This window comes from Salmo trutta, chromosome 22 (genome assembly GCF_901001165.1).
Source record: "Salmo trutta chromosome 22, fSalTru1.1, whole genome shotgun sequence".
Classification (NCBI taxonomy): Eukaryota; Metazoa; Chordata; class Actinopteri; order Salmoniformes; family Salmonidae; genus Salmo; species Salmo trutta.
In genome coordinates this window covers 22,740,482-22,983,259 of record NC_042978.1, presented here as the reverse complement: position 1 = coordinate 22,983,259, position 242,778 = coordinate 22,740,482, and the positions used below count along the sequence as shown (strand labels likewise).

Here is a 242,778-nt window from a genome sequence, read left to right as displayed (position 1 = left end):
TTCAAGACAAGTGTTTTAATAAAGGGTATTTCTATTGCAGACAGGGAGATTATTAGTCAGTTAGCAGATGACACCACCTTCTTAAATGATTAATCTCAGAAACTGTGATATGCCCTCAATCTCTGACATCCCAGTTAAGGATACGGTCTTATCTGGGAATTACGATAACTAAGAATGAAAAAGCTAGATGCATACTGAACTTTAACCCTATCATAGAGAACTCAAAAGAAACTTAATCACTGCATACAAGGGATTTATCTCTGAATGGTAGAATATTGCTCACAAAGAATGAGGGTATTTCCAGGCTCACTTATGTTGCTTTATCATTACATGTCGAAAATCAGATAAGCAAGATACTTTTTTATTTTGTATGGAAAAACAGGACACATTATATCAAGAAATCTGTCATTATGAATACTTGTGAAGAGGGTGGTCTCAATTTTCTTGATTTTCCCTCTTTAAATAACACTTTAAAGATCAATTGGATTAAGCAATTCCTGAAGAATCCTACCTCTATATGTAATTTTATCTCTCAGTTTTTCTCATTTAGGTGGCCTCAAATTTCTCCTACTTTGTAATTACAGTATTGAAAAAATACCAACTAATTTATTTAATTTCCATAAACAATCCCTTTTAGCATGGTCTTTGATCTACAAGCACAATTTTTCTCCCCACAAATATTTTTTATGATGTTTCCCGAAACAATATTATATTGGTGATTCAACTCTTCAATGGTATTTTATTTAATTATGCTGAATTTTTAGCTTTTCATAAAATACTGATCACTCCAAAGGAATTTGATGTAGTTTTTGATGCAATCCCCTCTGGATTTAGTGTACTTTTTAGGGATGTAGCCAAATCTAGCCCCTCTTCTTTACCTTCTCTTGATCCAGCTGACAGCAGGCAATGTAGATTTCTCTCCTTCTGTTTTGAACAACATTAGGAAAATATATGCTTTATTTCAATGTGATGTTGTTTCAGTCCCATACCTCATGTCTTTCTAGAATGGCCTCTTTCTTTTTTTGGTCTCTTTCTCAGAAATGTCTTTTAACTAATGAGATTAAAGATATTTATTCTAAATTAATCCATAATCCATAACTACTAAATATTATCTTGAAAATTAAAAAAAATATATATACATTCATGTTTCTTATACCTTCTGTAATGAACAACCGGAGACTGGTTTACATTTATTTTGGTATTGCTCTTATACTTGGAAGCTGTGGCAAGATATCAGAAGATTTGTTTTATATCAAATACATGCAAATATTTCCCTTCTAATTGAAAATGTGATATTTGGTTTACAAAGTATATTAATGTATATGCAAAGCCTTTCTTCTTAAGTCACCTCATTGTTATTTTAGCTAAATTCCATATTCATAAATGTACATTTATGAGTCAAAAGCCTCTTATTCTTTTTTTATGAAATTGAACAAAATATTAACACAATTTCTTCTTCTAAAAAAAAAAGCAATCAAAACGTTGAACGTTCGTAAGTTTTACAAGGTCTTTATATAATGTATTGTCTTTATTCCCCTAGCCTTTGTTTGTAATGTTTGTATACTATCTTCTATACTCCGTTTGTTTTTCTATATTGTATATTTTAAATCGCTTTACAAAAAAAATAAGAACAACTACTACCAGAATCACAGAAGGTGCACATGATTTATCGCACCTGGCGCGCCAGGTGTATGGCGTGTTTTTTTACCCATTCTACTGCATTCGTGCCAACTCCGCTCTCTCACCCAGGCAGCGGTGCGAGACATAAAGACCACCTACTCATTCGGCTACTGAGGGGCGTGTGTGAAGCAAACGCGTGGTCAGCTGGCTTTTTTCAATTAATTCGATTGGTTAAAGGTTGTTACGCTTCCTCCTGGAGCTGCTATCCAATGAAAACCCGACATCTGTTCGGAAACGAGAGGAAACCATCAGCAGCATTTGGGGCTTGCAGTAAGTACAGCGTTTGAGTTCAGGATTTTGACTTATATAGCATGTAACTAGCCATAGCTAGTTTTACTGCTTGATTCAGTGTATATAAAATGTATGGTATTTATTTACGTAGTTAATTACATTTTCTATTTTAGAGGGTGTTTTTTTAGCAAGTTGAAATGACAACCCTGTCGATGCTTTTGATGGCCGTATCGGTGGCATCAATATTTGCTGAGTCCTCCATTTATTTCCGAGAACAATTTGAAGATGGGGGTAAGTAATGAATAAATACTGACCCTTCCTGTTTTTTGTTTTTTTTTTACATTTGAAATGTGGTGATTGGACTACATGTCATATGTTGGATGAGTGTCACAGACACAATTTCATAGCCTGCTCACTTTATGCAATATCAGCTTGACATGCTCAACGTGTAATTCACATTTAGCTGACATGTTCTGATTTAGTGATTTACTCATCCAAAACACCATCAATGGGTTGCATGCACTCACTCTGACCTTTTCCCAGATCAACCACACAGGTACATGGCCCTTGCCAGGTGGCTCTGCCCTCATTGCTCAGGTGACTTACTTACACCTGATTTTTGTGTAACGTTTCGCAGATGCCTGGAAAAGCCGATGGTTGGAATCTAAACACAAGTCAGACTATGGGAATTTTGTTCTCACTGCTGGGAAATTCTATGGAGATGTTGAGAAAGACAAAGGTGAGAAGAGATCAAAGGTGCCTCTGCCATTTAGGCTCCAGCAATAGGATCTGTGCGTCTAACTGTTTCTTAATAGGTTGACACTTGATATGAGTATTTGTTGTGCGTTTTAAACATTTCAGGACTTCAAACCAGCCAAGATGCTCGCTTTTACTCTGCATCCTCCCGCTTTGAGTCCATCAGCAACAAAGACCAGCCTCTGGTAATCCAGTTTACAGTGAAACATGAACAGAACATTGACTGTGGTGGAGGCTACATCAAGCTTTTCCCAGCTGATCTCAACCAGGAGGAAATGCATGGAGAATCCACATACAACATCATGTTTGGTGAGTATAAACATCCTATTTGTAACTGAAACCATTGGAGAGTAGGTTATATATGTAAGGGTGGGATGGCCCACTTGTCACATTCCTTTCTGTTTTGAGAGTTCCCAAGGTATTATTCCCAGTGTTGGTCTCGCTGTCTTAAGTTGCCTGTCAACTTCACACAGTATGTGGTGTAAAATTCCCGTTTGTGTTTTGTCTGTCTTAGGTCCAGACATCTGTGGTCCAGGTACTAAGAAAGTTCATGTGATCTTCAACTACAGAGGCAATAATCACTTGATCAACAAAGACATAAGATGCAAGGTGAGAAGCACTTTTGTCCTTAATACATTTTCTAGTCAATGCTAACAGTTGTATTTATTATCTATGAGCTTCACCATCTGTTATGTCTAACATTTTTGCTATCCCACCTCTTTCTCAGTTATGTTTTAATAGTATTGGACTTAAAGAAACATTAGTTTGTTTTTGCATGCAGTAACTTGTTTTGTGTGTTCCCTAGGATGATGAATATACCCACCTGTACACACTAGTAGTCAATCCGGATAACACCTACGAGGTGAAGATCGACAACAAGAAAGTGGAGTCTGGAAGCCTAGAGGAGGACTGGGACTTCCTTCCCCCCAAGAAGATAAAGGACCCTGATGCTGAGAAGCCAGATGACTGGGATGAGAAAGAGCACATTGATGATCCTGAAGACAAGAAACCAGAGGTATGTTAACAAGACATTAAAGAAGGCATGAGAACAGCATTTCATTTTCTGTAGAAAATGCAGGTGACTCGGTGCAAAGGACATTATTAAGCCACTGTTTCCTTTAGGACTGGGATGTGGCTGAGACCATCCCTGACCCTGATGCCAAGAAGCCTGATGACTGGGACGATGAGATGGATGGTGAATGGGAGCCTCCCATGGTCACGAACCCTGACTATAAGGTAGGCTTCCACGGTCGTTTGTACTCATGGCCACAAAGATTAGGTGTGAATATACTACACTTGGCGAAATGTGCTCTTGCCATTTTGACTAATTTGTCTATTTACTTGAATACATAGTGGGGGAAAACTTTTGCATAGGGAACTAACCAATTTCTGACATTTGTTTTTCCCAGGGGGAGTGGAAGCCCAAACAGATTGACAATCCTGCCTACAAGGGGAAATGGGTACACCCTGAAATTGACAACCCTGACTATACTGCTGACCCTGAAATCTACCAATATGCCAGCATGGGGGTGATTGGATTAGATTTGTGGCAGGTAGAGTGACTGACTCTAATCCTTGATTAATGTAAGATGGTGTGTATTTAACTTTTATCTTTTGACTTTTTTTTTTTTTTAATTAAAAGTGAATGTTTCTTTAAATCTTAACCATTGACCCTTCATCATTTTACAGGTGAAGTCAGGGACTATTTTTGACAATTTTCTCATCACCAATGACCCAAAGCTTGCAGAACAAGTGGGGAACGAGACATGGGGTGCAACAACGGTAAGTCGATGGTGTCTTTGTTTTTTTGGTGATTTACCATCAACTATACCAGTTATGTTTAGATTGAGTTGTCATATAATATGCCCTCTAAAAGGTGATGTGCGCATTGTCTCCTACCCTGTCAATATTTTTTATTTTTTTGCTGTCTACACAGGACCCTGAAAAGAAGATGAAGGACAGTCAGGAAGAGGAGGAGAGAAAGAAACGGGATGCAGAAGAGATTAATAAAAAGGAGGAAGAAGAGGATGAGGGAGAAGAGCATGAAGAAACTGACTCTAAACACAAAGATGAGTTATGAACTCAAACAGGAACTTCTGAAAAGGAACCCTGTCTACCATGATCCATTGGCGCAAGGCTGAAGACGGGGCTTTTTTGGCCTTTCCGTTAATGACTGACGCTTCTCCCCCAAAACAAATGGGTAGCTATTGTTTTGTTTACATGACAAGGGAAGGGGCAAAAACTAACAACATCAATTATTTGTTTCCATGTGATATTGATAAACTATGGGAGTTCAGATTTCTTAAGGTTGAAGATTTCTTGTTAGATTTGAGACCATTTTTTTTAAGCAGTGACATGCCAGTAATTGTTTTCAGAGATGAGATTCAAAATGTTGTAAACGTCACTTTCAAAAACAATGTTCTTCTGCTAACTACATTAAGTATATTGACTGTCTAAAATTTCCTGACAATGTTTACCTCAAAATGCATTTTGTTTGTCTGATTTAATCTGACACATTTTGTGTCTGTGCTACCCGATGTCTGGTAGGTGCTTGTACCCCAAACATGTAGATAGATATCTCACCCGTTTTGGATATGGTGTGAAAGTCTACTGATTTATTATTTTCAGCACTCATGGGGTCACTCTGTATTGGGTAGGCAGAGTTTTTACTAACTACTCAAGCTACCTTAAATCAAATGCCTCTATTTTCTAAATTGAAAATAACAAAGATGATCAGACTGCATATGTACAGCTGTTAAGATATTCTAAAGCAGTAAGCAAGAGAGTCTGATGCCTGTCCATTGATATGTTCTTCTTGGGGGAAATTTCAAGTTTTTTTTTTTTTACCATTGTAATTGTTTTTCCCTCTGGTTTTTAATGCCAATGTTTCTGCACTAAATACTTGTCCCAATGCTGATTGGAAGTTGACCCTGTTGTGAAACATTTTATACTATGTATGGGGAGGCTGTTTTAATTTTATTGTGGAAGAAAGAAGTTCTGATAGCGATTACTCTCCAATAATGAAACATAAAGGAAGTGACTCTATTGTTGGTTTTGTCTCATTCTTATATATTCTATAACGCTCCCCGTGTGTGTGTCGCGTAATTTGAGGGTAACTCCACCTTCCGGTGGATAATTTTGCAGCGTTGCAAACAGCCATTCATTATTACACTGGCATAAAATTCGTTCACATTCACACCAGCGCACTGCTGCAGACAGTCGCGGGCGCAGCGCCATCTGACGTAGCTGATTGAATGACCCCATTCCAGTACAAAAATTCCAGTGCCTCGTTTTTAAAACTTCTTCTAATCTATCGCTACGCAGAATGAAGTAGTGGGAACAGAAACATTATGGCTGCCAGTCTCTCCCTGACTCAGGTAAGTATTTTATTTCAAAACAAATGGTGATTAGTATGTAGGTGCCTTGTCCTTATTGGGCAAATGGATTTAAGGGCTGTAAGTGGATTTGAACTGCTGTGCCTCGCGGCCTTGAACTCTTTGAAGTTTTCCTCAACCCAAGATATGACTGGGTAAAGTTTCTGCCTAACGCCTTTGGGGACTGCGTAAGGGCGTTGCTAGCTAGGCTAACACTAGCTGCCTGTTGTGTCAATTTTGGAAACGTCGGACAGCTACAGTAGCTAGCTAGAACTTTTGCATAGTTTGTTTCTTTTGATTGTACTCACTGGTCACTACATTACCTAGCTAACTTTGCATCTTGAAATAAAGGAGCTCTCAATAAGTTCTTATTTGTTCGACTGTCAACATTTATTTGGAAGAGTAATGTTAGCTAGCTAACTACCAGTTTGCACTCATGCTGTGTGAGCCGCTTAGTGTGCTAGCTAGGTAACGTTAACTAGCTTCAATCCACTTTACTCCCTTTGTAAACTAACGTTATTATTGTAACGTATTAGGTAGAAGATATCAAGTCAGCTGTCCGATATGACCGTTTTAATCATATATTAAACTGCCAATACAAACTAACTTTAACTAGGTAGCTTGCTATTATCAGCTAGTTAGCGAGAAGAGGAAGTAGCCAACTATGTTGCAGACGACCGCTATGTTTTATTAATCACATTGATATTAGCATTGGTTTTCTGGTTAATTTAAGTTGATAGTGGAAATGATTTGCTAGCAGTGTTCTACTGGCTAAGCTAGCTAGTTTAGCTGACATCCTGACTATGGTGATATTGTTTTTCTCATAGCTACTAAAACGTAGGTATCTACATATTTTGACTGCATAATGATTGCGTTAGCTATTTGTCATTAACTAGCTAGCGAAGTTGGTATGCACTGATTCATATCTTTGTCTTATGTTATGGGATATTACCATTCCTCAATGGAGTGACATGTTCTTTACCTAGGCTGAGCTATACCAAGGCAAAAGACTGGGGTTGGTAACTACAGTTGGTGCAATTTCTTGGCAGCAGGGCTGTGCTGTGCGGGGGGAGTAGGGATTGGACAAGAAAATACTGCAAACAGCATAGTATAGCTAGTATCATCTGCAGTTTTGTGAAGAGTATTCACTGCTATGCAATTAGTCACACAAAGACTGTGTTTAGGCAGTCAATAGTTCCAGGCACACAATTGTTTCCAATAGAAAATGGTGTCTGGGGGTCTGGGAAAGATATAGTGAATAATGGTCAGATTATGAATGTATTATAGAAATAACATGCAATGTCATTATAAGCTTTTCAATGAGTAAGCTAGATCTATATGTTTTATATAGCCTTTTGGAATCGTCTGACTCGTCTATAGTACTGTAAGGTTGCAGTTGTTAAAATGTTACATTTATTAGTTAGCTGTTCCTTGAATAATAATATTTTTGTGAAAGTGCAAAGGAGAAGAGCACATCCAATATTTAGTCTGTTCACAGAGAAAGCTCTCACTGGTCAAACACTCCCATTGTGAATGTACCATACGGTGCCACAGGAAGTGAATGTCAGGAAGTCTCATGGTTTTCTTCTTCGGAAATCAGAAAATACCAATTCCTTTATTACATTACTTGAGAGGTGCCATTTGCATGATAACTTTAAACAAGGTGGAATAGTGCTCGTCTATTTCATATGATCATTGGCAGATGACGGTCTTCTCCTGATCTGATTTCATATGTAGGCTAGACCCTATTTGTCTTATTCATTGTGTAAAATGTGGTAGTGCAGGCTATTTGTTTCTTTGGAGGAGTTCAGAAGGTTGGTTGACTCATGCTACTAAGGAATGTGATTATCATTAGGATTTGATGCGGTGGTACGATTGATTATCTATGATGTTCGTATGTAATGTATGTGTGTTTACGTCTATAACTTGTTTATGATGTCTAAGTTGTTACATCTGGAGAAAAGAATTCCCCTGCTGCTGCTGTCTTGGTTGGACTAGGTCTCTTGAAAAGTAGATTTTATTTCTGTCAGACTACCTGGATAATAACTTAGTTTAGCCTGTTGCTTGGACTAGGCATTCCACTTTTCTAACCACTTGATTTCAAGCGCTGCACACACACACACACAGTACTCAAGTACACATTGCCAGCCTATGGATGTATTAGCCAAAATGTAATTGGAACCCTGTCTTGGTAGAGGAACTTGAGACACACTCATTAACTATTAAGATGAACATGATGCAAAATACTCAGAGGAAACATTGATTTCCTGTAGAAATAGGCCTATTCCTATCTGTAATTTATTAGCCTTGCTTTTTGGCAGCTGCCAGGGCAATGTAATACAGGCTTGGCCAGAAGTCAAACAACCACTTGTAGATCTCATCTAATGGGTCTACTGTGAGTGTACTGTGTTCTAAACGGTGGTTTGGTTATTTAACTAGCTAGTGCTTACACGTTGATATGTAGGCCTAGCTTTATTTAATGAATTATATTTTTCTACTCAAAAGTCCTATGGTGCTTTGCTTTTGCAGTTTGGTTGATGTTGGACAAATTATTGATTGACATGTAATCTTATGATTGGCTTGCTTGAAGGGTGTTGTCTGGACCTTTTTATGATTATAAAATGTTTCTCAAAGAGCATTTTATGTCTATCTCCACAGCTCTCAAGTGGAAATCCTCTCTATGACAAATACTATCGACAGGTAAGGTGTCTTTTTGTGAGTCCATGGGCGAAGTACCAGGATGTACTAAAGCAGTAGTACCTTGGTTTATAAGCTGAGTAACAGAGAATCTCTCATCTGGATGAGGGCTGTTCAGATGAGAGAGCACCAGATAGAATGGGAAATGCTGTGCCGCATTAGCCAGCGACTGCAGAGCTGCACTGAACATGTCTCCAGGCTTTTCTCCACTCTGTGATCTACTCTGTGCAAGATGAGGCTTCTTTATGAATTAATGATAACTCTTTGCTAACCCTGTCATTGCAGAGGCTCAAAGAGGGCTAAGTGAAATTGTTAGACACTGCAATGGGAAAATGTGATGTATTAAGGACTCCCATCAAAGTATTAGCCTATACTTAAGCATACCTGTCTATTAAATACTCAATAAATGTTATATTGCAAAGTCAGCACAAATTAGCTTGATCTGGTGCTTTTACTGGCTAATTCTTTCTAGTGTTGACTTGTTTTGTCTGTGGTATAGGTTGACCCGTCTGGTAGTGGACGGGTGGCAGCTGCTGATGCAGCCTTGTTCCTGAAGAGATCAGGCCTGGCAGACCTCGTCCTGGGCAAGGTAAGATACTAGATGACACAGCTGATGGCCAGACACCAAGCAATGGAACTTACCCAGTATGGTTGTTTGCGGGAATCCCTACATGACTGATGTAATTTAAGTGATTTAAAATATCTTCTTAGATCTGGGATTTGGCAGATTCTGAACGTAAGGGGTGCCTTAATGATCAGGTAGGCCAGCTGTTACTTTGTAGATTTACAATGTCGTGTTGGACGTATTCAAAGATTCCTTGTAGTAAGACAGCCAGAATACACTTCTTGTCTCTGCACCCATCAGCAATTCTTCATTGCTCTCCGGTTGGTGGCCTGTGCTCAAAATGGACTGGAGGTGGCACTCAAGAGTCTCAATTTGGCAGTTCCTCCCCCAAAGTTTGTGAGTACTATCATCACTGAAACCCACAGTCTCTATTCAAGAAACAGATGTTTGATTTAATAGCATGTGAGCTATACTACGGCAAAAAAAACAGCACCTTTGATGCTAACTTTTTTTTTTGTTGGTCTCAGCATGACACAAGCAGCCCACTTCTACCTGGTGGAGTGTCCATTGACGCCCCATGGGTGGTCAAGGTGAGGGGAATGTAATCTTGTCATTTTGTCCTGGTCCCTAATAATGAAAGCAGTTACAAACCACATGTGGATGACACATTTCTTTTTTAACATTTACCTCTTATTCAAATCAGTTTTTCAAAGCCATTTCAGGGGGGTTCCGAACCTTGCAAAATCAATCAATTACTTTTATCTAAAGTGGAAATTGTGCTTGAGTCAAGCACCTGTACCGTGTCCCTGTGTGACTTTTCAGACAGAAGAGAAGCTGAAATTTGATGCCATATTCGAAAGCCTCTCCCCTGTTGGTGGAATGCTCTCTGGGGAGAAGGTCAAACCAGTGTTGCTCAACTCCAAACTTCCAGTGGACGTACTGGGAAGGGTAAGCTTAACATACAGAATCTACAGGGCTCCTAATGAATGAGTTTTGGTGACCAACACAAAGTAAATGCATGTGTGCCTACTGAGGGGGTAGTCTTGTGTTAAACATTTCTGTTGCTTTTCCAAACTTGACTTGCATGGTCTTTTTTACGACTGGTCTATTTGACTGACTTGATGAATTTTGTTAACGTATTGCTGGATGTAGTGAACTCCCCCATAAATAATGTTGCAGGTATGGGAACTGAGTGACCTAGACAGAGATGGTATGCTCGACCGAGATGAGTTTGCTGTGGTAAGAAATAGATGAATCATTAAAGTGTAATATAAACATTTAGTATGTTCAAAGATTAAATGTGGACTATTTTGTAAGATTTAGTGTGGGGCTGTGCTTCTCGAATAGAATAAGTAGTTTGTCAACATTGGACTTCCCTGATCTTACATTGAAACAGACATGAAAGGCAGATTTATATATGTGAATCGTATATTTACGCGTGCGTATATGTTCTCCTTCATTAGGTCATGTACCTGGTCTACAGAGCTCTGGAGGGGGAGCCCGTACCCATGTCTCTGCCTGCTACCCTCGTGCCACCCTCCAAGAGGAAAAAGCTCCCTGTCTCTGTACCCCCTGTGATGCCCCTTTTACCCTCGCCCCCCTCCATCAAAGAGAGACGCTCCTCCCATTCCGGGTCCAAAACCCTGCCCTCCAAACCAGCAGCGACCCCAGTCACAGTGAGTATCCTATTCATCCTAGTATGAAAGTGAGGCTGAAAGACTTACCCCCATCTCTAACAATCCTGTCTAACAATCCTGTCTCTTTTCAGTGGGCTGTATCTCCTCCAGACAAAGCCAAGTATGATGAGGTTTTTGCAAAGACCGATCTTGACATGGATGGTCTGGTGTCTGGGCCTGAAGTCCGAGATATCTTCCTAAAGACTGGCTTGCCCTCCGCCACACTAGCACGCATCTGGTAAGACATATCAGGACATGTTTAGTCTTAATTCAGGTGACTTAGATAATATGCGGTGCCTGCACTTGCATTTACTAATTCAATCTGGACATTGGTCATACAGGGCTGGTTTCTGGACCTCGAGTAAATTATTGGACTAAAAAGCTGTTTCAATTATGATTTTCTATTGAGCAGAACTAGCCTTAATATGGGTCTGTGACACCTGCCTATAGTTTGTCAATGTTATGCCCATTCCTGGAGGGGTAAATGGATCTTTCTATTGTGTAACGTGGTCATCTGTGTTCCACAGGGAGCTCTGTGACATTGGGGACATAGGGAAGCTTACCAGGGAACAGTTTGCACTAGCGCTGCATCTAATTAACCAGAAACTGACCACGGGTGTGGACCCACCCCAGAACCTCTGTCCTGAAATGATCCCTCCCTCAGACAGACTGAGCGTTGCAGCCAAGCAGGTAAGACTCCTCTCTATCGTCCTGCACGTTGCAACCAAGTCTTAGACAGCCAATAATCATAAACTGTGAATATCTTATTTTTATCCAGTGTATTTCTCTATGAAGAATGTCGGACTATTTTGATGAATAGGCTACTTAATTGTGATGCGGATTTGGTAATGTCTATTTCCTGATGTTTTACTAAACCTTTCCTTCCCTTCTCCTGTGGTGTGGGTTTTTGTGTTCTAGCTTGCTGCTGTGTCTCTGACCCTGTCTGTGTATGCTGTCTCTTTGCGTTCTTCCTCATGACTCATGCATTGTACACAAGGTGGGATCTCCCTTTAACTGGGGACTCTCCTGAGTGTTGGCTTCACGGTGTCTCCGGTTAGCCCCTGGCAGTGTCATCCGCTCATGTACCTACCTCATAATATTTCCTTTGCTTTCCTCCTAGTTCAACTGTTAGTCATTTTAGTGCCCTCTACTGTTTGTTTGCATGTAGATGTGCTTTCGGTGTTCTCCCCCATTCAGTTTATCTTGTATGGGTCATTTTGTGATTTCTTTAGCAAAATGGGTTTGATTTAACTGGTGAGATTGATTAGTTGGCACTTTAGCTGGAGGCTCATATTATTCCACATCGTGTTTGCCATTCCATTGAGTTAATGTTTAGACATTGTGTATATGTTGTAGTGTATGTCTGGTCAGTAAAGCTACACTGATGTGAATGTAAACATTGTTTTCTGCTTTCAATGATCTCTCCCCATCAGAGCAATGCAGCAAATCTTGCAGCAGACTTTTCTGCCATCAAGGAACTGGACTCGCTCAGCAATGAGATTGTAGATCTACAAAAGTGAGTGGCAAGCAGTTGTATTTGAGGGATGGGTTAGCTCCAGCTTTGTTTTGACAGGAGTTTGTTGGAGCATGTAACTTCCCCTGTTAAGGTTGCTATGGCAGCCAAGGAACTGGGCCTTGCTCTGTCTCACATTGGAATATTTCAGGGAATACATGGTATAGTTGCATGTTGTAAGGGGAATCTTGAGAAAAGAGACAAGTTCTCCGCTAAGGTATGTTTGTTGTCTGCAGAAAGAGCAGATGGAGGGGAGCTGGTAGACTGACCAGCTGTCCAGGGACTCATAACATGAGTGCGGAAGGGAGCTTTCAAGCAGGGTCTCCAGAGGTTCTGTCTCTCTCTGTGTGTGTGTATGTGTGATGAGGGAGAAACACCTGCTGAAGGGGAAGGTGCGGGGGGTTAAGGCAGCTCCTTAATACTGGGATAGGCTTTTCCCCCTTCCTCTGTTTGTCTGCACTTTCTCAACATCCAATATTTTCTCACCTAACAAATCCCATAGCTGCCCCACTGCAGACATAACAGCAGCTACATATGGGGGAATTAAAATGGATCTCTTTATAGTTTGTCGTTGTTACTTACCTTTTCTGGTAAGCAAAGATTGAGGATAGTAGTAGTCTGCATAAGTATATGAATATCAAATGTATTTATATAGCCCTTCTTACATCAGCTGATATCTCAAAGTGCTGTACAGAAACCCAGCCTAAAACCCCAAACAGCAAGCAATGCAGGTGTAGAAGCACGGTGGCTAGGAAAAACTCCCTAGAAAGGCCGAAACCTAGAGAGGGACCAGGCTATGAGGGGTGGCCAGTCATCTTCTGGCTGTGCCGGGTGGAGATTATAACAGCACATGGCCACGATGTTCAAATGTTCATAGATGACCAGCATGGTCAAATAATAATCATAGTAGTTGTCGAGGGTGCAACAAGTCAGCAACACAAGAGTAAGTGGCCTTCCCTGTGGCTCAGTTGGTAGAGCATGGTGTTTGCAACGCCAGCATGGCGTGTGCAACGCCAGGGTTGTGGGTTCGATTCCCATGGGGGGCCAGTACAAAACAATGCATGAAATGTATACATTCACTACTGTAAGTCGCTCTGGATAAGAGTGTCTGCTAAATGACTAAAATGTAAGTGTCAGTTGGCTTTTTCATTGCCGATCTTTGAGAGTATCGCTACCGCTCCTGCTGTCTCTAGAGAGTTGAAAACAGCAGGTCTGGGACAGGTAGCACATCCGGTGAACAGGTCAGGGTTCCAGCAGGTCAGGGTTCCAGCAGGTCTGGGACAGGTAGCACGTCCGGTGAACAGGTTAGGGTTCCATAGCCGCAGGCAGAACAGTTGGAACTGGAGCAGCGGCACGGTCAGGTGGACTGGGGACAGCAAGGAGTCATCATGCCAGGTAGTCCTGAGGCATGGTCCTAAGGCTCAGGTCCTCCGAGAAAGAGAGAATTAGAGAGAGCATATTTAAAATCACACAGGACACCGGATATGACAGGAGAAATACTCCAGATGTGACAGACTGACCCTAGCCCCCCGACACATAAACTATTGCAGCATAAATACTGGAGGCTGAGACAGGAGGGGTCAGGAGACACTGTGGCCCCATCCGATGAAACTCCCGGACAGGGCCAAACAGGTAGGATATAACCCCACCCACTTTGCCAAAGCACAGCCCCCACACCACTGGAGGGATATCTCCAACCACCAACTTACCATCCCGGGACAAGGCCGAGTATAGCCCACAAAGATCTCCGCCACGGCACGACCCAAGGGGGGGCGCCAACCCAGACAGGAAGACCACGTCAGTGACTCAACCCACTCAAGTGACGCACCCCTCCCAGGGACGGCATGGAAGAGCACCAGTAAGCCAGTGACTCAGCCCCTGTAATAGGGTTAGAGGCAGAGAATCCCAGTGGAAAGAGGGGAACCGGCCAGGCAGTGACAGCAAGGGCGGTTCGTTGCTCCAGCCTTTCCGTTCACCTTCACACCCCTGGGCCAGACTACACTTAATCATAGGACCTACTGAATATCAGTTGTAAGTTTCAAGTTTAGGAAAGATGAGGAAAATTTGGATTTTAGCATTTCAGAATAGTGGACCATAAACTGCAAAGATGATTCATATTTTCAAGATTGCTGTAAGTGTCCTCGAAGGTGCTGCTGTCCTTGAGGAGAGGAATTCATGCGGTGCCCACTGCCCTATGGAGGGGCATTGGATGAAGCTGTGTTTTTCAGCTGAGCCTGAGGGCATTACTGGGTGAGGTTGTCATAGATTTAGACTGACTGTCTGAAACCAGCATTTTCATATTTTGTCTGACATTGGAAGAGGTGTGTGGGATGTTGTCTACACATGTTGTTTCTGGATGGTTGCCAGCCAGGGCATCGCAATATACAGTCAGTTTAGTTAGTACTCCTGACTCATACGTCGCCTACCTCACTTCAGATTCTCTCAACTGGTTCTACACTCTCTCTCGACATGTCTGGCTGTTTGTGTCTGGCTGTCTTTTTGTTTCAACAGTCTTCATGTTGAGCAAAACATTTATATTATTGATTTGATTAATATAAACTGTAGTGATATCTATTCTGTTGCACAGTTATGCCTTTTGGCATTTTAGTGTTCTACCTTGCTAAATTAATGGCTTTGTTATTGTCAGTAGATTAAGGATTTGGACTTGGTAGGGAGAGCAGATAACCGAAGAGGCCCTGCCTATTCTGCACATTTTCCCACTCATCACATCCTCTGCTCCCTCCCTTTTTACCTTGTCATCTGACCGTGCAGGAAAGGGATGGGAGGGGTAGGTGGGAAGATGAACTGACAGGGAAAGGAACGATATTCATCCCTCTCTCTGCTGAATCACTGAGACTTCCTCCAGGCAGCCATCTGCACACAGTCCTGCCCCTCTCTCTCTCTCCCCTCCTCCTGCTCTCCCATCTGCCAGAACACACACACACACAGACCCTCTCTCGCTCAAGGCTGATGCTGCAGGTGTTGGTCGGTCAGTGTGGTCTGCTACAGTAGGATCAGGATGGTGGTGCAGGGAGAGGAGCTGTCATCTGGTGGTGGGGTGGTAGCCTGGCTGGGGGTGCCCTCGGTCTCCACGGTGATTAAAAAGTCATGTCTTCTGTGCTGGTCTTACAGGGAGAAGAGCTCTGTAGAACAGGACATTAATGAAAAGGAGGAGCGCGTCAGAGAAAGGACCAGTGAAGTCCAGGTACAGTAAACTTGCTGCCTACATGCCCCTCAGCTCTCTCACTACCCTTAGATTGTTTATTTTCATCCAGTTGATGACTGTATTGTCTGAATTCGTTTTTTGTTGTTGTCAAATGTTACGAAGCTGTAACATTCTACTGTTTAGCTGCTTTTGTTGAATGTGTTAGCGGTAGTCTGCTTGGTTCTGTTAGGCTGTGGCTGAGCAGAAGAGAACATACTCCCCTCTGTCTGTCTGTGTGCGTCTGAGTATGAGTCAGAGCCGCCTCCAGTAGTTCTATGATGCACACGTCTACACTGAGTGTACAAAACATTAGGAACACCTACTCTATGACCGACTGATCAGGTGAATTCAGGTGAACGCTACGATCCCTTATTGATGTCACTTGTTAAATCCACTTCAGTCAGTATAGATGAAGGGGGAGGAGACGGGTTAAAGAATGGTTTGTAAGCCTTGCGACAATTGAGACATGGATTGTGTATGTGTGCCATTCAGAGGGTGAATAGGCAAGACAAAATATTGAAGTGTCTTTGAACGGAGTATGGTAGTAGGTGCCAGGCGCACCGGTTTGAGTGTGTCAAGAACTGCAACGTTGCTGGGTTATTCACTCTTAACAGTTTCCCGTCTGTATCAAGAATGGTCCACCACCCAAAGGACATCCAGCCAACTTGACACAATTGTGGGAAGTGTTTGAGTCAACATGGGCCAGCATCCCCGTGGAATGCTTTCAACACCTTGTAGAGTCCATGCCCCAATGAATTGAGGCTGTTTTGATTGTAAAATATTAGGAAGGTGTTCATAATATTTTGTACACTGTATAGTGCACCGCATTGATGTTGAGATTGATGGCACAAACTGAACTGATGTGATGTAGCCTCAAGCTGTATAGTTCCTGCTTCAGTAACCAGGTTTCCATCCAACATTTTATACTTCAGTAAAGTACATGTTGGATAAAAAATAGAAGTAATGGGCCTGATGTAAAAATAAAATGTTGGTGAACATTCCAAATGCCGACAACTAAATACGCTAGACAGTGGGATCTCTTTTTGTTGTTTAACCGCCTTAATGCGCAAATATTGATAACCATCACCACTCAGGAAACCATGTAGTTTATTAGGATACAGATGAAATCATTTATGATGAACTTCACAGGGTGGTGAAAGTGTACGATCTTCATGCACCTTCACAATAACTATTGAGGGTCTTATTCTGGTGACATGATTGACGCTTTACTGCCGTTGGACAAATACAAAATATTCTCGCTCTCAACCATAATCTCATTTAGACTAGCCTACCCGCACTGTATCTGCGAGATGTTGGCATGTGCTAAAACCAGAGTAGGCACTGTCGTGTCTTTGGCTATGCCGGATTAAGTGATATGACATGCTTTTCTATAAAATCCTTTCTCTGTAATTAATATTACCTGATTAAACTAATCATGTAAATGTAATTAACCAGAAAGTCGGGACACCACGGAAGAGTGTTTATAGAGCCGTTATCTTCCGAATAAACTCTTAACTTAGTATTATTTTACATCGATAGCGGTCAATATTAATCGTCATATTTTCAGTCTCATAATGAAAGTTGTAAATTCTTGGTTATCTTCACGAACCCTGGCTAACAAGTTGAATCAGCAATACAAAATTGGGTTTAATTACTTATTTACTAAATACCTAACTAATCACACAGAATTACATATACACAATACAAATGTCATACAGAAAACGTCCCTGGTGGACGGAGCCGACATGGCGGCTTGTTACACACAGAAAGGGGGTTGGGCTTGAATGAAAGAGCGGGAAGACTTAGGAACAAAGAAACAGCAGCTATCGTAAATACAGAATCTTATGCATTCTAAATTACCGCCCATTTGGAAAAGGAAAATGCAATAAATATTTACTCTGAGCTGCGCTTTGGTAGATTGGTCGTAGATGCTGGCCGGGTTGACCAACAGATCTTCCGGTCCTCGGAAAAATGTCTCTGGTGGTAAATTGGATACGTGGTGGTATCTTCGTCTGTGGTAGACTGGATCCGTCGTCCGTCCTTTCCTAGCCCACGTTTACAGCGGCCGCTGCTAACTCAACGGGCTAGGAAGTATCACTTCTGTAGTGAATAAGTTCAAAGTTCATACCATTCACAACCAAAGCTCACGCCGAGGTTGGCTTAGTTCTGTACTTGACATGTGTGTCCTTGTAACGCAGAGGCTGCAGACCTCACGTAGTGGAACTCAGTTACATTGTGTCATTGTCTTATATAGTGGCAAGGGGAGAAGGGTGTGTCATCGTTTATAACCCCTGTCTCTTCACAGAGGCGGGCCACTGATAAAGCAGGGCACTTTCCTTATGAAAACCCAATTCTCTCAATTGGAAGCTAAAATGACATTTAATCTCCGAACAAACAATTTCAATATCAAACATTTCAATTGCATAACAATTCCATGTGACTCTGATAACTAGAGGGTGTATACTTTCCCAGGTACAGTTTATGTCGTCCTGTCATCAGTCATAATGTCTCAGATGACAACCGAACTGACATCCATACTCATTAAGTTCCAAAGCATATTTCCAACTGGTTTTATTACCAAAATATGGTTCCTTTTCCCCATTTGTTTGATGTTCCCAGACTCTCTATATTTAACAAAGGCTATTCAACAGTCCTTCAGTAGGGTCAGAGAGAGAGGGGAAGGGAGAAAGGTATTTATGGGGGGGTCATAAGCCTTACCCACAGGCCAACGTCATGACAGCACATTTGCTATTTAACGCAACAGTTTTTATGACAACTATCGGTAGAGTTGAAAATGTGATGGAAACACGTTGAACTTTAGAATTTTATTGGGTACATTAAAAATGTAAGAGAAAAGTGTGCACTACGTCATCATGCACTGATTTTTATCCACAGCGAGGCCGTTTGTGGGAAACACACCACTGCTGAGAGAATTTGCATATTTTCTTTATGTGGATTTGAGAATAATTGCATGAAAATCTGCCGCCAATTGGTTGGAAACCTAGCTAGCGATATTTTATTTTTGATTTTTTTCTTTTCTTTTTTGTTGTTGTTACAATTACCTCCATGTTATCAAGGATATGAATTGATTTATTGATATAACCTATTTAGAGGAAGTATATTATTATACTTTCATATTCTGTCATCTGGGGTTGCCAATCTTATTTTATGCAAACAAATGCATTTTTAGGAAATCATCAAGTTTTCTGGAATGAGCCAGTGCCATAGCAGAGGTGTATCACCTGTAAACCATAAGCCTGTGTGTGACTATCACCTTGTCTCTATTTGATCATTACTGAATGTATGAATGTCAGGTTTAATTATCTTCTCTCAGGTCCTGACTTCATGAACATTTTTAAACACCTAGAGAAAGGTGTACATTACCACACTTTCATCCCAAGTGATCAAACGTAGAACTCTATAGGCTATATTACCTTCCATTCAAGATGAATTGTTTTCTGCTGTGTATTTGTGAAAGACTGCTTTTTCTTTGGTACTGTAGGTGTTAGCCAGTGGTGTGAAAGCCTGCCATTAGACAGACAGCACTGTTTTCTCACCCCAGGGTTCTGCTCAGCAATGACCAGTCACTGCCAATTAGCCAGCATCCATATATTCATGATGGGGGAAACTAGCTGGTTTCTCAAGAGCTATATGAGTAACTAAGATTAGATTGTACAGTAAAATGTAAGGCCCAAAAAATATTTCCTCAGTGATCATGGATTATTCTCTCTACAATACATGTTTAGTACTTTCTGAGTAATTAATTAATTATTCTGAACAAAGAGGGATAAAATATATATTTGCATGTTAGTAGTCTAGCCTTGAATCCTTGGCACATGTAGCAGTCCCTTCAAAATGATTAGGAGATGTGGGCAGGAGTGCTTTGCCCCTGTGCTGACGTTGGTCTGATAAATGGCTTCTATTTTGGGCTGCGACTCCCTGGCTACTTTAAACAGACATAGCTTAGAGTGCAGAAGCTCCCTAGAGGAAACAGACAAAGACGTTCATCCCTCTGAGCCTGGGCTGAGGAGCGGCTGATTACAGTTTTATACCACCAACCACACCCTTCTACATACACTTACCCAAGAAACCTCATGTAGGCATTAACACTAAGTCAAAGTGTGATGCCACTTTGGGTGAACTCGCATTGATTTGGTTGGAGCACCTCGCTAAGGCTGTCAGTCATAATGGTTCGACTCTGACTCATCCTCTCTGCAGACTGCTCAGTTAGTCTCTATTCCTATCCACCTCTGCTCCTTTTATCACTTATTTTTCTCTGGCTGTTATGTGACTCTGTTATGCCTTCCCCCCCCCCCCCAGGGCTTGCAAAATGAGGTGCAGAAGGAGGGCGGGGTGCTGCAGCGGCTGCAGTCTCAGCGCCAGGAGGTCCAGGATGCTCTGGAAGAGCTGGACCAGCAGAAGACCACTCTGGAGGAGCAGCTTGGTCACATCCGCCAGCAGTGCAGCCATGAGAACCAGCTGGTGAGACTACATGACCTATCAACCAACCACAACCTCACACAGCACCTGGAACACCTTCAGAGAGGAACCAGTCAATAGCAAGTGTATCTGTTGGTCCGCTTGTCCTCTATTTTGTTTTAACTCTTCTTTTTTTCCCCCTTCTCATTGTGTGTGTGTAGATCTCGTCACTGGAGGTGGAGCACGCGGAGCAGGAGCAGAGGATAGAGGAGTACGAGGAGCAGCTGGTGCAGGCCAGAGAGGAGCTGCTGCGGCTGCAGGAGGAGACACAGCAGTTGGAGGAGAAGGTGCAGGCAGCGCGGGAGCAGCTCACCCCCTTGCAGGAGTCTGTCCGAGGCTCCTTCTCTCAGGTCTCTCAGGTGAGTCTACTCAGACTCACTGCCATTACTACCACAGTGGTGCAAAGATTTAATGGTGGTGGGACAGAGCAAAATCAACGATTTTTATAGTGATGGGTGTAAATTCAGATTTCACTGTCTATTCCTGACATAGGAAAATGTACAAGAGAATATCAGGTAGAGCGAGAGCAATGCACTAACTCACCCTTTCTCTCCCTTCTATTCTTCTGCTCTTTACCTCTGTCTGTACTGGGGGCAGGTGGAGCAAAAGCTGAGTGATCTACAGTTGGAGGAGAGGACAGTCACATCCCAGCTCAGCTGGAAGAAGGCCCTAGAGGAGGATCCTGTGCTGGTGAATGGCTCAGCGGATGAGCAGCACCTAGAGGACCAGGCAGAGGAGCTGAGAGTGGAGCCTCCAGCCATCCAGCCACAGATGGGGCCGGCTGAACTGATAGAAGAACAGATAGAAGTAGTGAAAGAGGACAGGCCTAAGACCCCAGAGGAACTGGTGCCTAAGTCTGATGCCTTCGAAGACCTCTATAACAGCCTGTCTTCCACTACCTGGCCAGTACCACAGGACAACCCTGTGAAGGCAATATATCATACTCTGAAATGTCATTTATAATTTGTTCATAAGTCTGTATGTGTTCTGTCATGGCATCATGGTGTCTGAAATTTGTTTTTCCTTCTCTTTCTTTAGGAGCACATTAGTCCTGTTGCTTTCACTCTTCAGGAGCAGAGAAGTCCTACTTCTGAAGTTGTAGCAGAGGTAGAAGAAAAGGAAGAGGAGTCGTTTTAAGCTAGGACTCCCAATGAACAATATGGTCACATAATCTTTAGCCATTGGATTCTTCCCTGGACTCATGCCTGACCACTGGACTGTACTGATAACCTGTATCTTCTCAGCAGGTGGAATCCCCAGAGCCAGAGAGGAGACCAGAGTCAACTGAGCCTCCGCAGGCTACCCCGCCTGCCCTGCCTCCACAGACCACTCCCCCTACAGTCCCTGCTCAGCCTACCATGTCCCCAACGACCAGCCCCCCTCCGCTCCCTGGCATGGACTTCTTCCAGTCAGACCCCTTCATTGACCGTGAGTTCCCCCTCCACCTCACAAATGGTACAATTAATTAACAGGAGCCATTTCGAACTTGACAAACCTATGTACATTTAAAAAAAAATAAAACATTTTTTGTCATTTAGCAGACGCTCTTATCCAGAGCGACTTACAGTAGTGAATGCATACATTTCATTTCATACATACATTTTTTCTTTGTACTGGCCCCCCGTGGGAATCGAACCCACAACCCTGGCGTTGCAAACGCCATGCTCTACCAACTGAGCCACAGGGAAGCCTATGTATTTAATGAAATCCCAACTGATTATTGTATTTCCTTCCGTCTCTCTGTGCAGATGATCCATTTAAAGATGATCCGTTTGGAAAGGCAGATGTTTCCTGTGAGTGAGTCTTATTAACTCACCAAATCATATTATCACCAAATCAGATATTGTCATATTAGCCTATATTTTGAATGTTAACCTATAACATAGCTGTTCTTCATCAACAGGTCCGTTTGGTGGAGACCCGTTTAAGGGCACAGACCCCTTTGCTGCTGACTCCTTCTTCAAGCAGTCTTTGGCTGCCCCCTTCCCTTCTGCTGACTCCTTCACCCTCGCTGACCCCTTCAGTGGCAGTGCCAGCCTAGCAGAGCCCAGTCTGTTTGCAGCTCAGCTCAACAATGCTGCAGGACTGGACCCCTTCAGTTCCAAACCCCAAAACAAGGCAGCCAGGGACCCATTCAGTGCCAAGGTCAACAATGTGGATGCGGCTCAGTTTGGATCCAAAATCGACTCCCTGGCAGAGCCAGACCTGTTTGGCTCGCAGGGCACAGCAGGCCCAGATCCCTTCAGCTGCTCCCAGCCAGGCTCTGAGCTCCCCACTGTGAGTGGTGCCACCATAGAGATCCTATTAAATTCCGATAGTATTCTAATTCCTAATTCTATGGGTGCCACAGTGCTGAACTGTCCATATGCCTTAGGAACATTCACTCAGGCAGCTACCCAGTTTACCCCAATCCCTCCCCCCGCACCAACACTTTGTGTTAATTATGCTCCCAGAAAGACTGTCTGTGCATGGTTATGAAAATTGACTGTGCACTTACTCCTGTCCTTAATTATTCTAGCTAGGTTGGCACGGTTTTATAGGATTTGAGTCATAAAACTGACATTGTATGTGTTTTTCTCCCAGAAGGATCTCACTGCAGCAGCTAATGACCCTTTTGCACCTGGAGGCACTGCAGTAAAGACTGGCTCTGACCCAGGTAAGACTCCAGGGATGGAGCTTCCCTCTGGGCAGTGGGTGGTAGTGCAGATGGTAGTACCCTGTTTGGCTAAACTGTATGTGCTGAGTAATATCTACACTGTGTGTCCTTCAGATCCATTTGCTGCCGTCTTTGGCAATGAGTCATTTGGACTTGGATTTGCAGACTTCAGCGCCCTGGCCAAGGTAAAATCCTGATTGGGTTCTCTAGTTGTCCCTGTTGTGTATCATCATGCTGCGATGTGAGGAGGACTAGGGAGCACTAGCTATTAACAGGGACTTCCATTTAACCTCTCCTTTTTTTAGATAAGGAGTAGTTTGATATCTGTGGGTGCGAGCATGTCTGGAGAGGACTGCCTGTTAACAGCATGAATCATTGAGGGGAATGTGTTAAGGAGGAAGGTGTTGTTGATGTAAACATAAGAGTTGTCAGTCATGCTCTTCTGGACCTCTCTGGTTGTTTGCCAGTCGAACAGTTCTGACCCCTTCGCCTCATCGAACTCGTCCAACAACAAGAACCTGTTTAAGGAGGACAGCCAGCCCAGCAGCCCCGACGTTCCGCCAGCTTTGCCCCCCAAGACGGGAACGCCCACCAGACCTCCCCCTCCACCCCCAGGTCAGTTCTCCTGCTGCTCCTAACTCTGGAAAGCTAATTTTCCTTCATGCTGTTTGTCAGTGCTTTTCTGCTGCTAATTACTAGTAGCAGAATGGCATTCGTATTTAAAACATGGAGATTTAGTACCTAGTGTGTTTTTATAGTCCTTGTTGCACTTGTTAGGAGTTCTTCCCTGGGCACCTCATTCCTTACTGAGGTGTGTGTGTGTGCAGGTAAGAGATCCTCCATCTCCAGATCAGAGTCATCGGACTCTTTCCACAGAAGGGGACCATTTCTGCCCCAGGGCTCAGGAGATCCCCCTTTCTCCCAACCTGCCAAGGACACTGCCCAGGACCCTTTCGCCCCATCTTCACCCCGCCAGCCCACACGGGACCCTGACCGATTTGCCAGCTTTGACAAAGTGAGCACCTCCCCTGCCCCCTCTCCCCCTCCTGACAGCGACTAGGTCGCCCTCCTCTGTTTCCTCGCTCACAAGCCACATCCAGCAAACGGCACTCTCAGCCTCACCTCCATCCATAGCCAAACTCTCAACCTTAACTATCAGAGGAGCATTTTAAGGCCTTAAGGAACTCTGTGTGTGTGTATATAGACTTTTGATTATTTTAAACGCATTCCTTTGTTTTGCTAAAGAGGTCATCTCTATAATTTTGTGTCCATTTTTTTTAATATTCCTTCTACCTTATGTATTCCATAGTTATTTTATTATTGATGTTATGTTTCTTTATGTAAAGTTTTATATCTGTAGTTACATTTCTGTTTATTTCTAAGTTGAACTGGAGTTTAGCCTTTTAATAATTGATGTTCCCTTGATTAACTTGCACTGCCTAACTTTACTCATTTAATAGTGTAGATGTAGATATACACTGAGTGTACAAAACATTAGGAAAACCGGCTCTTTCCATGACAGACTGACCATGTGAATCCAGGATAAAGCTATGATCCCTTATTAATGGATCTTGTTAAATCCACTTCAATTACTGTAGATGAAGGGGAGGAGACAGATTAATTGTGGATTTTTAAGCCTTGAGACATGGATTGTGAATGGGCTAGACAAATATTGACGTGCCTTTGAACGGAGTATGGTAGTAGGTGCCAGGCGCACCGGTTTGAGTGTGTCAAGAACTGCAATGCTGCTGGTTTTCATGCTCAACAGTTTCCTGTGTGTATCAAGAATGGTCCACCACTTAAAGGACATCCAGCCAACTTGACACAACTGAGGGAAGCATTGGAATCAACATGGGCCAGCATCCCTGTGGAATGCTTTCGACACCTTGTAGAGTCCATGCCCTGACAAATTGAGGCTGTTCTGATGGCAAAGGGGGGTGCAACTCAGTATTCCTAATATTTTGTCCACTGTGTATATTAATTAACATTCTAATATATTTAAAATCAATAATCTTCACTGAGTGACATTAGTCACCACTAACTGGACTAAAAGCACACACATATTCTGCATATCCCTCATGAGCCCCTGGTTGGCTGTGGATGGAAAGGCTGCTTGCTTTGACTCTTGTGATTGATTTATTTAGCACAACCCCAGAAAGGATGAAAGGCTTGCTCGAGCTCCTTCTCCTCCCTCTGACTGCCTCCACCCTGCATGACCTCCTGCGCCCTGCACACACTGTGTCCTTGTGTCTGATTGGCTGGTTCCCAATGACCCTCCACAGCTCCTCATCACCCTCTCACTCTGACTGGAATCATTCCTCATCCTGCATCCTACCATTTGTCCTGCTATTACCTCTAATACCACCCATTAGCACTGACTGCACTGTGGAGGATTCTTCTGCTCTCCTGAGTTTTTACTCTTCTGTTCCTCAGTCGAATAAGCTCAATAAAAGGTCTGAAGGGTTCCATCTCTGGGCTCCATGTGTATCCATATTCACCAGGTTGATTTCCCACAGATTGCTGCTGTTTGTGTGACGGAGTTAAGAACGTACCGTAAGCGCTCTCCACAGCTAACTCGAAATGTTGTGAATTGAGCCATCCAACTGGCACCTTGTCAAGGAGAGCAGTCACATGTTGGCAAATTCAATTATGACTTGAGCTGTAAAAAAAGAACAATCGGTTTGCTCTGAATTCACTAACCTAGTTTTACTGGCCTCTTATAAGCATGTATGGATGTTTGTTAAATTGAGTAGCCATTTTATGAGTAGAGTAGCAGAAGTCAAATGATCCAGAGGGTTGAAAGGGCAAAGAGGACGTCTTCAGATTAACACTAATGTGTGAATGACTCCGTGCATTAGGCAATGGTGGTGGTCAGACTACTTGGACTACAGTTAACGTGATTGAATTTGTGTGTATAGTTCTAATGACACTACTTACTACAGGTTAACCTTTTTACTCAACTCTCTTCAAAGTGCCCTTTATTAATATGTATGTGCCAAACACCAGGCAGTGAACAAGACTCACATGCTCATTATCTAGAGGGAAAGTAATAATCTTGTCAAAACAGTATAACGTCTCTCAGGTCTGACTAATAACCTTTGGCAAGGTCACAATCTGCAGAACTCTATATAGAACTACTGCTTTCTCTTTGTCGATCTACCACATCTCTCCTTTCGGTATCATTCACGTGTACTTTAGGACATAGAAATACGCATGTCGCAATCTCTGAGCCAATAGTCGGCATATTGCAGTACAATACTGTATTAATTTGCATTCACATTGATATAGATGGGACACTGCAGAGACACGCATGCTTATTATATGCAGTATGTACTCACTAAACACTAACCAGGTTTTGCCATCCCACTGTCTTATGTGCATGATGTCTGTGTTGCTGTTTGAAACAGACTTGTAAATTCTCTCACATGACTCTGTGGTGGGGGGGGTAATACATTTGTCATTTTGATTTTAAGCATTGTGAGAAATTGCAACTGTTCGCTATTGGAACAAACAAAAAGCTAGATTGTAATGTATAGAATGGAACAGCTTACCATGACCAAGGTGATCAGTATGCTGTTGCTTCAGAGAGACATGGCTGTTTTTAATACAGAGAATTACAGACATGCTGTGTCCTGGGAAAATTTGTGTCCAAGTGGATGTCTTTGGGGGGGGGGAGTAGTAGTATGTATTTTCTGGATCTCTGAGGTGTTCTGATGGGGCTGTGCTGTGTCTATGCGTGTGTTTTTGTGTGTTTCTATGTGGTGTGAAGCAGCAGTACCCTACCGAGGAGGACATGATTGAGTGGGCGAAGAGGGAGAGTGAGCGGGAGGAGAAGGTGCGCTTGGCCAGACAGGCACAACAGGAACAAGAGGATCTAGAGCTGGCCATTGCTCTGAGCAAGTCAGAGTTCTCCTGAAAGACTGGTCACCCCTTGTGACCCAGCATGCACCAAAGGATGGAAGGAAGGAGTGAGTGGTGGGAAAACTGAACTAAAGGGCCCACTATTCGGTCCCAATGAAGAGATTTGAGTATTTGCTCCTCGCTCCTACCCACCCACCAACCTCCACAATTCCACCAACTGTCTTTTGTTTCACTCACAATTGGCGTTTTCAGAGTTTGTCTATGTAACAACAAATCCTCATGTTTGTTATTTTTGGTGTTTGGCTGAGTTGTGAGTATAGAGATGATTGGCTGTTAGACTTCAGTAGCCCTCCTGGTACAATATATAGACATGGAGATTGTATGTGTAGCTGTAATGTCCCCTCATTTCAACTACACAGACCACATCGCTAATAACCGACTGCAAAAGTTCAGTCCCCGTCTGCATTGCTCTTGCCTGCTCCAGACCAGATGGTATTGAGCACTTTAAAAAAAGATATTGACTTTATATGATTAACTCTAACAAGATAGGAAAAGAGTAATGCTCATCTAATTCATCTGGGTGTTAACCAATGTCAAATTGGAATCCATATGTGATCAAGGGTTGCCTGGGGCAAGTGACCTGAGCAGTCGTGCAAGTTGACTGCTCTGTGGTTGCCCATTGATGACAACCCTAATGCAAAGAATTCCAGTAGTCTGGTCTTTCTGGTTCCTCACGTGTGTAGGTGAAAAATGCTACTTTACATTTTGATCATAATCTTTGTGCAAACCAGAAAATACTCCTGACTTGCCCAATGGGTGCCTTTTCAGACCTTAATGTCAATCTCTGCCATTCATCTGGCTATACACCAGACATCTACAGTACAGAGTGAATTGGATTTTGTGGCTGGGGTGAGGTCCTGCTTGTGTAAAAAAAACTATGTTCTTAGATGACCTGACATATGCCCTTACGTCAAGTTCTACCAAATTAAATGATTTAGCCGTTTTATGAGTAGAGTAGCAGAAGTCAAATGATCCAGAGGGTTGAAAGGGCAAAGAGGACATCCGTCTTCAGATTAACACTAATGTGTGAATGACTCCGTGCATTAGGCAATGGTGGTGGTCAGACTACTTGGACTACAGTTAACGTGATTGAATTTGTGCGTATAGTTCTAATGACACTACTTACTACAGGTTGTTAACCTTTTTACTCAACTCTCTTCAAAGTGCCCTTTATTAATATGTATGTGCCAAACACCAGGCAGTGAACAAGACTCACATGGTTGTACAGGTGCTAAAAAGAACTAAACCAGTAAAACCCCTTATGTCCAAACCTCTACATGTAGCCCCAAATGTAGGCCACTTTTAATGATCTTGATATATAATCTACCCCTCTCAACACTACCCACCAATCCAGTCAAAAGACGAAGAACATGACTAAACTATTTTATTTTGTGGTTCATGAAGTAATGTGTTAAATATCAGATGTCAAGATTTTGGAAAGTAGGTTGGTTGTACAGGAAGATATTTGAAATGTATTTTAAGTTGAAAGACATAATGATTGAATTGTTAACTAGAAACTTGGATACAGGCTGAGTGTAATACATGTGTGAAAGTACTTCCTACTAGAATAGCTGGTTTTGCCATCTTCTGTAGTCTGATTCCAAATGTCACAATAATCTACAACATATGACACCTTGTCTCACCTCTTTAGTGATGCAATAGTTTAGTCATGTATTCTGGATAAAGGAGTTTCTCCTATACTCTTGCTCAGAAATACTCCTGGCCCCACTGGAAATTTCTCCCTTGTTTTATATACACTGCATATTCAACACGTCTAGCTTTAGTTGAATACAGCCGTCAGTAGGGGGTTCCATTGTAAAGCAAATGGCTGTCGCTGCTCATGTTAGTGTTGTAAAGCTAAGCATCTTTTTTAATTAAAAAATAAATGTTTTGTGGTTCACTGAGGTGATTCCACAGTGTTTGACTGCATTTCAAAGTCTTAACTGACTGAGGAAAGTATCCTTTTGCCTTTTTGTACAAAGGCTGTTTGTTCTTCTGTCTGTGAACTTCAATCACTTGGGGGTTTTACTTACAAAGCCCTGTTGTGTTGGCAAGGAGAGGCTGAATTGGGGGTGAAATTAAATTAAGGCATGTTAACATCTCAAAGCATACCATTAAATGATTTTTTTTGTTTGGTTATTTGTTTTTCAGACGAAATGAGGCTATGTCACTAATCAAGAGGGCTATACTGTGAAAGTACACTGTTGACAAGGGAAGGGCAAGGCGCTCGAGTGATATGGGCTGACTATTTTCTGACCAATGCACAACTTATCCTGCTTTTCATCCAGGTTGTTTAAGTTCAGCAGTAGAGAGCATTCTGTAAATGAGCTTTGTGGTCAGATATGACTTTCTAGTGTTTTTCATTCAATACATGGTTCTGTTTGTAAATACAACGGAGTTGTCCATTCTCCTGTGAGACAGCGGTTTCTTTTTTACCCTCATTTAGTATTTAAAGGCTATCAAATACTATTGATCATTTGTATAGACTTCTCTATTTTCAAATTACAAACCACTTTTCTTTCTAGGCCATCTATGTATAGGCTTTTAAAAACAGGCTAATTGTAGGCCTATTTTAGTTAATTTTAAACATGTCAGTATTGGGAGTTATGGTCAGAATATGGTATGTGCGACATTTTAATTGAAAACAGAATAATAAATATAAACCTCTCGAACGACACCGGACTGTTAAATGCTTTTTTTGTGTGAGGATGGATGATGTCAATCAACTGACAAGCGTATTACCAATATATTGTTTTTAATAATACATGTGAAAGCTTTCATGCATTTTATAATGGCTAAATGCCAAAGCAACTCCATAGTTGACTTCCAATGAGTTTTTGTAGACTAGCAGTAGTCTTGGAAACCCCAGACCTAAGGCAGCAACAAGCTGGAACATTGGCAGGTCTACATTGTTTGGAGGCAACCCGTCTGACTTGGTACTCCAACCCTGATCCTGGAGGGCTACCCTCCTGTAGGTTTTTGCTCCGACTCCAGTTGTAACTAACCTGATTCAGTTTATCAACCAGCTAATTATTAGAATCAGGTGTGCTAGATTAGGGTTGAAGCAAAGACCTACAGGACAGTAGATCTTTAAATGTATTTCATAAATGCTTCAAAATTCACAAAAAGTGACTGGCTGATGAAGATTACCATAGAACAAAACATATAAGATCTCCTAAGCTGGTGTTTTCCACAGACCTTATTTCCGTTGTTTATCCAAAAACTCAATTTTCCCATAGGCTTTGTCCAACGAACTATAGTGGAGGTAGTTAGTGCCTACACAGATACATTATTGCTCTCTAGAATACCACAGTAGGAGTCATAATACACTAAACCTAACAGTCAAACAGGGAAATGGTTCCAATCGTTTTTCCACCATTCAATTTTTCCATAGGGGATTTTAGAAACACGTAAAATAAGGGCTGTGTTTCATGTAGGTTTACCCAGGCATGACGTTTTGATAACTGTGTGAATCTCTCTAGGACAAGTTGACTTATCAATATAGTCACCTGTATTTACCCCCCAAAAATGTAATGCTAATGTGGCTATCATAAAGAACTACAAATTACATGATGATCTGGACGAGATTGCCAAATCGTGGCAAAGGTAAGAATCCCTGGATTAACTATCTGTTAGCTAAATGTAGTAAGGAATAAAATTGGCTACATTTCTTTAAATGGACAATTCTGTGAACTGTCTTGTGCAAGTTTTACTTTTACACAATACCTGTTAGCAAAAGTGTCAGCTACAGATGACATGCAGGAGCTTGTAGTGATTTGTTTTGCATGACGTCTACTTTTACGCTAATTAGCATTTCAGAATCTGAGTAAATAGACCCGAATATATTGATAAAAGTCAACTTGTACGTGAGAGATTTACATGATTATCAAAACGTCACGCCAGGGTAAGCCTACACAAAACACAGCCGTTATTTAAGGGGATTTTTAGAAACACTATGGGAAAAATGAATGGTGGAAAACGATTGGAACCATTTCCCTATTTGACCGCTAGGTTTTCCGGGTATCATGACACCACAACTGTGGGGCTCTATTGGAGCGCTCTAAGACCCTGTAGCAGTACTACTGACCCACATTCCACTGCACTTTAAAAGGGATCTGGTTATAATAGTGATGAGTACATCCACTTTAAAAAAAACTAGGTCAGGAAAGAGGAATTTATAGTTATCAAGAAGACACACACAAAGACACAACCTCTTCCTCATACTTTCTCAAACACTCGCCAGATACATTATCACCTGCGCACAGGTAAAAACCGTATGTCATTTTAAGGATAATCAGGCGCCGCACTTTTGTTGGATATTCTGCACGTTAACAGTATTTCAGTGCAGTGGAATGAGTGTTATCACTGGCTGGAGACGCAGCGTGATGAAAAATGGCAGCAAAGGGTGAGTCGCAAAATCCACCGAACTATACAGTAGGCTAGTTGCAGTAGCCTAGACAACGTTTTTTTACGAAGAAACCCAGCAATATTTGTATTTACAGTCTACAGTACTCTAAGCATGTTGTATTTGTGGTCACAACAGCGGTATGTATCCATTAACTTGTCCAGTTATTTTGTTTGTCGACATTAGAAAGTTTGCATAGAAAACCGATGCAACAATTGCCTGCCAAGGTGCGTTTCCATTTAATTATCTTCTGTCGATTAAAAACGTCTGGACGTAGTGACGTGACACCTAAACCTACATTGTCGAATACAAATGTATTGGTTGAACTGTTTCCATTACCCATTTAGTCAAATTGTGCAGTAATATATTGGCGACAGCCTGTATGTCCTCCAACCTATCTGTTTCACGTCTCAGGTAGCCCACGAAAGCCAGCATTTTACTGATATTTGCCATATTCTAATCATTATTATGTGCTAATGTATAGCCACGATCAGTGCCATGGTGAAACCTGCATTCCTGTAGATCTGAAATAATTATATGGTGAAATTTGCCAACAAACCAGAAAAGCATGACGAAGCAATTTTGGGATTCATTAAAATTAGGACAATCCTTGTCCTGCGTAGAAACATTATTAGACATTTATTCAGCATAATTTATTCGAAAAACACCGTTTCCATCATCATTTGTCGAACGGATAAAAACGTATCTTTAGAAAATGTCTCCTATCTGCCGTTTCCATTACACATTTAGCAAGGATTTCTTTTGCGAAATTTCTTTTGTCGAATAAATCTTTGTCAATGGAAACCTCCCTAGTGTTTAATGATTGATTTGTGCCATGATTTTAGATTACCTATCAGATTATTGAAGCAGGGACGGTTCTTGGGGGTGATTTTGGATCCCCTTGTGGCCTCCCTAAATGGTACCACTGGCCCCCCTAAATGGCCCCTTGTGGCCCCACTGTATTGAAGATATGGCAGATGGATTTGATAAACATTGAGTGATTATGTAAGCATTCTGATTATGATAAACTTTTTTTTATTTGACAGAAATTGGGATGTTATTGCCAGCTGTTATATTAGCATTAGGATGGAGACAGCATGTAGTAGGAAATGTAATATATTTCAATTCTGCAAAGTAAATAAGAAAATTAAGCCACTTTAGATTACTTTTTCTCCCCATCAAATCAGTTGATTTTCGACTCAAAAACCTAGGAGTAGCTTCTCTAAAGTATAATCTAAGATACCTAGATTATACTTTATAGAAATGTAAAGCCCATTTATAATCACAGTACCACCATGTTGCTCTTTAACATTTACATGCCATCACCAGTGGTTACATCTGGAGAAAAATGTACAGTCAAGGAAGTTCAATTAAAATGGGGTAAAATTAGGCTTACTGTAAAGGAAAACTTTTGTAATATCATGTTAACAAATATTTATTAGCAGTTATGGAATTCATACAACTCTTTTCTTCAAAATACAAAAGGAAAGAACTAAACTGCATAGTAACAGGCTACTTACTAACTAGCTTGTTACAAAGTAATTACACATTGTTCAAATTGTTATTCTGGAGTAAGGCCTATGTAAAAGAAAGCAACAGCTACCAACCCCTCTCAGGTGACAAGCTTTGATAAAGAAAAATACACTGTGCTGAATATAAAGCTACTTAGGGAAACCAATTCACTGAAATATAAACTATAATGGCAAATGGCTCCAAAGAATAGCATCTACAGTAGAGGCCTTGTATTATCATTGGCGATCTCGGCATTGGTAAATGAGACACATCCCTGGTACTTACTGTTCTGTCTGTTATACTGTGACCCTAGGGACACCCTGCAGGCGAAAGAAATCTCAGCCGACCCCAATGGCTCCACAACACTGTAAGTTTACATGAAAAACATGGAACAGTTTCTGTGAAATCTATATTTATTCTCGTTATGCCAAGGCATTGAATGGGATTTGATAAATATAAACATTTTATAACAGCATGGTTTGCTTCTAGGTTGTCCGTCATAAACAGTCCAGAACTTGACCCCATCCTCACAGATTTCAAGTAAGTTTTCCCAGCTGTATTTTTTAGAAACAATGATCTTTCAACTTCGGTCCCCTCGGCATGTTTGACAACAGAGTAACTGAGTTACATTTGTACTTTGTCTCTGTTCATGATACATATTCAATTTTGGTAAATCTGCCCCTGCACTGAAAGTATTTTTCGGTGTCAAGATTTCTATGGGTTACAATATTATGTTACTCACACAATATTACCTATTCAAATAGTTTCCATACCTTGTGCTCACCTTTTTTTCAAAATGGCCTCAATTCTGCCCCCTGTTTCAGGTTACAGTTACCAGACAACAAAGAGGCACTCAACTCCACAGAAGCATCAAACACGTAAGTCTCAGAGTCAATGGCTGATGGCTGAGTGATATACAGGATTGAGTAGTTTATGGAAAGGCTATTGACAGTTAGCAGTCAGTGGTGGGGGGGCAGCAGTGACATCGCTCCTTCCTGCTGTTCAATATATCAATTATTCAGATAAGGATGCCATTAAAGCTGGCAATAATCTCAGCTCCGGTCCAGGCAGGGATTGACCAAGAGGAAGACGAGCTTATCTTCTCATCCATAGAGATATAATTAGATTTCAATGCCTCTCACCTCTCACCAATGCCTCTCACATGTGGGAAGAAGGCTGTTGTTGTGACCACACAGTTTTATTGACATCACATGATTGAAGGTGGAGCTGTCCCTGAAATAAATTGCTTTCCCATGATCATTTATAACAGAAAGCAATTCCACTGAAGCAAAAAGAGCAGGAGCCCAAAAAAGTTTTTGGACTAAATTGAACCCCTAGATGTTGTCCTAGTGCTCATAGATTTAAACACTTCAACTGATTCAGCTTAACAGATGTCAGAGAGAAAGCTAATTGAACACTGTGTGTGTGCATGAGCTGACCTCTTTCCTTGTGTCTTGAGATTTACAGATTTACCATGTTGCAGATCACTTCTCCTCTATGACCTAAATGTAGACAGCTGTCTGAGAGCTCATTCTGATAAGTGGCTGGCTCCTTTCATGGGTCATTCACTTTCAGAGCGATTGGCTGTGGTGTAATTACTGTGTCTCTATGGTACTCATCTCTCCTAAGCGCTACACAGCGTCCTACTGGTTCTGTCCTACTGGCTCTGTTATAGTGGGCAGTGTGTCTGTGCTGCTGCAGTAGTTAGCCTGAGTCACTGCAGTAAGGCTTCCTTCTTCGCAGGACTCTTCCTCTCACCGGCATGAAGTCACTTTACATCTCTATACGGAATCTTACTGAGGGGTTTTGAAATCTTCTATTCAATATATTCAGAGATCTGAATTAGTACCTGAATATTATATATTTTAGTTTGATCATCTGAGTGCGGTTGCCTGTCCTCTTCGGTTGATGTAATAGCCAGGGTACCTCTTATCTGTGCTGCATAGTTAATTTTTTGTGTATGATTTTTGTTGTTTATCATTTGACTGGAGTCCTGTGCGGCTAGGCCAGCCCTGCCACTGCCTCAGCCAATCAGTGAGGCGACTGCAGTGTGTAGCGTGAGTGTGATGATGGGAAGAGGTGGGATAGGAGGAGAGTTTAGGGACTGTGTCTGTGAGAGCGATAGAGTGTGTATGCATGTGTGTTTGGAGGCAGAGAGTTGGGGGGTGGAAGATGTTTAGTTTCCCTACGTGTGATAGTCATCCCGATCTTATTAAGAGCTGCGTTCTTCCTCCCCTCTCCTGCCTGCTGCTGCTGCTGCCAGGAGGAGACAGTGTGTCGGGCTGTGCTGCTGGAAAGGCCTGAGCCAGAGATTGTCAATTATCTTCTGCGTTTGCTGTCTTTACTTCCCTCTAATACTCTGTCTGCCAGATGAAAATGTCAGGAGAAGCAGAAACTCTATCAAACGGGTAAGAGTTATTCAGATACTGCTGTGTGGTGAAGTGATAGGTACTGACAATGTGTTGAAGTAAACAGAGAGATGCTGAGTTTGTGGTTTTGTGTGTGTGTGTGTGTCTTTGAATGTGATATACTGTCACTATTAATCAATTCTGATTTTGACTGTGATTGAAATAAGAGAGGATTCTTAATTGAGCTGTATGCCGTAAAACTGGACATGTTCTTTAAAGATCCACCTCATCTCTTTTGTCTCATGACTTCATTGTGTTTAGGAGCAGCTTGTTTTACTGCTGTAGTGCTTTGTTTGCCTTTCTGTTACTCAGCCTCCAGTACTTTAATTCAATGGAAAATAACACCGGTGAAAGAATTCAGGAGGAAGGCAGATAAAGCTATGTTTTGTCACTCTATCTTTGTGTGTGTGTTTTGTGTTCAAGTTTCCCTCCAAAGAAATCAGCATCGCAGAGTTGCTGACTTCAATTCATTAATTATCTGGATGTATACTACGCACAACCTTTCAGGAAACAATAGCCTCCATTATGTGTACATTATCATGCCATTTCTCAGACCCACCTACATTATTCCCCTATTGAGTTTATGGTTAACAGTCTTTATAAGTGTGCTATGTTCATTCAAATGGCCATAGTAGCCAATAGGCCAATGTGAAACTACATTGTCCTGCTTTAGCACTGTCTCTTGAACAAGTCTTCTTGAGTTGTCCGATTTACATCTGTACTCTCTGCTGGGCAAGTTTGCTATCTTTGATCTGATAAACAACTTAACTAGCTCTCCAACATAACAGCCAAGTCACTTGACATTTTTGATGTGCGTCAGCAGGTTTTCTTTATTCAATAAGAAATATCACATTTTATTAAAGGTGGTGTGCTGATTGTAGCAACTGATTTGAAACTGGGCCTTATGGACCTTTTAGATGGAAATACAGAAGCTACTAGAATGCATCCATCTTTCTGTATTTTTATACCGCATTACTTTTCAGGTATTGCTTATACATTTCATTATAACTAAGTTAATTGAATATGTTCATGACTGTGTGTGATAGTATTAGGCCCTAGACTGTCTGTGTTGCGCTGACATTCATCACTGTGTGTTAGTGAGCAGGAAGTTACAGGCTGGTGCTGGTCATAGGTTGGATGGATGGTATGGTCATCCCCATGTCATTAGCCTGTGAATGAATGGAAATACAGGCTTGTTGTTCCATATGATCCCTATTGGACTCATTATAGTTTGAGAGATTTCAGCGATGGTCTAGCACAGGAATGGGCAACTGGCGGCACACCCTTTTGTAGGCCCGTGGATTCATTTAGGAATTATAGACACTCCGTTGCGGAAACTCAATCGCGGTCTCAACTTACTGTTGAGTTAGAATAGTACTTAAGGTGCAATTTCGAAATTTGTTTGTGCATCAGCAGTTTCTCTTATGTCAGTCACTGACAGTCACTCAATTAGCCGATGTCAGGATTTGTTTTTTAGATTGTTAAGTTAGTCTAGCCAGCTATCTAAACTTGTAGTTGTCATGGTCGAATTACAGAGTGTGGGGCTCCCATTGATTTTCTTAGTCACTCTCACTCAGATATCATACTAAAACCTGTAAACATTTCTCTCCACCCTATGGCAGAAGGTGTAGAATTGCAGTAAATTAGCTGTAAAACTGCTAATTTTTCTCTTCGTCTCATGACAAAATTAGTAGAATTGCATGAAATGAATTATAAAATTGCTCAATCTTTTCTCCGCCCATGGCAAAATGTGTAGAACTACAGCAAACTTGCTGTAATTTAAAAAAACAAATCTCCGCTGTCAAGAGCAGGGCCGCTAAAATGTTTGGCTCACAAGGTGGGGCCCCATTTGGGCACCCAAAGGGTTAAGGCCGGCTCTGACTGCATCTGTGGGTATGGATGTGGTTGAACAGACCCGCGAGCCACTTCTGCCCCTAATGATGAATTCAGATTTTTTTGTGGCTCCCACCCCATCAATGTTGCCCTGGTCTAGCATAAAGAAGTCCTCTGTATCACTGATCTGCAGGAATGTAAAGGGATGTCAGTTAGCCGTCTTCATTGTAGAGATTCTCCTCAGTTGTCAGCCAGACTCCATTGTTTGGTTCAATACATTGTGTCCATGAGCCCAATTTGCTGAGAAGACATTATGTCGACTTTGGGACTGTTAAGCTTGGGGTGGTTTAGGTATGGTACAGTTTGGCAAATAGTGTGACGAACCGCCACTTTGTTGTGAACTTCAGAGGCCTCAGCCAAATTGTTGCTGTGTCTTTCTAGGTATTACTTTGGACAGCTTTCTTGGAACCTTTTTTTGAAATGTTACTGAGGTCACACCGTGGCTTGAAAGGTACAGAACCTTTCTGTACCAGTAAATATTTTGTAAACAAACATAAAAAATGTTCATCAATGAAAGTACAGTTGAAGTTGGAAGTTTACATACACTTAGCTTGGAGTCATTAAAACTTGTTTTTCAACCACTCCACAAATTTCTTGTTAACAAACCATAGTTTTGACAAGTCGGTTAGGACATCTACTTTGTGCATGACACAAGTCATTTTTCCAACAATTGTTTACAGAGAGATTATTTCACTTATAATTCACTGTATCACAATTCCAGTGGGTCAGAAGTGTACATACACTAAGTTGACTGTGCCTTTAAACAGCTTGGAAAATTCCAGAAAATTATGTCATGGCTTTCGAAGCTTTTGTTAGGCTAATTGACATAATTTGAGTCAATTGGAGGTGTACCGGTGGATGTATTTCAAGGCCTACCTTCAAACTCAGTGCCTCTGCTTGACATCATGGGAAAATCAAAATAAATCAGCCAGGACCTCAGATTTTTTTTTAGACCTCCACAAGTCTGGTTCATCCTTGAGAGCAATTTCCAAACACCTGAAGGTACCACGTTCATCTGTACAAACAATAGTACGCAAGTATAAACACCATGGGACCACGCACCCGTCATACCGCTCAGGAAGGAGACGCGGTCTGTCTCTTAGAGATGAACGTACTTTGGTGCGGAAAGTGCAAATCAATCCCAGAACAACAGCAAAGGACCTTGTGAAGATGCTGGAGGAAACAGGTACAAAAGTATCTATATCCACAGTAAAACTAGTCCTATATTGACATAACCTGAAAGGCCGCTCAGCAAGGAAGAAGCCACTGCTCCAAAACCACCATAAAAAAGCCAGACTACGGTTTGCAACTGCACATGGGGACAAAGATTGTACTTTTTGGAGAAATGACCTCTGGTCTGATAAAACAAAAATAGAACTGTTTGGCCATAATGACCATCGTTATGTTTGGAGGAAAAAGGGGGAGGCTTGCAAGCCGAAGAACACCATCCCAACCGTGAAGCACGGGGGTGGCAGCATCATGTTGTGGGGGTACTTTGCTGCAGGAGGGACTGGTGTACTTCACAAAATAGATGGCATCATGAGGAAGGAAAATTATGTGGATATATTGAAGCAACATCTCAAGACATCAGTCAGGAAGTTAAAGCTTTGTCGCAAATGGGTCTTCCAAATGGACAATGACCCCAAGCATACTTCCAAAGTTGTGGCAAAATGGCTTAAGGACAACAAAGTCAAGGTATTGGAGTGGCCATCACAAAGCCATGACCTCCATCCTATAGAAAATTTGTGGGCAGAACTGAAAAGGTGTGTGCGAGCAAGGAGGCCTACAAACCTGACACAGTTACACCAGCTCTGTCAGGAAGAATGGGCCAAAATTCACCCAACTTATTGTGGGAAGCTTGTGGAAGGCTACCCAAAACATTTGACTCAAGTTAAACAATTTAAAGTCAATACTACCAAATACTAATTGAGTGTATGTAAACTTCTGACCTACTGGGAATGTGATGAAAGAAATAAAAGCTGAAAGAAATAATTCTCTCTACTATTATTCTGACATTTCACGTTCTTAAAATAAAGTGGTGATCCTAACTGACCTAAGACATGGAATTTTTACTAGGATTAAATGTCAGGAATTGTGAAAAACTGAGTTTAAATGTATTTGGCCAAGGTGTATGTAAACTTCCGACTTCAACTGTACATATTGCTCTATTGTTTTTAATGGAGAGGAGTCTTGACGTCACCAATAGAGATTTGTTTGGATGAAGATTCTAGCTTTATATTAAAAGATGTGGTGAACCCCCACTTATTTTTAAAAATTAAATCACCCATTTGAAAGACCTGTAATTTGATGCCAAGCGAATGAGAAAGCAGCTCACTGAAGAAACTGTGAAAAGAATCCAATAATCTTGTCAGATAAGAAAAATCTAGCGTTAGGCTTATAGCAGTAAAAGAACACTCAATAGTAGAGACAGTGAAAACCATGTACACTGAACAAAAATATAAATGCAGCAATTTCAAATAAGGAAATCAGTCAATTGAAATGAATTAATAAGGCCCTAATCTATGGATTTCACATGACTGGGAATCATTGGCGAAAATCTGATATCAACTTTGGAGGGGACAATTACATAAAATTTTCTCAAGAGCAATTCCTGAGGGGGACACCAAAAGTAGTGCTGTAAAACATAGCCTACATTGTAATATGGTAAATGTATATTGAGGAACCAAAGAAATAAGGTGTTTGCCATACTCCTAACTACCGGTACCCAAAACTACACAACAGCAATACCATTGCCTTTAACAAATCTTAGTTCAGTCACCAGTTTAAGTTGAGAGTGGGGGTATCCATGGCATTTTCCAATTATGTTCCTATTTTACAAGTCAAAAAAATGGAGAACCTTTCATAATGTTGCCAAACAAAGACTCAACAAACTTACCTGAGACTCCCTGTCTCTGCCAGTCTGTCCCTGCATATCTGTCCCCAACTCTGCTGTCTGTGTGCCATATGTTACCTGCTCTGCCTAATGACATCATTGTGAAACATTTCCATTAGAATTTCATTTCTTTCTTATGAACATTTTATCAACTAGTCTTTGAGATATTAGGCTACTAGGGTTCTTACTATGTGTTTTGGTGTACTGAAAAATACTCTGATGTCCGTCTTTTATTTTTCTGCCATTTTTCTACCTGGCTGGCTGGCTGGCTGGCTACACACACACACAGTGTGTAGGTTATTTACAGTAGGAGATGGGCTTCTATCATCTTCTATCATTCTATTTGGGCTTTGATCTAAAAGGTAGCTAGCAAATGTGAAACGGATTAAAATGACAAGAGTTGACAGCTGTATGAGTTCACCATTTACACAACATATGCTGCAACCTTTTGTGATTTTAATAGTTTGTTTCATATTGGCTGGCTTCCAACAATAGCTGAATTTGCAAAGCTAGCGAGCACCAATTACGTTTCAGTGGTGTTTGCTATAATCTTTGCTACCCGGGTTAAATAAAGGTGAAATAAAATAAATAAATAAAAGTTCACTTGCGACAATTTAGCTTTTGCAACGAGACCATTAAATATATTTAAGACAATGGTAGAAGAGAGTGTAGTTCTGTTCAGTTTGGATTTCAGTTTATCGCTAACGTTATCACAGGGACTTTGAAGCACTAACTTACATCATCTGCATGCTGATTCCATCTTTGACGACGTCACATAAATGGAATAGGTACTAGCTAGCTTAATAGTTAATATTTGCGCGCTAGCTCTGCATATTCAGCTAGTGTGTGTGCGCGATTGACTGGATTAACCTCACGTCAGTTACATGCATTGAGTGCCTTTCAGACAGTAGATACGACCTCTCTGTTACCTAGCAAGCTAAGGAACTGGCAGTGGATCAAACCATTGTGAGGCAAAGGGTGGGGGGGTTGCAATCTTTTGAAACTTAAAAACGCGCTATTAAGTGTCTATAATCAGCACAATTGCTTTCATTGCGTATTATTAATATTATTTAAATTACATAGTTATGTTTCAGTGATATATTGGGGGGACAAATCATATTTTTCCCAGGATGGGGGGGGACGGGGTGGACACGACCCCCCCCATGGGATTTCCGCCCCTGCTGGGAATACAGATATGCATCGGTTGGTCACAGATACTTTTTTAAAGGTATGTATGGGCGTGGATCAGAAAACCACTCAGTATCTGGTGTGACCATCATTTGCTTCATGCAGTGTGACTTCTCCTTCGCATAGAGTTGATCAGGCTGTTGATTGTGGCCTGTGGAATGTTGTCCCACGCCTCTTCAATGGTTGTGTGAAGTTGCTGGATATTGACGGGAACTGGAACATGCCGTGGTACACTTCGATCCAGAGTATCCAAAATATGTTCAATGGGTGACATGTCTGGTGAGAATGCAGGCCATGGAAGACTGGGACATTTTCAGCTTCCAGGAATTGTTTGCAGATCCTTCCAACATGGGGCTGTGCATTATCATGCTGAAACATGTGGTGATGGCAGCGGATGAATGGCACCTCAATGGGCCTCAGGATCTCGTCACGGTATCTCTGTGCATTCAAATTGCCATCGATAAAATGCAATTGTGTTCGTTGTGTGTAGCTTACGCCTGCCCATACCATAACCCCACCACCACCATGGGGCATTCTTCTTCACAACTGTGACATCTGCAAACCGCTCGCCTACACGACGTCATATCATCTGCCCGGTACAGTTGAAACCGGGATTACTCCGGGAAGAACACACATCTCCAGCATGCCAGTGGCCATCAAAGATGAGCATTTTCACACTGAAGTTCGGTTACGACGCCAAACTGCAGTCATATCAAGACCCTGGTGAGGAGGACGACCACACAGATGAGTTTGGTTGGTTGTGTGGTGCAAACCCACAGTTTGGTTGGTTTGCTTGTGCAAACCCACAATTTCATCAGCTGTCCAGGTGGCTGGTCTGAGACGATCCAACAGCTGAAGATGCCTGATGTGCAGGTCCTGGGCTAGAGTGGTTACATGTGGTTGTGAGGCCGGTTGGATGTACTGCCTAATTCTCTACAACAACGTTGGATGCGGCTTATGGTAGAGAAAGGAACATTCAATTATCTGGCAACAGCTCTGGTGGACATTCCTGCAGTCAGCATACCAATTGCACGCTCCCTCAACTCTAGACATCTGTGGCATTGCGTTGTGTGACAAAATGGAACATTTTAGAATAGCCTTTTATGTTCCCCAGCACAAGGTGTACCTGTGTAATGATCATGCTGTTTAATCAGCTTCTTGATATGCCATATCTGTCAGGTAGATGGATTATCTTGACAAAGGACAAATGGTCACTAAGAGGGATGTAAACAAATTTGTGCAGAAAATTTGAGAAAAAAGCTTTTTGTGCATATGGAACATTTCTGGGATCTTTTATTTCAGCTCATGAAACATGGGACCAACACTTTACATGTTGCGTTTATATTTTTGTTCAGTGTAAAAGCCTGCTCAGATTGGGTGGGAAAGTGGGACAATATCATGACCTGCACTCCTCACAGAACGTTTGGAGGTGGTCCGTGTTCCTCTTGCCCCCCCCACACACACTAAAAACAGAACAGGGGCACTGCAGCAGAGCTGCCTGGGAGAGAAAATAAGTGACGTGGCTCTTTTTAAAGATATCCGTTACTGTAGATGGCCAGTGAAGTGCTCCTTTCTAGTTAAAGCTGTGTCATGCTACTCTACAGGCTGCTACTCTACATAGAACTCAGACATGTCACCTAGTTGACATGAACAAACATATAGGTTTTGTCCTGGGGTTCATTCATAAAATAATATAATACATTTACATCCACTGGGAAGTTGGCAGTAATCAGCTTCTTTCATTCAACAATGTAAACCTAATTTATCAGAGGTAAATTATTTACTGTTCTGAGGGGATGTCAAGAATATAATGTGTTATTCTAACATTTAGGTCCTGCACTGAGAAGCAATAGGTAGGTACTTAATTGACCAATGCTTCATCTCTCTCGGTCCCCTTTACCCCTTTTCTGTGTCTCAGGTCCCAGAAGTCGGACCTGTCTTTGGCCCTGGAGGACTGCATGGCAGCAATGGACCTGTTCCTGAGGAATGACTTTGATGAGGCCCTGTCCAGGCTTCGCTGCAGGTGAGAGACCTGTACCCTGGTAATGTGTGCCCATACAGGTGGCTGGTGGTAATACACAATGTGACTGGTGCTACAGTGTACACTCTGTGGTAGTTTCATAAACACCACCACCTCTCCAGTTTGACACCAGTTCAGCATTGTGTTCAAACACACCATCATCAGGTTTCTTAAATTTCCTCTGTGAATTTTCTCCTCCATTATCATGACCTTCTCAACATTCAATCTTTTCTCTTCTTTGGCCAAAGTCCCAATTTCTCTCCAGCCCTCCCTACTGTGTCTTCCATTTCCCATCCTTTCACTGTTTCACAACTCAATGGATGTACTTAATCCCTTTCAGTTCCCAATGTTGTTATCCTGTCTTAGACTAGGCTACCATGTATTCAGAACTATGTATACAATTCATCTCTCCAAGTCTTGGCATATTCTGTCAGCTGTCACCCTGGGGCGAGACAAGGGGAGTGATGGTAGACTTGTGTTGTGTAGGCAGAGCAAAGGTGTAGGCACTTAAACTCCCCTATGGCTTCCTTTGTTTGCTATTCCAAGAAAACCTTTGTGAGAAAAGCCTCAAGAAAGCCTCCACGTCATCAGCATCCTAGTGTGTAATATTACCTAATGTGTTTGTTGAGCATAGGTTTACACAGTATTGTGTGGTAGAACAATGATAAGAGAAAATCTTTGGGAGAAAAAACCTGTAGAGAAAGCCTGTGGTGCTGAAATAGCAGTGTCTCTCTCCATCTCTTCTTCCCTCTCTCTCTCCTTCCCTCCCCTCCCCTCAGGCTGATGTACTGACGCAGTCAACTGGGCCAGGTATATTCCAGAACCTCTGCAGAGCAGTGAGCACACAAAGTGGCAGGCTTTCTCCCATATACTAAACTCTTGTAATAATGCAGAGAGTATGTTTATACTGTGGGGTCTGCCCTTCCATATCACAGAATGATGAACACAGCAATATAATGTATGTTTTAACTACTCATGGTATAATCGTAACAACATACATGAACTCAAGTCCTTTTGTTCACCTGACCTAGAATTCCTCACAATCAAATGCTGACCTATATTATTGTTCAAGGAATTTTCGAATCCCAATGATACTAATTAACAATCAATAAGCCTTGACTAATCCCCAAGGTTTGTAAGACACTGGGGTAAGAATAATTAGGCAAGGACTCAGCTTTCTGCAAAAGGTCTGTACAGTTTATTCAGAGAATGTTCTAAAGTCAAAAATCAAGACTCAGTCCTTTTATAATACAAACACATTCTTATCTTTAGACCACTCCCTTCTCCAACAACCAGTACTTTTCCACTCACCACAAAGAACCATAAAAACTTGCCACATTCTTCAAGGCTTTCACCTTCCCTCCCCCGTTGAGACCCTCTTGGGTTGAAACCCCCTAATGATTTCCTATTACCTACTATACAACTTTACTCTATTTACATCCCTACTAAAGAATATAACATCCAAGTATTACCATACTACCAAATCTACCCACATCCTGATTTATCTTCCCATGATTCTCAAACATTTCCCCCTATCCTACAATTTCAGAGTTGAACAATTTAGTCATTATTCTAACACATACAAATTATTCTAACAATCCACCCTTTGACTAAATGTTACACACTGATAGATAAATGTTTTATTAGAAAATAAAATCATACCCAATCAAACCATTTACATCATTTACTCATCGATGGCTGTTTAATACTACTTCCAATCATAACTCTTCTGTTCAGGATTTTTATCATGATCTTCATTGAATAAACAGTCTCTAAACATTGAAAATTGTCTCATTAAGTTCCGGCTCCTAGGATTGAATGTATCAACGGTGTCCATCAGGTCTAGATCTGTATCTCGTTCATCCAATTGGTCAGACTCTGTGATGGGCCCGTACCTCACCATCTGCTGAGTCACTGCACTCTCCCTAACCCTAACCCTCATCTAGGACCAGACCTCTCTTATTTCTTAATATTTTACTCACCACTGGCCTTTGATGACTAATCCTCACTGGTTGTACCAATAACACTGGGGCGCAAGTACCTACCCACCCTTTTGGTAACATCTGTCTTATGTGTCCTTGGTCGGAACATGCCCACCATACATCAGTTACAGGTGCTGTGAGGTTAAGAATCTTCTCCTGCACTTTCCAATCTAAGTCTGTCACATTCACTACTGTCTTACATCCATTAAAATCTCCCAAATCCCTACTACCATTCCTGTGTCCATAACACTGATACTCTCCAGGAGTTAGAGTGAACTGAGGTGGATTAGCTGCGCTCTTTAATCTGGCCAACCCCATCCCTGTACAGTTTACGTCTTCCTGATTAGATCCTAAGTCTAACACACAAGAAAGCATTGTCTGTGGCATTGGAGCAGTCAACATAGTTGGTCGCCCAGTAGAACATGCATAACAATTAGTTTGGCCCAGAGCCCTGGCTGTGTAATTCATCCATTTTAACCAGAGATTTTCATCTGGTATTCCTTCTATCTCCCCTTGGTTCCTTTCTTGGAGAAGGAAATCCTTCACATCAGGTAGACTAGTGGATTTTCCACCTGAATTATTAATTCCTAATAACGGATTTACTACGGTGTATTTCCCTGTAGTGTCTGTCAACTGAAATGATATGCATGTATCCTTGCCATACTCATCAGCGCATGCCATATACTTCATTTGTATGTCATTACTAGTTACATTTTGTATAGTTACTACTATCCCCAACATACATGAGGGAATATCCTTATTCCGTTCAACACCCCACCGTGCACTCCATTTCCAGATATTAGTCTCATATTCCCTTCCCCCTGTGTGTTTAAACACCTGGGACCAGGAACACATAGACCTAGTTGGTTGACACAGATATAAGGGAGTGTTGTCGTCAGTTATCTCATTATAACCATGTCCCTTTCCATTAGTCATATTTAGTGCCCTCATCCTAAATCTCGTGTTTTGTCCTTCTTTAACCCCTATTTTATATGTTATTCTTCCTTGCCTGTCCTTATTTTGAGTAGTTTGTATTTTGCTTCTCAACCCTGGTAGAGATTCAGTACAATTTAGGCCGACTGGTGGTGGATCTGGATGTATCAAAAATATTATTAGTACTATGATGCAGCTTAGGGTCCCCCATATTCCCAAAAACCGCCAACCCTCCTGCCTGTAGCCTATCTGCCCGGGATCACCCCATACTCACACTCTAGGAGCACACACAGTGATGACAGGTCGGGTTAGGGAATCTTCGTTAAGGAGGTAACCCCCGAACCCTATTGATACTCGGTTCTTCTCCTAACTCTGTGTGTGATCAGTAGTGCTTGTATGTGTTCCTACCTTCTTGCAGTGAGTAACGTGGACCCAAGTGGCTCTCTCAGCTATTCTAATGGCAAAGGCTGTGGTTAACAGAACCTGGTAGGGTCCTTCCCAACGGGGCTGTTTCCAGTTTCTTTGTTTCAACGATTGGATCCCCACCCAGTCTCCAGGCTGTATTGCGTGTGTCACCTTCTTCTGTATTTCACCTGTTGGACACAAAATCTTGGACATACGGGTTTGGTTAACAAACAGTCTTCTCATGTGTTCTGCTAGTATATCTTCAACTTCTATGTCTACCTGTTCTGGTCTCTCTATCTGCTATTTCTATCTGGTCTACCTGATTAGCTGAAATATAATCCATTGCTTAAAGAAATATATCCTAGTAAACCAACTCTAGGGATAATCTCTTGTCCTAATATTTTAGCTACCATAATCATGTCCACCAAGTAAGTTGGGAACGCTTCTACCCATTTACTATTCTTATCTATTATTGCTAAACACCCTTCTTTCCCTCACTCCGGAATAGGTTATAACATATATCAATGAAGTCCATTTCTAATTGTTGGAATGGATATTCTACCTGAGGGGTATTCTCCCAGTGGTGCTCATTCTCTACCTTGATGATTATTCTATGCACATCTAACACACCTTGAACAAAAACAATTTTGTAAGTAATTTGTTATCACTTATGCTACGAAATGTTACCTAATTCTTTCCATCAATGTTACCTAATTCTTTCCATCATCCCCCTGTTGATCCATGGCTTTGCCCATGCATCAATATTGCTGCATATCTAAACAATGACTTAGGTAGTATGGGCAACTTATCCTTATACCAAATTCCCTCAGTATAGACAGCTCCTAACTTTTTCCATTTAGAAATCTCCTTTACTGGTGGTCTAGACTGACTAACTTTTAGTAGGGTTTTGTCTATGTTTACTTCCTCTTTCAAATATTGCTGTGTGGGTGTCTGTGACCTCTTACATCTAGATGTTCCGCTAGCGGAACGCCTCACCAATATCCAATGGTATAGCGTGGCGCGAATTACAAATACCTAAAAAATTCAAAAACTTAAATTTTTCAAACATATGACTATTTTATACCATTGTAAAGACAAGACTCTCCTTTATCTAACCACATTGTCCGATTTCAAAAAGGCTTTACAACGAAAGCAAAACATTAGATTATGTCAGGAGAGTACCCAGCCAGAAATAATCACACACCCATTTTTCAAGCTAGCATATAAGTCACAAAAACCAAAACCACAGCTAAATGCAGCACTAACCTTTGATGATCTTCATCAGATGACACTCCTAGGACATTATGTTATACAATACATGCATGTTTTGTTCAATCAAGTTCATATTTATATCAAAAACCAGCTTTTTACATTAGCATGTTTTGTTCAGAACTAGCATACCCACCAAAAACTTCCGGTGAATTTACTAAATTACTCATGATAAACGTTGACAAAAAACATAACAATTATTTTAAGAATTATAGATACAGAACTCCTTTATGCAATCGCGGTGTCCGATTTTAAAATAGCTTTTCGGTGAAAGCACATTTTGCAATATTCTGAGTAGATAGCCCGGCCATCATGGCTAGCTATTTTGACACCCACCAAGTTTGGCACTCACCAAACTCAGATTTACTATAAGAAAAATTGGATTACCTTTGCTGTTCTTAGTCAGAATGCACTCCCAGGACTTCTACTTCAACAACAAATGTTGTTTTGGTTCCAAATAATCCATAGTTATGTCCAAACAGCTGCGTTTTGTTCTTGCGTTCAAGACACTATCTGAAGGGTGACGCGCCGGCGCGTATCGTGACAATTTTTTTTTAAATATTCCATTACCATACTTCGAAGCATGTCAAACGCTGTTTAAAATCAATTTTTATGCGATTTTTTTTTCATAAAATAGCGATAATATTCCAACCGGGAGACGTTGTATCCGTTCAAACACTGAAAATAGAAAATGGAGTCGTCACATGCACGCGCGAACCAGTGTCATTGTTCTCAGAACGACCACTTTCCAAAACCCCTACTGTTTTTCGCCCAGGGACTGCAGAGTTATCATTCCACGTTCTGGCGCCTTCTGAGAGCCTTAGAAAATGTCACGTTACAGCAGAGATCCCGTATTTTCGATAAAGAGGCTACAGAAGGCCAAGAAATGGTCAGACAGGCACTTCCCATATAGAATCTTCTCAGGTTTTGACCTGCCATATGAGTTCTGTTATACTCACAAACACCATTCAAACAGTTTTAGAAACTTTCGAGTGTGTTCTATCCAAATCTACTAATTATATGCATATTCTAGTTTCTGGGCAGGAGTAGTAACCAGATTAAATCGGGTATGTTTTTTATCCGGCCGTGAAAATACTGCCCCCTATCCCAAACAGGTTGACCTACTCCTTGACTAGTTTAGCCCAAGCTTGCTTTACAACCTTAAAACCCCTTCAGTCTGTCTTCAAACAGGCTCTCAAAGTGTTTGTTAGGATTACCCTGCCATTAGACACACACTACTGTGATTAATGTGCACTGTCCCTGTAAAATAAAATTAACTCAACCTGAGGTCGATGGTGGCCAATTCAACACCTCACTGTCTGTGTCCTCTGAATTTTTGAAAAATCAGCATACTTGTGATAATAATCCCTAAGATTGTTGCATAGCTGGTATAGTTTATCCTGATAATTTCCCTCTGCAATCCACTGCAGAACAACTCTGTCCCCCTGTCCTGGGGTCCAGTCTCCCTTCACGGCTGCCCAATCTTTTCCCACTCTCTGTCTAACTGCTCGTTCCAGCTCCCCGGTATTTAGTTTAAAACTTTCGGTCAATCCTTCCATGTCCCTTCTGAACCCCTCTATTTCTGTCTTTGGGTGTACTATTCCCTCTACAGCCCTTACTACATCTCTCTGATTCCAAGCTCTATACACTTGCATTGTTTCTGGTTGATTATCTTCACCTGCCCTAGGATTTGGGAGTTCTATGAGAGGACACTGACCTCCTCCCACTCTGATTGAACCTCCCTCAGCCCTGGCCTATTATACGGTGCTAATCGCTTTTTAAGGTTAGATTCCCTTGGTACTGGCTCTTCTTTCCTCTCCCAGGCTACGTCTTTATCTCGTACTCTCTCTCTTTTCCTTGTTCTCAATCTATCTTTCATTGTTTCTTCCTGAGTATTTTTCTCTCTCTCCCTAATCCTACTTGACTCCCTTTCTCTCATTCTGTTCCGCTTGCTTTCTTTCTGTCCTTCCTGTTCTTTCCGGGGCCTCTTTTGAGGTTTACAACCCATTATTAGTTAACACTTCCCCTTGTTACCCTTCTTGGAATTCAGAATAATTATTTGTATGACTTTTGATAGAATATTAGGTCTCACCTTTCCGACCTACTCAAATAATTAACCATTAATCCCTCCCTCTCGGGATAGTCAGACCTATTTGTGTGCCTCCCTTTGATCTAGACTATCCCTCTGAAACGTATTTCGATAGGCGATCTGTATTCATACAAATTATGTCCCTGACCTACTTTCTTATAATTTTTTTTCTTTTTCGCATTTTCTATATTACGTTTGCCGCCTAATATGTTATTGACCAGTTATCGTTTAGGTCTCAATATTAACTCCAATTCTCACAATCTATGTGTGTGCTCTACTGTTATCATACTTAATCTCACTTAGTCCTAGACTACCGTAACTTAATTTACTTTATTTCGCCATTTATATTACGTTTTCCGGCTACTGTACTTCAACCAGTTTTACTGTTAGGTCTTACTATTAGATACTGTACTTCAACCAGTTTTACTGTTAGGTCTTACTATTAGATACTGTACTTCAACCAGTTTTACTTTTAGGTCTTACTGCAACCAGTTTTACTTTTAGGTCTTACTGCAACTAGTTTTACTTTTAGGTCTTACTGTTAGATACTGTACTTCAACCAGTTTTACTTTTAGGTCTTACTGCAACCAGTTTTACTTTTAGGTCTTACTGCAACTAGTTTTACTTTTAGGTCTTACTGTTAGATACTTACTTCGAAATTTGTTACTTAGATCTGTGACTCAGTGCCGCCAACACTAACATAGATACTTTTGTCTTATTCTTTCTCTTCATTAGATTATATGGACGGTATACCAGATACCATTCAATCCCGTTTGGTTTAAGAATCAAGCCTTTTCCCACTCTATTTTGACTAATGCAAAGTCAATTTTTTTAAGCGAGTTTTGTAACTTAACCCCCAAACTAATGAATAAAGATTACTGACCTTTTCCTTGCAGCTGAGTTGTAATTTTGGTTAGATCTCCTCACCGTTTACTGTCGTGTTCCAGTTCGCCACCGGCCTGAAATGAACCCTCAATATTAGAGGGCAGGTCTTTGTTATTACGGATGTTTCATACACCCGTGCACGGTTTTCAGTGTCCCCTGGAACGACAGTCAACGGGTATTGAGGATCCGGCTCGAAGGACCAATTGTTCAAGGAATTTTCGAATCCCAATGATACTAATTAACAATCAATAAGCCTTGACTAATCCCCAAGGTTTGTAAGACACTGGGGTAAGAATAATTAGGCAAGGACTCAGCTTTCTGCAAAAGGTCTGTACAGTTTATTCAGAGAATGTTCTAAAGTCAAAAATCAAGACTCAGTCCTTTTATAATACAAACACATTCTTATCTTTAGACCACTCCCTTCTCCAACAACCAGTACTTTTTCACTCACCACAAAAAAACATAAAAACTTGCCACATTCTTCAAGGCTTTCACCTTCCCTCCCCCGTTGAGACCCTCTTGGGTTGAAACCCCCCTAATGATTTCCTATTACCTACTATACAACTTTACTCTATTTACATCCCTACTAAAGATTATAACATCCAAGTATTACCATACTACCAAATCTACCCACATCCTGATTTTATCTTCCCATGATTCTCAAACATTTCCCCCTATCCTAAAATTTCAGAGTGGAACAATTTAGTCATTATTCTAACACATACAAATTATTCTAACAATTATATACCACGAAAATTCTCGTCGGTTATTGTCACAGCCGTGAATATCCCCCCTCAAGCCGATACCACGACGGCCCTCAAGGAACTTCACTGGACTCTTTGCAAACTGGAAATCATATATCCTGAGACTGCATTTATTTATTGTAGCTGGGGATTTTAACAAAGCAAATTTGAGAACAAGGCTACCTAAATTCTATCAGCATATTGATTGTTGCACTCGTGCGGGCAATACACTGGATCACGGCTACTCTAACTTCTGTGATGCATACAAGGCCCTCCCTTCGGCAAATCCGACCACGACTCCATTTTGCTCCTCCCGTCCTATAGGCAGAAACTCAAACAGGATGTACCCGTGACTAGAACTATTCAACGCTGGTCTGACCAATCGGAATCCACGCTTCAAGATTGTTTTGATGACGCGGACTGGGAAATGTTCCGTGCAGCCTAATATCGAGAATAATATCGATTTATACGCGGATTTGTTGAGTGAGTTCATAAGGAAGTGCATTGGAGATGATGTAACCACTGTAACTATTTAAACCTACCCTAACCAGAAACCATTCGCGCAAAACTGAAAGCGCAAACCACCGCATTACACCATGGAATGATGACTGGGAATATGGCCGAATACAAACAATGTAATTATTCCCTCCGCAAGGCAGTCAAACAAGCAAAATGTCGTTATAGGGACAAAGTGGAGTCGCAATTCAACGGCTCAGACACGAGACGAATGTGGCAGGGTCTACAGGCAATCACAGACTATAAAAAGAAAACCAGCCACGTCACGGACACCGTCTTGCTTCCAGACAAACTAAATACCTTCTTTGCCCACTTTGAGGATAATACAGTGCCCCCAACGCGGCCCGCTACCAAGGACTGTGGCCGACGTAAGACATTTAAACGTGTTAACCCTCGCAAGGCTGCCGGCCCAGACGGCATCCCTAGCCACGTCCTCAGAGCATGTGCAGACCAACTGGCTGGTGTGTTTACGGACATATTCAATCTCTCCCTATCCTCGTCTGCTGTCCCCACGTGCTTCAAGATGGCCACCATTGTTCCTGTACCCAAGAAGGCAAAGGTAACTGAACTAAATTACTATCGCCCCGTAGCACTCATTTCTGTCATCATGAAGTGCTTTGAGAGACTGGTCAAGGATCATATCACCTCCACCTTACCTGCCACCCTAGACCCACTTCAATTTGCATACCGCCCCAATAGGTCCACACTGCACACTGCCCTATCCTATCTGGACAAGAGGCATACCTATGTAAGAATGCTGTTCATTGACTACAGCTAGGCATTCAACACCATAGTACCCTCCAAGCTCATCATTAAGCTTGAGGCCCAGAGTCTCAACGGCAACTGCACCGCCCACAACCACAAGGCTCTCCAGAGGGTGGTGCGGTCTGCCCAACGCATCACCGGGAGCAAACTACCAGCCCTCCGGGACACCTACAGCACACAATGTCACAGGAAGGCCAAAAGATCATCAAGGACAACAACCACCCGAGCACTGCCTGTTCACCCCGCTACCATCCAGAAGGCGAGGTCAGTACAGGTGCATCAAATCTGGGACTGAAAGACTGAAAAACAGCTTCCATCTCAAGGCCATCAGACTGCCGCTCGGTCATCGCTCATCCATATATTTATATGTATATATTCTTATTCCATCCCTTTACTTAGATTTGTGTGTATTAGGTAGTTGTTGTGGAATTGTTAGATATTATTGCACTGTCGGAACTAGAAGCACAAGCATTTCACTACACTCGCAATAACATCTGCTAAACATGTGTATGTGACCAATAAAATTTGATTTGATTATTTGATTAACTATACAGCACCAGTCAAGAGTTTGGACACACATACACATTTTTTGGGGTGACTATACTTGAAGAAATGTTCAAAATTCTTAACATTTTCTGGACTGACTGACCTTCATGTCTTAAAGTAATGATGGACTGTCATTTCTCTTTGCTTATTTGAGCTGTTCTTACCATAATATTGACTTGGTCTTTTACTAAATAGGGCCATCTTCTGTATACCACCCCTACCTTGTCACATCAACTGATTGGCTGAAATGCATTAAGGAAATCAATTCCACAAATTAACTTTTAACAAGGCACACCTGTTAATTGAAATGCATTGCAGGTGACTACCTCATGAAGCTGGTTGAGAGAATGCCAAGATTGTGCAAGCTGTCATCAAGGCAAAGGGTGGCTACCTTGAAGAATCTCAAACTTTTGACCGGTACTGTACATTTCATCAAACAGCCAGATGTTCATGACCTACTTTATGTACATAGCAACACAGACAAAGGCTTGCAAGAGGAAAAAGGCAGTGCAATGACATCAAAACAGCCAGCCTCATGCTTTTAATATCACAGTTTTAGCTTTTCTGATTAGACAGTAAAATCATGCATGGCCTTCTGCTCTCTGAAGCTACTATTTACCTGTACAAACATGCAGACTGGGCAGGAACAGCAGCGGGCCTTACGTAATTGACCTATCCCAATCAAGGACTTGCCAGTCCCACCTCATTCCTGACAACTATTGTGAGAGAAATTTCAAGATTATGTTATAGTACTGTTATTGCATCAAATTGTTGTTTTATGCAACAGAATAAAGGGTTCATATAACCTCTATTGTGTCTGTGTGAACTGAAAGTGGGCCTCTGGGAGATTTAACACTGACAGTGAATTTACAATCGATTGGTGATAAACCTAACAAGACCACATTTCATAGCATGATTAGTGTATGTGTGCCTGACTGGAAGGTACCAGGAAGAGATGGCTCGGGGCCAGACCCTGGTTTGTAGACAATGAGAAGTTTTTACATCAGATACTGTCGGCTGTGAATTATAAGTTTCTTTCAAACAAATTTTAACCTTGTGACCCATTCCATACATCTATTGTTTGTCATGTAGACTGAAGGGGGAATCTTGGCTATAGAAGACCTTTGTACCTTTGTCTCGAGGCTCTCAACGAATCATCTGAGGGTGATTCGTTGACCAGCCATCATTATTGTAGAACACTCAATCGATTCACTTTGTGTGTTGTATTGCCCTGCTCCCTTATTAATTGAATAAAGATTTAGTTGACGTATAACTCTGACTTGTGTGATACGTTTGTCTCTCCTCATTTGATAGTAAAGAAATTAACCACCACACTATATGTGAGTGTTGTACACTAGGCATGGAACTGTTGATAGTGTATACATCGTGAAAGGTGAGGTAGGGGCTGTCCATCTATACTGAGAAATATGTAGAGATGGAACACACATGTTCAGACAAAGGGTGTAGCGTAATCGCCTAGCCAGACTCCGTCTCATTGGCTGTCCAACATTCTTCTGTAATTTTGGTAAATAACAGGTAATGTATGGCAATCTATGGTAACTTTGTTAATTTACCTTGGAACAACTTTCAAAATGTTTATTCATAAACAGTACCAGTCAAAAGTTTTGACACGCCTGCTCATTCAAGGCTTTTTCTTTATTTTTACTATTTTCTACATTGTAGAATAATAGTGAAGACATCAAAACTACAAAATAACACATATGGAATCATGTAGTAACCAAAAAAGCGTTTTGGTTACTACATATAAAATATATATGAGATTATTCAAAGTAGCCACCCTTTGCCTTGATGACAGCTTTGCGCAGTCTTGGCATTCTCTCAACCAGCTTCACCTGGAATGCTTTTCCAACAGCCTTGAAGAAGTTCCCACATATGCTAGGCACTTGTTGGCTGCTTTTCCTTCACTCTGCAGTCCAACTCATCTCAAATCATCTCAATTGGGTTGAGGTCAGGTGATTATGGAGGCCAGATCATCTGATGCAGCATTCCATCACTCTCCTTCTTGGTCAAATAGACCTTACACAGCCTAGAGGTGTGTTGGGTCATTGTCCTGTTGAAAAACAAATCATAGTTCCACTAAGCGCAAACCAGATGGGATGGCGTATCACTGTAGAATGCTGTGGTAGCCATGCTGGTTAAGTGTGTCTTGAATTCTAAATAAATCACTGACAGTGTCACCAGTAAAGCACCATCACACCTCCTCCTCCATGCTTTCTCATGACTAAATATCTCTTGATTTATGTCTTCCTTTTAAATAATATGTGTATGGTTTTTGATGTGACATACATTTGATGATAATGTGTATATTTACACATAGTGAAAGTGAGTCACACAAAAAGTGAAACTTTATTTTTGATAGGTAAGGTACCCAGGACGACACTACTCGTCTTGTGGCTAATAGACTAATAATTTTGTAAGTGCTGCTTCTTTTTGTACAGAAGTCCTCTCAGTAGTCCCATGAGTTGTTTTGTGGTCAATGGCAGTCAAATGTCAGGCATGCAGACATGCAACATTCCAGTTAAGAGACTTCTGTCGCACCAGAATTGTCTCATAGCTACTTTGACTGTGGTGGAACTTTCTGGGAACCAGTCAGACCAGCACTCTTGGGTGTGCATTGTCAGACCTGCAGTGTCACATTCAGGGACTTAACTTGGGCCTGTTTCCAAGGGAACATATTATAACTTAGGTTATTTTCACATATAGTTCTCTTTAAAACAACCAATCTCAGTCCTCTTTAAAGTGAACTCTTGGGTAAAAAAAATAGCTAAATAACCCTGTTCTCTTTGTATTCACACTGCCCTTGGCTTTGAATGAGGACTCAACTCTTTTGCCTGTTCACTTCACCTATTTTGTGGTCCGTCCTCTTTGCATTCACATTGCTATGTTTAGAATTGGAACCAAGATCTTTTTCCTACGTTCTCTCAATACACTCTGGGTTTTTACAAATGCAGACAAGCTATTCCATCAGAATGTGTTATCGGACAGCTAGATATACGTACTTATATTTTTGAAGCTAATAGATTGCATTTAGTTAAAACATGAGAAATAATAATTGTAATCAGAAGATACTATCAACATGTAAATATTATTGGTAACAATAAATAGCTGAAGAATAACTGCAAATTAAATAATACTGTAATTGAAAATATTACACACAATGTAGGCTACTGCCCCATTAAGAGCTAGAATAGATTTTGAACCTTATGTTGGTGTCTTCTCATGCTATTCAAACCCTACAATCGAATAAACAGCTTATGTAAACAAATAATCTTAACTAAAAACAAAAAAAATTGTATCCTTGACAATCGCTAATCAATAGGCCTAACCAGTGGAGATTTTAGCATATACATCTTGGTGGGGGGGGGGGAAATGTGGGAACATGCCAGCAAAGCCACAACACTAAACAATAAACATATATTGCACTATAACGGTGACAAACGCTACCCACAAACTGTTAGGGCCTACATAAAGCTGTCCCAACAGCAGAGTCCCAACAGCAGTCCCAAGACCTTACCACTGCTACACCTTTTTAAAAAATCATAGCTGATATGGCTGACTTAATTAAACAAATGTGGTTTCTACTGACAATTGAGATGTGCAAACTATAGCATGAGGGGACAACAAGCAGATAAGAGGCAATCCGTAATTTCGATTAAGACATTAATGTGCGAGCGACGACGGACGTAGTCAATATAACTATTTGTTCAGCACTTTTGTACAGTGACAGAATTCAGAACATGGGCCGTTCTTACAGTGTACTCCCTGTAAAAAAGACAATGAAAGCTCTTAAAATATTCAGTGATTACATTTCTCTAAAACAGGTTATTGGCTACATGTGCTCCACCAAGTCAGAAAAGTAGGTGAAATTAAGAGGTGAAAATAGACCAAATTATTAGGGTGAGACACATTGAACACCGTTTGGCTCTATTTGACGCGTTAAATAAGCTTTTAATTTGACACGTCAAATAACACAATTCTATTATAGAATGTTGTGTGTGCTGAATTTGAACGTGCAAGAGAAGCACCATCACTCCTATCAGGTGCACTGTCAAAGTTGAACAAAAAAGTTTGCAAACAAGCACACACCGACCACGAACGATATTTTTACAAAACCGCGTTGGTGAAAATAGACCAAATAATTAGGGTGAGGCACATGGGCTGCTAACAGCTTACTACACAACATACACTTAGTATTGCTCTCTTAGCTACAGTATACATATCTCCCTGGCATATTACATAATTAATGCAACAGCATACAATACATTTTTGGACTCACCTTGTGAAGGTGGTGTGGCGGTCCTTTGTGGACTAATTTTGTCATCAAACTTTGTCATCAAAGTCTGGCATTCTCTGGATTTATAGTGGGAACAAAGCCACTCCACTGAATAGCAGACTAGTGGTTGCTTTGCAATGCTTGCAGTTAGCCACTGATTCCTTACAAACCACTCATTGTTGAATTTGCGATTTCCAACTTGTTGTGTAATGTTTGTGTCCAATGGCCGATGAGCACCGATATGTTTTATCTATAATTTATCTTCATTATTTATTTTCATATGACAAGGCTTAAAAATGATTTGCCAGTAGATTGTCGACTTGATTCATGATGATGACTGCTACAGTGGGGGGAAAAAGTATTTGATCCCCTGCTGATTTTGTACGTTTGCCCACTTACAAAGAAATGATCAGTCTATAATTTTAATAGTAGGTTTATTTGAACAGTGAGAGACAGAATAACAACAAAAATATCCAGAAAAACGCATCTCAAAAATTGTATACAATTATTTGTATTTTAATGAGGGAAATAAGTACTTGACCCCTCTGCAAAACATGACTTAGTACTTGGTGGCAAAACCCTTGTTGGCAATCACAGAGGTCAGACGTTTCTTGTAGTTGGCCACCAGGTTTGCACACATCTCAGGAAGGATTTTGTCCCACTCCTCTTTGCAGATCTTCTCCAAGTCATTAAGGTTTCGAGGCTGACGTTTGGCAACTCGAACCTTCAGCTCCCTCCACAGATTTTCTATGGGATTAAGGTCTGGAGACTGGCTAGGCCACTCCAGGACCTTAATGTGCTTCTTCTTGAGCCACTCCTTTGTTGCCTTGGCTATGTGTTTTGGGTCATTGTCATGCTGGAATACCCATCCACGACCCATTTTCAATGCCCTGGCTGTGGGAAGGAGGTTTTCATGGCCCCTTCCATCGTTCCTTTGATGCGGTGAAGTTGTCCTGTCCCCTTAGCAGAAAAACACCCCCAAAGCATAATGTTTCCACCTCCATGTTTGACGGTGGGGATGGTGTTCTTGGGGTCATAGGCAGCATTCCTCCTCCTCCAAACACGTTGATGCCAAAGAGCTCCATTTTGGTCTCATCTGACCACAACACTTTCACCAGTTGTCCTCTGAGTCATTCAGATGTTCATTGGCAAACTTCAGACGGGCATGTATATGTGCTTTCTTGAGCAGGGGGACCTTGCGGGCGCTGCAGGATTTCAGTCCTTCACGGCGTAGTGTTTTCCAATTGTTTTCTTGGTGACTATGGTCCCAGCTGCCTTGAGATCATTGACAAGATCCTCCCGTGTAGTTCTGGGCTGATTCCTCACCGTTCTCATGATCATTGCAACTCCACGAGGTGAGATCTTGCATGGAGCCCCAGGCCGAGGGATATTGACAGTTCTTTTGTGTTTCTTCTATTTGCGAATAATCGCACCAAATGTTGTCACCTTCTCACCAAGCTGCTTGGCAATGGTCTTGTAGCCCATTCCAGCCTTGCGTAGGTCTACAATTTTGTCCCTGACATCCTTGGAGAGCTCTTTGGTCTTGGCCATGGTGGAGAATTTGGAATCTGATTGATTGATTGCTTCTGTGGACAGGTGTCTTTTTTACAGGTAACAATCTGCGGTTAGGAGCACTCCCTTTAAGAGTGTGCTCCTAATCTCAGCTCGTTCCCTGTATAAAAGACACCTGGGAGCCAGAAATCTTTCTGATTGAGAGGGGGTCAAATACTTATTTCCCTCATTAAAATGCAAATCAATTTATAACATTTTTGACATGCGTTTTTCTCGATATTTTTGTTGTTATTCTGTCTCTCACTGTTCAAATAAACCTACCATTAAAATTATAGACTGATCCTTTCTTTGTCAGTGGGCAAACGTACAAAATCAGCAGGGGATCAAATACTTTTTTCCCCCACTGTAGCTAAGACTTTGAAAGTAAGATGTTGACATGATCAGTCCAATCTAAGCTTCTGTACATATAATGTGATTTGACGTGATTTTATCTGTGGCCAATGATCTTTAGCCTTCTTGGAAGGGCACTTGTAATATAACTCTATGGCAGGCTCTGCTCCACCTGCCCTGAATGACGGGTCGCCACTGGGCCTAACCAAAAACGTTGTGGCTACATTGATCATCCTTGAGATGCTTCAACAACTTGATTGGAGTCCACCTGTGGTATATTCAATTAATTAGACAAGTTTTGGAAATCTGCACACCTGTCTATATAAGGTCCCACTGTTGACAATGCATGTCAGAGCAAAAACCAAGCCATGAGGTTGAAAGAATTATCCGTAGAGCTCTGAGACAGGATTGTGTCGAGGCACAGAAATGGGGAAGACCAAAACATTTCTGCAGCATTGAAGGTCCCGAAGACATTGGCCTCCATCATTCTGAAATGGAGGGAGTTTGGAACCACCAAGACTCTTCCTGGAGCTGGCCGCCCGGCCAAACTGAGCAATCAGGGGAGAGGGGCCTTGGTCAGGGAGGTGACCAAGAATCTGATGGCCACTCTGACAAAGATCCAGAGTTCCTCGTGGAGATGGGAGAACCTTCCAGAAGGACAACCATCTCTGCAGCACTCCACCAATCAGGCCTTTATGGTAGAGTGGCCAGATGGAAGCCATTCCTCAGTAAAAGGCACATGACAGCCCGCTTCAAGTTTGCCAAAAGACACCTAAAGGACTCTCAGACCATGAGAAACCCAGATTATCTGGTCTGATGAAACCAAGATTGAATTCTTTGGCCTGAATGCCAAGCTTCACGTCTGGAGGAAACCTGGCACCATCCCTGTGGTGAATTATGGTAGTGGTAGCATCATGCTGTGGGGATGTTTTTTAGTGGCAGGGACTGGGAGACTAGTCAGGATCGAAGGAAAGATGAACGGAGCAAAGTACAGAGAAATCCTTGATGCAAACTTGCTCCAGAGCTCTCAGGACCTCAGACTGAAGGTTCACCTTCCAACAGGACAACAACCCTAAGCACACAGCCAAGATAACGCAGGAGTGGCTTCGGGACAAGTCTCTGAATGTCCTTGAGTTGCCTTGCCAGTGCCCGGACATGAGCCCAATCGAACATCTCTGGAGAAACCTGAAAATTGCTTTGCATCTTGACAAGTCTTGCCATTGATTTTCAAGCAGACTTAAGTCAAACTGTAACTAGGAGACTGAAGAACATTCAATGTCTTGGTAAGCAACTCCAGTGTATATTTGGCCTTGTGTTTTAGGTTATTGTCCTGCTGAAAGGTGAATTTGTCTCCCAGTGTCTGTTGGAAAGCACACTGAACCTGGTTTTCCTCAAGGATTTTGCCTGTGCTTAGCTCTTTTCCATTTATTTTAATTCAAAAATAACCTCCCTAGTTCTTGCATGATGCAGCCACCACCATGCTTGAAAATATGAAGAGTGTTAGTGATGTGTTGTGTTGGATTTGCCCCAAATATAATGCTTTGTATTCAGGACATATAGTTAATTTCTTTGTCACATTTTTGTTGTTTTACTTTTGTGCCTGCGGGTTTTGGAATATTTTTATTCTGTACAGGATTCCTTCTTTTCACTCTGTCAAATAGGTTAGTATTGTGGAGTAACTACAATGTTGTTGATCCATCCTCAGTTTTCTATCACAGCCATTAAACTCTGTAACTGTTTTAAAAGTCACCATTGGCCTCATTGTAAAATCCCTGAGCGGTTTCCTTCCTCTACGACAACTGAGTTAGGAAGGACGCCTGTATCTTTGTAGTGACTGAGTGTATTGATACACCATCCAAAGTGTAATTAATAACTTCACCATGCTCAAAGGGATATTCAATGTCTGCTTTTTTATTTTTACTCATCTAACAATAGGTGCCCTTCTTTGCGAGGCATTGGAAAACCTCCCTTGTCTTTGTGGTTGGATCTGTGTTTGAAATTCACTGCTCGACTGAGGGACCTTATGTGTGGGATACAGAGATGAGGTAGTCATTCAAAAATCATGTTAAACACTATTATTTCACACAGAGTGAGTCAATGCAACTTTTTATCAAATCAAGCTGTATTTATATAGCATGTTTTGGACACAATGCGCTTCATAGGAAAAAACATTAAAAAACGAAAATAAAAACTGAAATATTTACTACACAACAAACAAAAGAATAACAAAAACTGAAAGACTGAAAAAGGTGTAACTCATTAAGCACATTTTTACTTCTGAACTTATTTAGGCATTCCATATCAAAGGGGTTGAATACTTTTTCAGCTTTTCATTTTTCATTAATTTGTAAAATTTTCAACAAACATAATTCTACTTTTACATTATGGGGTATTGTGTGTATGCCAGTGATAAAATCAGGCTGTAACACAACAAAATGTGGAAAAAGTCAAGGGGTGTGAATACTTTCTGAAGGCACTATACTTGTGCTCCTCCTCTTTTCAAGACGTGCAAAGGAATATTTTTTTTTGGAGTCATCTGATTGCATTTTGAGAAGGCAACAATAGCTGCTAAAAATAGAGCTGAATATTTCTATGCTGTCTTTTTCCCCCCTTCCTAGAACCAAAGACAGCATGTACCATGCACTCACATACGCCACCATACTGGAGATGCAGGCCATGATGACCTTTGACCCGGAGAACATCCTGGCAGCTGGTAACACCATGAAGGAGGCTCAGGCAGTGTGTCAGCGGTAAGGCTCATTTGTAAAGGATCCACGCTCAAAGAGCAGGAAAATGTCTCCGCACCCTTCCAGTTAGATGCACATTTCTTTAATTGTGGATGAGCTTAAGTCAGTCTACCTTCATCAGAGCATGTCTCTACAAACAATAGTGGGACAGATGAGGCCACACAGTGAGCCAGTGGTAATTACAGACACCTGTGGTAATCTAAAGTACCCAAAAGGGCCACTAGATGTCATAACATCAGATAGAAATACAGTACAAATACTAGAAAATATTCTAGATGTATTTCTACTAGAACAAAATCCATGTACAAATAAAACATTTGATGTTCGTATAAGGAACCCATACTCTCAAAAAGAGAGCAATACAGCCGAAAAGAGGCATTAAAAAATGGGTCCACATAAAATATATAGATTTTCAAAGTTATTTTTATTTAATAAATTCAAAAACTAAAGTTTTGACTCAGTGGTAAGGCTCCCTTATCAGATTTATTCAATCATGAAAAGAGGAACTACATGATCCGATCAAGTGAAACCACTTTGTGAATTGTGTAACACGTGTTTTTAACCAAGTAAGTCTCATTTAACTCTCGTATTATGAACAACAACAACATACAGAGGAAATCCATTTGGCTCTTGATAAACCTGGCCATTCCACTAGGGAGAGCCTCTGGCTATTTTGGGAGATGTCCATCCTGGTCTGTGGTGGCTGGTGAGCTCCATGTTCTGTGACATAATCACAGAGCAGATATCACCCAGGTTCTATCAGATCTCGCTGGCTGGGGGAGTTTGAGTGGCCTGTAACAGTGAGCTCTGGAGTCTGTGTGAAATGTCCTGTACGGACGCACCTTTCCAAAGGCTGGAACACACACACTAACTCCCGGACTGGGCCTGCCACACCTTCTGAGACCCTGGGGGGCATGGGAACCCCATGACACAGCCATCTGCCTGGCTATAAGGACCAGGACCCTGTGTTAATCTGGGAGACGCTCTACATTTTATCAACATAAGCCATGGAATGTGGCTGGGCCACACTGACTTGCATGAAATGTAGATATCTATGCAAATACAACTTTTACAGGAGCTTTAATGTTTTCCCATGGATCACAGTAAACCACTCATTACATGTGTGTATCTCCCTTAATCCATATTATTCATCTAATTCTGAAACCTGATTTTAGTTAGAAATACTGTCTGTCAATGTCTGTCTGAATGTGGTTACTACATGTCACCGGTTTTCAATATCCAAGCACAGGAATGTGTTGAATTCCCAGATTCTTAGCTCGCACATTCACAGACTGGTGTTGAGTTGTTGTGAACAAACACTGCTATATATGTCTCATCAAACACTGTAATGTGGCATGTTGGATTTGGTGTGTAATGAAGTGTATTCTCTCCCAGGTTCCGCAAGAAGTCAACCTTTAGCAACAGAAACTCCACAGAAGGTTAGTATAGTTAAAACATACTTACTTCAGTACATTCCACTTAGACATATTATTTTATCACAGGCCTCTTATCTTATCACTCATTTTGATAGTGTAAATTGAACAATGTTTTTTATAGCTGTGTATTCCTAATTAAATAAAACACAGCTACTGTGATACAGGAGAATATACTCTGTTTTTGAGTGATTTTAATGTATTACTCCATTACTTCAAGCCATTATGGTTGTTCACTAGTTGTTCAGTAGTTGAGAATACAGTTTAAAATGTGTTTCTTGTCTGTGGGTTTATTGTGCAGCCTCCTGCTGATGTAGTGGTTTCAGTATGTCAGAAGATAATTGTGCTGTCATTTTCACCTCAGAGGAACTCCATGCTGAAGTGTGCTATGCAGAATGTCTCCTGCAGAGGGCAGCACTCACCTTCCTTCAGGTAACCCACTGCTACCACAACATCAGCTACACACACCCACACACTCTTTATCTCGCTGAAGCACTGATACAGATTTAAAAGTTGATTGTGCATTTATGATATTGTTCTTTGTATCCTTAAACGTTTTCTTTCCCCCTGTTTTTGTAGGATGAAAACATGGTCAGTTTCATCAAGGGAGGAATTAAAGTGAGGAATAGCTACCAGACATATAAGTAAGTACTCTTGATGTAGTGCATGGCCCTTATAGTGCATTCCGCTTATGTCTCAACTCATACTATAGTAAAGAATGTACATCTGTATTTCAGAGAGCTTCATACGGTCCTCCAGTCCTCAAGCTACGTCCATGGTGACAATCATGGGCATTTTGAAGGCGGAGTCAAGCTTGGAGTGGGAGCCTTCAACCTGGTGAGGAAAATGCTTCATGTCAACATTGTTTGTGGTCCAGTTTGCGGGGCTGGTAGACTGTATAGAAGGACCTTTTGGGGTGTTATGGCTATAGCCACTCTGTGTAACTCAAAGCATGGTCCTGATTGGTACAATATGTAATTGTGTCTGGCTCATCTTCTCACTCTTCCACTCCTGTGTTCTTGGGTTGTGTACAGATGATCTCCATGCTGCCCACTCGTACCCTCAGGTTGCTGGAGTTTGTGGGTTTCTCTGGAAATAAGGTAGATCTCCAACTGTTAGGCAGGTGGCCCTGAGATGACGTGTGAGGTGCTGGACTAGACTGGGCTGGACTGGGCTGGGCTAAACTAAGTCCCCTGTGTCCTGTGTTGTGTGTGTCTGCAGGAGTTTGGCTTGCTGCAGCTGACGGAGGGCGCAGCAGGGCAGACGTTCAGGTCCTTCCTGTGTAATATGCTGCTGCTCTGCTACCACACCTTCATGAGCTTCATCCTGGGTGAGAGAAAGACTGATGTTACCACACATCAAATGTTACCACACTGACCTTTTCAACTGCCAAAACAAGCTCTATACTGTAGCCTAGCCACATTCTGGTTGGTGGTCACCTCTACGGGAAAGGAAAACCCTGGTCATATCTTGCACAAATGTCTTAAACTAACATGAAATAACATTGTATTTTTCTCCTCGCGGCTTGCAGGCACTGGGGAAGCAGATGTGGAGGATGCAGAGAAACTCCTTCAGCCATATCTCAAACGGTATCCTAAGGTCAGTGAGGACATTGTAGCATGTACACTGAGTATACAAAACATTAAGAACACCTGCTCTTTCCATGATATAGACTGACCAGGTGAATACAGGCAAAAGCTATGATCCCTTATTGATGTCACTTGTTAAATCCACTTCAATTAGTGTAGGTGAAGGGGAGGAGGCAGGTTAAAGAAGGATTTTTAAGCCTTGAGACATGGATTGTGCCATTCAGAGGGTGAATGGGCAAGACAAAATATGTAAATCCCTTTGAATGGGGTATGGTGGTATGTGCCAGGTACACTGGTTTGTGTCAGGAACTGCAACACTGCTGGGTTTTTCACGCTCAACAGTTTCCTGTGTGTATCAACAATGTTCCTAATGTTTGGTATACTCAGTGTACAGTTAAATCATATTCCAGTTGTATTGATTTTGTGAAACTACTCTGAAGTATTTAGTGCGTAGGCCTGTACACACACACTGTCCCATCAAAACAGTTCATAGTGTGTTGTTTTTAGGGATCCATCTTCTTGTTCTTCGCTGGTCGAATTGAGGTTATCAAAGGAAACCTGGATGCTGTGAGTGTGGGATCAATGATTCTGACTACTACCAACATTATTTTGTGTGTAGACTCCAAATCTGGCCAGCTGTCACATGTATTCGTGTGTGTGTGTGTGTGTGTGTGTGTGTGTGTGTGTGTGTGTGTGTGTGTGTGTGTGTGTGTGTGTGTGTGTGTGTGTGTGTGTGTGTGTGTGTGTGTGTGTGTGTGTGTGTGTGTGTGTGTGTGTGTAACAGGCTATAGTGCGCTTTGAGGAGTGCTGTGAAGCTCAGCAGCAGTGGAATCAGTTCCATCACATGTGCTACTGGGAGCTGATGTGGTGTTTCACATACAAGAGGCATTGGAAGATGGCCTACTTCTACGCTGATCTGCTCAGCAAAGAGAATGCATGGTCCAAGGTGGGACAATCTGGAATAATTGTATTTGTGCATATCAGTTCAATATAGTGCAGTATGAAGGACATCTGTTTCAGTATAGTAACGGTTGCATTATTTCGCTGGTAAATGCGACAGTCTTAACATAATATAGATTTGTTTGTTTAACAGCTTTTAATGTATTCCACTTAGTCTTTAGAGGGACAAATCTATGTTGATGCTTACAGAGTTACAGTAGTAACACATGCACATTTCCCTCCAGGCAACATATGCGTATATGAAAGGTGCCTACCTCAGCATGCTGACCAGGGAGGAATGCCAACCATTCAGGGAGAGCGAGGTAGCGCTATTCAGGTAGGTCACTGCAACAAACAAACCCCTGTGTCACCAAACTGTTGGAAAGAATTGTGTTTGACCAAAGACAATGCTATTTCTCTGTAAATAAATGAACAACAGACTTTCAGCATGCTTATAGAGAAGGGCACTCAATATGTACTGCACTGACACAAATTACTGATGATTGGTTGAAAGAAGTTGATAATAAGAAGATTGTGGGAGCTGTATTGTTAGATTTCAGTGCAGTCTGATATTATTGACCATAACCTTTTGTTGAAAAAAATGTATGTGTTATGGCTTTTCAATCTCTGCCAAATCGTAGATTCAGAGCTATCTAATATAACTCAAAGGGTTTTCTTTAATGGGAGCTTCTCTAATGTCAAATATGTAAAGTGTGGTGTACTGCAGGGCAGCTTTCTAGGCCCTCTACTCTTTTCTATTTTTACCAATGACCTGTCACTGGCATTTAACAAAGCACGTGTGTGCATGTACAAGGCATTCGAAAGTATTCAGACCCCTTGACTTTTTCCACATTTTCTTACATTACAGCCTTATTCTACAATTGATACCCCATGATAACAAAACAAAAACAGGTTTTAATAAATGTTTGCAAAAAAAACAGATACCTTATTTACATAAGTATTCAGACCCTTTGCTATGACACTCAAAATTGAGCTCAGGTGAATCCTGTTTCCATTGATCAACCTTGAGATGTTTCTACAACTTCATTGGAGTCCACCTGTGGTAAATTCAATTGATTGGAAATGATTTGGAAAGGCATATACCTGTCTATATAAGGTCCCACAGTTGACAGTGCATGTCAGAGCAAAAACCAAGCCTTGGGGTCGAAGGAATTGTGCACTGAGCTCCGAGACAGGATTGTGTCGAGGCACAGAATCAATCAGTCAATCAATCAATTTGATTTATAAAGCCCTTCTTACATCAGCTGATGTCACAAAGTGCTGTACAGAAGCCCAGCCTAAAACCCCCCAAACAAGCAATGCAGGTGTAGAAGCACGAGTGCTAGGAAAAACTCCCTAGAAAGGCCAGAACCTAGGAAGAAACCTAGAGAGGAACCAGGCTATGAGGGGTGGCCAGTCCTCTTCTGGCTGTGCCGGGTGGATATTATAACAGAACATGGCCAAGATGTTCAAATGTTCATAGATGACCAGCATGGTCAAATAATAATAATCACAGTGCTTGTTGAGGGTGGAACAGGTCAGCACCTCAGGAGTAAATGTCAGTTGGCTTTTCATAGCCGATCATTCAGAGTATCTCTACCGCTCCTGCTGTCTCTAGAGAGTTGAAACAGCAGGTCTGGGACAGGTAGCACGCCTGGTGAACAGGTCAGGGTTCCATAGCCGCAGGCAGAACAGTTGAAACTGGAGCAGCAGCACAGCAAGGAGTCATCAGGCCAGGTAGTCCTGAGGCATGGTCCTAGGGCTCAGGTCATCCGAGAGAGAGAGAAAAAGAGAGAGAGAATTAGAGAGAGCATACTTAAATTCACACAGGACACCGGATAAGACAGGAGAAATACTCCAGATATAACAGACTGACCCTAGCCCCCTGACACATAAACTACTGCAACAGAAATGGGGAAGAGTACCAAAACATTTCTGCAGCAATGAAGGTCCCTAAGAACACAGTGGCCTCCATCATTCTGAAATGGAAGAAGTTTGGAACCACCAAGACTCATCCTGGAGCTGGCCACTCGGCCAAACTGAGCAATCGGGGGAGAGGGGCCTTGGTCAGGGAGGTCACCAAGAATCTGATGGTCACTCTGACAAAGCTCCAGAGTTCCTCTGTGCAGATGGGAGAACCTTTCAGAAGGACAACCATCTCTGCAGCACTCCACCAATCAGGCCTTTATGGTAGAGTGGCCAGATGGAAGCCATTCCTCAGGAATAGGCACATGACAGCCCGCTTGAAGTTTGCCAAAATACACCTTTATTAAGGACTCTCAGACCATGAGAAACCCAGATTATCTGGTCTGATGAAACCAATATTGAATTCTTTGACCTGAATGCCAAGCATCACATCTGGAGGAAACCTGGCACCATCCCTTTGATGAAGCATGGTGTTGGCAGCATCATGCTCTTGGGGATGTTTTTCAGTGGCAGGGACTGGGAGACTAGTCAGGATCGAGGCAAAGATTAACGGAGCAAAGTACAGAGATCCTTCGTGAAAACCTGCTCCAGAGCACTCAGTACCTCAGAGTGGGGTGAAGGTTCACCTTCATACAGGACAATGACCCTAAGCACACAGCCAAGACAGCGCAGGATTGGCTTCGGGACAAGTCTCTGAATGTTGTTGAGTGGCGGCCCAGCCAGAGCCCGGACTTGAACCCGATCGAACATCTCTGGAGAGGCCTGAAAATAGCTGTGCAGCGCTCCTCATCGAACCTGGCAGAGCTTGAGAGGATCTGCAGAGAAGAATTAGAGAAACTCCCCAAATACATGTGTGCCAAGCTTGTAGCTTCATAGCAAAGAAGATTTGAGGCTGTAATCGCTGCCACAGGTGCTTCAACAAAGGGTCTGAATGTAAATGTGATATTTCAGGGGGTTTTGGGTAGGTTTTTTTTGCAAAGAAATCAACTTGTTTTTGCTTTGTCATTATGGGGTAGTATGTGTAGATTTATGATGGAAAAAACTATTTGGCATCATTAAATTGAAGACTGTTATTTTATCAAATCAATTCTCTGTTATTATTATTACGTGATTAAACTAATCATGTAAATGTAATTAACTAGGAAGTTGGGGCACCAAGGAAAATCTTCAGATTACAAAGTTATAATTTACCCACCGAAAACCTCCGGTGAATTTACTAAATTACTCATGATAAACGTTGACAAAATACATAACAATTATTTTAAGAATTATAGATACAGAACTCCTTTATGCAAACGCTATGTCAGATTTTAAAATAGCTTTTCGGCGAAAGCACATTTTGCAATATTCTGAGTACATAGCTCGGCCATCACAGGCTAGCTAATTTGACACCCACCAAGTTTGGGGCAACCTAAACTCAGAATTACTATTAGAAAAATTGGATGACCTTTGCTGTTCTTCGTCAGAATGCACTCCCAGGACTTCTACTTCAACAACAAATGTTGTTTTGGTTCCAAATAATCCATAGTTATATCCAAATACCTCCGTTTTGTTCGTGCGTTCTGGTCACTATCCGAAGGGTAATGCGCGAGCGCATTTCGTGACAAAAAAATTCAAAATATTCCATTACCGTACTTAGAAGCATCTCAAACGCTGTTTAAAATAAATTTTTATGCTATTTTTCTCGGAAAATAACGATAATATTCCAACCGGACAACGTTGTATTCATTCAAAGAGTGAAAGAAAAAAATTGAGAAGTCTCGTGAACGCGCATCTCAGTCTCACTGTCCCCAGGCAGACCACTTACAAACTCTGCTGCTGTACTTTGCCCAGAGACAGGAGACACGTCATTCCGCTTTCTGAACGCTTTAGAGAACCAATGGAAGCCTTAGAAAGTGTCACGTAACAGCACAGATGCTGTAATTTCGATAGAGATGCAACAGAAGGACTACAAATTGTCAGACAGGCCCCTTCCTGCATGGAATCTTCTCAGGTTTTTGCCTGCCATATGAGTTCTGTTATACTCACAGACACCATTCAAACAGTTTTAGAAACTTTAGAGTGTTTTCTATCCAAATCTACTAATTATATGCATATTCTCGTTTCTGGGCAAGAGTAGTAACCCGTTTAAATCGGGTACTTTTTTATCCAGCCGTGAAAATACTGCCCCCTAGCCCCAACAGGTTAACAAAGAGTTGCAGTCCGTTTTGGAATGGGTGGCCAGTAATAAACTGGTCCTGAACATTTGTAAAAGTAATAGCATTGTGTTTGGTAGAAATCATTCCCTAAGTTCTAGACCTCAGCGGAGTCTGGTAATGAATGGTGTTGCTGTTTAACAAGTTGAGGAGACTAAATTACTTGGTGTTACCTTATTGCAAACTGTCATGGTCAAAACAAACATTTAAAGATGCGGAGAGGTCTGTCCATAATAAAGAAATGCTCTGCTTTTTTGACTCCACAAAGCAAGTCCTGCAGGCTCTAGTTTTATCTTATCTTGATAGTTGTCCAGTCATCTGGTCCAGTCCTGCAAAAAAATACCTAGTTAAGCTGCAGCTGGCCCTTAACAGAGCGGCACATTTTGCTTTTCATTGTAGTCAGAGGGCTAATGTAAATACTATGCATGCCAGTCTCTCTTGACTAAGAGTTGAGGAAAGACTGACTGCATCACTTCTTGTTTTTATAAGAAACATTAATGTGTTGGAAATTCCAAATTGTTTACATAGTCAACTTACACACAGACACAGCACTGACACACACACTTACCCCACCAGACATGCCACCAGAGGTCTTTTCACAGTCCCCAGGTCCAGAGCAAATTCAAGGAAACGTACAGTATTATACAGAGCCATGAGTACTTAGAACTCCCTTCCATCTTATATAGCGCAAGTGAACAGCAAACCTGGTTTAAAAATAAATAAATAAATAAATAAAGCAACACCTCATGGCACAATGCCTCTCCCCCATGTGACCTACGTGTTGTGTGTATGTACTGACATGTATGTGGAACTGATAGATGCGCACACACACACTACATGTTAATGTATTTAAATTGTAAAAAAATGTGTCTAATGTCTTCTTCGTTAGGTGTCGGACCCCAGTAAGACTAGCTGTCGCCATTGGCGTCGGTTAATGGGGATCCTAATAAATAAAAACAAAAACATATTGCTTTGTACTCTATTCATGTATTTTTACCCAGACATCTGAGATAATCAAGTCATTCTATCCAAATGAATCTATATCTTATATTTATCTATTGTCTATCCATTCCAGGCAGGTACATGGGCTGAAGCAGAAAATTGCTGGAAAGTCTTTGCCAACTGAGAAGTTTGCCATCCGAAAAGCCCGTCGCTACCTGACTGAGAACCCAGTTACACTACCTGCTGCACCTCTGGTCAGTACAAGTCTCCGAAACCCGACCCTAGGTGACTCTTTTGGCAAAGAAGAACTGGGTCACTGCCTATGTCACTACCTTATTCGCTTAAATAAAATCGAAAATATAGCTAGCAAGGTTATTTTTAATGAGTGCATTTCGCAAGTGGGTAGTGCATCAACTACCTTCACTAAAACCACTGGAACGGTTTTGCCTGCAAACTTTGGAGAGTTGTCTGTCTGAAGAGGACCCACCACGGAACAAATTTCTTTCCATTATCGAAGTTGCCAAAAGAGTCCGTCATTGAAAAAGGACCCTAGTCACTGTTGGCTAGGGTCGGGTTTTCAAGACTAGGTCAGTACTGCGTGGTCTGACCGCATGTTCACTATTACAGTGTAACTGTGACACTTTGTGGCCTTGTCTGTCCAATGCAGGAGATGATGTATATCTGGAACGGCTACACAGTCATCGGGAAACACAAAGACCTGACAGAGGGCATGCTGAAAACACTGGACGAGGCACAGGCGAAACTCGAAAGTAGCCCAAGTAGGTAACACAAACTCATGTCCCCCTTAGAGAGTTGATATTGCCTCTACACAGTCTAGTGTGTGAGAGTGATGGGCCTGAGTGTCGTATGTTGTGTTCCTCAGGGACCGAGTTCTCCATAGACGACCAGTGTCTGCTGAGCCTGCTTAGAGGTCTCTGTCTGAAGCACCTGGGACACCAGGAGGAGGCTGAGCACTACTTCACCCTTGTCCTCTGCAAGTGAGCTCAACACACACCAATATTCAGCACACACTCAAATTTTCACAACATGACAGTAGAAGAGACTTACTCGATTACTATTCCTTACAAGTTTAGAAAATACTTCCTTTCTTGTTTAAATCCTGATCTCTGCTGTATTTTTACTCTTGTCAGTGAAACACAGATCAAGTTTGATCACTACTTGGTTCCCAATGCACTGCTGGAGCACGGGCTGCTATGTCTGGAACAAGGGAGGAAGGAGGAGGGAATCAAACTACTGGAGACGGCCAAGTGAGTGTCTTGGTTCTTACACAACATTTTTATCTCTACCCATCCCATTACAGTAGTTCATTGGAATTCTTAAACATGAATGTTTACAGTAATTATATAAGAACAGATAGTTAAATCATCTGGTCAAGCTGTTTCATTGATCTGCTCTTTCCCCAATATTTACAGGCAAAGTTACAAAAACTACTCCATGGAATCGCGGACCCATTTCAGAATCCAGGCTGCTTTGCACAAGGCCAAGGCCACAAGCGAGAATGGAATTCACACCATGCCCTCCAGCCCGTAGCTGGTGTGGGCAAAACAGGCCCAAAGTCCAGCCATCCCAAAGTGCACAGCCCAATGCAGCAGGGATGAGGCAGAGTACCAAACCACCCACTACCAGCAACAAGTGCTTGACTTGCCAGCCATCAAGCTTTCAAAAAGACACACAACACTACACTAGTACACTAAACAGTCAAAAGCATACAGACACTAGTTATTTACTCAGACAAAGAAAATCTACGCAATATATAGAAAATACCTCACTAATAGATGGAAATGTACAGGGTCTCATCCGTCTATTGCAAAAACCTATTCGTTACCAATGCCTGAATATCCTCCCTCTAGTATAAATACATAAATTCACTGACAAACATGTATTTTCACACCTGTCACAAGGGCTTCTGCAACATACAGTATTCGAGTGGTTAACGGTATTCTCCTTCCTGGGTTTTGCCCTCTGCTCGGAGCTAATGACTAAAATCACTGTGTCCAATCTTGGACAAGGTCTGTCTTGGGTTGACCATGTTCTATGGCAGATAACCTCCTTCCCTAATGCTTTTATCTCTGTGATTATTCGACTGGATTTATTCTTATTTCTTCATTTTCACCCTCCTTTCCCCACTCTGAACAGCTCAATGGAAGTTTTGGCACATTGGATCAACTGAAACACTTTCTGTGAAGGAATGCATGACCAGTCCAACTGAATTTTTGTGAAAATAGTGCCCACTGACTGCACAAAGTTAAGTCATCCAACCGTGCAAACTCACATTGCAGGAATACACGTGTGATGGTAAGGGGTTATTTTGTCTGTATTTATTTATTAACTGTAATGGCGCCTTTTACAAAATTGTCCCGTTTTAAGTGGACAGATGAATGTGTCTTTTAGAAAGGCAGACTCCTTCCTTGTTATCTTAATGTGGACACAATCCAACAGTACTTGAGCTCAAACAAACAAGTCTTTCAGATTGACACAGAAAAAACAGGCTGCCAGTTCCATCTGTAGTAAGTGAAGCGTTGACAACCACTAGAGCCTTCCATATATATAAATATACACCTCCAACATCATCCTATACAAGAATGGCTTATAGGAAACTATTATATATTAAATAGTTCCTTTCCTGTGTAATAAATGAGCTAATAGACTGTGTATGACCAATGTTATTTGTAATTAGATTTTTTTTTCCTTTTTTCATGTTCTATGATTATTGAAACTTTATGTACAACAAGATGAGTATCCAACCCCAAGCACTAGAATGGTGTCTCAAGTTTAAATGTAATCAGAACTGATTTATTCATACTTAGAATATGGTTTTGGGTGAAAGCAATTGACCGGGCGTCCATTTAGACTTTTCTAACGGGTGGAGGAAATGTAGACATTGATTTATTTTAAATGGAGATGATTGTAGTTTGGGATGTTCAAATTATTATGTTAGACATTACTCGTTTTGTTCCATGGTTTTCTTTGAATTAACTGATATTAGTACAAACAATCTTATTAGCACTGTGATGTTGAGGTCAGCATATATGGGAACTGGCAACTAAACAGATTGACATTCCTGGGCCTGTACATACTGAATGTTTGTTTTTTAATTTAAGATTAAATGATAAGTAACTGAAATTGAGTCTGGTTATTTTTTTTACTCTTGTATGAATGCACTCTGAACACCAAGCTGCTGTCTGGTTTCCAAATTGGTATTGTTTGTGTACTTATTTCATAAAACGGTATAAAGTGACTAGGAACAGTCAAAACTGCCATATTAGGCTGCCAGGAACCAACTACGACGTGCTGTAAGGCACCTTCAACTAAACTGTATCCCCTCCTTCAAAAACACAGAAATTACAAATATATTGAACATTTAACATAGTAGGTATAGGCATTTTATACCACAGTAACTGCTACTGGAATAACGTTTCCTTGTGACTACGCACTACTACTAGTGTACATGCAGACGCAGTTATGTAGAAAACTGCCAACGAACAACTAGCTGTACTTAGCTACATACTTGCTTGTTACATTGTAATTCATGTTAAACGTTACCAAATATAATTTTGTATCATGTTTTTAACAACGGTCTGATTGGTGAGATGGTGGAGAGCTTCCTTAATACAGATCGCAGTTGATTGGTCCGTGCATCAAGGGGCGGTGTTTCATGTTGCTACGTTCGTTACCCTCCCAGCGTTTGACGGGGCTGGAAAGTCCCTTTCAGATGGTCTTCAGTCTGAAAATTAGAATCCGTTTTTAGAGTATTAATAACTATTAGATGTTTAGCTTTATTACGTTCAACCTGCACATAGGCGATGTGAGAGTTCTAGCTAGCAAACAACCGCTAAATCACTTCAGTTTGAGGGTGTACATTGGCTAGCTGGCCAGCCAGGCTCTTTGTGTGGGGATGTTGTTTTTCTTTTGAACATCACAGCTCTCGTGGCTTGTTAGATAATTTGTAATGTATTGAAGCCCATAAGATTGATAGCATACGGTGCGAATTTTGACTGAAAGGTTAGAGAAAGTGGCCTGTGGACGTTGCAAAGCGACAAAGATATAAGGAGTTTGACGTCGAGGAGATGGGGAATTGTCTAAAATCTCCAACCTCGGATGATATTTCATTGCTTCATGAATCACAATCGGATAGAGCTAGTTATGGTGATGGGGCAGAACCAGATCAGGAACCACCGCCACCATACCAGGTAGGTCATTAGCTAATAGCTGCTGGTTAGCTTGCTGGCCAGCTATACAGTATTTAAATAAATTCAGGTGTTTTTCAAGGTTCGACATGCGAAGGAACTTTTCAAATTGGTGCTGCCTTTATGTGGCGCTGGCTAACCGAAGTAAAAACAAACTGCACTCAAGCTTGCCAGCCAGTTATGATTTTCAGATGTTCATGTAAACGGTAATAACCAGCTGACTCTGGGAGATATGGCAGGTATACACACACAGCCTTACATTGTTTATCAATGCTGCACACAACCATCAACTAGCTGTCCTTTTACATTATCATCTTGTTCTATTTCTACAAGGATTTAGGGTGTAATGACAAGTTTACTATTGCTGCAGTCTTTAGTTTTATCAGACCACCATGTCTTCCTTCATTACATATCATCATCACAGAACACTGACCCAAGGGACTCATGAGATGCAAAATTATCTAGCAATGCATTTTATGAAAACAGCCTAGTAGTCACACACTACAGCAAAAAGAGCCTAGAGATGCTCATCATACTCCTGGAAGGAAGTGTATGGCCTGAAGTGTTGAGGGAGAGACACAAGGCAAAAGCTGGCTGTTTTTTTAAGCTCAAGCGAGAATCCAAAATATACTTGATATAGGCCTAGACCAAAGACTACAGAAGCGCCAACCTTTGCTTTTAGCGCAACAAAGAAAGATAACTTAAAAAGTAGAATGATCTTGAGAACCTGTAAGCTCCCTGATACAGGCAATGGCAAAAGCCTACATTGGAAAACACAGATTGAACTATTTTGTTGATGAGAAAACAGCAGTCTTTGTGCTCCCTAATTGTTTTATGACCAGGTTGTTGCAGGTCATTGTCATTATAATAATCCAAATATGGATTCCTTTTCTGCAAGTCGGTCATGTTACGTAAGACTTTAGCCAGGAAGGAATGAGTGTCACCAGGTTAATTCCCTATCTCACATGTGAAGATAAGCATGTTATACACAGATCTTGATAACTGGAGTCCCCCTGCCTGAACCCTTCCAGTAAAGGTCTCCAATGGCCATGGCTGACACGGGTGTCGGCTTCCACAACTCCCAGAGCTTTGGCCACCTACTCTTTCACCACAGTCTCCGGGTCTCATGTGACACCAGAATGATCCATTAATTAGTTTGAGCCTACTTACCAGAGTAGTACAAGACTGTAAGACGCGTTCAAGAGAACATGAGGTCTGATCATACACAGCTTGCATGATGACGCATACCTAACTCATTTGGAAAAGTCATTTTCCTTATAACTTTATCTGTTTAGATTTTCTACTAATCTACATTTAGAATATGTCTTTGTTCTTAAAAAATTGACATTACAAACAATTTACCAACCGGTAGAATTAAAGTTGACTGCATATGTCAACATTATAAGGGAGTACAGAACAGAATAAGTCATTTTTATTTCACCAAAAGGCAAAGACCTATAATACCCATGAGGCCATTTAAAAGTCAAGGGAAAGCAGCCTCTCTCTTAAGTGGCATCTGTCCAGATTATACCCAATAATACAAAATAAAACAAACAAAAACATTTTACTCTCATTTGCACAGAAATGCAGATTCACACACCCCGGACACTGTGTTTTTCTGCTGAAAACCATTAGTCTCTCATTTCCTCAGAATTTCGGTGTTTACTTGAGTCCCTTGGGTCCAGGATCAGGAATGAATAAGAAGAGCTGGAATTCAACAGTCTGGAGCTGATTTTCCAGTAACAGACTGGATGGCAGGACGCATTGTGCAATATCCTGGTTAAACAGCTGAGGCGCTTGTTGGATTTTTCAACACTAACTGGCTTGTTTGAACCATAGCTTGAACAAAGGAAGGCCGGATATCTACTTTAGGACCCACATCATTTCCAATTTAGACGCTTGCCTTGGGCACTCGCCAAGCATTTTTGATTACGCTTTCTTCTTTTAAACAGAGACCTGCCAATGCTTGGTATGTTTGGAGAGCCTTGGAGCTCTTGCCTATTATCATTAAACTGCTGCACAGTTGCACTAAGTTTTGATTGAAAAATGTCTATAATCATCAAACCTTCAGAGTAGAAAACTGGTAACATTCACAAATTAACCTAGGCTATGGTTAGACAAAAATGTAGCATATAATAATAATAATAAGGATTTTTTTGTTGTTGTGGTAATAAATACCATTTGATTATTTTACAGTTCTCAGCCCAGCAGTGAGGCTGTAAACACCAATAATGTTGATTTTTATTTTTCTATTTTTTTTCTGGTAAATAATTTCTTAATAAACAAGACTGACACATACTCCTTGAATACCAGCTCAAATGAGATGTTTATTGGGGATTGTGTTACTGTCATCACCCTCCACTGCGTGGTGATCTGAGGAAGAAGGCTCCCCTATTATTTGCTGTGTTACTCTGCGGTCTGTTGTGAGGAAGGGGTGTACAGAGCTAGTGGGAATTTGGATAACAGCTGGCGAGAGTGCTGACTGACTGGGCCAGAGGAGATAACTGCCCGTCTGTGTGAGTGGAGGGGGGCAAGATGTGCAATCAATATATACTGCTCCAAAAAATAAAGGGAACACTAAAATAACACATCCTAGATCTGAATGAAATAATCTCATTAAATACTTTTTTCTTTACATAGTTGAATGTGCTGACAACAAAATCACACAAAAATAATCAATGGAAATCCAATTTATCAACCCATGGAGGTCTGGATTTGGAGTCACACTCAAAATTAAAGTGAAAAACCACACTACAGGCTGATCCAACTTTGATGTAATGTCCTTAAAACAAGTCAAAATGAGGCTCAGTAGTGTGTGTGGCCTCCACGTGCCTGTATGACCTCCCTACAACGCCTGGGCATGCTCCTGATGAGGTGGCGGATGGTCTCCTGAGGGATCTCCTCCCAGACCTGGACTAAAGCATCCGCCAACTCCTGGACAGTCTGTGGTGCAACGTGGCGTTGGTGGATGGAGCGAGACATGATGTCCCAGATGTGCTCAATTGGATTCAGGTCTAGGGAACGGGCAGGCCAGTCCATAGCATCAATGCCTTCCTCTTGCAGGAACTGCTGACACACTCCAGCCACATGAGGTCTAGCATTGTCTTGCATTAGGAGGAACACAGGGCCAACCGCACCAGCATATAGTCTCACAAGGGGTCTGAGGATCTCATCTCGGTACCTAATGGCAGTCAGGCTACCTCTGGTGAGTACATGGAGGGCTGTGCGGCCCCCCCAAAGAAATGCCACCCCACACCATGACTGACCCACCGCCAAACCGGTCATGCTGGAGGATGTTGCAGGCAGCAGAACGTTCTCCACGGCGTCTCCAGACTCTGTCACGTCTGTCACATGTGCTCAGTGTGAACCTGCTTTCATCTGTGACAAGCACAGGGCGCCAGTGGCGAATTTGCCAATCTTGGTGTCCTCTGGCAAATGCCAACGTCCTGCACGGTGTTGGGCTGTAAGCACAACCCTCACCTGTGGACGTCGGGCCCTCATACCACCCTCATGGAGTCTGTTTCTGACCGTTTGAGCAGACACATGCACATTTGTGGCCTGCTGGAGGTCATTTTGCAGGGCTCTGGCAGTGCTCCTCCTGCTCCTCCTTGCACAAAGGCGGAGGTAGCGGTCCTGCTGCTGGGTTGTTGCCCTCCTACGGCCTCCTCCACGTCTCCTGATGTACTGGCCTGTCTCCTGGTAGCGCCTCCATGCTCTGGACACTACGCTGACAGACACAGCAAACATTCTTGCCACAGCTCGCATTGATGTGCCATCCTGGATGATCTGCACTACCTGAGCCACTTGTGTGGGTTGTAGACTCCGTCTCATGCTACCACTAGAGTGAAAGCACCGCCAGCATTCAAAAGTGACCAAAACATCAGCCAGGAAGCATAGGAACTGAGAAGTGGTCTGTGGTCACCACCTGCAGAACCACTCTTTTATTGGGGGTGTCTTGCTAATTGCCTATAATTTCCACCTGTTGTCTATTCCATTTGCACAACAGCATGTGAAATTTATTGTCAATCAGTGTTGCTTCTTAAGTGGACAGTTTGATTTCACAGAAGTGTGATTGACTTGGAGTTACATTGCGTTGTTTAAGTGTTCCCTTTATTTTTTTGAGCAGTGTATGTATATATATGTCATTCATTTATTTATTTTTATTTTACCTTTATTTAGCTAGGCAATTAAGAACAAATTCTTATTTACAATGACGGTGTACCTGCGGGGACGGGGGCCTGGGATACAGTGGCGTTTCTAGACCATTTCAACTGGGGGGGCCAAGCTGGGGCCAGTTGCACTGTTAGAGGGGCCAGTTACATTAGACGTTATTGTTGTCATATCGTTTTCTTCACTGCATTGCAGGCATTAGCAGGCAAAATACCATGTTCATAATCATTAGTGTTCCGCGTTGCCACTGTCTAATAACGGATCTAAAAAAGAACGATAGCAAGAATTTGTTATGTAGAAATTATTTCATACTCCACATTTAAGGAGTCCACAAGGGGGTCCAAAATTGTTGTCACAGGGGCACTGCCCCCCCCCCCCCCCCCCCAGAACCGCCCATGCTGGGACGAAAAGAAAAAATAATAATAAATACAATATAGGACAAAACACACATCACAACAAGAGAGACACAACACTACATAAAGAGAGACCTAAGATGACAACATAACAGCAAAACATGACAACACAGCATGGTAGCAACACAACTTGAAAACAACATGGTAGCAACACAACATGGTAGCAGCACAAAAACATGGTACAAACATTATTGGGCAAAGTCAACACCACAAAGGTCAAGAAGGTAGAGACAACAATACATCATACAAAGCAGCCACAACTGTCAGTAAGAGTGTCCATGATTGAGTGTTTGAATGAAGAGATTGAGATAAAACTGTCCAGTTTGAGTGTTTGTTGCAGCTCGTTCCAGTCGCTAGCTGCAGCGAACTGAAAAGAGGAGCGACCCAGGGATGTGTGTGCTTTGTGGACCTTTTACAGAATGTGACTGGCAGAACGGGTGTTGTATGTGGAGAATGGGGGCTGCAGTAGATATCTCAGATAGAGGGGAGTGAGGCCTAAGAGGGTTTTATAAATAAGCATCAACCAGTGGGTCTTGCGACGGGTATACAGAGATGACCAGTTTACAGAAGAGTATAGAGTGCAGTGATGTGTCCTATAAGGAGCCTTGGTGGCAAATCTGAAGGCCGAATGGTAAAGAATATCTAGGTCCCATCACTGTAGCTACTGTCATCAAGTTTCCTGACATTACTAATCCGAGGGTCTATTTACCTCCTCACCCAATGACAGAGCAGAGGCCCTCTTTTATTGATCATATTCAGTCTAGCACAAAGGCCATTATCCTGTTTTATTGATCGTATTCAGTCCAGCACAATGGCAATTATCCTGTTGTCAGTGTGTTTTATGGTTTGACCTCATTGGATTGAAAACCTTGCAGACATTGAAACGGCTGCCTGCCTGTCACGGCCAGGGCTGGAGGGGAGAGCATGATCTAAGACTTACCAGCAGCGTGTGCTGCCCTGGACTGAGAACTAACACTAAATCTCCCCTCAGAGGTGTCATGAGGCCTGGAGGAAAGAATTGGAGGCAAAAGGAGGAGAGAACATGTATCACAGTCACTGCTCTGGTGAATGGAAGTCTTGACAATGTTTTGCTTTGAGCCAGCAAGCTCAGTTCGGGCTGTGAAGAGAGAAAGTTTTTGCTTGGAGGGGCGGTCTAATGAGCTGTCAGACCTACTGCTGGCGGGAGAGAAAGGTGAGAGAGTGAAGGCAGAGGGAAAAGAAAGCAATGAAAACAAAGCTTCGATTGGAATAGATGCTGACTTCACAATGTTTAAGACACTCGCCTTCACACCGCTGTATCAATAGTGAAAGGAAAATATGGGGATAATTTAAAAGAATAATTCCTCACCAGTGAATTCCTCAGATGTGACCGACCGTTTTTGTGTGGAGCTGCTCTGGTACCCGGTTCACCTGCAGATCCTTGGTCTCCCACTCCCACAGTGCACCAGCTGTCTAGCCTCACTGGCCTGGCTGTGCTTCCATAGAAATGCTTGAGGATAGGAGATGCAAAAAGAGATCAGTATTACTGTACTTTTGTTTCCCTGTTGTACTGCACAGTGTGTCCTATCTAACATTGTTGATTTCCAATAAAGTATCTTATTGTGTATAATGATAAATGTTTATCCCAGGCTCTGGCAACTGGGACTAGTTTTCTTCTAGTGGAAATCACATTTTATGGTATGCTTCAAGAGAAACTACCCTCCTCAAATGATCCAGTACAAAGACAAAATATACTTATCATGCCTGTATTATACATTCTTCAAGTATGAACACAATGACGGACATGTTCCTTCGAAAAGACGTGAGTCAGACTGACTGTACTCTGAAGGCATTACAACATTGTGGCGTTCCCAAATTATATATTTAACTGTTACGTCAGAACTAACTGACAAAGGACAAACAAACAGGCCTTTGACAGCCAGGCCAGCCTTGACCAACATGGGGCCAGTCGGCCAGCCAGTAGAGTGTGTTTACTGTTCCTGTTTGAGAGATCCCCAGGTGTCCTTACTGTACTACTGTATGTAGAACAACTCTGCACTGGTTCAGCCTGTTACTACTCTGACTGTCTCAGGCTCTGATTGGCTGTTAGATCTACACTTGTTTGTTTAACCTTCCCCATTGAGATAACCAACTGTTTCCCCCTTCATACCCCCAGCTCCCGTAAGTGCTAGAGACTGAGGCGACATGTTGGGGGGCTTGAGGGGGGCCTATGTAAACAAATGTTTCAGTGGCAACATTTGTTCATATTTGGTTTATGATGTGGCGTTTAGCTGTACTGATAGAATAATGGGTCGTTTCTACCTTAAAAAGCACAAGAAAGAGGACCCACCATCTCAGATTGTTATGAAATTGTTAATGTAGTTAGAAACAGGTTAGATTAGCATTCCTGCAACATTATTTTGTTGAAATATCATTTGAACTCTGAGAAATTAAGCTAGTTGATTGCAAATTGGGTATTTTAAAATTATAGGATTCATATAATATTCAATAAATATAGTACATGACATCCAATTTGGACCCAGAAAAATTTGAACAATGACAAAGACGCCAATCCCAAATCGGCAATGATTGTACAGTTTCAGTTCACTATGTATGACAAGTAGTATGGAGCTGCGGCTCAGAGTATTATTTCTTCATCCTATGTAACGTATTCTCAGTGAATTTGGTGATTGGATTTGTTTCCCCTGTTCAGAGAAATTAGTTGTTGAAGGTTTATGTCCCGTCCTACATCCTGATATTACCAGGTTCTGACCACTAGATGCTGTTTCTGCTATTAGATTATTTTATTTTAAGTCTCTCCCCCACCCAATGTTAAAGTGATATTTTTCATCCAAATTACAAAATGACATTGGTTTCCTTACCCTGTAAGCAATCTATTCACAAAAAAAATAATCACGACAGCTGTGATGGAACAGGGAGTTTCGGTACAATTTTTTAAATGCTGACAGACAATTTGTTCGTTCGACATGGTGGGATCTTTTTGTGTTGGTAAAATTAATTATGGGAGAAATAGCGGTGGAAAAGCCTTTATGCGCATATATTGGTATAATATCCATCATATCAAAGTAAATTTGGATTCACATGATATTGTGGTGTAGAGGTCGACCGATTCTGATTTTTCAGCGCCGATACCGATTATTGGAGGACCAAAAAAGCCGTGACGGATTATTCGGGCGAATGTTTTTTTTCTTTTTTCTTTTTATTTGTAATAATGACAATTACAACAATACTGAATGAACACTTATTTTAACTTAATATAATACATCAATAAAATCAATTTAGCCTCAAATAAATAATGAAACATGTTCAATTTGGTTTAAATAATGCAAAAACAAAGTGTTGGAGAGGAAAGTAAAAGTGCAATATGTGCCATGTAAGAAAGCTAACGTTTAAGTTCCTTGCTCAGAACATGAGAACATATGAAAGCTGGTGGTTCCTTTTAACGAGTCTTCAATATTCCCAGGTAAGAAGTTTTAGGTTGTAGTTATTATAGGAATTATAGGACTATTTCTCTCTATACGATTTGTATTTCATATACCTTTGACTATTGGATGTTCTTATAGGCACTTTAGTATTGCCAGTGTAACAGTATAGCTTCCGTCCCTCTCCTCGCCCCTACCTGGGCTCAAACCAGGAACACATCGACAACAGCCACCCTCGAAGCAGCGTTACCCATGTAGAGCAAGGGAAACAACTACTCCAAGTCTCAGAGCGAGTGACGTTTGAAACGCTATTAGCGCGCACCCGCTAACTAGCTAGCCATTTCACATCGGTTACACCAGCCTAATCTCGGGGGTTGATAGGCTTGAAGTCATAAACAGCGCAATGCATTGCGAAGAGCTGCTGGCAAAACGCACGAAAGTGCTGTTTTGAATGAATGCTTACGAGCCTGCTGGTGCCTACCACCGCTCAGTCAGACTGCTCTATCAAATCATAGACTTAATTATAATATAATAAACACACAGAAATATGAGCCTTAGGTCATTAATATGGTCGAATTCAGAAACTATCACGTTTATTCTTTCAGTGAAATACGGAACCGTTCCGTATTTTATCCTACGGGTGGCATCCATAAGTCTAAGTATTCCTGTTACATTGCACAACCTTCAATGTTATGTCATAATTACGTAAAATTCTGGCAAATTAGTTCGCAACGAGCCAGGCGGCCCAAACTGTTGCATATACCCTGACTCTGCGTGCAATGAACGCAAGAGAAATTACACAATTTCACCTGGTTAATATTGCCTGCTAACCTGGATTTCTTTTAGCTAAATATGCAGGTTTAAAAATATATACTTCTGTGTATTGATTTTAAGAAAGGCATTGATGTTTATGGTTAGGTACAGTCGTGCAACGATTGTGCTTTTTTCGCAAATGTGCTTTTGTTAAATCATCCCCCGTTTGGCGAAGTTGGCTGTCTTTGTTAGGAAGAAATAGTACTCACACAGTTCGCAACGAGCCAGGCGGCCCAAACTGCTGCATACACCCTGACTCTGTTGCAGAGGTGACACATTTTCCCTAGTTAAAAGAAATTCATGTTAGCAGGCAATATTAACTAAATATGCAGGTTTAAAAATATATACTTGTGTATTGATTTTAAGAAAGACATTGATGTTTATGGTTAGGTACAAGTTCGAGCAACGACCATCCTTTTTTGCGAATGCGCACCACATCGATAATATGCAACGCAGGACAGGCTAGATAAACTAGTAATATCATCAACCATGTGTAGTTAACTAGTGATTATGATTGATTGATTGATTGTTTTTTATAAGAAGTTTAATGCTAGCTAGCAACTTACCTTGGCTTCTTACTGCATTCGCATAACAGGCAGGCTCCTCGTGGAGTGCAATGTAAAGCAGGTAGTTAGAGCGTTGGACTAGTCAACCGTAAGGTTGCAAGATTGAATCCCCAAGCTGACAAGGTAAAAATCTGTCGATCTGCCCCTGAACAAGGCAGTTAACCCACCGTTCCTAGGCCGTCATTGAAAATAAGAATGTGTTCTTAACTGACTTGCCTAGTTAAAAAATATTTATAAAAAATCATTTAAAAAATAAAAAGAATTCGGCAAATCGGTGACCAAAAATACCGATTGTTATGAAAACTTGAAATCGGCCCTAATTAATCGGCCATTCCGATTAATCGGTCGACCTCTAGTGTGGGGTCCTCCCTCTGCGAATCGGGAAACCATGCAGTTTATTAGGCTACAGAGGAAATACAGTGCCTTGCAAAAGTATTCACCCCCTTGGCATTACAACCTGTAATTTTAAATGTATTTTTATTTGGATTTCATGTAATGGACATACACAAAAGAATCCAAATTGGTGAAGTGAAATTTAAAAAATTATTTGTTTAAAAAAATTATATAAAAAAAAAAATACAGAAAAGAGTTGCGTGCGTATGTATTCACCCCCTTTGCTATGAAGCCCCTAAATAAGATCTGGTGCAACCAATTACCTTCATAAGTCACATAATTTATTCGATTGCACACAGGTGGACTTTATTTAAGTTCACATGATCTGTCACATGATCTCAGTATATATATATATACACCTGTTCTGAAAGGCCCCAGAGTCTGCAACACCACTAAGCAAGGGGCACCACCAAGCAAGCAGCACCATGAAGACCAAGAAGCTCTCCAAACAGGTCAGGGACAAAATTGTGGAGAAGTATAGATCAGGGTTGGGTTCTAAAAAAATATCAGAAACTTTGAACATCCCACAGAGCACCATTTAAATACATTATTAAAAAATTGAAAGAATATGGCACCACAACAAACCTGCCAAGAGAGGGCCGCCCACCTAATCTCACAGACCAGGCAAGGAAGGCATTAATCAGAGGCAACAAAGAGACCAAAGATAACCCTGAAGGAGCTGCAAAGCTCCACAGCGGAGATTGGAGTAGCTGTTCATAGGATCACTTTAAGCTGTACACTCCACAGAGCTGGGCTTTACGGAAAAGTGGCCAGAAAAAAGCCATTGCTTAAAGAAAAAATAAGCAAACACGTTTGTTGTTCGCCAAACGTCATGTGGGAGACTCACCAAACATATGTAAAATTTACTCTGGTCAGATGAGACTAAAATTTAGCTTTCTGGCCATCAAGGAAAACGCTATGTCTGGAGCAAACCCAACACCTCTCATCACCCCGAGAACACCATCCCCACAGCATGGTGGTGGCAGCATCATGCTGTGGGGATGTTTTTCATCAGCAGGGACTGGAAAACTGGTCAGAATTGAAGGACTGATGAAGGACTGATGTATGGCGCTAAATCCAGAGATTTGAGACTGGGATGGACGTTCATCTTCCAGCAGGACAATGACCCTAAGCATACTGCTAAAGCAACACTCGAGTGGTTTTAGGGGAAACATTTAAATGTCTTGGAATGGCCTAGTCAAAGCCCAGACCTCAATCCAATTGAGAATCTGTGGTATGACTTAAAGATTACTGTACACCAGCGGAACCCATCCAACTTGAAGGAGCTGGAGCAGTTTTGCCTTGAAGAATGGGCAAAAATCCCAGTGGCTAGATGTGCCAAGCTTATAGAGACACCCCAAGAGACGTGCAGCTGTAATTGCCGCAAAAGGTGGCCCTACAAAGTATTGATTTTGGCGGGGTGAATAAATATGCACGCTCAAGTTTTCTGTTATTTTGTCTTATTTCTTGATTGTTTCGCAATAAAAAATATTTTGCATCTTCAAAGTGGGAGGCATGTTATGTAAATCAAGTGATACAAACCCCCCAACAATCTATTTTTATTCCAGGTTGTAAGGCAATAAAATAGGAAAAATGCCAAACGGGGTGAATACTTTTGTTAGCCACTGTAACTTATGATGAACTTTACAGGGTGGTGAAAGTCCACAGTGATCTTGATGCTCCTTTCCAATAAATATCTAGGGTATTATTCTAGTGACATGATCAATGCTTGACTGCCTTTTGACAAATGAAAATGTTTTGGCTCTTATCCATAATAATCTGATCATGTAGACTAGCCTACCCGAACTGTATCTGCGAGCTGTTGGCTAGCGCACTCGTGGCAAGACCAGTAAGCACATTTGCTATTTAACGGTAGATAGAGTTGAAAATGCGATGGAAACACATTGAACTTTAGATTTTTATTCAGTACATGAAAACTTAAGCCAAAAAAAGTACATTTTGTTTGCACTAGGTCATCACACAGTGATTTTTAAGCACAACAAGTCCATTTGGTGGAAACACACCACTGGTGGGAAAATGAGCATATTTTCTTCGTGTTTTTTTAATTAAAATTGTATATATTTTCATGAAAATACATTGCCAATTGGATGGACACCTAACTAGTGTTAGAATGTTTTGGGGTCCAACTCGGATGTTATATGCTGTATGAATACAATGTTACATTTGGTACAATCAATTAGCTTCATTTCTCAGTTCAAATTACATTTCAACAAAATAATATTGCAGGAATGCTTATCTGTTTTTAACTACAGAAACGACTTCAGAACAATCTGAGATGGTATATGTCATGGATTGCTGAAATTACATGGAACGACCCTACTGTGATATGACTAATCTGACAGTTACAGGCTTTCCTGTGAGAAAATGGAACACAACATCCATTGATGTTCAGGTTTTTCTCCTCTGTTGTGTCGTTATACACTACAAGGGTGTACACTATAGTGTTTGCAGGTTAAACGAATGACTTGGTTGCTCTGAGGAGCGGCAGACTGACGGCTAAGATTTCACAGCGAGGGCTACAGTTTCTTCTATTGTTTTCAGAGGGAATAATGCAAAGTCATGCTGCCTATTGTAGAAGGCCTTGTTTTGTTTATTTCTCAGGAAACCGCTGAAGATTTTTGTTGTGAAAGCAGCATCTAACTCTTTGCATCACTATGACATTGCTGTTTGAAAACAGGCTGAAGAGAAATCTGTGTCATCAGACATTCTTTCACTGCTGCCCATAACAACAGACTTGGACGTGCCTGTAGCCTCCACACAGACACAGGCCAGTGGCCACAGGGACACTGCCACTCCCTCAGTGGCTTCCTTCAGGGAAGTGTGTGTGTGTGTGTGTGTGTGTGTGTTGCTGTGCATCTCCAGGGCTGTGCTTCAGTGCCAGGCTCTCAGATGGGGCTCAGGAGTTCAGGCAGCCAGCAGAGCCTTCCATTGTTTATCCCCTGAAGGAAGCCACTGAGGTAGTGGCAGTTGCTACTGGCCTGTGTCTGTCTGTGTGGAGATTACAGGCACTGGGCCTGGAATTCCTACTGCAGGCTGAGAGGGCGCATCTGTATGCCTGTTTGTCTAAGTTGAGGGGTGGGGGAGTGGATGGTAGAAGAGAAACAGACCCACGCCCTCTCGCTCGCTCGCTCTCTCTGTCTCGCACTCTCGCTCGCTCTCTCGGTCTCGCACGCTCTCTCGGTCTCGCTCGCTCTCTCTGTCTGTCTCGCACATCTTGTACAATGTACAAATGGTTAAAGTACAAAAGGGAAAATAAATAAACATAAATATGGGTTGTATTTACGATGGTGTTTGTTCTTCACTGGTTGCCCTTTTCTTGTGGCAACAGGTCACAAATCTTGCTGCTGTGATGGCACACTGTGGTATTTCACCCAGTACATATGGGAGTTTCTCGCTCGCTCTCTCTGTCTCGCTCGCTCTGTCTCGCTCGCTCTGTCTCGCTCTCTCTGTCTCGCTCTCTCGCGCTCTCTCTCTCGCGCTCTCGCTCTCTCTGTCTCGCTCTCTCTGTCTCGCTCTCTCGCGCTCTCTGTCTCGCTCTCTCTGTCTCGCTCTCTGTCTCTCTCTCTCTGTATCTGTATCTCCGTATCTCCAGTGAGTCTGGGGGAAGGCTGGCAGCCAGTATTGTCTGCTGAGTCCCTGGCTGCTCAGGACTTGGCAGTGCACATAGGGCTGCTCTGTGGTTCAGCTCTAGCTTTCTCTCTTTCTCTCTCTATGGGCTCCCTGTCTGTCTATCTGCTGCCCTCTTCACATGTGTTATCCTTAGAGTTACCAGTGTTCAGCCTATATTCATTTAGCAGCGGCTGGCTGCTTAAAAATTCAGGATGGTAAAACGTTTTCTGTGTAAACAAATGACTAAAACCAGATCTAATGTATGCAGAAAAGATAATATATCTATGTAATTATAGTCTTTGAGAACTAACAATCAACAAAATAAAAATAGTCAGGGACACAAGATATACAAGATACTTTGCTGAAGAGAATCTTAAATTCCAAAAATGTCATGGCATGGGCCCCCATTAATTTTGTTATGTTTGAGTCGCTCAGATAGCATAAGAACAAAATAAAATAAAATTGTATTGGTCGCGTACACATTAGAGGTCGACCGATTTTAATCGGAATGGCTGATTAATTAGGGCCGATTTCAAGTTTACACCTTTATTTAACTAGGCAAGTCAGTTAAGAACACATTCTTATTTCCAATGACGGCCTAGTAACAGTGGGTTAACTGCCTTGTTCAGGGGCAGAACAACAGATTTTTACCTTGTCACCTCGGGGATTCGTTTTTGCAACCTTCCGGTTACTAGTCCAACGCTCTAACCACCTGCCTTACATTGCACTCCACGAGGAGCCTGCATGGCAGGCTGACTACCTGTTACGCGAGGGCAGCAAGGAGCCAAGGTAAGTTGCTAGCTAGCATTAAACTTATCTTATAAAAAAAACGATCAAGCTTAACATAATCACTAGTTAAACTAGGAATATCATCAATCATGTGTGGTTATCTAACGTGTCCTGCCTTGCATATAATTGATGCGGTGCCTGTTAATTTCTCATCAAATCACAGCCTACTTCGACAAACGGGTGATGATTTAACAAGCGCATTTGCGAAAAAACCACTGTCATTGCACCAATGTACCTAACCATAAACATCAATGCCTTTCTTTAAAATCAATACACAAGTATATATTTTTAAACCTGCATATTTAGTTAATATTGCCTGCTAACATGAATTTATTATAACTAGGGATGTGTGTTACTTCTCTTGCGTTCCGTGCAAGCAGTCAGGGTATATACAGCAGTTTGGGCCGCCTGGCTCATTGCGAACTGTGAAGTCCATTTATTCCTAACAAAGGCCGTAATTAATTTGCCAGAATTGTACATAATTATGACATAACATTGAAGGTTGTGCAATGTAACAGGAATATTTAGACTTAGGGATGCCACCCGTTAGATAAAATATGGAACGGTTCCGTATTTCACTGAAATAATAAACGTTTCGTTTTCAAAATGATCGTTTCCGGATTCGACCATATTAATGACCAAAGCCTCGTATTTCTGTGTGTTATTATGTTATAATTAAGTCTATGATTTGATATTTGATAGAGCAGTCTAACTGAGCGATGGTAGGCAGCAGCAGGCTCGTAAGCATTCATTCAAACAGCACTTTCGTGCGTTTGCCAGCAGCTCTTCGCAATTCTTCAAGCATTGCGCTGTTTATGACTTCAACCCCCGAGATTAGGCTGGTGTAACCGATGTGAAATGGCTAGCTAGTTAGCGGGGTGCGCGCTAATAGCGTTTCAAACGTCACTCGCGCTGAGACATGGAGTAGTTGTTCCCCTTGCTCTGCATGGGTAACGCTGCTTCGAGGGTGGCTGTTGTCGATGTGTTCCTGGTTCGAGCCCAGGTAGGAGTGAGGAGAGGGACGGAGGCTATACTGTTACACTGGCAATACTAAAGTGCCTATAAGAACATCCAATAGTCAAAGGTATATGAAATACAAATCGTATAGAGAGAAATAGTCCTATAATTCCTATAATAACTACAACCTAAAACTTCTTACCTGGGAATATTGAAGACTCATGTTAAAAGGAACCACCAGCTTTCATATGTTCTCATGTTCTGAGCAAGGAACTTAAATGTTAGCTTTCTTACATGGCACATATTGCACTTTTACTTTCTTCTCCAACACTGTGTTTTTGCATTATTTAAACCAAATTGAACATGTTTCATTATTTATTTGAGGCTAAATTGATTTTATTGATGTATTATATTAAGTTAAAATAAGTATTCATTCAGTATGGTTGTAATTGTCATTATTAAAAATAAAAAATTGTCCGATTAATCGGTATCAGGTGTTTTGGTCCTCCAATAATCGGTATCGGTATCTGCGTTGAAAAATCATAATCGGTCGACCTCTAGTTCTGATACTGAGATGCGCTGTCTGTTGCGGATCATCATTCTCCCAAGTCATCCTATAATAATTTTGCGACATATGCTCCCAGCAGGCCCAGTTATTCAGGAAAGCTTAATGCCGTCTCTGCCTCCTCCAATCTGAGCGGTTATTCCTTGCCCACCTAGAACTCATAACTCTTCAATAGCATATAGCCTAAATATTTGTCTCAACTTTTAAAATGTATTATCTTTTGTGTGGCATAAACACAACCAGATCCAGTGTTTTAATCTGATTAGGCTACTTCAACCCTCCTGTAGGCTACCTGCACACAGGGCCGGCCCGCCCATTAGGCAGAATTAGACGCTGCCTATGGCGCCAGATTGACGAGGGCGACATTTTCTGAGCTAAACTGGCCAAGACGCATCTCCAACAACACATAAAACCTAACATAATCCTGCCCAAAAACAATGACAATTTCTTTCAACCAGTGGCATATGGGCTTTTTAGGTGAGCACTGATGCCGCCCTATGATAAGCAGTTCCCACTTTGTCAAAGGCAGGGAACCCAAAATATGTATCTTGTTCGTTCCCTGCACGCCTCTCCAGTCTGCTGTTGGAGAGCCGCATCATCTCTGCAGCGCTCTACGAACGTTCCGTCAAAAAAATGATCTAGAAAAGCATGTAGCAGATATTGCATAATGGTAGAAAGAGTATGTGGACTTTTCTTTAGCCTACAGACTGAAGTTAAAATGTATGACAATGTAATGAGACGGAAACTTTTTACATCATGCAGGTTTCTCCGATTTAACTAAATGGCGGACAATCAAATGAAAATGCACTGGCATGTTAACAAACAACATATCTGTAAAACAGGTCAAAGTAAAATGGACAGTATGGAATGGACAATCAGGTTACTCACAGCTGCTGTCCGGGAGTTTCATTGGGTTAAATTGTCATGATTGGTGGTTTTCGAGTTTATATCCGTAAATGTTTTTATGAGTAGATCATAATGAAATGAAATAAAATACTTCTGCATTTCCCGCTGTGTGAACACATTGCAAATAGGCTCAGGATAACTCCTTCTTATAAAGTTGGGTAGCTGATATTCAGAGCTTAAATAGCCAAATTGATTAGTCACAGGAATCAGGACTAAAATAGCCAAGGCGACTGCCTGTTTTACAAACGGTGGGCCTACCACATAAATGGGCATTTCTAAAATTCAATTTCAGGTGACAATGTAGGCTTTTAGACGTCTTTTTTTGGTGCAGTGTGAACCGGGCTTGATTTCCATGTCCACGGATGTTGGTTTTTGTTCTGGACCAAATCTAAACCAATCACAGACGTTCAGATTTGGTCCGGTCTGGACCAGCCTTGATTTGGCCCAAACATAGACGTCTGTAAATTAAGTCTTTTCAACTTTCACTTAATTAACCTGATTTCAACACCCGGAAAATACATATTTTCACCTTTCATTCAGAATTGAAATTGAACCTAACTTCAATGTCATTTTGCTTACTGGGACTATTGTAGTTTTTCGGGGGGCGGCAATGTTTTGGTCTCGCCTGGGGTGGCAGAATGGCCCGGATGGCAAGCCATGATGTGGAATTAGACATTTATCTCGAAATGTACTGTAGGGGGGGCTGGTCTCGAGTTAGACCACCCCCCAGGGAGAAGGACAGTCATGTTCCTGTCCTCCTCGTCACCCTGTGGGTTTCCTGCCAAAAGGAGAGGCTGAGCTGAGCCGTCACATCCCAGCTGATGTCCCCGGGACAAAGAGACTGCTGCACTACATTCCCTGGCCCCACCGCCACACCCCCAGCTAATCACAGCCTCACGCCAGACCTCGTCTGGAAAAGTTATTCTGACACTTTTGTTCTCGGTCTCTCTGTTCTTGACACACACAAGTGGACAGGGAGAATATAATTCAGGGCTGAAAATGATGTCCTGGCCATTTTGTTTTGCTGAGTCACAGCTTTTCAAAAAACACTGAGGGACTGTGACTGAAATCCCACAGGAACTTAATCACTCATGCTTCACTTTTGCTTTACACAATACAGTGCCGTGCAAAAAGCCTAACAGATATGAATTGTTTGGCCTTTATGCCGATTAAAACTAAGTTTCAAGTTGAACCGTTTGCATGCTTGAGAGATGTTATGTTTCTGACATTGGTAAATGTGTGTACAAAGAAAAAAGCACTTTTTTTACACCCGGAAACCCTGTTTTTCATTAAACTGAGTGTGTGATCCATGTTGAGGTGAGATTGGATGACCACTTTGAGTGAGGTTTCCATGGGAGAATATTAATTGCAATTTCCTTGATTCTTCGCATCCTCTCTCCTCGCCTCTTTCTCAAAACCCATGGAATGAGAAGAACAGAGGTCCCTTCCCTATGACCTCATCCAATAGATTTTGGGGAGGTGGTGAGGAGTGCGGACATGAGGAATCAAGGAAAAGTTTTTGAGCATCCCCATGAGACAGCACTCGTGCCTGGAGAGCATTGGTCTGATGTGATGTCATCTCAGTCTGATGGGCTCTGACAATAGAGGTAAGAGGACTCTAGTACCCAAAAGCCTGTTTTAGCATGGGCAGCACCATTGACTACGTTCACCATTTTGAAGTAGTCAACTGGGTGGGACTTCCTATGGGTTAAGGAAGGATCACATAGTTCCATTCAGGTCATCAGGAGAGATTAGCCAATGAATTCTACTCGTGAGCAAACATTCCATAGTTGCAGGTGGCAGTAAATCACCAATCTTAGCTTTATATCTGTTCAAACAACACACTCCAGGTGGCAGTAAATCACCAATCTTAGCTTTATATCTGTTCAAACAACACACTCCAGGTGGCAGTAAATCACCAATCTTAGCTTTATATCTGTTCAAACAACACACTCCAGGTGGCAGTAAATCACCAATCTTAGCTTTATATCTGTTCAAACAACACACTCCAGGTGGCAGTAAATCACCAATCTTAGCTTTATATCTGTTCAAACAACACACTCCAGGTGGCAGTAAATCACCAATCTTAGCTTTATATCTGTTCAAACAACACACTCCAGGTGGCAGTATGCACCCTTTCAGTTTATCAACTTCAAACATAGGTTGCATTTCAAATTTGGGGAAGCTAATTTTCACCATAACAATTCATGAGTTTCATGAGTTTCTTCACCTTTGCACAGGAAAAAATCTGCCATTTTTATAAACACATTTCATGCTATGCTGCTACACTTTATATGACTGGAGACATTAGAAGAATCTTTTTTAATAGGAAAAAAATGACAGGGTAGTCTACTCTGCTGACACTGACAAACAGATGAATAAAAAGGACGTTGTCTGATCCATATAATAGGTCTACGAGATGGGGAGACACAAACACAATATGACATCCATCTAACCTGGAGGAAGAAATTATTGTCCAAAAACAAACTGTCAAGTGGCACTGACCCAACAATGATAAAGAGTGAATATGTGCACTCACTGGGGACATGGTCGATGCTCTCCGTTGGTGCCAATAAAATAGGCTATACTGTTCTCTCAGTTAAGTTGATCATTTTGATAACTAAAACACAGATTAGTCTTCATTTTGTTCCCGCAATTGAATTTTAGAATATTGAGATATGCCTGGCTGGGCCTTTCTACTTTTCACTGACAGTTGCAACTCAACAATCATCTATTTGATATTTGCTGTGCAAGATACTATAGACACTGCAATTTTTAAAGAAGCTAAAGATCCTCGGTGGCCAAATCATGCTTTCTTGGTAACCTATTTTGAATGATTTTATTTATTTCTGTTTAGAAAGGACTAGGCTTATTAGGTTATACAATTTTGTCAATTAAATTGACTTTAGGGGAAGCTTCAGAATGGAGATGGCCTCAATAGAGCTGCCCATGCTCTCACAGACGCCATAATGGGACAGATACAATGCTGCATCCTTCAACTCTCTATGGCTCTGACTTTTATATATATATATATATGCAGCATCTCGGCACTGAGGTCACCTGGTGAAAGGGCGGCCTATCCCGGGTTTGGCCGGGGTAAGCCGTCATTGTAAATAAGAATTTGTTCTTAACTGACTTGCCTGGTTAAATAAATAAAGAGGACTTAAGCATTTTCCAAAAGGGTTGCATTTTGAGGGCTGAACCTGTTTTGTTGTTTAAAGTCCAGCTTTCACCATGCACTCATTTCTTGCTTATTTTCTGTTATCCAGTTCTTGCTATAATCCCACAAAGAGTTGAGACTCCCTCCCATCTTTTAGGTTACATACACAGTACTATGCATGCCCTCACTACATCATTGCCTCACTACCATTGAGGCTCTGTTGGTTTTGAGAGTGAAGTTAATCTGTGACCTGGTTGTAGCTTCCTGTAAATTGGCGTGGCAGGCAGCCGTATGAGCTAAACATCTGACTGAACTGGGCTCTGAGACAGTGAACTGGTCTGAACTCCGGTCTCACAGCCAGACTCTGACAGAAATAACCCCAGAGAGGACAGAACGACAGATTGGGAAGCACAGGACGTTACAGTCCATGTGCTCTGTTCATGCAGACACACCACAGACAGATCACTTGCTGGCAGACCACATATCACATGATGTTGTACATCATAGCCAATCCCATTGAGAAGATTCACAGATCATACACTAAGTAGGCCTAGACTATAGCTTAGACGGGTTGTTGTGAACTTCTGATAAATGGACACCATCGAAACCCTGAATCAAGGCAATTCCGTTGGGGTTATTCCTATTACATAGTACTTTTCCTTAAATGCCCCACTTATGTTCAATTAGCGAAACAAACTATACTGAACAAAAATCTAAACTCAACGTGTAACAATTTCAACGATTTTACTGAGTTACAGTTCATAGAAGGAAATCAGTCAATTGAAATAAGTGAATTAGGCCCTAATCTATAGATTTCACTTGACTGGGCAGGGGCGCCGCCATGGATGGGCCTGAGAGGGGATAGTCCCACTCCCACCCACTTGGGAGACTGGCCCACCAACTGGGGAGCAAGGCCCAGCCAATCAGAATGAGTTTTTCCGCACAAAAGGCTTTATTACAGACAGAAATACTCCTCAATTTCATCAGCTGAATCCCGCAGGTGAAGAAGCCGGATGTGGAGGTTCTGGGCTGGCGTAGTTATACATGGTCTGCGGTTGTGTGGCCGGTTGGACGGAATGCCAAATTCTCTAAAACAATGTTGGAGGCGGCTTATGATAGAGAAATTAATATTAAATTCTCTGGCAACAGCTCTGGTCGACATTACTATAGTTAGCATGCCTATTGCACGCTCCCTCAAAACTTAAGACATCTGTGGCATTGTGTTGTGTGACAAAACTGCACATTTTAGAGTGGCCTTTTATTGTCCGCAGCACAAGGTGCTCCTTCCTGTGTAATGATCATGCTGTTTAATCAGCTTCTTGATATGCTTGATATAACACATTTGTGCACAAGATTTGATAGAAATAAGCTTTTTGTGCGAATGGAACATTTATTTGATCTTTTATTTCAGATCATGAAATCATGGGGCCAACACTGCATTTATATTTTTGTTCAGGAAACCAATTGAATGGTATTTGGTAATTGATATAATCTCTTGCAATGCGATTGGGAATAGGATAATTTTTTGTTTATTAGGCCTAAACTATGCTGCTTATCCGTGGAGATATTGTCACGTTGAAGAACATTTAACATTCTTCCATCAGGCTTATTGTCCCTGGCCTGACTGCAGAGATTCATTTACATCATTTAAGGGTTAAAATACTTGCTATATTAATCCGCAAATGCATGAAATTGAGGTATTTGCCATGCACGCCATGCCTCTATGAAAATTGCTGATGTTACACAATGTGTGCAAATAAAAAGATTAGTCTGGATTTCTAATGGCTAAGCAGAAAAGGCGATTTCATAATCAGTGTAAGTACTATGTTTGTAACATTAGAAGCTATTTATGATGGGACCTGATCAAGTTATGGTTGATTAGGAAACCGTAGACAAAGCTTCTGTCAGGATTTGGATATCTACAGTGCCTTCAGAGCGTATTCACACCCCTTGACTTTTTCCACATTTTGTTATGTTACAGAAGGGATTTTGTCCATTTTTTGTCAATAAACTACACAAAGTACTCTGTCAAAGTAGAAGAAAAATGCAAACTTTTTTTTAATTAATGGAAAATAAAACACAAATATATCTTGATTTAGATAATTATTCAACCCCCTGAGTCAATGGGGTGGCAGGTAGCCCAGTGGTTGGAGCGGTGGGCCAGTAACAGAAAGGTTGCTGGATCGAATCCCCGAGCTGACAAGGGAAAAATCTGTCCTTCTGCACCTGAACAAGGCAGTTAATGTACTGTTTCCTGGTAGGCCATCATTATAAATAAGAATTTGTTCTTAACTCACTTGCCTAGTTAAATAAAAATTATAAATGCATGTTAGAATCACCTTTGGCAGCGATTACAGAGTTTTTCTGGGTAAGTCTTTAAGGGCTTTGCACACCAGGTGGATTGTACAATATTTGCCCCTTATTCTTTTTTTTTTAAGTCAAGCTCTGTCAAGTTGGTTGTTGATCATTGCTGGACAACCATTTTCAAGTCTTGCCATAGATTTAAAGCTGATTTTTAAGTCTAAACTGTATCTAGGGCACTAAGGAACATTCAATGTCGTCTTGGTAAGCAACTTCAGTGTATATTTGTTCTTGTGTGTTAGCTAATTGTCCTGCTGAAAGGAGAATTTGTCTCCCAGTGTCTGTTGGAAAGCAGCAGTTTTCCTATAGGATTTTGCTCGTGTTTCTTTTTATCCTAAATTCCCTTGTCCTTGCCAATGACATGCATACCCATAACATGATACAGCCATGTCATGTGTTGCTGGATTTGCCACTAACATAACACTTTGTATTCAGGACAAGAAGTTAATTTCTTTGCAACATTTGTTTAAAATATTACTTTAGTGCCTTATTGCAAACAGGATGCATGTTTTGGAAAAATGTTATTCTGTACAGGTGTCCTTTTTTATAGTCTGTCATTTATGTCAGTATTGTGGAGTAACTACAATGTTGTTGATCCATCCTCATTTATCTCCTATCACAGCCATTAAACTCTGCAACTGTTTTAAAGTCACCATTGGCCTCATGAGCGGTTTCCTTCCTCTCCGGCAACTGAGTTAGGAAGGGCGGCTGTATATTTGTAGTGACCGGGTGTATTGGTACACCATCCAAAGTGTAATTAATAACTGCACCATGCTCAAAGGGATATTCAATGTCTGCTTTTTAAAAAAATAAAATGTTTACCCAACTACCAATAGGTGCCCTTCTCTGCGAACCATTGGAAAACCTTCCTGGTATTTGTGGTTGAATCTGTGTTTGAAATTCACTGCGCGACTGAGGGACCTTACAGATAATTGTGCCGTATGTGTGGGGTTCAGAGATGGGGTAGTCATCATAAAAATCATGTTAAACACTATTATAGTCCATGCGACTTATTATGTGACTTGTTAAGAACATTTTTACTCCTGAACTTATTTAGTCTTGCTATAACAAAAGGGTTGAATACTTATTGATTCAAGACATTTGAGCTTTTTTTTGTAAACATAAAAAATAAATCCGCTTTGACATTATGGAGTATTGTGTGTAGATCAGTGACACATCTCAATTTAATACATTTTAAATTCAGGCTGTAAGACAACAAAATGTGGAAAAAGTCAAGGGTGCAAATACTTTCAGAAGTCCCTGTAAATAGGGTAAGGGAACACCCCCCTGAATTGGACAAAATAACATGGGAACATATTGGCAGAGCACGAATCATACACCAAAGCGGTCCATCTCCATCCAAATCATATTGCAATTTTCATATGGTGATTGCCAATTGTAACACCCCGAAAATCCATTAGATGGCGAGCACGCTCCACCGTGGATTTTCATATTGCAAATGATACACAAGTCAACACCCAAGGGTCAAATTTTGATAAAATGAAAACATTTTGGAAAACTTATCACCCCCTTAAAAAAGTGGTTTCTGGACCGTTTTTTATGTCAATTACACATGTATAAGAGCTGTATGAACATACTTTTGACATATTTTATTGACATATTTTTTTGGGTTGCTTTTGCTTGTGCATAAGGCATATGTTTTGTGCATTTGGAATATGATTTCATAGGAAGTCAAAAGTGACATTTCTTTTTTGCCAAATGCCATTAGAAATGTGCAAAATGAAATGTCCAATTATTTTTTTTGTCAATTATGAAAGTATTGAATGTGCCAAATCACAGCAAATATCCAATAGATGGCGAGCGCTCTCCGCAGTGAATTTTCTTATTGCAAATGTAACACAAGTCAAGAGTCAAATTTTTAATTATTATTATTTTTTTTTGAAAACCTATCACCCCCTTAAAAAAGTGGTTTCTGGACCGTTTTTTGATTTTTTAGGATTTTTATGTCAATTACACATGTATAAGGGCTGTATGAACATACTTTTGACATATTTTATTGACATCATTTTTTGGGTTGTTTTTGCTTGTGCATAAGGCTTTGTGCATTTGGAATATGATTTCATAGGAAGTCAAAAGTGACATTTTTTTTCTTTTTTTTGCCAAATGCCATTAGAAATGTGCAAATGAAATGTCCAATTCTTTTTTTGTCAATTATACATGTATGAAAGTATTGAATGTACCAAATCAGGATGTTTGTCCGTTTGCCATGTACGATCATAGGAAGTCGGTTTCCAAACCCAAAAGTCAGTGAACCATGGTCCAAATGGCATTTATACTGCCCAAATGATATATAGCCCTATGTTAAGCCATGAATCAACGTAGATGGTCTATTTGTCATGTATGATGAGGGAGAAGTGAATTTGACATGCTCAAAAATACTGCAGAAATGCATAATTGACTGGCCAGATGATCTCGGGATGGCCGTGCAGTGACTGTGGTTCCTCTCCATCGCTCGTCACCCAGCAAGTCAGCGTCCATCAGTCAATTAGATGTCATTCTGACACCAAACTGATACCATCTGACACCAAATCCACTTTTTCCAACTCGTATAGAAGCCAACTATCACATATGTCAGAGCAGGCCCATAATTCACAGCGCCTTCAGTTTTAACCATAAAAAAAACATAAAACACGTTCTAGCTGCGGATCCAGCTCTGACATTGTGTAGGCCTATGTGAGGCGACCCCGAATCCCAAGTTTCGGCTCGATAGGTCATTCGGTGCCCGAGCAATGGCCTTAATTGGTGCTGAAAATCCACTTTTTCAGGGCGTTACTATGGGATCCATGAATGAGCTATCGAACAGAAACGTTGGGGTCCATCTCTATGGGCCAAGGCGGTTTCAATGCACCTAGTCTTGTGACTCTGGGACATTTCTACATGTCGCCATGTTCGTGATATTCAAAATGAATTGAACATATTGCAAATGCACAAGGCTGTTTCTCGGTCTGAGAACCTTCTAGAGCCACATAACTCACCGTGCACTATCGACTTGAGCTCTAGAACAGGTTTCTAAAGTTTCAGAGCTCTAGGACTGACGGTTCTTGAATCGTTCGAACGAAAGTAACTATTGCAGGCGCTATAAGCCTCTAAGCCCCACACTGTGTCACTATGGCCTAGCTGTGTGTGTGTGTGTGTGTGTGTGTGTGTTAGTTTTTGCAAATCTGATGGGAAAAATGACTGATTTACAGTTCATGAGGGTTACCTAGTCACACATATGAAGTTTTGGAAAGATGTGACTTTTTTAACCCTTCAAAACAGCAACTGTGACCCCAATTTAAACAGAATACTGAATCTTAAGTCTTTACCTTAATAATTGACTGAATGACACAGGGTTGAGTTGCGTGATTTTCACAATCTGCAGGTTGGTTATATTACAACAGCTTTAGGGTGTTTTTAACAACTTTTAACAAGTAGCCTGATGGATTGTTATAGAAGACAGGTTCATAAGGCATTCATAACCCACATAGGCTTCAGGTTGAATTTAGGAGAATAGTCAATGTATTCCTATGGGGAGAGAAGTCATTGCACACTGTTAGATCTAAACACCTTCTTTTCACTGTTTTCGGGAGGACCTCAGGACCTCCTGAGGTCGAATTGTGCTTCTAACCCTAACGGTTCTCTCGCTGTCACCCAAAAGCACTTGACATTTCGGTTCAGGCTTCATATTTTGTCTACTTATCTTCACGGTTACTGCTCTCAGAGCGAGCTACGGTCAAGCGGGGCGTCTCGTTGAACTCGGCACAGCCTAGAGATAATGGTAATGCCATTGCAGGCTCTGTGTGTCTTTAAGCACCGCACTGTGTCATTCCATCCTTGCTGTGTGTCTGTGTGTGTGTGTGTGTGTGTGTGTGTGTGTGTGTGTGTGTGTGTGTGTGTGTGTGTGTGTGTGTGTGTGTGTGTGTGTGTGTGTGTGTGTGTGTGCGTGTGTGTGTGTGAGCTTTTCTTTGACATCTGATGGGATAAATGACTGATTTACAGTTCATGAGGGTTGCCTAGTCACACATATGAAGTTGTGGAAAGATCTGACCTTTTTAACCCTTCAAAACAGCCCCTATGACACCATTTTAAGGCACTTCTGGTTGACACAGGAAGCTGAAAGTGAACACATATCCTCCTTGGGTTAGGCTCTTATAGAATATTGAGTTTTAAGTCTTTACGTTAAGAACTGACTTATTTACAGAGGGTTGAACAAGTGTGTGTTGTTTCAGAAAATCACAGAAATCTCACAGAGCTCCGAAACCCACCTTAACGGACTCATCTGAACACGCTGCAACTGGATCTGTAACTTTTTGGGGGAAAAAACTCCTATTTTTGAATATCACCAATTTTCCATTGTACAAATTCTCTGAAATGACCATTGGTCAATGTTTGGTTCTTTTTTCCTGACACCGTAGGCTCATGTACTTTGATGTGAAGCGGTCAAATCAGCACTCTATTTTCATGTTTGACTTTCAATCCCAGAAAAATGGCCTTAACTCGAAAAGCGTCGAGGCCTCGACTCCATCCTGTTCGGGGCCAAATGCCCATTATGCCAAACCCATGCTCACCGAGTTTTGTCTTCGAAGTCTTTTCCGTTTAGGAGAAAAAGCCGCGTTGTGATTGGTGATGTTTGTTACATTTGCAATATGATTCCATTCACCCTCCTGTGGTATAATCCGGGACTGGAGAGAAATTACCAAAATTTGAACATTTTATTAAATGGAAACCGAAGGTCCGAGAGACTCCGTTCAATGACTTCCCGGAAGATCCGGCCCCGGTGAGCGGCCCGACGCCATCCGCGGATTTATCGGACGTCTAGTAAGGGACCGTAGATTTGCAATATGCACTTTCTCACTAACCATACAGCTGGCGCAAATGAGTTCCCTTCATGTATGGTAATGAACCTTAAAGGGATAGTGCGACATTTTGGCAATTAAGCCCTTTTTTTTGGTTACCCAGAGTCAGATGAAATCATGGGTATGATTTATTAGGTCTCTGCGTGCAGTTTGAAAGAAGGATGAAGATAGTTTCTGGAGCCGTTGCTACCTAGCGTTCAATGACTAGTGCAATGACTGGAAGTCTACAGCAACACTAGCATTCTAGCTGGTAAGTATAAAAAGGACAAAATTGCCAAAAATAGTCTGCAATCAAATGTATAATTAAACGTAAACACTCTTAGCTCAGTGGAGCTGTTTTAGTGATGCCGGACATGACAACTCTTTAATATCAGCACATAATGTTCAACCAGAGAAACATGTTTGACATTTCCATCCGTTGACGATCTCTGGAGGGCTCTTCATAATGAGGATTGGTAATGGGTGTTACTTCTGACATAATTTAGACTCCATGTGACAAGTACGTCTTCGCTTCTCAACCATCAGCCAACCACAGCACAGAACGAGATATGCGGTCTGAATTGCTTCTATTCTGTATAGATCTTGCAGGTGTTTTTGGTCTGACACAGTGGAGTATCTGACTCAATTATTTTTGTCATTTGAACTGTATGTGTTAGATATGGGACAATTTTTTACTTTTACCCCTTTTTCTCCCTAATTTCATGATAGCCAATTGGTAGTTACAATCTTGTCTCATCGCTGCAACTACCCTACGGACTGTGGTGAGGCGAAGGTCGAGAGCCATGCGCCCTCCGAAACACGACCCTACCAAGCCGTACTGCTTGCTTAATCCAGAAGCCAGCCACACCAATGTGTCGGAGGAAACACCGTCCAACTGACGACCGAAGTCAGCACCACAAGGAGTCACTAGATCACGATGAGACAAGGAAATCCCGTCCGGCCAAATCTTCCCCTAACCCAGACGACACTGGGCCAATTGTGTGCTGCCCCATGGGTCTCCCGGTCACGGCCGGCTGTGACACAGCCCGGGATTGAACCCGAGGCTGTAGTGGCGCCTCAGACCGCTGCACCACTCGAGAGGCCAGATATGGGACTATATTTGACCGCAAAGGTGTATGTAGGAGTGATTGACTCTGTTAGAGGTTGTAACCCTCACATGGGCTTCAGACATTGCCTGCATGCTCTAAACTAAAGCCTTGTTCACACTGCAGGGCTTAATGCTCAAATCAGTTTTGTTTTTCAAATCTGTTTTGGAATACTGACTGTCCAAACAGCAAGCTACAAGTGACCAAATCAGATTTGTGTGTTTTCCGACAGCAGTCATTTGCTGGCATGGTTACAGTTAGTTGTCATAGTAACGACGGGTGCGTGCGCAGGGGTGTAAGCTGATTTGGTGGTGGTGCTCGCTCAGAAGTTATGTAGCAAGCTAAGGTGAAAACAATGCCTGCCATGGATGTTTCCCAGTTTCTTTGAATGTTCAAAATCATACATTTACATTAAATTTTTGTCATTTAGCAGACGCTCTTATCCAGAGCGACTTACAGTAGTGAATGCATTCATTTCATACAATTTCATACATATTTTTTTTTTCCTGTGCTGGCCCCCCGTGGGAATCGAACCCACAACCCTGGTGTTGCAAACACCATGCTCTACCAACTGAGCTATAGTGTAAGAACACTTTTAAATCCTAAAAGGATAACTTTCAAAACGAGTCCTTTTTGGCTGGCCACAGCAGTCAACTAGCTAGCTGTAGCTGTTTAGCTTTCTAGCAAATTCACTCATTTGCTTGTAAACAATTAAGAAGCTATTTAGCTACCAAATGTTCCTATCAAACTGTCAACAGAGTAGCTAGCAAGCAACAAGATATACCAAATAACAGCCTAAAAACCACTTGAGGGCAAATAAATTAGATTTGACTGTTCAGACACAAGTCGCATGGCCAGGAAGCAGATTTGTGTATGACTTCAAACCACTTACGAAGATGGTTTGAAATGTGGCTTGAAATATCTGATTCTATGAGCTTTTTGGCTGTTTAGACTGCAGGAAGAATAACAAATTGGAATCGGATATGCAAAAATAATAGGATTTGAGTCACTTCAAACGGCCAACGTGAACACGGCTTAATAGCTTTCGCTGCCCTTGCTTTCATTGGTAACAGATTTCAATAGGACACTTTGTCTTGCATTTTCTCAATTACAGTGATTTGAACTGAAACGCCCATGTTCCCCTTTTTAGAGTGAAAGTTCTCTGACTTGGGAAAGATTGCCACCTGCTGGCTCTATAATTTCAAACCACTTCTGATATACTCATTCTAGTTGCACTACAGTGATACTCTTTACTCCAGTCAACACTTAACTTGGTCGTTTGAATGTAAAACAGTGTAATGGCCTTGTACGTTATATTCACAATAAACGTGGGTGTTTTCACTAATCCCCTCTGTGTTACCTAGGCCTATTCTCAGGCCTCTAAGTGCAAGTTCCTATGTGTCATTGTGCCCATGCAGGAGCAGCCCTATGTGCCAGTGTACCACCCCACGCCCAGTCAGGCCCGCCTAGCCAGCCAGCTAACAGAGGAGGAGCAGGTCCGCATTGCCCAACGCATCGGCCTCATACACCACCTCCCCAAGGGAGTGTACGACGCTAGCAGGGACGGCTCCGAGAAGAAAATCAGAGAGTGAGTACCACCGGCAATAGCACTCAAACACAACACATCTCCAAGCATTAAAACACTTATGTTGTAATTGTGTTGGATTAATGTGCCTCGTACTGAATGGAAATGGGCATCTGTGTTACCTCTGAATGCACATGCACATCGGGTATTTCCATGTAAAAGACCCCATGAGGACCAACATGTGAAGTTCATGGGAGCCTATCAAATGAAAGTTAAGAGTTTATATTTTGGGGAAATGAAGGCATAGATACATTTTCAACCATTTTCCATCTTAAATATTTGGCTAAAGTAATTTCTGGATAAACATTTACCAGAAAAAGTCAAATAAGGAATTAGAAATACATCAAAACACAATGTTGATGTAAAGACCGTTGGCAACTAATATCAACACTTATATGTAGCTTTGGAGAAATTGTTTGCCTTCTGTAAGTTTAAGAAATATTGCCTTGTAAATCCCTTATCAAAAACTCACATCTATAAGATATTTTCACCTCTCTCCCTCATGAGAGAGGATAATGAATGTTCACAGATGTAGTGAAGTTAATTAGTTATAGTGATTTTTCTTTTTGTTTATTAATTATTTTGTTTATGAATTATTAAAGGTATACTTTGGTATTTTGGTATGCTAGTAGATACCCATAGACTTCTACTCATTGCGCTAACACTACTTAGCATTGGCTCATGAGACTACCTCTAACTTCCTTCATACTGGACACAGAGACATAAAGATGACATCCACGAGTTCATCTGACTCTGGGGAAGTAGATAAAGGGCCTCATTGCCAAAATGTCTAAGTATCCCTTTAAGTGATTAAAATTCATTATTTTGTTACCAATTCGGTAACAGAATTACAAAAAAATCTGTAATGGAATTACCGCAACTGAATCGGCTTCAATGGGAAATCATAATAGTCACAAACCACAGTTTGGTCCCCTGCTACTTTCCTCCCTTCCATGTTCAGCTCAAATCTGTTTTTTCTTTCTGTCATCTGGTGGTCAAACCAAGAGTGTTATAACGGTCTGAGTCTGGACAACTCATCCCTCTCGCTCTCTCTCTGCTTCTCTCTCCATTTGTCATCTTTCCTAGCTCTTACTGACACCTACCCATGAACTCCCTCTCTTTCCATCGAATGTAACCAGCATCCTCACACTGAGCAGCGACCGTCACCAGATGCCAATGGATGTTAAAAAGTAGTTGCAATTTGGTCCACCCTGGCCTTGATTTCAACGTCCACAGACAGACTGGACTGGACCCAATCTGAACCTACCATAGGCATATCTTTCACAAGTTTGGAGAGCACAGTACAGTACACTACAGTGAGTAGAGCACAGTAGAGTACAATACAGTACACTACAGTAGAGTAAAGTGCAGTGCAATACTGTACAGTAGAGCACACTACTGTAGAGTACTGTATAATGTACTGAACTATACTGTACTTTACTGTAATATACTGAACTCTGCTGTACTGAACTGTACCCTACTCTACTTTACTCTGCCGTGTTGTGCTGTACTGTACTGCAGTTTATTCAACTGTGATGTCCGAACATGTGAAACATGAGGAGAATGACATTCATATCCATAATTCTGCATTGCTGTGTAATACAGATCAGGGACCCATGATATAATTACGTTACCGGGTGTTAATCCACTTCACTTAATGTAGTTCAAAGCCCAAAATATATTTTTTCTAACTCAAGGTGTCTTGTCATAGCTGACACCCCATTCTTTCTGCAGACATATTTGGATCTTAATTCGGGGCAGATATTTAAGAGTTTTTGTAAAAACATGGTCGCTTATAAACCTGAGGGAGATTTTACCATGATTCTGTTACCAAAGTTGGCATCTGTACATTTCTTCCACAAAATGTGTTTTTGTAAAATATTCTGCGGAAATTGTTCAAAGTAGTTGTATGGTTTGTTAAACTTTGAAATTAAAGTTTTTTGTTTGGCATACATTTTAAAGTGAAAAAACTGTTAACGTAATTCTGTTACTGTGGAATTGCCCGATCACTTACTGGTGCTGAATGTCAATGTGTAATAAATGAAAATACTGCATAAGATAGGTAGGTAGATACAACTTCTTTCTAAATCCCACATGATACAAACGTTGTCTCCCCGTCTGTGCAGGTGTGTGATTTGCATGATGGACTTTGTGTATGGAGACCCCATCCGGTTCCTGCCCTGCATGCACATCTACCACATGGACTGTATAGATGACTGGCTGATGCGCTCCTTCACCTGCCCCTCCTGCATGGAGCCAGTGGATGCTGCACTGCTCTCCTCCTACGAGACCAACTGAGACACAACAGCACCTCCGCTACCACCCCTACACACTGTTCTGACTTACTCTCGCATTCCACCTATGTGGCCCCCTCCAGCATCCCCATGACCCACAGACAGCACCTCCAACAACGGGGAGGGTCACAGCCTCTGGGAGCAGTTGGGGGCTGTGTGGTGGTGTTGAAGGGTGCCGTGGAGGTGATGGATGGCTAACACAGAGAGGGTGCCTCTACATTCTGGCCTGCTGGACAGGAAAGCCCAGGCTGGGGCAGGACTGTGGATACTGGTGATCAAGACTGTCTCTTACTGTCATATATCACCCTCTGTCCACAGCCAGAATTCTCCTCTCTCTCACTACCACACTGTTGTCGTAAACGGACACTCTAGAAGGGAGGGGAAGGGAAGAAACGCGTTAAAACTCTAGAAATACAGATATATGCAAAGATCTCTTGCAAGGAGGTGATTCACTGGCTTTTCTCTCCTTAACATTGTGTTCAAGTCAGAACCTCTGTTCTACCAGTCATCTTAAGGGCTCATTGGATTCGTTTTACTAATAGAGGAGCAAACTATTAATGCACATGTACACAAATCAGAAGAACTTCCACTTATTTTCTAGCCTCAGTGGATGAGTTCAGCATATGCTTACAAAATATTTGAATAGAAACACTTAATTTTTTCATATTCAGTATCCGCAACATGATTGTTTCAACACAATGGTAAGGTTTGTTTTCCTGAAGTTGACACTGTATCCTTAATTGGTGAGTTTCTTAGACTAATGATCAGTCAAAAACGGATCATATTGGAAGCAGAGGTTTGTGGGTCTGCTAGGGGTTGGTCAAAAGGTGTTTTCGATCAAAGTACTCTTGTTTAGCACAGTCTTTCTAGACTGCACATCACGTTTCATACCAGAGATATTCAACCTTCAATTCACCCCATTCAGAACAAGTGTCTTAGTCATATTACCAAGACTATATGATTTATCATAATTAGGCCCTTGTGTTTCGGTTAATCATGTTACATGACCTGGATTTGAACCTTTTATTTTTAGCCTTTTCCAGACATTTGAATTAGATTAAAAATGAAAGCAATTGTCTAAGGATGGAGCTGGTACATCTGACATAAAAAGTTTGATGAAAAAGCTTTAAATAATGGTTGAAATCCAGGTCATGTGACATGATTAACCAAAACACAGGACCCTCGTTCATAATGCATACACACAAGTCATTGAGTTCATTTCAATGAATTAAGTCACATGCCCTAGTGTTTATTTATTAGTTCAACATATGAATCATCACGTTGTTGTGCAAGGGGTTTGGAAATGAGTGAGCTAATCGCCCCAAACCCTTAGATTGTTGTGTTCGTCTGCATCTGTCTGAGCACGTGTGTTTCCTCATCCTACTTGTAAATAATGTTGTTTTTCCAAGACTTTCCTGATTTTCATACTTAGAAAAAATCCCTGATGTATTATGATAACATGCTGGGACCTTTTAACAACTATTCAATCAGCACAGTTCGCTGTAACCAATAGTTAATAAATAATGGGTGTGGTTTTGGTCATGTTATGTTGTATTTTGGCTCCAATTAAATGTAAATGTTTATTTAAAAGTTATTTTAAATGGGGGCAAGGTATCTTTCATGTTAAGTGATCATTTTGCGACATTTAATAAAAGATGTACTTTGTTAATTGAAAACCCGTTCTCTCATAGTTGGGAAAAATATGCAAATTTTCCATAAATTACTATGAAAGTGTTGATCTATTTTGTTAGTTCGAAGTTTTTGGATGTGAAGAGCGGTATATTATCTATTTTACAAAGGAAGTAATTTAGTAACTTGTTATCACTCTTTTCTCCTCATCCCAGACATTGAATTCACCACCACCAGCTCTCTTTGGTATTCGGAGGGCTAGTCACATTCGGAATAATACAGATTTACAGATCTTTGATTTTCTCAGTGGCGGTAGAAGACATGCCTTGAGTGATCATTAGTCCACTGTTGATATAGTCCCAAAAGGTTTTCAAGATATTGGACTTTCAAGAAGCAAAGTGTCACTTGCCACATCATTATGATGATGCAAAATGCATTTATTTGTTATGAAACGCATAATTGTGATGATGTGGCAGGTGACACTTTGCTTCTTGAAAATCCTATGTTTTGAAAACTTGACAGCTGATATGCAAAACATTTTGGGACCGTATCAACAGTGGGCTAATGAAAAAAAATCACCAGAAGATAGTGTGTATTTCTCCTTAAATCTTTTAGTTTTATTTTCATCTCCATTCAATGTGGAGTTCCATTCCCTTAGGTCTTATGAGATGGAGGTTGATTAGCTCCCAGTCTGTCATGGGACCCACATTATCTCAAAGAGATGAGGGGAGGGAACATGGATCCCAGACATGGCTTAGGAATGGCCTGGTCGTTGCCGATAAGTTTTAAGGACACTAGAGATGGTGGGAATACTGAAAGATGAAGCAACAATGAGATTGTGTACTTCAAATTATCCACAGCCCCCAACAGCATAAATTACAGGAATGCACTGCAAGACTAGAAGATATACAATACCAGTCAAAGTTTTAGAACACCTACTCAAAAATAGTGAAGAGATCAAAACTATGAAATAACACATATGGAATCATGTAACCAAAAAAGTATTTAACAAATCAAAATATATTTTAGATTTGAGATTCTTCAAAGTAGCCACCCTTTGCCTTGATGACAGTTTGCACACTTGGCATTCTCTCAACCAGCTTCATGAGGTAATCACCTGGAATGCATTTCAATTAACAGGTGTGCCTTGTTAAATTAATTTGGGGAATTTCTTTCTTTCCTTAATGCGTTTGAGCCAACCAGTTGTGTTGTGACAAGGTAGGGGTGGTATACAGAAGATAGCCCTATTGGGTAAAAGACCAAGTCCATATTATGGCAAGAACAGCTCAAATAAGCAAAGAGAAACGACAGTCCATCATTACTTTAAGACATGAAGGTCAGTCAATCCGGAAAATTTCAAGAACTTTGAACGTTTATTCAAGTGTAGTCGCAAAAACCATCAAGCGCTATGATGAAACTGGCTCTCATGAGGACCGCCACAGGAAAGGAAGATCCAGAGTTACCTCTGCTGCAGAGGATAAGTTAATTATAGTTAAATATTTTTTTACATTTTTTTTATTTCACCTTTATTTAACCAGGTAGGCCAGTTGAGAACAAATTCTAATTTACAACTGCAACCTGGCCAAGATAAAGCAAATCACTGCGACACAAACAACAACACAGAGTTACACATGGAAAAACAAACGTACAGTCAATAACACAATAGGAAAATATATATATATATACAGTGTGTGCAAATGAGGTAAGGCAATAAATAGGCTGTAGTGGCGAAGTAATTACAATTTAGCAATTAAACACTGGAGTGATAGATGTGCAGAAGATGAATGTGCAAGTAGAGATACTGGGGTGCAAAGGAGCAACAACAAAAAAATAACATGGGGATGAGGTAGTTGGATGGGCTATTTACAGATGGGCTATGTACAGGTGCTGTGAGCTGCTCTGACAGCTGATGCTTAAAGTTAGTAAGGGAGATATGAGTCTCCAGCTTCAGGGATTTTTGCAATTCGTTCCAGTCATTGGCAGCAGAGAACTGGAAGGAAAGGCGGCCAAAGGAGGAATAGGCTTTGGGGGTGACCAGTGAAATATACCTGCTGGATCGCGTGCTACGGGTGGGTGCTGCTATGGTGACCAGTGAGCTGAGATAAGGCGGGGCTTTACCAAGCAAAGACTTATAGATGACCTGGAGCCAGTGGGTTTGGCGACGAATATGAAGTGAGGGCAGCCAACGAGAGCATACAGGTCGCAGTGGTGGGTAGTATATGGGGCTTTGGTGACAAAACAGATGGCACTGTGATAGACTGCAGCCAATTTGCTGAGTAGAGTGTTGGAGGCTATTTTATAAATGACATCGCCGAAGTCAAGGATCAGTAGGATAGTCAGTTTATGAGGGTATGTTTGGCAGCATGAGTGAAGGATGCTTTGTTGAGAAATAGGAAGCCGATTCTAGATTTAATTTTGGATTGGAGATGCTTAATGTGAGTCTGGAAGGAGAGTTTACAGTCTAACCAGACACCTAGGTATTTGTAATTGTCCACATATTCTAAGTCAGAACCGTCCAGAGTAGTGATGCTGGACAGGTTGGCAGGTGCGGGCAGCGATCGGTTGAAGAGCATGCATTTAGTTTTACTGTAACGATCATCTGAAAGAGGGGACCAAGATGCAGCGTGGTGAGTGTTCATATTGAAGTTTTAATAATACAAAACACTTGAACATAAGAAACAAACGAACGCCAACAGTTCTGTCAGGTGCAAACCACACAACAGAAACAACTACCCACAAAACCCCAAAGGAAAACAGGCTGCCTAAGTATGGCTCCCAATCAGCGACAACGATGTACAGCTGTCCCTGATTGAGAGCCATACCAGGCCAAAACAAAGAAATACAAAAACATAGAAAAAAGGACATAGAATGCCCACCCAAATCACACCCTGACCAAACCTAAATAGAGACATAAAAAGGCTCTCTCAGGTCAGGGTGTGACATTTACTTGCATTTAAGAGCAGTTGGAGGCCATGGAAGGAGAGTTGTATGGCATTGAAGCTCGTCTGGAGGTTAGTTAACACAGTGAAGGGCCAGAAGTATACAAAATGGTGTTGTCTGGGTAGAGGTGGATCAGAGAATCACCAGCAGCAAGAGCGACATCATTGATGCGTACAGAGAAGAGAGTCGACCCGAGAATTGAACCCTGTGGCACCCCCATAGAGACTGCCGGAGGTCCGGACAACAGGCCCTCCGATTTGACACACTGAACTCTGTCTGAGAAGTAGTTGGTGAACCAGGCGAGGCAATCATTTGAGAAACCAAGGCTGTTGAGTCTGCCGATAAGAAAATGCTTCACAGTATTCAAGTAACACGAATCTCAATATCAACTGTTCAGAGGAGACTGCGTGAATCAGGCCTTCATGGTCAAATTGCTGCAAAGAAACCACTACTAAAGTATACAAATAAGAAGAGACTTGCTTGGGCCAAGAAACTTGAGCAATGGCCATTAGACCGGTGTAAATCTGTCCTTTGGTCTGATGAGTCCAAAGTTTTGATTTTTGGTTCCAACCGCCGTGTCTTTGTGAGACGCAGAGTAGGTGAACGGAGGATCTCACTTGAGGTTCCCACCGTGAAGCGTTAAGGAGATGGTGTGATGGTGTGGGGTTGTTTAACTGGTGACACTGTCTGTGATTTATTTATAATTCAAAGCACACTTAACCAGCATGGCTACCACAGCATTCTGCAGCAATACTCCATCCCATCTGGCTTGTGATTAGTGGGACTATCATTTGTTTTTCAACAGGACAATGACCCAACACACCTCCAGGCTGTGTAATGGCTATTTGACCAAGAATGAGAGTGATGGAGTGCTGCATCAGATGACCTGGCCTCCGCAATCACCCAACCTCAACCCAATTGAGATGGTTTGGGATGAGTTGGACTGCAGAGTGAAGGTAAATCAGCCAACAAGTGCTCAGCATATGTGGGAACTCCTTCAAGACTGTTGGAAAAGCATTCCAGGTGAAGCTGGTGAAGAGAATGCCAAGAGTGTGCAAAGCTGTCATTTTAGTCCCATTCTCCCCTGGGTGTAAAGAGACCAGGAGTTGCACCAACAGTGTTAGGGGTGTGTAAATACTTTGAAGAATCTCAAATATAAAGTAGATTTTGATTTGTTGAAACTTTCTTGGTTACTACATGATTTCATGTGTTATTTCATAGTTTTGATGTCTTCACTATTATTCTACAATATAGAAAATAATACAAATAAAGAAAAACCCTTGATTTTTTAGTTAACTAGGCAACTCAGTTAAGAACAAATTCTTATTTACAATGACGGCCAACCCCAGACAGCGCTGGGCCAATTGTGTGCCGCCCTATGGGACTCACAATCACAGCTGGATGTGATAGCCTGGATTTGAACCAGAGACTCTAGTGATTCCTCTTGTACTGAGATGTAGGTTCTTAGATCACTGTGCCACTCAGGAGCCCAATGAATGAGTAGGTGTGTCCAAACATTTGACTGGTACTGTATGTAAGGAGTGTTTGTACAGTATGTGTGTTTGTATGGGTGCCTGTGAGAATTTTCTTTGTAAAGTATACATATGCATATGATATGTACTACAGGCAAATAATAAATATAAACTATGCTATGGGACATGTTTGTGTGTGATTTATTTTGTGGTGTCTTAGAATAGAAACTGCTTGGTTTTAGCTAACAAATGTACTCTGGTTTGCAAACCCTTCAATCACAAGCAATGTGTGTTGTTTCTACAAAATGTTACCCTTACATTTCCGGAATTAACCAACCAACAAACAGTTGCACATTGTGAACTTGTAATTGAAAATATGTCCAGTAGAGGGACATGATATTAATTATAAACTTGCCTCCATTGTCAAAACACAACCAATATTTACAACAGAGTATATAAAAAAAAATGAATAGTAAAACAACATTCACAATTGCTTTACATAAGACATTGACCTATTCGGTGCAGTGTCCAACTCAGAATTGTAGCACACTTTTATACGTAGACAGAGCCAAGTAGTAATCCTAAAGTAGTATTCAAGTAGAAAAACGATAATACATCTGTGTACGTGAGGATTTACATTTTCTACACAATCTGCTTACCGAACCTCCCTGCAGCCATGCGCCACACTGAGAAAGCCTTTGGGAGGAAGCTGCCTTTGATGAAGGCCCTCTTGTCACTCTCCCTAACCAGAATACACTGCTGAAAGAAATAGGAAGTATATATATATATATCTCCCTAACCCTGTTGTGGTTAGGCGTTCTTTGGCTGCAAGCACTTTTTTTCTGAATCATCTCTCGAGAACAAAAGGGAAATATCTCTTTGCCATATCTATGAGAAAGGTAACACATTCAAATTCCAGTGTAGATAGAGGTCATGTTCCAAGAGTTGGGGATGACACAGGTCAAAGGCTCTCTGGACACTATTTTCATGTCCAAAAAGTTTTTAGTCCCCTTCTCCCCTGGGTGTAAAGAGACCAGGAGTTGCACCAACAGTGTTAGGGGTGTGTAGATGTTGATCAACTCTTAATGCAGTGGGCCACAGGGCAACTTAGTGAGACAATCCTGTTAGGAAATCAGACAGTAACAGAGGATGAGTTCGTACATTGTCGCTCTCTCTCTCTTTCTCTCTCTCTTGTTCTTTCTTTTTTTCTCACTCTCGTTCTCCCCCCACCACCCCTCTCTCTCTCTCTCGCTGGGATCTAGCTGATTGTGAAAAACATTCAGTGCCAGTTGAAATGTTTGTTGACTTTCGTCACCTTGAACCCTGGATAATGACTAGACAGCCCACATCTTACTGGAACTAAATGTCTCCCTTGTAAAGAGACTCTATGTGTCTCAATGGGCCTATTACTGGTTAAATAAAGGTTAATTAAATAAAATTAAATAAAATGATTGTTCCACTGCTTTGTGTTTGGATAGAATCAACAGACTCAGTTGCAGAGGCAATGAAACAGCTATAAAGGAAGGAGACATAAGGGGTGACACTGGTATGAGGGTGAGTGAGAGAATGGTCAAAATAAGGTATTGATAAGAGCAATGAATCATAGTGAGGATGTCTAAAGATATGGGGAAAATGAACCTGGATTGATTTATTATTAATCAGCCCATGTGGAATCTCAATCAGGGTTATCAATGTATTTTCTATCGAAACCATGTTTAGGGTCATCACTTTTAGATGTAACTTCCTTCCAATGCGCACCAGAAGTTCTCAACAGTAATACTGTATCATATTTCAATATACATCATGCGACATACACGCCCCCCCCTCCCCCCTCCCCCCTCCCCCCTCCTGCGCGCTCAAGTTGTGGAAAACTGTTTGACAATTCAGAATTGCCAGAAATCCAGGAGTATCTGAAAAACAGCCTATTTAAAATCCATAACCATTATACACGTTCTGACATCCTTTAATGGACAGGATTCCTACATTTGTCATTTCAAACCATATCAAATCTAGCCTACATCTGAATCGGCTGCGCTTCAGGACAACCGTGAAGATTAACTGATAATTACGTTCAATCGGATACCTACCTGACTACTTGTGTCTTAGTGACTGTATCCCGATTTATTAAAGCAGTCTCTTCACTTTGCTTGCAATAATTATCAAACTTATTTAAGCGACAACACGATGAGATGCACACAACCAGGAAGAAGCCAAACAAATAGTTATATTAGCTATTACATAGCCATTCACAGTTTGACTACACTGATATTTATGCAGTGTGTTTTCTTCTAATAAATATTGACGTTTTCTCGCTTTTGAAAGAAAAATAACACTGCCATTCAAAGCGCCAAAATTCGAAAATATGACTGTCGGACAAAAAAAGGACATGTTCCTCCTACTCACCTAACGGTTGCAGGCTATGGTTTTGCTTTTCTCCATGTGGCCTGCACAAGCGTGTGATTGTTTGAAGTTCGTGTTTTAATGTTCATTGCACTGTCAATTTGCAAAGGAATAACAATATATATACGAATTATATAATAATCGCCTATCTAAGTGGTGAGTGGCCTATTATTTCATGCAGATATTATTAGTGTTGGTTATATATCAAATAATGTTGTCTAACATGTGCCATAATCGCTTCTGAAGTATCTTATAAGTATTACTGTAATTGTAAGTGAGGCATGCCGAGATGCTGTTTGAATGTGAAATTAGGGTGGCCTATAGACAGACATTCGATGGCTTGAATAGCCCCATAAAATAAAGCAACTCTATAGTCACATCAAAACTAACATTATGTGATTTCGTAATCACACTGATATTACAAGACACTCAATTCAGAAGTAACGGGGATGTCATATAGGCCATGTTTGGATATGACTAACAATATTTTGCAGCATTTTTCATTTTGAACACTATGTAGGCTATTTGCGCTCCAGCTCAGATATTTAATTCCAATATATAGGCCTACTTTCAATAGCCTATATTTTCCTCTAATGACAGTAAAGGAAAGGGTATAGTGTAATGCACAATTATTCATGTAGGTGCATTGATCACAACTGTAGTGCTGAGGAGCCTAGGCTATCATGAAAGCATGGGGATCTAGATAAAAAGGTCAAATGCTAAAAAAAACGACAAAACAATCGAATAATCAGTAGACAACTGAATTTATTCGTCTCACAAATGACAACAGTGCATTGATTAGCAATATTCAAATAGAAGACAATACAGAAAAATGACGGCCGTTTACATTCTATTTCAACCAAATTTTGACCTGACACGCCAATCAGAAAATTAAACAAACAGGTTAAACAATGCAGACCTGTAGTCAGTTGCTGTCTTTGGTACAAAATAAAACGTCAATATTAGCAAACGCATGCTTTCACAGTTCATTACAAAATGTACTTGTTTCCCTATTTACAAAGTGCAAATAAAATCGAAGAGAATCGCCACATCAGTCAGGCTACCATTAGATTGATCATTTATTACCAATGGTCTGCATGGAAAAGGAGAAGAAAGGTATAGGCTACAGCTTTTTAGTCAACATATCATACGTTGAATTAACCATGACAAATGGGACAAAATAAGACATTTGCTATGGTGCACAAGAGTACAATGGATTAAGAGGGTCATCTTTTTAAATTGTTACAGCCTACAGAAGTTAAACGATACAACGTTGTTCCTCATTTCATTTGAAATGGTCGTTATAGCCTACTAAACACATCTCAAATTCAGTTTTTATATTATTGGGATTTAATTGAATTTGAAAGACAATTTCCTCTTCACTTTAAACCAGCCGTTAGGCTTGTACCACTATAGGCAACATCCCAAAACGTGACATCATGTTGCCGTTCGAGATGTTGAGTTGTTAGGGTATTGTTGTGGGCCTAAAAGTTTTAAATGGATTAAAATTATTGTTATAGTTCCAGTGGCATATAATCTTGTCACATTTGTTTCGCAATGGAGCAAACTGGAGTCAAAACCTATATGGAATGTGTTCTTATCAGGTTACAAGGAAACGTAACTCGACCTGAGTTCATGATAGCCTTTATGGTTGAAATTGAGGCTATCATGTCTGAAAACATCCAAACACATTGTAACAAAGGAGAGGTAGATTACATGTTTGCTACTCTCTCCACCTCTTTATCCCAGTAAGGATTGTCCCATGTATATTCATAAATTCATGTGCGCCTGAATGTATTGCGCAATGGATACTCTATTGTTCATAGTCGCCAAATCATAAGGTGTATGGCCTCCGGAGTTGTGCCTTGCGGCGTCCTTCGTACAACCAACAAGGAGCTGAACCACATCAAGATAGCCTTCTCTTGCGGCTAGATGCAATGGAAGATTGCCGTCCTTGTCCAAGAGGTTGACGTCTGCGCCATGATCTATCAGGACGCGTAGGGTGTCCACATATCCATCCCTTGCAGCATCATGAGTGATAGTGAGACCCCTGACATGGTCGCGCACGTTTGGATTTGCGTTCGCCCTCAGCAGCGCCTCCGCGATGGCTGGGTTACCAAGTTTCATCACCTGTAAAATATAATGAGAAGAGGGATAGAGCAGGATAATTACACACAAGTAAGAATATAAAGACAAAATGTACCCTATAGGAAGTAAAAGCTACGGTTTTAATAGAAAATAGAAATCATTTAGGGATATGTTGCAGAGACACAGGTCTAGATTTACACCTATGTTTTCAAAAGGAATGTTCAAAAATAAATCGAACCCACAAAAATATTTATCAGTCCTGGGATATAATTTATTATCTTAACCTTTCTTATTCTTCTTCAGACCTAAATGCTGTAGACCAATTACTGTCGGATAAACAGCCGTACACTTAATTAAATCATAGAGCCTTAGTTGATCATCAGTATATAACTAAGTTTCATGATAGGCCTATATATTTTTCATTTGGAAGAGAGGAGCGATACGAATAGCTTATTACAGTTTTGTGACAGTTTTTTGTATTACACAGTTTTGTGTCGTAGGCCTACTTAGATGGTCGTTTTTTAAATAAGGTCAAGCTTTGAGCGCTTTGAATAAAGTATGCCAATTTGTAAATTGTTATTATACATTCAACAGGCTAAAGCAACTTGTCCTAAATCTCTCAAAAACGTGTGTTATGGTTCAGTCAATGAACCATACTTGAACCACTTTTAGCATTTTCATCTGTGCCCTTTGGCCTATGACATGGTAAGAGATTAGCCTATCTGAAAATCTATGCAGCATGGTCATATGAACAGGCTGTCCAAATCAACCAAGTCTTTCACAATCTGCAATTTCTTCGTTTTTCATATTAGTTTGATTGTGTAATTTGACAAAACAATAAACTGTAGTTACATTCCTATAGCAAACATAGCATTTTGGGACTCCCATGTGGTTCAAGGAAGTTATTCAAAGGTATCGGTCAAGGAGGTAACAATACAAGCAAAGCAGTACCGTATAAGTTCTCAACCACCATAATTTAAGTATGAGATGAAAAAACAGATCATTTTAACAATAGGTCTATAATTCGAGAAATATTCTTGTTGAAAACTATAAAAGTTTTCATAGGCCTATTTGAGTGTGCATGCGGGCCCAAAGTGGTGCATGGGGTCATGCAGGGTCTTGATGTTTCTATATTATCTTCTTTATCACTACTGATCAATGATCGAAGGCACACATTATTCTTAAAAATACCAAAACATAATCACATTGTTCAATGAGTTTTCATAGTGAACCCATCTTCATTCAGAAATATAACGCTGCTAAACCTTTAGCCTACAGAATGTGTAAAACAACAACATTACATTGCATTTAGAGTGTTGTATTCTGTATTTCACGTCTCTGGTAAATCATATATAAATCATGAATCTACACTGGGTTTTTTAGTGGTTCAGATAGTGCTACTAAATTAAGGCCTATAAGTCACTTTAAAGCCCTCTAATTCCATAAATCATACAATAACAATATGACATCCAACATAGTAGTCTATGCTTTATAAGGCCTTGAAAATCACTCGGATTTTTTCAAGTAAGTCCAAGTTACAGAAATTGTATAGCCTACCTTTACCACTTTGTCACCAAAGCACACGTTTAGTCTATTTTACATTATGTCAATGCACAAATATGCTAAGATGTTGTAGTTTGAGTTGAAATCGATCATATAACTTCTGAATAGACTGAATAATGAATTTATAGATTTAGGCTTCATATAAAATGCTTTACCAACCTGTAACGGTGTCCTGCCGAATACATTGTTTGCATTAACATCTGCTCCGTTCTGTAATAACATCTCAACTTTTGCCAAGTCTCCTCTCGCAGATGCACTGCTCAGTCTGTTTGCCTCTCCAGTCATTCTTGGTGGACGAAAACAATAAAGAGAATAAGGTTATATAATACAGGTTAAAAACCTTGATAGGCCTCCTCTGTATGTGCTTGATTTTGGTGGTAAGTCTTGGTTGTGACACAAGGCACTGCTAAAGTGTAGTAAATAGTCTGTAGCCCTCTAAAAGAAATTGGTAGGCTACACTGCCAGGGTCCGCCTCCCTTTTTAATGCCATCCCACTGTAACAACTCGCTTCGGCACGGAAAACAACAGGGATGTCACGCCATTTCTAACTCAAATTCATGGTCATCATCACCTTCCTTAAAAATATATATTTTCATCACGTTGGATTGGTGTTTGGGATTTCCAGTAGTGGACCAAGATGCACGAAGTTGAAAAATGTAAAACCAATCGTCCAGCTGCAGAGTTGACGTTCATATTTATTATTGAACCCCGTTCACGTGCAGTCGGTAACATTTGAGATTCTAAAATAGAGTTCATGGATATTCCCCATGTTTATGTATAGGCTAGACCGGTGTTATTCCAGATGATTTTACCCAACTCTGCAGGTAGCATAGCCTACCCTCATTAGATTTTAACCTATAGCCTGGTAATGTATTCTAAATGCGGCGGGGGGGGGGGGGGGGGGTTATGTCCATGAAATGATATCATCAAACAGTTACAACGCATTAGGCTACAATTCACATTCAATGTCCAATTCGACCTAGAGTAAAAACCCATATTAAACTATTCTGTTACATAGACAGCCTACTCCGTTCGATAGTCTACTTCACTCTGGGACTGACAATATAGGTTAGCCTACAGGTGCAACTCCTCTGCAACTCCCCAAAATGCTGGTCTGCTGCTCTCAAAAGCGTTGCCTATGTCCTGTAACTGTATCCATGGCTGCCGTTTCGATAAGGGCTTGCAACTTTGTAGCGTCTGATTGCGGACTTGCTCTCTCTCCAGTCCCGGCTGAGAAAGAGAAGAAAAAATATTCTGACAACGTTAGGTTATCCAATGACATTTGGAGAGATGCTTGTTCAGACTTTTATGTAAACTTCCCGCCCATTTTCAAATGATGATACTTGGTCTGGATATCGTTCTTCTTTTGGTTCATTAATAGTAAAGCGTTTGTTCAGACAGTGCGCGGGAACAGTTTCGTCATTTGATAAGCAACGTTCTCTTCTTCCACTTAGCACAATGTAGCAGTATAGGCGACCATCTGTTACAATTCAAATAGTTAGGCTACTAAACTTTTGTAAAGGTGGGTACATAAAATAAAATCAACCACACCACGGAGTTTACGGGACTTAGTAGCGTTTCAAGTTCAGCCTGCAATAGGCATATGCCGGGTAGGTGTAGCCTAGTCGTGTAGGAATATTAAACAGAAAAGCTTACACGATTTTCGATTTATAGCCTAGCCTTCATATAACAAACCCCTACTTACTAGATACAACACCTCAGCATCATTTGTTGAATGAGTTCACTCATTTGATTGGTTGGTAGTCAATATTTAGATGGGAAAAAACGCTGGTTTTGACATCACTTATTTTTGAAATACAGAGCCATACGCCCACATAACAGTCGATGAGAGCAAGAGGAGGGCGGGACAAAAAAAGGCTGCAGTTCTGACGATAGCCTGGGCTTCTTTCCCGGTTGCAAGATCACATTTTCATAACCGAAGAATGCCACGGAGTGTTGTTCTAGAACAGTTAATATTGCTCTCTGGTTAGTCTCGGTAGCGCTCTCTGGCAAAGACAACAACGATAACCTATATCATAAGCATGATTGTTTTGCTATGAGGTCTGTATGCCTAGATGATGTATTGAAAGCCCAGTGTTTATAATTTCAACACCCCTTTGGTAAAATTAGGGATGGAAAATATTCATAGGCAGAGCTAGGATGCAATGATTTATATTCCATTAGATTGATAATTTGAACATATTTTAAAGCTATAGCTTTTAACCTACATTGTTAAAAGGCTCAATTGACAATAAAAAAACAACTGTACATTTTGCGTTACGATGGGGGGCAGCTGTAGGGCCTATCACACTAAGCACGGACCAACGCAGACGTCTTTTGGATGCATTTCTTTGGTCCTATCCAGACCGCCCGTCTTTTTAAATTTATTTTATTGGCGCGGTCCGAACCCGCCTTGATTTCAACATTCATAGATTTCTATGTTTGCTTAATCTTTGGTCCGGTTCGGACCGGCCTATATTTACCAAGGTAAAGTTGGTTTTATATTCACACATTCGGACATTCAACAGACATACAACAGACATTCAACAGACATTCAACAGACATTCAACAGACATTCAACAGACATTCAACAGACATTCAACAGACATTCGTCAAAATCCATTTAAACATGTAAAAATCAATAACTAATTCACCGTTTGTCACAGAATCATCAAACTAGAGATGATTTATTCTATAAATGTCTAGCATACTTTTACAATCTTTGTTTTGAGTAGAAATTCCAACTTTGACTTGATAGAAATACATAAAATCTAAAAAATGCCACTTAAAGCAGTATAAATCAATAACTAGTTTGCGGTTTGTCACAGAAACATCAAGGTAGGTGATATTTATTCTATAAATGTCTAGCATACTTTTACAACCTTTGTTTCTAGAAAAAATTCCAGTTTTGATTTTAAAGAAATACATCAAATCTATAAAATGCCATTTAAAGCGGTATAAATGAATAACTAATTCACCATTTGTCACAGAAACATCAAACTATGTATGATTTATTCTATAAATGTCTAGCATACTTTTACAACTTTTGTTTTGACTAAAAATTCCAGTTTGGATTTGATAGAAGGCATGTAGTCTGTCTAGGTCAAAGTTCTAACGAGTCTGTTATACCCTATTAGAAGGGGCCTGGCATGAACTTCTGCATCTTCAGTCATATTACATTTGATTACAGGAAAAAACTATGGGATGAAGGGGTCAGGCCTTCCTAACAAAGAAGACAGGTGGATGGATCAATAGAACCAAGAGGATCAACATGGACATTCCACAGGCGACATAAGGAAAACTAAGAGTGAACCATAACATACACAACCGTTCAAAAGTTTGGGGTCACTTAGAAATGTCCTTGTTTTTGAAAGAAAAGCAATTTTTTTGTCCATTAAAATAACATCAAATTGATCAGAAATACAGTGTAGACATTGTTAATGTTGTAAATGACTATTGTAGCTGGAAACGGTGAATTTTTTATGGAATATCTACATAGGTGTACAGAGGCCCATTATCAAATCAAATTTTATTTGCCAACATGCGCCGAATACAACAAGTGTTGACTTTACCGTGAAATGCTTACTTACAAGCCCTTAACCAACAGTGCAGTTCAAGAAGAAGAAAATATTTACCAAGTAGGCTAAAATAAAAAGTAATAATACAAAGTAACACAATAAGAATAACAATAATGAGGCTATATACAGGGGCACCGGTACCGAGTAGGTGTGCGGGGGTACAGGCTAGCTGAGGTCATCTGTACATATAGGTGGGGGCAAAGTGACTATGCATAGGTAACAAATAAACAGTGAGTAGCAGCAGTGTACAAGGGGGGTGTCAATGTAAATTGTGAATTGTTCAGGTGTCTAATGGCTTGGGGGTAGAAGCTGTTGAGGAGCCTTTTGTTCCTAGACTTGGCGCTCCGGTACCGCTTGCCGTGCAGTAGCAGAGAAAACAGTCTATAACTCGGGTGACTGGAGTCTCTGACAATTTTATGGGCTTTCCTCTGACACCACCTATTATATAGGTCCTGGATGGCAGGAAGCTTGGCCCCAGTGATGTACTGGGCCGTTCGCTCTACCCTCTGTAGTGCCTTACGGTTAGATGCTGAGCAGTTGCCATAACAGGCGGTGATGCAACCGGTCAGGATGCTCTCGATGGTGCAGCTGTAGAACCTTTTGAGGATCTGGGGGCCCATGCCAAATCTTTTCAGTCTCTTGAGGGAGAGACTGTGCCCTCTTCACGACTGTCTTGGTATGTTTGGACCATGATAGTTTGTTGGTGATGTGGACACCAAGGAACTTGAAATTCTCGACCCGCTCCACTACAGCCCCGTTGATGTAAATGGGGGCCTGTTCGGCCCGCCTTTTCCTGTAGTCCACGATCAGCTCCTTTGTCTTGGTCACATTGAGGGAGAGGTTGTTGTCCTGGCACCACACTGCCAGGTCTCTGACCTCCTCCCTATAGGCTGTCTCGTCGTTGTCGGTGAAACATATTCCTCACAAGTCCTCAACTGGCAGCTTCATTAAATAGTACCCGCAAAACACCAGTCTCAACGTCAACAGTGAAGAGGCGACTCCAGGATGCTGTCCTTCTAGGCAGAGTTGCAAAGAAAAAGCCATATCTCAGACTGGCCAATTAAAAGAAAAGATTAAGATGGGCAAAAGAACACAGACACTGGACAGAGGTATGGCTTTTTCTTTGCAACTCTGCCTAGAAGGCCAGCATCCTGGAGTTGCCTCTTCACTGTTGATGTTGAGACTGGTGTTTTGCGGGTACTATTTAATGAAGCTGCCAGTTGAGGACTTGTGAGGAATATGTTTCTCAAACTAGACACTCAAATGTACTTGACCTCTTGCTCAGTTGTGCACCGGGGCCTCCCACTCCTCTTTCTATTCTGGTTAGAGCCAGTTTGAGCTGTTCTGTGAAGGGAGTAGTACACAGCGTTGTACAGGATCTTCAGATTCTTGGCAGTTTCACACATGAAATAGCCTTCATTTCTCAGAACAAGAATAGACTGACAAGTTTCAGAAGAAAGTTACTTGTTTCTGGACATTTTGAGCCTGTAATCGAACCCACAACTACTGATGTTCCAGATACTCAACTAGTCTAAAGAAGGCCAGTTTTATTGCTTCTTTAATCAGAACAACAGTTTTCAGCTGTGCTAACATAATTGCAAAATGGTTTTCCAATGATTAATTAGCCTTTTAAAATGATAACTTGGATTATCTAACACAACGTGCCATTGGAACACAGGAGTGATGGTTGCTGATAACGGGCCTCTGTACACCTATGTAGATATTCCATAAAAAATCTGCCGTTTCCAGCTACAATAGTCATTTACAACATTAACAATGTCTATGCTGTATTTCTGATCAATTTGATGTTATTTTAATCGACCAAACAATTGCTTTTCTTTCAAAAACAAGGACATTTCTAAGTGACCCCAAACTTTTGAACAGTAGTGTTTGTTATGTTTCACTCTTGGTTTTCCTTATCTCCACTGTGAAATGTCCATGTTGATCCTCTTGGTTGTCTTGGTCCTCTTGATCCATCCGCCTGTCTTCTTTGTTAGTCCTACCTGACCCCTTCATCCCGTTGTTTTTTCCTGTAATCTAATTTAATATGACTGAAGATGCAGAAGTTTATGCCAGGCCCCTTCTAATGGGGTATAACAGACTTGTTAAAACTTTGACAACAAGCCCTCTAGACGGACTACATGCCCTCTATCAAATCAAAACTGGAATATTTAGTCAAAACAAAGATTGTAAAAGTATGCTGGACATTTATAGAATAAATAATACCTGGTTTGATGTTTCTGTGACAAACAGTGAATTAGTTATTGGTTCATTCTGCTTTAAATGGCATTTTATAGATTTTATGTATTTCTATAAAATCAAAACTGGAATATTTCCTCCAAACAAAGGTTGTAAAAGTATGCTAGGCATTTATTGAATAAATCGTATCTAGTTTGATGATTCTGTGACAAACGATGAATTAGTTATTGATTTTTACATTTTTAAATGGCTTTTGGCGAATGTCTGTTGAATGTCCGAATGTGTGAATATAAAACCAACTTTACCTCGGTCCTATATTTGGCCCAAATACAGACATCTATAATTGGTTTAGATTTGGCGCGGGCCTTTATTTGGCCCAAACATAGACATCTATATTTCACAGGTTTGGACAGCACAGCACAGTACAGTAGAGCACAGCAGACTACAGTACATTACAGTACAGTAAAGAAAAGTAGAGTATATTACAGTACAAAACAAAAGAGCACAATAGAGTACTGTAAAGTAAATAAAAGTATCGTTTAGTACAGTATAGTACAGTACAGTATAATGTACTGTATTGTACCCTACTCTGATTAAAATATACTCTGCTGAACTAAACTGTACTCTACTGTACTATATTAAACTGTACTGTACTCTACTGAATTAAACTCTACTGTACTCTACTGTACTCTACTGTACTGTACGTGAAATTTCCTTTCGTAGGATAGCCGGAGGCAAAGTCATTATTATGTGTCGGGTGATTAGTTGAGGCTTCTTATGTGCTTGACATCACTCCGAGCCCTTACCAAAACACAAAACAATGGCAGACAATTTCTCTCACCTTGGATCTAAAACCAGTAGTAGCTAACCACCAACTTCAATGACAGTTATCTTAAAATTAAAAGACATATCTAATATTCCCACACCCCAATAACATTGATGCCGAGGTGGGCTTGTTAGTTAGCTACAGGGTTTGAGTCACCTCAGCCATTTTTTTACCTTTATTTAACTAGGCAAGTCAGTTAAGAACAAATTCTTATTTACAATGACAGCCTACCACGGCCAAACCCGGATGACGCTGGGCCAATTGTGCGCCGCCCTATAGGACTCTCAATCACAGCCGGATGTTATACAGCCTGGATTCAAACCAGGGACTGTAGATGCTGTGCCTTAGGCCACTGCGCCACTCGGGAACCTATAGACATAGGCTTCAGGAGCTAGCTGGTTAGATATGATTCCACCACGGGCAACAACAACTGGCAACAAGTTTGTTTTCAGACAAATATGTTCAGCTCATAGTTTATCCACTGACCACCACATTTAGAAGGATAGCTAAATTACTAAAATGTTACTAGCAAACTAATCGTGATTTCATATTCTTTGATACATTTGGGTTAACTTGCTCATATCAAGTAACAGACAGTTTGTGGAAAGGTAAAAATAACAGTAAGTGAACTAGTTTTATGAATCGGACAGGGAAACTAAAATAGATATGTAGCTAGCTGGTGAGGCTTTCATTTATTCTCCAGTTAATTAAGCTGAAGCTCGGTTTCCCGAGTTGTTCGGTACTTCTATATCTACAATGCTTGCTGTTTGGGGTTTTAGGCTGGGTTTCTGTACAGCACTTTTTGACATTGGCTGATGTAAAAAAGGGCTTTATAAATACATTTGATTGATTGATTGACTTACTGCTCATGCTGGCAAGCAAGCTAAACAGACGGCTCTGCACCGCATCTGTGTGATGTCACACCCTAGAAGGCTCAACCAATCACCCACCATAAATCATGAACAATAACATTTTTGCAAGAGTATTTTTCTCCGCTCTGCTGACCAGTATTTTTCTCCACTCACATAGGAGTAATAAAGGCCTAGTGCACTAATTTGGTGTCCCAAAAATGTTTTCAATATTTTTTTGCAATATATATTTTAGCATTTTGATTCTTCAGCACTGCCTACTTCCCGCAGCTATGCATAGGAAAGGAGGAAATTGCCTTTGTTAGCATCCCTATTTGTCAGACATTTATGTAAGATTAATAGCCTAGCCTACTTAATGTACTTAATGTGGTGGAAAAGTACTCAATTGTTCAAGTAAAGATAGGAAAATGACTGAAGTAAAAGTGAAAGTCACCCAGTAAAATACTACTTGAGCAAAAGTCTAAAAGTATGTGGTGGTGGAAAAGTACAACATTGTCATACTTCAGGTGAATTCAGAAAGAGTGGGACATCATATAAACTGGGACAGCTTAATCCTGACACGTTTATTTCTTGATCTGACATAAAAAATCTTACATGTTGTTTCTAAACCCCATGACCAAAATTACATCCCTTCATTGGTGTGACATCATAGAGGGCTGGAAGCTCACCCAGCTCAGTGACAGCTTTTTTTCTGTTTTTCTGTTAAGGCTATAAAACGGTCATAAATAATGCACTGTGCCAAATTGTGATGTAAATGTGCATACTATAAACTGGTCAATCAAAACACATAAAAGAGTTGCCAATATTAGGTTTCAATTTTGTAATTCTGTTATTTTTTTTGTCATCCCACTTTACCATCCATAGCTAGCTAAAGTAAAACAGTATGGAATAGCTAAAGTGGGACAGACTCACAGTATAAGCTTTTTCAATAGAGGAAAGAGATCCAGTTCACATTACATTACCCTGTACTTAGGTTAGGCAGAACTCGGGTTCTTGTAGTACTATATCCTGTTCATGTATTTCTTGTACTGTTATTTGAGTGAATTCAGAAAAAGTGGGACACTTTTTGCATTTCTGTCATCCGACATCTAGCCAACATATTAGCCCAACACATGATAGATTTCTGAAATCGTCAGATGTTTCCTAATCACACACAACTGAATTGAATGGTGTCTCAGTTTATCTAACCTGCTGTCCCAGTCTACCGAATGCAAACTGAAAATAGGATTTTGACTCATTGTACACAAAACGGTGTGTCATGCCTCCTGTGAATTTGATATCAACATTTATTTTGTGTGTGATTAGGAAACATCTCAAGGATTTCAGAAATGTATCACGTGTTGGGTTAATATGTTGGATAGATGTCGAAGGAGGTTACAGAAGACTGAATTGCAAGAAGTCTCCCACTTATTCCGTATTCACCCGACATCAAATTCTTTATATTAAGCAAACCAGACGGCACCATGTTATTATTTTTTTAATTACAGACAGCCAGTGGCACATTCCAACACTCAGACATTATTTACAAACGCAGTATTTGTGACTGCCAGATTAGAGGCAGTAGGAATGACGAGTTATATTGATACGTGTGAATTGGACCACATTACTGTCCTGCCTGAGCCTCCGGGTGTCAGGGAAAATGTATGGGAGTAAAAAGTACATCTTTTCTTAACCTCTTAGATGTAATGGCAAAATGTTGATTTCCGCCTAAATAGACATACCCAAAAGTAACTGCTATTCATGTGTAATTGCATGATTCTGACATGCCAAAACTTGGGATATTTGGAAAGAAGATATCTGGGAGATTATGAGGAAATGATCAGAAGGTATGAGTTACATAGTTCAGAATACACAAGATCAAGCACACACAAAGTAACAGTTTTAAAAATATATATATATATTTTGAAAGTAATCTTTAATTGACAACCTATCAGTGAATTATTGATGCCCAGAGCTGGAAACACATTAGATCATGTGAACAATATAAGAAAAAAATGGGATTGATAGAACTAACAACTAGAAATGGGCAGATGTTTTAGTAAGTGGTGTCAGGTGTGGTCACAGGACGTTTCAAAATGTCCCTAAACCTCTCCAAATCAAATAAAATCAAATGTTATTGGTCACATACACGTGTTAAGCTGATGTTATTGCAGGTGTAGCGAAATGCTTGTGTTTCTCGCTCCAACAGTGCAGTAATATCTAACAAGTAATATCTAACAACTTCACAACAATACACACAAATCTAAGTAAAGGAATGGAATTAAGAATATATAAATATATGGATGAGCAATCTCAGAGCGGCATAGACTAAGACACAGTAGAATAGAATAGAATACAGTATATACATATGAGATGAGTAATGCAAAATATGTAACCATTTTTAGTGACTAGTGTTCCATTATTATAGTGGCCAGTGATTTCAAGTCTATCTATATAGGCAGCAGCCTCTAATGTGCTAGTGATGGCTATTTAACAGTCTGATGGCCTTGAGATAGAAGCTGTTTTTCAGTCTCTCGGTCCCAGCTTTGATGTACCTCGCCTTTTGGATGATAGCGGGGTGGACAGGAAGTGCCTCTGGTGGTTGTTGTCTTTTGATCTTTTTGGCCTTCCTGTGACATCGGGTGCTTTAGGTGTCCGGGAGGGCAGGTAGTTTGCCCCCGGTGATGCGTTGTGCAGACCGCACCATGCTATTTGTTCAGTATAAAAACACAATTTCTACCATTTCAACCTCACTCAAACATTGTGGTGGTGTTATGGGGTATCAAGTGTCCTTTCAACTTCTCTAAAGTGTCAGAACTGGATGTGCACCACCCTCTGGAGAGCCCTGCGGTTGCGGGCGGTGCAACAGAGTGACAGGATACTCTCAATTGTGCATCTGTCAAGGTTTGTGAGGGTTTCAGGTGCCAAGCCAAATTTCTTCAGCCTCCTGAGGTTGAAGAGGCACTGTTGCTCTTTTTTTCACCACACTGTCTGTGTGGGTGGACCATTTCAGTTTGTCAGTGATGTGTATGCCGAGGAATTTTCCACTTTCTCCACTGCGGTCCTGTTGATGTGGATAGGAGGGTGCTCCCTTTGCTGTTGCCTGAAGTCCACGTTCAGCTCCTTTGTTTTGTTGACATTGAGTGAGAGGTTATTTTCCTGGCACCATACTCCCAGAGCCCTCACCTCCTCCCTGTAGGCTGTCTCATCATTGTTGGTGATCAAGCCTACTACTGTTGTGTCTTCTGCAAACTTGATGATTGAGCTGGAGGTGTGCGTGGCCATGCAGCAATGGGTGAACAGGGAGTACAGGAGGGGGCTGAGCACGCACCCTTGTGGGGCACCAGTGTTGAGGATCAGCGAAGTGGAGGTGCTGTTTCCTACCTTCACCACCTGGGGGCGGCCCGTCAGGAAGTCCAGGACCCAAATGCACGGGGCGGGGTTCAGACCCTGGGCCTCGAGCTTAATGATGAGCTTGGAGGTACTATGGTGTTGAATCCTGAGCTGTAGTCAATGAACAGCATTCTTACATAGGTATGCCTCTTGTCCAGATGGGATAGGGCATCGTCTGTGGATCTATTGGGGCGGTAAGCAAATCCAAAATATTTTGGATCTGCCTCTGGAATCAGTTCAATTGCCCTGGGGGGTATGAACAAAGGATCCGATTCGAGAAAGTCATATTCCTGGTCGTAATACTGGTGAGTTGTCGCTGCTCTTATATCCAAAAGTTCTTCCCGGCTGTATGTAATAACACCAAAAAATGTCTGGCCTAGTAATGTAAGAAATAACACATTCGAAAAAAACAGTAAAATTGCCTAGGGGCTAGAAGCACGGCTGCCCTCTCTATAGGCACCATTTTCAGTAAGTGGCATGTGTCTGTAAATTAGATAATTGCTATTGTGCTATTACACGTTTGTAATCCCTAAACTCTATTTGTTCAGTATAAAAACACAATTTATACCATATCAACCTCACTCAAACACTGTAGTGGTGTTATGGGGTATCCAGGGTACATTCAAGTGTCCTTACAACATCTCCAAAGTGTCCGAATGTGGTAATTGTACTGTTTTTGCACACTGGATGTGCCTTAAAAGTTATTGTTCACAATAAAAACGAATGTCTACAACACCAACCTCTCTCAAACATTGTAGTGATGTAGGGGGACATACAGGGGATATCCAAGTTTTTTCATCATATTTTTCATGCACAAAGATTAGGTCATGCATCATCAGATAACATTGGCAATAGGCTAGATTTGTTCCAACCTAAGCATTCATTTCATACCCCCCATGTAGCTATAGCTCGAACACAGACCTGTTTGGTGAAAACGTTGTGTAAAATAAAAATGTTCACTCTCAGGGCTGCTGATCAATAACGGTAGGTCACAGGCAGACAAATAAGATATCCTCATGATCTGTGGAGTCCCGGCTTTCGGTGTGAATCAACGTATTCCGTGTTTATTTCGTTTACGCTTCACAGCGCTAACCGGAATGTAGGTAGCAGCCATCTTGAAATGAGGTCTGTGTACGTGCATTTGTATGCCCATATATGGTAGTAAGTCACACCAAAGATTATGCACAGATCAATAACCAAGACACTCAGCTTTCCGCAGACACACTGCTTTTGCAGATAGGGGCTACCGTTCACATACCAGACTGAATTGAACAACAACAAAAAAGGATCCTCAAGTATGAGGACTTTACATTTAAGAGGTTTAGGGTTAAATGTTGTGCATACAGTGAAGGCGCAAAGTTACAATGTTGCAGATAGAGCACTCTTGGATACTTTTTGTGCTTTATACGTTGCATTCTATCTGCAACATTCTGAACATTGTGGTAAAATGAACCATATACATAGAAAATAAAAGAGGCTTCTAGAGGCCAAAAGGCCGTTTTAGCATGGGCAGCGCCATTGAGGACTTCCACTATGCTTCCACCATTTTAAAGTAGTCAAAGTAGGCCCAGTCAACTTGGTGGGGATTCATATGGATTGTTGCCTCATTAGGCACTGTGCCCATGCTGTCACAGACACTAGATGGGTTAGCTGACAACGTCACAAAAAGGATGCGGACGCGTCAATGGGGAGTTGTTGTGATTCTGGATGGCCAGATAGCTACCAACAATTACAAGAAACTGCCATGTATGGGAATCATAAGTGACTCGTTTGAGCTAGTTTCATCTTGTTCTTGATACCATGTCTTGTTTTGAGGTGTTTTGGCTGATTTCATGTCAATGCTAATATGGCTCAAATTCGCTAGCTAGCTAACCAACAACTGTAATGATGTATTTGAGAGGTAACAAATGCTCATTGTGCAAATGTATTTGTGTTTTCAATAAACATTGGAGACAAAATATAATTTACATGTTGTCAACAATCTTTTAAAAATGTTTTATATATATTTTTTATTTCACCTTTATTTAACCAGGTTGGCCAGTTGAGAACAAGTTCTCATTTACAACTGCGACCTGGACAAGATAAAGCAAAGCAGTGCAACACAAACAACAACACATTTACACATGGAATAAACAAATGTACAGTCAATAACAGAATAATAATCTAAGCCAACCCTGTCTGTTTTCCCCATAGTTGCTCACGAGTCGGTTGTGTTGCTAAACATCCAACCCGTCTATAATAGAGAAATAGTAATGGCGTCTTTTTGTGGGCACTAACTCCGCTATGGTTCATTGAACAAAGTCTATTTAGAAAATGAATGGCGTTTTAGTAGGGTTTTTGGACAAAAACTGAAAATAAGGTCTGTGGTAGCCTAAACACTGGTTTAGGAGATCTTATATGTTTTGTTCTATGAGATAATGTTAATCAGCTAACATAATTTTTTGTGCATTTTGAAGAATGTATGTTATTTAAAAAATCACATAAAGGCTTCATAATTCATAGTAATGTTAACTGGCTACTATTATCTCATAGAACAAAACGTATACGATCTCCTAAGCCTGTGTTAACTTAAGACCTTATTTTCTGCGTTTATTGCAAAATCATATTCTTTCCCCATTAATTGTCCATATAGCGATAGCTGAAAGAACCAGAGATAACTATTTTCCGGGTTTTAGGACTACAAGTTGGCGAGCTCTATGGCACAGATATAAAGATGAGTCCTCTATCAATCTCTATTACGTTATCCCACTTTGCGATTGCCGTAAAGAGAAGACAAAGCCGTGAATACCAACCAGAAAAAAAGTGACGATAACAGAGAATTGAAATTCATTAAGTCGTAAAACCCAACCCAAAGTGCGGCATTTGCAACTTACATAGCTGCCGCATATATATATGAATATATATGTATGTATGTATTGAGTTTACTTAAGCAGATATTTACATGATATCGTACTCACCATTTGCTTGAGTGAGTGAGGCGAGAAAGCAAGCGATAGCTAGACGAAGAATAGCGTTTAAGCAGTCACTGCGATGGCCTCCGATAGCATGGACAGAGAAATTATTCTTGCTGACTTTCAGGTGGGTTCCGACTTTCCTCAGGATACAAAACTATCTAGATTCCTAGTTTAATTATGTTGAACCTTAACGTTAAACAATAGGCAGTGTTAACGTCAACAGCAATGTCTCGCCAGCTGACACGGCAAATACATTAGCTTACTAGCAAGCTAGCTAGCACGATAGCTAGCGAACATTAGATACGTTACTAATTAACGTTAACTAGCTAACGTTACGTCTAGACGCAAGACCGAGTTTCCTACTAAATAATTACATTGTTGCATAGCATTTCGTAAAGCTGTCTGCCCCAAAATTATCTGAAGTCAGCAATATGATATACCAGTATGTCTGGTAGCTATCTAACAGTACTGTTAGACGTCAATTTAGCGAACCAACGTTAGTTGTTAGCTTAAAAGCTAGCTAGTTAGTAAAAGCTGGGCTCATCATAGATAGGTAGCTATTTATAGAGGAATTTAAAAATGATATAGCTACCGTTAGCTTGCTTTGTCATTTCTCAGCGAACATATATGATGTATGAATTGTAAATGTTCTCAACTGAGTTGGTTAGCTAGCTAACTTGTGTTGTCTTAACTCTCCAACTGACGTTAGGTAGCTAACTAATGTTACTTGCTTGGTCACTATTGAGTAGGCTAGCTAGCTAAACTATCAAGTGACATCACTAGCGTGCATTTCTTGTGCATGTTTCCAAGCTCTGTAAATGTAACGTTAGTGTTGAACGCTTGAGCTCCTCATCCTGACAATTTACAGGTCTTTGAATAAATAACAGGGCCACAAAAAACTGAGGAACACAGTTTAAGCTGTCAGTGCTACATGCACTCCTTTTTAGTTTCTCGTTAATCCACATTAGGCTACATGGAGGTAAATAATAATTCTGGAAAAGCATTCTTTCAATGTAGCACTAATACTAGCTTGAGCATAGTTGGTTGGTGCAATGTAAATACTTATAGGCCACTGAAACATGTCGTTATACTGATAATGACCAGTCAGTGAAACCACCCAGTGATATACTGAGTGGAGGACCCTCATTCTTTGAGGACCAGATTAATTTGGTGGTTGATACCAGGTAAATTACAGTATCATTCAGTGTTATGGTATTGATAATGGCAATTTATGTGAGCAGTGTACTTTCAGCTCACTGTCCATTAGGAACATTTGGAATGTGGAACTTTTTGAAAGTTAGCTATTAACCCAATATCTTAATATCAATCAAATGTATTTATAAAGCCCATTTTACAATCAGCAGATGTCACAAAGTGCTATACAGAAACCAGCCTTAAACAGAGAACAATGCAGATGTAGAAGCATGGTGGCTAGGAAAAACTCCCTAGAAAGGCAGGAACCTAGGAAGAAACCTAGAGGAACCAGGCTCTGAGGGATGGCCAGTCCTCTTCTGGCTGTGCGGGATGGATATTATAAGAGTACACAGCCATTAAGGCCACATTGTTCTTCAAGATGTTCAAATGTTCATAGATAACCAGCAGGGTCAAATAATAATCAGTGGTTGTAGAGGGTGCAACAGGTCAGTACCTCAGGAGAAAATGTCAGTTGGCTTTTCATAGCCAAGCATTCAGAGGTCGAGACAGCAGGTGCGGTAGAACGTCGAGAACAGCAGATCTGGTACAAGGTAGCGTGTCCGGTGAAACTGGAGCAGCAGCACGACCAGGTGGACTGGGGACAGCCAAGAGTCATCAGGCCAGGTAGTCCTGAGACATAGTCCCAGGGCTCATGTCCTCTGGGGGGAGAGAGAATTAGAGAGAGAATAATTAAATTCACACAGGACACCAGATAAGACAGGAGAATTACACCAGATATAAGACTGACCCTAGCTCCCTGGCACATAGACTATTGCAGCATAGATACTAGAGGCTGAGACGGGGAGGTGGGGGACACTGTGGCCCCGTCCGACGATACCCCCAGACATGGCCAACCAGGCAGGATATAACCCCACCCACTTTTCCAAAGCACAGCCCCCACACCACTACAGGGATATCAACAAACCACCAACTTACTACCCTGAGACAAGGCTGAGTATAGCCCTCGAAGATCTCCTCCACCGCACGAGCCCAAGGGACAAGAAACAAATCTGCTAAAACTCGTCAGTTTGTAAGAAGATGTCAAAGTTGGCTTTGGTTTATTTACCAGATGCTTTTATCCAAAGTGACTTAGGCTACAGAACAGGTCATAGTGGCACATTCAGTATATGTTGCGAATGCAGGAATCAAATCTATAATATTGTTTTTTTCGGTCAGCATCATAACTGCTCAATTACACTTTCTATTGGTCCTTGTGTTTTATGTACATTACCTCTTCTGTTTTTCTCACAGGCTTGCACTGGCATTGACAACATTGCAGAGGCAATCACGCTCTTAGAACTCAATAATTGGGATTTAGTGGTAAGTTCACACAACAGTAGCTCATACGAACCTGACATTTTCTTCTTTTAAATTGAAAATATATTATATACTTATTTTGCTATTAAAATTGTTAAACAACCTGGCCACTGTAGTGACTATAGCCTTTACCTCATTGGTCCCCAATCACAGTCGTGGGCCTATTTTAATTTTTTTTCTTGAGCAGATATTCGGGGGCCAGAACAAAAGCTAGTTTTCTATCAAATTGGCAAAGATTTCCATGCAAATATTGTGAAATCCGCATAAAAACAATGTGTTTTTTTCCCATCAGATGTTTCCCTCAAATGTACTTTTTGCGCATAAAAGCCTGTGTGATGACGCGGTGCACATAAAAATGACTTTGGCGGTTAAATTCTCATGTACCGAATTAAAAAAAGAGAGATTTTTTTGTGTGTTTTCATTATGAACTCGGCACTAAAATAAACGTCCTCTCACTGTCAACTGCGTTTTATTTTCAGCTAACTTAACATGTGTAAATATTTGTATGGACATAACAAGATTCAAAACTGGGACATAAACTGAACAAGTTCCACAGACATGTGACTAACAGAAATTGAATAATGTGTCCCTGAACAAAGGGGGGGTCAAAATCAAAAGTAACAGTCAGTATCTGGTGTGGCCACCAGCTGCATTAAGTACTGCAGTGCATCTCCTCCTCACGGACTGCACCGGATTTGCCAGTTCTTGCTGTGAGATGTTACCCTACTCTTCCACCAAGGCACCTCCAAGTTCCCGGACTTTTCTGGGGGGAATGGCCCTAGCCCTCACCTTCCGATCCAACAGGTCCCAGACGTGCTCAATGGGATTGAGATCCGGGCTCTTCGCTGGCCATGGCAGAACACTGACATTCCTGTCTTGCAGGAAATCACGCACAGAACGAGCAGTATAGCTGGTGGCATTGTCATGCTGGATGGTCATGTCAGGATGAGCCTGCAGGAAGGGTACCACTTGGAGGAGGAGGAGGATGTCTTCGCTGTAACGCAAAGCGCTGAGATTGCCTGCAATGACAACAAGCTCAGTCCGATGATGCTGTGACACACCGCCCCAGACCATGACGGACCCTCCACCTCCAAATCGATCCCGCTTCAGAGTACAGGCCTCGGTGTAACGCTCATTCCTTTAACGATAAACGTGAATTAGACCATCACCCCGGGTGAGACAAAACCGCAACTCCTCAGTGAAGAGCACTTTTTGCCAGTCCTGTCTGGTCCAGCGACAGTGGGTTTGTGCCCATAGGCGACGTTGTTGCCGGTGATGTCTGGTGAGGACCTGCCTTACAACAGGCCTACAAGCCCTCAGTCCAGCCTCTCTTAGCCTATTGCGGACAGTCTGAACACTGATGGAGGGACTGTGCATTCCTAGTGTAACTCGGGCAGTTGTTGTTGCCATCCTGTACCTGTCCCACAGGTGTGATGTTTGGATGTACCGATCCTGTGCAGGTGTTGTTACACGTGGTCTGCCGCTGCGAGGACGATCATCTGTCCGTCCTGTCTCCCTGTAGCGCTGTCTTAGGCGTCTCACAGTACGGACATTGCAATTTATTGCTCCGCATCTGTAGTCCTCATGCCTTCTTGCAGCATGCCTAAGGCACATTCACAGGCAGATGGCACGTGGGCTGTAGCCAACAGCTCGCAGATGCGGTGTGGGCATTGCCTACATTATGAGATTATTATGGTCAAAAGAGCAGGATTATTTTTACTTGTCAAACTGCAGCCAAGCAACGATCATCATGTCACCAGAGTAAGACCCTCAACATTTATTGGAAAGGAGCATCAAGCAAATCACCGTGGACTTTCACCACCCTGTGAAGTTTATCATAACTTATTTAATCTGTAACCAAATTACTGCATGCTTTCCTGAGTTGTTGTGGGAAGACCACACAACGTATCATCATGAGACTCCAAGTTTACTTTGATTTGATAGTTATTACAGTGCATTTGGAAAGTATTCAGACCCCTTGACTTTTTCCATACTTTATTTACATTACAGCCTTATTCTAAAATTGAACACCATGGCCTGCATCATTCTTAAATGGAAGAAATTTAGAACCACCAAGACTCTTCCTGGATTTGGCTGCCTTGCCAAACTGAGCAATCGGGGGAGAAGGGCCTTGGTCAGGAAGGTGACCAAGAATCCGATGGTCACTGACAGAGCTCCAGAGTTCCTCTGTGGCGATGGGAGAACCTTCCCGAAGGACCATCCCTCTCTGCAACACTGCATCAACCAGGTCTTTATGGTAGAGTTGCCAGACAGAAGCCACTCCTCAGTAAAAGGCTTGGAGCTTGCCAAAAGGCACCTAAAGGACTCTCAGACCATGAGAAACAACATTCTCTGGTGTGATGAAACCAAGATCTTTTACCTGAATGCCATGCGTCACATCTGGAGGAAACCTGGCACCATCTCTACGGTGAGGCGTGGTGGTGGCAGCATCATGCTGTGGAGATGTTTTTTAGCTGCAGGGACTGGGAGACTAGTCAGGATTGAAGGAAAGATGAATAGAGCAAAGTACAGAGATCCTTGATGAAAACCTGCTCCAGAGCGCTCAGGACCTCAGACTGGGGTGAAGGTTCACCTTCCAACAGGACAACGACCCTAAGCACATAGCCACTCCTGCATTGAGTTGGCTTCGGGACAAGTCTCTGAATGTCCTTGAGTGGCCCAGCAAGAGCCTGGACTTGGACCCGATCAAACATCTGAGAATAGCTGTGCAGCTAAGTTCCCCATCTAACTTGGCAGAGCTTGAGAGGATCTGCAGAGAAGAATGGGAGAAACTCCCCAATATACAGGTGTGCCAAGCTTGTAGTGTCATATCCAAGAAGACTCAAGGCTGTAATCGCTGCCGAAGGTGCTTCAACAAAGTACTGCGTAAAGGGTCTGAATGCTTATGTAAATGTCTTTTTTTTTTATTTTTATAGATTTGCTGAAAATATGAATCTGTTTTTGCTTTATCAGTATGGGATATTGTGTGTAGATTAATGTGGGGGAAACTATTTAATCATTTTTAAAACAAGGCTGTAACGTAACAGAGTGGAAATAGTCAATGGGTCTGAATACTTTCTGAGAGCACCGTATATCAATATTGGCGCATAAAGACATTTCCGTCGCCATTTCTCGAATAATGAATTTTAGACCCCAAAAGATTCCATGTTGTCTAGCCTGTTTTTGTTGCCATTTACAAAGTTTACAGATGAATTTGCTATTTCCATCAGGCCTGTCGGGATATTTTTGTACTTTACTCGCATAAATAGGTTGTGTGGAAACCTAGTTAGAGTTCTAAATAAATTGTACACTGCAAATTTGATCGCAACCATCCCAAATGGATATAATATTTGACAAACAGAATCGGACCTTGATTACATTGCAATACCATTACGTATGCCTCCTATTTATGTGTTTGAATACTTGAACAGATTTCCTGAATTAAAATCACTGAGTAGATTTCCTGGTGATATTATAGTCTTATGTCCAACAACAAATATTATACGAAACAAATTATATATTTAAAAAATATATTTTGCTCAACTTGGGGTGCCAAATAAAATCACCAGACCGCCTATTGGGGACCTTGCTTTAGTGTAGCACATACCCTTGTGTAATGTGAGTTATAGATTTCAGTATGTGCTTTACGTTGAAAGAACTAATGTTGTCGTTTCTAGAATATTATGCTTAACCATATTTTTTTTATTTTTTTTATGTAATGTCTACTGATACTCCAATTACTGTATGCTGAGATACATTTATCAAATGAAGACCTATTTATATAAATTGAAGGCCTAAGTAGGCCTAATTCACAACTCTCTACTCATGTCATCCACCAAGGCTTAGTCTACATGGTGAACCTGACCAAATCAAATCATACTACAGTACAACTGTGAGCACTGGTGCTTTCTAGTTACTTCAACTTGTAAGCCAATTCAAATGACCAAAGAATCAAAAAGCATAGCTGCTAAAAGCACACAGTATGTGATTTCATTACCTATTTCAGTTTGTTTCCTATTTGAACTAAAATGGTACACTTATTACTGAGATGTATCGTCACCTTGATTGTGACGTTTCAATCAACAAGGCACCATCATTGCCATGTGTCTCCGTTTATCAGTGAGACATCATTTGGGCTACCTACCACCCCTCTTTAATGGGCGTATAAAGGAAGTCTTCTGTCAGTTTTGATTTCAAGTTTGATATTCAAAGGGGGGGGTATGAAACGGCTTTACTTTATTTCCACAATGTAACCCTTTATCATAAAGTGTGTGTTGGATGGGGTGGGCTATATTTATCAGAGCGCTGTTCTTGTGCTGGCAGCTTTTCAAAGCAAGCGGAGCCAAAGCTGTGGTTAAACGCACCTGTAAATGTGATGACTTGCAGTTCCTTTTCGGTGCTGTTAGGTTGAGCATAATGTACAAAAGAAACCTGTGTGTTGGGACAGGACAGCGAACAAGTGTTATACTCGGTGGCCCTTTCTCATGGATTTGTGGCTTCACTAGTAGACCTACTTACAAACTTTTCTTAAAATACTTGCCCAATTTTTGACAATTACAATTTTCTCTGGTATTTTTGCCAATTTAAAATATTTTATGTTCATGTACTTTTTAGTTGATGGTACATTTTGCAATGTTTTGAAACACTGCTGGACATTTCTTAGTGTTCTAGAGCACTCATCTCAATAGGTCTCCTAACAATGGGCCAAAAATAAACTCATTGCAAGTATTGTCCTCTCTCGCTGCTCTGTCCTCAACAGTTCCCCTAAATCACTTTCACTGTTTAAAAGAAATATATATATATCACACACACACACACACACACACCCAATTCTGAGGCCAACGACATACTTCAACCTCCTTTCTCATCAATGATATGTTCATCGTTTGGGCACCAGTGCCCCCTCATTTGCTTGCATTACATTCCCTTTGCATTGAGTCCAAATATGATACAAATCGAATTGTTTTAAAAGAAAAAAGAATAGCCCATCAATGCATGCCTATACCTAATGTGTCTGACTATCATCCTAGGTTAGTACAGTAACATTAATTTCAGAATTATATTTGCTGTAGAGACACTCGCAGCCACTCGTATGGCTACCAAAAGTTGCCTTTGAAATTCAAATGACTGTAGTTCTATTGGCAGGAACTGGCAGTAGATAGTTATGGGAACATTTACTGTTGATTTATCATTGTTTGAACATGCATGCTCTCAAGAGTAATCCTTTGCGACACATTTTATTCCATGGTCTTTTCTCTTTTTACAGGCAGCCATCAATGGTGTGATGCCACAAGAGAATGGGATCTTGCAAAGGTAATATGCCAGAAATGACTGTTGCATCTTCAGAAGTTAATCAAGTGTTCACAGTGCATTTTCTAAACATCCCCTCAAAATAATGTTTTGACCATATTGCAAAAAGTCACATGTTAACCAAAATAGGAAACACAACTTGTACATGGGAGGTAAGCATAAGGGAAGGGAAAGGGGGATACCTAGTCAGTTCTACAATTGAATGCATTCAACTGAAATGTATCTTCCGCATTTAACCCAACCCCTCTGAATCATATGGCATAGTGTCATATGCAAAAACGCGTCGCCGTCAATGTGACGTTCTACCTGCTACACAGAAACAAACCAAAATCAACTTTATTTCTCATTTCAATTCACAAACTAGAATGCAAAACTACCGTAGCACATGCTCTTCATGTACTTTATGTAAGCACAGGTGTGGGCAAGGCCGAGAACCTTTTTTTGTTGACCTGAATATCAATCAAATGTATTTATAAAGCCCTTCTTACATCAGCTGATGTCACAAAGTGCTGTACAGAAACCCAGCCTAAAACCCCAAACAGCAAGCAATGCAGGTGTAGCAGCAGTACATCATTTTGTATGAAATTCTGCTAGAGGTTATAGAAATGTAGTATCTAGAACTCGCAGTGAAAGTACATTTTGGAGCAATGGTGGTTACTTGTTCATGCTCCTGCAAAATAATTATTTACATTTTTATCATTTTATAAAGTGCAGCTGTGGTCTCTTCTGTGTAGGCCTAGATGTCAAGAGCTAGGTTTTATGTTTTAAAACGACAATAACCTTGTGTGGCCTGATTACGATTTGAGGAGTTCAGAAGATTCAGGCTACATGTAGTAATCAATGGCTACATCAGTCACTTGACCTCTTGAATTTGTAGTTCTTGTACAAAGCCTATTGAGTAGGCACAAACTGTGACATGATGGAAACAATCGTGATCATCAGTGCAGGAAATTGAGGATTTGGATCTCTTTTCCCCCACAAAGCTCAGTGTCATGTAGTTATTCAGTCAAGATTTGAACACCAAATTAGGCAGAAATCAAACAACCAGATTTGTAGCCCATAGCTGGGCAATATCAAGTGAAAGACTGTGGGGGTGGTTATAGTTTGAAGTGATTTTCAAAGTTGTAGGCTTGACATTGCTTTGAATTACTGCATTTCAGTGGTAGGCAGAAAAATATAACTCGGTGTATTTGGTATGCTCTTTGAGTATAGAGTGTCAACAGAAGCAAAAGTGTTTTTATGTGAAAGAACATAGAGAGGAATATCTTCCCAAAAACTGGAATTAAAACAGTTACTGAGAAAAAAGCCTCTGAGGCATTGTGGCTCACGTTTTTTCTCAACGGTCAGTCCGAACTCATGAATACACTGGGCTGAAGAACAAATACATTGACTGGGCACATTCTGTTAAACGGTTTATTTTGTGAGTTTCTGAAGACTTTGGGCATGAGAACATGGTTTCTTAAGGGCACACATAATTATGAATGGAGCCTGGCTGTGTGACTTGCAGTCAGCCCGTATACTGGCTGGCACCAGGCTGCTCTCGTAGGATGGCACTCCTCCTCAGTAAACGGCTCCATTGAGGTGACCGGAGCCAGCTGGAGGCCTGCTCTTAGCCCCAAGCCTGCCTCCTGACTAGGTGGAGAGTGCCATCTAGATGTATGCCATGGAACAACCCTTTGTATTTTTAACACTCATAATAGTCAACACTCCTCAGTATCAATGTGGCAAGTTTCAAATTGTAGTTTAGAATGCTTACAAAAACCTTCCATCACGTTGCAAGGGAAATGTATAGCCTACCGTCTAGGGTGAATTCTGACTTTGCTTCTTTCATCCTGTTTAAGAAATTGCGTAGCATGTCCTCATTGTTAGACCATGTTATGGTTTCTTTGGTTGTCTACACCCCTGATGAGAGTACAACTCAAACACACCAACATCTTCTATGATGGATATGAATGACAATCATCTGTGTAACAGTTTTGCACCAAGATACTGAAACTGAAATATCAGTGCACTCTAGTTTTCTAATTTGTGTAGGTACAGGAAGTGTTTATTTGCGGTATTGGCTGTTATTTCACTCACTGAATTTACTAGCTAATGGTGAGTTACCTCAAACTGTCAGTTTGTTTTCTCACTATATGTAAATGCTTACTGCATAGCTGATTATGACTTGATCTAATTTTCCTAAAATCCATGCATGTATATTTCTTATTCTATGGTTCTTAGTTTATAAGAGGTCATTATGCACCTGTGCAGATCTCTAATGCTGCATGGACAAACACCTGTCCTACAGAGGGTTAGACCCTTGTATATGGCCAACAGCAAGCCTCTGTTCTCCCTGAACGTCATTTCCACCTGCCTATGATGGTAGGCCTAATTCTTGCATGTGGGTGAATCCAAGCCTCACAAGTGGTTTCTGTGTACGGTATGTTGTTTTTATGCCATTATCACGGAACATTGATCTCTAATGATTTCCTACGTGCCCTCAGAACCCCCAACGTCTTTAACCTTTTTGGTATTGTAATCAGGTTGGATAAATACAGCCTTTGTGCAAGACCCTGCTTTCTCTCCCAGCACGATATGTGCTGACCCACGAGGAAAAGAGAAGCGTCTTTGTCTGGGTTGGGAGAGAGAAAATACATTATTTACTGCCGTGTGGGACAGAGCCTCGAGGGAATTCAGGCCTTAGACATGGAGAGAGGCTGAGAAAAAAGACGTTTTGTGTCTCTGGCCTCTGCAGCAAAATAAGACTGAATTTGCTCTGTGGCAGACAATTCAGCATCTGTTGGGCCCTGCCCATATTGTCCACTAAAGCCTGTTTACACTGACTCTGAAACTGTTTGTATTGCTGCTGAGAGGCTCTTGTTGTTGCCTTAAAAGGGGCTGTGGGTATTTTGTGGATTTTGAATATTTCTGTTCAGTGCTGCTTGTACCATTGTGATAGGGAAGAAGCAACAAGCATAAAAAATTATTTTAAAAATCATATTCAAGCTATTTCAAGGTTTAGCCCAGGGGTTTCAATGAGGTCCGGAGGGCCGGCCTGAAAATGTGTTATATAGTTTCTACCCATCGTTTTGGGAATTTTTCGATGCTCTCTCATTGTCTAGCTTTCATTTCTGTGATTATTAGTTTGCTGGACACAGTCAAGAAACCGTATGAATGTAGGTCCTTTATCACCTCTGCACAGTTTCTATTTGGTTTTTAGTAGTTTTTAAAGTGAGTTTTATTATTTTGCTCAAACTACCCGTGGGCCGGATCGGATCCCTGGTTTGACACCCCTGCTTTAGCCTATTTTGTGGACATTCATTTTTTTCCTGCAGTGGATAAAGTATTCAGACACCCTTTAAAATCTGCACAGGCTAAATGTTTGAGTTTACTGAAATATTTTGCTTTGTTTTTGCATTTCAATGGTGTTGAGTAAAATTGCATGTTGGGTATCGTCTGAGAATTACACCATTTTGGTGGTAGACTTTCTACTTTTATAGACACAATTAACTCTGTATACAATTCAATATGATATTGAACTGCACTACATGATGCTCCCTGTGTTGATGTTTTCTGAACCTCTGCTTACTGTCTGAACCCACAAAAACTCCACCAGCGAGGCGTCCCAGGCCAACATCTATGGGCCTCACAGCCAAGCAGCAACAGCAGAGGCAGCAGTGGCCCCACCAGCCACCTCATCGTCTTCCTCCTCTCCGCCGTCCTCCTCCTCAGCCTTCTGCCCTGTCCTCCCCTCTCGACACATTGTGGAGCGGCAGCCGCGCATGCTCAACTTCCGGGTGGAGTACCGCCAGCGCACTGTGGAAGTGGTCGTAGAGGAGGGCAGCGCAGTTGGTGAGATGCGCTCACCATACACTACTCTTCATACTATGGTTCCTACACTAATATTCCACTACATTAATATGTTGTGAATGTAATGTTTAAAAAAAAAATGTATTACTGCCTTGATTTTGCTGGACCCCAGGAAGAGTAGCTGCTGCCTTGGCATGAACTAATGGGGATCCATAATAAATACAATACATCACACACCCTTACTGCTTACTCAGAGAGAATGTGGGTGTTACAGATGTGGTGTTACCGAGAATCCAAAATATTGTGGGTTTCTGGTAAAAGGAGTCGATGTTGGTCAGTACAACACCTAGGTATAGTGCTTTCGTTTTTAGACTATGAACCCTTTCTCAGAATCTACACACTTGTACCCAGTGTTGAAACTATTTATGTTGTGAAGATAAGGTAGTGGAAGTGTGTATTACAAATGTTTTAATCAAATGTAAATTGCTGGTAAGGTGTAAAATTTCATGAATACACAATGAATTTTGTACTTTGCGTTGAAAACACGTTTTCTCATCTATTACTGCCATCATAAGGTGGGGATATGTCCAACTGCCAGTTCATAATACTACAACTTGTTTCTTCCTTTTCTTGTTTGTAGGGGAAATCAAACATATTCTTGAGACAGAGCTTCAGGTCCCAATATCAAAAATGCAGTTAAAGGGTTGGAAAAGTGGAGACGTATCTGACATTGTGAGTATTTCTCTCAAAACAATTGTTTCGATTAATGTAATATCTCTTGAAATGAGCATGTTTAAAGCATCTCTTTGCCACCTTTTTAGTTTTATCTTTTATTTTTTACATTGGATGAGGTTTCACAAATGTCACTCACACACATCTAGTGGGGATGGATAAAGTACCACTTAGTATTATTTATTGGTCTGTCCCTGTGTCCTCAGACGGTTCTACGAAGTTTACACTTGCCCAAGAACAACAGCCTGTATGTGCTGACCCCAGATATCGCCCCCACTGCCAGCACCAGCCAAAACAGGTACCCAACTTGACTCAGTTACACTCATCTTTTGTTTCCTGTTTTGAGTCACTTTATCTCCAGCAAACAATTCCTAGCAGGTAACTGACACTGTTTACCCAATACCCTCTGGTACCTCAATATGCAGCAGCATCGATTGTTACACTGATTGCTACCCACATCAAAAGGACTGGTACATCAACAGGACTGCACCACTTTGCCAGCAAAGCCATTTTCATATGGGTTGAACACTAGGTGGCACTGTACACCAAGTAATTTTAAAAATAGTTTATGGAATATATGCCATGAATATTGTACAATAGCTTCCAATTTGAATATTAACAAAGATATTTGACCCTTGTGCACAGAAGGCTTCTGAAATCCAACTGCAATATTCTTTGTGTAATGTAAATAATGCTCTTCATTGCTGTATTTGTTGCTATTTCCAGTCTTTATTTTGTTGCTGAAAATATTCTCTTCCTATACAAGTAGTAGAGCAGCTTTTTCACTTCTGTAATTTTGAGAGAAATTTGAAATTCAATGTGGAGGATCCATTAAGCCACTCTAGAAGGTCATTCTACCAAGCTTTATGAATCCAATGAGGCTTTAGCCACTTTTCCTTCTAAAATGTCATACTATTCATCATTGAGCTATAATCCTGTCACGAAGGCTGGTTTTGTGACTTATCTGATATTTCATCTATATCAGCCAGGTAAAGTTCATACTAATAAGGAAATCCCACTCACTGTAATAATTCTCTCTGGTGCATCTGCTCACCAGCATGGCAACAAACCACACCAATAAGGCTTGTCAGGATTGTACGCTGTACACATGTTCAATCTTTATCTGAGCATACTTTAGCAACATCCTATTCAGATTTCACCGAATGTAGAGCGAGAATGGTGTGAAAGGCACTAAGGCATTGCTCCTGTAATTTTTGATGAGCTGAAGTGCTGTTGGAGTGTGTCTGTTGTCGGTTGTAACAGGAGGGGATGTGTCTGTGTAATTATCTGTGTTGATTAGGGAGGCTGTCGGGCCCAGAGGGGTTGCAGAGGAGATAGACACGTGGCACTGCCATGCATTATGAGGAGTCACTCCGGTTCTATGGCAGTCGTTGTGCACCGATGTGTGTCGGACAGGAGGACAACAGTCAATACAGCTGGCCTCATGTTTCTTCCCCCGTGTTCATCTCAGAACCCATTGAATCAAACACAGAGAAATGGCCAGATACCGGCATGGGTCAAGTATTGCAATGCTTTGTATGGTTAGGGTTCTATAATATCTCACAAATATGTAGGGGGTTGATATCCAAAAAGAGAGAATGCTGTTGGCTGTGCTGCTTTGACAACCAGTAAGTAGAGGTTTGACTGTGTAGCAGGCAGCTAATGGCTATTTTCTGGCTAACCGTGGCCACTGCAGTGTCTCTTAGTGGTACAATTTTCTTAGTGCTATAGCTATCATTTTCAGTGTTAGGCGCTCATTATCCTCCATAAACTATTTTGGTGAGGGTGTCTGGCGACCCTGTTGTGATCTTTGCTGCTGGAAGAGGGTGACAGATCACACCACTCAGAGGAGCAGGCCTCCTACAGGGAGGGCAGGCCTCCTACAGGGAGGGCAGGCAAGCTGTTAGCACAGCGGCATTAAAAATAACCGTTGCAGCGCATTCACAGAGCTGGAAGTCTGCTGCTGTCAGAGCTGCCATCCCACCGCTCTGACAAACCCTGTACTAATACCTGCTGAAACAGGGCACTACTAGCAGGGCAAGCTTGGGTACCACCTTTTTAAATCACAGGGAACAACCAAGATGTACAGTAGCCCTTCTGAGTTGTACTGAAGAGGGTGTATTAAAGCCTGCATAACTCTAATTGAAATGAGACTTTGTAGTAGGCAGCAAGCTGAAAAGCCAATGAAATCAAATACAAGTTGGAAATAATACGTAGGCCTAAATCAAATTTGATTAGTATATGTCATTAACACTTATTTAACTATTGCCTTAAGTTATGAAAGGCAATTATGTTTGGTGGCAATTTATTTATTCCAAGATCATATTGACTGCTTGCTGGAATAGACCTTCAGTATTTAGTACTTCACTAGGATGTTTGTGTGTGTATTACTATGCAAGGAGTACTTGTGTCCATATGTAATATACTCATTGCTTGAGTTTAAAATAACATTTTACCTCTGATTTAGTTCCTATTCCTTTGTAATAATTGGGAGCAGTTTCTGAACATGGGACATAACTTAACAAATAAAAGCCACAGTAGGCAATTACTTCAAAGCACATCTCTGCACACCTAAACCAAACAGACTAATCAAATAGTTATCCATATCACCAGGCCCACTCAGTCAATCCTCTGTTTGATTTTAAATAAATTGGGAGGCTTTGGAGATTTCAGACAAGCGCTCCCTCCTCAAAGGTAGTTACCGAGATCCACTCCTGAGCCAAACAAACGTTTCCTGGTGTCTGTGTTGACTGACGGTGAATACAGGAGGGTATCTAGATGGAGCTAATCTCTTGCATAAATAATGTAGGGTGATTTATATTTTAATGCGACTCATCCATTTCTGTTGCTTCCAGGAAGTGTGTTTTATTGAAGGTTATTTTAATTTGAACTCTGAATGTGAAATACAATTGGATTATTAGACATTTGGTATTAATTTGCAGCGTCCCTCCCCAGTCTGTTATCCCCTCAGATACTGATGCCTCAGATTCTGGCTGGCAAAAATCAGTGGAAATTATTAACAATTAGTATGCTGATTGGTCTTGAGACAAAATGGCAGACCAAGACATACCAGATCATGGGAGATTGCGTATTATGTTGCGGATACAGAATGTGGAGGTAGGATGGTTATGTAGGTCTGCCTGTAGTTTGACCTCTTTAGAGCATACATCACAGATGAGATGGTCAGTCTGTGTGGTGTTCTAACGTAAAGGGAAAAGTGTGTGTCTCTCTGGCAGGGCTATTTTAATAAGGTCTGTGTGTCTGCTCTGTGCCTGGGGACCCTCAGAGGCTTATCTCAGAATAAAACCAATCTGTTGAGATTGCTCCTCCCCTGCAAAATGGTAGATTTTTTTTGTCTATAAAGTTAAATGACATTTTACTCAGAACACCTCATGCCGTGTCAAGTACTCCTGAGAGGACACGGCCCGGTGCCTCCATATATAGAGGTCACTGACGGCTGGCGCAAACGCTCAGACGCAGGACAGCCTGATGGGAGTCAAGTGTAGAGAGAACATCATGAGAGGAGCTGAATGCACTTTGAGTCAGTAGTAGGATCCTGGAAGCAAAGATATTAATTGTCCTCTGTATATTTGCTTAGGTCTTTTATCTCAATACGACCAACTTGCTGGAAGCCAAATCACTAAGTAACAGAGGAGACAAATGCCTCACAGTATGGGCCACATAGTCCGCTCACGTTCAAAGTGTTTACTGTGTAAAGCCATAAGTCCCCATATTATTTATTATTATTGCTGTCTTCACAATGGCTTATGGTAATGCTACAACACAGCTACCCACTTTTCCCATTTGCTGTTTCGTCTGCCAGAATCAGTCGGGACTGTGTCTAAACAAATCATGCCGATATTAGCTAGGTCCCCTATGTGAGTTCCCATTCCTCTCTCCTGCCTGCCTCTCCCTGCTCAACCCATTACATATGCATCCAGTCCTTCCACACCACACATTCTCAATCTTCCCGGTTAGCTACAACAAACATTACATTTACATATTGATTTCGTAGTTTTAGTCAATGTAAATATGCTGTCATTACAGTAAATTTGAGCTTCTGTTAACATAAGCTCGTCCAGATCTGCGCAGATTAAGGCAGTGATTGCATAATTAATGTGTGCTACATATTAATTCCGACTATCCTTTTCCTCCTCGCTTCAAGTTGAGCTCTGATTAACTGCCTGGCTTGGACTAAGCTTCCGATTCATATTCACGAACACAGACTGAGCGTTTGCTCAAACCGCTACTTAACCTCAACGTTTATTATAAGTGAAGCGTCCAAAACTTTAATCTCTCTGTGAAGCACACAGTGTCTTCCTGTACTGTACACATCCTCAGTCATTTCTCATAGCTGCAAGCTAGGGCCTAGAACTCTCCACTTGTCTGCCCTTAACTACTCTGGCCCAATGTATAGGAGCAACTTTGAGAGAAATCAGTCTGACAAATCAATACATTGACTTGTCTCCCAGACCAGCAATGTTGAGGGGGCTGTGAACAGATTGTGTGATGTCACTGCTGTGCCCTGTGTCCTGACCACCCCATGCTGGCTCAGGGAGCAGGCTAGCAGGCTGCTGAGCAGAAGAGCGACCCGGCACCAGGCCTGTCTGGACAGAGACGGAGGAGTGGGCACGAGCCCCAGGGGAGACGCAGGGAGCCATCTCACTGCAGGGATAAGTGTCTGACTAGTCTCAGCTTGTTCTCCACTTGACTCTGTTTTATTTGTTCCTCCTTCTCCAGCGTTCTTCAGGAGTCATTAAATCAGAACTTCCTGCTTGTCATCAGCCACCGTGAAGCCCAGAGAGACTACAACCTCAACTTCCCTGGCAGCAGAACCATACAGGAGGTGGGTTGCCCTCTGTCACTTCACATAATGTCCTGTCAGCGCTGAAAGGTCTTCAAGATATGGCCTTCTACCAGTAGGATAGTTGTAAGGTTTGATTGATATTACAGTTCTTATAAAACATAACTGCCATCACTGAGTAGGAACATTTTTAATATTTGAATTGACTATACAACTCTAATAAACGCCAACTGCAATCACAAAGTTTTGCTCAGCCATGTTGCTACAATAGGAATTCATATCAATATTCTACATGAATGATCAAATTTTACACACAGCTGTGATGCATTGTTAGCTTACTGCAGCACCTCAATAGAGTTGGTAGTTATAATTTCTCTTCTCCAAGATTGCCCATCTATCAGGTCCACACAGCCAGTGACTTTCTAAGTGGGCGAAAAGCAGTTTGAGGACAAATTGGCAAGCAACATTGGGAGAAACGTGTTTGTGTAGTATGGGTTGGGAACGGGTCATGCTCATTTTCTCTATCTGAAACCAAACACTGGATTTGGTAGCAGATTAAATATTAATACTGGGCCCACTGGCTTCCTATTTGCCCCTCTTTTTACTTATTACAGTCTCAGCTGCAGCTCGATCTGAGGGTTGAGGGTGGTTGGGTGGGTATTCAGTCAGTGCATCTTTCCCTATATGCATTTAGCAGTGGTGGTCTGCCCCTGCTAAATCGTTGTTGCCCCTCAAAGACATAGAGATAGATAGAGAGATATATATATATATATATCTCTCTATCACACACACACAAAAATATCGCTCTCTCTTAATAAAAAAATGTTTTCAGTGTTAACTTTAATTAAACAACTTAAACCAGATGTAAAGTATGTAGAAAAGATAATGGAGCTATAATTTTTGTATACACACTTAATAAAAACAAAAAAAAACAATAACCAAAATAACTAGACAGTCGGAGAATCTAAAATTCAAATGTCATAGCATCGGGCCATTGATCTTGTTTTGTTTGAGTCACTCATAGTATAACAACACGTGTATAATTGTAGGATGTTAGAAAGGAAAAAAAACTCTGCAGCCAATAGAATGATAGTGAAAAGCTTTGGAGCACCTTAAATTATGTTTTGGGCCAAAAGGCAAAATCTGCTCCATCATTCATTGATTCAGATGGCTCATTCATCATAAATTGCACTGATATTGCCAACTACTTTAATTATATTTTCATTGGCAAGGCTATCCAATTTAGGCATGACATGCCAGCAACAAATGCAAACACTACACATCCAAGTATAACTGATCAAATTTTGAAAGCCGAGCGTTGTTATTTTGAATTCCGTAAAGTGATTATGGAAGGGGTGAAAAATTGTCTATCAACAATGACAAGCCACTGGGGTCTGACAACTTGGATGGAAAATTACTGAGGATAATGGCGGATATTGCAACTCCTATTTGCCATATCTTCGATCTAAGCCTACTAGAAGGTGTGTGTGTGTGTGTGTGTGTGTGTGTGTGTGTGTGTGTGTGTGTGTGTGTGTGTGTGTGTGTGTGTGTGCCCTCAGGCCTGGAGGCAAGCAAAAGTAATTCCACTACCCAAGAATAGTAACGCTCCCTTTACTCGCTCAAATAGCCGACCAATCAGCCTGTTACAAAATCTTAGTAAAGCTTTTACCAGAAACAATGCTATTTTACAGTAAACAAATTGACAACAGACTTTCAGCAAGCACGGCACATACAGTGGGGGGGGAAAGTATTTGATCCCCTGCTGATTTTGTACGTTTGCCCACTGATAAGGAAAGGATCAGTCTATCATTTTAATGGTAGGTTTATTTGAACAGTGAGAGACAGAATAACAACAAAAATATCCAGAAAAACGCATGTCAAAAATGTTATAAATTGATTTGCATTTTAATGAGGGAAATAAGTATTTGACCCCCTCTCAATCAGAAAGATTTCTGGCTCCCAGGTGTCTTTTATACAGGTAACGAGCTGAGATTAGGAGCACACCCTTAAAGGGAGTGCTCCTAACCGCAGCTTGTTACCTATAAAAAAGACACCTGTCCACAGAAGCAATCAATCAATCAGATTCCAAACTCTCCACCATGGCCAAGACCAAAGAGCTCTCCAAGGATGTCAGGGACAAGATTGTAGACCTACACAAGGCTGGAATGGGCTACAAGACCATCGCCAAGCAGTTTGGTGAGAAGGTGACAACATTTGGTGCGATTATTCGCAAATGGAAGAAACACAAAAGAACTGTCAATATCCCTCGGCCTGGGGCTCCATGCAAGATCTCACCTCGTGGGGTTGCAATGATAATGAGAACGGTGAGGAATCAGCCCAGAACTACACGGGAGGATCTTGTCAATGATCTCAAGGCAGCTGGGACCATAGTCACCAAGAAAACAATTGGTAACACACTACGCCGTGAAGGACTGAAATCCTGCAGCGCCCGCAAGGTCCCCCTGCTCAAGAATACATATACATGCCCGTCTGAATGATTTAGAGGACAACTGGGTGAAAGTGTTGTGGTCAGATGAGACCAAAATGGATCTCTTTGGCATCAACTCAACTCGCCGTGTTTGGAGGAGGAGGAATGCTGCCTATGACCCCAAGAACACCATCTCCACCGTCAAACATGGAGGTGGAAACATTTTGCTTTGGGGGTGTTTTTCTGCTAAGGAGACAGGACAACTTCACCACATCAAAGGGACGATGGACGGGGCCATGTACCGTCAAATCTTGGGTGAGAACATCCTTCCCTCAGCCAGGGCATTGAAAATGGGTCGTGGATGGGTATTCCAGCATGACAATGACCCAAAACACACGACCAAGGCAACAAAGGAGTGGCTCAAGAAGAAGCACATTAAGGTCCTGGAGTGGCCTAGCCAGTCTCCAGACCTCAATCCCATAGAAAATCTGTGGAGGGAGCTGAAGGTTTGAGTTGCCAAACGTCAGCCTCGAAACCTTAATGACTTGGAGAAGATCTGCAAAGAGGAGTGGGACAAAATCCCTCCTGAGATGTGTGCAAACCTGGTGGTCAACTATAAGAAACGTCTGACCTCTGATTGCCAACAAGGGTTTTGCCACCAAGTACTAAGTCATGTTTTGCAGAGGGGTCAAATAATTATTTCCCTCATTAAAATGCAAATCATTTTATTACATTTTTGACATGCGTTTTCAGGATTTTTTTGTTATTCTGTCTCTCACTGTTCAAATAAACCTACCATTAAAATTATAGACTGATAATTTATTTAAGTGGGCAAAATCAGCAGGGGATCAAATACTTTTTTCCCCCACTGTATGGTAAAACAATTGTGGGAGGTGTTTTGTTAGACTTCAGTGCGGCTTTTGACATTATCGATCATAATCTGCTGCTGTAAAATGTATGTGTTATGGCTTTACACCCCATGCTATATTGTGGATAAAGAGTTACTTGTCTAACAGAACGCTGAGGGTGTTAGTTCAATGGAAGCGCCACAAACATAATCCAGGTAGAATCAAGAATTCCCCAGGGCAGTTGTCTAGGCCCTTTTGAGAAAAGTAATCTTTACTAATGACATGCCAGTGTCTGTATGCGGTTGACTCAACACTATACACGTCAGCTACTACAGTGACTGAAATGACTGCAACACTTAACAAAGAGCTGCAGTTAGTTTCAGAATGGGTGGCAAGGAATAAGTTACTTCTAAATATTTCAAAAACGAAAAGCTATGTATTTGGAACAAAACACTAAACCCTAAACCTCAACTGAATCTTGTAATAAATAATGTGGAAATTGAGCAAGTTGAGGTGACTAAACTGCTTGGAGGAACCCTGTATTGTAAACTGTCATTGTCAAATCACGTTGATACAACAGTAGCTAAGATGGGGAGAAATCTGTCCATTTAATACAGCGTTACTCTGCCTTAACACTATTAACAAGGCAGGTCCTGCAGGCCCTAGTTTTGTTGCACCTGTTCTACTGTTCAGTCGTGTGGTCAGGTGCCACAAAGAGGGACCTCAAATTACTATTGGCTCAGAACAGGGCAGCACGGCTGGCCCTTAAATGTTCACGAAGAGCTAACATTAATAATATGCATGTAAATCTCTTATGGCTCAAAGTATAGGAGAGATCGACTTCATCACTACTTGTTTTTGTTAGAAGTGTTGACAGGCTGAATGCACCGAGCTATCTTTTTAAACTACTAGCACACAGCTCGGACACAAGACATGCCATCATTGGTCTCTTCACTATCCCCAAGTCCAGAACAGACGATGGGAGGCGCACAGTACTACGTAGAGCCATGGCAACATGGAACTCTATTCCACGTCGGGTAACTGATGCAAGCAGTAGAATCGGGTAAAAATACACCTTATGGAACAGCAGGTACTGTGAAGAGACACGCGCACAGACACGCACTCTATCCATACATACACATGGATTTTGTATTGTAGATAAGTGCATTCGGAAAGTATTCAGACCCCTTCCCTTTTTCCACATTCTATGTTAGTCTTATTTTTTAAATTGATTAGATAATTGTTTCCCTCATTAATCTACTGTGTGTAGATTAATGAGGGAAACAATTATCTAATCAATTTAAAAAATATACCCCATAATGACAAAGTGAAAAAAGGGTTTTAGAAATGTTTGCTTATTTACTTAAGTATTCACACCCTTTGCTATGAGACTTGAAATTGAGCTCAGGTGCATCCTGTTTCCATTGATGATCCTTGATGTTTCTACAACTTGATTGGAGTCCCAATGTGGTAAAAGCAGTTGATTGGACATGATTTGGAAAGGCACACACCTGTCTATATAAGGTCCCACTGTCGACAGTGCATGTCCGTGCAAATACCAAGCCATGAGGTTGACGGAATTGTCTGTAGATCTCCGAGACCGGATTGTGTCGAGTCTCAGATCTGGGGGAAGGGTACCAAAACATTTCTGCAGCATTGAAGGTACCCAAGAACACAGTGACCTCCATTATTCTTGAATGGAAGAAGTTTGGAACCACCAAGACTCTTCCTTGAGCTGGCCTCCACTGCCAAACTGAGCAATCGAAGTAGAACCCAATGGTCACTTGACAGAGCTCCAGAGTTCCTCTGTGGAGATGGGAGAACCTTCCAGAAGGACAACCATCTCTGTAGCACTACCAATCAGGCCTTTATGGTAGTGGCCAGACGGAAGCCACTCCTCAGTAAAAGGCACATGACAGCCCGCTTGGAGTTTGCCAAAAGGCACCTAAAGGACTCTGACTATGAGAAACAACATTCTCTGGTCTGATGAAGCCAAGATTGAAGTATTTGGCCTGAATGCCAAGCATCACGTCTGGGGAAACCTTGCACCATCCCTACTGTGAAGCATGGTGGTGGCAGCATCATGCTGTAGGAATGTTTTTCAGTGGCAGGGACTGGAAGACTAGTCAGGATTGAGGGAAAGCCGAATGGAGCAAAGTACAGAGATCCTTGATGAAAACCTGCTCCAGAGTGCTCAGGACTTCAGACTGGGTGAAGGTTCACCTTCCAACAGGACAATGACCCTAAGCACACAGGCAAGATAACGCAGGAGTGGTTTCGGGACAAGTCTCTGAATGTCCTTGAGTGGCCCAGGCAGAGCCCGGACTTGAACCTGATCGAACATCTCTGGAGACCTGAAAATATCTTTGCAGCGAGGCTCCCCATCCAACCTGACAGAGCTTGAGAGGATCTGCAGAGAAGAATGGGAGAAACTCCCAAAATACAGGGGTGCCAAGCTTGTAGCGTCATACCCAAGAATATTCGAGGCTGTAATCGCTGCCAATGGTGGTTCAACAAAGTACTGAGTAAAGGGTCTGAACACTTATGTAAATGTACTATTTCACTATTCAGTATTTCAGCAGTTCTAAACCTGTTTTTGCTTTATTATGGGCTTTTGTGTGTGTATATTGGGGGGGAAATAACAATTTAATCCATTTTAGAATAAGGCTGTAACATAACAAAATGTGGAAAAAGTCAAGGGCTGTGAATACTTTCCGAATGCACTGTATGGGGTAGTAGAGCAGTGGCCCGAGGGCGCACTTTTTTTTAATCATGTTTATTTTCCAATAAAAAAAAAGACAGATACTAACATTGACTTTCATTGTACTGTTGCATGGGATGGCAAATTTAGAGGCCAAAACTTAACTCACGCATACAAAAATAATCCTATTAGGTGTTATATTATTAGAAGATAGCATAGTCATTACAAGCAGTGTAGTTAAGCCACATTTAAATATTGAGTGGAGTACAGCACAGAGTAGCAGCAGATCATCAACCCAGTTATGAAGCTGGACTAGACATTTATCCTGTATAGGCTGCCACATTTCAAAGGTAGGTACAGTCTCAATTTCCAAAATTGCATTATGAGCCTTTTGGCTAATAGAGTACAAAGATAGACAGCCTTCCCTTCCTTATTATTCCCATCAACTGTACCAAACAGAGTGATCAATGGGTCTGGGGCTATAACTCCATCAAAGGCTTTTGATAAGTAATCAGAAATGAGAGCCGAGTAAATATGTATCTTAGGATGTCCAAAATACAGTGGGCTCCAGAATTACTGGCACCCCTGACTGGCAATGCACAAACAATACTTAAAAAAATATAAACAATATAATTATAGAGAGAAACTCAAAATACCAACGTGAGAAATTCGATACTTTATTAATGTTTCAATGGAACCAACCAAAATCATTAAATTATTTAATACAAAATAAATGTAACCAAAATCAAGGTTTCATAATTATTGGCACTCCTCATTTAGTACTTAGTGCAACCACCTCTGGCAAGGATAACAGCATGGAGTCTTTTCCTGTAGTGTTTGACAAGGTTAAGGAACACATTTGGAGGGTTTTGGACCATTCCTCTATGCAGATCCTTTCAAGATCCTTCACATTCTTGGGTTTGCGCTTATCAACTGCCCTCTTCAACTCAGCCCACAGGTTTTCGATTGGATTGAGGTCCGGCGACTGAGATGGCCATGGCAGAACATTGATTTTGTTGTCACAGAACCATTTCTGTGTGGATCTTGAGGTTTGTTTCAGGTCATTGTCTTGTTGGAATGTCCACCTATGGCCAAGTCAAATCAAATTTATTTATATAGCCCTTCTTACATCAGCTGATATCTCAAAGTGCTGTACAGAAACCCAGCCTAAAACCCCAAACAGCAAGCAATGCAGGTGTAGAAGCACGGTGGCTAGGAAAAACTCCCTAGGAAGAAACCTAGAGCGGAACCAGGCTATGAGGGGTGGCCAGTCCTCTTCTGCCTGTGCCGGGTGGAGATTATAACAGAACATGGCCAAGATGTTCAAATGTTCATAAATGACCAGCATGGTCAAATAATAATAATCAGAGTAGTTGTCGAGGGTGCAACAAGTCAGCACCGATCATTGAGAGTATCTCTACCGCTCCTGCTGTCTCTAGAGAGTTGAAAACAGCAGGTCTGGAACGGGTCAGGCTTCCATAGCCACAGGCAGAACAGTTGAAACTGGAGCAGCAGCACGGCCAGGTGGACTGGAGACAGCAAGGAGTCATCATGTCAGGTAGTCCTGAGGCATGGTCCTAGGGCTCAGGTCCTCCGAGAGAGAGAATTAGAGAGAGCATACTTAAATTCACACATGACACCGGATAAGACAGGAGAAATACTCCAGATATAACAGACTGACCCTAGCCCCCCAGCCTTCTGGCAGAGGCAACCAGTATCAGGCAACCAATTGCCTGATACTTGGTAGAATTCATTAGAATTCATTATGCCATCAATCTTAACCAGTGCCCCTGGACCTCTGGAATTAAAACAGCCCCAAAACATCACTGACCCCCCTCCATATTTCACTGTGGGTATGAGGTGCCTCTGAAACCTGGTGACCCCAAGACGCCACCAAGGCCTGCAATTCTTTCAGTGATTCTTGGGGATTTTGTTGCTTCTCTCACCATCCTCCTCCCTATCCTGGGGGGCAAAATGCATTTGTTCCATATCTTCTGATTTTTTTTTAATAATTGCCCTGACAGTGCTCAGTGGTATATTCAATCGTTTGTGGATCTTCTTGTAGCCATTACCAGATTTATGAAGGTCTACGACCATCTGTTTCTTTTGAACTACTAGTTCTTTTGTTTTCTTCATGGTGTTGGATGACAAAGGGATATTGCATGTGTGTTACCTCATTTTTATACCCTAGTGAAACAGGAAGTGATGTAGTGGCTCAATATAGTTCCTTAAGACTTAGATAAACTTAAATAAGTGGAATTTGTGGTTTTATTTTGGTATGTTATTTACAATAATCTTTAAGCGTGCCATTAATTGTGAAACCTTGATTTGGAGGATGTTGATTTTTTTTTTTATTAAATCAATAAATTATTTTGGTTGGTTCCATTGAAACATGAATAAAGTACAGTATTTCTCACATGTTGGTATTTTGACTTTCTCTATAATTATATTGTTTATATTTGTTTAAGCATTGTTTGTGCATTGCCAGTCAGGGGTGCCAGTAATTTTGGAGCCCACTGTAAGTGGGTCAAAGTCCCCTCATCCTGCTTGCTCCTCTCACACAGTGGAGAGGTGCCTGGGAATATTTTATGCAGTTTCACATTTGAGTAATGTAACCTGTGTATCACCTTAAACTGAACAAGGTTGTGCCTGGCATTCACAGAACTGTGTTTTATATTCCTGAGAGCTACTACCTAGTCCTCATCGGAGATTTCTGAACCGTGTTCCAGCTCCCAAGCCCTTTTTAATAGTGTATGTAGATACAGTTGAAGTCGGAAGTTTACATACACTTAGGTTGGAGTCATTTAAAACTCGGTTTTTCAACCACACCACAAATTTCTTGTTAACAAACTATGGTTTTGGCAAGTCGGGAAGGACATCTACTTTGTGCATTACACAAGTAATTTTTCCAACAATTGTTTACAGACAGATTATTTCACTTATAATTCACTGAATCACAATTCCAGTGGGTCAGAAGTTTACATACACTAAGTTGACTGTGCCTTGATACAGCTTGGAAAATTCCAGAAAATTATGTCATGGCTTTCGAAGCTTCTGATAGGCTAATTGAAATCATTTGAGTCAATTGGAGGTGTACCTGTGGATGCATTTCAAGGCCTACCTTCAAACTCAGTGCCTCTTTGCTTGCAATCATGGGAAAATCCAAAAGAAATCAGCCATGACCTCAGAAAAATAGATTGTAGCCCTCCACAAGTCTGGTTCATCCTTGGGAGCAATTTCCAAACGCCTGAAGGTACCACGTTCATCTGTGCAAACAATAGTACGCAAGTATAAACACCATGGCACCACGTAGCCGTCATACCGCTCAGGAAGGAGACGCATTCTGTCTCCTAGAGATGAACGTACTTTGGTGCGAAAAGTGCAAATCAATCCCAGAAGAATAGCAAAGGACCTTGTGAAGATGCTGGAGGAAACAGGTACAAAAGTATCTATATCCACAGTAAAACGAGTCCTATATCGACATAACCTGAAAGGTTGCTCAGCAAGGAAGAAGCCACTGCAACAAAACAGGCATAAAAAAGCCAGTCTACGGTTTGCAACTGCACATGGGGATAAAGACTGTACTTTTTAGAAAAATGTCCTCTGGTCTGATGAAACAAAAATAGAACTGTTTGGCCATAATGACCATTGTTATGTTTGGAGGAAAAAGGAGGAGGCTTGCAAGCCAAAGAACACCATCTCAACCGTGAAGCACTGGGGTGGCAGCATCATGTTGTGGTGGTTCTTTGCTCCAGGAGGGACTGGTGCACTTAACAAAATAGATGGCATCATGAGGAATTGAAAATTACATGGATATATTGAAGCAACATCTCAAGACATCAGTCAGGAAGTTAAAGCTTGGTCACAAATGGACAATGACCCCAAGCATACTTCCACAGTTGTGGCAAAATTGCTTAAGGACAACAAAGTCAAGGTATTGGAGTGGCCATCACAAAGCCCTGACTTCAATCCTATATAAAATGTGTGGGCAGAACTGAAAAGGCGTGTGCGAGCATGGAGGCCTACAAACCTGACTCTGTTTCACCAGCTCTGTCAGGAGGAATGGGCCACAATTCACCCAACTTATTGTGGGAAGCCTGTGGAAGGCTACCCTAAACAAGTTAAACAATTTAAAGGCAATGCTACCAAATACTAATTGAGTATATGTGAACTTCTGACCCCCTGGGAATCGGATGAAATTAAAGCTGAAATCATTCTCTCTACTATTATTCTGACATTTCACATTCTTAAAATAAAGTGGTGATCCTAACTGACCTAAGACTGGGAATTCTTACTAGGATTAAATGTCAGCAATTGTGAAACTGAATTTAAATGTATTTGGCTAAGGTGTATGTAAACTTCCGACTTCAACTGTACCTCTGGGCCTGTAGTCTAAAGACTGACCCGTTTTGAATGGGGTTTGACAAGGATAAGGCTATCTAATGTAGGATTCTTTGGCTTAATGTTGTACTATGGGATGTGTCCTTAAGATATTCCTGATTTGGAGGTATCTGAAAAAGTGTTGTTGACATGTTAAACTTACCCTGTAATTGTTGAAATGAAGCAAAATGACCAATGTATAAGTTACCGATTTGTTGTGAGCCCCTTCTCTCTACACTGTGGTAACACCATATCATCCAATGCATGGTGGAAAGCATGATTCAGGCAAATCAGGCTGTCAATGTATACAGTGGGTATGTTAAGAAAATAACGAATCTGTTTCCAGATCCTAAGAGTGTGACAAATGACTGGGTTAGTCATAAGTGGCTTTTTTCACACATGCTGGGCTGTTAACAAGTGCAGGGAGTGAGGAACGTTGACCGAAGGTCTGCTCAGTCAAAAGTCATGAAGGCATATCATTCTGTCAGATCTCAGGTAAACTTTCCCTCCAGAAAGACACAATGTTCAGATTAGCAGCCCAAAAGTAATTGTACTTTCCTAAATGCTTCTTTATAATTCTGGCTGCCTTGTTATCCCATAAGAATGGAATTACTATTGAATCCAGTTTCTTAAAATAGCTTTGTGGTATGAAATTGGGTAGATATTGGAAGAGGTAAAGAAACCTGGGTAGGACAACCATTTTGAGTGTTTTATACGACCAACCAAGGAGAGAGGCAGAGTTCTCCAAAAATCTGTATTTTGTTGAAGCTGATCAATTTTCATATCCCAATTCGTTTTCAATAGCTGATTTAAGTTTTGTCACTGTGATGCCAAGGCTTGTGAACTTGTCCATCACTGTTCTAAATGGGGTAGATTGTAGAAATTGCATAACCACAGGCGGTGATATCAGCATCAATTTGCTTTTTTGACAGTGTATCCTGTAGCCAGAGGAGCCAAATGTATTCATCAAGTTAATAAGTAAGGGGGAATCGAAGTTTTAGGCTTGGACAAAAACAGTCTGCATTGAGGGAAATTTTGTGCTGCGTGTCTTATTTTAACGGGAGCTATTTCGGCACATACACAAATGAGAGTAGCAATGGGTTCCATGGCTATAGCGAAAAGAGCAGGTGAAATAGGGCACCCGTCGGCAGCCTTTGAACAGGTGGAATGACTGCGACATCTCCTGATTGGTTACCACAGATGCCATTGGGTATGCATAAATAATTCTTATCCAATTAAAACATTCCTTTCCAAACCCGAAATGCTCCAGAACCGACATCATATTCTTCCGCTCAATCTGATCAAACGCCTTCTCTGCGTCAAGAGCAATTACCACTGCCTCAACTTTATGATCATGATACATTACGTTGAAAAGGCATCTCAAATTGTAGTATATATGTCTGCCTGGGATAAAGCCTGTCTGGTCAGGGTGTATGATGTCAAACATATTTTCTTCCTATCGGTTTGCCAATACGGGGCGATAAAACGACATCTCAATGGAATCTATCTTTTTTCAAGATCAGTGCTATAGTAGCCTCATAGTGTTTGTGGGAGTATGGCATTTTATTTGGATTGTTTAAACATTCGCAACATAAGTGGAGCTAGACTGGCGCAGTACTTCTTATAGAATTCTATTACATATCCATCGGGCCCAAGTGCCTTGCTGTTTGGAAATTGTGCTATCGCTGTGTTAATCTCCTCTAAAGTTATCCTGGCATCAAGTGCAGCAGCTGCCCCCTGTCTAGGTTAGGAAGTTAGCATTCAGTGAGAAAGCGTTCCATAGTTTGTGGATCAGTAGCATCGCATTTCGATTGATATAGCTCTGAGTAAAACTGCGCAAAACATTTAATATTCTGCGGGTCTATTACTATTTTACCATTCTCTTTTATTTTATGAATAGCTCTAGATGCCTGTACATGCCTAAGCTGTCCTGCTAATAATCAATGTAGTTGGTCACCCAGTTAAAAAACTTTGTTGCGTTCTAGCATGTAAAGAGCCCACCCGTTTCGAAAGGATGGTACTGTATTCATATTTCAACTTTGATCTTCTCAAGGACTGCATTCGAGGAATTCGTAATAAAACCTCCTGTTCCCCTAACTCTCTTTCAATTTCTTTCAGCCTAGTATTGGCTCGTTTCTTCCTCTGATGTACACTGCTCAAAAAAATAAAGGGAACACTGAAACAACACAATGTAACTCCAAGTCAATCACACTTCTGTGAAATCAAACTGTCCACTTAGGAAGCAACACTGATTGACAATAGATTTCACATGCTGTTGTGCAAATGGAATAGACAACAGGTGGAAATTATAGGCAATTAGCAAGACACCCCCAATAAAGGAGTGGTTCTGCAGGTGGGGACCACAGACCACTTCTCAGTTCCTATGCTTCCTGGCTGACGTTTTGGTAACTTTTGAATGCTGGCGGTGCTTTCACTCTAGTGGTAGCATGAGACGGAGTCTACAACCCACACAAGTGGCTCAGGTAGTGCAGCTCATCCAGGATGGCACATCAATGCGAGCTGTGGCAAGAAGGTTTGCTGTGTAGTGTCCAGAGCATGGAGGCGCTACCAGGAGACAGGCCAGTACATCAGGAGACGTGGAGGAGGTCGTAGGAGGGCAACAACCCAGCAGCAGGACCGCTACCTCCGCCTTTGTGCAAGGAGGAGCAGGAGAAGCACTGCCAGAGCCCTGCAAAATGACCTCCAGCAGGCCACAAATGTGCATGTGTCTGCTCAAACGGTCAGAAACAGACTCCATGAGGGTGGTATGAGGGCCCGACGTCCACAGGTGGGGGTTGTGCTTACTGCCCAACACCGTGCAGGACGTTTGGCATTTGTCAGAGAACACCAAGATTGGCAAATTCGCCACTGGCGCCCTGTGCTCTTCACAGATAAAAGCAGGTTCACACTGAGCACGTGACAGACGTGACAGAGTCTGGAGACGCCGTGGAGAACGTTCTGCTGCCTGCAACATCCTCCAGCATGACCGGTTTGGTGGTGGGTCAGTCATGGTGTGGGGTGGCATTTCTTTGGGGGGCCGCACAGCCCTCCATGTGCTCGCCAGAGGTAGCCTGACTGCCATTAGGTACCAAGATGAGATCCTCAGACCCCTTGTGAGACCATATGCTGGTGCGGTTGGCCCTGGGTTCCTCCTAATGCAAGACAATGCTAGACCTCATGTGGCTGGAGTGTGTCAGCAATTCCTGCAAGAGGAAGGCATTGATGCTATGGACTGGCCCGCCCGTTCCCCAGACCTGAATCCAATTGAGCACATCTGGGACATCATGTCTCGCTCCATCCACCAACGCCATATTGCACCACAGACTGTCCAGGAGTTGGCAGATGCTTTAGTCCAGGTCTGGGAGGAAATCCCTCAGGAGACCATCCGCCACCTCATCAGGAGCATGCCCAGGCGTTGTAGGGAGGTCATACAGGCACGTGGAGGCCACACACACTACTGAGCCTCATTTTGACTTGTTCTAAGGACATTACATCAAAGTTGGATCAGCCTGTAGTGTGATTTTCCACTTCAATTTTGAGTGTGACTCCAAATCCAGACCTCCATGGGTTGATAAATTGGATTTCCATTGATTATTTTTGTGTGATTTTGTTGTCAGCACATTCAACTATGTAAAGAAAAAAGTATTTAATAAGATCATTTCTTTCATTCAGATCTAGGATGTGTTGTTTAAGTGTTCCCTTTATTTTTTTGAGCAGTATATATGAAATAATGTAACCTCAAATCACAGCCTTGAGAGATTCCCAAAGGGTAGAGTCGTCAACATCCCCCGTGCCGTTAGCTCCGAGGGGGGGGGGCAATCTGTTCCTTCAAATACTGACAAAGTATCATCTTTCAACAAGTATGCGTCTAAGCGCCACGGTCGCAGACACATTGTCGAGTTTCAGCACCATGGACAACGGAGAGTGGTCCGTAATTAGAATCGGGTGATGGGTAACCGACGCAGCTGCTGAAATTTAGTTTGGAGTCCAACAAAAAATAGTAAATGATGGAATATGACTTATGAACTGACAAAGAAGGACCCACCCAACAGATGGGCATTAGTCTCCAAATATCGACAATGTTACGGGTTGTCATCAATGTATTTAGACTGGCATTTGATTGTTGAAGTGGCCTTGATAGCTGTTTAACTGTACATTAGATCCTCTTTTAGATAGTCACCTCCAACAATAACACTTATATCTGAGATATTTGGTATGGCCTTAAATATCGTTTGAAAAAATAATGGATCATCGAAGTTGGGTCCATATAAATTGACCAAGGTTATTGGTATCAAATTCAGTGTACCAGCCACAATAATATACTGACCATTTAGGATCTGAAATCGAGGATGAGTAAATAAAAGGAATGTTTTTCCTTATCAGGATTGCTACCCCTCTTGCTTTTGCATCAAAATTAGACTGGTATATCTGACCGATCCAGCCGACTCGTAGTTTTGGCCTAGCCAAGCGTTTTAATTTGTTTCTTGCGCCCAGTGATTTTTAAGATGAGACAAAACCTTAGCTCTTTTCACGACAAGACCTAAGCCATTACAGTTCCAAATGACTTTCTTTAATCCACCAGGTCTACTCTGTGCCTGGTCACTTTGGCATTTCTTATTTTAGAGCAAATTGTTGCTGTCATACAAAACCCAAACGAAAAACATCCCACCGTGTGGGAATTTGTCATGCCACCTGTACTAAAAGTAAACATGAAACACAGACCCCCCCCCCCCCCCCTCATTCTCTTACTGAGTGACTTCCAAAAATAAGCACTCCTTGACTAACACACAAACCTTAGTTCAGGCTTTATGTCTAGGCACCCTAACTCGGCATCTATAGGCTCTGCATATAAAAACTAATATTAAATAACACAACTCTCACATTGGGACTAAAACATGATAGGCTAAACAATGCTATATAAGCAATAACATCTCACCCATCATAAGTCCCAATTTCTGATCAAAAAGTCATCGATAGGAAATGCAAACACATTCCTGGCCTCTGTTTGGCCACTTAGCCGGTTGACACAGTAGTTCTGTATCCTCAGCCAGGGAGCTTGCTTGACAAGAACAGGTCAGCCTCTCTTGGGTTGTCAAACGTACGTGTTGATCCCTCGACTGTCACCTTAAACCGGGCTGGGAAGAGGAATCCATATCGCATGTTGGCCACCCTGCATTTCTCGCGCAACTCATCATACTCTTTCCGTTGTAGTTAAGGGGGAACTTTTGACTAGCCAGCTTGAGGATGAGAGAGCGCAATGAATGGCCATGGCGGTGCGCCCTTGGCCGGCTTCGTTGCCTGTGATCTGTGTGCGCGGTCGATCAGGATGGGTGTTTTGAAGTGTTCACTCTTCAGCAATGCTGGTATCGGCTCTGAAACAAATTCAATGGGTTTCCCTTTCTCAGTGTCCTCCTGGATCCCAAGTATTCGGATGTTATGGTGTCTTGTATGCGACTCGAGCATTTCCAGTCGGGCTTTCATGGTTTTGTTGTAAATTTTTTACGTGCACTGTTTCTCCATGCACCCTGCCCTTGGTTGCCTTCACAGTTTCAGTCAAAGTCCCAATACTCTGAGATATCAGCCAACCTTGTGTCCACCTTCTTGCTTAGTGAGTTTATAGCAGCCGGTAGGTCACTTGGGGTAGGTTCTGTTGGGAGCTATTGGGAGCTAGCATCTTCAGCTAACTCCTCGTGGGTCGACCATGTTGAAATCGGTTCATTGTCTGTCTCATCCAAATTCTTGTTTAGGGCCCCCTTTTTTTGGTGCCTTTTCCCTTTTGTCATATTGCCACAATGTTTGAAATTATAGGTGGTGAGAAATTAATATGAATTATTTCAAAATTGAGCAGAGCTCTAACAAAACACGTCTTTTCCATAGTTTGCTCTCTAGCACTTAATGCTAGAGAGGACAACACTTAATGTGTTAGGAAAAGTGTTAGTTATAAAATATTACATAACATTATATGTCTCAATTTTGCTGGACCCCAGGAAGAGTAGCTTCTGCTTGGCGACCCTTGATAAATACAAATAGGATGGCCACCATTACCGCCACTGCTAAAAAAAATAGGGGAATCAATGCAGTTGCTCTCTTTTCATCCGTTGCAGCTTTAGCCTCTAGTGTTTCCACTTAGTTAGCTCAGAGGACTAAAACAAAGTGTTCTATTATAAGGACACACCTCATCCTCTTTCTCTTGTTTTAATAGCATATGCAGAGCAATCTGAAATGGCTACATTATTTATTCACAGCAGGTAGTCTTGTCCACGTTAAGTGTAATAAGCTCCCCATGGACTGACAGTGTCGCTGAAATCCCTCTCTTCAATGAGAGCGACATTGGGGTACGTAATGCACTCGGGGAGTAGGCTCCGTTTTGAAGTTTGAATCAAAAGTTTGTTGGGACCAAGTAAGTATGTTGAGTCGGCAATGACCTCTGACAGTCCCAAGGCACAAAACATTCTGCAAGATGATATTATAATACAAATGTATCACCTTTGTGGTAAAGTTGTTTTCATTCTATTCTGCTCATGTCAAAGGCAGCATTTCCACTACTGGTGACTCTAGCGACGCCAAAGCGCCAGTGGTTATTGTTTCTGTCTCATAATTAGTCAGACTGCAGACGGACCATATTATTGTGTTTTGCTGGTGCATCGCTTAGATTGGTTTCCTGGGCCCCAGCGTCCCCTGCTCTTGGTGTTGCTGCCTGTATGGCGCTGGTGACCATTACTGTAATCAGCCTACTTTACGGGTTTGTAATGGTGCTAATTGAAGAGATTAATACAGCAGCAGCGGAGTAAGGGTGTCCTCTCCCCTTCCTCAGGCAGATGGTTTTGATGAGCACCCACTGTGAACCTTAAGTGTTTCTGCTGGGATTACAAACACTGGGGAGGGATCCCTGTTGTGAAAAGGGGGAAAAGAAAAGAGGAAGAGGGCTGGTAGCTTGGTGGGGGAGCAGGAGAGGGGACAAAGCAGAATCAAACAGGCCTCCATGTCCTCCCACATGCTTGTCTTTAGGCATTCTGTTCCCCAAAAGAGAATATGAGGCCCAGCACCTTTACCACCGTACATCGATCTGTGGTTCACTGCGTGTTGGGCACATATTTACTGTTTGGTCATTGACAGTTTTATTTAGTATTTTATTTTTTGCACCAAAACGTGTAGAACATAATGAAAGATGCAGGTGATGTTTCATAAACTAACAGGTGGAAAACTGCTATTTGTATCGTCAAGTTCCAGGCCTAAAGAACATCAAAGGGTTTTGGAATACTTCATAAAACTCAATAAAATTCTTAGAATAAGTAGTGTGGGGAAATATGTAGTTGGCTGTCTATTAATTTACTTGCCAAGTAAAAGTTGTAATGTAAGGGATTGTATTGCGGTCATGATGGTGATCTGAATGATCAAATAAGAACGCAACAAAGAAGCAACACCATATTCAAAGATGCAGCCCCCTTTTGTCCATTCTGTCCCCAACACCGCCACATAGGGAGCCCAGTGCAAACCATCTTTCTCATCCTCTTTTGTCTTAGTTGAAGACCAGCCGATGGTCTCTGCTTATGCATATCAATGGGGAGAGAGTCCTGTCCTCTTGTTTGTCTTTGCCAAAAGCTCTGGCTTTGCCTTGTGGCTCCCAGGGAACAGCTCCCTGCTCTCCTCGCTCGCCACAGTTCGGCCTCGGGGGCTCTGATTGTCATTCACAGCCAAAATGTGGGGGTATGCTAAGCTGGAGCGCAAATGTTTGCCAGGAAAGTGGTGGGTAGAATAGTGATGGCCGATGGGTCTGGAGTGTCTGTGATCAGAAGAGTTGTCCAGGGGATTTCTCCAGCCCTTGCCGTTTCTACTCTGCAGCTGGAGAGAGGAACGGAGAACAGAAAAGAAAGGGGGAGAGAGTGACTGAATGAACAGCATCTGGTGCTGGAGAGCTTGTGACTGTTTAACGGCAACCTTTTCTTCTCTTTGATTTCGCTCCAGCCAAGGATTACTAGTACTTGGCATTTAGAATGATTTGATCATTAATGTTTCTGTGTATGTTGCCCAAGCACTGTGATATCGAGTGCATGCTGGTCTCAGCCTTAACAGCAGGGAAGGGCTTTCTGTGTGTTTTATAAATTCTGTTAAGTTATTAAAATGTGTTATTACAGTGGATAATTCATTTTCAATCTATGTCCTTGTGTCAAATGACACCGCCTTAAAACATTTGTCACATTAAACAATTTTTTTCATTGTCTGCGTCTCTTAAACTGCTATTACCTTTAGTCACAGCCCTTTTGTTATTACTTAAACATTTACATTTTAACAGGGAAATCCCATTGAGACCAAGGCGTCTTTTGCATAGGGAGCCATGCATGTATACAAAATTCACATTTACAAATACAATGTAATATTAACATCCAATATTTGCAAGCAATTTAAGAAATGCAATCCCATTCTTCAACAAGGAGGTCCTCCGTTAACAACTTCCCCACTCCAGAGCATCAAGGTGCAGAGAGCTCTGCAGATCATTCTATCCACGGGTGCAAAAAAAAACTGAATGCAGATTTACCTAATTCCATCGAGATCAACGGGACCTCTAGAAAGATGTTGACCGGGGACATTTCTGTGGAATGTGGATTTGCACAAGGCGTTTGACACGGTTGAGCATAGTATCATGCGCTACAAGATAAAAGCCCTTGGTTTTAACCGCAGGACCAAATGGTGGATGTTAATGGAAAACATTAGTGCGAAAGGGATCAGCTGTGGAGTCCCGCAGAGGAGCATCCATGGTCCACTTCTCTTCCTACTGTACATTTAACGATAAAATCAGACTGCTCTCGTAATTTTTTTATTTTTATGCGGGTAACTACTCTACTAGTGTCCCATAAGAACAAAGCCTCGGTCACAGAGCTCCTTAGTGCAGAGCTATCCAATATCAGTAAATGCCTTTCAGATAACAAACTTTCTCTGCATCTTGGAAAAACAGAATCCATCTTATTTGGTTCCAGAGTAAAGCTTGCATGATCCCCTGATTTTAGTGCCAAAGTGGGCAACTCGGTGGTAACACCAAAAACTTCAGTCAGCGACCTTGGGTGTGAATTGGATAAGTACTTGACTGGTGAAACTATGCCCCTAAAGGTTTTAACAAAGATAAACCAAAGCATTTCATTCCTAGCTCAGACCTCAAAATATCTTGATAGTGACAAACTAAAGACTCTGGCAGGTGCGCTAGTTCAGTGACACTTTGATTATGCGTGCACATGCCTAAACATTTAAAGAATAAGCTATAGACCAGCTACAAAACATGCTCGTGAGAGTTGTACTTCAACTGTCCCCTCGTACTCATCTGGAGGTCAAGCATTTTAATCCGCTAGGTTGGCTCTCTGTACAGAAGTGTAATATTAATTCAACTTGGTCTGGTCCATGTAATTTTGGACCAGACTAAGGTACCTTTCAAATTATTTTACTTATTAGATATGTCCACCAATACAACACTAAAGCCAATGACTATTGCCTGTTAACATTTTTTTTTTTTAATTGTATCTGGTAAGAAGACCTTTTTATATATGGGTACTGTTTCACGCAACAAACTACCACAGCAACTCCAAGCCATGCCGACCATAACTTAATTTTAAAAGAATGTCAAAAGCTGGCTAATGATCGAGCAATAGAAAATGTTTATCTGAATGTAATGCTCTAGGTTATGACAACGTTGTCCTTTTTGTTTTGTGTAACCAAAGTATGCCTAGTTTGGAAACATCCACTAGAGATGTTTCCAGAGAATTTAATGTTAATTTCTCTTCCATAAACTGCCTCAAACATCGTTTTAGAGAATTTGTAAGTAAGTCCAACTGGCTTCACAACCGCAGACCACATGTATGGCGTGTGTGCGAGCGGTTTGCTCATGTCAACATTGTGAACAGTGCCCCATGCTGGGGTTATGGTATGGGCCGGCATAAGCTACGGGCAACAAACACAATTTAATTTCATCGATGGCAATTTGAATGCACAGAGGTACCGTGACAAGGTCTTGAGGCCCCTTGTCGTGCCTTTCACCTGCCGCCATCACCCCATGTTTCAGCATGATAATGCATGGCCCTATGTTGGAAGGATCTGTACACAATTCCTGGAAGCTGAAAATGTCCCAGTTCTTCCATGGCCTGCGTACTCACCAGACATGTCACCCATTGAGCATGTTTCATGCTCTGGATCGATGTGTACGACAGCGTGTTCCAGTTCCCAGCAACTTCGCACAGCCATTGACGAGGAATGCGACAACATTCCACAGGTCACAATCAACAGCCTGATCAACTTTATGCGAAGGAGATGTGTCGTGCAGCATGAGGCAAATGGTCACACTAGATACTGACTGGTTTTCTGATCCACACCCTTTTTGTTTTAAGGTATCTGTGACCAACAGATGCATATCTGTATTCCCAGTCGTGATTATGGCCTCATTCATTTTATTCAACTGACTGATTGCCTTTAAAGAACTGTAACTCAGTAAAATCTTTGAAATTGTCACGTTGGGTTTTTTATATTTTTGTGAAGTATATTTATAGTTTGCTATCCATGTGATCTGGTTTGGTGACTCGTGTATCTGGAATTTAACAATGAACTAAGTTTATGGCGGAAGTTTGCAAGAGGGCTTTATAAACAAAGAGAGCAGTGTATCAATCTATGATACTTAAGAGAGGGCCAGCCTGCTTTGTGATATAGGATGCAATGATGTGTACTCAACCTGTCCCCTGTAATAAAGGGAAATGTGCTGTGGTAAACTGCATCTAATGGTTTCAGTGTAGTGGCAGCTGCATTCATATAAATGGTGTCACTGTAGCCTAGCACTGGCAGGAAAGTTGACTGAATTATCTGTTTTCTCCTGTTCATGGAGAGGCATAGTCTATTTCTAAAGAAGCCTATTTTTATTCTCAACTTAACTGATTTATCCATATGCTTTTTAAAATAACTTTTCATCAATCCATATGCCCAGATATTTATGTATAATATGATAATCTGAGAACTTGTACCGTTTCTTTACATGTACCATTCTAAACATTCTACATAAAGTGGATTGGGCTACATGTTAAGAAATGGTACAAGTTGTGTGTGATTTTTATGTAATGTAGTATCTGGTGAAGTGAGACCCTAATCAAGCTGCTCTCAAAGTGAATACAGTTCTCTGGCAGACAGGGGGCAGCATTAGACAGCACTGTTATCAGAGTATGTGTCTAACTGGCCTTACTAGTAATGTGATGGGCTTTTTTAAAAAGTGAATTGTAATATCGCTTTGGTCAGCAGTGGTAATGGTAGGTTGCTTTGGTGAAAGCTGAGCTTGGCGATTGGAGTTTTAATGAGATTTGTAATTGGAATGCCCAGCAAAAGGCTGTAGTACATAGATGGCATAAAATCATCATGAATAGTTAATGCTGGTTCTATTTAGCCAGATATTGATAAAAAAGGAATCCCTCTTATGTTGATATTGATTTTAGGGCAGCTTCAGAGAGAATTGGTCAAGATGGTTGTTATATAGCAAACATAATTAGCCTAATTGCTCATTCAGATCTTTCCTAATTAGGGATGGGCATGAGTACTTGAACGGATGTCAAATTTCCATCTTTCACCAGAAATACTGTTAACATTTTTGGTGGATGTGCGTTGTGTGGCTGCCCGAACAGGCAAATGAAATTTTGTCTTGAAGACCTAGTTAATTTGCTTTGACTAGCATTCCATTTGTACATGTGCATTCGCGGGTCACAAAAAAAAGAAACCAAGCCAAGCATCACACAGTTCTTCTTCCTAAATTACTTTTCCCCCTCAGTCTCATATTCACTCAATTGCCTTCCAACTGCTCCCTACACACACGTGTGCAGAGTGCGCCCACAAGCTCCAGTTAGGCCTACAGAAATAAATGCCTATCAAAACGCATAACTAATGGTACACACAAGCTACATTCCTTGACAAATGACAGTTTTATCACATTCTAAATGGACTGGTTGGTTGAAGTAGGAAAATGTGTTCCAACAACGAGTTGCAGTTTTGAAATAATTGAGTCCTGTCCATTTTCCGCTGTGGCTACTTTGCTAACTGCTAGAGCCATTTAGAATTGGTTATCCTAGGCTATAACCCCCCTAAACATAGACCGCTTCCACACTGAAAATCCGCCAAAAACATTGGTTTGATAAAGACAGAGCGTATTTTCATCAGATTTATTAAGCATAGGCCAAAGAAAATGTCAAAGAACAGGCAGAATTTTCTAAATTGAACATCTGTATATCACCCTGTTTCAAATGATCATTCTTTTAGAGTTTAACTGGTCCAGATGTAAAATGTGCATCACAACTTTTCTTTTTTCATTTCATTTTTACTATAAAATAATTGTCTTGACTGTGAGGGCTGAGGAAATATGGGTGTCTTGTCTGCTAAATTAGCCTTATTTTGTTATGCGGTTACACATCCCTAGGCTTCTACAAGCAAGCGCCACTGCTGAGGTTACTGCCTTTTGAAGATTGCGTTGCGCCATCTTATTTAACCAGTTGATATTACGGTTTCAATAAATACATTTTTTTGGCACTTTTTTTATCGACTGACGTGTATACACTACATGACCAAAAGTATGTGGACACCTACTCATCTAACATCGCATTTAAATGTCATGGGCATAAATATGGAGTTGGTCCCCCTTTGCTGCTATAACAGCCTCCACTCTTCTGTGAAGGCTTTCCACTAGATGTTGGAACATTGCTGCGGGGACTTGCTTCCATTCAGCCACGAACATTTAGTGAGGTCGGGGTTCCAATTGTCGAAATCGGTGTGTAAGAACTTGACTGGCCTGCACAGAGCTCTGAATTCAACCCATCGAACACGTTTGGGATGTTCAACGAGCAGGTTTTCACATACCTTTGGTCACGTTGTGTATCTTAATTTTAGAAACTTTGTTGAAGCCATTTTCTTTGCATGTCACAGTTCTGTCAACTTTTTTGTTGGTTTTGAGGCTCGCCTTCCTGTTCTGTCTACTATGCATGTGTTAGAGGATGTGGATACGTTGTGGTAGGGAAACCCTTCATTAAAGCAGGAGATTGTAGTGCGTCTAGTAAAATCTGAGCTAATAAACGTATAGCTGCTCTGATAGAATAGGTTTTGGTTAAGGTGCTGTTTCTAGCTTGCAGCCATCAGGACCTCCTTTATGGGCATTAGTTTGTTGTTTCTCTAAGGCTGCCTTAACCTCTGACTGGAGACGCTTAATTACAGCTGGGCGCTAGTGTTTATGCCTGCCTGTCGGTCAGCGCTCAGAGGAGAAATCCCTGTAGCCCTCTGGTCAAACACAGATATTACACTCTGTAATAACACTGGCCACCCGGGCCTGACCCCACTCCACTTCATAAAGAAAAGCACTGTGCATGTGTGTGTTTGGGACTGGCGTCCTGCTTCAGAGAGGAGAGAATGAGGTTTGAATATCGTGATCCCATGTCAGCCACGCATTGTCTAAACTTTTACCAAGGCATTTTCAGGCTGGTCTGCTTCTTACCAAGTGACACAGACCTCAACACAGACACTCTCGTCTGCATAATTGTAGACTTTTATTCAACATAAAAAAAGCACTCCATCTATGGGCACGAGACCACCGTCTCGGCAAGGATACATCTCTCCCTCTGAGTGTTGGAGGGAGGATTTGGCTGTGTGTGGAGGGAGCTTTCCACCACAATGGCCAGTTTGCTCAGCATCAGTATCTACCCCCGCAGGGTAGTGCATTCTGCAGGGGTAATGCGCTAGAATCCAGCACTCAGCCGACACCTGCTTTGATCACCCACGCCTTGCGCACATCAGGCTGGCATTGGGCTTTAAACTAACAGGGCAGGGATGGCGGAGCATGGTGCTCGTGGGACGCTGCTAACTGTTTAAAAGCACGGAATGTTAAGTGCAGATACACCGGTCATGAATGGGAGAAGAGAAATACTGTTCATTTGAGAGTGTGGTTCTGTTGTTTCTGTGTATTAAGCAAGGCATCTGTGGAATGCAGATAACACAGGGCTTTTTCTCTCTGTCCAATGCCCTGTGCCCTCCCTCCATCTTTGTTATTCCCTGTGGTGCTATAGTGTGTGTGGCTGACTATCTGATATTTGCAGTTATTTTCTTCAGGATTTCCATTAAAAGTATTCATGTTTTAATCTTAAATGATAATTATTAAATCTATTTGCCATTTGTCTTTCCAGGTGAAAAGGAATGTTTCAGACCTGACAAACATCCCAGTGCGACACCAACAATGGGAGGGCTGGCCTGCTGCAGCATCTGACGATTCGGTAAGGAACAAAAACACATGTCTCTCAGGCTTGGACTTGGGAACACCACTCCATTTCCATGTTGTCTTTGGCCCTTATAGCTGCTGTTCACCAGCAGTCTTAGATAAATTAGGAAAATATGTTACCCATGTTTTCATTTACTGAATATATTTTGATTTAAGAAGGTTAAAGGCCCGGGTTAAAGTTTATTCCATGAAGGCTTGACAAAAGCCTATTATTTTACAATATGTAGTGAATCTCGGTTTGAGAGAAACTGTTAAATGTTTTCACTGCTGAAACCATCTGTCCAGTCTAAAAGTAAGATGTAGAAACTAATTAAGATGTCAGGACAGTCTGCAGGGTCCTTCTATCTGTGGACATTAAAGCTCAAATCAGTGAGTGTCACTGACCTCTCCCGCCCGGGGTCACGGTTCAGCCATTCAGCTAAATTTAGTCAAAGTGATCAGAAGCGGTCCTCAAACGAAGCCCTGATGAACTCCGACCCCCCCCCCCCCCCCCCGATTTTCTTTTGACAGCTTGTATGTTCCCATGCTAATTTTATGGATGATTGTGCAACTGGGTTGTTCCGTACACATTCTGTTGACTCTTCAACTTTTATCTTTGCTGTTGTTTTAAAGTATTACCTCTTATTACATTATTTGGTGGCATCCTCTTTACTACCCTGAACTGTTTTTTTTTTTCTTTGATCATGATTAAAATCTACAATGACATTTCTATTTTAGATGTGGTAGGACAGGGTGTGGTCACCTGGTGAGAACCTGTTCTCTAAATGTTGTGTGGTTCATATGGCAACCCTCTCTTTTCCCATCTACATCTACATTCAAATATTCACTTTGGCAAATTGAATTAACAATCCCTGCGTCTTTTGTTTTGTTTTTAAGTGGAGCTTTTATGTCTCGCTTGGTTGCTCTCTTGTCAAAGCAAATACGTACATTGCAACCGTTTATTTTCCTGAAAGGCTGAGACAAAAGGTTCTACTTCTTTTTTGTTCTAAATTGTTTGCTCTTTGTGTGCCTTAATGTAAAGCGCAGTGGCCAAAGTTAGCCTCTCAAACCACACACCCTATACAGCACTGATATGGATCTATTTAATTGTTATCCATCTCTTTCCTTAGACAGGCAATCTAGCCCAGAGATCAAGTCCAACCTGAAACCACAGTAAAGTGTACATTATCACTTCTCACCCACAGCCCTTTGGAACCCACAATATTCCGGAATATGAGGTGGGCTGCTTGTCAATGAGTCTTGGCTCGACCAAAGCTCTAAGGTGGCTTGGGGATGAATAGAAAGTGGCTTTAGGTCATAGCCATGTGCCTGGCCATAGCCTGGCTAAGGTGGCTCACTGCTCCCATGTTTCCTGGGAGGAGATATTAAAAGCATTGACTGCAATATTAGCCCTCTCCAGCCCAAACCCTTATTGAAATGTCTCTGAGCATTACAGAGAAAGCCCTTGCATGCCAGCCTGGCTGTTCCGTTGCATATCTCATTAACCCCGCCTCATCTCTGGGGATTTGTACCAATAAACATGGCAGCTAGGGTTTAAAATTAAATTTAAGGAGTCAGAATCGATGACTACTTAGCTCTGTTTTCATTAGTCTCAGCCTTTTTTCATTCAGAAATCTTTTTTTACAGTGTAATCATTTGTTGTTCAATTTAGGGATCAATATTGTTCCAACTTTGAGGTTTTATTGTCACCAGGCTGTTTTATAATTAAATACCCAACTTAAGCCATGTCAGAAATGATTGTCTACGTTCAAGTGAATGGGAAAAATAAAATAAAAATTCAGACACTGGTAAACGACACAAACATGCATACTGTTAGATAACAGGCCTTGTATTGGTGGTGCACAGTTTTGTACACTGCTGGAGCATCTCTGGAGTTAAAGATCAGTTCACAAGCTCAGCTGGGCACCACTTGTGCCAGCCACTCCAACACTCACTGCCTTTTGGCAACCAATTACCCAGACTCATTTTTATTTAAAGCCTTGCAGAGGTTGAAAATACAGTTTTCACATCCAAGGCTTAGATTTGTCTAATTAGAGATGAGCTAATTGATTAACTTATTTACCTACTGCTTATTTTATAATTGTGCTTTACACTCAGAAATCATCATCCTCAACTTTTTTTTTTTTTTTTTTGGTACAAGTGAAATGTGGTAGGCGCTTACCTGTGGAGAAACAAGTTTTTTGTTTTGGTACTTCACCTCCCTGATTCCGTGCCTTCATTATGTACTGCTCTACAAAGTGTTAGCCTACATCAAATTTAAATCGGAGCAGGAAGAAACACCTCTTGTTTTGGTTGGCAATGTGATTCAGTGAGGTAATTTCATACTAAAAATTAAAAGGATGTGAAAATATAAAAGGTGATAAAGGGAAATGCAAGCAACCTGGCCACAGAAACAAGAGGGTAATGCTCATTTGGCTGTGTAAGCCTATATCCATGATGCCTTAGATTATGATGAAGCTGATGCTTTAAAGCCCCCATGCAGTCTTGAAATTATTGTTTTTAAATCACTGTGTGTGTATTGAAAATAATAACTTTTTCAAATGTATTTCCCTGAGCCTCCTTTTGCCATTTGAAATGTTAAATAAAGGTTAAACTAGTCAAGTCAGTTAACAATTTCTTATTTACAATGACGGCCTACCACATCCAAACCCGGACGACTCTGGGCCAATTGTGTGACGCCTCCGCCCTATGAGACTCCCACTCACGGCTGGTTGTGATACAGCCTGGAATCGAACCAGGGTCTGTTGTGAAGCTTTTAGCACTGAGATGCAGTGCCTTAGACCGCTGTGCCACTCGGGAGCCCCTCCAGTGTCATCATGTGTTTACATTAACATCCCTGAATGGCGGATAGGATTGTCTAGAATCTAGAGCAGGGCTCTCCAACCCTGTTCCTGGAGAGCTACAGTCCTGTAGGTTTTCACGCCAACCCTAATCTTCCACACCTGATGTTGGAGTCCCCTGCTCTAGAGCGTACCCCTTGAAAGTTGGAGGATACATATGGAAATAAAAGATAACTGGTCATTGGTCAGAATAATTCTATCATATTTTGATGATCTGGGCCAAAAACATTTCACCTGAACAGACTGAAATTCCTGTCCTTTTTTTTTTTTTTTCCCAAACGACTCTTACACAAAAAGGGCATTATCATAATGTCACAATTTGAGTTTTTTCCGACCTCTGTGGAAATATCATTAAAGAGGGGCAGTGCAGTCAAAAGTTTGGGGTTAGCTGGGTTGAAAAAACAAAAGGCACATTGTGGAGAAACAGTTGTTGCTTGAGGTAATGGGCCATTGACTGACTCCCTTGGTGATTGATCTGTTGTGAGACTTTCTTATTACCACCACTTTCGTCTACTCCTTTGAGGAAACAAGCCGAGCCAGGCGGCAAGTATTCTGGCCATTCTGATTGACAGAGCGATCCTGCACCTGTGGGAGTGATTGACAGACAGTGAGACATCCTTATTAGACTCTGCTTTTTTCTCTTCCGCCATAATTGCTGACATTTATCCAGTGTTTCATGGTGTTTGCTAATGTATTAATGCAGTCACTCTGAGGGCTCTGAGCCCGGCTCCTCTCCCGGCTTTTAATGGATTCTCTGGTTGACAGCCCCTTGCAGGCTTATTGGGGCCTGCTTGTTGCCGTAGCGACAGGGCTCAGTGATAAGCCGAGAAAGAGCCCCCTGTGTGATTGCTGTCTTCAGGTAACATTCAGTGGGGCCAGACTCAGTGAGGAGGACATGCGCTGCATGAAAGAGAGACTGTGTAGGCTCAGCCTCTATCCATCTCCCTCTGACCAAATGCATTTGTTACTTTGAGGGCTTTAATGCATAAGTCGTCTCCCCCCCCCATCTCCAGAATGTTCCTCATTAGCTCGGTCACTTCTTGGATCCCCTGCTCTGTGAGCATAGTAGTAAAACGCCCCGCTGTTGATTTCAGCAGCAGACAGGCATGCATTTCCCTTCAACACTATGCCTCTCTGTGGAGAAGCCTATGTGAACTTCAAACACTTGGTGCAGGACCCCTGATCTTAATCAGGAGTGACATACTGTAAACAGGCAAGGAGGAACCTATAAGAGACCAACAGGTGTTTAGGGTGGTGCTTCTTTCTTCTGTCTTTATTTTCTCTTTCTCAGGCTCCGTTGTCCCCCTTTATCAAAGAGTTGTTGAACAAGGTGGTATTGGGGCTCTGGGTACTGTCAGTGCAGCTGTCAGTGATAATTATCTCACACTCACAGCCAGCGACCTAATCCAAACACTGCCCAGACAAAAAAGAAACAGGGAGAGCGGGAAAGAGAGAGGCGGCAAAGGGGGGCAGAGAGAGAATTATTTCCTGGCATCGCTCCCCAATGCTTAGAAGCTTCAGTGCAAGTGTTAATTAAAAGAATCCAAAAAAGAGGAGCTTGTTCTTTGTGTTGGGATGGAGGAGAAGGTCAGTGGGGGGGTTAACCTCTCCCCTGTGCCCTGCAGCGTTCCGCCACAGAGCCGGGAAGCTGCACTTGTCCCGCAGCATCAGTGGAAGGCACAGGGTTAAAGCTTGGCTTGGATGACCGCTCAACTTTATATTTCTGATTTTCAGCACATGTTGGCCCTCCCCTCAATGTCCCCCATTGACAAGGGAAGTGATCAACTTTATTTATACACATATTAGGGCCTTGGAGAAAACCTCTTATTGTCAAGGGGGTCCACTCAGCCGCCATTAAGATTCTCACGTTTGATTGCCACTCGATTGGAGAGGCAAGAGAAAAGAGCAAGACATTCCTTCACATCTCAAAGCCCTCATCTCTGTCCTGCTCAAGGGGTCAGCCTCTCAAACCCCTGTGTCGATAATTTTTTAACAGCACTTGGCTTTCTATGGAGCACTGTTTAGAAATGCTCTTTCAAACCAACAGTGTGGCAACCCGACTCAATTTATAGTCAAGGATATTTCCATTTGGTTTAATAAGATCAACTTGGCTAATGAGAAAATAGGAATTGTACCATTATACAATAATACTTAACCCGCTAAAGAATTAGTGTGGGAGTATTTTTGTTACATGAACAATGTCAGGCAATTCTGCTAAGTGTTCTTCCTAGGCGTTGCAGTGTTATTCAGTGCAAGTGTTAATGCTTTTAATTAACACTTGCACTTAGCTGTCCCAGCCATGGCAGCCTTGTCCTGCCTCTTTTTATTAATATTTTTTATTTTAAAGTACATTTGCTTTAAGTTAGTTGTGAAAGACAAACACAATCTGTCGTGTCTGTGTGGGCAGCGGAACTAACGAGGCCAAATGGGAAGACCATGACAAGAAGATGGTAACATGACTTCACGGACTCTGCTGTTTCTGCTGCATGTCTTTCCTGCATCTTCCCCTGGCCCTGTGCTGCACAGCAGGGAAATAGCTATGGGCCACAGCAGGATATTGCTCATGCTTTATTTGTCCAGGGAATACTGTTTTTCTGCTGTTTTTCCTCAACTGTTGGGCAAGTGGTAATTTGACTTACAATGGTCAAGATACAACCTTATTTCTAGCACCAGCAGTAATTTAACAATGGGCTCAAATGAGAATGATGGCTCTCTATATTTGGATATGTTATGTTTTTATCAGCCAGCAAATCATGTGCCCAACGAGGACTAGCAGTTACGCTATTCTCTGGCTGAATTACTTTAAAAGAGATGTGGAAAACTCCAGCAGTCACTCTGCTTTTGAAACTCAATTGCCATTACATGTAATCGGGTCCTGATTCAACAATTACCAACTGGTTTTGTTGGCTAGAGGACCTGACAATAGCAAAGATTGCCACCCCCTGCTGTTGACGGCCAGGGACTTTCCCTTTTGTCTGTCCGTGTCAATCACGGCATTAGGGTTAAATCTCCAGTTAATGCCACTATAGCACTTGTTTGCAATAAACATAAGGTTGTTTTCTCAAATGATGAACCAGTAGGTAAATTACATTTTTACTGTATTATTTGAACTGTAGTGGATGAGTTGGCTTGCTAACGTTGATTATGAACGGACTAAAATAGTGTTTTTAAGTATAGATTATTTCTGCTAGGTTTTGACAATAATGCTTTTGTTCATTTGCCGCTTGGCTTCAGTGGGCAATGTAGGATGTTGTGGTCAGGTTCAGATCATCTGCCCCTAGACTGTCATACTTAAAATGAAAGCCTTTTAAGACATGCAGTATCGATTTAACACTGATCATCCCTTACACTCTCAGGGAGAGCAGGTTAGTGAGTAGCACAGGTAGAAAGATGGGTACTGGGGCCCCATCACTTTCCATGGCCCCTGCCTCTATCTTTACCCTATCCCATTGGGTTCAGCCATATAGAAAGTCTTTAATGAGTCCCTCCAGTGCTGCGGTTGGTGACATTTCCAGTCTTTAATTAGAAGGTTGTCCATAAACCATGCCTGTACATTTTATTCTGGCCTTCCTCATAAATGTTTTGTTCTAATCCTATCAGTAAATCGGAATGGTTTATCTGTGAATGCTAAACCTTTTTATTTTATTTTTTTAACCTTTATTTAACCAGGAAGGACTCATTGAGATTTAAAATCTCTTTTTCAAGAGCGTCCTGGCCAAGATGGGCAGAACCAAGTCATTACAAAAATTACAGACAAACAACATGAAAAACTACAAATAATCTAGTAAAAACCATAGAATTCACAAGAGCATAACAAAATCAAAAACGGCTAATTAAAAACATTGACAGGTCAGGGAATCAGTCTCGAGATCATTCATCAGTGATTTAAAAATGCCAATCTGGACAAGTTCTTCCAGTTTAAGAGTATTTTGTAAGGCGTTCCAACTTGGATCTGTTTCTGCCTTTACGCCTCCTTATAGAAGGTTAATGCATTGTAAGTTTATTCAGATTTTATTGTATTGTAAAAAAAAAAAAAAAAAAATATGTTTCTGTCCCCAGATGACACTAGCTGCCTCTGGAATCAGCTACCCCTGCCATCACCTCAGTGTGTGTCGAAGGTCCTCACCAGCCAACAACCAGGAGCCCACAGAAGAGGTAGAGCAACACACACAGTACATTTGGCTTTGTTTTACATTTTTCATTGTGTTTGATAGGTCAACAATACTGAAGCGAATATGTTTGAACAGTGCGCAGATGTCCACATGGTAAGCGACAGCGAGGGGGATGACTTTGAGGATGCGTCTGAATTTGGAGTGGACGAATCAGAGATGTTCGGTATGGGGTCTTCTACAGGCTGTCGGAAAGCTGCCTTGAGTACGTACCTCACTTAGCATGATGCTACCACTCGATTCAAAAAGGTTGATTTGGTATTTAATTGTTATCAAGCTAATGCGTTTTTCTCTGCAGTGCCAGAGAATAGTGAGAATGAAAGTGATGCCTTACTGCACTTTACTGCTGAATTTTCAACAAGGTACGTATTAAGTATTGTTTTAAGGGGCCTGTGCTTCTCAAATGATGTGGAAGATCCTTGCATTCTTTTTTACGGGTCAATCTCCTTTGTGTGTGTGTGTTGCAGGTATGGAGAATGTCATCCAGTGTTCTTCATTGGTACTTTGGAGGCAGCATCACAAGAGGCCTTCTATGGCAAAGCCAGAGATGTAAGTAACAGTAGAGGAGCTGGTCTCAGTAGTATAATTTACAGGTTAACAGGACATGATACTAGGTGCCTTCAGAAAGTGTTCATACCCCTTGACTTATTCCACATTTTGTTGTTACAGCCTGAATTCAAATGTATTCAATATATTTTTTTATCGCCCATCTACACACAGTACCCCATAATAAAAGTGAAAACATGTTTTTAGACAATTTTGCGAATTTATTGAAAATGAAATACCGAAATATAGCATTTACATAAATATTGACACCCGAATCAATACTTTTGGTGGCTTTAGTTTATTTTTTTTACCCCTTTTTTCTCACCAATTTCGTGATATCCAATTGGTAGTTAGTCTTGTCCCATCGCTGCAACTCCCGTACGGGCTAGTAGAGGCGAAGGTCGAGAGCCATGCGACCTCCAAAACACGACCCTGCCAAGCCGCACTGCTCGCTTAGCCCTGAAGCCAGCCGCACTAATATGTCGGAGGAAACCCCGTACAACTGGCGAATGAAGTTGGCGTGCTGCGCCCGGCCTGCCACAAGGAGATGCTAGAGCGCGATGGGACAAGGACATCCCGGCCGGCCAAACCCTCCCCTAACCTGGATGACGCTGGGCCAATTGTGTGCCACTTCTTGGGTCTCCCGGTCACGGCCGGCTGCGACACAGCCTGGATCGAACCTGGGTCTGTAGTGACGCCTCAAGCACTGCGATGCAGTGCCTTAGACCGCTGCACCACTTGGGAGGCCGCGATTACAGCTTTGAGTCGTCTTTAGTATTTCTGAATCAGCTTTGCACATCTGGATTTGGGGATTTTCTCCCATTCTTCCTTGCAGATTTTCTCAAGCTCTGTTAAGTTAGATGGTGAGTGCCGGTGAACAGCAATATTCAAGTCTTTCCACAGATTTTGAATGGGATTTAAGTCTGGGCTTTGGTTGGGACACTCAAGAACCTTCACATCCTTGTTCTGAAGCCATTCCAGCATTGCTTTGGCTGTATGCATTGTCCTGTTGTCTCCCCAGTCTAAAGTTGTTTGCACTCTGAAGCAGGTTCTCATCAAGGATTTGCCTGTATTTGGCTCCATTGATTGTTCCCTCTATCCTTACCTCTCTGCTGCTGAAAAGCATCCCCATAGCATGATGCTGCCACCACCGTGCTTTACGGTAGGAATGTTGTTAGACGGGTGATGAGCTGTGCCTGATTTTCTCCAGACAGCGCTTTGTGTTCAGGCCAAAGAGTTCAGTTTGTCTCATCAGACCACAAAATCTTTTTCCTTGTGATCTGAGTCTTTCACATGCATTTTTGGAAATGCCAAGCGTGCTGTCGTGTGCCTTTTTTCTCAGCAGTGGCTTCCATCTTGGTCACCTCCCTGACCAAGGTCCTTCTTGCCCGGTTGCTCAGTTTGGTCAGACGGCCAGCTCTAGGCAGAGTCTGGATAGTTCCATGTTTTGTACATTTATTTCACAATGGTGGGGGCCACTTTTCAACACTCCTTCCCCAGATATACAGTATCAGTCAAAAGTTTGGACACACCTGCTCATTCAATGGTTTTTCTTTATTTTTAGTATTTTCTACATTGTAGAATAATAGTGAAGACATCAAAACTGAAATAACACACATGGAATCATGTAGTAACCACAAATGTTTAAACAAATCAAAATATATTTGAGATTCTTCAAAGTAGCCACCCTTTGCCTCGACAGCTTTGCACATTCTTGACATTCTCTCAACGAGCTTCATGAGGTAGTCACCTGGAATGCATTTCAATTAACAGGTGTGCCTTGTTAAAAGTTCATTTGTGGAATTGATTTCCTTAATGCATTTCAGCCAATCACTTGTTGTGACAAGGTTGGGGTGGTATACAGAAGATGGCCTTATTTGGTAAAAGACCAAGTCCATACTACAGTATGGCAAGAACAGCTCAAATAAGCAAAGAGAAACGAAGGTTCATTACTTTAAGACATGAAGGTCAGTCAGTCGTGAAAATTTCAATGGCTGCATTTCAAACTCATAAAAGACACACCCTCGTCCACTTACCCTCGCCTTATGCCCTTGGGGGAATCCCCGCGGCCATATTTGTCGTCGGTCCAAATGATTAGCCAAGCAAGGGAATGGAGTTTTTGTAATGGAGTTTGCGAGTGTACAATTTATGTTAACTTCAGGGCCTGAAACTCCCCATAATTCAATTCGCAATGATTGTACACGCGCTAAGAAAAGTCTGCCAAAACTTAAACCGTCAATATGGAGCCAACATACAAGTGTAAGTAAAACGAATGTAAGTAAGTTGGAAATTGTGCTACTAATGCACAAACACGTCTCGTAAAAGTAATAATGTTTTTGTTTGATTGGCTTTTGGAAATTGTAGAAATAAAACATTTTCCTTCAGTTAGCACTTAAAAAAAAAAAAGATTAATTCCTTCCTCCCTCGCCCTGCAAGTGTGAACTCGTCAGACGTCATGATGTGTCATCAAAAGTGTTTCCACTTGAAGAAACTTTCTAAGTTATTGGCTGCATTCCAGTCACAAAAACCATCAAGCCCTCTGATGAAACTGGCTCTCATGAGGACCGCCACAGGAAAGGAAGACCCAGAGCTCTGTTGCAGAGCTAACAATTTCTTAGTTACCAGTCTCAGAAATTGGAGCCCAAATAAATGCTTCACAGGGTTAAAGTAACAGACACATTTCAACATCAACTGTTTAGAGGAGACTGCGTGAATCAGGCCTTCATTTTTATTTTTTTTTTATTTAACCTTAATTTAACTAGGTAAGTCCGTTAAGAACAAATTATTTACAATGATGGCCTACACTGGCCAAACCCAGATGACGCTGCCCTATGGGACTCCCAATCCTGGCCGGTTGCGATACAGCCTGGATTCGAACCAGGGCGTCTGTAGTTAGGCCTCAAGCACAGAGATGCAGTGCCTTAGACCGCTGCGCCATTCAGGAGCACTTTCATGGTTGAATTGCTGCAAAGAAACCACTAAAGGACCCAAGTAAGAAAAAGACACTTGGGCCAAGAAACACCAGCGATGAACATTAGACTGGTGGAAATCATTCCAGGTGAAGCTGGTTGAGAGAATGCCAAGTGTGCAAAGCTGTCATCAAGGCAAAGCGTGGCTACTTTGAAATAATATTTTGATTTAACACTTTTTTTTGGTTACAACATGATTGATAATGTGTTATTTCATAGTTTTGATGTCTTTGCCATTATTGTACAATGTAGAAAATAGTAAAAATAAAGAAAAACCCTTCAATGAGTAGGTGTGTCCAAACTTTTGACTTGTACTGTATGCCTAATCACAATTCTATCTCTGAGATCTACAGACATCCCTGGATTTCATGGTATAGTTTCTGCTCTGAAATGTACTGTCAAATGTGGGACCTTATATAGACAGGTGTTTCTTTCTAAATCATGTCCAAACAATTGAATTGGCCACAGGTGGACTCCAATCAAGTTGTAGTGACATCTCAAGCATGATCAAGGAAATTGGATGCACAATTTGGAGTGTCATAGCAAAGGGGTATGAATACTTCTGTAAATTATGTATTTCATTTTCAATAAATGTACTAACATTTATAAAAACAGTTTTTCACTTTGTCATTATGGGGTATTGTGTGTGTTGAATTCGGGTTGCAACACAACCAAGTGGAATAAGTCAAGGAGTGGGAATACTTTTTGAAGGCACTGTAAATGATTTTTTTTTCTTTTTCTTTTTTACATCTAAAGGTGGGAGTGCTTGTTTAAAAAGAGACACCATTTGATTCCTCTCATAAACCTCATTACATTTTCATCATGACAGCTGCCGCTTTTATTTTTAGCCCACAATTCTTCTTCATTTTTCTGCTTTGTCCTTTTAAGGAGGGTTGTATCAACTGACAGCTTGTGTGGATTACTGTCTTATTAGAATGGGAGAATACAGCAAGATGTTTGGGGGGTTTTAGACCATGAGGCAGAGGCTCGGCTTGCCTCCCAGCTGATATCCTCTTCCCTAAGCCAGCTCAGTATGGCCCCCTCTCCGTTGATCTCTCTGTGGTGCAGCTGGAGACTGTACATTGTGTCAATGAAAATAAACCAATATGAAGGGACACATGCAGCTGACCCCCTACTCTCTCTCTGTAGCCCTGGAGGAGATGAGACTGGAGAAACACACATCTGACTCACTGATGTGACCATTGGGTGTCAACTTCCGAAACACCCCTCTGCAACCAGCACCACCTCCCTCTTCCCTCTTGAAGAAATTGGTCTAAATCTCTCCTCTCTTGTCATCGCAACTAGCTGTTCATTTAGTGGATATTGGTATGATGCAGGTTTCAGGGGAAGGAGGGACCAGGGAGAGATTTTGCAGAGGAATCTGTCTCACTCAATGTCTGATGGGCTAATCACTAAGTAAAACACTACATTTGATGAAGCGTTTCTGTAGGGAGCGATGCGCCTCAATCCAGCCTTAATGAAAATGCTTTGGGCCCCTGAGCCCTCCAGAGGATCAGCAGTAAGGCCCTTCAGACAGGCCACCCATCACTGCCAAGGCTCCCCTCAAATCCCCTTAACGGTGCGGTTAATCGGAGTAACCCTGCTCTCTCACTCACACAAAGACACACATCAAAATTCATAGCAGTGCCGGGGTGAGGGTTTTATCACACTCGAGTATCCGCTTAAATCCCCCGTAGTTCAGCAAAAGAGCAATGAGAGGGAGAGAGGAGAAATCAATACCACGGGTAGGGAATGGATAAACACATTTTCATCCATCTCTCCCTGCACTAGTGAAAGTGATCTCATTTTAATGTCTTAATGTTTTTATTTGTTTCTACTAGAACAGTTCCAGTCAGGTGAACTGAAGCCCAGCTGAATATTTTGACTATAGTTTCATGAGTATAAAGACTGAGGTTTATTATGTTAAGGTGCAATATGTATAGATCTTTCTGCCATTACCTGGTTGCAACAATTCGAATAGTTCACCTAATTTCAGCTTATGTGACAAAACAATGTATAGTGTTGAGAATCGTTGTACCATCTAAACCACTGTCAAATATATTTTATTTTCAGCTGTTTTGAAGCTGGTGTACAAAAGTAAAAGATGCAAGAACTTAACTGAAGAACAGGGAGCATAGAATAGCGTACCTAGAGAAGATCTACCGCGTCTTAGACTCACATGTCTATAACTCACATTTATATGTACATTTGGTTAGGTCGCCCACAAAGTGACATATTGTAGCTTTAAATTCTATTTGACAATTGTGTGCTATTTTGTCTTCACAACATTTTTTGACTGGGTTATGGCACCTCAAAAAAATGAAATCAGAACTGGTTACTATTAATACAAAATGTGTTTTTCAATCGTTTCAATCATGTACCTACCATCTGTTAAAGCATTGATCTGAATGTGTGTTCTCTGTGTGTGTGTGTGGCAGGGGAGCAGTAATTTGAGGTCTTCATTTTGAAGTGTTTGTTTTTCTTCGGGCTACTGTGGATGATCACTTTCCCCTGGCTTCTCTGCTCCCCAACACTGGCTATAATTAAAAACGTTCTCCCACAACACAAACACATAAACTAAATGAGACTAATGAAAACGGATGGCTGGCACAAATGACATATGGTAGTGTGTTTATCAGGGGCCACGTTTATCAAGCAGGTGTATTTTCACATTGTCCTCTAATGACCCGTACAACAAACTTTTTGTAGAACAAAACAAATGCTTGTATTTTTCACTGGAGTCGTGCTGCATTTCACCTTCTGTGTCTCGGTAGTGTGGTTAAAGATGAGATGAGTTCAACATTTCACCAACTTTGCGAGTCGTTTTATTCTGACTGGTCTACTGCATCTTTCGGTTGTCATTCTATTCATCCCCCAGTGGCACACCTGTGTAGAAGAATTCCTGCTCATGTTGCAGATAATCATACGGTCCAGGCTGGACACAAAGACCATCCGGATGTGAGCTGAGCCCATTCTGCTTCCCCAGCTCCTGGCCAACGGCTACCTGGTTCACATGGCTCTAGTCTACATTAGGAGAGGGACAGACGGAGTGACTGAGAAGTGAACACTGACAGGGTGCTGTGTGAAAATCACTACAGTCTGGCTCACAGAACAGATCGGTTTTCTCTAGTTTCTTTACTCTCTCCTCCCCTCTGTATGGTGAACAGGTGGGAGGATTCACACCAGAAAGAGGGCCTTTTGGGTCACTTTCTAGCCCAGGTTGAACCTAGTAATTTGGTTTTACAGTTGATTTGTCCCTGCTAAGGAAAGCATTACAAAAGGTGAAAGAAGATAGGGAACAGTTGGAGAAGAGAGGGAAAGACAGTTTAAGTGAGGGAGTTGGTGATTGGGTGTTATTATAGGAGAGGGGTTGTTCACTTTTTACAAGATGTATGTTTTTGAACCTACTGTTTGTGAAAATGTCCTTTTGGAGACTTAAAACAAGTAGCAGAGGAACGAATGTGTGTGCGTCTACGTGCATGTATGTATAAGATAATGAGTGCAAGGGTGTGTGCGTGTGTCTCATTTCATCTTTTTTGAGAAGGGGAAAAAAAACTCTCAATGCTGCATTTGCTTGTCTTCTCAGCATGAGTGTTTAATCTTTTCAGGGCGTTCAATTGGGCCACTGAATGAGCCCCAAGCTCCTTCCCGCTAGGAACCGGGGAGCTTATTCTAAACCTCTAATCGCTGAGCAAACACAGCAGTGCTCTCCCACTCCTTTTCTACACAGGCCACAATATAGCACAACTTTCTTTTAACTTTCCCTCACTTTTCTGCCTGTGCTTATTTTGCTTTTGGTATGGAGCTACAGCTCCTGAGAAATCACCCCCTTGAGTTTTGTAAGGAACGTAGGGGGTCAGAATTTATTTTGTGAGTTATTTAATTTCGAGAGCTTTATTTCCTACACCATCCAAGAGAACCTTTTTATGTTTGTGAGTGTTTGTTTTTTTAATTAGTTGTCAGTGAGTCCTGAGAATCTGTCGCTCATATGATGGTGTCAATATCCTTGTATTTTAGAGCTTCGTCAATATTTCCTACCCCTGCTGCTAACCTGAGCAGGCAGGAGAAGGCCAGTGGCATTTGGTGTAAAATAAATGAAGTGATTTGTCTTTTTGTTTTCTCATCGGCCCTCTCAAAGGAAGTTTTTATTTACTCCCTGTTCATTTGATTTTGTGTTTGCTTTTCATTGGTTTGGCCTTGCTGTCGGTGAAAGCAATTGCTTTACTCACGGTCTCCTGTTGAGCGACGCGTGAAAGCTGTATAAAACCTCTCCCTTCAATGATTAAATTCTGAGCAAGGACCAGACTCTGAGCAAGGACACTTTTCTCACCCTGTGTTTCAGGGTCTGGCTGGTCATTAGCTTCTCAATCCTCACACCTCTGCTAATGAAGACCTCTCTGCTGTCCATTTCCACAGAGAAAACTGCTGGCCATCTACCTCCACAATGATGAGAGTGTGCTCAGCAACGTCTTCTGCTCCCAGATGATGTGTGCAGACTCCATAGTGGCCTATCTGAGCCAAAACTTCATCACATGGGCATGGGATGTCACTAAAGAAGCTAACAAAGCCAGGTATGTATGAGTACTCTATGCCCTCATCACATCTCAGGAATCCACCGCTGTATCCCTGAAAACAAAATGAATATCAGAGATTGTCTGACAAGTGGATGCCATCTTAATAGCTGAGATTCATCCCCAGTCCCCTGCTCCGCACCACTGTTTCTCTTTAACTCAAGCCCCTCTTCATTGTGGAGGGGAGAGGGGTGTGTGCTAACAAAAGTAGTTGTGTTTGCAGTATGAGGCCCCAATTGGGCAATCTTCACTAATCTGCCTCAATGGAGGGTCAGTTAGAATGAAGGTCCCATGAAGGCTGCATTGCCTGGGAGAACATCTCTATTTCCCAAAGGCTGAGGGCACTCATGACATGGCAGCCTTATCAACCCAACTTCATATTTCCCCCATAACAATTCTCAACCCAATTCCATTATTTCCACCAATGTCCTGCCTGTCTCAGTATGTGACTCCCTGCGCTAGCAATACCCAACAACACTCTCAAGCCTTCAACTCCTGACCCCAAAGCCAGGCTTGACCCTCCCTGGCCATGCTCTCCTCCCCTAGCCAAGGGCAAGAATGGGGCAGCGTCCCAGGTGTGATGTCTCTACTGTGGGGAGGAGGAGAGAGGGCCGGTAACCAGATGGAGGTTTGATTGGGGCCCAGCAGCAGCCTCTTGCTCCGGGGCAGGCCCCAGCTTTTCCTTCCACTAGACTTCAGGGCTAAGCCCACCCCCTGGTTGGAGGCGTTTTAAGAAAGACGGGGGAAAGGCTCAGACACTGACCTTCCCTCATTCTGCACCCTTTCTCCCTTTTGGTTCTTGCTTTTTACCCCAGCTGAGCCTTTTTATTGCAGATTAAAGGCAGGCAACATCTGGAGCTTTTCATAATGTGCGCTGCTACTTGCTCTAACGTACGTACGTACACACACGTTTTTCCCACATTCTCACGCTCTTAGGTTGATCCTGAGTGACTGGTGATTTGCATGAGTCACAGTGGCTATTAAGAAGGTATTCTAACTCATAGGGCCTCATAGCGTATCCTTTAGTTAAGTGAAATATTATGCATAAAACCAGACCTGTTGAATACGTGCCAATGTAATTGTTGCCCATGGCAAAATGTCTCTGAAATACCACAGACACTGAGCCTCATGCACAGCTAGTATTGAACTTAATTATGAATAAATAAACTCAAAACACTACATCTTTCAGATAGTTGTTAGCTTTTGATCCCATGATTTTGCATTTGACTGCCTACTTTCATACCACATCTCATCTATTTTAATTTATCATACGGTTCTGTACCGCTCAATAATGGTATTGAACTCCTTGTAATTGAGCACATTACCAGTGAAAGTGTCATGCACTCATCTGACTTGTTCAGAAGCACTGTATTCAAAACGTGAGAATCGCCTGAGAAATGCTATTTTCCATTCAAAACATGTCTGCGCAGAGTATCTGTGTTTTCTGTGTAGCATCCGGTTCCTATTCCACGTGATTGACTAAAGCACACCTGAGAGTTTGTTGTATGCTCACTGGAGTGTATGTAAAGTTGCAGCAGTCGCTCAACATCTCATGCATGACTTTGATGTAAATAAGTGAACCTGACAGTCCAGGGAAACATTAACACTTTGCCATGTGGAGAGAAAGAGAGCGAGCTGAATTAGAAGCTGTCACTCTCTCATTACCAAACCAACCATGACCTGATATTCAAGGACCAGGTGTTTCCAGTAGTTAGGAAAAAATAACTCCCTTAAGGATTTTGTGAGAAGCAAAGCTATACATTCTTTAAGATATGTTATGGCTGAAAGAGACTGCAGTGAACCGCTCACCTTATTGACCTTATTCCTTGGTTTAATTTCTACATCCTGCGCTTCAGACATGATTTTCACCCTTCATTTGTGATGCTGTGTCAGTACTTGTTATTGTGCACCATATACAGTTTGATGTTTGTCATGAATCTTGCCCTGGAGGCAGAACTGAGTGATTTCCTGAAGATAGCCCAGATGCAAAGTCAAAATTGTCTATCGTAAAAATGTGTGCAAATTAATTTAAGGTTAGTGTTAGGCATTAGGGTTACTGTAGCAATGTGGTTAGGTTTAAAACCAGATTGACTGACTTTGTAGCTGTGCCAGCTAGTGACCACTATGCAGAGCAGCCTCCAGTATGAGTCATCCCAATAAATGCCGACCTGCGCGCCATATATAGAAACATTTCTGCTCTTTAGGGTTACTCCTGTGTTAGTGTACTTCTGCTTAATCTTTTTACTATGTATGGTAGTTGTAAGAGAAAGGTGTGTTGGGTTGACTCCTAAGGTGTTTGATTGGAACCAAAGGAGGTTGTGTTGTGTTTAATATGGGAATTAAGATAGGGTTTCTCTGAAGGCTGTGGTGATTGTTCCCAAGACCTTGGTGACAGGTTAGAATTACCTCTGTCCATTGTTTTGGCCTGGCTGTGTTAAGGCCTTTTCAGGGCCCCCTAGAGCAGGGACAAGGACAGTGCTTGGACATCCTCTTAACCTCATTGTGTCATGGGGAGAACCCCTCCTTAACCACAGCTGGATGGTCAAAAGACTGGTCAGCCACATTGTCAGAACCCATGATCAACCTCAGTTGAAGTCAGAAGTTTACATACACTTAGGTTGGAGTCATTAAAACTAGTTTTTCATCCACTCCTCAAATTTCTTATTAACAAACTATAGTTTAAGTCGGTTAGGACATCTACTATGTGCATGACAAGTAATTTTCCCAACAATTGTTTACAGACAGATTATTTGACTTACAATTCTAAGTTGACTGTGCCTTTTAAACAGCTTGTAAAATTCCAGAAAATGTCATGGCTTTAGAAGCTTCTGATAGGCTAATTGACATAATTTGAGTCAATTGGAGGTAAACCTGTGGATGTATTTCAAGGCCTACCTTCAAACTCAGGGCCTCTTTGCTTGACATCATGGGAAAATCACAAGAAATCAGCTAAGACCTCAGGAAAAAAATTGTAGACTTCCAAGTCTGGTTCATCCTTGGGAGCAATTTCCAAACGCATGAAGGTACAACGTTCATCTATACAAACAATAGTACGCAAGTATAAACACCATGGGACCACGCAGCCGTAATACCGCTCAGGAAGGAGACGCGTTCTGTCTCCTAGAGATGAACGTACTTTGGTGTGAGAAGTGCAAATCAATCCCAGAACAACAACAAAGGACCTTGTGAAGATGCTGGAGGAAACGGGTACAAAAGTATCTATATCCACAGTAAAACAAATCCTGTATTGACATAACCTGAAAGGTCACTCAGCAAGGAAGAAGCCACTGCTCCAAAACTGCCATAAAAAAAAGCCAGACTACTGCATATGGGGAAAAAGATCGTACTTTTTGGAGAAATGTCCTCTGGTCTGATGAAACAAAAATAGAACTGTTTGGCCATAATGGCCATCGTAATGTTTGGAGGAAAAAGGGGGAGGCTTGCAAGCCGAAGAACACCATCCCAACCGTGAAGCACAGGGGTGGCGGCATCATGTTGTGGGGGTGCTTTGCTGCAGGAGGGACTGGTGCACATCACAAAATAGATGGCATCATGAGGGAGACAAATTGTGGATATATTGAAGCAACATCTCAAGACATCAGTCAGGAAGTTAAAGCTTGGTCACAAATGGTCTTCCAAATGGACAATGACACCAAGCGTACTTCCAAAGTTGTGGCAAAATAGCTTAAGGACAACAAGTCAAGGTATTGGAGTGGCCATCACAAAGCCCTGACCTCAATCCCATAGAAAATTTGTGGGCAGAACTGAAAAAGTGTGTGCGAGCAAGGAGGCCTATAAACCTGACTCTCTTACACCAGCTCTGTCAGGAGGAATGGGCCAAAATTCACCCAACTTATTGTGGGAAGCTTGTGGAAGGCTACCCAAAACGTTTGACCCAAGTTAAACAATTTAAAGGTAATGCTACCAAATACTAATTGAGTATGTAAACTTCTGACCCACTGGGAATGTGATGAAAGAAATAAAAGCTGAAATTATTCTCTTTACTATTATTCTGACATTTCCCATTCTTATAATAAAGTGGTGATCCTCACTGACCTATGACAGGGAATTTTTACTAGGATCTCAAGACATTTATGTCAGGATTTGTGAAAAACTGAGTTTAAATGTATTTGGCTAAGGTGTATGTAAATTTCTGACTTCAACTGTACATGAGCTATTTGGTGTAGATTTAGGGTAAGAGCTGATTTAAGCATCGGCTGTCAGAGCAGCTTACCGATCACTGTACCTGTACATAGCCCATCTGTAAATAGCACACCCAACTACCTCTTCCCCATATTATATATTCTTTCTCTTTTGCACCCCCAGTATCTCTACTTGCACATCTGTCACTCCTTGTTAACCTGTTATGAATAGGGGGCAGTATTTTCACGGCCGGATAAAAAACGTACCCGATTTAATCTGTTTATTACTCCTGCCCAGAAACTAGAATATGCATATAATTGTTTGATTTGGATAGAAAACACCCTAACGTTTCTAAAACTGTTTGAATGGTGTCTGTGAGTATAACAGAACTCATATGGCAGGCCAAAACCTGAGAAGATTCCAAACAGGAAGTGCCCTCTCTGACCATTTCTTGGCCTTCTTTAGCCTCTTTATTGAAAACAGAGGATCTCTGCTGTAACGTGACACTTTCTAAGGCTCCCATAGGCTCTCAGAAGGCGCCAGAACGTTGAATGATGACTTTGCAGTCCATGGCTGAAAAACAGTAGCGCATTTGGATAGTGGTCGATCTGAGAACAATGAGACGGGTGTGCACGTGAAGAGTCCATTTTACATTTTCAGTCTTTGAACGAAAACAACGACTCCCGGTCGGAATATTATCGCTATTTTACGAGAAAGATTTTAAACAACGTTTGACATGCTTCGAAGTACGGTAATGGAATATTTACAATTTTTTTGTCACGATACGTGCGGGCGCGTCACCCTTCGGATAGTGTCTTGAACGCACAAACAAAACGCCGCTATTTGGATATATCTATGGATTATTTGGAACCAAACCAACATTTGTTGTTGAAGTAGAAGTCCTGGGAGTGCATTCTGACGAAGAACAGCAAAGGTAATAACATTTTTCTTATAGTAAATCTGAGTTTGGTGAGTACCAAACTTGGTGGGTGTCAAAATAGCCCGGCCATCACAGGCTAGCTATCTACTCAGAATATTGCAAAATGTGCTATTTTGTGCTATTTTAAAATCGGACACCGCGATTGCGTAAAGGAGTTCTGTATCTATAATTCTTAAAATAATTTGTTTTTTGTGAATGTTTATCGTGAGTAATTTAGTAAATTCAACGGAAGTGTTCAGTGGGAATGCTAGTTCTGAACGTCACATGCTAATGTAAAAAGCTGTTTTTTGATATAAATATGAACTTGATTGAACAAAACATGCATGTATTGTATAACATAATGTCCTAGGAGTGTCATCTGATGAAGATCATCAAAGGTTAGTGCTGCATTTAGCTGTGGTTTTGGTTTTTGTGACATTATATGCTAGCTTGAAAAATGGGTGTCTGATTATTTCTGGCTGGGTACTCTCCTGACATAATCTAATGTTTTGCTTTCGTTGTAAAGCCTTTTTGAAATCGGACAGTGTGGTTAGATAAAGGAGAGTCTTGTCTTTAAAGTGGTGTAAAATAGTCATATGTTTGAAAAACTGAAGTTTTCGGATTTTCGAGGAGTTTGTATTTTGCGCCACGCCCTATCATTGGATATTGGAGCGGTGTTCCGCTAGCGGAACGTCTAGATGTAAGAAGTTAATGCTAAATTGTAATTATTTCTTCTCTATGGCCTATTTATTGCCTTACCTCCCTAATCTTACTACATTTGCACACACTGTACATAGACTTTTTCTATTGTGTAATTGACTGTACGTATGTTTATCCCATGTGTAACTCTGTTTTCGTCGCACTGCTTTGTTGTGGCCAGGTTGCAGTTGTAAATGAGTACTTGTTCTCAACTGGCCTACCTGGTTAAATAAAGGTGAAATAAAAGAGTAATGTTGTGGTTGAAATTACCTTGTTTCTCCTGGAATCCTGATTGGAGATTGGGGCTAATGCTTCCCATGGTTAAGCGTTGAGTTGATGCTGTTCCATCTCAAGGTTTGAAAAGTAATGCAACTAGCACTCTCAACTTTGAATTCATTATTAATGAGTAGCACCCCTGCCCAGACCAATCACTCCATCCCTCTCCCCTCTGACCTCATCCTACATCCATTTCATTACTCCTATATTTTACCAGCCAGTTATTAAAGTGGATCTTATTAAAAGGCGAGCAAAAAATATAATCTGTATTTGCATTCACTCTATAGCAATTCATTAATATTATGACATTTACAGTGAGCTCCAAGGGCCTGCCTGCTACCCTTTTCCTTCTAGTGAAATGTTAATTTAAAGTTCTATCTTTGTAATGGAATAAGAAATCCTCTCTGCCCTATCAATTCATCACATGCGGTGGGGAATACTAATTTGTCTACTAGGCCTATTTAGACAGGGACGTCTCCTGGAAGAAAAGGCAGAATTGGTTTTAAAGTCCTTAATGGTATGAGCGGTGTACCTCTCAAGTGCTGTTCATGTGAAAAATGTCCGTCCTGTCTTTTCCTTTCCTAGACTACTCACCATTTGCACGAGGCATTTTGGCAGTGTGGTGGCACAGACGATTCGGACGTACAAGACCGATCAGTTCCCCCTGCTCCTTACTGTCATGGGAAAGAGGACATCAAATGAAGTTTTAAATGTTATTCAAGGTAATGAATGTCAACGATATTGATGGGTTGAATATTTGTAATGTTCTGGATAAAAGGAGGGGTTTATAATGCTATACTTAACTGTAGCTATAATTTAGCAATTTACTCTGACCCTTCTATAATGATAAAATAGTATTTGTGCGAATGGGGGGAGAAAAAAAACAACTTTTTTTTATGCCTTGTTTTTTATTATTCTTTGAAGGCAATACAACAGTGGATGAGTTGATGATGAGGCTAATGGGTGCGATGGAAATCTTCTCAGCTCAGCAGCAAGAGGACATCAAGGATGAGGTACAGATGAGAGGAACTCTGAAAGCACACAGAAGAACAGAGTCTTTAAGGGGGAGTAGATGTTTGAAATGTAAGCCATGATTAAGCCATGGCCACTGAAATATACCATGATTTGTTTAATCACAGGAGGCCAAGAGGGAGCCAATTATTGTGCCAATTGAGCCGTTCTCATAGAATTATGCCATAGTTTGTCTCGGAGCTAAGTGGGGACATGCGGAGACAAATCGGAAGGCATTGTGACTGCCACCAGCTCCACTTAGGGCCAAGGCTAGGAACACACATCTGAGAGGCCCATTGTCTGGGGCAGGGGGGGCGAAGCACAATCAATTTCCCTCCCATTTGGTTTTAGTTAACTGTGCCTATGGTCTTCACAATGGGAGCAGGATACAAACTGTTCTCTTTTTCACCATTCTCTGTCCATTGCCGCTTTAATCCAATAGAAACTCGACAAACAAATTCCAAGCTCCACTCTGAGAAGAAAGCAGCGAAACAGAAGCGGTATTCTTTCATGTGAGGACAGGAATCTTGGGACAGTATGACTGGGGTCCCTCTGTGTCAGACATTTACCTGACCTCATGAATGCTGTCTTTTATGTGTCGAAATGGATGGATTTAATCATTCTCCCGCTCTAGCAGATATTTACTCAACATCAAATAAACAAAGAACGGCATTCCAGTTTGGTCTGACCCTTTAAACAGGTAGTTCCCCTCAGCTGACTACACTAGACCATGTTGTCTTTGGCATACAGTTCTTGTTGTTAGTGAATACCCGTGACTCAATGCCCTGTTTCTTTGTACTGTTTAAACCTCTCATTAATCAGCAGTCTGGAAGAGATGAAGTGGGAAGACGTGCCATCAGGCTCAGACCAATGTGCTCAATACTTAGCGTCAACTTGTCAGTGGGCGATGACTGACTACCAGTACACATTCTCTCTCACCGACTTATCTTTAGACCTTTCACTCTTGTTGATGGGATAGAGATTTAAAGAAAGATATGGTCACAAAGTGGTTACTGTCTCTGAGATGAAAGGCATCTGCAGCAGCGTGTTATAGTAGATTAAAACCTGAGATTGTCTCATGTTCCTCAGCACTAGGCCTGGCTGGTTGCCTGTCTTTCTCAGTCACATCATATGAGGAATGTGTTAGACTCACACTGTGTTTACGTAACAATACTAGTTTAGTGACCTTTCAGTGTTTGATTAGTTTAGTTACAGCATGTCGTCATGGGAATTGTGAGACAGTGTTGTTTTGCGCATAGCCGGAGGGTTAACTGTAGGTGAGCCAATGAGTGTCTGCAACTGGGGTTCCCATTAGGTTCTTATTGGATGCCTACCCTTTCAGAAAAAATCATTAAGACCAATAAGCAACAAGAAGTGTGTACACTGTGCACTTGTCACTAAGCTGTATGTCCTGTGTGACCAGGCTGGATGATACAGCACCAAGCTGTATGTCCTGTGTGACCAGGCTGGATGATACAGCACCAAGCTGTATGTCCTGTGTGAGCAGGCTGGATGATACAGCACCAAGCTGTATGTCCTGTGTGAGCAGGCTGGATGATACAGCACCAAGCTGTATGTCCTGTGTGAGCAGGCTGGATGATACAGCACCGTTTAGAGAAGTTGAGGGACAGGTTTTCATGGGTAGAAGCTTGGGTGGTTGCGTTGCTATTGTCTTCATAGATGCAAAGCGAATATGACAGCTTTTGATATCAACATAAATACTGTAATTCACTTAACATACCATGCAATTTGGTTGTTAATGACTTTTCAATTTGACACATTTAGAATGTTTCTGTTCATGACAAGTAGTATATTATTTTCTGGCACCTTGACAAGCAATCTGGCTCCATAAAGGTCACTGGTTGTGTTAATTACACAGGCCTTTCAGTATTGATGGAAATGTGAAGTGATAATGTCACAAGTCAGGAGAACAAATGATCATGAGTGGGTAATGTACCAGAGTGATTAATAACCACAGGAATCTGCAACCACATCCTGTAAATGCCAGACCATATACATCTTCGCTGTGAAGTGAACTTGTCACTCCTTGAGCTCACCGACCGCCTTTCAATCATTGGAAAGAGTTATTATATTAGCTAAATCTCCTCACTACGTGTACAGTCATAGATATTTAAATACAATTGTTTGGCCCCTTAGCCCCCTTATCAGTCGAATGCCTTGGGTCAGATTTATGTACAGCATGTCAGTAATCAGTCATAATTTGGACTTGAGAGTTCAAGCAGGGGACTCCTAAGGCTAGGGGTGTTGGTGTACTCTGAGTCACCCTTCAGTACAGGTCACTCAGAAGAATTCAGGTTCACCCCAGGAAGACTAGCTGCCGCCATTGGCGTCGGCTAATGGGGATCCCAAAAAAAATTGAAACCTCAGTCCCTATATTCCGACCTGATGTTCTCCCATTGCCACAGCCCCCGCTATCCCAGACTGCTCTGAGCTCACACCTACTCACTGTCTGAGGCTGTCGTGCTCTGCTGGCCCATTCTTCTGAGGACAGACCCAGACATCTGCCAACATCACACTCGCATTCCTTACTAACTGACTGACATGCCTGGGAGGTGGACAGACTGCAGCAGAGCCAAAAAGTTACTTTCACATAGATTTGAACGAACTTGACTTCACCAAACACACCTGGATTGTCTGTTTAGTTAGTTATGGACTGTGCATCAACAGCAGGAAATACCTGGCTGTTAGAATCTGTTCCATACTTTTTTGTTTATTCCTTTGATCTATTTTAATACCAGATAAAGGCTACATAAGTAGTTGGAAACTGTATTGTATGGTATCACCTCAATACCCAGTAAATGAAGAAAGGTACCTGTCCATAATGTGTGTTATGGGTAGTAAAAGCAACGTTTGTTTGTTTCATGATATTTTATCAAAGGGAATGAACACAATACAGAACATTATACTTTACACTAACTGTTATTGCGTGACTGCTGGACAAATGCACTTACGATAAGTGACCCTTTATTCTTTTGTCCTCAACCATGCTACTAACTACAGTGTCTGTTCAGCGACCAATATGATTTGGGACAACAGAAAAATGTATCCTTTTGATTCTCAGGCTTGCAAGAATTGACCACTCCCCCTGCCTGCCCTGTGCACAAACCCCACAAATCACAATAGCTCAACTTTTTCACTTCATTGGCACAAAGTCCAGGGTTCAGAAAAGAAAAGGTAGTCTCCCAGGCTCCAAAACAAATGCCATTGCTGACACAATGGAAACATTTCTTTCTCCCTGCTTTAGAAAGCCTCTTACACACAGCCCGTAGAAAGGCAGTCGTCTGCCTCTGTACAAACAGGAACTCTGAGGGAAAAGAAAAGAGCCCTCAGGTCTGTTAAGGAAGTCGAGGCCCGGATGGATTCCCTTCTCCCACATGATACTCTTTCAAGCCTTGTCTGGCTAAACCACACAAAGCATTCAGTTCTCTCATTCTACTTCCTGCTGCTCAGCTGCCAGGTATCACAGCTATTCAACACAGAACAATATAACATGTGGCAGTGGAAGAAAGCAACTTTGTTTTAACTACTTCTTTTGTTATTGGTTGCCTCATAACTTGAGGGTATTTGTCTTCTCTTCTAACGTGGTCTCGATCTCTATCCAGGATGAACGTGAAGCCAGGGAAATGGTGAAGAGGGAGCAGGATGAGGCATACCAACTGTCATTAGAGGCTGACCGTAAAAAGGTTTGGCATCAACTACAAAACAATGGCATGGATCCATTCTCATCAGATAAATGTTAGAGGGTTTTTAGCATGCATTTGAGCATTCAACTCAAGTGAAACATTATACAGAGCACAACTTTAAAGTGGATACCCTTCTATAATCATGTTATGATTGTGGCCATTACTATGTGTCGTTAATGGTTATTGTGAAACCACCCAGTAAACCTGTTAACAGTCGCATGGTTGATTGTTTGATCACTATTCGTAATGGTTTGATGTCGGATGGATGGATGAATAAAAATATATCTGTTTCAGAGAGAAGCACAGGAGAGAGAGCAGGCAGAACAGCTTCGCCTGCAACAGATCCAGAAAGAAGCAGATGATGAGAAAGAGGTGAAAACATTATGGTTAATGTTTAGAGTTAAACAATCATTTCCTACTTAGATAACTGAAAACACATGGTCACTTTGTTAGATTTAAAAAATATACATCATTTATACAGTACATGACCAAAAGTATGTGGACACATACCCGTTAAACATCTCATTCCAAAATCATGGGCATTAATATGGAGTTGGTTCCATCTTTGTTGCTATAACAGCCTCCACTTGACTGAGAAGGCTTTCCACGAGTTGTTGGAACATTGCTGCGGGTACTTGCTTCCATTCAGCCACGAGCATTAGTGAGGTCGGCGCTGATGTTGGGCGATTAGGCCTGGCTCATAGTTGGTGTTCCAATTAATTCCGAAGGTATTCGATGGGGTGGAGGTCAGGGCTCTGAGCTGGCCAGTCAAGTTCTTCCACACCGATCTCATCAAACCATTTCTGTATGGACCTTGCTTTATGTACGGGGCATTGTCATGCTGAAACAGGAAAGGGCCTTCCCCAAATTTTTGCCACGAAGTTGGAAGCACAGAATCGTCTAGAATGTTGTTGTAGGCTGTAGCGTTAAGATTTCCCTTCACTGGAACTAAGGGGCCTAGCCCGAACCATGAAAAACAGCCCCAGACCATTATTCCTCCACCAAACTTTACTGTTGGCTCTATGCATTGGGGCAGGTAGCGTTCTCCTGGCATCCGCCAAACCCAAATTCATCCGTCAGACTGCCAGATGGTGAAGCGTGATCCATCACTCCAGAGAATGCATTTCCACTGCTCCAGAGTCCAATGGCGGCGAGCTTTACACCACTCCAGCCGACGCATGGCATTGCGCATGGTGATCTTAGGCTTGTGTGCGGCTGCTCGGCCATGGAAACCCATTTCATGAAGCTCCCAACAAACAGTTCTTGTGCTGACGTTGCTTCCAGAGGCAGTTTGGAACTTGGTAGTGAGTGTTGCAACCGAGGACAGGGTTGTTTTACACGCTAAAGCACTTGGCAGTCCCGTTCTGTGAGTTTGTGTGGCTACCACTTCGCGGCTGAGCCGTTGTTGCTCCTAGACGTTTCCACTTCACAAAAACAACACTTACAGTGGACCGGGGCAGCTCTAGCAGGGCAGACGTTTGACAATCCGTCCTATGGCAGTGCCACGTTGAAAGTCACTAAGCTCTTTAGTAAGGCCATTCTACTGCCAATGTTTGTCTGTGGAGATTGCAAGGCTGTGTGCTCAATTTTATACATCTGACAGCAACGGGTGTGGCTGAAATAGCCGAATCCACTAATTTGAAGGGGTATCCACATACTTTTGTATAGTATTTGAGTCTGTTTCGTGCTGCATGTCCATATATGTTGTTTGTGGAGTGTATGCTAACATGTGATCCCCATGGTGGAGACAGAGAGACAGAGGGACATGTACTAATCTCTTGTGTGTACAGTAAGCCCTATCCCTGTTAAGCTTGTCATACAGAGATGTTATTGTCCTGTTTGAATTCCCTACAACACACAAGCTCATATTGAAACCAAGTGAACAAAAGGTGCAGCACAAAGCACGGTGGGACAAAGAAAAACAATTATGGCAGTGGTGGATGCTGTACATATAGCTCCTTTTAGCCAGCTGATTGGCTATTTACTCAGCAGCAAACTCCACAGACGGCAGGGATCAGGTGAACCAGCTAGCTGAGATGATTTGTCACATTAGTTAAACAGCCCCAAACAAAAGCCCTTTCTGTCCAGTCTTAATTATATCACTGTAGTCCTCTAGCCTGTTGCCATGGTTTCCTCTCCACCAACCGACCCTGCTTGTATGCAACAGTGTAGATATTCAGAAACATGATACCCAACAATGGCCCCTCTGTTGTTTACATGCAGTCTATACCACATCCTTTACCTCAGACAGGCTTACCTTATTGTGGCCCTAAAGTCTAAAGCAGGGGAAAACACAATCTAGTCATTGACCTGACCTGTGTGTGACTGTATCAGGTGTATTTTCACCTGGTCAACTGTGTTTCACCTGTCTGGTTGTGTGTCTGCCTAGTCAAGTGTGAGGCAGGCAGGAGGGCATGTGGTGTGTTTAATAGGGTTTCACATTTTGGGGAATATTCAGAGGTGGAAACTCTCCATGGGAATTAACAGGGAATATATGGGAAATACTTTCAATTTAATATTAATACCATTTAAATGTAGATGTTTTTTGCATTGGATATATTTACCTTATATGGAGAAAAACATAAACCTTTTACCTTATCATAAGTAGACGTAATTGCAAATGATTAAATCCTTGCAATACAAATAAAAAAACAATTTAGTTACAAATTGAACTTTAATTGAGTTGACTCTTCACATGGGATGATTTCACTGAACAACAAAATGGAATATTGAATGGTCCCCAATTATCCATCGCATCTCAAACTTTTCTCAATGTTACATCTGTAAAATGATAGTCTAGAAACTAAAGCTTTGGTTGTCTTCCTCTCATGCTTCTATGTCATCTCCCTGGACCTCAAAGTCCACCTCTTGAACATCAGACTCTGAGGCCTCATCTTCACTGTCACTTTCCAGCCTTGAGGATGACTCGTTGTCAGGCTCAAAAACCCTATAATTTGCCCGGATGGCCACCAATTTTTCAACCCTTGTATTGTCAGTCTGTTGCGTGTTTGTGTTCCCAAACAATGACCAGTTGCGCTCTGAGGCAGCTGATGTTGGTGGAATTTGGAGAATGAGGGGAAAGAGCCTCAGATCCACAAAGTCCCTTCCACCAGGTGACTGATGAGATATGCTGGCACGACTGCCATATTGCATCTCCATCCCAAAGCCCTTGCTTGGAAGTGTACTTCGCCAGACTGCCAAGAACCTTGCCCTCATCCAGGCCAAGGTGGCGAGACACGGTAGTGATGACACCATAGGTCTTGTTGATCTCTGCACCAGACAGGATGGTCTTGCTAGCATACTTGGGGTCCAACATGTACGCTGCGGCGTGTATGGGCTGCAGGCAGAAGCCCATACTTTTTGATCTATTTCAGATCTGCAGTTTCCTCTGCTTGGAGCAACAGAGAAGTGGGCAGGGCAGTACGGATTTCTTCTTACATCTGCAAGCAGTCTGAACATCAGACAGGATGGAGTTGTCTCCCTCAATCTGTTGAATGGCTACTGCTATAGGTTTCAGGCTGCTTACCACTCTCTCCCAAAATACATCATCCAGGAGGATCCTCTTGATGGGGCTGTCCATATCGGCAGAATGTGATATGGCAATTTATTGGAGAGACTCCTTCCCCTCCAGGAGACTGTCAAACATGATGACAACACCACCCCCAACGGGTGTTGCTGGGCAGCTTCAATGTGGTGCTCTTCTTCTTCTCACTTTGCTTGGTGAGGTAGATTGCTGCTATAACTTGATGACCCTTCACATACCTAACCGTTTCCTTGGCTCTCTTGTAGAGTGTATCCATTGTTTTCAGTGCCATGATGTCCTTGAGGAGCAGACTCAATGCATGAGCAGCACAGCCAATGGGTGTGATGTGAGGGTAGGACTCCTCCACTTTAGACCAAGTAGCCTTCATGTTTGCAGCATTGTCTGTCACCAATGTAAACACTTTCTATGGTCTAAGGTCATTGATGACTTCCTTCAGCTCATCTGCAATGTAGAGAACAGTGTGTTTGTTGTCCCTTGCGTCTGTCCTCTTGTAGAATACTGGTTAACCTCTCTGGGACATGTGGGACGCTAGCAAATTCAAACAACAAAAATCTCATAATTCAAATTTCTCAAACACACAAGTATTCTACACCATTTTAAAGATAAGATGCTCCTTAATCCAACCACAGTGTCCGATTTCAAAAAGGCTTTACGGCGAAAGCATAATATTAGATTATGTTAGGACAGCGCCTAAACATGAAAAACCACACAGCCATTTTCCAAGCAAGGAGAGGCGTCACAAAAACCAGAAATACAGCTAAAATTAATCACTAACCTTTGATCTTCATCAGATGACACTCCCAGGACTCAATGTTACAAAATACATGTATGTTTTGTTCGATAAAGTTCATATTTATATCCATAAACCCCATTTTACATTGGCGCGTGATGTTCAGAAAATGTATTCCCACCAAAACTCCCGGTAAATGAGCACATCAATTTACAAAAATACTCATCATAAACGTTGATAAAATTTACAACAGTTATTGAAAGAATTATAGATACACTTCTCCTTAATGCAACCGCTGTGTCCGATTTTAAAATGGCTTTACGGCGAAAGCACATTTTTCAATATTCTGAGTACAGAGCTCAGCCATCAAAGCAAGCTATACAGTTACCCGCCAAGTTCTGGAGTCAACTAAACTCAGAATTAGTATTATAAATCTTCCCTTACCTTTGCTGATCTTCGTCGGAATGCACTCCCAGGAAACCCACTTCCACAATAAATTTTATTTTTTGGTTGAAAAACTCCATATTTATGTCCAAATACCTCCGTTTTGTTCGCACGTTCAGATCACTTATCCAAAGGCATAACGCGCGAGCGCAAAACCAGAGACGAAAAGTCAAATAGTTCCATTACCGTTCGTAGAAACATGTCAAACGACGTTTACAATCAATCCTTAGGGTCTTTTTAACATAAAACTTCGATAATATTCCAACCGGACAATAGCATATTCATTACAGAGGAAAAAGGAGCGGCGCGCCAGCGTGCCCGCGCAGTAAACATCTCACTGGTCCCAGGCAGTCCACTGATTGACTGAGCTCCTATTCTCTGCCCAGGAACAGTAGAAGGATGAAACAAGTTTCTAAAGACTGTTGACAGCCAATGGAAGCCTTAGGAAGTGCAAAATGACCCCACAGACACTGTAGTTTGAATAGGGATTAGATAGAAAAACTACAAGTCACTTCCTGGTTGGATTTTTTCTCAGGTTTTTGCCTGCCATATGAGTTCTGTTATACTCACAGACATCATTCAAACAGTTTTAGAAACTTTTCAAACAGTTTTAGAAACTTTACTAATAATATGCATCTCCTACCTTCTGGGCCCGAGAAGCAGGCAGTTTAATTTGGGCACGTATTCATCTGAATTTCTGAATACTGCCCCCTGTCACCAAGAAGTTACGGGTTGGAGATATAGTCAATTATTCCTTGCTCACGAACATTCGACCACCCATCAGAGATGATTGCAATACAGTCTGCTTTCTGTATTATTTGCTTGACCTTCACTTGAACTGAACTCTGCATCCAGCAAATTAGTAGATAAAGCATGTCTGGTTGGATGGGTGTATGCTGGGCGAAGAACATTCAGAAATCTCTTCCAATACACATTGCCTGTGAGCATCAGTTGCATACACGGCTCAAGCAAGACATTCATCAGCATTTCTCTCACTACGTTCCTCCATTGAGTCTAAAACTTCTGATTCCAGGAGGACCATGAGCTGTTGCTATCGATAAGGTGTCTGGTTCATTATTTTCACCTTGAATAGAAGTAGAGGGATTTTTGTCAGGGTTGCTTGTTGTGAGTTCGCCAGATGATTCTGCATCTTTGTTGCATTCTTCACATATGATTTGGCACAGTATTTTCAAATGTACACAGATTTTCCTTCTACATTAGCTGCAGTGAAATGTCTCCACACATCAGATGGTGCCCGTGGCATTTTCCTGTAGAGTAGGGAAAAAATGAGTAAAAGCAAATACAATTCCATGTACAGATAAATAGTTAAGCAGTTCGATTAAACAACTCCTTTGTAAGATAAATGTTTTAAAATGAAACATGTATGGGAACAGGTGAATTAACACTCCTCAGTTAGCAGGCTTAAGCAAGCTAAACCCCAAACGGTAGCAAAAACTAACTAGCAGAAATTGTTAACAAGTTAGAAATGATTTAAACACACTTTGCTGTAGGCTACTATTTACTAGTTAACCTCTCTGGGCTAGGTGGGACGCTTACAACGAAAGCAAAACATTAGATTATGTCAGCAGAGTACCCAGCCAGAAATAATCAGACACCCATTTTTCAAGCTAGCATATAATGTCACATAAACCCAAACCACAGCTAAATGCAGCACTAACCTTTGATGATCTTCATCAGATGACAATCTTAGGACATTATGTTATACAATACATGCATGTCTGTTCAATCAAGTTCATATTTATATCAAAAACCAGCTTTTTACATTAGCAGGTGACTACCAGGTGACCAGCTTTTTACATTAGCAGGTGACTAGCATACTCACGATAAACGTTCACAAAAAACATAACAATTATTTTAAGAATTATAGATACAGAACTCCTCTATGCACTCGATATGTCCGAATTTAAAATAGCTCTTCGGTGAAAGCACATTTTGCAATATTCTAAGTAGATAGCCCGGCATCACAGGGCTAGCTATTTAGACACCCAGCAAGTTTAGCATTCACCAAAGTCAGATTTACTATAAGAAAAATGTTATTACCTTTGCTGTCTTCGTCAGAATGCACTCCCAGGGCTTCTACTTCAATAACAAATGTTGGTTTGGTCCCAAATAATCCATAGTTATGTTCAAACAGCGGCGTTTTGTTCGTGCGTTCAAGACACTGTCGTGTCTTTGGCTATGCCGGATTAAGTGATACGACATGCTAACTTATAAAATTATTTCTCTGTAATTAATATTACCTGATTAAGCTAATCATGTAAATGTAATTAACTAGAAAGTCGGGGCACCACAGAAGAACGTTTATAGAGCTGTTATCTTCTGAATAAACTCTTAAAATACTTAGTAATATTTTACATCGATAGCAGTCAATCTTATCTTATTTTCAGTCTCATCATGAAAGTTATAAATTCTTGGTTATCTTCACGAACCCTGGCTAACAAGTTGAATCAGCAATACAAAATTGGGTTTAATTATTTATTTACTAAATACCTAACTAATCACACAGAATTACAAATACACAGAATATATATGATGTCATACAGAAAACGTCCTGGTGGACGGAGCCTGTATCATGGCTGGTTACACAAAGGAAAAGGGGGTTGGGCTTGAATGAAAGAGCGGGAAGATTTAGGAACAAAGCAACAGCAGCTATGCTATCGTAAATACATTATCTTATGCATTCTAAATTACCGCCCATTTGGAAAAGGAAAATGCAATAAATATTTACTCTGAGCTGCGCTTCGGTAGATTGGTCGTAGATGCTGGCCGGGTTGGCCAACAGATCTTCCTGTAGTGGAAGAATGTCTCTAGTGGTAATGGATACGTGGTGGTATCTTCGTCTGGTTGTTAGACTGGATCCGTCGTCCGTCCTTTCCTAGCCCACGTTAGCAGCGGCTAACTCAACGGCTAGGAAGTATCACTTCTGTAGTGAATAAACTCAAAGTTCATACCAATCGCCATCAAAGCTCACGCCGAGGTTGGCTTAGTTCTGTCCTTGATATGGTTTAGTTAACATGTGTGTCCTTCTGACGCAGGCTGCAGACCTCCCGTACTGGAACACGTGATTGTCTTTTCGTCAAAGACTTATATAGTGGAGAGGGGGGAAGGAGGCGCCCCATCGTTTATAACCCCATGTCTCTACAAAGGGTTGGGCCACTGATCGGCAGGGCACTTTCCTTATGAAAACCCAATTCTCTCATTTGGAAGCTAAAATTACATTTAATCTCCTAACAAACAATTTCAATATCAAACATTTCAATTGCATAACAATTCCATGTGACTCTGATAACTAGAGGGTGTATACTTTCTCAGGTAAAGTTTATGTCGTCCTGTCATCAATCATAATGTCTCAGATAACAATGAACTGACATACATACTCATTACGTTATCAAGCATATTTCCAACTGGTTTTATTATCAAAAGATGGTTCCTTTCCCCATGTTTGATGTTCCCAGACTCTCTATATTTAACACAGGCTATTCAAGTCCTTCAGTAGGGTCAGAGAGAGAGGGGAAGGGAGAAGGTATTTATGGGGGGGTCATAAACCTTACCCACAGGCCAACGTCATGACAGTCCCCCCATGTTGGGTTCAATCTTGCGATTAACCTGCATGTTGTAAACCAACATAAAAATGAACGTGGGTTGTCCTGGTTGTGGATCATCGTTGTGGTCCCCATCTGGCGGTCGACCCGGGTAGGGTGTCTGCAAATGAAGAAGTCCGCTCCAAGGCTGGGCAGCAGATGTCCAGTTGGTGGTTGCTATTGCAGTCCCCCCTCTGGTGGTCGACCCGGGTAGGGTCTCTGCAAATGAAGATGTCCGTTCCATGACTCGGCAGCGGATGTCCAGATTGGGATCGCCGTTCCGGACCCGTCGTCTGGTCGTCCAGACTGGAATATCTGGGCAGTAACTTAGGCAGAGGTTAACAACGCACACACACTCATGAAATATATCATTACATTTCCTCCCAAATGAGCGGCGTTGTGGCACTAACTGATGGTTGTATGGGGGAGTTGTTTATGGCTCTATCACTTTCTATGTGCCAAAGAAAATGAAACAAAATTAATGAAAGCATAAACAAAACAAAATAGTTATGCCACCTTAATCATCTAATTGGACTGTATTCTATCTACGTCCATGGTCTTGGCAAAATGACCCTATCATGGCATTGTCTAATGTCATATCTAGGGCTTTCCTAATTTGCGGGGTGGCGCTTAGGGTACTATCCTAAGTTGACAACTATATGATAAGTCTACAGCTGTAAGGCACTAGTTTTGGGCAGTCTACAGGATGACCTATGGACTTCTGGTTAGAAAACTGGTGAGTGCTGTAGAGTCAAAGGCCTAGAAGTAAATGTTCAACTTTACTAAGGCTGATATTTTGCTTGGACCCTTAAGTGATCCTAGCATAAATCCTAATTGGATGTTCCGTTGTGCATGTGCGTTTATGCTTACACAATCGCGCATGTCAAGGGAAGAAAACCAAGTATCCTGGCAGATTACAACTTGTTCAGAATGAGTCTGACGTAGTCAGTTAATTTTCAGGTCAATGCCTGGAGGTCAGTCAGAATTGGTGTCAAGGGAGTCTGTAGTAGTTTTCTACAAGTCACGGTGTCTTCCACTATTGTAGTGGCGGTAGGTATGAAGTCTATTTCATAGCTATGTTATCCACGGAGGAGCTAACCTCACGACGGAAGTACTCTAAGTATTAGACCAGTCGTACGTGGTGTGATCATGGTTCATGACTTCTAATAACTTTTCTCCTGAACGGAGGGTTCTATTTATTAGTGGCACGTGTTAACCATTGGAAGAGTGCACTGGAGATTCCCTTCCCTGTGTTGCACTCTGAGTGACTCCTATGTCGCTATTATCAATAGCAATTTAACTTGTGAGGTTACTAATCCTCTTACTGAGTGTTGCTGGACTGACTGTGGTATTGGTACTGGTATTCAAGGGGTCCAGTTGTCCTACCGATTTATTCTGAAATATTATCTACCGGAACACATGATTGGAGCATATTACTAGTTGTATTGTAGTTGAACCTACACATGGCAAGGAATGATTATTGTTGCCATTTGTTTTGGAGGTGGACAAGTCCACTGGACTTCCTTTACGACCAGTGTGGTACACCTCAGTACTATCTTAGATGTGTTCTAAGATAATCCCCGTCTAGGGGCCTGTCTGCTCCTCACTGTTCTCATAGGGGAGTTTACAACTAGATTTGATTTATGCTCTGGGGGCCTCGTACGGTGTTGTCCGTAGTCTCGACCCCCCCACCGGCCTCGATGAGGCTCATCATGGGTCTGGGCTACTATTCCCCCCCTTTGTGTCTCGGGACCCCCCCACCAGCGGGTGGTGTTGGTGTCCGAGGCGCAAACGAGAAGGTCGGACCCTATGTACGTGTTGTCAGTGGCCGCGTTATTATGAGAATGGCTGTAACCTTTCAACCAAATCTCCTGGTGTTTGTGCTTCAACACCCTCAGTGGCTGTCGAGGTCTGTCAGTCACCACCGCTTCCGCGTGTGGCAACCTCTTCAGTACCTGCAAACTGAGACGAGGATATCGGTCTGTGATATCGCAAAGTGTTTCACCAGTGGGAGTCATCGGGTCAGTTGCTGGACTGACGCCATTAGTGTCATTGTAAGGGGTGACAGTCCCCAACAAAGCAGAAGGTGTATCATCGTAAGCAGAGTGTACTCTGCACATCAATGTTTTTCTTGCTGAGACGGCCGCAGTGCTTGCGGAAGTGTCCGAAGGGCCAGAGAAGTTCATCTCAACTACCGTATTGCACGACTGCAAGAAGGAGGGAAGTTGCTCATTCACAGAGACAGCTGGCTCGAAATCATGAAAAGAATGGTCAATCAGATTGGCTGATGGAATGTGTCGAGATATCGTAATATCTCCTTGGATCGGATTCTGCACCAAGAGGTTTCTACACGTCTTTTTCCCAAGGGGTGCTTTTGACAGATACCCCTCGTGAAGGACTGCGTTGCAGCTAGCGTTAGGGGAAGACAGTGTGGTCAGTGGAGAAGGCACTGTGGCCTGTGACCATACCTGGTTGGTTTTCCAATACATCAATGGGAGTAACCGATCCATCAAGTCTGCTCCAAGTAGCAGGGTTACAGTTTCGAGGCTGGTAACATACACAGGATGAACGAGCGATACGTCCTGGAAGTGTAGTTTCAGCATGACTCTCAATGTGAGAGGCGAGGTAGTCTGAGTGACCCCTCGAAGTGTAGTGTCGCATCGTTCCACTTTTAACCAACGTTTAGTTGGCTTCAAAGCCCTTTTGAGATCATCAAACAATGTTTGAGAGATGAGTGATATTGTCGCACCCGAATCAATTAGCGCATGACAAGCTAAGCAGTCCTCCAGGACTGTTTCCAGGTATGGCCGTTTAGATTCGTGGTTAGTGGACATATTCCCCACAAAGTGAAGTGGTCGTTCGCAACGACGTGATGTGCCATGTCTGTTCAAGATGGAAGCAGATTGACTTTTCCGATTTTGAGTGGGCTTGGCTTTAACTAAGCGTTTGACCTTTACCTTCGCAACTTTTGTATCGGAGTCTATAGACCGAGCCCGGGGGCTTGTTTCTTGATCAAGCGGGCCCTGGATAGGGTCTTGAATGAGAGCGGGAGATATTTGAACTTTAACGTCCTTGCTATGGGTGTTAATTCCTGCGGACCTGGTGTCCGGTAATTCCCCGTCTAGTCCTTGTGACTTACCTTTTACCCTTTTCTCAAATTGTTCTCGCTTAAGTTCTTCCCATAGTGGGACTTCTGGAGAACATTGGTCTACGTTTTGATCGTCCTTCAACCCTTTGTTACCCTTGTGCTCTGACACTTTTTGTGGGTTGGGTGCAGGAACGTAGCGAACGGGTCGATTGTAGCGGTAGTCATGTTGATGGCTACGTACTTTACAGTTATTTCGACCGCGGAGGTTATTGGAAACATGGTTTCGTGGTAGAAACTGTTGTTGTGCGTCATCTCTCGACGCTCCAATACCTGATAATGCACCCTCTAACTGGAGTGAGTGCTCCTGGTTAAACTTCAAAACCGAGTGGTCAGGGCTCTTAGCGTTGCGAGCTTTTGATGCCTCAAAAGCTGTGCTTGCAAGCTCTCTGAGTTGTAAGATAGGCAAGCCAACGTGGGCTGCAGGGCCCAAGTAGGTAATGAAGGTGGGATACATGTTTGACAGGAACATATGTTTGAATGGTAACAGCTCTTCCATTCCTGTTTCCGTGAGTAGGCCAAAGTAAGCTGAACGAAGCCTATGATAGAAAGCTTGTGGGTGTTCGTTCCGAGCTTGTTTGACCGTGTTAGCCAGTGAGCTATCGTGTTTGCGAGTCGCAGAACCACTGAATTCTAATTTCAAAGCTGTGGCAAGTTTAGCGTAGTCATTTAGCACGTGTTGCTGTTGTAGGCGAATGAACATCGTCACGTGTCTATTCGACGTTCGCTTCAACAGGTAAACCCTGTCAGAACCCGTAGCGTTCGGGTAGCCACCCAACGCGTCCTCTATGTCAGCTAGGAACGTCTCAGTATCGTTTGGCTGACCTGGAACGGGGTCAAAGGTGGGGATATTCTTGACGAGTTTGTCAAGGTATTCCGCACCAAGCGGGCGGAGAGGATTGGCCTCATCCTGTGGAGAAATTGGGGCCGACAGGCCAAGAGGAGAAGCCAAGCTTTGGCTTTGTTGGCCAAGAGGCTCCATGTTACTCAGTGCCGAATGGCCAAGAGGAGAAGACTGAGGGACACATGATGGAGGCAATGTCTGAAACCTATCGTCTTCACTCCTTTGAGTACCGGACTCCGGTTGCTTGGATGGGTAGTCATGCTGTAGAGCGTGACCATTCTGGATTTCCTCCAGATGGTACCTAAGGGTGGTCTTCTGCTGCATTGCAGGGTCCACTTGAGCGCTTAGAGTACCAATTTTGGACACGTGAGTGTCACACCTGCTCCTTTCGGTCTCAAACTTATCTGTCATGGTTTGCAGATAGAGGTCTCGAGTACGGAGCGAGAGATTCAGTGATGAGATTTCCTCTGCTTGCTTAGAAATCAATATTTCCATCCTCATCACCTGAGTTCTCTCATCATTCAATTGGTCAGCAACTTCAATAAGTTCTGCTGATTTATCATCCAACTTTGTCACTGTGTTCATTAACTGATCGTCTTTGGTCTGCAGCGCTTTGAGGAGCACCGTGTTATTTTGAGTAACATTCAACAAAACAGCATGCATGTTGTCAAGTTGAGCGCTCCTGTTTGTAGATAACTCTTCAGATTTATCTAGTTTGGCGTGGACATCATCGTATTTAGTTTTAGCTAAATCGAGTTGTTCCTGTAGCCTATGATTTTGTTGAAGAGCTTGTGCTTGTTCATCGTCATAAGTATTTGCAATTACTTTTAATTGTTCCGATTTCAAACGCAGTTCCTCGACTAGCAGAATGTTTTCATTTCCTGCTTTTGTCAATAGTTGCTCAGTTCTCTCCACCTGTGCCCTCATGTTAGCCATGTCTTGCACGTGCTTCAGCTGTGCACTGTGGTATTGGATCGATGCCAACCTTTGATGGCGATACATAAGTGCTAAAGTGGAGAGAACCGTCACAAAGCCTGTGTTTGATGGTTGATTTTGGACAGCGTTCGCAATTTCGGCTGATTTTTCACCAATGGCATAATTAGGGTTGGTATCGCTGCTGAGGTCAGAGATCAATCCTTTTATGGGTGGAGGTTCACTAATTAGTGGAGGAGTGGTGACCACCTCCTTTGGTAGCTTGCACATTATTAGAAAAATTTAGAGGAAAAATATTCCTATTTATTTTCAATGTTTGGGTTTGGAATTCATTGGAAGCTGCAAAGACAAGTTTAATCTATTTATAGATGTTGACGAACCATCAGTACTGTACCAGTAATGTGGAAGTTGGATGTGAATGAATTTGCAAAAGCAAATTGAATGAATTAATCAATGCCAATGATTAATCCTACCTGGGTAGGCTATCTGGGTATTAAACTTGAATTAACCTTAGAGGTTGCTTCATCCAGGTTAATATGAGAAGTTTTAAAAGTGTCTCATTTGATTGGAAGAACATTAAGGTTTGTTCAACAATTTAACTTATTAAATTGAATGAGATGATAATCCATACCATCTCCATTGATTGGATATCATAAGTGTAAACAGTAGATTAAATGTTGGGAACACTTCCCACTATGGTACACTTCTTCCTTGGGCCGAAGCCACATGGGATTCCCGCTGGGGCGGGACTTCTGTCAGTACTGGATTACTGAATGGGTTTTGCAAAAACCAAATTTTACTGATTGATCAATTTTAATGATAAATCAAACCTGTATAGGCTTATTTGGGATTTAAACTTTAATTAACCTGAGAGGTTTATTCATCTAGGTTAATGTGGAAAAAAGATTACAATGTCTCATTTAGAAAACTGATCAATTTGGATAAAAAAATTTTTTTTTAAAGATCCACTTGAGAATGTAAATCTGGCAATTTCACTTATTAGTTCAATTGAATAAGACATCGATATCCGTCTGGATATCATGAGTAACGACTTGAGTGTCACCTGACTAATTATTTGAAGAAAAGTACTGGTGACTCTCATAGGGGAGTCTGCTGGCACACGTTGAAATCAACGGAAGTACCCAGGGCAGGACTTTCGTTCCGCAAGTCGGATGAATTACAATGTGGCACAAACAAAATGGCTGTTTTCCCTTTTGTTAGCTTAGCATCTCGAGCAAGCTAATGCTACTTGATGCCTGAAAAATGCTCACATAGGATTCCCTTGGCAAGGGAAAGGTTTTACTTATAACGTATTATGTTCAAACCCTTTTCGGCGATATTTGACGATGTTTTAACCGGAACTCGCGGTAAACAACAAAATGCACCGTGGTCTCCTCGCATCGAAACGCGAGAGACAGACAGAGAGATACTTATAAACTGGTCAAGCTAATCTCTCCTAAATTTCAATCGGCTGGGTCTTTGTCCTCGCTCAAGAAATTAATAATGACCTAGCCAACACGCGTCTGAAACGCGCGAGGCAGAAATAGCCCAGCGTTTGGCCGAACGCGCTATTTATCAGATAGCTTTATCAGTCCTCCTACAGAACTGTATAGGGTATGCTACCCACTGACTACCTCAGAGCACAACACTGAGGCGATTCTCCAGAGCACACACGCACCAATAATTCCGATCTACAATTCCCATAATGTATATAATCAACTTGGTATATTATGTAATCTGCTTTTCAATTTTATATAGGCTGAATCAAAATGAAAGCTTCATCCTATTTTAGATTCCTCACAGGGGGCACCATATGTCGTGTCTTTGGCTATGCCGGATTAAGTGATACGACATGCTAACTTATAAAATTATTTCTCTGTAATTAATATTACCTGATTAAGCTAATCATGTAAATGTAATTAACTAGAAAGTCGGGGCACCACAGAAGAACGTTTATAGAGCTGTTATCTTCTGAATAAACTCTTAAAATACTTAGTAATATTTTACATCGATAGCAGTCAATCTTATCTTATTTTCAGTCTCATCATGAAAGTTATAAATTCTTGGTTATCTTCACGAACCCTGGCTAACAAGTTGAATCAGCAATACAAAATTGGGTTTAATTATTTATTTACTAAATACCTAACTAATCACACAGAATTACAAATACACAGAATATATATGATGTCATACAGAAAACGTCCTGGTGGACGGAGCCTGTATCATGGCTGGTTACACAAAGGAAAAGGGGGTTGGGCTTGAATGAAAGAGCAGGAAGATTTAGGAACAAAGAAACAGCAGCTATGCTATCGTAAATACATTATCTTATGCATTCTAAATTACCGCCCATTTGGAAAAGGAAAATGCAATAAATATTTACTCTGAGCTGCGCTTCGGTAGATTGGTCGTAGATGCTGGCCGGGTTGGCCAACAGATCTTCCTGTAGTGGAAGAATGTCTCTAGTGGTAATGGATACGTGGTGGTATCTTCGTCTGGTTGTTAGACTGGATCCGTCGTCCGTCCTTTCCTAGCCCACGTTAGCAGCGACTAACTCAACGGCTAGGAAGTATCACTTCTGTAGTGAATAAGCTCAAAGTTCATACCATTCGCCATCAAAGCTCACGCCGAGGTTGGCTTAGTTCTGTCCTTGATATGGTTTAGTTAACATGTGTGTCCTTCTGACACAGGCTGCAGACCTCCCGTACTGGAACACGTGAATGTCTTTTCGTCAAAGACTTATATAGTGGAGAGGGGGGAAGGAGGCGCCCCATCGTTTATAACACCATGTCTCTACAAAGGGTTGGGTCACTGATCGGCAGGGCACTTTCCTTATGAAAACCCAATTCTCTCATTTGGAAGCCAAAATTACATTTAATCTCCTAACAAACAATTTCAATATCAAACATTTCAATTGCATAACAATTCCATGTGACTCTGATAACTAGAGGGTGTATACTTTCTCAGGTAAAGTTTATGTCGTCCTGTCATCAATCATAATGTCTCAGATAACAATGAACTGACATACATACTCATTACGTTATCAAGCATATTTCCAACTGGTTTTATTATCAAAAGATGGTTCCTTTCCCCATGTTTGATGTTCCCAGACTCTCTATATTTAACACAGGCTATTCAAGTCCTTCAGTAGGGTCAGAGAGAGAGGGGAAGGGAGAAGGTATTTATGGGGGGGTCATAAACCTTACCCACAGGCCAACGTCATGACAACACTATCCGAAGGGTAAATAAGGGTTACGAGCATGGCCCATTTCGTGACAATTTTTTTTTTTTATATTCCATTACCGTACTTCGAAGCATGTCAACCGCTGTTTAAAATCAATTTTTATGCCACTTTTCTCGTAAAAAAAGCGATAATATTCCGACCGGCAAAGCCTGTTTACATTCAACGAGAGAGAAAGTAAAAGCATGCTATCCCCTCATGCACGAGCCTCAGTCTAAAGGCCCTTTGATAGAGCACTTGCCAAACGCGCTAGTGTGTTTCAGCCTGGGCCTTGAATTACGTCATTCAGCTTTTTCCCGGGTTCTGAGAGCCTATTGGAGCCGTAGGAAGTGTCACGTTACAGCAAAGATCCTCAGTCTTCAATAAAAAGAGCCAAGATGAACAACAACTTGTCAGACAGGCCACTTCCTGGTCAGAATCTTCTCAGGTTTTTGCCTGCCATATGAGTTCTGTTATACTCACAGACACCATTCAAACAGTTTTAGAAACTTTAGGGTGTTTTCTATCCAAAGCCAATAATTATATGCATATTCTAGTTACTGGGCAGGAGTAGTAACCAGATTAAATCGGGTACGTTTTTTATCCGGCCGTGTAAATACTGCCCCCTATCCCCAACAGGTTAACTTGTTATGGATAGGGGGCAGTATTTTCACGGCCGGATAAAAAACGTACCCGATTTAATCTGATTATTACTCCTGCCCAGAAACTAGAATATGCATATAATTATTAGCTTTGGATAGAAAACACTCCAAAGTTTCTAAAACTGTTTGAATGGTGTCTGTGAGTATAACAGAACTCATTTGGCAGGCCAAAACCTGAGAAGATTCCAAACAGGAAGCGCCATCTCTGACTATTTCTTGGCCTTCTTGATCATCTCTATCCAAAACAGGGGATCTCTGCTGTAACGTGACATTTTCTAACGCTCCCATAGGCTCTCAGAAGGCGCCAGAACGTTGAATGATGACTTTGCAGGCCATGGCTGAAAAACAGTAGCGCATTTGGATAGTGGTCGATCTGAGAACAATGAGACTGGGGGCGCGTGCACGAGACGACTCCATGTTTTTATTTTTTCGTCTTTGAACGAAAACAGGGTTTCCCGGTCGGAATATTATCGCTTTTTTACGAGAAAAATCGCATAAAAATTGATTTTAAACAGCGTTTGACATGCTTCGAAGTATGGTAATGGAATATTTTGACATTTTTTGTCACGAAACGCGCCGGGTGCGTCACCCTTCTTTACCCTTCGGATAGTGTCTTGAACGCACAAACAAAACGCCGCGATTTGGATATAACTATGGATTATTTGGAACCAAACCAACATTTGTTATTGAAGTAGAAGTCCTGGGAGTGCATTCTGACGAAGAACAGCAAAGGTAATCCAATTTTTGTTATAGTAAATCTGAGTTTGGTGAGTACCAAACTTGGTGGGTGTCAAAATAGCTAGCCATGATGGCCGGGCTATCTACTCAGAATATTGCAAAATGTGCTTTCACCGAAAAGCTATTTTAAAATCGGACACCGTGATTGCATAAAGGAGTTCTGTATCTATAATTCTTAAAATAATTAGTTTTTTGTGAACGTTTATCGTGAGTAATTTAGTAAATTCACCGGAAGTGTTCGGTGGGAATGCTAGTTCTGAACGTCACATGCTAATGTAAAAAGCTGGTTTTTGATATAAATATGAACTTGATTGAACAAAACATGCATGTATTGTATAACATAATGTCCTAGGAGTGTCATCTGATGAAGATCATCAAAGGTTAGTGCTGCATTTAGCTGTGGTTTTGTTTTTTGTGACATATGCTAGCTTGAAAAATGGGTGTCTGATTATTTCTGGCTGGATACTCTGCTGACAATCTAATGTTTTGCTTTCGCTGTAAAGCCTTTTTGAAATCAGACAGTGTGGTTAGATAAAGGAGAGTCTTGTCTTTAAAATGGTGTAAAATAGTCATATGTTTGAAAAATGGAAGTTTTTGGATTTTTGAGGAATTTGTAATTCGCGCCACGCCTATCATTGGATATTGGAGCAGGTGTTCCGCTAGCAGAACGTCTAGATTTAACCAAAATATGCCACAAGACCTAGAATTGCCTTGTGTATCCCACAAAAAAGATTCACTGTTATAAGCTAACTTTTTTTGATGAATTTAAGCAAAATTCCCAGGCTTAACTACCCATGGAAAATATTTGAGAAAATGTCAGAAATATACTGGAAGGTTTCCAACCCTACTATTTAATGATGAGAGTGGAGACTGAGACACACTGGTGGATTCAGTAATGAAGCCTCAAGGACACTCCCCACAACAGGAGAGGGACACAAACAACCTGGAGGAAGACCACTAGCTATAAGCCACAGACACACATCAACACATATCATACCATAATCATGTGCAGGGATGAGGTAAAGGGTGTTCTTTGTGTGTATGCCATGATTGTGTATGACAGGCTTTCGCAGGTTGTACATCTTCATAGATTACGTCTAGATTTACATCAAGTATTTCACATACAGTTTGTACCTATATCAGAACTTCCTGACTCATCACACAACCGTAACTGCCACTGGAACCTCAGATGTACAGTTGAAGTCGGGAAAGTTTACATACACTTAGGTTGGAGTCATTTAAAACTCGTTTCTCAACCACTCCACAAATTTCTTGATAAACTATAGTTTTGGCGAGTCGGTTAGGACATCTACTTTGTGTATGACACAAGTAATTTTTCCAACAATTGTTTACAGACAGATTATTTCACTTATAATTCACTGTATCACAATTCCAGTGGGTCAGAAGTTTACATACACTAAGTTGACTGTGCCTTTAAACAGCTTGGAAAATTCCAGAAAATGTCATGGCTTTAGAACCTTCTGATAGGCTAATTGACATCATTTGAGTCAATTGGAGGTGTACCTGTGGATGTATTTCAAGGCCTACCTTCAAACTCAGTGCCTCTTTGCTTGACATCATGGGAAAATCGCAAGAAATCAGCGAAGACCTCAGAAAAACATTTGTAGACCTCCAAGTCTGGTTCATCCTTGGGAGTAATTTCAAAACGCCTGAAGGTACCATGTTCATCTGTACAAACAATAGTACGCAAGTATAAACACCATGGGACCACGCAGCCGTCATACCGCTCAGGAAGGAGACGCGTTCTGTCTCCTGGAGATGAACGTACTTTGGTGCAAAAAGTGCAAATCAATCCCAGAACAACAGCAAAGGACCTTGTGAAGATGGTGGAAGAAATGGGTACAAAAGTATCTATATCCACAGTAAAAACAAATCCTATATCAACATAACCTGAAAGGTCGCTCGTCAAGGAAGAAGCCACTGCTCCAAAACCGCCATAAAAAAGCCAGACTACGGTTTGCAACTGCACATGGGGACAAAGATCGTACTTTTTGGAGAAATGTCCTCTGGTCTGATGAAACAAAAATAGAACTGTTTGGCCATAATGACCATCGTTATGTTTGGAGGAAAAAGGGAGAGGTTTGCAAGCCGAAGAACACCATCTCAACCGTGAAGCACGGGGGTTGCAGCATCATGTTGTGGGGGTGCTTTGCTGCAGAAGGGACTGGTGCACTTCACAAAATAGATGGCATCATGAGGGAGGAAAGTTATGTGGATATATTGAAGCAACATCTCAAGACATCAGTCAGGAAGTCAAAGCTTGGTCGCAAATGGGTCTTCCAAATGGACATTGACTATAAGCATACTTCCAAAGTTGTGGCAAAATGGCTTAAGGACAACAAAGTCAAGGTATTGGAGTGACCATCACAAAGCCCTGACCTCAATCCTATAGATAATGTGTGGGCAGAACTGAAAAAGCGTGTGCGAGCAAGGAGGCCTACAAACCTGATTTAGTTACACCAGCTCTGTCAGGACGAATGGGCCAAAAGTCACCCAATGTATTGTGGGAAGCTTGTGGAAGGCTACCCAAAAAGTTCGACCCAAGTTAAACAATTTAAAGGCAATACTACCAAATACTAATTGAGTGTATGTAAACTTCTGACCCACTGGAATGTGATTAAATAAATTAAAGCTGAAATAAATTATTCTCTTTACTATTATTCTGACATTTCACATTCTTAAAATGAAGTGGTGATCCTAACTGACCTAAAACAGGGATTTTTTACTAGGATTAAATGTCAGGAATTGTGAAAAACTGAGTTTAAATGTATTTGGCTAAGGTGTATGCAAACTTCTGACTTCAACTGTATTTAAACAAGGCTAGATTTCTAACCACAGACCTAGTTCCAGATTGTTTCGCTCGATCACCCACTACTACTGCTATCGGTCATCAGGTAGAAGGTTGGGAGATAATAAGCGGAGCCAGTGTGTCTGTATGGTGTGTGGAGGAAGGACAACAGCTGTCCCAACCATTCAGAGTTGTGCTGCTTATCCCTGGCTGTTCCAATGCCTAATTTCTCTGACATTGTGTGTGAGTAAACAAGGCAGCATGGTGTCCCACACCTGGAGCCCAGCCAAACACCCACCCACTCAGCCGCCCGGGACTACACACTGTCTGTACCCACAGACCAGACCTCAAGTCTGCATCACGTCTCCGGCTGTCTGCCCTGCACCACCCGTCACAATGCCCCGCAGGGAAACAAACCGCTCAGTAGACCCATGAGTACAAGGGGAAATGCTTTCTGTGATTTTGTCTTTGTGTGGAGAGGGAGATGAAAGGAAGAGAGGCAGAGGGGGGAGTGGTGATGTCATTATTTACTGGTACCAGTGGCCTCATGGTGCTCCTGTCAGGTGTGCACACTGCCCCCCTGCCCCCTCCTGTGGTGGTGTTTGTTTTTTGCGTTGAGTGGTTATGCTCCTGTGTGTTCTTTGTGCGAAGCAGGCCCTAAGTAAGTGAGGCGTGTGCTCTGTGGCTTTACAGACGCCACAGTGCAGTGGGCTGCTGGGGGGCCCTTTACCAGGCACCTACCTGGGGAGCGCCTCTGGCACGCTCCCACTCAAAGCCTGGAGCTGCTAATGAGCTACTGTTGTTCACTTTTATGAAATATAATTGCATTATGGTTGGTAAATAAAGCTGCCGTGTGTTGTCACAGCATATGCTACCCTCTGTCAAAACAGGAACAACAAGCTGGAGGGAAAGAGCCCCGCGGGAGCAGCAGGTCCTGCTCTGTGACACTGGAGACCTGATTAATTTTCTCTGCTGTTGATGAGGCGATCCTATTTGTTCTGGGCAGTTATCTAATCTACCCCGGCACGAGTTAGCGTTGTACTGCATGTCTTTATTAATGAGACGCAAAGACTAGCCTACACGTTTTGGAAGAAGAGGCCAGAGGATTTGATGCCTTGTGGATTCAGTGTAATTTATATGTTGCCTCATAAATAGTAGATTTAAAGTTCCCCTTTCTACCACAGTTTGTTCCATGAAACAAAGTGAATCCATGTCATTTATGTCAGTGTAAGCAAATTAATCACACTTAAAAGTCATTGTCCAACTGAATAATCACCCCCTTCCCTACCTTACTCTATGATCGCTTTGTCCCTCCCCTTTGTTCAGGCCATCCGTCTCTCATTGGAACATGCCCTGCCGCCAGAGCCTGCGGAGGAGGGAGGAGAGCCAATTAGCAAGCTGCGTATACGAACTCCCAGTGGTGAGTTTCTGGTGCGACGCTTCCTGGGCAGCACCAAGCTGCAGATCCTCTTTGACTTTGTGGCCTCCAAGGGCTACCCCTGGGATGACTTCAAACTGCTCACTACCTTCCCCCGCAGAAACGTGAGTATTAACATTTTTAGTCTTATCCAAAGCGACTTATAGTAGTGGAATGCATACATTTTCATACTTTTTTTGTACTGGTCCCCCGGTGGGAATCGTTCTCACAACCCTGGCATTGCAAGCGCCATGCTCTACCAACTGAGCCACACGGGACCACAGTGTGTTTCTATTAGGAATGTAGCAATTCACCGATGAGCATTGGTCCCCAATACATATATTTAAGATACAAGTGCATCGAGCCACAAACCAATTGAAATGTAGCATGCGTCGATCAGAAAATATTTTATTTTATATTATCTTCTTTCTAACTTCCAAAAAATGAACTCCTCTATTGTGACAACTGATGCATCCTCTCCTTTAGTGTGGAACTGCATGTAGGCTTAACTGTGTTGACAGTCATTGATCTACAAGTCATTTTGCATGCAGAACAACTCCAGGCAATGTCAGTAGCCTAGTCAAACTGAGCACTGTGGCCAGCTTCGCGCACTGACCAACGCGAGGTAGGCGGCCTGTTCCTGATCTTGCTCATCTGCGCGGCACATTCAGCATTCAAATGCAAAAATGGCTTGCGTGATATTAGGCTTTATTAGTTGAGTAACAACCGAGCAAATTACATAGGTTATCTATGGGCTGTTGAAAAGCGTGTTTTACGGGAATAAAAGTAAGATACTGGAGACAAAAAACAGGCTCCATTGCACAATCTGATGGTGGTAGAAGCCTGGTCTCCCTAATAATAATTATTATTAGGTGGGTGCTTACATTTGTCCTATTTCACACATTAGTGTGTATTATACACGTGTGAATTGGACATGTTCTTTTTTTGCATATCCCACTCTCCCTGAGACACCCTCGGAGAGTGGGGCCAGGGATCAGCCATTATTGACGGCGACCTTGGAGCAATTAGGCTTAAGTGCCTTGCTGAATGGTACATTGACTGATTTTTCACCTAGTCGGCTCGGGGATTCGAACCAGCGACCTATTGGTTACTGGCCCAACGCTATTATGGCTCAACTCAGGTGCCTACATAGTACATATCCCATAGACCTACACGGATTATACACAACATTAACACCTGTTCTGTCCATGACCTAGACTGACCAGGTGAATCCAGATGAAAGCTATGATCCCTTATTGATGTCACCTGTTAAATCCACTACAATCAGTGTAGATGAAGGGGGAGGAGATTTTTAGGCAATTGAGACATGGATTGTGTACGTGTGCCATTCAGAGGGTCAATGGGCAAAACAAAAGATTGAAGTTATTTTGGACAGGTATGATAGTAGGTGCCAGGCTCACCAGTTTGTGTCAAGAACTGCAGTGCTGCTGGGTTTTTCAAGCTCCGTTTCCCATGTGTATCAAGAATAGTCCACCACTCAAAGGACATCAACCAACTTGACACAACTGTGGGAAGCATTGGAGTTGACATATGGAAATGTTTTGACACATAGTCATGCCCCAACAAATTGAGGCTGTTCTGAGAGCGAAAGGGGGGGGTTGTGCGCAACTTAATATTAGGAAGGTGTTCCTATTATTTGGTATACTCAGTGCACAATCATTTACACACACCAAACACAGAAGTCAGCTCAGACAGATCAAGCTCAGAGGCCCAGGTCATGAGCTCGATCAGCAGCAACAAATGTTAGTGCATCGGATTGCATTGAACCGAATCGCATCGATTTGTTCTCTAATCGCACCAAATCATTTCTAACTAAAACTTATCGTTCCTGTATCGTATTGGAGCCTGTGTAATTAGATATGTATCGAATTGTCTTGAACGCATACCTACTTTAAACAAGGTGGAACCAAAGTGTAACTAATGACCATTATTTAACTCTACAGTATGTTTATCTTTATTTGCTCAGTACCTCTGGTTGGCTAACTACAGGTACTAAGCAGTGATCAACACAGCAGCCTGTAATGTAACATCTCTGCAGGAGAAGTCCACAGTCATAATTGGCTCACCCCTGCATATGGCTCCAGTTTGTTGCTCATCTCAATCCCCAGTGTCCAGAGAGTGTGACTGTTCAGATAGTTAGAGGATTTCTGTATAATTAAAAGCCATGGTGGGCTAATGAGAAATGTGTTTTTTCATGTGCTAGCGTGAGTGTGTGTGACTTCTATCCACAAGTGCATTTATAATGTGTTGAATATTAATTAGCCAGTACGTATACACAGAAGAGCGCTGGCTACTTAGGATACAGTCAACAGTATTCTCCTCGGTTGGTTCCTCTGCAGCCGCGGTGCACGGTGCCGCACCGACTGGAGTTCTCCTCCCAGTAATTAGAGCTGTTGGCCACGCTCTGCTCTGTGCTGTGGCAGGTAGCTAATGAGCACCATTTTAACTACCTGCTTAATTGGAGTGGTGGAAACAAAATGGGATTTCCATTAATCAAGGGGAGTGTGTGTGTGTGCAGGCCTGCCCAGACAGCCTGCCATCCCGGTCTGTAGGGAACATGGGGGTACAAACACTTCACTCTAGCTAACTCACACCGCACACACACACTTATACACATGCGCACACTAGACACATACAGTACACAAAGATTGACGCACATACAAATGCTCACACACTCAGGTGGGCACACATGCCTTCATCTATTGAAGCATATCCATGCCTTATTCACATCTTCTTAAATACACTTTAAAATCCATGTGTTTTAGGCCAAGATAAAAATGTCTTAATCTCCAATGAAGTTCCAGTAGAGACGTGGTGCAGAGGACAGGAGAAAGAGAGAACAGAGTTTATGGTATGTCCCAAATGGTACCCTGTTCTCTATATCGTGCACTACCCTGTAGGCCCTGGTCAAAAGTAGTGCACTACCCTGTAGGCCCTGGTCAAAAGTCCTGCACAACCCTGTGGGCCCTGGTCAAAAGTACTGCACTATATAGAAAACAGGGTGCCATTGTGGACATCGCCAAGCAGTGTGTGCCAGTGTGTTTGTGCATCTGAACAGTGCCCAGTCCGTCTAATCCTGCAGCTCTCCTCTCTAATTAAAAGGAGCCTCAATCTCCTCCAGACGCTTCCACTGTTGCTCTGCTCGGATTAGCGGATGTACCACTATTGCATTTGTAATACACCGCAAATGTTTAAACTTCTTCTCTCCTTTCTTCCCCTGCATGACAACTCAAGATAATTGCCAGCAGTAAGAAAGCAATTAAGTGGAAGATGATTAAACAGAAATAAAATAAAATGCATCGCTGACTTTATACTTTTGTTTATTTGGCTGCTTGTTAGTTATTGGAGGAAGTTACATGTTTTGCTCTTTGCGTCAACATGCCTCTTCACACTCACCAGAACCAGTATGTACTGTGTATGTGGTCTAGATACTTAGTTGTTCCAGTCGTGAGTTAACTTAGCTCAGTCTAGGTTTTAGACCCCCAAACATTGTCTTCACAGGATATTTTTCTTCACGTTGTGATACTGTACTTTGTGCTGAGTTTAACCTTACCCTAATTGATGTTCCAGGTTTCTGAAAATGAAATGTTTGAACAGTACCAATGTGTAGAATGATTTAAACAAAACTCTAGATTTAGGAAAAATAAACAGTGCTATGAAATGATCCTCGTGTCCAACTGAACTAGACATCACATCTGCACAACTTGGTTCATTTCAAGTCTGAAACAGTGAAACGCACAGGAAGAACAATTGCAGTTTATTGATATAGTCCCAAAATTCATACTCCTTCCCCAAAAGTCTTTCCACAATATCCTCTCCCGCCTGTATGACTGCATGTGGGATATAGCTCCGTGTAGGTTATAGCTCTGATTCCAGACGCTCTTATCCAGAACAACTTACAGGAGCAATTAGGGTTTAGTGCCTTGCTCAAGGACACATCGACAGATTTTTCACCTAGTCAGCTTGGGGATTTGAACCAGCGACCTTTCGGTTTCTGAATCAATGCTCTTAACCGCTAGGCTAGCTGCCCCCCACAGTCCTGTACATGCATACTGTACTCAGTCTCACACTTTATGCACTGTGTGTGTGGGACTGGTGTTTGTGTTGGCTCTGCTCTAGACAGCATATAGGGGACTTCTGAGAGCAGATTGCTTCCCTGTTCCAGAGAAGTTAAAAGCTCAGGGCCTGTTCCCCTGGGGAACGGCAGCCCCCCTTTTCACCCTCCTCCCCCTCTCCAGGCCGGGCGGCGGCCCACTTTGAAGTGTGTTGTTCACGCCCTGGCTCTACGTGTTGTCATCGTTCCTGGAAGCACATAATGATCTCCCACTGCTTTTGTAATTGGCCAAATAAACACTTGACAACACAAGTTTAAAACAGACAAGCTATATGGTTTGAATTAACATAGAACCTAAATGGCTTCATAAATAAATGTTATTTCAGCTGCACGTTTGATTATGTTGGAAACTGACATCTTGAGACGGGTGTTTATTTTTTCACTCGCCTCAAGTTATCAAATGTTTTATTCATACTAATGAAGTGATTTGCAATATTTATTTTTACTTCAACTTAAGTGTTAATTATGTTAAGCACGATAATCATAACACTGAAGACAATGACATGGAGTTAATACATTATTTTGAGATGTGATAGCAGATTCTCAAACAGATATAAAGAAATGTTCCTACTAGTTTTTCACTAGCGCTTGGAAGTAAAGATCCAACATTATCTCAAATAAAATCTAGAAATTCTACTTAGTGGGGGGGTGGAACAGCTGATGGTAGGCATAACATTTCTTGTGCATTATTTTCTTGATACAACCCACATTGACGTTCACACACTGAAACCTCCGTAGTCCTTGGGTAACTTGCATAAGTAGTGTACGTGAATGAGCCTATTTTAGACCAGCATTTGCCATTTAGTTTTAATTTGATGGAAAACAGTTTTATATCTTCAGAGGAATTAGACTATTTTGTCAGTAGTAGTGTGTCTCTCAAGGAAGGTGGCATCTTGTTCTGCTCTGTTTGTTTGGCCACTGTGTGAGGCCTGTCAGGATGAGTGTGATAGGGTTAGATGATTATCCACCAACATTGTCAAGCACTTGAGAAAACACCGCTGCTACGGATTAAACCGGAACCTTCAAAACACTTAAAATGGCCCTCCACAGACTGATGCTAGACTTTCATGGTGTGTGCCAGACATCTAGTTGGTTTATCTACTACACTAAAATGTAATTACAAGTCATACAGTACAGTTTAAATGCTTGTGTATTGCCTTTATCATAGAGCTGTTCGTTGATAAGATTGCTTTGTTGGCCATATCATGAATAATGTAGGCCTGTGTATGTTTGTGTGTCAGGCTCTGCCCGGCTGCTGTATGTGTCAGTCAGGGGAGAAGAGAATTCATCGGATATAGGGAGAGCCAGACAGTGAAAATATAGAGAGGGTATCGCGACGCAGAGTGGAGAGAAAAACAACAGCTTTGTTTGTTGACAGATGCCTCAATGCTTATGGTCTCTTAATTGGATAACAATGTAAACAATCACTGATGGCGCTTTGTCTCCTGTGTCAGTGTGGCATCTTGTTTCTCTACTTTCTTTTTAGTCAGATGCTCTCCCCTCCCCCCGTCAACACACGCACAGCCGCACCTGCTCCTCCCTAAACCCTAATTTACTCATACCTGATGCTGTGGTGTCATAACAGCCTGTCAGGTTCATTAGCATAGCTGGCATTTGTGAAATACTGAGCAAAAGGTGGGGAAGAAAGGTGTTCAGTTCACCCGTTGGGACGTAATCTGTTAGCAGCACACCATCTTGCTTTCCCCTGGCTGCGGTGTGTTGTGTAGGTTGGCGTGACACCCCTCCCTGTGCTGCCTTATGAGCTCAGGTCATGCTGGGGAGCGAGGAGCCCTAATGACAGGAGAAATTAGTATGAGAACGTGATGTCAAAGAGCCTCCATTGGTGTGACATTTCCCTTTTCCTCTGGGAATAGCTGTGTTTGCTGATGAATTCTTCCTCCTCTTTGACCTCCCGGCATCATACCGTTGAAATTATGTAGCTCTGTTGAAGGTTAGGTTTTGATGATTCAATGATCATTGGGAATATGACTCATTATTTATATTGATGGAAGATTAGTTTATTACCATGTGTGTGGTAGAACAGAAGAACATGAGATGTCATATCAGGGAGTAGGATCAGCCTGTTGGCGGCATAACAGGCACAATGCATCCAAATTCAACAGCAAACCGGGCAGGACAACTGACAACTGCAGGGATTACTTCCCCAGCCAGAGCAGAGATTGAGAGGGACAGATCTGTCAGGATAGTTAAAGAGAAAACTCTGACTCCATGGTGAAAGGAGAGGTGAGGTGGGTGTTTAACTTGGTTTCAGCCTCAAAGGTCTTCCAGCCATCACATCATCCAGCACTGTTTCTCCACCTAATGTCGTTGTGAGGATGGTCTCATCAGTGTGAGGTGAACTCGGACCTTCTTGCGCTGGTCGTCTGATGCCTGCTTGTTAATTACCACCCCAGTGATCATAATAGGCAGTCTAATCAGAGGCTGTCACCACAGGCAACAGATAAGCCCTGCCCTGGCCTGGCCCCCACGTCACAGTAGACAGAGGGCCCAGGTGTGGGGAAGGGGATGACGGGGGCCTATGTAACAGGAGACTCACGGTGATTAACCCTCATAAGCTAGCAGGCTGGGTTGTCTCGTGTTAAACAGCATAGGTTACCCGTGTGTCAACATGGCTGACGAAATTAGCTGCATTATGGGTGGCAATGCATTATTACCATCTTGCTCTGCCTATGCCCTCAACCTGAATGATGAATATTTTGACACTTATTGATACTGTATGTCTTTTTTAATATTAGCATCTACCTTATCTTTTTGTTTGGTCATTCATTCAGTAGGTAAAGGTGGTTAGTTTATGGTCGTAACACACATCGTTCAAGGCAGGTCCTTGTAGAAACCACAGCCGTTTAGTTTGGATGGAAGCCTTAGAAAAACAGAAAAACAGAAATGATCAATCTCTCTGGGAAACGCAACGCTGGCCACCAACAGAGATGATCAGATTACTGCCTCACCGTCAACAGCTTTTCCACTTGATGATGTAGCTTAGAGACATACCCCAAGCAGAGGCCAAGTTAACACCTTTCCAGTACATCTGTTTGCATGGGGTACTTTGGTACATTCACATTTGTGTACATGTCCCAAGGTACACAAAAGTGTTCAATCATATAAAGATTAAGAATTGGACTAGTTGATCGTTTGTACTTTTTACCAGGCACATTGCAACTTAATACTTTCCATTAGAGGTCGACTGATTATGATTTCTCAATGCCGATACCGATTATTGGAGGCCCAAAAAAAAGCCAATACCGATTAATCGGGCGAATAATTATTATTATTTTTTTATTTTTTTTTGTAATAATGACAATTGCAACAATACTGAATGAACACTTATTTTAACTTAACATAATACATCAATCAAATCAATTTAGCCTCAAATAAATTATGAAACATGTTCAATTTGGTTTAATTAATGCAAAAACAAAGTGTTAGAGAAGAAAGTAAAAGTGCAATATGTGCCATGTAAAAAAGCTAACGTTTAAGTTCCTTGCTCAGAACATGAGAAAGCTGGTGGTTCATTTAACATGAGTCATCAATATTCCCAGGTAAGAAGTTTTAGGTTGTAGTTATTATAGGAATTATTGGACTGTTTCTCTCTATACCATTTGTATTTCATATACCTTTGACTATTGGATGTTCTTATAGGCACTTTAGTATTGTCAGTGTAACAGTATAGCTTCCGTCCCTCTCCTCGCCCCTACCTGGGCTCGAACCAGGAACACATCGACAACAGCCACCCTCGAAGCATCGTTACCCATCGCTCCACAAAAGCCGTGGCCCTTGCAGAGCAAGGGGAACAACTACGCCAAGTCTCAGAGCGAGTGACGTTTGAAACGCTATTAGCGTGCACCCCGCTAACTAGCTAGCCATTTCACATCGGTTACACCAGCTTAATCTTGGGAGTTGATAGGCTTGAAGTCATAAACAGCGCAATGCTTGAAGCATTGCGAAGAACTGCTAGCAAACGCACAAAAGTGCTGTTTGAATGAATGCCTACGAGCCTGCTGCTGCCTACCATCGCTCAGTCAGACTGCTCTATCAAATCATAGACTTAATTATAACATAATAACACACAGAAATACGAGCCTTTGGTCATTAATATGGTCGAATTCAGAAACTATCATTTCAAAAACAAAACGTTTATTCTTTCAGTGAAATACGGAACCGTTCCGTATTTTATCTAACGGGTGGCATCCCTAAGTCTAAATATTGCTGTTACATTGTACAACCTTCAATGTTATGTCATAATTCTGTACAATTCTGGCAAATTAATTACGGTCTTTGTTAGGATTAAATGGACTTCACACAGTTCGCAACGAGCCAGGCGGCCCAAACTGCTGCATATACCCTGACTGCTTGCACGGAACGCAATAGAAGTGACACCATTTCCCTAATCATATGAAATTCATGTTAGCAGGCAATATTAACTAAATATGCAGATTTAAAAAATATATACTTGTGAATTGATTTTAAAGAAAGGCATTGGTGTTTATGGTTAGGTTTGGTGCAACGACTGTGCTAAATCATCACCCGTTTGGCGAAGTTGGCTGTGATTCGATGAGAAATTAACAGGCACCGCAGGACACGCTAGATAAATTAGTAATATCATCAACCATGCGTAGTTAACTAGTGATTGTGAAGCTTGATTGATTGATTTTTATAAGTTTAATGCTAGCTAGCAACTTACCTTGGCTTCTTGCTGCCCTCGCGTAACAGGTAGTCAGCCTGCCACGCAGGCTCCTCGTGGAGTGCAATGTAAGGCAGGTGGTTAGAGCGTTGGACTAGTAACCGGAAAGTTGCAAAAACAAATCCCCGAACTGACAAGGTAAAAATCTGACGTTCTGCCCCTGAACAAGGCAGTTAACCCACTGTTACTAGGCCGTCATTGGAAATAAGAATGTGTTCTTAACTGACTTGCCTAGTTAAATAAAGGTGGAAAAAAAAATAATAATAATAATTTGAAATTGGCCCTAGTTAATCGGCCATTCCAATTTATCGGTTGACCTCTACTTTCCATGTATGCACATGTGGTTAAATGTCACTTCCAACTGGAACTAGAACAAGGACTTGTGTAATGACTGTCATGTATCCTGTATGAATGTGTCCTCTTCTCATGCTTCTCTTGTTCTCTTTCTTTGCAGATCACCCAGCTAGACCCAGCCTCGTCTTTACTGGAGGCCAAGCTTTTCCCGCAGGAGACCCTGTTCCTGGAAGCTAAAGAGTAGGACAGCCTGGTCATGTGGTGGTGGGACTGGCTGGAAGAGTAGTGAAGAGTTCTAGCATGGTTTTAGTGGGTCTACAGAGACAGACCACCCTCTCACATGGAGGTGAACTCTCAAACACACACAATACACAACATATACAGTACACTATTCACACTCACAAAACCCCCGCGTAAGCGTCCCTGCTCTCGGCCTGTGCATCGTACATGAATGCCTAGTGTACACGTATGCACAGAGAAGCTACCACAAGCACACAGCCAAACACACTCGCCCCTCACTTAATTGCAGTGTCATGGTTTTCTCTGTCCACACTTACAGTATGATAAAGGATATTAATAAGAAACTTTTGAGTAGAAGAACAGCATCACGGACAAGGACTTCCCACTACAGTACGGCTGCTTTTTTTTTTTTTGTCATGTTTTGTTTGAATAAGATAAGCAAGGAGACATTTCCTGGAGAACGCTGGACTATCTAATCTCCACCTGCAATTGGTCGTACCCCAATTGCTCCCTCCTGCTCCTTCATGCACCCAACCAGGAATGGACCCCTTCCTACCCCCTTCCCACCCGCAGCCAGAGAGGCTCAATGTTCCTGATCTGCACCCCTCCCGCTCTGCTCCGACCAGTCTGGTTTTAATTTCAAAATGCTCCATAACCAACTGTTACTACTTTATTTTTCTTGTTCCTTTTTAAGTTTGATGCTGTATTAGTTTTAGTTTGATATACATTATATAAAATATATATGAACATGCATCCGTCTGAGCCAGCACTCTCTTGAAACGCGCGCGCACACACACATACACGTCATATGAATTTTGTATTATTGTGGCCTTTTGTGATTTTTTTTATTTTGATTTTTTTTCTAATTTAAGTGGTATCGTTAATACAGATTTGACCGTGAGTGTTTTGAGCTGTAGTGGAGAGATTGGTAGGCTATTCATTTTGTAAATCTGACTTGGAACATTTAGTATTTTAAGTGGCTATTAGGTTTTATTTAAATTTGGTTTATTCCTTAATTGTCACCTTCTGAGTCATTATTTCAGGGTTTCTGTCATTGAAACCTCAGCAAACTTTCTACAAAACATTAAAGCTATTATATTATTTAAACCTTTTATTGTCTATTTGGCCAGTAGGCTATGGGCTGTCCTAGTATGAAGGATCTGAATAGGAGTTTTTGTGTTTGACTCTGAAGTGTGTACGTCAGCATGCTGAACTCAGCAAGCCAGGCATGGGGAAAATACACCACATCTGGTCAGCGATTGGCTCTCTGGAGTAGCTGTGAAGACTACATGTCTCTATGCAAGCTGAGTTTGCTTTAGACATTTGAGACATTTTTAAAAGCAATTCATTTGGATGAACTTCAGTGTACTGAGTGACTGAATTCCTGATGGACAACCAGTTCTATTATCTAATATAAAACATATTATGTGACTAGTGATGGGTATCAGTGTATGATCATGCGTCAGTATTTGCTTTTCAGTAACAATATACACTATACATACAAAAGTATGTGGACTTCATAGGAACAGCAGTTGAAGTCGGAAGTTTACATACACTTAGGTTGGAGTCATTACAACTAGTTTTTCAACCACTCCACACATTTCTTGTTGACAAACTATAGTTTTGGCAAGTCGGTCTGGACATGTACTTTGTGCATGACACAAGTACATTTTCCAACAATTGTTTGGATGATTTCACTTTTATAGTTCACTGTGTCACAATTCCAGTGGGTCAGAAGTTTACATACACTAAGTTGACTGTGCCTTTAAACAGCTTGGAAAATTCCAGAAAATTATGTCATGGCTTTAGAAGCATCTGATAGGCTAATTGACATCATTTGAGTCATTGGCAGTAGAATGTCCTTGCTCAGTGACTTTCAACTTGGCATCATCATAGGATGCCACCTTTCCAACAAGTCATTTGGTCAAATTTCTGCCCTGCTAGAGCTGCCCCGATCAACTGTAAGTGCTGTTATTGTGAGGTGGGAAGGTCTAGGCGCAACAATGGCTCAGCCACGAAGTGGTAGGCCACACAAGCTCAAAGAATGTGACCGCCGAGTGCTGAAGCGTGTAGCGTGTAAAAATTGTCTGTCCTCAGTTGCAACAGTCACTACCAAGTTCCAAAGTGCCTCTGGAAGCAACGTCAGCACAAGAACTGTTCGTCGGGAGCTTCACGAAATGGGTTTCCATGGCCGAGCAGCCGCACACAAGCCTAAGATCACCATGCGCAATGCCAGGCGTCGGCTGGAGTGGTGTAAAGCTCGCCGCCATTGGACTCTGAAGCAGTGGAAACTTGTTTTTCTGGAGTGATGAATCACGCTTCACCATCTGATAGTCCGACGGACGAGTCTGTGTTTGGCGGATGCCAGGAGAACGCTACCTTGCCCGAATGCATAGTGACAACTAAAGTTTAGTGGAGGAGGAATAATGGTCTGGGGATGTTTTTCATGGTTCGGGCTAGGCCCCTTAGTTCCAGTGAAGGGAATTCTTCAGCATACAATGACATTTTAGACGATTATGTGCTTCCAACTTTGTGGCAACAGTTTTGGGAAGTCCCTTTCCTGTTTCAGCATGACAATACCACCTTGCACAAAGTGAGGTCCATACAGAAATGGTTTGTCGAGATCTATGTGGAAGGACTAGACTGCACAGAGCCCTGACCTCCTTTGAGATGAATTGGAATGCTGACTGTGAGCCAGGCTTAATCGCCCAACATCAGTGCCCGACCTCACGAATGCTCTTGTGGCCAATATCTATAGGAAAGAGTGGAGGCTGTTATATCAGCAAAGGGGGGACTAACTCCATATTAATGGCCATGATTTTGGAATGAGATGTTCGACAAGTAGGTGTCCACATACTTTTGGTCATGTCGTGTATCATGGTAGACTAGTTTGCTTTTCCTAAAAAAGTAATTTGCCTTATTGTCTTGGTTTAGAGCAATATTTTCCAGACATCTACTGATATTATCTGCCTCAAAGGCAAAAAGCATTTTCTCACTTCCGCGACAAGCTTATAGGCTTATCTCTCCATCTGAAATGGCGTTCTTTTAACAGCAAAAAGCAACGTTTGAGCCGGCACAGTGGGCCCAACAGTAGAGCCCTCCTGTTCACTGAGGACTTTTCCTTTTATCAAAGAGGCAGGTTTTGGGAATCAGGATTAGTACTCTCAATGCATGCCTCTAATGAAATGTCCAGAATAGATTTTGTTATTTCTGGCATTCTTATTTATTCTTTGGGTGGAGGGTCAGTCATTAAGTTGGAACATGCAGTGTGTTTCAGAGCAGGAGAATGTTCATTGGTTAAAACAGGTGGTGAGCAAATAAGAAAATCTAGAAAATCTTTATCTTCTTGTCAGATTGTGTTCATATGACCTCTGTTTAAGTGGAGAGGGAAGAATCTCTCCGTCCTGGAGGCGAATTCATCCCTCTGCAGCATACCCACCGCTTTCTTGGTTCTCACGCAAGGAATTGGATTGTTTAATGTGTTCATTCAGTCAGACTTCCCCAGGCTGCTGTGTGTGTGCCTGGTGAGACCGAGCAGAGCATGCGTCAGTCGGTCCCCTTCACAACCTGACCTGACACACCCTGTCAGTAACATACTGCTCACAGCGTTTAAATCCTCATTTGAATTATCCAGGATTATACATAGATAGGAAAACTGTTCCTGATATCCTGGCGAAACTAATAACTGTCAGTGACAAACTTCCCTCATGCTTTCCCATTTTAAGGTCCCACAACTCTGACTTGTTTAAATAGGTAAGATGATCATTTTAAATGTAAGGAGCTTGCTGCATGTCAGAGGTGGGCACGTCCAGTTACAGAGCTACCTGTTTTGGCCCAGAGTTGACATCATGGTTGTAAAAGTATGGAATCCTGAACAGAGCTTAAGGCAGAGGAGAGGTCACTGGAAGGTCAGGATTTCATTGAACATATACTAGGTGCACTTAATCAAGAGACAGGTGCATAATCCTTGTCAGGCATTCTTCCCCAGGGAACTATGTGGATTGTGCAACTCTCTGGTGTGTGATATTACAGTTTCAATCATTGAATGGTTCACTAATGCACTTGGGCATCTCTTTTGTACAGCTGCAACTAATGATGATGATTCAGTCAGAAATGCCTATTGGATATTATGATATTTCTCTCAACTTGATCCAACTTGTCACCTGATTTTGAAGAAAAAAATAAATTGAAGGCCAGTATATGTTAACTGTGCCATGCTAAAACAACATTTGACTGTACTAGAATTGCAATTTGTCCTGTTAAAGATTTCTCTTCTAGAGAATTGGTTGTGTATTGATGTCTACACGGTTAATCAAAACCACTTTATCCCTAAATAATTAGTCCGTAAAGGCCTATTTTTACAATATTGTTGAAGTTTGTAGGAGTCATATTCCCCAGGATAACTGTTCTCAAGCATAATGTTGCAGTAAACAGTGGGTGAGGTGAGTGTCTCTCAATGAGTTGATCATTCAGAATTGTAAAACTTGCTTTCTTCCAACAATATTTGACTTCACTGTCCCACTTCCATGTATGGATATGATGTTTAGTAGAAATATTGTTTTATGTTGTTGACTGTGTGAGATTTTCCACCATCTCTCTTAGACTGGACCGTACCATAATTATAACAAGGTAAGTGTTGGCCCATGTTCATATGGATATTGGAATGCATGTACAAATCAAGTCAATATGGCTTGACTATTTGGTGATGTCAGCTTGAACTCCCAGGACACCAATTTTTCTTTGGCGTCTTGGTCAACCTTTGGATGTCAGTGTGTCTTAAAGACGGTGGCTGTCACTCGGTCTGATCTTGTAATGCCACCACCGTTAAATCCCACATTTTGAGAATGTGGCCGAGTGACAATGGACTTATTCTCTGGTTTCCTATGACACAGATTCACTGGTGGCAACATCAGGTGGTGACTTTATTCTTCCCTAACAAAAGGGAAGTGTTCAATAATGTTTAACCAGTCTTCCAGGGTCAAGAATGTTGGCCCCTGGTGAGGGAACAGAATTCCTGATGCAAGTGATCTCTCCTTTTGAAGTAAGTTGTGATCCCACAGCATCCTGCTTTTTAAATCCACTCACCAAGTGATGGAGGGATCCCAGACTAAACTAACCTGGAGGGTCACTCTAAGTTTACTTTCTCAGAGATGTTGGCACTCAAAGAAACAGAATCTATGCAGCTTAAACTGTTGGGCACAAAAGGGGGCTCATTTCTCTCTGGGGTTCTTGTTCAATAAGAGGGAGTGTGGTTGGGGGGGGGGGTAGAGCAAGGGAGAGTCTGGATGTGTGCATGGTCGATGGACAGTGAGTAGGGGAGGTGGAAGAGTCAAAAACGTTCATCTGAAAGGACAACTTTTTCCTTATGAATGCATATTAATTGTACCTCCCTTTATAGCATCAGAAGATATATGATTCATTAGGTTTAACAGCCTTATGATAAGCCTATCATTGCCTAATACCCCACCCCTAAAGTCAATATAGCTTTGGATGATGCAAATATAAAGGTTGTGATAGTAAAAGTATTATTTAGTAGAAAAAATAAACGTATGTACACACACTCTCTATGGGTAAAGTAACTATGTAGAACACTAATCAGTGACCTGCATATTTATTTTATATGGTGTATATCTATAGGCTTACAAGTATACTGTACATTAGACCGTTAAATACTGATTACAGTGAGTCCCCCTAGTAATAAAACTCAACTGTTTTTCGATTGAAATTAGGAGGACTTATAGCATATGAAAAATGTATAATTTCTGTTTTTAGGTCTCTCGCATTATTGTTGGTCTGTCTTTTATTCAATTTGTAGAAGTAAATAAAGTTCAGAACTTAATTAAACCTCTTGACGCCTACAAAAATAAATGCCTTTTTATAGAATTTTATCCTTTATGTAAATTCAAAAGGAATAAGAACTATTTAGGATAACGCATAGACCATTTTAAATGCAATTGGTCACAAACATTGGCACAGCTACAGTACGTTTCAAATGTTTTTCATGTAGTTTATAGGGACTGTAGGCCATTTTTATTTATTTCACCTTTATTTAACCAGGTAGGCCAGTTGAGAACAAGTTCTCATTTACAAGTGCGACCTGGCCAAGATGAAGTAAAGCAGTGCGACACACAACAACAACACCGAGTTACACATGGAATAAACAAACGTACAGTCAATAACAGAATAGAAGAAAACCTTTGCAATATGTTCTATTCTTAGGCCGTTTTTATTTTGATAGAATATAATAATTACAGCCTCCGTAGGCCTACACTTATAAATGATGTCATGTGAACAGCATTTTAATGAACAGCTATTATGAGGCTAATCAGGGCAAACGCGGATGCAGTTACGTTTCGCTGCGTGCTTAGGAGCAATTAGCATACAAAAATATATATATTTTTCCATTTATGAAATTGTTTAACTTTCCCTCATTCGTTGCCCTACTTAGTTGTAGCTTTTACGATTTATTTTTCTGGGTTTTTTTTATTCCTCACTAAAAGCATGAGATAGTGAGTTGATATGCACAGTGCGATTTTTATAAACCTATTTCTGAATGCATGAATAGCCAACCACCAAAATAAACTAAAGGCGCATAAAAACCAAGCCAATAGGTTTGTTTCCCGACCCTCACGTAAATTCCATGACAATATAAATGTTGTGTGACATAATATAGCGGTTCAGTTTTTACAAGATCTGACACAATTGTGAACTCGTGTCAGTAATTTCAGCTCTTGTAAAAACATAAGGAATAAATATTATCAATGCACACTCACCATCATGCCTATTGGTGATGTTTACTGTTTTGTAATTGTAGTAAATTGGTAATAGATTAAACTCAAATGGACGCTTAATTGACTGTAGTTGTTTTTATTATGGGCCTAACATCCGGCTAAACGTTAGGACTGAGCGAAAAGCTATATAATTCAACAGGCTGTTATTGCAACGACATGGAACATTAATTTATTTAACGAGTCCCAAATCAATTTATATGCAAAAAAAATATACCTCAAATAAATTAAATCTGTTGCTTTCGGATTATCATGCCCTGGAATAAAGCATTTAGCAGAGCTAAAGGGAGTTGAATGGGAGCAGTGGCGTGCGAAGAGAAGCAGAGTAGCCTAATTATTGCTTCATAATTGTGTTATTTTTCTTTTTGAGCACGGTCTTGAGGCGAGCATTCAGGAGGTGACATTTAGGAGGCAAGCCTTTGTACTGAACACTTCAAGTTTAAAAAACAAGGCCAATTGAAGCGGCAGAGCTCAAAGCCCAGCCCATTGTGGGACAACACATTGAGTTTTGATTGGGGACAATGGTGTTTCTCAAATTTCGAGCAAAAACCCATACTCCATCTGTGATCTCAATGAACGCCCATGAATGGGCTATCTTTTCTGTGCCATTCGTTTGCAAAGGAGGCAGATGTGGAAGGATAACGTCTGCATTTTAATTGGCTGTGCGGACGTAAGTAACACACACACACATTTAGGCTACTCTAAAACTGTGTTTAACATTTTAGAATTGAAGGCGTGGAATGACTGTATATTAATAGCTTGACTACTTTTGTTGACGTCGTTATATGCACACTGTTGTCATTATTGTATGGGTGTGTATAAGGCTAAGTAGCCTAATACAGTATGACATTATCAATTTAATCTCCTTATGGATAAATTAATTTGAACCCCCACTATGTAAAGTGAAGGATGATAACCTCTGCCGCGCTGCCTCTTGGGCAGAAGAAACGGCCGGGCTTCAGAGAGTGTGTGCGTGGTGCGTGCACTGCCACTGAAAGGTGGGCAAAAGGTTTGGCAAAAAGACCCATGAAAATGATGTGATGTCGGGGTTATCCCCCATTTAGAAATGCGTGTTCCATCGGTCAAGAGTGGGGAAGAAGGGCTGTCAAGTGTTTTTTTGAGGGACTGCGACCTTCCACTTATTCTCAGAGAAATGTACAGCAATGCCAGTGTCTCTCATTGAGCCTATTGGACTCATTATTTGAAGAGTAATCCATGAGTTATAGGTAGAGTAAAGTAGGCCTAAGTACGACCAAGCGTAGTCAATTTTTACTGGGATGGCCTGTGAGGATCGATATAGCTAAAGTATTTCAGGGCCTATATTGTGGGTCACAGCAAGAAAGGGCAATTTTTATGCAGTTATTTTAAGGTTTTGATCTAAAATGTCTTTCGGGAAATGCCACCATTCGCTTAAACTCAACATCGCCAGAGCCTCATTTGAACTAGAGGTTAACACCTAATGAGCACTTGGTGAACAGATGAAGCGTGTAAATGCGCAGTGGTTTTTCCACCAAACCCGGTGCCGCTTACACTTTGTATAACTGCTACTCTCACCTCGGTCTCGTTTAATAAACTACGCTATTTCAGCGGAAGACCCCAGGAGGCAATCCTGGTTCAGCCGTGCTCAGGCAGGGCGGGAGCAGCGAAAGAGGTCGCTCGAATACTTCACCAGGGTGCTGCAGTAGCAGAAACATGCTGCTACATATGTTGTCAAGCATTCCTTTTGTGGCTGTATAAAAAGGTGTAAAACTCAGTTACCTAGTCTTTCGTAAAGAAATGAAAGCCTCACATGTTTTTTATGCATAGGCCTAATGAACAGTTCATAGAACGTTGAATTTCTAAAGTGCCCACAGTCGCTTAATTGCGCTGGGGCATTTCATTGGAAACCATGAGATAACCCAGATAAGAATGTTTTATGGTAGTAGGCCTATTGAATTCTTATGAGTTCGATTTTTATTAAACTATTCTAAAGGAAAATGCCACCCCAAAACTATCTTTTGGTATTTCTTTCATTAATCCATTGTTGATATAGTCCCCAAAATATTTAGCATGTCAGCAATTAAGTTTTAAAGAGTAGAACTTTAAAAATACAGAAATATAGCCAGTATGATGCATCATATGATGCAAAATGCATCATACCTAATGTATTTTGTAAGTTATATCTTTAAAACTTGATTACTGACATGCAAAACATTTGGGTAGTATATCTGCAATGGACTAATGAATTATCAAAATATAGTTTCAGGGTGGACTCTATCAAGGCTATTATATTTTCAACTTTAACCGATATTGTTAGATGAATGCTTAGTTCCACACAGCCCTCCAAAAGGATTTGTGTGCCTGTGTTAATTAGCATGTTGATGTTTATCGTCAAGATATTAATCAACAAATTTGTTCAACATTTACTACAGGTTACAAACTCCACCTTTTTATAAAATATCACATATTAACCCACACCGTGATTTATAGTGAACGCAATGAGCCCCTCTTTCATGCGTGTGAGATCACTGCCGACATAATTACTTAATATAAAAAAAATATGTATTTAATATCTTCTCTATTAGGTAGGCTAATTAAAGGTGCAGATGACAGCTGCATGGGAAACAGGTGTCATTTGCTTACTGTGATTCTGTAGGTAATCAATGAGTGGCAGTTCCGCGTGCTGGGAAACGCAGCGCGCGGAACAGAGTGGGGCATACACCTCCAGTGGTGGCGACCAGAAAAGCCTAGACCAAATGTGGAAAGGTGCTCAGGGTTATAGAGGTACAGGTTATGATGTTTTGGTTTGCTTTTGTGAACTTACTCATGCAGCCCTATCCAGTCAATATAGCCTAAACCCACATTCATTAGAATACAATTATTGCAGTGTCCCATGTAGGCCTACAAGTGAAATGTTTAGCCGACCTGTATTAGTCAATTATGAGGATTATTACTAAAGGTTACTAAAGAGGGGACATGGATAATGTTGGGTTTTCTGCGGTCCATCAATATCACTGTGAAATTACAGAATTGTAGACCCTATGTTAGTTAATTTGGTGCAGGTAAAACGTAACACTCAACATTGCATGATCCACCAGGATCGAAACATGATGGCCTACAGACCCATTTGCTCTTGATTTTTGCGTTTGTTTACCAGTAGTATTGTGCCACTTAAAATGGTTATTGGAGTCGACTAAATTAATCAATAAAATATTCTTATTGAATTGATCCACTCGAATTGACATTTAATCTCACCCCTTTATATTTATAATAGATCATTATCGTTAGATTTTTGACTAATTTAAATGGTTTGTACAAAGTTAAAATGAAGTTCTGCGGTTGAAAATTTACCCAGTGTAGCATCGGCGAAGTTTCATCCAATGTATCAACCATACCCACATCGTTTACAATTTGATTGTAGGCATAGGTCATCGAGGGCAGAGATCCAAGGCACCATCAGGATCCCAAGTTCATCTTGGAGTGACATGAACGATTGCAACATCATCCTCTGGTGTCCATGGCAACCTTCAAGTTAGTATCACCTGCAATCTGGTCGTCCAAAAGTACAAATTTAATATCTTGGTATGCTGTGATTTTTTTTTTAACAATTCAATGTACACTTTGGCTGCAAGTTGAATAATGGTTCATATACAGGCTAAGTTGGAATGTATTTGTCATAATTCAATATACAACTATTT

At 41.6% G+C, this 242,778-nt stretch overlaps 7 protein-coding genes and 1 non-coding gene across 20 annotated transcripts in view; 6 read left to right on the top strand and 2 right to left on the bottom strand.

The window, feature by feature from the left end:
- Nucleotides 1-1,848: 1,848 nt before the first annotated feature.
- On the top strand, nucleotides 1,849-5,712 carry LOC115158393 (calreticulin). Its single transcript, XM_029707270.1, has 10 exons — nucleotides 1,849-1,950; nucleotides 2,085-2,202; nucleotides 2,549-2,650; nucleotides 2,773-2,976; nucleotides 3,182-3,276; nucleotides 3,473-3,682; nucleotides 3,790-3,903; nucleotides 4,077-4,220; nucleotides 4,357-4,449; nucleotides 4,604-5,712. Exons 2-10 carry the CDS (start codon nucleotides 2,109-2,111, stop codon nucleotides 4,745-4,747), a joined length of 1,200 nt encoding a protein of 399 aa, XP_029563130.1. The 5' UTR covers nucleotides 1,849-1,950; nucleotides 2,085-2,108; the 3' UTR covers nucleotides 4,748-5,712.
- A 126-nt stretch (nucleotides 5,713-5,838) lies between these two features.
- On the top strand, nucleotides 5,839-29,430 carry eps15 (epidermal growth factor receptor pathway substrate 15). Of its 4 annotated transcripts, none has more exons than XM_029707269.1 (25): nucleotides 5,839-6,044; nucleotides 8,700-8,741; nucleotides 9,238-9,327; nucleotides 9,450-9,497; nucleotides 9,604-9,699; nucleotides 9,831-9,893; nucleotides 10,126-10,251; nucleotides 10,483-10,542; nucleotides 10,767-10,979; nucleotides 11,072-11,217; nucleotides 11,507-11,669; nucleotides 12,413-12,495; nucleotides 15,625-15,697; nucleotides 20,018-20,179; nucleotides 20,338-20,526; nucleotides 20,774-21,106; nucleotides 21,215-21,283; nucleotides 21,421-21,604; nucleotides 21,925-21,969; nucleotides 22,080-22,453; nucleotides 22,760-22,832; nucleotides 22,947-23,017; nucleotides 23,300-23,447; nucleotides 23,660-23,847; nucleotides 26,602-29,430. In XM_029707269.1, the coding sequence occupies exons 1-25, from the start codon at nucleotides 6,018-6,020 to the stop codon at nucleotides 26,746-26,748; spliced, it is 3,213 nt and encodes a 1,070-aa protein (XP_029563129.1). In that variant the 5' UTR covers nucleotides 5,839-6,017; the 3' UTR covers nucleotides 26,749-29,430. The 4 variants fall into 4 exon arrangements, with proteins under 4 accessions (XP_029563129.1, XP_029563128.1, XP_029563127.1 ...); XM_029707268.1 differs by having other exon boundaries at nucleotides 5,840-6,044; nucleotides 20,338-20,535; nucleotides 22,763-22,832; XM_029707267.1 differs by having other exon boundaries at nucleotides 5,840-6,044; nucleotides 20,338-20,535; nucleotides 26,605-29,430.
- On the bottom strand, nucleotides 21,792-21,866 carry trnaa-ugc (transfer RNA alanine (anticodon UGC)). Its single transcript has one exon. It is a non-coding gene; the product is annotated as a tRNA-Ala (tRNA).
- Nucleotides 29,431-30,298: 868 nt separating the features above from the next.
- On the top strand, nucleotides 30,299-74,316 carry ttc39a (tetratricopeptide repeat domain 39A). Of its 5 annotated transcripts, none has more exons than XM_029707265.1 (21): nucleotides 30,299-30,359; nucleotides 32,984-33,037; nucleotides 33,160-33,210; nucleotides 33,495-33,548; nucleotides 42,971-43,075; nucleotides 62,020-62,151; nucleotides 63,544-63,587; nucleotides 63,946-64,013; nucleotides 64,161-64,225; nucleotides 64,319-64,418; nucleotides 64,616-64,681; nucleotides 64,803-64,911; nucleotides 65,113-65,180; nucleotides 65,678-65,737; nucleotides 65,955-66,116; nucleotides 66,355-66,446; nucleotides 71,306-71,426; nucleotides 71,840-71,951; nucleotides 72,056-72,170; nucleotides 72,324-72,440; nucleotides 72,606-74,316. In XM_029707265.1, exons 5-21 carry the CDS (start codon nucleotides 43,011-43,013, stop codon nucleotides 72,721-72,723), a joined length of 1,614 nt encoding a protein of 537 aa, XP_029563125.1. In that variant the 5' UTR covers nucleotides 30,299-30,359; nucleotides 32,984-33,037; nucleotides 33,160-33,210; nucleotides 33,495-33,548; nucleotides 42,971-43,010; the 3' UTR covers nucleotides 72,724-74,316. The 5 variants fall into 5 exon arrangements, with proteins under 5 accessions (XP_029563125.1, XP_029563121.1, XP_029563122.1 ...); XM_029707261.1 differs by lacking the exon at nucleotides 30,299-30,359 and adding an exon at nucleotides 30,739-31,158; XM_029707262.1 differs by lacking the exon at nucleotides 30,299-30,359 and adding an exon at nucleotides 31,265-31,298.
- A 544-nt stretch (nucleotides 74,317-74,860) lies between these two features.
- On the top strand, nucleotides 74,861-109,021 carry rnf11b (ring finger protein 11b). Its single transcript, XM_029707260.1, has 3 exons — nucleotides 74,861-75,383; nucleotides 104,885-105,054; nucleotides 107,178-109,021. Exons 1-3 carry the CDS (start codon nucleotides 75,261-75,263, stop codon nucleotides 107,347-107,349), a joined length of 465 nt encoding a protein of 154 aa, XP_029563120.1. The 5' UTR covers nucleotides 74,861-75,260; the 3' UTR covers nucleotides 107,350-109,021.
- Nucleotides 109,022-116,531: 7,510 nt separating this feature from the next.
- Nucleotides 116,532-131,392, bottom strand: cdkn2c (cyclin-dependent kinase inhibitor 2C (p18, inhibits CDK4)). Of its 6 annotated transcripts, none has more exons than XM_029707254.1 (3): nucleotides 131,203-131,392; nucleotides 119,597-119,723; nucleotides 116,532-117,916 (listed from the first exon to the last, which is right to left on the bottom strand). In XM_029707254.1, exons 2-3 carry the CDS (start codon nucleotides 119,720-119,722, stop codon nucleotides 117,557-117,559), a joined length of 486 nt encoding a protein of 161 aa, XP_029563114.1. In that variant the 5' UTR covers nucleotide 119,723; nucleotides 131,203-131,392; the 3' UTR covers nucleotides 116,532-117,556. The 6 variants fall into 6 exon arrangements, with proteins under 6 accessions (XP_029563114.1, XP_029563115.1, XP_029563119.1 ...); XM_029707255.1 differs by lacking the exon at nucleotides 131,203-131,392 and adding an exon at nucleotides 121,143-121,473; XM_029707259.1 differs by lacking the exon at nucleotides 131,203-131,392 and adding an exon at nucleotides 121,096-121,110.
- A 1,655-nt stretch (nucleotides 131,393-133,047) lies between these two features.
- Nucleotides 133,048-233,420, top strand: faf1 (Fas (TNFRSF6) associated factor 1). Its single transcript, XM_029707252.1, has 19 exons — nucleotides 133,048-133,359; nucleotides 135,681-135,749; nucleotides 141,013-141,059; nucleotides 144,655-144,890; nucleotides 145,489-145,580; nucleotides 145,787-145,878; nucleotides 150,321-150,426; nucleotides 174,919-175,005; nucleotides 181,910-182,005; nucleotides 182,098-182,224; nucleotides 182,318-182,381; nucleotides 182,487-182,568; nucleotides 189,951-190,105; nucleotides 196,728-196,864; nucleotides 197,067-197,155; nucleotides 200,777-200,857; nucleotides 201,152-201,229; nucleotides 222,852-223,067; nucleotides 232,234-233,420. Exons 1-19 carry the CDS (start codon nucleotides 133,312-133,314, stop codon nucleotides 232,315-232,317), a joined length of 1,986 nt encoding a protein of 661 aa, XP_029563112.1. The 5' UTR covers nucleotides 133,048-133,311; the 3' UTR covers nucleotides 232,318-233,420.
- Nucleotides 233,421-242,480: 9,060 nt separating this feature from the next.
- The window catches only part of dmrta2 (DMRT-like family A2), a 4,886-nt gene continuing 4,588 nt past the window's right edge, over nucleotides 242,481-242,778 (top strand). Inside the window, exon 1 of the mRNA XM_029707251.1 lies at nucleotides 242,481-242,611. The gene's annotated coding sequence lies outside the window, so the exon portion shown is untranslated. The remainder of the gene's footprint in view (nucleotides 242,612-242,778) is intronic.

Bases quoted from the DNA above. Each gene is read 5' to 3' on its own strand.
- LOC115158393 (XM_029707270.1), top strand. From the start codon at position 2,109: ATGACAACCCTGTCGATGCTTTTGATGGCCGTATCGGTGGCATCAATA. The intron at 2,651-2,772 runs GTGAGAAGAGAT...TAAACATTTCAG, and splicing joins AGATGTTGAGAAAGACAAAG to GACTTCAAACCAGCCAAGAT. The intron at 3,904-4,076 runs GTAGGCTTCCAC...TGTTTTTCCCAG, and splicing joins TCACGAACCCTGACTATAAG to GGGGAGTGGAAGCCCAAACA.
- ttc39a (XM_029707261.1), top strand. From the start codon at position 31,106: ATGAGTGTTATCACTGGCTGGAGACGCAGCGTGATGAAAAATGGCAGC. The intron at 33,211-33,494 runs GTAAGTTTTCCC...CCCCTGTTTCAG, and splicing joins CCCATCCTCACAGATTTCAA to GTTACAGTTACCAGACAACA. The intron at 71,427-71,839 runs GTCAGTACAAGT...TGTCCAATGCAG, and splicing joins CACTACCTGCTGCACCTCTG to GAGATGATGTATATCTGGAA.
- eps15 (XM_029707266.1), top strand. From the start codon at position 6,018: ATGGCTGCCAGTCTCTCCCTGACTCAG. The intron at 21,605-21,924 runs GTGAGTTCCCCC...CTCTCTGTGCAG, and splicing joins GTCAGACCCCTTCATTGACC to ATGATCCATTTAAAGATGAT. The intron at 22,833-22,946 runs GTAAGACTCCAG...TGTGTCCTTCAG, and splicing joins AAAGACTGGCTCTGACCCAG to ATCCATTTGCTGCCGTCTTT.
- cdkn2c (XM_029707254.1), bottom strand. From the start codon at position 119,722: ATGACTGGAGAGGCAAACAGACTGAGCAGTGCATCTGCGAGAGGAGAC. The intron at 117,917-119,596 runs GTTGGTAAAGCA...TATATTTTACAG, and splicing joins TCGGCAGGACACCGTTACAG to GTGATGAAACTTGGTAACCC.
- rnf11b (XM_029707260.1), top strand. From the start codon at position 75,261: ATGGGGAATTGTCTAAAATCTCCAACCTCGGATGATATTTCATTGCTT. The intron at 75,384-104,884 runs GTAGGTCATTAG...GTGCCCATGCAG, and splicing joins AACCACCGCCACCATACCAG to GAGCAGCCCTATGTGCCAGT. The intron at 105,055-107,177 runs GTGAGTACCACC...CCGTCTGTGCAG, and splicing joins TCCGAGAAGAAAATCAGAGA to GTGTGTGATTTGCATGATGG.
- faf1 (XM_029707252.1), top strand. From the start codon at position 133,312: ATGGCCTCCGATAGCATGGACAGAGAAATTATTCTTGCTGACTTTCAG. The intron at 133,360-135,680 runs GTGGGTTCCGAC...TTTTTCTCACAG, and splicing joins TTATTCTTGCTGACTTTCAG to GCTTGCACTGGCATTGACAA. The intron at 197,156-200,776 runs GTACAGATGAGA...ATCTCTATCCAG, and splicing joins AAGAGGACATCAAGGATGAG to GATGAACGTGAAGCCAGGGA.